The sequence below is a fragment of the Urocitellus parryii genome, chromosome 7 (genome assembly GCF_045843805.1).
Source record: "Urocitellus parryii isolate mUroPar1 chromosome 7, mUroPar1.hap1, whole genome shotgun sequence".
NCBI classification, from domain to species: Eukaryota; Metazoa; Chordata; class Mammalia; order Rodentia; family Sciuridae; genus Urocitellus; species Urocitellus parryii.
In genome coordinates, this window is record NC_135537.1 from 142,185,804 (window position 1) to 142,412,542 (window position 226,739).

At 50.3% G+C, this 226,739-nt stretch overlaps 1 protein-coding gene across 4 annotated transcripts; it reads right to left on the minus strand.

Annotated features, from left to right (window-relative positions):
• Positions 1-23,454: 23,454 nt before the first annotated feature.
• Positions 23,455-173,511, minus strand: Ksr1 (kinase suppressor of ras 1). 4 transcript variants are annotated; one of them, XM_026388759.2, is made up of 21 exons: positions 173,111-173,511; positions 91,714-91,854; positions 67,147-67,294; positions 62,630-63,089; positions 60,013-60,017; positions 57,772-57,832; positions 55,330-55,413; positions 54,164-54,225; positions 53,962-54,068; positions 50,994-51,162; positions 48,657-48,698; positions 46,412-46,466; positions 45,625-45,673; positions 44,476-44,855; positions 42,575-42,671; positions 39,514-39,647; positions 38,726-38,857; positions 37,523-37,658; positions 31,596-31,729; positions 28,190-28,270; positions 23,455-26,336 (listed from the first exon to the last, which is right to left on the minus strand). In XM_026388759.2, exons 1-21 carry the CDS (start codon positions 173,315-173,317, stop codon positions 26,258-26,260), a joined length of 2,763 nt encoding a protein of 920 aa, XP_026244544.2. In that variant the 5' UTR covers positions 173,318-173,511; the 3' UTR covers positions 23,455-26,257. The 4 variants fall into 4 exon arrangements, with proteins under 4 accessions (XP_026244544.2, XP_077657460.1, XP_077657461.1 ...); XM_077801334.1 differs by lacking the exon at positions 28,190-28,270; XM_077801335.1 differs by lacking the exons at positions 28,190-28,270; positions 48,657-48,698.
• Positions 173,512-226,739: the final 53,228 nt, after the last annotated feature.

Consider the following 226,739-nt stretch of genomic DNA (forward strand, 5'->3'; position numbering starts at 1 on the left):
ATTTGAAACAAATGGCCTTTAATTGGCGTTAGCAACCAGGTAAGGGCAATAGAACAGAATACAGGAGAGGCAGTGGGGGAGGGGAGCCATCTCCATAAACTTACCTGAAGTCCCTCAGGTCCCCGCCACATGCCAGTGAGAAGAAGAAAACTTGGGACGAGCAGTTAAAGCACCCGCTGGAAACCATCTCCAAGGCACCAGCATTGAGAAGCACCCAATGGGAGGTGTCGGATGAGGAGGGAGGGCACCCTTGTGAATGCATTAATGTGGATTATGAAGGTCTGTGGCCCCAACTCCATCCCTTGTCCCCGCTCTTGCCATCTCCCATCCTCCCATCTTCCACCTTCTTTCGAGAGATGATATAGCAAAAGGCCCTCACCCAATGCCAGCACTTTGTACTCCCTGTCTCCAGAGCACAGAGAGATAAATAGCCTCCACTGGTTATGAATCACCTGGTCTATGTGTTCTGTTATAGCGCCACGGAGGGGACCAAGGCCCGGGTCCTACAGGCACTGAGTGGCAGAAGAGGCCTCAGGCCACACGTATGTTTGCACCTCTTTTCCTCCTCGAGTTCTACTGAGATGCACCAGAGTTTGCAAAGACTGACTTCTAGGAGAGAGATGGTCCCATAGGCTGAGGGCATGTGTCCCCCCTGAGCCTTCCACCCCATGTGCCCCTGGATGGATCAGAATTTTAGAATGGATTTAAGAGACAGCCCAGTGGGAACAGAAAGGAAAGAAAAAAAGAACACACTAGGATCTTGTCACTTTTAGGCAATTGCCAACTGGTCACGATTTGGAACAACAACAACTGGAACTCTCACTTGGAGAGTGAAATCATTCAGCTCGGGAGAACTGCTTGGGTGTGACACCGTGAAACGTCTACTTCTACGTCCCAGCTGTTCTGCTCCTAAATATATACCTAAGAGAACGGAGGAGCTACGTGACTGGTGACAGTTCACAACGACTTCACCTATCTCAGCGCCAAACTGGATACAATGGTCCCCCACAGGAGAGAGGAGAGATGATGGTGGTGTCTGCCAGTGGAATAACCCTCAAGCTACAAAAAGTAGGTGGAGGGGAACAACCCCCCAGGAGGGGCACAGATGAGCCCTCTGATGGCTGCCTACATTCCAGACCTTAGCTGGGTGGTGGCCCCACAGGCATTTCCGTTCTTAAAACCTCAGCAAACTAGGTAAACGATATCTCAAGAAAAGTCTGTTGATGCTGGTGATGAGAATCACCCATTTCTCAGAAGTGAAGACTGAACACCTGAGAAACACAGGGAGCTGGGTGTCGAGGAAGTGGGGGTGTCCTGCCCCTCTATACTTCTTAGATTTTATTTGTTCTCGTGCTCTGTCCTCCCCCCATCTTGCCCATCTTGCGTATGTGATTAGGGGCCAAAAGGTGGGCCAAAGGTGGAGGGATCCTGGGCAGGAAAATGATCCTGGGGCCCAGGAGGCCTTCATTCATTAACAGCCCCTGGTGAGGAGGAATAATTCCCTGGAGAAGGGGGGCGAGTCCTGAAAGTATTAGCCTTTCATTTTCCCCCCTGAACCAGCCCCCCCATCTTTCTGACTGCTGAGGGCCATTACCAAGTAGGTATGATGCATCGTAATCCTTGCCAGTGTACCCCATGTTAAATGGACTTGCCTCGGAAATTTGCTGCGACCTTGCTTGTGTGTTTGAGAAAGGTGACCCTGCTCAATCACCAGGGTGGATCCAGGATTAGGGTGTATTCCTGCAGGAAGTATCTCCGTCCTTGGGTTTAGGGCGTGACAATAGGAGTTTTAGAGAAGTTGAGGTTGAAGATTATTGCTGCTGGGATTAGGGTGTTCCTGCTGCTTGTTCCCGTTGAGTTCTCGTGAGATTAAAAGGGGATTTGAAAAAAGCCTCGTGGAGTAGGATTTGGGATCGGACATATTGGAATTGCCCCTGAACGTGTGTGGAGGCTGGTGTGAGATCAGGAATAAAGAATTGCTGTTTGAACCTATAAAGCTGTGTGGTGCCTCCTGATTCTGGTGCCCCCCAAGACATAGGCACTGACTCAATCATTTATGACTTACACTGATGGCCTTGTCCCCCGGCTTCACCCTTAGAAGAAAAAAAAAAATCTCCCAGAGCCTAAGAGAGGCCCAGAAAGCAAATACCTTTGCAAAACCTTGTGCTTTGCAGGTGAGTCACAGTAACTGACCTCACTGGTGAGTCCAGTCCCCAAGGAGGGCCCCAGGGCGCTGCTCCAGGCAGCCTGGGGAGGGTCCACAGTCAAACCCACACGCCAGGGTGTTCTTGGACTACTCAAGGCATCAGGGAGATGCCTTCCAGGCACTGTGCCAGGCCAGAGGATTCTGACCCAGGCAGCTCCCCAGACTGCTGAGCCACCGTGCACTCCTGGGTTGCTCTGAGCTTGGTGAGAGGCAGCCCTCAGGGAAGCTCCTTCTCAGAGCTTGCATCCAGGTCTTTGCCTGCATTCCTGGCTTCTCAGCACTGTGGACTGACAGGTCTTTTCAAACTGCACATCTGACGTCTCACCCCTACTAGGATGGCTACAACTTAAACAAACAGACAACAGCAAACAGAACTATTGGTGAGGGTGTGGAGAAACAGGAAGCTCCTGAACTGTGGGTGGGAATGTAAGAGGGTACAGCTGCTGTGGAAGACAGGAGGATGGTTCCTTAGGAAAAAACTCCCAGCAACTTGGGAGGCTGAGGCAGGCTGATGGCAATTTCAAGGCCCGCCTCAGCAATTTAGGGAGGGCCTTCAGCAATTTAGTGAGATGCTGTCTTTCAATAAATAATGAAAAGGGTTGGGGATGTGACTCAGGTCAAAACCCAGTACCAAATTAAAAAAAAAAAATCAAGATGGGGTGTTATGCTCGAGTTCGGGATCCCCAAAACACCACCAGAGACCAAGATCCATGTAAGCAGCAAAGAGGTATGTATTGCGAGCTAGCTCGGTCCTCCACGCACACAGCAACTGGTGACGCTGAGAGGCCCCGAGCCCAGGGTTTGCAGCAGTTTTATACACTCTTTGGGGAAGGCAGGGACTTCACATACATCATAGCATCTCTTAGAAAATCATCACACCCCTCGGAAAAATCATAAAACAACTCTTAACATTGATTAGCACAGTCACTGGGGGGAACAAGTTGGGTAAGGGTGATTGGTTAGTACCAGAGGGGGATTCGTTTGAACTGATTGGTTTAAGCCATGAGGGGTGTACGTGCTGAACTACATGGTTTCCCAACGTGTTATCAACCACCATAAACTACTGGGGGGGTCATCTGGCATCCCAGGTATTTTCCTTGTCTCATGCTGATTGGTGGCTGCTAGGGGGTTGCTATGGGTCCTCACCTAGCCTGACTGAGTCAGGGACACCTGGTGCAGCGGATCTCTCCTGTTATTTGTAGATAAACAACTCAGCAGGGTGGGTCTGTGCCTAGGAGTGCTCTGTGGGTTTTTCCAAAGACAAGGGTCACGCCCTCTTCCTTGGACAGGCTTTGCTCTGAGGTAGAGGCTGGTTTCTCAAAAATGGAGTCACATCAGTTTCTCAATGGTAAATTTCCTTAGGTGTATTTTACTAAGTTACACTTTTAAAAATGTGAGTCAGATGGTCTCAGACTGAGAATCTACCACTGCCAGGTCCCAGTCAGGTATTGTCCCTCTTGGGCCTTACCTAGGCACTTTCTGTCAGCCCAAATCTTAAGTGTACCATGCAATTAAATTATGCATGTGTCTCTGTACATGTAAGAGATCAAAATAGTTGATCCCAGTAGTGACCCAGAGGGCCCCTTAGGTCCCCTCCTGGTCAATGCTCCCTGGACTTATGCTCTCTGATGGGGAAGGCGCTTGGTGCAGAACAGAATTCATTGAATGAGATCTTGCCTGCTGCCTCTCTCCTGCCTTTCTTGTGTAAGCAGACAAACCTCAGGTGTCTCTGTCCCTTATGACTTAGATAAGATTGTCCCAAACTACATTTCACATCTTGAGAAAGCCCAAGGATGTCCCCTAGACGTGGCCTTGTTCCGGGCTTTGACTCTTGCACCTGTTTACATTGAATTAAATTCTTCTGTTCAGCCTTTCCCTCTCCTGGGCTGCTGCCCGCCTGCCCCTGCCATGCTCCTAGTCACTCTGTGTAGGGCTCCCCATTCTTCTGGAGGAGAGATCCCAAGCTATGCCATCACCCAGCCCCGGGGTCAGTCCTGAAGCATATTAGCCAAGACCAGGCTCTGGGTTCCATCCTGAGCACTGCAAAAGCAAAGGCCTGTACACTTAAGACCTGTGCTTTCCAATTCAACTGTAAAATATACCTTAGCTTTAAAAAAAAAAATGGCTTGGAGGGGCTCAAGCATATTTCAAAATTTTTAAAAAGGCCCTGGTGTATGTGAGCAGAGAGTGAATGAAGGCAGAGACACCATCTATCACCAACCTCAGACTATGCCCTAAGAAGTCCCTGGGGCTGGGTGCCGTGTGACCCCAGCCTATAATCCCAGCTACTCAAGAGGCTGAGGCAGGAGGATCAAAGTTTGAGGCCAGCCTCAGCATCTTAGCAGAACCCTGTCTAAAAATAAAAGTTTTTTTTTTTTTTTTTTTTAAAAAAGGCTGGGATGTAGCTCAGCGGCAGAATGCACCTGGGTTCAATCCCTGTACCACCAATAAAAAAAAAAAAAAAGAATTCCTCAAATCCTCCTGCAGCCTGGATGGACCCCCTTCCAGCATCCAGACGGTCACCTCCCCCTGGGATTTCAGTGAAGAGTGTGGACATGCTCTGCAGAGAACCTCCTCCAGCTTCAGGCTCTTCCCACTGCCTCTCAGAAGAACAGAATTCACTGGGTTTCCGCTCCCCAGCCCTGAGGCTCCTTTCTCCTCATTTCCTCTTGGCAAGGCCCACGCAGGGTCACTGAAGGGGAAATCGAAAGTCCGCCCGGCTTTCTGGGAGGGACTCTGGGTCACCCAGAGAAGTCAACTCCAGGTAGCCTATTTTTCCTGCACCTTGACAGCTGTGAGTCACTCCACCCTTCCCCCTCCCTGCAGCCTAACTCCCAGCAGCAAGGCCCAGCAGATCAACAGGTCTTGGCCAGGAGGGCAGAAACTGATGTCCTCAGAGCTCGAGGCCCCTCCTGCGGGCATCAGCTATTTTCCGGGAACAGGGAGGGATGGATATGAGCAGATCAGACCCCAGCTGGGCACCAAGTCTCCAGTGAGCCCTCCTGCAAATCTGCCAGCTGGGAATCGGGAAGACCCTCTAGCCTGGCAGGGCTCAAAGAGGAACAAGCTAAGAATCGCCCATGACGTGGTGCCCTGGGGACAGGGCTGGGAATCTGCATTTTTAACCAACATCCCATAGAGACCCAGGTTTGGGGGCCCCAAAGATGATAGATTTGGGGTGCATCTTAAAGAAAAAGAGTCTTAATTTACAAAAATAGATGGCCACAGGGACATATGGCTGGGGACTCTCTTGGGGTCACACAAGTGGGCACCCACTCACAGGCCTTCCTGCAACAGTGGCCCACCTTATGCTTCATGTTCCTTTCTCTTCCTCTCCCTGCTCCTCCGTTTCTTCCCCATTTTAGGCAGATTTATCTGTCCCTGAGTGCACCCTCACCACAGGAACAAGGAATCCAGACTGTGGGGAGGGCAGCAGATCTCAGAAATGACTGTCTCCCAAGTGATCAAGCGAATCACAGCTCCAGCAGAGAACACGTGGAAGGTAGCCTTTGAGTCACCTCTTTAAAAACCCCCTGTTCCTGCAGATGGGCAGAATCCCAGCCTTTGGGACAGGAGTCCCCTGTGCTTCTCCTTTGCTAGTAAATCCATAAAGCTTCTTTTTCCTTTTTCTCAAAACCGTGTCCTTATTATTGGAGTGGCATGGGGACAAGGACTTAGCTTTCAGCAACATCCCCATGAGTCCTCCTTAGGGCCCAGGGGGATTCTAATGCAAGAGGAAAGCAAAACTCCTTTGAGGAAACAGCTACTGTGCTGTGGCCACTCACTGGGCGCACCCTTGGGGGCCAGGCTCTGAGCTCTGCTCTGAGGACTGGAGTAAAGATTGTTTTTTTTCAATTCCAATTCATCCTGAGGATAGTCCACGTTTTGCATTTACTATCCCTGCACTAAATCATGAAGGTCCTGATCAGAGATATGAATGGAAAGTACTCCCTCAAGGGATGGCTAACAGCCCAACTATGTGTCAAATTTATGTTAACAAAGTAATCCAGCCACTTAGAAATCAAAATCCTGAGCTACAAATATTTCACTATATGGATGACATATTATTAGCACACAAAGCTAAAAACACATTGCTAGAATGTTATGCCACACTTACAAACTTATTAAAAAATTATAATCTAGAGATAGCAATAGATAAAGTACAATTAAATTTTCCAATTAATTATTTGGGAGTTCTATTATCCTCAACCATGGTCCGTCCACCAAAAATTCAAATACGAGTAGATCAACTCAAATCACTTAATGACTTTCAAAAGTTATTAGGAGACATAAATTGGATAAGGCCTTATCTAGGTATTCCAACAGGAGAATTGGGACCTTTATTTGATATCCTAAAAGGTCCATCAGATCCAAATTCACCCCGAATGTTGACGCCTGAAGCAAGAAAGGCATTAAAAATCATTGAAACATATATGGAAAATATGCATTTGGATAGAATTGATATAAGTTTGCCTTTATTATTTATTATACTATCAACAAAAAATATTCCTACAGGTGTATTTTGGCAAGAAGGTCCATTATTATGGATACATTTATCTTATTCTCCTAACACTATTCTTACTAGGTATCCTGAGGCTGTAGGACAATTAATACTCAAAGGAATAAAAACAGCAAAGGCAGTGTTTGGAATTTCTCCTAATAAAATTATTACTCCATATACTATGAATCAAATTGATGAATTAGCTAATGAGTTAAATACTTGGGCAATAATCATGTGCAAATCTAATGTTTCATTTGATAACCACTTACCATCTAATCCTTTATTGTCTTTTTGGTCATTGCATCCTGTAATTTTTCCAAAAATGACAAGAAAAACACCTATCATGAATGCTCCAAATATATTCACTGATGGGTCAAATAATGGTACAGCAGCAATAGTTACCCCTGATGGAACTTTTACATTTTTAGTACCCAAACAATCAGCTCAAAAGGTAGAGCTTAATGCAGTATTACAAACTTTTGTGATGTTTAAAGATTCTGTATTTAATTTATTTTCTGATAGTCAGTATATAGTTAATGCTATAGTATCCCTTGAAGATGCTGGTAGGATTTCCCCTTCTTCTACTGTTTTCTCTTTGTTTTCCACTATACAAAGTTTAATCTGGGACAGAAAAGATCCATTCTTTATAGGACATATCAGGGCACATACAGGATTGCCTGGAGCCCTTAGTTTGGGCAATGATTTAGCAGATAAAACTACACATGACGTACATATTTTCTCTATACTAGAAGAAGCTATAAATTTTCATAAAAGGTTCCATGTCAATGCTAATACTTTACAAAAGCGTTTTAAAATAACTAAGGAGCAAGCTAGACAAATAATAAAACAATGTCAAAATTGTGTGACCTTTTTACCACAAGTTAATCTTGGAGTCAATCCTAGAGGATTGATACCTAACCATATTTGGCAGATGGACGTCACACACTTGCCAGAATTTGGAAAATTAAAATATTTGCATGTTACAGTTGATACTTCTTCTGGATTTTTGATGGGCTCCCTTCATGCCGGAGAAAAAACTAAAGATGTTATAGCTCATTGCTTACAAAATTTTGCCACTGTGGGCATTCCAAAACAGTTAAAAACAGATAATGCCCCTGGTTATACGTCTACTTCTTTTAAACAATTTTGTTCATCATTTGGCATTACTCATATAACAGGAATCCCATACAATCCACAGGGACAAGGCATAGTTGAAAGAGCTCATCAAACTATTAAAATGTACTTATTAAAGCAAAAAGACGGAATTGGGAAGGGGTATATATTCCCCAAAGATAAACTTAAAATAACCCTTTTTACTCTAAACTTTTTAAATTTGGATTCATCAGGACTTAGTGCTGCAGAAAGGCATATGTGTCCAAAAAATGTACATAAGCCCAAGGTACTTTGGAAAGATATTCTAACAGGACAATGGAAAGGTCCTGACCCAGTAATTGTCTGGAGTCGGGGGTCTGTTTGTGTGTTTCCACAGGAAAAACAGCAGCCGATTTGGATTCCAGAGAGATTAACCAAGGTCCTGACCCAGTGATTGTCTGGAGTCGGGGGCCTGTTTATATGTTTCCACAGGAAGAACAGCATCCGATTTGGATTCCGGAGAGATTAACTAAAATCCTGACCCAGTGATTGTCTGGAGTCGGGGGTCTGTTTGTGTGTTTCCACAGGGAGAACAGCAGCCAATTTGGATTCCAGAGAGATTAACTAAAGCGAATTCTACAGACCAAAAAGAAGATGATTTGGCTCAAATCAATAATAGCTGATATCCAAAACTCCAATTTGGCTATCCTTACATCTGCGACAGAACCAGGATGCTTTTTTCAATATCTGTTTTATTATTGCCCTTTCCCATATCATGAAGTTCTATTTTGTTTTTTGAGCTCATACAGACCTAGGTTAATGTTTTGCTGATCAGTTCTATTTGTTTTCTGTTTTGACTATTGAGTTTTTAAACATTGCAATGGAGATTTCACCTGTAAAAAGTTATAAGGCCTTTACTATTATGTTATGTGTTGTATGTATTATTATGTGTGCACACTTGTGTTTTGTGTTATATGTTTGAATGTACATATGTCCATATATCATATATGATTGAGCGCTCATAAAAAAAAAAAAATGGATCCAAAAATTTTTTTTATTCACGTGATTTAAATGGTTTAATTTAAATTGGGTAAATAACTGTTAAGAATTATTTTAATATGTAAACAAAAAAGAAGGTTAACAGATCTGTTTGTTTACTTTCACCTATTCTTTTCATTATATTTAATAATTCTTTTCAAAATAATGTAAATTGTTAAGAAAATTGTTTTCTTTTAGTGCCTTCTAGAATGTTACACAATTATTAATATTAACCATTATTGCCAAAATTCCTATCTTCATCTCAGTGCCGGTGAAGATAATGTAAATTGTTAAGAAAATTGTTTTCTTTTAGTGCCTTCTGGAATGTTACACAATGTTTTCTTTAGCCATTATTGCCAGAATTTCTATCTTCATCCCAGTGCCAGTGAAGAATTGTTAAGAAAATTGTTTTCTTTTAGTACCTTCTAGAATGTTATATAATTTTTTCTTTAGCCATTATTGCCAGAATTCCTATCTTCATCCCTGTGCCGGTGAAGACAAAGATAAAACTAATCTACAGTTTCTGCAATAGCCATCACTGAACCGCTTACAGAACTTGCCTAAACTATGTGTCACTTGTATGCATTGTACTCACTTGTATGCATTGTGAACTATCTGTTGGTGCAGCGACTTGTGGTAGTGTTGGAGTATTGATTTGGTATATCTTCCTCCCTTCTGCTTGTAATGATCGTTCAGCTATTTGGGGGCCAACAGAGGTGAGGCAAAGAACCTCACCCCCCCGCTGGTACCTCTCCACAGGTGTGGCTGTATACTGGACTGGTAGTCAATGATGGGTAAGATCCAATTACAATGGTACCAACCTAAGACAGGAGGCTGACGCCCTGAGGTCAGCTCATCCGAAGACGGGTAAGGACCATATGTAGTATTGGACAACCTAAGGCAGGCACGGTCCCTAAGCCACATGCTTGTTGTTTAAACAGAGAGGGGGAGATGTTGAGAGCCACAGCCAAAGGGGCCCCAGCAAACTTCCAGCTGCCAGCAAACTTCCAGCTGCCGGCTGATGATTGGCTCACAGTGGCCCCAGCAACATCTAGCTGATTGGCTCCTCTGCGGTGATGTTCATTGGGCTGTTTCCCTGCCCTTCAAGCTGCCAGCTGATGATTGGCACACAGTGGCCCCAGCAACATCTAGCTGATTGGCTCCTCTGCAGTCATGTTCATTGGGCTGTTTCCCTGCCCTTCAGACTGCCAGCTGATGATTGGCTCACAGTGGCCCCAGCAACATCTAGCTGATTGGCTCCTCTGCAGTCATGTTCATTGGGCTGTTTCCCTGCCCTTCAGACTACGGAACTGCTCATTGGGGGACTTCTTTGGCTCCGCCCACGCGACCTAGCCAATCGGCCTCAAGAGCAGGAGGATGGTGGGAGGTGGTGGTTGGTGTGTGGGAGAGGCTTGTGGAAGCCGGTGGTGGCAGTTGGGCTCTGAGGGTTTTTCCTGAGGAGCTGTTTTGTTTGGCGTTTGTAGTTTTAAAAATAAAGTTTGTTTCTTTGACAAGTGGCTCCTGAATTGTGCCCAGCCAGACTGCGGCAGACTGGAGATTAGGTTGATGTTCTTGCCCTCCAGAGGGCTGTGAGCCATTAGGGTTGGAGGTTATGCAAATTAGGTTCAATTATGCAAAGTGGGGAAGAGGGGGTTGCGGCGGCTGGGTGAACACAGGAAAGCTAATTCACACTCCAAGCCTCCCTTTCCCCATCTGTGAAATGGAGCTGATGACAGGCTTAACTTTATAAGGTCGCTGTGAGCAGGAAATGAGCTAAAGCTTGTCAGGCACGAAGAAGCTGGTGGAATGGTGGTCTGAGCACTCCCTAGATTATGTCTGCCTCCCTGTTTTAGTATGGAGGGTGAGGCCGGGGTGGAGCTGAGAAGAGGGGGCTTTGGCTAGGACAGCCATGGATGAGGGATCAGACCCAGAACAGGCAGATCTGGTGAGGCGGAGGGGGGGGGGCATGCACGTGTGCCTGTGTGTGTCCAGGGAGAGGAAGCAGTTCAGTGGGACTGCGGAGCAGAGGTCTTGATGTAACAGGGGTTCATTTAGTGCTTTGACTGTACCCTTTGTCACTTTGAAACTTACGCACTTTTTTCTTTTTCCCAAACTTCTTCTCCGTGACTTTCTCCTCCTTGATCTTCTGTCTCTCCTCCCTAGTCTCATTTTTTTTTCTGAATCACCTCTCTAAAAGCCCCCTGTTCCTGCGGCTGGGGCAGAATCCCAGCCTTTGGGACAGGAGTCCCCTGTGTTTCTCCTTTGCCTACAAAGCAATAAACCTTTATATTTGTTCTCAAAACCGTGTTCTCATTACTGGATTGGCATCAAGGACAAGGACAGAGCTTTCAACAACATTGGGGGAGGCGCTTGGCTGGAGAGCCCTGGGCCCCCAATCTGGAAGCCCTCTGCTCCAGGCCAAGTAGCTAGCATCTTCTCCTGAGCACGGAGAGGAGTCAGAGGCATGAGGTCACATGCTTTGTGTTTTAGAAGGATTCTTCAAGCAGCATAAAGGAGGACAGACTGGAAAAGTTGAGCCGAGAAGCAGGGGGGTGGGAGGTGGGAACTCAGCTTGACCTGGGTGGTGACATGGGGACAGAGAGGTTGGGTAACTGGCCACTGGTGTTATGGGAAGAGCTCTTAAACAAATTTTTATCATTCGTGATAAAGAACTGCACTAGAGCTGGCCAAGCTCATTTGACTTGGCCGAGACAGCAGGTGGTCTGATGTGCAACCAGGTCCCAGCAGACACCCATCTATGGCAGCCACACGGGGGACACCGCAGGCCCATCTCTAAGCATCTCAAGCATCTAAGTTAATCCCTTCTCATTGGCCAGTCCCATTGGCCCTTTCTCCATGTGCAAGTGGTTCTGAAATATTTGAAATTAAACACAGGGAGCAGGGTGAGGTGGGACCTGTCCAGATGGCACCCATGTGTGGCTAGGGCAGACCCCATGGGGCTATATGGGTCAAATCACTTTAAACATTTTTTTTTTAATGAAGAAAGACAGATGAAATGGAAATAAAAGAGTGATTGCATGCACTCTTTGAAAAAGAAATGTTCGAGATAGGTGCGGGTGCACACCTGTGATCCCGGTGACTCAGGAGGCTGAGGAAGGAGGATGGCACATTCAAGGCCAGCCTCAGCAACTTAGCGAGACCCTGTCTCAAAAAAATAAAAAGTGCCAGGGATGTAGCTCAGTGGTAAAGCATCCCAGGGTTCAATCTCCAATACCACCAACAATAATTAAAATTTAAAAAGTTGAAAACATAATCTTCACAGAATTATTACAGGAGTCTGGCATTTTGTTCAAAGTATGAAATAAATGTTTTAAAGTACAGATCGATTTAAAGAAACAGATTAAATGAAGCATTGGTGGTACACGGAATGGGAAGATTTAGAAATGTAATACATGATTGAAATATTAAAACCACGAGTTTAGGAAATCTGCCTCGTTTCAGTTTTCTGATGGGGACACGGAGGCACAGAAAGGGGACCTGACTTTCTCAAGATTGGACAATTCAGGATCAGTTTTGGCAGCCGTTAACAGAAAAACATCCAATGTGGAGACTGAATTTTTCTCTCCAATGAAAAAGGCTGGATATCAGTAACTTAGGACTGGGGAGGCGGCTTCACTACCACTCAGACTCCAGCTCCTTTTAATTGCATCTGAGCCGTCCTGAGTGTGTTACCTCATGAACTACAGGGGCTGCTGCAGTCTGAGTGAGCCATCACAACCACATTCCAGGCAGCAGAAAGGAGCATGAAGGGAGAAGCCAAAGGGCACCCCTCTCAGATCACTGGGCTGCCCCTCTCCCAGTGGACTTCCCGGAGGCCCCAAGCACTTCTATCTCACTCCATTTCTAGAACTTAGTCATGGGACTACTCATATCGGCAAGGGAGACTGAAAAACAGTCTGTTCGTTGGGTCTGTTGCCACTCTAAACAAAATGGGGGTTCTGTTAGGGGCATTTCTAGGTTTTGTGGGTCCCCAAATTTTTATAATTTGGGTGACCCTCTTTAGAAAAAAAAATGTACAAAATGGTGAATGCAAAACCAGATACTAAAGTGAATATTTATTTGAATAAGCAAAGAAATCAAAATAGGTTACACTTTTTTCAAAAGTTGACCATACCCCATGTATCCGACAACCCAGAAAAAACATGTTTTTTTAAATGAATTGCTCAATACCACTTCTTTAGCTGCAGACGCTGACTGTTATTCAGGTGATGGAGATCAGACCTCTTCTCTGGAGAGAAAATAGATCCTTCTTTGGGTGCTGGGTGCCATGGGACACCATCCTTCGTGTCGATCATCTTTGTTTCTGGACCCAGGTGAACTGGCACTGTGGGCAGGAGGCGTGTCCAGTAGGGGGTCCTAAGCCGACAGCTGGGGATAACTGGATTACTCTTAGAAGTGGCTGTGAACCCCACAAACATATCCCACTATATCCCAAGAGAGGCACCTCCAACTCAACTCCCCCTTGGCCCTCACCAAATAAAAGAACCACTGGAGGGGGGGGCTCACACACCAAGTGACTGGGGTGGAAATGCGTGATGGGGGGGGACTAGTGGGGAGACAGCAGAGCTCTCTTAGCTCATTCAGAAGAGCTGGTGAGCCTGTGAACCCACTAAGGCGCCCTGAGGGAAGATTCCTCAACTTTCAGAGGAACTCACCTCTGGGTTCAGTTCCCACCTAAGCCACAAAGAATCTGTCACAGCTGAGGGCAGCTGGTGTTGTTTGCACAGGGAGGTCACGCCTGCCCTGGGAGGCCACTCCTCCCTCCTGGTCACGGGTCCATCAGCTAATGCTCTTCTGTGTTCCTGCTCTCAGGGAGCAAAGATCCTCTGCTCCATAAACACTCCCCAGGAAAGGGCATCCATTCCGCTCTGCTGGGCCCTGGGCACCGGGGATTCTGCAGCTGGTGCTTCTGTTAGGGCTCCCCCATCCCCACCGGCTGAGTAAGGGACAAACCTAAGAAGCAGAGGAGCACCCAGGCCCATGCCGGGCAGAACCCAGAGCACCAGGAGCAGCCTGGCTCCCCGTGTGTCCTCTGACCAGCAGCGTCCCTCGGCTTTGGTCAGTGAAGGGGCTGCCTGTGGCAATTGCCTGAACAACCAGCAACCTGCTGCCCAGCTGCTGAGCCGCTCTCCTGGGGACAGATTCAAGCAGCTGCTGTCTTGATTATTGTTTTTTTTTTTTTTTTTTTTTTTTTTTTTGTGCCAGGGATTGAACCCAGAGGCACTTAACCACTGAGCCCCATCCCTGATGCCAGGGCTCTCTGCAGAGACTCCAGAGCTGGGTGACCCAGGAAGTGGGAATGACCTGCCCCTTTTATACATTTTAGAGTTGTTTTGTTCTCATGCTCTCCTCCTCCCCCCATCCAGTGTACATTTGTGACAAGCCACCCAAAAGGTGGGCAAGGACCTGAAAGGTGGAGTGATTCTGGGCTAGAAAGGAAGGGAGGGGCCCAGGAGGCCTTCATTCATTAACAGCCCCTGGTCACCTGAAGGCTGGTCACCTTGGCAACAGTGGGGGCGGGGCATCCTGAAGGTATTAGCATTTCATTTCCTCCTGAATCAACCCCCATCTTTCTGACCCTATCCTTTATGACCTGTACTGACTGTAGTTTTTTGCCCCCTGGCCTCATCCCCAGCATCGCCCCCCCCCCTTTATTGGGGAGTGGGGAGTACCAAGGATTGAACTCAGGGGCACTTGGCCACTGAGCCACATCCCCAGTGCTATTTTGTATCTTATTTAGAGACAGAGTCTCCCTGAGTTGCTTAGTGCCTCGTCCTTGCTGAGGCTGGCTTTGAACTCCTGATCCTCCTGCCTCAGCCTCCAGAGCTACTGGAATTACAGGCCTGTGCCACCCTGCCTGGCACATTTTTGTCCAAATTTGTTATTGTTAAGATACAAATAATCCAAATGCATTCTGTCATGTATAACTAATTAGAACAAATAAAAAAGATACAAATAATATAAAAGTTACTGTCAGGTTGATGGAGGTGGTTCAGGCATAAAGCACCAAGCAACCCACGCGTGAAAGAACCACCAATCAGGCACTGATGGAGCTGCCTGTCAATCAGCGGGGTCTCCTGGCCAATCCTGGATCTTAGCCAGCAACCCTGGACCAACCCCAGTAGGACAAGGGACTCTAAAAACCCCTTTTCCTGTCCCAAGCCCTCCCTTCCTGCCCTAAGCCCAATAAAATTCCAGTCCAGTCCAGCCCTGGTGCGCTTCTCCTTGGACCCACTCTGCTGGTCTAAGGGTCCTGCCTCGGAGCGAAATCTCAATAAAGCCTCGTTCAGTGGCCTTTTTTTTTTTTTTTTTTTTTTAAAGAGAGTGAGAGGAGAGAGAGAGAAAGAGAATTTTTTTTAATGTTTATTTATTTATTTAGTTAGTTCTCGGCGGACACAACATCTTTGTTGGTATGTGGTGCTGAGGATCGAACCCCGGCCGCACGCATGCCAGGCGAGCGCGCTGCCGCTGAGCCACATCCCCAGCCCCTCAGTGGCCTTTTAAAATCTGCCTCTTTTGGTCACTGCTGCCTGACCTTACATCTGATGCCGAAACCCTGGGGGGCTTTTCGGGCCTCTTCCATACGTTCCATCTGGGGATTGAGGTCCACCCTCCCCACTTCAAACAAACCAGGAAATTCGTAAACTGCTCCTTCCCTCTCCCTTCATCCGGGACCAACAGGAGTGGGATAAGTTCCCTCATTTCCCCTGACCTTCCAGCCCCTCTCTGTCCCCAGGGGTCTATCCATAAGTCACACACGTACCATAGAACCCTGCCTGCCCCGGGAACTGTGAGCATGATGCCTTTTTCTGCTCCCACCCACCCCCGAGGGTGTCGGAAGGTCATGGGAAGCACCGAGTCCTCCTTAGACCCCCAAACTCTCTTGGGTGTCTATATTCAAATTTTGCCAGGTTAGGACTCACTCCAGTTGTACGCCGCCCGTAAGCGCCTGGTCTTTTACTCCACTGTGGCCTGGCCCCAGTGTGACTTAGTCAATGGGTCATAATGGCCCCCAGGAGGAACTTTTGATTTTTAAAGCCTCACTGAAATTGGACAATTTCTGACGCCGGAAAGGGAAGTGGGCAGGGAAGTGGGCAGAAACGTTCAGGCTTTTTGAGGTCTGCTCCATCCTCCCCTCTGCTCTAGGTAAACTGCTCAAGTTCTCCTTCCTAGGGAACCCCTTCCCATTGTTCTTCTACTTCTCCTTCCTCATTCTCAGATCCACCTGAGCTGCCCTCAGCCCCACCTTCCCGCCTTCCCCCTCCCTACCCAGGCCAATCCTCTCCCTCCTCCCCTGCCCCTCCTCCCCTGCTCCAGGACTCCCCCCCTCCTCTCCCTCCTCCTCTGCTGCAGCCCTGACTCCTCTGCCCACCTCTTCTACTGAGAAGCCCTTCCCCCTCCCCCCACTCACTCCTCTCTTCTCCTGTCAGTGCCCAAACCGGGTCCCACCAGTCCCTCTTACCAGCTAACCCAAAGCTCCTTTGCCCTCTCAGGGAAGTGCATGATGGCCCAAGGGATTGTTCCATTCTCACTTCAAGATCTTTCCCAGATTGAAAAGCACCTTGGGTCCTTCTCTGCTGACTCTTCAACTTATATTAAGGAATTCCGATACCTCTCCCAGACTTATGCACTTAACCTGGCATGATGACTATGTCGTTCTGTCCTCCACCCTCACTCCTGATCTAGCTTGCATCCAGCAGGCCGCACAGGATCATGCTGATCAAATTTGTCTAACAGATAGGACTCTCCCCACCAGTGAAGCCGCCGTTCCCCTAACTGATCCCAACTTGGACTATCAAGATGGCCAACAAGGTCGCCATCACTGCACTCACATGGTCCAATATCTTCTAGCAGGCGGTTTCCAATAAGGTGGTTAACTTTAATAAGCCGAGAGAAATCACCCAGGAACCAGAGGAGAATCCAGCCTTATTTCTCAACCGCCTTACAGAGGCCCTCGCCAAATATACTAAGCTGGATCCTGAGTCTCCCTCCGGGGCGATAGTGTTAGCAACCCATTTCATGACTCTGTTGGCCCCTGATATTGGAAAAAGCTCAAATGAGCTGAGGAGGGCCCTCAGACTCCTCCTATCTGAGATCTGGTGAAAATACCCCTTTTTCGTAACCCATCAGGGAATTTCCTCTGCTGCTACACTTCCTCTGGTTTAGCACCCTGTGACTGACTAGATCATTCAAATTTCTTCCCCAACCTTTGCTCCTCCAGGTTTTTTTTTTTTTTCTGGTGCAATGGTACCGTTACAAAAAAAAAAAAAAAAAAAATCCCAGCCTCAACATGCCCTTTGCGTTTTGTGTTCCTTCCAACATGGTCCCTCAATTAACTCTGTACAGTGAGGCTGAATTAACATGGCTGGTTACTACCTCCCTTCCCAGGAAAAGAAGGGCTGTCTTTCTACCAGTAGTAGTTGGACTCTCCCTGGCCTCTTCCCTTGCTGCCTCTGGACTCGGGGCAGGAGGACTTGGTTATGCAGTAACGACTACTCAGAAGCTTGAACAACAACTTCGGGAAGCGGTAGAGGCATCGGCTGCCTGTCTCACTTCCCTACAAAGGCAAATAACATCTATTGCCCAAGTTTCATTTCAGAACCGTGGACCTCTAGACCTCCTGAGAGCAGACAAAGGAGGAACCTGTCTACTCCTGAAAGAAGAATGCTGCTATTATATCAATGAAACTGGATTGGTCAAAAAGAATGTCGACACCCTCCGTTGATTGGGTGAAAGGCTTAAACAGCAACAATCAAATGACCCTTGGCCAGGCTGGCTAAACTCAACCCTCACCACATAGCTGACTCCCGTTCTCACTCCTATATTAGTCATAGGGCTTCTATGAATGATCACTCCCTGCCTCCTCAGGTTCACCCAAAAGCACATGGGTGAAATTGCCAGAGTGACCTACAACCAGATGCTCCTACACCCCTATAGTCGCCTACCCACCAAACTGACACCCAAACCACCCTCCTCCCCCCAGTGCCCCTAGCAGCAGGAAGTAGCCAGATGAAATTCACTGCCCCATATCATCAAAAAGGGTGAGATGTTAGGTCGATGGAGGTGGCTCAGGAACAAGGCACCAAGCAACCCGCACACGAAAGAAACACCAATCAGGCACCGATGGAACTGCCTGTCAATCCTGGATCTTAGCCAGCTACCCCCGACCAACCCCAGTAGGACAAGGGACTCTAAAAATCCCTTTTCCTGTCCCAAGCCCTCCTTCCTGCCCTAAGCCCAATAAAATTCCAGTCCTGTCCAGCTCTGGTGCGCTTCTCCTTGGACCCACTCTGCTGGTCTAAGGGTCCTGTCTCAGAGCGAAATCTCACTAAAGCCTCATTCAGCAGCCTTTTAAAATCTGCCTCCTTTTGATCACTGCTACCTGACCTTACAGTTATTACTACCATCATTTATATATATATATATATATATATATATATATATATATATATATATATATATATATATTTTTTTTTTTTTTTTTAATGTGCTTGGAATCAAACCCAGTGCCTCACATGTGCTAGGCAAGCACTCTATCACTGAGCCACAATCCCAGCCCTGTCTTACTGTCTTAACGGGTTTTTTTTGGTGGTGCTGGGGATCGAACCCAGGGTCTTGTGCATGTGAGGCAAGAGCTCCAGCAACTGAGCTATATCCTCAGTTTATCTATTTTAATATAAGTGTCCATTCTCATTCTTTTGCATGTGTATATCCAGTTTTCTCAAGATCATTTGTTAAGGGGCTATACTTTCCTGAGAGATCTTGGCAACCTTGTCAAAAAAAATTCACTTGTACATGCACGTACTTCTATATAAATGGTCAATAAGGAGATATATATATATATATATATATATATATATATATATATATATATGTGTGTGTGTGTGTGTGTGTGTGTGTGCACGCGCGTGTGTATGTATGTGGGCATGCATGTACTTTTTCTTTTTCCTTTAAAAGTTTCATCTTGCCTCAACCTCCCCAGATCTGCCCATTAACCATTATGGCATGCATATCCCGGATTCTAATTCCCTGTTCCTTCAGAAAGTCTCCCTGTTAGGAAGGTTGACAGCCCCCACAGTGCAACTGTGAAGCTAAGGGAAAGGAAATTTCCTCCCTTCTGGGGTGCACGCTTGTAATTCCAGTGGCTTGAGATGCTGGAATTACAAGTTCAAAGCCAGCCACAGCAATGGTGCGTACTAAGCAACTCAGTGAGATCCTGTCTCTAAATAATACACAAAATAGGGCTGGGGATGTGGCTCAGTGGTCGAGTGCCTCTGAGTTCAATCCCTGGTACACTCCCTCACTCCCCCCCCAAAAAAAATTCACTTGGCTATGCATGTTGGGGATTTTTGTGGGGTCCTTAGCACCCACAAAAATACCCAACATGCATAGCCAAGTGAATTTTTCTGGCCCATTGGCTTTCACGTCTCTTTGTGCTTGTACCATGCTGTGCTAACTATTGTACTTTTTGTAGGTTGAGCATCCCTAATCTGAAAATCTGAAATCTTCCAAAGATTATTGAGTGCTTTTGTGATGCCACAAGTGAAAAAATCCACACCATGAAACTTTAGGCTAGGGATGGGGATGTGGCTCAAGTGGTAGTGTGCTCGCCTAGCATGTGTGAGGCACTGGACTCAATTCTCAGCACCACATAAAAATATAATAAAGATTGTGTCCACCTAAAACTAAAAAATAAATATTAAAAAAAGAAACTTTAGGCTATGTGTACATACATGGTGCATATGAGACATAAATGAAGTTCTTGTTTGGACTTGGGTCCCAGCTCTGATGTATTTCATTGTGCATAAGCAAGTATTCCAAAATCCAGAACCACCTGAAATCTATAGTATTTTTGGTCCCAAGTATTTCAGATAAGGGATAATGAGCCTGACATAAGTTTTGAAATGAGGAAATACAAGTTCTTCAGTTTTGTTTTTTTTTCTACCCCCACCCCCCAAGATTGTTTGGGCTGTGGGATCACATCTAGGGCTGGGGATATAACTCAGTTAGTGGAGTGCTTGCCTCAAATGGATAAGGCCCTGGGTTCAATCCCCAGCACCAGAAATTAAAAAAAAAAAATCTGAATCACACTAGTAACATCTTAATATTGTCTTTCCAATCAATAGACATTAGATGTGTTCTCATTTATTTATATCCTATTAACTTCTTTCAGCAATGTTTGTAGTTTTAATTGTATAAGTCTTTTACTTCTTTTACTTTCTTCTTTTTTTTAAAATGTTTTAGTTGTAAGTGGACACAATAACCTTTATTTTATTTTTATGTGGTGCTGAGAATCGAACCCAGTGCCTCACGCATGCTAGGCAAGCGCTCTACCGCTGGGCCACAATTGCAGCCCCTCTTTTACCTTCTTAATTCCTAAGTATTTATTCTTTTTTGATGCTATTGTAAGTGGAATCATATTTTTGTAATTTCCTTTTCAGGTTGTTCATTGTTAGTATATAAAAATGCAGTCCAGGGCTGGGGTTGTAGCTCAGTGGTAGAGTACTTATCTAGCATGTGCAAGGCCCTGGGTTCGATCCTTAGCACCACATAAAAATAAATAAAGATATTGTGTCCAACTACAACTAAAAAATAAATATTAAAAAAATGCAGTCCATTTTTGTTTGTATGTTACTACCTTGAAAAATTTATTTATTAGTGCTATCAACTTTTTCAAATGGAATTTTTAGGATTTTCTACATATAACATAGTATCTATAATCAGAATTAATTTTACTGCTCCTCCCCCGCCCCAGGCCCTCATTTTGGATGCCTTTTCTTTTTCTTGCCTAATTGCTTTGGCAAGAACTCCCAGCAGCTGAATAGACGTGTTGGAAATGAGCACCCTTTTCACTTTCTGACCTTGTAGGAACAGCTTCTAGTTATTCACCAGTGAGGATGTTGTCTGTTTTGTGGTGCTGGGGATTAAACCCAGGGTCTTATGCATGCGAGGCAAGCACACAGCCCTTTCTCTGTGGATTTCTATATATGACTTCATTATTTTGAAGTTGTTTCCTTTTATTCCTAGTTTATTTCTATTGTAAAAAGGTTTTGAAATTTGCCAAATGCTCTTTTTCTGTGATAAGATGATCATGTGTTTTTTTCTTTCATTCTGTTAGTGTGGCATATTACACTGACCAATTTTTATTGGATGAGCCACCCCTGGATTCCAGAAATAAACCCCATGTGGTCATGGTGACTCATCTTTTAGCATGCTAAATTTGGCTTGTTAGTATTTTGAGAATTTTTGTGTCAATTTTCATAAAGAATACTGGACTATTCTTTTTTTTTGGTATGGGCTTTATATGAGAGAAATGGTAGCTTTACAAAATATGTTATTATTTCCTACTCTTCAGTTTAAAAAACAAAACTGAGAAGCACAGTTTTAAATATTTGGAAGAATTCACATGCTAAGATATCAGGTCCAGAACTTTTACCTGGAGATTTTTTTTAATATTTATTTTTTAGTTGTAGTTGCACACAGTACCTTTTTAAAATTTATTTTTATGTGGTGCTGAATCCAGCCCAGGGTCTTGCACGTTCTAGGTGAACACTCTACAGCTGAGCCACAGTCCCAGCCCTACCTGGAGATTTTTGATTACTGATCTCATCTCCTAACTAGTTATAGGTCTATCACATGTATATTTCTTTGTGACTTAGTCTTCATAGGTTTTGTCTTTTCTAGGAATTTGTCCAATTCATCTATTATCTAATTCATTGGCATACAATTGCTCATGATACTGCCTCATATTCCTCTTTATTTCTGTAGAATCTGTAGTTTCCACATTTATTACTAATTTTAGTCTTTTCCCCCTGCCCCCACCAGCGTAAAGGATTACCACTTTGGTTGATGTTTTCAAAGAACCGACTTTTGGTTTCATTGATGTTCTCTAACATTTTTCTATTCTCTAATATCTCTGTTCTAATCTTGATTTCCTTTCCCTAATTTTGACCCAGTTTCTTTTTTCTGGTTCCTTAATTTGTAAAGTTAGGTTGCTTTAAGTGTTTATGGCTATAAATTTCCCTCTTACCACTATTTTTGCTGCATTGTATCAATTTTGGTATGTTTGTATTAATTTTCATTCATCTCCAAGTATTTTCTAATTTCCCTTGTGATTTCTTCCTTGATCCATTAGTTAAGAGTGTGTTCTCGGGGCTTAGCAGTACTCACCTAGCATGTGTGGGGCCCTGGGTTCGATCCTCAGCACCACATAAAAATAAGTAAAATAAAGATATTGTGTCCAACTACAATTAAAAAATAAATATTAAAGAAAAAGAGCATGTTCTTTAATTTTTACAAGTCTGTGAATTTTCCAGTCTTCTGTTATAGATTTCTCACTTCATACCATGTTGTCAGGTAAAATACTTTGCTAACTTTTTAAATCTATTGAGACTAAATTTTGTGGTCTATCCTACGATCTGTCCTGAAAAACATTCCATCCCTTAGCACTTTCTTTTTTAATTTTTTTTTTAAATTGTAGATGGACACAATATCTTTTTGTATTTATTTATTTATTTATTTATTTAATTTTTTTTTTTAAAGAGAGAGTGAGAGAGGAGAGAGAGAGAGAGAGAATTTTTAATATTTATTTTTTAGTTCTTGGCAGACACAACATCTTTGTTGGTATGTGGTGCTGAGGATCGAACCTGGGCCACAAACATGCCAGGCGAGCGAGCTACCGCTTGAGCCACATCCCCAGCCCCAGTATTTATTTATTTTTGTAAGTGGTGACGAGGATCGAACCCAGTGCCTCACACATGTGAGGCGAGTGCTCAGCCACTGAGCTATAACCCCAGCCCAGCACTATCTTTTGAACACCTTAGGAGCTCAATAAATATCTGGCTAGTAAATTCCCTGACTTCAGATAAGAAGGAGGTCAAAGCCGAGACTTGGACTGGCTGTCCCACAGCTGTGTGATCTCAGGTGACTACCTTACCTTCTTTTACCTGTTTGCCCAGTGAAAATATCACAATGCCTATTTGAAGGCACTGTCATCAGGATTAGAATAAAGGACGATTACGCTCAGTGAACAACTCCCCAGCTCAGAGTGGGGGTCCCACATATGATGGTTCCTCCACTCCTCTACCTGTTCTCCTTGCGCCAAGCTTCCAAGCACCTCTCTGAACACAAAGGCTGCTCCCTTCATCCAAGGCTTCTATAAGGCAAAGGGCACCTCAGCCCCGGGGAGACGTACTGGGTCCAGGTTACTTGAGAGCTTCTTACTGTGGGGTTGGGTGATTCTCCTTGTGCATCAGGGGCCTCAACACCTCCCTCTCCAGAGACACCTGCCCTTGAGGTCCAAGCATAAGTCTTCTCTCTTCCTTTAGAAGGAGCTCCTTGATGTGAGGTGTTTAAACACCCCTGACCCTTCCATTCCTGTCACCCTATGCCATCATAGGAGAGGTCCCCAACTCTCATCTGGAACTGATCAAAGCACACAGGAGCCCCAGGATTCCTTGTATAACTTTACTCACAAACTGCAGACCTGTAGGGCTGGCTCAGCACGGAGGGTGTGTTCTTACCAGTGGCAAAACAAAGACGGGAAAAATCAAAACGTGGAGACAGCACATTTGTTAATACTAACCATTTTAATTTAAATTAATAGCATTTTTGGAAGACAAACGCAATTGATAGAAAATATAAAAACTTTTACTGTACAAATTTTACATCACATTGAAAAAAAAAAAAAAAGTAAAATGTGTGCCTCGTGGCCATGGAAGACGCCAGGTGCATACAAACTGATGACATCCTGAGCAATGCTGTGTCCCCAAGTCATTCCACAACAACAGCCTGAGAGGGCTTTTCACTCCCTTCAGGGACCACAGGAAGAAATGCCAGAAGATGGCACAGGGTGTTTTGATTTGGTGACATGGAGAGGTCAACTTTGCTCCACGCTGCTCAGGACTAGCCAGGATTCAACCTTTGAGTCACAAAGAAACCCGGGGAGACTAGAGACTGGTGGTTAAAGGCCTCGGAGGTGAGGCTGGGAACTAGGGGTGCCTGGAAGGGCCAAAGCTTCTTGGGCTCCATTCTTAGACCCCAGTGGGGACCTCTGCAGCCCCAGGGAGCCCTGGGCCTTCTCCATCCCTTTCACAGTGGGCCGTGAGCACTGAATTCACAGTATCTGTCATCCTTCATGCGTTTCCAAGGCAGACGGGGAGGGCACACAGAAGGGTGGGCTCGTCTTCCTAACCTCAATTCACAGTCACTTAAATAAAAAAAGGGAGAAGGGGGACCCTTGTGGAGGATCTTCCTAAATGACAGGCAGTGCAGAGGGGGCTGGCAGAGAGCCAGAGGCTGTCCAGGCCTTGGGGGGAAGAGGAGGGCCCCCAGCACCTTAGCCTTACCATCAGGGCCAAGAGGCTTCTGGGTTCCTGGTAGATACCAGGCTCCTGGAAGACGGTCAGTTCCTTAAGACAGGGACTGTGGCTGTTCCTACCTCTGGGTCCCCAGCACTTGCACAAGTCCACGAGGGAGCCCCCTGAACCTTGACATTCACGAGACAAAGGGAGATTGATTTTCTGAGGGAGATGGGGAGGTGCTGAGCCCGACACACCCAACTGTCCACTAGCCCTTGGCAGCACAGGGTTGGGGGGGTCTGCAGTCCCCTCTGGGGTGCTGTAGGTATGCTGCAGCCACAGAGGCAGCGGCCACATGGCTTTGAAGGGGGGAAGTCACAGGGAGGCAGACACAATGACAGAGCTGACCCCAACTGGCCTACAGTTCCTCTTTCTCCTGCCCACAATGACCAAAAAAAGTAAGGATGTCACAGTCCCACGGTACCCTGCACCGCTGTACTGTCACATACCCCCAAAGAGGGTAGGGCGGAGGGCCTGGAGAGAGGGAGGCAGTTTCCCAGCTTCTGGAGCAGAGTGGCCTGTCCTATGTGACATTGGGACCTGACTCTGGTGCTAGGGAAGGCTCTGAAGACCTGGGGCTCTGCTAGGTGGCCTAACTGAAAGAGGTGGGAGCCACATGGCTGCCCTTGTCTGAGCTCAGAGCGAAGCACCTCCCCTCGCATCTCCACCCCATCTCCCTCCGTCTCTCCTTTGTCTGTGCAGCCCCATGAGACCCAACCTCCACTTAAAGGCCTCTTTTCCATTGGGCACTTTTCTTTGTGATAGTTCTACAGAGGACAGGTGGGGTTCAATCACATTAAAGGTGTTCCCAAATCCAGTCCCCCCACCCCTCCGCCGCTGGTTTGAATGGACACAAGCAAAAGGCCTGATGTTGCCAGAGAGGGTTCTGCAGATGCGGGGGCTCCCTGGGGGTCTAACTGGAAAGGCTGGACTGCCTCATGCCCCCGTCTCAGCTCTGAGCATGGAGAGAGGAGTCAGGGATGGGTGAAGGGGTTCAATAGGGTTGGGGAGTGGGAAGAGGCAGGCAGTTCTGGAACCTTCTAGTAAAACGGATGGGATGGGTTTCTAAAGTGCCAGGGTCACCCTGTGGCCAGAAAGCGGGGTTCAGGCCCCTGATGGCTGTCTCTTTCCCCCTCCCTTTACCATATTCCTTGTTCTGACTCACCAATTCCCCGTGACATGTGCAGCTACCAGGCTGACCCTAGCCCTGGGGTCAGATGTCAGTCACACATTCGGATGTGTCTAAAACCACAAGTGCCTGCTGGGGGCTTCAAGAAACACATTTCCACGGTGTGTGGACAGTTCTTCTCCACGTAGCAGAAACCCTGGCTAGGAACCACCCAGATGCTGTCTGGGCTCTGCCTTTACTTTTGCAACAGAAACAGCCTGGATTAGAGGGAGTCACAGGGTCTATCCAAGTTCTTTAGGGAATTCTGACACTTGTAAATCCAGCTTGGTTCCCAGCCAGGGTTTCCTCTGCAGAATGAGGAAGGGATAATGTCCCTTTGATAGGACAAAGGGGGAATCCCAGATGGAGACTCCCTATGGATGGGTGTTAGGGCCAAGGCAGAGGCCAGGTCACACCATGGGCTGCCTCCCCCAGAACAGCCATAATCACGATGCTTTTCCTCCTTCTGGCCCAACCCTGGGCCCCTCACGGTTACAAGTCCTCCACAAGGGACAGCCACTTCCGCCACCCCAAGGTGCCAGCGCCCCTACACATGGACTGTTTATTATTACCTATTGTAAAACATGAAGTCCGCTCCGCAGAGACGTACATGTAAACATTCGCTGTCAGTCAGACAGATCTGGTGGTGGGTGGCGTCATCTCAAATGGCAGGTGTGTGGCTCCATCTCCAGGACCCACGCGTCTTGGTGACGAACAGTCTGAATGGAGGACTCGTGCTCCTCGTGTGCAGCGCTGGGCAGGTGGAGTGTTTTGGTTTTTATTTATTGATTTCTGTCGTGGTGGTTGTTGGTGTGTTTTAGAAACACATTTGCAAAAGAAAGAAATGGGTGGTCGAAAAACCGCACGGCCGACTACATCTTTGGATTACTGGACTCCAGGGCGCCCAAGCCGAACCTTTCAAAGCGGGGTACAACTTTGCTGCTGTTAATGCTGCGAAGAGGAACAAAAACACGGGTTACGGCCTGCTGGTCTTGTCCAACACTGGGGTGTTGGTTAAAGAACAGGCTAGTTCCAGAAGCTTAGCAGAGGACCCAGCCCCCACCAAGGAGCGACAATGACTGCTCAGCCCATAGCCTTGGCAGAGCTGCCCCTGGTCCCCCAAGTCCTGGGCCTCGGCCACACTTCCCTCCTGGGGGTAGCGATGTGGCTCATACACCTCTGACTCCCTGGTACCTGGGGTGCGCCGTAACCGCTGTGGGCTCATTTGAATAGCTCCTCACTGGCTTCCCGAGAACACCCTTGGTCCACGCAGAATTGGGAAAGAAGAGAGACCTAAGCCCCAGCACCAGGAGTTACACATAAGCTCCTTCTACAAATGGTGACCAAATGTTGGGTCCACTAGGGCCACCTGGGAGGCAGACTGAGGTGAAGGCTCCCAGAGGCCCATGCCAGAGATCCAAAATGAGCAGCTTTGCACAGAGGGTGGGGGCCATCTGCATTCAGTGAGCAGCACAGTGGCCCGTCTTCCCCACCCCGACGAATGCTGACCTGGGGTCCATCTATATAGCCCCCGGCAGATGCGAAGGGAGAAGAGTGGGGTTGGGCTGGGGAAGCAGCTTTGTTTTGGGTAGTGGAGTTGTTTGGAGACAGGCTCTGCTCTGCTTTAGGACAACGTTTCTGAGTGTGTTGCTGAGGACCCAGCCCAGCCCTTCGGAGCAGGAGTCTGTCAAGGCAACAGGACTTTGAGTGTCTACTGCCCCAAGTCTACAGAGGACCCAGGAACCCAGAGAAGACTCCTTGGCGCCGGTCTTGGGGCAGCTCTGAAGTCATTCCACTCCTTGTAGGACAGGATCCTCACGGGTTAGAAGCCAAGCACCCCGCCGCCCCTGTGCTCTGAGCAGTCAGCAGGAGGCTCATTCAGGTGTTAGAAGAGAACAGGGCCACCCGACAGACAGAAGCAAGTCAGCCCTCTGAAGGACAAGAGGAGGCGTCACCACGTCCAAGAGAGCGGCTAGAAGCTGCTGGGCCGCCCCGAGCGGGAGGCCGGGTTAGTGAGATCCTCGATCCTCGCCAACAGTTACCCAGGCACACACAGGCCACGTGGAAAGGGAAGGGGACTGGTTTTAAAAACAAACAGAGCCAAGTCTGGAGAGAGAAGTTGGAGCAGCAGAGATGGTATCCCCTGGGTTAGTGCCCGCTGGGCGTTTTGAGTGTTAGCAGAAGTGTCGCAGAGCCCAGCGGTCGATTAGGAGGAAGGAAGCCCTGGACATGCAAGTCAGCCAGGCCTACAACCTAGAGGACAGAGAAGAGGGAGAGCAGGTCAGAACCAGAGCCCACAGGGAGCTGACCCCCAGGGCAGCCGGACAGGGGATCCTCCTCCCTGCAGAGAAAGGGACCCTTCGACTCCATCCCTCAGGCCGGCAGCAGGGCAAGCCTGGAAGGGACCCTGGCCACAAGGAGCCTTTCCTCAACTGTCCCAGGGCACTGTCCCAGGCCAGGTCCATAGAGGCTTCTTAGCCCTTGACCATCAAAACTGACACCTTGGCGTTGACCACTTCCGCTCACTGGATTCCCTTTTGTTGACCTCTGGCCAGAGGAGGGGCCCTGGGAGCTGAGGTCAGTGATCCAAGATCTCTCCCACCCAGGGACAGGCCACGCGCGGTGGGGCTCAGGGCCCTGGCTGAAGGCCATTTCAGCTGTGGGATGTCACTTTGGATTATGGGGACACAATGACATGGTTAGGAGAAGCTGAGATGCAGAAGGCCGGATGCAGAGACAGGAAGAACGGGTACAAAGGGGTAACCACACACAGGCGGGGACCGAGAGAAACGATAGCAACACACTATTCCTCCAGAACTGGACAGGAGTTCTTAAAGTCAGGGTGGCCGTAACGTCCTTTCCCGTAGTAGCGGCTCCGCCAGCGGCTGGGAGTGCCCACGACCATTCACCATGAGTGGGGAGAGCGCGGTCCAGCCCAGCGCGGATGGCAGACAGGAGGAGGAGTCAGGATGGCAGGGCAGGGGGAGAGGCCAGGACCGGCCAGCACATCCGCCATCCCCCCAAAATAAAAAAGCAACAAGGCCAATGGGAAAGAAGAGAGAGAATGAGAATTAGAGGCTGTGCGTGCAGAATGGCCGTGGTGAACAGGAAGCTCGGACAGCTCATTGGGGTACTGGACCTCCCCTTCCGAGGGCTGGAATTCACAGCTTTGGGCAAGTTAAGTTCCCCCCTTTGTGATTCAGTTTCCCATCTGTGATATGAAAAGGGGGAGCGATTTGCTTTTCAGGGGATAAGAACCACCCCCTGAATGCCAGCGCCCACCTAGTCAGCCTTCTGTGCCATGGAGGAGAAAGCCAGGGCCCGGGCTGGGCAGAGAGGCCCCAGGTCTGAAGGAGCGGATCAGAGCTCAACCCTGCCGCTGTGCCCTGCCCAGCTGGTTCCTGCTCAGACCCAGCTCTGATGACTGTCTTCTGGGACCCCTCCTGCAGTCCTCCAGGGGGCGCTCCTACAGGGCCCTGTGTGCCATCACGTCACTTGGCCTGACAAGACCATCTGCTTATTCATTCAGGCACCTGTTAAACATTTGTTGCTCAGCTACTCTGTTCCTGCGACTGGTCTAGGAGCTTGGGACAAGGACAAGACAGAGTCCTGTGGCATAGAGGTTTCTCTGGAGCACATCTGCTTGTCTTATCTGATGAGATGATTAAACTGCTCACTGGTGGAGGCCCAGCCTGGGCCACCTGTGCATCCTCAGGTGTGCAGCAAGGGTGGGCTCGAGCTCATACCTCCAACAGCTAGACTGTAACCCCCAGCTGTACAGGCTGAGCACCCCTCATCTGATATCACCGATGCTCCAGAATCTGAAACTTCCCAAGTGCCGACACGGATTAGGGAGGCTCAACCAGTAAAGTCTGTGCCACTAATTCAAAATCTGAAAAATGCCAAAATCTAGCTGAGGAGGTAGCTCAGTGGTAAAGTGCTTGCCTCGCCTGTGTGAGGTACTGGGTTCAATCCCCAGCACCACATAAAAATGAATAAAGATACTGTGTATATTAAAAATGAAAAGAGAAAAAGAAAAATGCCAAAATCTAAAATATGTCTGGTCCCAAGCACTTCAGGTATGAGATGCCCAACCTGTACTGGGCCCTGATCCACCCTAAGATCAAAATGTTGAACCTAATGCATTACAAGATGTGGTATTCCCAGATGCCCAATCGCCCCCCACTCCAGAGCACCCCCACCACTGGCCTAAAGCAGCCAAGTTCACTGCTTTTCTTCAGTAATTTCTCTCACTTGTACCCTGCTGGGGTGACTCATGCTGGGACCAATCCTCACCTGAGGCTTGGGGCCTAATCAGTTTGGTGCTTCCTCAAAAGAGGACATGGCCAACTACGGGCAAGCCAAACAGCCATGAGCTAAGGTTTTGATCAAAGGGTTTTATTCATTTTTTTTTTTTTTTTTTTTGGCAGGGGTGAGGTACTGGGGATTGAACTCAGGGGCACTCGACCATTGAGCCACATCCGCAGCCCTACTTTGTATTTTATTTAGAGACAGGGTCTCACTGAGTGGTTTAGTGCCTTCTGCATTTTTGCCAAGGCTGGCTTTGAACTTGCAATCCTCCTGCCTCCACCCCCGGAGCTGCTGTGATTACAGGTGTGTACCACCGTGCCCAGCCAACGGGTTTTAAAAGAACATATGACAGACTTATCCCTGGAAGGCCTCTCTGACCTGTTCCAGAAAGAGGGATGCTACCACCACACGTCTGGGCACCAGGGGTGAGCTCTGGGCCTGCAGCTTCTCCAGGGACTAGGTGGAGACAGGGGCTGGGGGCCAGGGCAGCCTTGGCAGGGGGGTTAGCCACCAGGTTCTTGCCCTCTACTCCCCATCTAGGGCGCTCCTATCTATCTATCTATCTATCTATCTATCTATCTATTGATTGATTGTCTGTCTGTTTTGGTTTTTTGGTACCAGGGATTGAAGTCAGGGGCACTCAGCCACTGAGCCACATCCCCAGCCCGATTTTATATTTTATTTAGAGGCAGGGTCTCACTGAGTTGCTTAGCGCCTGGCTTTTGCTGAGGCTGGCTTTGAACCTGCAATTATTTGTTTTAAATATTGGGGCTCTGTGGAAGGGTTCACTTTTAGAAAGAGTCTTTGGCCTTAAAAAGATCTAAAACTATTCATCTCAATCCAGGAGCCCAGCCTGGTTGTCAATTATGGCCTGCCACCTGTTTCTATATAATCCACCCACCAAGGAAGATTTTGACTTTTCTAATGGTTGGTAGAAGGGGAAAAAAAAAAAAAGAATATTTCACGATGTATGAAAATGACACAAACTCAGATTTCCATGATCAAGAGCAGCTGGCCCACAGCTAGCTGGCTGGCCTCCATCTTGACAGTGGGGGGTCCTGCCCTAGAGTCGTGGTAACAGAGACGCTCTGCACACTGCGAATGCCAATGTCAGGTTAGAATCTGAACTTCCTTCTTGGCCTGCAGAGTCTAAAATATTGACCAGATGACTCCTCTCAGCAAAAGTTTGTGCCCCCTGGATCTTATCCAGCCTCCACTTTTTATAGTTGTAGAAAATGAGGCTCAGAATTCAGGCCCCAGATCCCCACAACAAAGGTCGTGGCAGGGCAGAGGTCTTTTTTGGAGTGTTCTGGGCAAGGCCACCAGAGAGAGAGAGAGAAGGAAGGGAACAAAACAGAATGCAAGAGAGGTGACGGTGGCTTCTCTGCCCTGCAGGGACTGCCTTCAGGCCCGGGGTACAAAGGTCGTGTGATTACATAAAGAGGGGAAGGGCGTCAGGCACCCAGTTACTGCACAAGGCTGGGGCACAAGGCTGAGTGACCTGGGGCCAGTTTTTGATGCTCAACACCTCTGATTTGAGCACCAGGTCTGAGTCACGCCATTCTAAGGATCCTGGCTCTGCTTGTTGTGGGGTTACTCAGCACCCACGTGGCTCTGACTTCCAACCCGCCCTCCTGCCCCTCCCAGGGCAGAACCTTCTCTCCTGGCCTCACCTGGTCATAGTGGTATGTGGATGTTCCCAGGTGTGAACTGGGGGAGTTTGCCTGTCAAAGGGAGTCTTCAACATAAAGTTGGCAAACGAAACCCTGGCATCCCTGGGGCTAATGTGCTCTGTACCCCTCCCAGAGCAGGGGGTTGGGCCCAGCAGAAAGTGCCTGCTGGGACCCCAGGTGAGGCCTGGGGCCTGCTGGCAGGTCTGGCTCGGTGAGGGGTACTTACTCAGCGGACTTCCAGAAGTGCCCAGGGTGGGAGAGCCTGCGGTTCAGCTTGGGCAGCTTCTCCAGCATGTCCATCAGCAGGCTGAAGCTGGGTCTCTCCTGCAGGTCGAATGCCCAGCAGGCAGACAGGATCTCCTGCAAATAGAGCTGCCCTCAGTGCTGTGGGAGCTGGTGGGAGGGAGAGGGCATGGCCAGGGGCCTCCACCAAGGGACCCTCCAATGCTCTCAAGCACCTAGCTGGTATCCTCCCGCCCCCAGTACCCTGTGACATGGAGTGCTGAGAAATAACCGTATTTCAGAAGAGCTCTTAAGCTTCCAGTTTAAAATGAAATGCATGAACTTGCCAGCTCCCTCCTCCCTTCTTAGACCCCCCACTCCTGAAATAACAGGGGAACAGATGGGGGTGGGAAAGAGAAGTGGCAGGGTCAGGGGCTGGTTCTTGGAAGATGGAAATTGGAAGGCACAGCGCTCACAGGTGACATGCGAGGTGCTCGGAATATTGTGCAGGGTGGGCTGCAATGGAGACAACCGAGGCAAGGGCCTCGGCGTCCCCAAGAAGGCCTAAAACAGATGTGGCAGCTGAGAGCCAGCAGAGGAAAGCCCTTCTCACTGTGGCATTTGGATCCACGCATGCGCACAGCACACCCACAGCCTTGTGATTCAGGAGATGCCCCTGTGGGACAACAGGCCCGCACAAGTGCAGGACACAGACACTCAACATAGCAACACAGGCTGTCAGCACCGCAGGAGTGTGATCCAAAACACAGCAGACCCCATGGGGTGCTTCCAGAGAAAGACCAGAGACAATCAGAACAAAACCCTGCCTTCCAGAAGTGTACGTGTAAGGAAGGTCCTCTACCCATTTACAAATATCAGGAAGAAAAGAAGTTCACAGAATTAGCCAAAGGGGAAGGAAGGGAAGAGAGGGGGATGGGAACGGGAAAGACGGTGGAATGACCTGGACATCACTTTCCTGTGTTCATATATGAACACACAACCAGCAAAACTCCACATCACGGACAACCACAAGATGGGATCCTAATTAGAATAAGTCCTACTCCACGTATGTATCCTATGTCAAAATGCACGCTACTGTCATGAATATCTTAACAAGAACAGCAACTAAAACGATTAGGGTATAATAAAAATAAAAGTGCTTAAAAGCAAAAACATCATTTCTGAACCCCAACAGGAGCAGTGTTAGAAAATCAAAAGCAAGGAAATTCCCCAGGCTGTGGACACTTTTAGATAGGAAGGGACCAAAAGTATGAAAGGACAGAGACTCATTGAGAAGGACCGAATTCCACCCAATGGGAATTTCCACCAGAGAAAACAAGCAACAGGGCAGGAAGTTATCAAAGAAAAACATAAAATTTCCCAGAAGCATTCAAAGCAAACAGGAATCTTCAGCTGAAAAGGCCCAACAGAAAAATCTCCCTTAAAAAAATTTCATGAAATGTTTCAATAGCAAGGATAAACAAAAGATCCTAGATGCTTCTGGAAAGAACAAGACACAGCATCTCTAAAAGGTTGAGAATCAGCCCAACAGCAGATTTCTCAATAACGCACTGGGTGTGAGTGGACAGCAGAGCAAACATTTGGGTTCTGAGGGAAAATGATTGTGAACCTAGAATTTTCCTCATGGCGTGCAGAGAAAATAAGGACTTTTTTAGCACGCAAGGATTTAAAGATGTGGCAGTGTCTTTCGGTTTCACTCTCATTTTGCTGGAGGAAAAATAAAGGAGGAAAGTTATGAGCGATGAAGAATCATGCAAGTGACCCAGGAATGAATCACAAACAACAACAACAACAAACTCAGAAGGACCATGGCACTGCAGCAAGCCTGAAATCCCATCGATTTAAATCATCAGAAAAGTATGGGACAGGGATGGGAGGGAAGGGAGGGGGCAGGGGGTTAGAAATGATGGTGGAATGCGATGGACATTATTATCCAAAGTACATGTATGAAGACACGAATGGGTGTGAGTATACTTTGTGTACAACCAGAGATATGAAAAATTGTGCTCTGTGTGTATAGTAAGAATTGCAATGCATTCTGCTGTCATATATAAATTTAAAAAATGAATTAAAAAAAGAGTATGGTACAGAGGCCATTCAATAAACAATAAAGGCAGAAGGAATACGAAGACCTTAGGAGCCAGGCGTGGTGGCATACACCAGTAATCCCAGTGGCTCGGGAGGCTGAGGCAGGAGGATCACGAGTTCAAATCCAGCCTCAGCAAAAATGAGGTACTAAGCAACTCAGTGACACCCTGTCTCTAAATCAAATACAAAATAGGGCTGGGGATGTGGCTCAGTGGCCGAATGCCCTTGAGTTCAATCCCTGGTACCCCGCCCCTCAAAAAGAAACCCCTCAGGAATATGGTAAAACTGTCTGTTCTTTCAACAAGAAAAAAAAAAGCTGGGCCCGGTGGTGCCTGTAGTCTCAGTTACTCAGGAGGCCAAGGCAGGAGGATCACTCAATCCCAGGAGTTTGAGGTCAGCCTGGACTACACAGGGAATCCTCATTGGGGAGAGTAAAAAAGCAATTAGAATCTATAGGAGGGGCTGGGGTTGTGGCTCTGTGGTAGAGAGCTTGCCTAGTACATGTGAAGCACTGAGTTTGGTCCTCAGCACCATATAACAAAAATAAAGGTATTTTGTCAATGTTCAACTACAAAAAAGAAAAAAGAGGGGCTGGGGCTGTAGCTCAGTGGTAGAGCATTTGCATCTTCAACACCACATAAAAATAAACAAATAAAATAAAGGCATTTACTGTCCATTTGCAACTACAAAAAAAAAAAAAACTTTAAAAAAGAAACTTCAGGAAAAACCTAAAATTTCACAGGAAAGTCATGGTCCAAATGTGAAGCCAATAAAATTGGGAGCCTTTGAGAATCGATGGAGCGTAAGAGCTAGGCCCACAAAGAAGAAAATGTAATCCCAATGTGCCACCCACCTGGCTTTAATTCCCCACCTTTTTTTTTTTTGGTACAGCCTTGAACCCAGGTGGACTCTACCACTGAGCTACAGTCCCAGTCCTTTTAATTTTTTATTTTGGGACAAGATCTTGCTAAATTGCTAAGCTTGGTCTGGAACTTGCGATCCTCCTTTCTCAGCCTCTGGAATAGCTGGGAACACAGGCATGCGCCATTGCACCTGGCTTCAATCTATGTTCTTAGAAAGCTTCTACACTCTGGTCTAAAAGAAATCCTTCCAATTAGTCCAGGCATCTGAAGATGCTCATTTAAAATGACATTACATTTGATCTACTTTGTTCTACTGGAGTGTCTGTCATCAGATTCAAGTGCAAAATATTTGGACAGGATCGCTTCTCCGGGAAGGACCCTGGCTGCTCACCAACAGTACCAATCCCTCATCACTCAAAGAAAGCCTTCCGATTAGTTCAGGTCACTGGCTATGCTACAGAATCATCTGAGGAGCTTTTCTAAAAAATAAAAATAAATTAACTATGACTTTAGTCTCATCCCAGGCTGATTAAATCCGTATTCCTGTGGGGGAGCCCCTGACCCTGGTGTATTTACAAAGCTGCCAGATGATTCTGACTTGTAGCTGAGCCCTGCCTCTCCTGCGGCCCCCGTCCAGCTCCGACGCTCTGCTCCAAGGTGCTAAGTGTGCAGAAGGGGAACCCAGGTGGTCGCCAGGAGAACTTGATAAAAATTTTTTTTTTTTCCCCAGATATAACATTCACACACTCTGATTTATACAAGGACGTCCTTCTGAATATTACCATAAAGGTCAAATTAGAAATAACCTCGACAGGCAGTGACAGAGGCAGTGACATGGTGGTGCAGCCAGAGGCCACACAGACAATAGGATTTGCTAATGATTTGAGATAATGAGCAAAATAAAATGTCATGTAAAAGAGACGTTGTGAACTGACAGCAGCTGCTCTGGCTGCCATCTGAGCTGCCCCAGAGCCCAGGCAGGAGGCTGCAGCCACCCCCAGGAGCCCAGCCCCATGTCCAGAGTCCACCATGACCTTCCTGAGGTGCCCAAGGACACCTCCTGGGGAAGGCAGCCTCTGACTGACTCAGGCCCAGAGCAAGGCCCAGAGGACACTCCAGGGGTGGGGAGGTGCTTGTCACCTAGCCTGCCTAGCACCTGAGCTGCAGGGGTCTCCAGGGGGCAAAGCCTGGTGTTGGAGCTGTGCATGAGCATTTGATGCCCTTCTTGGGGGAGTGTATCTGTACAATTATTGTGTACTTAAACTAGAAGACAGGCATTTCTGTGAAACCAAGTGAATCTATCAAATTGCCATTTTAAATGAGTCCTCTGAAGATGCCCTAGCTGCTCGCTACCAGTCCATAAAGGAATCTACTGAGATCTAGCAGGTCTTGGAGGAAGATGAGGCTGATGCCTGTAAACCCAGCAGCTTGGGAGGCTGAGGCAGGAGAATTGAGGGTTCAAAGCCAGCCTCAGCAAAAGCGAGGTGCTGAGCAACTCAGTGGGACCCTGTCTCTAAATAAATTACAAATAGCGCTGGGGATGTGGCTCAGTGGCCAAGTGCCCCTGAGTTCAATCCCTGGTACTCTAAAAAAAAAAAAAAAAAAAAAAAAAAGATGAAGCTGAATTCATCCTCTGTCTAGAGTTTGCAGGTGATGATCCTGCCAACATGGCTCATGACTTTAGAAACGCACAGCCTCCAGAGGTCTAAACCTGGATGACTGTTTCCACTGTTCTGCTGCCCAGATACCTGAGGGAGTTACTAATGACAGGGCTGTGTCGTCCCCTCTGGTGCGTGAACATGGACACATGCTTATCCCTATCACACCGACAGTGCCGAGGCCAGGAGTTTACAGATTGTGCTGTGACCGGGAGACTTACAAGTGCAAGGAAACCATTCAAGAAAATCTGTTCAAAAATGAGAATTCAGCAACTATGAAATTCAGCATTGTGAGAACAAGTTTGTCATGGAAACTTCGATTTGTTCTTGAGCAGTCAAGAAAAATATTAGGTGTTGATGGGCCTGACTCTGGACCCTCTTGGAGGAAGGCTTATCTTGCTCATGGTGCAGCAGGGATGTCCTAACATAGAATGCAATATTTGGGGACAAAGTGCTGTCAGAACACTAGCAAGAGCAATTTCCTTGTTCCTTTGACAGGAAGTTATTCCCCTGTTGGTACACGGCCAGCCTGCGTGGCAGCTTCTGAACCCTTGGTGTCTGGACTCCCGTAATATGATATGTTGTGTATCACCTCTGGCCTATCGTGACTGTCATATGTAAACTGGCACATACCCACTATAAAAGCTATTTTTTGCTGTGCAATTCAGCAGATGCAGTTCTCTGAAATGGTCTCTGGAGGGGTGTCTCCGCACCCCCAAGCTCCCCACAGCCAATGCTGGAAGAGCCGGCCCCTCAGCAATTATGGAGAAAGATCTGATGCCAAAGCTTATCCCCACTATTTGTATTTTGAGTGGTGATTTTTAAATTTTTCTTTCGTATAAATATTATATAAGAATTGATTCTCTTTTCATCTCACCAATAATTAAAAACTTCATCTTAAAAAAAAAAAAACCCAGAAAGACAGGGGCTGGGCACCGTGATGCACACCTATAATCCCATTGACTTAGGAGGCTGAGGCAGGAGGATCACAAGTTGGAGGCCCTAAGCAACTTAGCAAGACTATATCTCCACCCACCCCCTGAAAAAAGACTGGAAGGAAATGAAGACAAAAGTTAACGTGGGGTGATACAGGATGGGCTTTATTTTTTTCTTTAGGCTTCCCTGCTTTCCCTCATTTTCAATAAGCGAGTATTGTTTTTAGTGTCTAATTTGACACCTGAAGTGGCAGAGCTGAGACCACTGAGGAGTGGTCTCTTCCCTGATGGCTGAAGGAGGGGCAGCCAGGTCATACCCTCCCCAGTCCAACCTCTAGCCCTGCGTCCCTCTGGGTGGCTACTCACGGTGACTTCCTTCCCCAGGCTGACGGAGGCCAGGACTCTCTTCATGCCTTCCCCGCTTCCAATCTGCCAGATCAAGGCCTCTGCGGGCTGGTGCTTAAAGGGCCAGTCTCTTGCTTGTAGTTCATACCAGACAGTCCTGTGGGGTCGTCCATAGGGTGAGCTCCCGCCCGGGGCTCCGTGGCCAGAGACCTGGCTGCCACAGAGCCAGGAGCCAAGCCTGAGGACCAGCACCCTTCTCCAGCCCTCCTCCTCTCCAGGCTTTGGGTGATGGTGTGATGGCATCCCTGAGGCCCCTCCCAGCCTGCTGCGATGCTGGTGAGAGGGCCAAGGCAGCGCAGGAGGGATGGGGTCAGTCGGCCCAAGTAGGAGCCCAGCTTCGCCACTCTCTACTGAGAGATCCTGGCACACAACTGCCCAACCAGAGGGGCGGACGCCTGGATCATGAGGATGTTGAAGTAGTAACAAAATACCACGCCCAGCTCAGGGACACATCATGTTTAGGCAATGACACAGTCCAAGGTCAGGGAGGAGAGTTGGCCCTCACGGACCCCCGTGGGAAAGACACCCCCAGAGAGTGCAGAGTGGCTGGGGGTGAGCCTTCCTCAGCCTCTTCAAATCCCCTTAGCGTTCTCAACTTACTGGGACAGGGACACTAATTACACCTGCACGGTCCAACGTGGGGACCACCTGCAGCATGAGGCTGCTGAGCAACCCACACCGGACTCCGAAGACTTAGTAGGAAAAAGAATATGAAACACCTCCTTGATTTTTTTTATATTGATCAAACATTAAAATGATAACATTTTTAAAATATTTATTTCTTAGTTATAGATGGACACAATATCTTTATTTTATTTTTATGTGGTGCTGAGGATCAAACCCAGGGCCTCGCATGTGCTAGGCGAGCGCTCTACCACTAAGCCACAACCCCAACCCATAAAATGATAATATTTTAAATAAACTGATTGTTAAAACTAATTTTTTTTTTTTTTTTTTTGTTTTGTTTTTTGGTATCAGGGATTGAACTCGGGTCGACCACTGAGCCACATCCCCAGCCCTATTTTGGGTTTTATTTAGAGACTGAGTTGCTTAGCACCTCACTATTGCTGAGGCTGGCTTTGGACAAGCCATCCTCCTGCCTCAGCCTCCTGCCCCGGATTGGGGCCCTCCTGCTTGTCCTTGGTGCACTGGGGGCCTGCTCACCCAAAAGCATAGACGTCCGCGGCTTTGGAGAAGGGCAGCTGGTCCTCGTCCTTCCCAGGAGTCATCTCGCGCACGATCTCAGGGGCCAGGTAGCACAGCCAGTCGTGGGACAGCTTGAGCTGGTTCTCACGCCTGGAGGCCAGGATGAGAATACAGGCCCTTCAGTGGGCAGCAAAGAGACCTGCCCTGCCCACATCTGCCTCGGGGCCAGCAAACCACCCCAGCCCCGTGCAGAAAAGGCACCCGAGCACAGAACGCTGCTCCTGCTCCTACACGGGTGCTTCTAGGGACTGTCCCGGGGACCCTCCCTGGGCTCCTCTAGGAAAGCAGGCCAAGGATGGTACTGGCAGGGACCTGCATGTGAAGGTGCCCAAGTCTTTCTGCTGGGAGGGTGGGACAGTCTGCCCGGGTCTCAGGCCTGCCTGCGGGGCCCTGCAGCCCAGCTGCCGCTCTCTCTGGTGCGGGGAGACAGCCTTTCTCCCTACCCTGCCCCCTTCAAGACCAGAGGAAATAAAACCTGAAGCTCTTCCTCATCATGGGGACGTGACCCTGGTCCCTCATCCAGTTCTGTGAGCAGTGAGGTGACACATGAGTCAGGGGACCCAGACTCCCTGTGAATCAAGCACCAGGAGGGACTCAAATCTCACCAGATGGGATTCTGGACCAGAACCACAGGGCAGGACCACACCAGCCTGGGCTTTTCTGTGGGGAGGGCCATGTGCATGGACCCCAGATACACCCAGCACGCCAGCTTCTCCGGTCCCACCCACACACCAAGGCCAGCTCACCGTTCTTCTCGGACCACTCCTGAGATCCCAAACAGCCCAAAGTCTGTGATGACCACTTTGCCATTGTCGTAAAAGACATTCTTGGATTTGAGATCCTTGTGCACGATGCCCTTGGCATGAAGATACCCCATGCCCTGGGAAGATAGCAAGCCTCAACATTAGTCAAAGTGACGATGACTGAGCTCCAACTTGGGCCAGGCCCTGGGCGGGATGCTTCAGAGGGGAAGTTACTTGCCCCTAACCACACAGCAGTTAAGTAGCAGAGCTCAGATCGGATTCTAAGCCAGCGAATACTCTGTCTACACCATTGGGCTACCAAATAGCCACCTCACACTTGGATAAGATGTGGATAGGGTGATTGGTGGGGGGGTCAGGAAGGTTGACTATATACAGATCAATAATGCTGGCTGGGGTGTAATTCAGCTGTACAAAATGCATGAGGCCCTGGTCTGATCTCCAGGACTGCTAGCTAAAGAAATAAAATAAAATACCATAAAGGGCCCAGATGAGCTGCAGTCTCCATCAGGATTTACACAGCTCATTTCTGCTCTCAGGTGGGGCAAGGGCTCAGAAAGGGAGACAGAGAGACCTTTCTAGAGGGGTCCCCAAATTTGGGTATTCCCAATATCCATGCTGTGGCCAAAGAAGCCCTGGATGAAAACTGCAATCCAGGTCTCACGGTCCATCTCTGCTCGGATTCTCCCTCCCTAGTTGTGTAGCCTTGGACGCAGTGCTAACTTCTCTGAGCCTCGGTCTCCTCATCTGTCAAGTGCAAGGTGGGAAATTGCTGATCAGTGCTCTTTGGACTGGACACTGATGAGCCAGATGCATGGAACACAGGTGACTGACACAGAGTGATCTCATCCAAGGTCAAAGCTGTTTTCAACCCCCAAGCCCAGGCCTCCTGCAAAGCCCAATACCCTGGGGACCAGAGAGAGGCACCAAGGCTGAAATGGACCCCCTCCAGCTCGGAAAGAAGACATTGCTACGGTTCAGATCTGAAATGTCCCCAAAGGTTCATGAGCTGGAAGCACAGTCCTCAGAGCAGCAAGGTTCAGTGGTGGCTTTGAGGCAGTGACTCTGGCCCTCCCTCCCTCCCTCGGTTTCCTGGCTCAGGTCAGGCCCAGAGCAAGGGAGTCTGGGGACCGTGGACTGAGACCATGGAAACCATGAGCCCCGAACAAACTTCTCCTCCTCCCAACTGTTCCTATCAGCTATTTTGGTCAAAGTGATAAAAATCCCCCTGACCTCCCACAGTCGAGGGAGCTTTAGGCCTTATGCAGACATGTCCCAGGCCATACAGGGGTCTGAGGGTGATGTTTAGGGACAAACAAGCCACATCTAGGAAAGAGGATCTACCAACCATGAGGCAGAACCAGAAGCAACTCAGCCCTAGCCGGAGCGCAGTCCCGGTGGGTCCGGAGGGCGCTGGAGAATTTAAACAAGGCGACTCCCCTCTGGAAGGGCCTGGGGTGTGTGTGCAGCTGCTGGGGCTCCACCCCCAGGCCTGCTGAGAGCGGTCACCTGACAGGGGGACAGGGAGCTCCGGGAAAGAACAGCTTGCTTCATTTCCCAAACCCTGATCTGAATGCAACATCTGCCCACTTCCCAAACCAAACCCAGGCCCGCACCTTGCCCAGGAGCCACACAGAGGCCCAGACAGGGACCAGCTGTGGACCTAAGGTCAAGCAGCTCGCCCTCTCTGAGGCTTATTTACAAAACAGGTGTCACAGACTGAGAAAGGCCAGTTTACAAAGACAAGATGAAAAGCGTTGGGTCTGGAGTACCGAGTCTCCTTTCCCAGAATTTCGTGTTTCCGTGGCCACTCCTGACCTCAGACCCTCTCCTAACCAACAGTTAGGCCCCTTTTACTTAGCTTGGCCCCCCCCCCCCCCCCCCCGCCCCAGAGCATCAGAGATGAATGTATGAAGGAAGTTGTGGCTGGAAGGCCCATAGGGGAAGAAGATGGTTTCGCAGCAGGAAAGAAATCAAATAAGCCAGCAGAGGCCGCTTCTGAAACCTTTTAGTAATTTCCTTCCTGGTTCCTGGAATCTCCAGGTGTCATTGATCATGACTCAGGAGCCAGGCAGCCTCCCAGCTCTGGGAGGACTGGAGAGGGCTTGGGGGAGTGGGGAAGGCGGGGGACTTGGAGGAAGCAAGAGGAAACCTCCCCCAGCTCCCGCTGGCCTGTGCTTAGCCACGGGGACACGTCACATGGCAAACTTGGTTCGTCCACAAATGTCGCTGTGATTTTTGATCCCACGTGCACAAAATGGACTGAAGGTCAGAACAGGGGAGGAGAGGGAGGGGGGCAGGCAGGACAACAAGGAGGAGAGAAAGACAAAATGGAAACTCGATGGCGCTGGTAGAAGAAAGCTTTTTAGCACAAACCGAGGAGGAGAGGAAGTCCCATCTATCAGTATTCTAATTTTTATTTGGGCCTCTTTGTTGCTAAAGAAAGCAACCAATGAGCTTTTCTTTCACTTTTAAGGAATTACTGTTGAAATGATGAAAGAAAGCCCTGGGAGCCTGCCCTCGAAGAATATAGATGTGGAAACTTTAAGGCAGAAAGTGTGGGTCCCTTTGTGCCCCAGAAGCTAAATACCAGCCCCCTTATCCCAGTCCCCTCATTCAGTCACCAATCCAAATAGACCCTCAACAAATGCCCTGCCTTGTGCCAAATTCTCTCTGCACAGAGGACTGCATTTTATCCTTGCACAGATCCAATGAAGGAGGGTGTATTGATATCGCCATTTTACAAGGCTCAGAGAGGCGCAACAACCTGCCCAAGGTCACACACCTGGTGTGAACAGGAGCCAAACTGTCTTCAGAACATAACTGAGAACCTCTCCAACTAATTTAATTCTATCGATGTTGACCAAGTGAACAGCTCTGACTCTGAGAAGGAAGAGGGTGGGCCCCACCTTGGGAGCTCCAGCTAGCAGGCGAGGCAGAGCACCCCAAACCACCCCGGCACAAGCAGGGACAGCAGGACGGGGGGGGGGGGACTGCTCTGGGACCAGCCGGAAACCCACCCTCCAGCAGCTGTACACCCCTTTACCTTGATGATCTCCTGAGCAATCTGCCTCGTCTTGTTGATGTCCAGAGACGTCTTGGGGTCCCTCACAAATGAGTGCAACGTCCGCCCCTTGCAGAAGCTGTCGAGGGTGGTGGGGTGGGTCAGAGGTCCGGGGCTTGGACAGCCTGACCCTACCCCTGTGGAGCCATTGGAGGGGACGGGGCCCACCTGCCTCCTCAGGACTCGCCACCCCTCAACATCAATGACCTTCACCAAGCCCGACACCGATCCTGGTGGGCAGGCCTTCAGGAGCACGCTCACTTGCACACTCAGAGGCCTGCCACCCTGCACGAGGAAACAGTTCACCAAAGCTCCCGGGAGTCAGGGCAGCCAGCCCACCCTCAGCAGGAAGGACGGGCCACAAGCAGGAAAACTCAAAAGGGGAGAACCAGGTCTTTGAGGGACACAAGAGGCCACACAAAGGCTTTGAGGTTCATGGTAAAGATGCTCATTATTGTTCTTATTATTTTTAGATTCCAGAGCCTTTTTTTTTTTTTTTTTTTTAATAAAGAATGTGCAGCTAGGGAGAAGGCAGCGGGACAGCTGTCAGGGGCATCAGAGTGATATCCAGCAAAGCAGCTGTGTCCTGGGTCTCCTCAGAGAACAGGCAGCTCCTTCCCCTGTTCCACTGACTCCGATCTCTCGTGGAATTGAGAGGAGGAGGGAAGGATGGATGAATGAATGGATGGACGGACATTGGCAGTTGACCCTGGGGACTGTCACCTGGTGTGACCACAGCCAGGCTCCCTAGGCATCAGGTTGTCCTGCATTGGCTGGAACTGCATGCCCCTGGGGAGGGCTCCCTGCTCAGGAGGCCTGGGGAGTGGGTACTCGGACCTCTGACAGAAGCCAAATGGAAATTAATTTTTATTTTGTTCATTAAATGGAAATTAATTTTTATTTTGTTCATTACATTGTTGCTTTTCCAAGCACAGGGTCCGGGTATGGGGAGTGTCAACAGAATGTTACTGAGGGATCTCTTGGCCTGATAGAAATAAAGCAATGCTTAGATTCTTCTGGAAACTTCCATGTATATTTCCAAATTTCTCTAATGACCTCATATTGCTTTTCCTGATTTTAAGGTAAACAACAATTTCTTAGATGCTGTGGGCAAAGCTGGTTCAGGGTTACAGCCCTGCTGCTCCAGGGAGGGGACACTGCTGTGGGTACAGGGTACCAGTGGGCACTTCCTGCTGTAGAAATGGGTGGTACACGTCCAAGTGGCAGGGGCTGGGGTGTGGCTCAGAGGTCAAGTGCTTGCCCAGCATGCATGAGGCCCTGGGTTCCATCCCCAGCACTGTCAATGCATAGAGAAAGAAAAGTGGACCTCAGAACTGTAACCAAGTTTAAAAAGCAAGTATGAACCAGTGTGATCTTTCCTGCGTATTTTTATAAAGGAAAAACTCCATGAGCACATGCCTACTCCTTTGTTTTAGTGGAAGGTATGCTGGTGTTTATCCATCTTGGGGGAGAAGTGCCCAGTTGCGGGGGAAGGCAGTAGACTGGATTATACTTTGTACCTTTTATGGAACACTGGAATTTTCTGTATCCTTAGAGAGAGATCAGCTTATTTATTTATTAGGTACTGGGGACTGATCTCAAGGGCACTTGACCACTGAGCCACATGCCCAGCCCTATTTGGGGTTTTATTTAGAGACAGGGTCTCCCTGAGTTGCTTAGGGCCTTGCTTTGAACTTGTGCTCCTCTTGTCTCAGTCTCCCGAGCTGCTGGGATTACAGGTGTGCACCTACCAGCCTAGCTCACTTATTTTTGTAATGACATTAGGGCTATGTGAGTGGGGCATTTACTCCCATTGGTTTTTTTTTTTTCTTTATGCCTCTATGAAAACCTCCACGCCTCCTCAGGGTTCCCGGGCAGCTCACCTGGTGATGATGGCCAGGTGGGGGGGGTTCATGCAGGCCCCCATAAAGAGCACCACGTTCTCGTGCCGCGTCTGCCGGTAATTCATCACCTCCTTCTTGAAGAGCTTCAGGTGGTCCTGGTTGTGGCCGTCCATCTCCAGCAGGCGGATGGCCACCTCGCCGTGCCAGCGGCCACGGTGCACCCGGCCCCAGCGGCCCTGCCCGATGGGCTCTCCCAGCTCCACCTGCTCGAAGGGGATGTCCCACTCCTGCAGGTACACGCTGGTCTGGCTGGCCTTTCGAGAGATGGGGCCCCGCCAGGGCCGGCGGGAGCTGGGCAAGTCGTCCACCTCGTCCTCGTCATCTTCTGCCTCTGACTTTCCGGCCTCTGGCTCCTCAGCCTGAAAAGGAAGTGGGAAAACATGGAGAGATCCAGGTCCTCTCTCCTCTGTCCCTGGGCCCCCATCAGGTGAGGGAGGAGAAGCACAGGGTCAGGAGGGCTGGGATCTAGTTGCCACTCTGCTCTGCTCTGCTGGGGATAGCGATAGGTCATTTATCATCGCTGGGCCTCAGAGTCCTTCATCCACTAAATGTGACTGCTGACCCAAGTGACCGCCAGATCCTTCATCCTGCTTACGCTCCAAGATTCACCAGTGAGCAGCATCTAATTTGTTTTGGAAGGGCCTGGACGTCCCTGGCGTGGAGGATGTAACCCAGCCACCCTTCTGATATTGTGTTGTTTAAACACAGAGCTCCTGACTCTCCCAGGGCAGCAGGAACAGACCCTACGCTGCTCTGCACGGCAGGGATCCAGGCTCAGGTTACATACACTTCAGTTCAGTGGACAAGACAGTGGTTCTTGAACCTGCCCGAAATCAGAATCACCTGGCACTGACACCTGAAGACGTCTGACCTGATCCCAGACCGACTGAGTGTAGGGCTCTGGACAGGAAGTGGGGACCTTGAGACCCCAGAGCTTATTCCAGTTAGCCTCCAGAAGAGTGAGAGGAAGGCTGTTTGGGGCATCCTTCATCATTCTTCCCTACTCTGCACATCTGCAAGCATCTTGGAAGCCCGTGCCAGGACGAGACACCCGCTCTCTCCCCAGAGCCCTCCATGGTCCGAGAGGGGAAAGCAAAGTCTGTCTGTGGGTCTGTTACCCTGGCTTACCTCCGCCTCAGGAAACTCCAACACATCGGCTTTGGGTGGGTCGTCGAGCCTAAGAGAAAGACAGACCTGGTTAAGGAGGTTCTGGGCTGAGCAGGGGACTCCCCGGTTGGGCTTGAGACAAAAGGCCACCAGGCAGGCCTGGACCTTCACTGTGGCCCAGCCATCTGTGGGTGGATGCTGTGGCGACAGGCAGAGGCCAGGGACCAGGTGCACCCTTCTCGGCCTCAGCCTTCTCTCCAGCCTGTCTTGAGTGTGCAGGAAGGTGACAGAGGCTGGAGGGTGGACATAACCATCAAGGCCCCTTCGGATCTGTCACTGCCGTACATGGGTTCAGAGTACACACAGGAAGGACTTAGAATCCAACAGCCTGGCCTTGGAGAATTGGCTGTCACTTCCTCCCAGTGTGACCTTATGGAACTTAGTGGCCCTGAGCTGGCTGTGGGTTCAGATGACATCGACTGCGATGCCAGCTTCGCTGGACTAGGGCACAGGAGGCGATGGGAGTCGGCACCCAGCACAGCCCAACTGGGAGAAAGGACGCCCTGATGGAGCCAGTTCCAATAGGTCTCTGACGCTGAGTGCCCTCTGTCCACCCTTCTGGGTCACATGCAGCCCCACCCCATGCTAACTGTGCTGAGAGAGGGCAAATAAAACACAGGTGAGTGAGCCCGAGTTCTCCATCTGGCCGGCTCGGGAACACGGTGCTGTCCAGGACGGGAGGGTTGGAGGTTTTGGGGTGGGGGTTAGGGATTGGGGTTTAGCCTCACGAACGAGAAGGGACGCCTACCGGGCACTGTCGGCCGAGTCGGGGAGTGGGGCTGGCGGCGGGAAGGCTGAAATGTCTGGAGGAAACAAAACAAACACAGGTGTGAGACCCCTGCTCCATGTCTCCAGAGACACCGGCCTGAAGCCAGGGAAGTGGATGTCCCCTGAGTGGCTGCCTCTGTCTACCAGGCCACTTCTCCCAGGACCAACTTGGGTTCATCTCTCAAACCTGATACAGACTCAGGCTCTCAGCCCGGGGTTTTGTCCACAGAGCTCCATCCCAGGAAGGGACCTGGGGTAGAAAAAGAGGGCGACGCCTCGGTGAGCCCCAGTCCCCGAAGTCAAACCCACCCTGCACGCAAGTGGAAAAGCTAACGGGGCCATCGAGGGCTGGGGCGGGTGGCCAGAGGGACCTGCTGGTTGAGGCAGAGCCAGTCTCCAGGACAGCCTGTGGGCTCCTTAGTGACACCTGGTGTCCAAAGCAGCTTTGGGAATTTCTAGAGTGAAGGCCCCACCCCCTAGCCTTCAGGAGTTGGGTCACCAGTGACACAGCTCTCAAGCCAGAAGAAAGTCACCGCTACATGTCAGGGGGCCCAAGCTGGGCAACGGAGACTGACCCCGGGCCTGGGGCGTTTCCAGAACAGATGGGCCCTGACATGGGAACAAAGAGCTACACAGAGACTGTGATCCCCGGAAAGGGCCGTGGCCCAAGTGATCAACAGCCCTTTTCTGCCTTGGACAAAGACCCTCCCTGCTCAGCCATGAGACCTCCCCTGCCCTGCGCTTCTTCCAAAGCTACCTCTCAAGGTCAAAGGAACCAGGCGTGAGCATCTCTAGGTCCTCACAGATTTGGAGAAGCTGAAGGAGCTGTAGGCCTTCTTATTAGGGCAATGCACCCATATACCCCAACTGTGCAGTCAGGGCTCTGGACCTCGGGAGACTCTGCTAGCACCTCCCTAGACATCACTACTTCATGTCTGCAGATGCCAGGAGTGGCCTGGTGTTTCCACCACCCACCCAACCCTGTTTGGATGTTCCCACAGAAGATTAGCACATGCCTAGGGAGGGGGGACTGGGAGATTTGGGGGAGAAACAGTCCAGGTTGGAGGGCAAACATCTCTGAAGGCTCATACTTTTTCTTAAAAAGTTAAGAATGTTGTGCATTCTGCCCCAAAACATGTTCATTTTTTTGCTTTCATAAGCATTTCCTTCCCCTGCCCTTGACACATCTCCAGGGCAAAATGGATGCTTCTAGAAGAACAATATTTTCCAAATTTGGGGGGCTCTCCTCTGTACATGTCCTAGAGGTAGCAACTAGGTGGGCTCTGGGGAGGCATGGAGGGGGACAACAAAATCAGATACAAAACCGTAAAAGGCAGCTCGGCTGTTCACAGGGCCGCCTATGGACGCTGACCCTGGGTCCTGACCGCTGCTGGCCTGCAAATACCCAAGCAGAGCCACATGGGTAAGGACTCACAAACTCTCCAAACCAACTCCCTAATGGAGCTGAGATGGGGAACAAAAATATCCCGGGATAACCAAAACACTGTGATTTCAAGACAGTCTTGTTTAACTCAGAGAATAAACAACCAGCTACAGACAGAAGGTGCTTGCTGTCTTCAGCTGGAGAAGAAAGCGCTGATATTATAAAACACTTAGGGGCAGGAATATGGTCAGATGCAAAGGCTGGCACAAAGGTTTCCAGGGTGTGCAAAACAATTTTTGTGAAGGAGAATCAATCGATTGTCTCTATTTGATTCTCTCCTTTAAACTCTGCACAATGAGGCAGTCCCGAAGATGGCCAGCAGGTGGCACTGTGGGACAAGGCTCAGAAAGGTGAGGCCTGCTGACCGAACAAAGGCTGCAGACCTCCCCCCATGGCTTCCCTTCTGTAAAACTAAGTAGTGCTTCCCTCTCATTGTATAAGGAAGGTCGTGGGAACAGGTGCTCATGCAGCATCAACAACAAAGCCCTCTCCCCTCGTTCTGCAAACCCAAGTTCTAGCCTTGCTTCTGCTACCTCCTGGCGGGGTGACCTTTAATGAGTGGCCTGAAGTCTATTTGCAAGAGGCTGGAGTGGATGGACTCCAGGGTCCCTCTCAGCAAGGCACTGTCCAGCCACAGGGCCCTCCTCTTAGACACTTGCCCCCCCCCCCCCCCTTGCTCAGCCATGATGGACTCAAGCACCCAGAGAGAGGGCATCTGTGTGGCGGGGTGGATGGGGGGTCTCGGCAGGGGTGAGTTAGTGGAAACATGCAGAGGACTCACCTGGGAAGATAAACTGCTGTCTATGATGAATGAAGTAGGCAGCTTTAAACAGAAGAGGAGGTGAGTCACACACACAGAACAGCAAACACAGCGAGGGAGGAGGGGGACACGTGGGCTTGGGAGGCAGGAACTGGTTATTGGGCTGGGACGGCCCTGCCCAGCTTACTCCACCCCAGGTGGGCCTGGCAAGGACAGGCTGAGCCATGCAGGAGGGAGGCAAAGAGGAAAGACATGGGTGCCGCAGGAGCCCCAGGGTACAGGGGCTCCTGAGGACCGGGATTCCAGGGCCTGGCTCAGTGTCACCTGGATACACAGCCCAGTCCAGCAATCTGCTCTGGGAAAAAGCCAGGACCCCCCCCCCGCCTCCTGCTCTGGAGAATGCACGGGAGCCCAGGAGGGAAGACAATGAGCAAACGTGGTGGCTCTGAGAAAGTTTTAACAGTGTCGCGTGTGGGAGAACGGCCTCCTGCCCTTCAGTCCACCTTGACCCCTGGAGAGCTTCAACCTCATTCCCTGCTTCCTCCCATAGACATGTCTCTTAAGGGATGCACCGGGGTTCTGGAATCTGACATGGAATTCTTCCTCTTGTTTGATTTGTTTTGTATTTTGGAGACAGAGTCTCCCTATGTGGCCCAGGCTGGCCTTGAACTTCTGGGCTCAAGTGATTCTCCCATCTCAGCCTCCTGAGTTGCTAGAACGACGGGTACGTGCCACTGCCCCGCAACTTAAGGCAACCTCATTCCACCACGGGGCTCTGGGACCTCAGGAGTCGATTCACCTCTCTAGCTGCCTCACTAGAAAAGGAGGGTCACCTTCCCAGGGTCACCCTTGTAGGCCAACGACACGGTTCCTCCGCAGCCTAGGGCAGGTGGACAGCAGGAGTCGCAGTTCTTTCCCCAGGTTAACTCTTGTCCCACCCCAGCCCCAGAGAGGTGGGTCCCAGTGGTCCAATAAGAGATCAGGAAGAGTCAGGCCCCACGCAGGGGACAATGAGGCCCAGCCCTGATGGGACATCAGTGAAAGTGGACAGGGTTTGGCTGATATCACACAAAAAGGATTTTTTCCTGTAGCTATTGTTTTTCAAATAGGCCCTTCCTTTTAGGAAAAGCCAAACCAGGGGGTTTTGAAAAGGGATGATTTCAGTGAATAACGACAGAGTAGAACAGGAGAGGAGGTAAATCAAACGGGCCGTCGCTGCACTGCAGGAAGGGGTGGGGGCACTGGGACCAGGCATCCATGTCCGGAGACACCCAGCCACGTGCATATTAAAAAAATAAGCCAAGGAGAAAGAGCCCTACAGAATCTGTCTCACCACCCATGAACGAGGTCCCCAGGACCCTGGTGAGATGGACCAGTGAAGTCACCTGGCTTGCTGCTGGCTGGGTGCAGCCCCAGGGGCATCTCCTGGCACAGAGAAAGCTGAACTTCTGTCCCCCGGGGCCTGGGGCTGGTGGGATCATGATGGGGGCCGGGCTGGACCCCTCAGTGCAAGAGGGCGGAGGGTCTGCCGTGGGGCCTGGAGCAAACAGGAGTGTCACAGTCGCTCCCCTGCCTTCCTCTGGGACTGCAAATGAAACCGAGGTGGAGACAAGGGCACAAGGAGCTGCCAGAGGAGCCCAGGCAGCAGCTGAGTCCCAACAGCGGTGAACAGGCTTGGCTCTGCCACTGGGAGAGGCAGGACACCCAGGCTGGGCTTCTGGCAGGACAGAGATTCTGGCTGCTCTCTGCAGACCCGGGGCATCCTGGGCTGTGGGGAGCACTAGAGATCAGCCCTGGCACAGGCCTACGCCCCCAGCAGCCCTGTGGGGACTCGGTGTCCTCATCAGTACCAGGGGTAGGTACCACCTAATTCTAACTTGACATGGTTTCCTTGTTTTATGGGAAGGAAGTGAGAGGTCTCTTTGGGGTAGTTGGCCCTAACTGTGGAGTGTGCAGGTGACAGGTCCAAAAGCCCTGTCCTAGGCTTTCTGGCTCAATATGCTGCCTGCTATGCCAACGGGGGGCCGAGAAGCCCGCCCTGAGTGAGTGATAATGCCCAGCAGAAGCCACTGCAGCACAGGAGGACAGTGTGGGGATGAGGCCAAGAACACTCAGCCTGCTGTGTGTCCGGGGGCATGGGCTTGGCCCTGCCTCTTACAGGCTGTAAAACTCAAGGCAACCACTGTCTCCGAACCTCTGTGTCCCCATCTGTAAAATGGGCGCAGCAACCTCACCAACCCCAGAGCTCCTGCCCTTGAGGTCAGCATCCCATAGACAGTGGCGGCCTTCGACCTTGAACCCGCCAGGGGTCTTCTGACTGCACCCCTGAGAACCCGGAGAAGCCCAGAAGTGTGGTACCTGGGAAGTTGAACCTGCTGTCCCGCTGGCCAGGCGAGGGGTTGGGGGGTGTGGTGGCGCTGGAGGGGTTCGTTGGTGTCGGGAAGGGCGCTGGCGAGGAGGGCGTGGAGGACGTGGCGGAGGAGGGGTTGCTGCTGGAGTCCAGGGGGTTCATGGCGGGAGGGTGCTCCTGCAGGACCAGAGCGGGGGAATGGGGGGCTGAACTGCCCCACCAGGCTGCCCCCCACATGCCAGGAGCCCCCACTTTCCCACTGCAAAGAAGGCTGGCCAGGGGCCCTTAGGGTCCCACCCTCGGCACTAAAATTTTCCAGGTCTTATTAGATGGCCGCACACAGAGACCCTGCTCTCAAAGGCTCCTGTTCATCTTTTTTTTTGATGGGGGGGGGTGCTGGGGATCGGACTCAGGGGCACTCGACCACTGAGCCACATCCCCAGCCCTATTTTGCATTTTATTTAGAGACAGGGTCTCACTGAGTTGCTTATTAGCACCTTGCTTTTGCTGAGGCTGGCTTTGACCTTGCCATCCTCCTGCCTCAGCCTCCTGAGCCACTGGGATTACAGGTGTGCACCACCGCGCCCAGCTCCGTTCATCTTTCTTATTTCAGCTCAAACACACTTTCCTCCCAGAGGCCCTTCCTGGACCCTGACTGGGACCATGCTCCTCCTCTAGTTCCTCCTATAGCTCCCAGCAGCTCTTCCTCAGGGCACTGTAACTGCAGTTTGTCAACTGCAGATGTCCTCAGGTACTCTGCTGGATGGACATTTCTCCCACCCAGTGCCTGCCTGGCTCTGAGTTGGGCAGAGTAGGTTTTTATTTTTTTAAGTGAATTAAATCCAGACTCTGACAAAAGTTCATGCAGCATCTACTATGTGCCAGGCTCTGCAAGAAGTAAGAAGAAAATGAGGAGCATACAGTCCTTGTCTTTGCAGACCTTGTCCCTAGGGTACTGGGACTCTCGGTGCAGATACAGCTGCAAAATCCCGAGAGAGCAAAACCCTGGGCTGGTGCGACCAGCCATCCTGGAGGGTCAGGAATTCCAGAGCTGGAATGAAGCTTCCAGAAGGTGTCCACAGGAGCTGGTTTGTTGGTCAGGCCTGGTTCCCACTGTGGTCCCAACTTAAATGTTACTGTCATTCCCTTCACACCCCAAAGCAAGCACAGGGCTCAAGGTGGCTCATCAGTGGCCTGGCTAACCAGTGCTTCCTGGACACAGTGCCTCAGAGGGTAGGAGGCAGTTGCTCAAAATAGGGCCAAGTGCCAAGTTCAACCTGTGTCCTCAGCAGGCCCTGGAGACTGGGGGATGCACAGCGTGATGGAGCCCACCTGAGCTGGTGCAGTGGGCCTCACTGGTCAGCAAGCCGACGCTGTGCAGTGCCAACTAAAGGAGAAGGCTGGACTGGTCTCACTCTTCCTGCTCATCCTCCAAGGCTCAAGACCCTCCACTAATCCTTGGCTTCAACAGTGGCAATGAGGACAGGACAAGTCCTAGCTCCTCCTCTCAGCAGTTGTGTGACTCTGGACAAACTACCTAACCTCTCTGAGCCACAGTACGAAACCCATAAAATGGGGGCATCCACTTGATGATCCATACAAATGCTTCCCAAGGTAGGCATCAGGAACATGGGGAGCAAGATACCGCCTGGCCTCCCAGGGCATCTGCGCCAAAGTGGAATGGGGTGCTCAGAGGGGGAAGGGGCTGAAGAAGAGGTCAGAGAGATGTAGGATGAACCCCATCTCGGCCAGTGCCCCTAGCAACTGGCAGCTCATGTTATAACAACGATCAAACAGGACCCCAGAAGGACACTATGGGTTCGCTGCGCTGGGCGTGGTGAGAGAGACCGTTGGCAGCACCAGCTTCAGTGCCTCGGGTCCAGCTGTGTGCGCAGGAGGGCGGGCGGAGGTGGCCCTGGAGAGGCCACTGCACTGACAGGCGGCTGAGGGTGGACAGGCAGGAGCAAACGCGCCAGGCTGGGACTGAGCCTGGGTGAGGGCTGTGCGAGGGGGCCCCAGGCACCGGAGGGGAGAGGACAGGGTGGGAACAGGGGGGCTGGCATTGGAGGGCACTAAGATATTTTAAGAATTTCAGCGGTCTGTCACAGGCTGGGAAACAAATAACAGGAGACAGACGGTACCCAGCCCTACGTGTGACCTTGTGAACATTCCCACCGCCCGGGGACACCCCGTGAACGAAGCACCATGACCCCCCTTCACACCTAGGACAAAACGGAGGCTCAGAGAGGTCAAGCAGCTCACTCAAGGTCATAGAAGAGGACGAACTGCCGCCACTCACACCCAGGGTGGTGGCCCTGCCAGCACCTGAATGTCCCCCTACGGCTGCTGAACTCCTGGCTCAAGGTGATGGTACTGAGCTGTGGGGTCCTTGGAGGGGTGATCAGCTCCTGAGGGTGGGGCCGTCCAATGGGACACGAGCCTTTACCAAAGAGGCCAGAGGGGCCCCTCCTCCCATTACATGAAGACATAGCAAAAAGGCACAAAGGCTCTCAGGGGACCCTGGGCTCAGCTTCCCCAGCGGGAAAATGCAGGTAATTCCAGCAGGTGCCCTTCAGAGCTTTTTTTTTTTTTTTAAAAAAAAACTTTAATTAATTAATTAATTAATATGGTGCTGAGGATGGAACCCAGTGCCTCACACGTGCCAGGCAGGAACTCCAGCCCTGAGCCACAACCCCAGGCCCCTTCAGAGCTATTTTAAGAGTCAATGGAGAATTCCTGGCACACAGTAAGTGCTCAGGAAATGTTGGCTCAGAGGAGAAGAAAGGGCGTGGGAACCAAAGCTGCACAACCACCATTTGGATAGAACATGGAGCCTGCTGAGTGGCCAGGACAGGATCCCTCCTGGCCACCGCAGTCACAGGTACTGGCCTGGAGCGCCTGGTCCTGCATCCCCACCGAGCCTCCACTGGGGAGCGCCCTGCAGGAAGGAGCGGGCAGCTCCCCACCAGACCCTACCTTTTTCGTCAGTGCCTTGGGGAGGGTTCCAAAGTGGGGTTCGGCTGCTCTGTCCACAGGGTTGTTGATGTCCGAGGGGACGGATTCCGTCCTCCGGAGCCTTGTTACTGTTGGAGGAAATTCATCAGCAGGGTCACACCAGGCTAAGGAAGGTTCCAGACCACCACCCTCCCAGGGAGAGGGGAGAGGGCGGGGCACTCACGTGGGAGGAAGGATATTCTACATGCCGGGGCTTCTTTCGTGCACTTGTTGTGACACTTCAACCTGGTAAAGGGGGCAGAGTCAGCGCTGGGAGGGCGTGCACGTCATCTGAGCAGCTGTGTAGCTCTCACCCCCACTGCCTCAGTTTCCACAAACTTCTCAACAAACATTAGCTCCAAAGATTACAACACTCCATCTTAACTGCAGCTGCCACGGCCGGCTGCCTGCCATGTTCTGCAGTCCTCTACCGGTTCCTCGTGACCCCTGTGACTCACCGCAGGTCACACATGTATTCCTCCCATCTAAAGAGAAGATGACCTGCCACCCAGCTTCAGAAAGCTTGAGGCAAATCTGAACTTACAAAACACAAATGAGAATGTTTGCATTACCCAAAGGCCCTAGGGGTCCCAAGGGCAGCCCCTGGACTCAGGCCCCTGCTGTGTGGCCTAAGGGTCAGCTCCCAGCTCAGCAATGAAAAGAGCTGGCTACTTCTCTGGGCTCTGCTGGTGGCACCCAGCCTCAGTACTCTCATCAGTAAAATGGGCTGACAGCTGGTGCCCTACCAATTTTACACTGCTGCTGCAGGGCAGTGTGGAGTTTGGGGTCATCCAGGGCTCTCCACGCAGAACAGGTAGGAAAGCCGGAGGTCCCCCATTTAAAGCCAAGATAGGGAACAGTGTGGGTTGAGCCGTGGGTCATCGGCTGTCCACTTGTCCTTCTTTTCCACTAGAAACTACAATGCTAGGAGAAAATAAAGCTGATTTTGTACAGAATCTACATTCTCTTCTCACTCTTGCCCTTCAGAAGCCAACTCTGTTTTTACCCCTGCCTGCCGGTCTCCGACCCCTCATGTGCTGAAGTGTAAGGCTGAACTTCAGAACTCCCTACAATTCTCAGAACAGGCCCCACTTTCCTCCTGGACTGGATTCCTTCTCCCCTAGTCTAACTGCTAAACTTCTATTCATCCTTCAAAGCCCACCTCAAATACCTGCTTCTTGCAGGGGTGCCTCACTTCAATTCCCCTAGGGAGGCCTGGTGTGCTGAATGGGATTATGGGTAGCAGGTTATAAGGAACTCTTGACCTTGGACTTGACCTGAGGCCATGGATGAAGTATCAGGACTGCTCCTGAACTCCAAGCATTTCTCCCTCCCACCCTCCGCCTTCACCTGCAGTGCTTGCACTTCACTCCAAACATCATGCTCTTCTGGCACACGTGGCAGACCTGTGACAGCCAGGACTTGGTAGAGAACCTGCAGCGGGTGGACACAGAGGGGTTCCTGGAGCTACATCCCAGAGCCCCAGGAAACCTCTCCCAGGGGCCATTAGTCCCCCCCCCCCACCAAGTAGATTTCCCAGCCACAAAGTCACCAGTGTCCACATTCTCCAAATGGTGCAGTCACTGGTGCTGAATTTGGCAACAGCAATCAAAATCACTCATGGGTTTCCCCTTTGAGCCGGCAACTAGTCCTAGGAATTTACCTACAGAGTCTCCCCCAGGTATCAAATCAGCAAGGCATCTCTGCAGTATGAATACAGCAGGAAGACCAGAAATGACCTGTGGCCATCACCAGTGACTGACTAAAGCAGGCTCCAGCCATACAAAAGAACACTGCATGGGGCTGGGGCTCGGGCTGGGCTGGGGCACAGCGGTACAGCACTCGCCCAGCACATGCAAGGCCCTGGGTTCGATCCTCAGCACCATACTAAAAATAAATAAACAAATGAAAGACATCATCAAGAATATCTCAAAGGATTGAATTTATATAGAATATTGTCCCTTAATTAAAAAAAAAAAAAAGAACACTGCAGCCAGAAAATAAAACCAGGAAACTTCTTAACTTCTTTTGTGCAAATAGAGAGCAAGCTTCAAGTCACATCATCCACTGATAAAATTAAGGTCTAATATCAGTTAATGTTAATATGATTCCATTAATACAGAGTTCAAGCACAGGAAAAACGCATCTATGACGGTAGCCACTAGTAGTGATTGCTCAGTGGTGAAATTATCAATTGGGAAGAGCCAATGCAAACTTTTTGGTGTGCTGGAATTCCTGTATCTGCATCTGCCTGGTCTCAACAGGGTCTATGTACATAAATGCACATGTGCATTTTGCTCTAAATAAATTATGTAATTTTTTTAAAAAATATTTTTTTAGTTGTTGATAGACCTTTTTAAGTTTATTTATACACAGTGCTGAAAATCGAACCTAGTGTCTCACACATGCCAGGCAAATGTGCTACCACTGAGCCCCAGCCCCAAATTATGTAATTATAAAAAGAAAAAAAAAGCAAAGTACAAAATAGTGTGTATAATATATATTATTTGTGTAAAATAAAAACCAAAAAACCAAATATACATATTTGGTAATTATAAAATCTCTCTAGGAGATAGACACAAAAGAAATTGGGGAGCCAGGAACAGGGATGAGGGAGGACTTTTCTGTCTACCTTTTTAAACCTCTTAGATTTTGAACACATGAGTGCCTTTTCAGCCCCAAATTTAAAACATTGAAAAACAAAAGGCAGCCTAGAAGGCAGGATGCGGTGGGAGCAGGTGGAATCCTCCAGAAAAAGACACCAGGCCAGCCCACAGCGGGGGGAGACCCAAGAGCAGACAGATCTTTCGTTTTTGGAGGAATGTGAGTAGCATCGTGTCTGCTGTGTGTCCTTGAACATCAGCTCACTTGGTCACTATGACCACCCCTAGGAGTTAGGCAGGCCCAGGATTCTTAGTACACAGGCCAGAAGCCAGCTTGGACAGGTAGGTGACAGGCCTGGCCGCCCTGTTCATATGTGCCCTGGACCCTGCTGTCAAGGCTATGGGCACAGGTGTCCCAGTTCTGACAAGGCTCCATGCAGAGGTCTCTGGACTCAAGTTCTGTCTCACTGAGTGTGACCTCAGACACGGTGCTTGATCCTGGGGACCTGCAGCTGCCCTCTGGGAAACAACAGGCCCTGGCAAGGGGCAGCACCCTTGAGAGCATTCCCTATCACGCTTCAACAGCCTTTAACAGGGACAGCCAGAGCATGGGCATCCCAAGACAGTGTCCTGCTGGCCACCCAGGGGCCATGAGATACCACCCAGATCTTTGGGGCCTGCACACACAGCCTCAGGAGCGTGGAGGCCAAGACCTCTGGACAGTCCACATCACGGGCCCACATCAGCCCTCTTCTACGTTTGTGAGCTCCAGTTACCGAAAGTTAAATATCCAGATGAGGAGCAGGCCTGGGAATGTGGATTTCCTGCAAGCTCCACAAAGCTCCTGATGGGTGGCCAGCCCAGGACCTCATGACGTCACAGGGTGTGGAAGAGGCTCTCGGCTCCTCCTTCTCACGACTTGACCCTATTCATCCTGGGACCCATGTCTTGGGAAGGGAAGAGGGCACTTTCCCTCATCAGAGTGGGAGAGAGACACAGGAGGGGCAGGGGAGGGCCCAGCAAGTCCATATGGCTGGTGATGAGGTGGGTGCAGGTTTATGTCACTCGAGGAGACAGGCAGGCAGGCTAGGGGCAAAGAAACCTAGGCCAGAACAGATGCCCCCGCAGTGGGCCTCCCAGCACCCTCTGGTCCCGGCCCAGCTCTGCATGCCTCCCTACCTGGACTCACCTATGTGTCACCGAGAGGCCGATGTCCCTTCGTACCATCTGTGGGGATCCATGTGGAAGATCTGCAGGGAAAGAGGTCAGGTTGGGCAAGCTGAGGACGCTCTGCCTAGGACAGCTTACGCCTGTGACCTTGTAGTTCAGAGGTCGCAGGCCAGAAGGGATGCTAGGTGTCACACAGTAGAGCAAGGCTTACCTGAACCAACACCTATCAAGCCAGCTAGGCCAGGGAACAGACGTCACCTCCCTCACACTGGGCTTATTCTCTGGTGGAAGCTGCCACCTGCCTCTGCAGGGCTCGGCCTGTGTCCCCGTGGGGTCAGCCTTGAAGGCAGGAGGCTAAGCACAGGTGGAGGTGGAAGCTTGACCTTGACCTTGGGTGGAGGCTCAGGGTGAGTTGGCCACTCCGCTCAGCCTGTACCCTTCCTCCAGAGGTACCCTGAGAACACTCCTGAGAGCCACCCAGCCGGATCCAGACAGGAAGAGCGAGGACAAGATGAAGCCCCATGTAGCCAACCCCACTGGGGCCCTACCGTCTGAGCTCTGGGGACATCTCAGGTACCCTCTTTCCTTGGTGAGAGAAGGGCCACAGATGCCCCTCTGCTTGCCTCCACCGAGGACATCCTGGGGACGCCTCTCCTGATCTGGGTCCCTCTAAGAACCAGTGTTTAAGGCCTGGTGGGTCTGGGTCACTGAAGGCTGCCCTGCATACAGCTGGTGCTCACTGAGTGCCAATCCTTCTCACACAAAGGGGATTTTGATGGGGACAAAAGGCTGAAGATCAGGGACATCACGAACCTATCACCTGGGCTCTCTGGCTCATCTGCCACAGGGCCTCTCAACTGCCCCCTGGGTCCCTCCATACCCTGGGTCCCATGAGAACCCAAGGATGTCAAAACACAGGCTCTAGGAGGGGCTAGTGGCCAGCCTGAGAGACAGACAAGGGCAATGAGTCTTCAACTATCTGGCTCCGAACACAACCTGTGGTTGGTACCACTGGCCACAGGTGGGGGACAGGGACATGAGATGGCACGCATGCCAGGCGTCCCTGCTCCTGATCTGGATGGGACTAGTGGCCCTGAAGGCCTAACAGCCTTGCTTCTGTGGTTCCTGTGTTACCCCAGCAACAGGAGGGTGACAGGGCCCAGGCTGTCTGGGGACGGGACTCACAGGTTCTCTCCTTTCATATGCCCTGCCCCTGGGGCTCCAGCAGCAGCTCCCTGCAGCTCCATCACTGCCTCCTCAACCCTGCCTCCTCCTGGGGCCCTTCCTGCCCCCAAGTCGCTCTCCTTAGCCAGCTAAGGATGGTAAGAAAAGAAACTTCTATTTCATTCAAGCAAAACCAGGCACCCCTGCATTTCCACTCAATTAAAAGCAGATGCCAGGCATGGCCGACTCCCGGCTCTGCTGCACGAGAGGCCCTGCAGGACATGCCAGATTCTGTGCCCAACCTGGAGGTGGAGGGGCGGAAAAGGGGGTCCAGGGTTGTCTGGTCTTCCTCCTCCCCTCCTGGGAGGATATCCGCACCCTCCAAGTCCGAGTTGCCTCAAGCAATGTCCCTCTCCTGGAGGGTGGGGTCCTGAGACACCAGCCAGGGCTCTGAGGACAGCTGACGTCCACCTGAACCTGGCCAATGGCACCTCCCTCCTCTATCAGAGCAGCCCAGAGAGCAAGTGTCCACCACAGATAGCAGGGTGGAGACAGGACTCGTCGCTGGACTGTGGAGGACTGTGACACTCTTAGAGCCTCTACTTCCCAGAGAGCAGCCACTGGCTGGGCTAAGGCCTGCCCATCATTTTTTATTTTTGTCCCCATAACTGGGGACTGAGCCCAGGGCACTCTACCAATGAGCTCTACGCCCCAGCACTTTTTTTTCTTTTCTTTTTTAAGGATGTAGTAAGAGGGAAAGAAACTGCACGTGGAGGTTAGCTAGATGGGGAGTGCGGATGAGATGTTTAAGAAAGAGACTACGTTGCCCAGGCTGGCCTTGAACTTGTGAGCCTCCTGCTGCTGCTTCCCATGTGGCTGGGATGACGGGCCTATGCCACCACGCCCAGTTCTCAGCTGCTCATTTTAAGGCCACCTGTCTTGTAACTACTCCCTGCAGTGGTTCCCAGTGCCAGTGCCTTTGGACAATGGAAAGGCCACGAAGGTAAGAGAGGGTCAGAGACGTCCACCCCCAATGGGGACAGCACCACAGACAGGACTCCAGGTGGCAGAAGGGATGAAAATGAATCACTCTTACCAAACCTGGAGGAGACAAAAAGGAGAGAGAGGGATTATGTCACCACACGGGCTCAGCATGTCCCTAGAACACCACCCCTGGGGAGGGAGCAGGCCAGGGGCTGGGACGAGCGACAGAGGCTTGGCTTGGGGCCAGGCTGGCTGATGACTGTGGGAATTGCTGCATGCTCTGTGGAAAGAATGTGTCCTCGATGGGAAGGGCCAGGAGAGCACTCCTGGGGACACTGAAACACCACCTTGTGCTGGGCACTCTAATGTGTCCGCTTCACGAAGCCTCGCCAGCCTGGGACAGGCCACCCCAGCTCATAGCCGAGGAACCGAGCTTCATGGAGTCTTAAGTCACATGACCCCCTAAGCTGGGCTGGTCTGCTGGCCAAATTGTGGCTAGGAAAGAGGACAGGAATAACAGCTACGCAGAGCAGGAAGGTGGCCCCCAAGAAGGACCAGGGGGGAACATACTCTGAGCAATGCCTCCTGTGGGACTGCCATTGCCCCCAGGGATGAAAGGAGCTGGGGGGGGGGGAGGAGGACATTGCATCTGCCCTCCAGGCTCACCAAGGTGGCCTGAGCATCCGTGTCAGTGCTGGTTCTGGTGGCCCAGGGGAGGGTGGCTGAACTCAAGACTCCTAGGATCTAAGGTCATTGATGTCACTGGCCTGACGGCCTGTACCCCACTGTATCAGAGGAACAGGACCAGGGCCTCCTCACCCTCTTCTCAAGAGAACATGAGAAATGAGCTCTGGCTTGAGTCCACCGTGAGGCCCCTCTGCCCACATGGTAGTTACCACTGTGCTCCTCAGCCACATCTGCAGGGCACCCAGGCCCCGCAGGGCAGCCTGCTCAGTAGCAGCAGCATAGGGAACACGTGATTTCTCTGGTGCATTGAAAATCATCAGAGCTCTCCAGGGTCCATCCCTGCTTCAGGATAGGGAGAGCAAGCCCCACTCCACTGCCCACGATAGAACAGGGCCTGAGGAACCTTCTAGAAAAGGGGTGCCTGTGCCAAGGAGAGAAGCCAGGTGGTTCAGCTCTCGGGGGTACAAAAAGTTAAGAGGGACCCAAAGAAAACAACCCTTTTCCCCTCGGTCCTGCCCACAAAGGCATATGGACAGGAGTGGGCTTTAAAACAGCAAAAAGGAGAGTGATCTAAAGGTCCCTCAAAAGAGGACAAGTTAGAACTGTGCAATACAGACAAGGTTTTAAAACAAGGTCATATGAATTATGACAGCTAATATGTACAACTGACAACCTGCTGGGCCCCTGAAAGAGGAGCCAGGCTACTCAGTAAAAATGGTGGGAGTGGGCTGGGGTTGTGGCTCAGTGGTAAAAGCACTTGCCTGGCATGTGTGGGGCACTGGGTTCAATTCTCAGCACCACGTATAATAAATAAGTGAAGAAAATAAAGGTCCATCAACAACTAAAAATACATATTTAGAAAAAAAAAGGGTGGGGGTGCACTTTACCACGTACCCCGGAGTGACAGATAGACATGAGGCCATAGTGCTACTGCATTTTTGGATCATGTGACTACCACTTCTTCAAAATACACAGAAATAAAAATAAATAATGAAGATATTTGAGCCGAATATTCTAGTTCTCCCCTTCTGGACACATAAGAGAACTGCATCGTTTGATTATCTTGTTTGGGAAAACTATGGATGGCAATGACTTCTAGGAAACGGTATAGCTATCTCTATCACAGAGAAATGGCTCAGGATTGATTCCAAGACCTCCTCATGGATATTAAAATCCATAAATGCTCAATAAAATGGCATAGTATGTATATATATATATATATATATATATATATATATATATATATATATATATCTCCTATGTACTTTTTTGGTGGTGGTGGGGTACTGGGGATTGAACACAGTACTACTGAGCTACATACTCAGTTCTTTTTATTTTTTATTTTGAGACAAGTTCTGGTTAAGTTGCTGAGATTGGCCTGGAGGTTGTAGGTCTCCTGCCTCAGCCTCCTGAGTTGCTGGGATGACAGGAGCACCATGACACCTAGCTTAACCTATGCACTTTTTCCTGTATACTTTAAATTATCTCTAGATTACTTATCATACCTCATACAACTACAAGAAAAAAAGTCTACACATGTTTAGTACACACACAACCATCACAGGTTTAACTACATACTATACATTAGCAACAAGATAAGTTTCTTCTTCTCAACATTTTCAATCCCACATTGGTTGGATCCTCAGATGTACAACTCCGGGATGCAGAAATCCAACTGTACTTAATTGCCAGTGCACAACATCTAGAATGCACTTTTTTCATGGCTATAGTGGCCTGCCTGTGACCTGGAAGGAGACTGATCCACAATGGACCAGTCGTACAAATGAGAAATAAACGTTTGCTGTTTGAAGCCCTGGAGATTTGGGGGCTGTTTGTTACTGCAGCCTAACTCAGCCTACCCTGACAGATACCCGGCACTATCTCATTTGTGGGTATACGTAAAGAAAAAAAAATCTAGTGGGCTTCAATCCAAACTGCTAATCTAGTGTGAGGGGACAGACTGAGAGATGGGGGTACCTTCCGCTTTTAAATTTATACTCTTCTCTGTTGGTTGGTTTTCTCTGTCCACAGTTCAAACTCACCTCATCGGGGAGACCTCGTCGATGCGGTTCCCCAGCTGAGACTCGTGGGACTTGCTCCGGGTGAGCGTGGGGAAGCTGGGCAGCAGCTGGAAGACCTTGCGGCTGGGCGGCGGGGGTGTCCGCGGTGGCTTCAGCTTGGCATGCCGTCGCAGCTGGGGCGTGGTGGGCGGGGTGATGAAGCTGTGCAGGGCGCGGGGCGTCAGGCGGCCGCTGGCGTGCAGGGGGATACAGGTGTCCGAGAGGCCCTCTCCAAGGCCGGGGGCTGGCGAGTCCAGGGCAGGCAGCGCTGACACGGAGATGGAGCGAGGGCCCTGGCCGCTGCTGCCCACTCGGCCCAGCTGCGAGCTCCCCGGTGGCCAGGGCAGACTGGCAGGTGGGAGGGCATCTGCGCAAGGGCCTGAACTACTTTCTCGCCGAGCATCCAACGAACTCCAGCCTGAGTCCTCTTTGTGCTCACCTCCTGTGGGCCAAGGAGTCGAGTCACACCCAGCTGGGGACAGAAGGGATTTACAGATCCAACAGCCAGGGTCTGGAGAGGCTGGCACTTGTCTGAGGTGGCACCAGTCCACAGTGGATGGCTCCAGCCCCCACCTTACCTGGCTTCCGAGCCTCCGACATCCCCACAACACTTTCAGCCTGAAGCTGCCCACCAGAAATTGCTGTCTGCGCTGTGCCCAGGGGAAACAGGCCCAGAGATGGAAGGACTTGTGCAGGGATCTTACTGTGGCATCTAGGGGCAGCAAGCTGGGAACCCACCTTAGAAAAGAAAGCCGGGGGTGTGGAGGGAAGGGCAGGGTGGTCCATTCATCCCAGCACTGTGCTGGCTGCTGGGTTTAAAGGTACAGAAAAAGACACCCCAAGTTTGAAGAGACCAGCGGGGGTGACAGACACGAGACACAGCGTGCTGTGAAATGGGACAGGGATGTACAGCATTCTATGTGGGAGGAGGATGCTCCATCTGCCTGAGGGTGAGGGCTGAGCAGGCAGGTGAGGGCTGATCAGGCCGGGGGAAGGTCAATGCAGAGGCACCCGAGGACTGCCACCTTCCCGTGTAACTGCAGAGTCCCGTGTGCCCGAGAGCTCCGGATGAGCCCAGGAGGGGTAAGGGATGCAGATGGAGGGGTCAGCCCAGCTGGGGCCAGCTCAGGAAGGCCCCAGATGTCTTGCTAAGGACTTCAGGTTTGATCCAATAGGAGAGGGGGAGAACTGAAGGGTCAAGGGCAGGGGGCAAATTCAAGAGGCTCTCAGAGAAAAGAGAAGGTACTTCTCTCTCCACATGACCAAATGGGAGGACAGGAAGGGGGACCTTGGCTCAAGACCGAATGAGCTTCCACGTGGAGACCTTTCACAATGTGCTGCACCCGCCCCCTTCCTTGGTCCTCCCCTATGATTGATTTAGAGAGGCCACGGACACCGAGCAAGGTCAGACAGCTATGAAAGTGGGGGGATGGGAGCTGAACCCCTTGATCTTGACCACACACCACTCCTTTCCCACAGCGCTGGGGAGGCTGGACACAGCGGAACAGCGTTGGAGGCAATGAGCTCTTGGTCCTCAGAGGTGGTCAAGCCACACCCACATGGCCCCCTGTGGCTTGGGGGTGTTGCTTTCACAATTCATAGAGTTTCTTAGTGAGTTTCATCACCTTTGCAAGGAGCCTGCCTGCCCCCTACCCTCCGCCTTCACAGTATGACTTTGCAGTCATGAGTCACTTGGTGTTATGGTTTAGACATTAGTTGTCCCCCAAAAGCTCATGTGAGACAACGCAGGAAGAATTAGAGGTGAAATGATGGGGTTATGAGAGCCTTAACCTAATCAGTGCGTTCACCCCCTAGCAGGGATTAACAGAGCGGGACTGAAAGCAGGTAGGGTGTGGCTGGAGGAGGTGGGTCACTGAGGGCCTGACTTTGGCGTCTATGTTTTATCCTGATGAGGACAGCTCTCTCTCTCTGCTTCCTGGTGCCATGTTTCCTCCACCACACTCTTCCACCTTGGGTCCTCCCATCAGGACCCAAAGAATCTAGCTGGCCATCTATGGATCAAGACCTCTGACACTGTGAGCCCCCAAATAAACTTGTCCTCCTTAAAACTATTCTTGTCAGGTCTTTTGGTTGTAGCAGTGAAAAAGTTGACTGAAACAACGGGGCAGAATGAGTTAGCCTTTCGGTTGCCGTGGGGCTTGTTCCTTTAGAACTGCAGCTGAAGCGAAGGCTGAGCCTATCTGCTGGCCTAGTGGAGGCGACAGGCACATGTATCTTGTTGAGAGGATGAAAAATTAAGTCCCATGAATCTATGCACAAGTCTGCCACCAAAGGAGACAAACTCCAAATTCTTCAAATTGCCTATTTAATCACCACCTCTTTGTATCACTAGCAGGGATATGAATGGCAACACCGATTGGCAGTCGATTGGCAGTGGGGCTGCTTGAGAATGACAAGAGTCATTCAATAGAAGAGTTGATGGATTGATTAGTGATGTCTGCCATGGACACAGCATGGGGCAGATCGGCAGGAATGATCATTCTCTACTCACCAGCATAGAGAACTGCCCTTCACTCGCCTAAGGCAAGACACCACAAGGGACATGATATTAACATTTTCCTCCGTCACTCCACAGGTCTAACTCTGGAAAGGGAATCTAAGCATAACCCCTTCACTAAGTTCATCTTCACAACAACCCTGTGAGCAAGGGGCTGCTGCTACCTATTATTTCCAGTGTAGATGGGGAACCTGAGGCACAGCGAGGTTAAACAAGTGAACAAGGAGCATGAGTTGTAAGTGGCCACGCAGAGGCCACTTGAATTTCATGGCTCATTTTTACTAGGACTAGCCTGGGTGCATTGAAGATGCTCTGAATGCATGACCTTATCAAGTGACATTCTTGGCACCCATGCAATCCCCCCCCCTCCCCGCCAATGCAGGTGTTAGTGAAGTACAGTCACAATCAGGCAGACACAGGCCCCCATCCTGGGCACATCCCAGCCCAGGATGCAGGGGTCTAGATGAGACTGAGTGAAAGAAAGAACCTGCAAAAGGTACAGGTAAGAGATGGGGAGAACTGAAGGGTCAACGTCTCTCCATTCAGAACAAAAGGGTCAAGGTCTCTTTTGCAGGTCCGCTTCCTGGGCACAGTGGACAAAGGACCCTCTAAGGGAGAAACCAAAGTTCAAGGTTCATCTCTGGCCCATGCCAGGTTTGGGATCCCAGACACCTCACCAGATGCTGCCAATGCTTTGAACTGCAGCCACATGCCTGGCACACAGTAGGTGCTTAAGAAATTAGTGATCTCCCTATCTTGGCATCTGGGACAGCAGACAGCAGCCCTAGTAACTCAAATGGTTCACTACCACTCAACAGCTGGCTCCTCTACAGTTCTTTAAAATCCAGGCATCCTAGAGGGAGGGCTGATGAGTCACCCCAAAGATTTCAGTTTGGGAGGCAAGTCCTACTCTCCACCACCATTGGAGTCTGAGGCTCAACCACTGCTCTGATACAAACTGCTGTGTGTCCCTGACCACACCCTCTTCCCTCTCTGGGCTGTCTCCTCCTCTGTAAAATATGAGGACAAGAATGCTAACCATGCCTCTATCATGTTTATGTCCAGCACCTGCCTGGAGTGTCAAGATATTCTTCATTGAGCGTAACTCTCTGCACAGCACTCTGTGTTCAGAGGACTTGGTATAATGCGGCCAGGGAAGAAATTAAACCCAGTCATCTCTGGGGGGGAAAAATCAAGGAGAATCTAAACCTCAGTGCTTTTCTTAAGCCTCAGGCAGCAGGAGATAAGACAGGCGGCTCAGATAATTAAAAATGGGCCTAATTCCATTCATTAGGCGCATTTTAAAGCTTTATCTGTGTGGCAGCAGGAGCGTTAAGTCAGGCATTTGAAGCTGTTTCCAAGGTAAGATTTTAGAAAGCCTGCAAATAATTCCCCAGGACCTAGTCCTAATGCCAGGATTATACACTTGGCCAGGGACAGTCTTGCACACACTCCCAGCTGAAAAGCCCTACAGTTTCTCTAATTGTGCTTGGCTCAGCTAAGCTCATAGCAGTGTGGGTCTTCTGCACACAAGCTCAGCCCCCTGATGGGGACCCGGAGCTGGGGAGGAGCTGATGGGGATACCCAGGACTCCAGTGCAGGAAGCTGGTGGAAGGTACCGGACCTGACCCTGCTGGGTCCCCAGGAGTGGGTAGGGATCATGCTGGGCTGGCCCCATGCGCTGGTCAGGGATTCCTAACAACCCGTTAAAGCATTCCAGGGTTGAAAGTGGCCAGATCACCTGGGCTCCAGAACCCACAGACCCTGGGAGGCCTCTGGCATGGCCCAGGCCCAACACACAACCTCTGAACTTCTACCCTGGCCTTTCCAGGCTGCCCCGGACACCCTGAGCCACGCTTGCCCAGCCCCACTGCCCCCCTCCGCAGAGGTCTCACCCCCCCACCCCCAGAACCAGCCAGGCCTGGGGAGGCAGGCAGGTGCAGAGGCCTGGAGCAAGGGGAGGGAAGCAGGCCCCACCTACCCAGGCCTGTCACCTTCCGAAGGCACGTGAGGGCTTGCTGCAGACGGCCACACTCCTCGGCACTGGCCCCGCAGCGCCGCAACGTCTCCTTCACCTTGGCCTCGTCCATCTCCAGCAGGGCATCCAGGGTGAGTTCTCGAGGGATCTCCTGAGGGGCACAGAAGGGACAGCCAGAGAGCCGGGTGAGCAGGCAAGCCTCACCACCCGCCTCAGCCTCCTCCGCCCGGCCAGGCCTCCTCCGGCTGAGTGGCAGGGGCCAGCTGCTGGTGGGGCCTCCGCCCAGAAGCCACCACTTGTCTGTGGACACAGGCAGAGCGCTCTCACCCCCACCCTCCGCTCTCCCAGAGACAGCAGCTGAGTGGAGACACCAGCTTTGGGGCATGTGGGATGGTGGGGCCACAGAAAGGCCCGGATGGGCGCATGCTGCCCTAGTTTCTTGTTATTCTTTGGCAAAGGAAAGTTACAAATAGTCACGACTTTTTAGAACGCAAAGATGGCCCTTTACAACTGTGTTGCATCTGAATCCAACAGCATGGGTTTCAAATAAAATTGGCTTAGCAAAAGAAGGAGAAAAAACAACCCTCACCAGGTACTGACAGGTCCTATTTAATGCAGTCAGATCATCCACTGGGCTCTCTAACTCCTGAGGGTCAGAGAAGCCACATTACCCGGACAGAATCTCTCAGGTAGTAAGGAGAAGAAAGTGGATGAGGGGAAGAATTGTAAATTTTTTTTATACTGCAGACTGAACCCTGGGGTGCTCTTCCATTGAGCTATGTCTCCAGGCCTTCTTATTTATTTATTTATTGAGATAGGGTTTCACTAAATTGCTGAGGGTCTTACTAAGTTGTCCAGGCTGGCCTTGAACTTGCAATCCTCCTGCCTCAGGCTCCCCAGGATTACAGGCGTGTGCCATTGTGTCCAATTGGTTGGAAGAATTTTAAGGTGGTCCTAAGACCTCCGTCCCTGGTGCTATTCCTGATTATATTACATTACATGCCCAAAGGGAAACTGTCCAAGTAAGTCTGAGCTCATCACAAGAGCCCTTCAAAAGCAAGGGGTTCTCTCTGGTTCATAACACAGAAGAACTTGGTGTGGACGTTGTAGATGGAGAACCAGGGAAGAAATCAGGTGGCCTCTCATGTAGCCTCTAGGAGACAGGGTGACACCCGGCAGACAGCCAACAAAGAAATGGGGGCCTTGAACATACGGTCATGTTGAGGCTCAGAGTAGGAGACTCTCAATATATAGATTTGCAATTTACTATTTATTTAGGCCATGCTGAGCAATTTGATCTGAAGGAAATTAAAAGGTCTTAAGAGCAGGCTCCGAATCCAGGTTCCTCTAACTTTGGCTTGCTTCTCCCACCCAGGTGTAAGAGAGGTTCTCTGAGTTCCCTTATCTGCATTAAGACCAGATTGCAAGAGGGACCACTGCTCTCTCTGTCCCCATCTGAAATCCCACCATCTATTTCAGATGAGAGGACTTGGGACAGTGACCAGTGGCCTTCCACTGCAAGAGGATGTCAATCCCTTGGGCTTATTCAAATTTCAAAGAGAATGATTTCGCAAGCTAATTTTTGTCTCTGGGACCATCGATTCACCTAATTATCTCTTAGGATCTCTCAAAATTGTCTGCATTCCCCATTCTTCCCTTCCCCTACAGACAAAGGGGGATAGAAGCTTCGGAATCATTTTGGGCTAGTGGATAAGTACAATACGTGACTGACTCTGTGCACGTAATCAGCTCATGTGTCTTTTCTCCAATTCCATCTGTCTCTCTCAGTTTATTCCAAGAAACCGTCAGAAGTCAGAGAGGAAATTTCACTTTGCTCCTAAAGTCACATGGAACTGGATTTTACCAATAACCTAAGTGAGCTTAGAAGTGGATTCTCCCCCAAAGTTTCCCTAAAAGATGCCTGGCTGGCTGATACTTGGTTTAGTTCTGTAAAAATACCTAAGCAGGGAAGGGAGCAGAGCTGGTCTGGATTTGCCTGTCCATCTTTTACCTACACATCTGTGAGCTAACAAATACGTGATGCAAAAAAGGAACAATGATAAATAAATAAATATGTGATGCTTGAAGTTGCTAAATTTCTTATGCAGCAACAGAAAACTAATACAAAGGATGAATATTTGCGTCAGGTCTGACTCCAAAACCTCAGGCCTTTCCTCTTTCAAGCAGGTACAAAAAAGCCTGGAGCAGATCCAGAGAACCAGTCAGGTCCTTGGCCACCGGGAGCGCAGCCCAGCGTGGGTTGGGGGGTGAGTGAGGAGGGGGAGGTCATGCAAACAAGTAACGACAACACACTAAGATACAGGTGAGTACAGACAGAATGCAAAGAGCTACATGGCTGGATGGGGTTTTAGATTCTCCCCTTCTTTCCTTGTTTATTTTTTAGATTTTCTATAACAGGGAAGGCCAGATACCTTATAGCAAATGATCCTATAAATGTCATAGCTCTTGAGAATTTAAGTTGATTTTCAATGACTTTTTTTTTTTTTAGCAAGTTGTGTCTTTATTTTATTTTTGATACCATAGATTGAACCCAGTGGCACTTAACCACTGAGCCATGACCTCAGCCATTTTTTGTATTTTTATTTAGAGACAGATTCTCATAAAGTTGCTGAGGGCCTTGTGACGGTGCTGAGGCTGGCTTTGAACTCCTGCCTCAGCCTTCCACGGCACTGGGATTACAGGCACGCCACCATGCCTAGCTTCTAATTTTATTTTACTTATTTTTTTGATACTGGGGATTGAATTCAGGGGTACTCAACCACTGAGCCACATCCCCAGTCTTATTTTGTATTTTATTTAGAGACAGGGTCTCACTGAGTTGCTTCGTGCCTAGCTTTGGCTGAGGCTGGCTTTGAACTTTCGATCCTCCTGCCTCAGCCTCCTGAGCCTCTGGAATTACAGGTGTGTGCCATGGCACCTGGCTCTAATTTTATTTTAGACTGTTCTTTTTTGGTGGTATTGGGGATTGAACCCAAGGCCTTGTGCATTCGAGGCAAGCACGCTACCAACGGAGCTATATCCCCAGCCCTCTAATTTTATTTTAAAAGAATAATTTCACTGTTAGTCTATTCAAGGTACTGTAAATCTCAGACCCAAGTGTCAAACTGAGCCTGATGAGGATCCGGGGGAGCCTGAGGGCCACAGCATGGGTCTGCCCTGCTCCTTCCCCCCACAGCACTCTGTTGGTTGTCTTTGCGCCTGGCCAAAGCTGTGGCAAGACTCTCAGCCAAGGAGAAACAGACATGGAACAGAACCAAGAAGTACATCTTCAGTGGGATAAAAACCCCTGGTTGTCAGAAATCCTTTCAGATGATAAAACCAAAAGCCACGCGTGGACGCATCCATCCCAGGACAGCACTAATTAGAACAGCACAGACAAGGCAGGAGATTAAATAACGACCCAGGAGCTTCCACTCCACCACTGCCTTCCTTTATCTCCCCCAGCACCTCTTCTTCATCACAACACAGTTTTGACATCTTTTCCCTCTACATCTGGCCATGGAAACCAACTTGGCAATATCATCAGGCAAGATCAGCAGTGACCTTCGGCCTAACACACCTGCACGAGGCAACCTTCCACCCTGCACAGGATGGGCTGTCCTCCACCTGTCACCCACAAACACCCACACGCAAGCATAGGCCCATGCACGCCAAGGAGGACAAACGTGCATTTTCTCCAAGGCTATACGGACTCAGAAACTTTCTGGAAAATGAGAGATCTGCTTAAGGGAACCGAGCCCAGGAACAAACTGCAACCTAACTAAAATGCAAACAGGGATGATTTTTTTTTTTTGTTGCCTTTTTATTCCCCTCCTGCTTAGCCTGTACCAAGTTTCAATTTGTCAAATAAAATAATTAAATCCATTACTAAAAACGATTTGCCACACAGTCCGCCCAGCACTTTGTGTACACTACCCCCTCTCTAACCCATTCAGCAAGATGCTGCCGCTCAGTCCATTTGACTGAGACCTCGTGTGACTTAGTAGATGGCGGGGCCAGACCTGAAGCCCAGGCATGCCACATCCCAGAGCTCCTTCAATTATCCCAGGCTTGGATAATTGAAGCCTTTGGATGCAGTAGTTCCCTCTTTGAGGAAATTATTTTTTTCCAAAGTAAATTGAAGCAATTAATTTCTACCCACTTTTCAAAAGAACTATATTATAAAATGGACTGTTTCTTTGCCCTTTATGCAAGTTGATTCAAGGAGAGAGATAGAAGGCAGGCGCAGTGGCATGCACCTGTAATCCCAGTAACCCAAGAAGCTGAGGCAGGAGGATCACAAGGTTGAGACCAGTCTGGGCAATTAGCAAGACCCTGTCTCAAAATAAAAAGAACTGGAAATGTACTTCAGTGTTAAAGCATCTCTGGGTCCAATCTCCAACCCTTCCCACTCACAAAAAGACAATGTGTTCAAATCCATTTCTTCAAAATATAAAATATATATATATATGAAAAATATTTCCCTGTAGTCTCAAGTTAGCTGGAAAATATCTCTCACTCCCCTGAGGATTTGGGGAATCAGTCGTCTCTCCTCAAATAAGGCAAAGGGTGACCTTTTCTTTTCCTCCCTTGCCTCCACTTTTTGCTCCAATTCACTGGGGGGCAGGCAGGGGTGCCGGGGAAAATGGCCACCTAAGACCCTCCTTAATGGGTGCTGCTCTGCCTCTCCCAGGCGGGGCCTTTAGACTTTTGGTGCTTCCTGGGGTTTGAACTACACCTTCCCTCATCAATGAAATCAGAGTGCTCAGTGCACCATCCACACTGAAGAGCAGTAGCATTATTTCTGAGTGACTGTTCCACTGTCCAATCCCTCCTCCCTGCAGCTGGATGATTAGATTGGAGCGGGGACATCGCTGCTCTCCTTAGAAGCTGCAGTCAATGGAGCTGGCCACTGTCAGCAACCGGTCACTTGGTACCACAAGGATCACAAACCCACACACCTTGGTCCCAGTCCCTGGGCAGAAATGGGGCCAGCAGGAACATGCACAGTCCCTGGATCTATCTTTTTAAGGAGATGCAGGCGCTCTCTGCTGTGACTAGCTGCAACAGCAATGCCCTTGCTCAAGTTTTAGAGGGACAAGAGGCAGTGGCGGGGTGCCAGACCTTACAGCATTAAAGAAATCTGAATTTTTATGTTCGAATGGTTGATTTTTACATAATGGCAACTGATTCAAATCTGTGCAGACAATACAAGTCACATGTCCATGGGTTACAGGGAGCCACCAGGTCTGGAGACCCCATAGGAAGAATGCGATGTCTTCTGAGTGTCAGTGTAATCTGTGACCTCGCCCGGCAGCAGGTACACTGGGTGTCCAGGCTTCATGCTGAGCCACCCACCAGGGAAACTGCACTCAGAAGGCCACCTGACTCCTAGGACTGATTGGGGACCCAAAGTTAATCCAGAGTGGAAAGTACACAGGGCCGGCAGCCATGCTGGAACCAGGGGAACCAGCCCATGAAGAAGAAGCACCTCCTAACTGCCTGCGCCTCCAGCTAGCCCAGTCTTTGAGCAACCCTACCCTCAGGAGTGGCCCCCTGGGCTCAACTGTGCCCTGAATCAACTCCCCAGACCTTACACCCCACAGTGACAGGCACAGCCAGGTCTGCCTCTCTGGAGACCCTCTCGCCGAAGATGAGCTTGGGATCAGCCTGGCTTTCCGCTGAAGGTGCGCTCACAGGTGAAGCCACTCAGCAACCCTCTCCAGACTGGGGGGCTTTTAGCCACCAAAAGGCCCTGAACCCCGGGAGGACATCCCCCCCCCCCCCGCCTGAAAGCTCATAGAAGATACTGGGTCATTTCAAAGCCCTGGTGTTCAGGAGGGACTGAGGCTGGGAGTCCATACTACTTCCCAAAGGACCAGTGCCCACCTTCTTTCTGTCTAAAGAAGAAACTGGAAGTAGAAACCAAGAGGAAGAGGCTCAGGTGTCCAGCCTGCTGGGGGAAGCCCTGGCCCCTACGTGCCTCAGGGTTTGTCTGGGAGCACAGGAGTGTGTGTGGGGGGGCAGCAGCCCAGCCTCCCTGGCTTAGCTCTGCCTCTTTCCCTCAACCACAGTCAGTGTTTTCCGGTAGCTGGTCTCGAGTTCTTCTTTCTGATAGTGATAGAGAGCGGGGCCCGTTGAGCCCTGAGGTCCCCCCCCACCTGTTCTGTGACAATTAAGCCATGCCATAACAGACTGCTGGTCTCTGTTCTCCACAGTGGGAATGGGTTGGGCCAAACATGGCGGCCCCTCCCCTCAGCAGCTGGTGGCAGCTGGTGTCACAGGCCACCCCGGGTATCAGATGGTATCCCGGGACTTACCAGCAGCCACGGGGCAGACTGGAGTCTATACTTAGAAACCTGTGCCGACTGGCACCAGGAGCCATCCACACTCACTGTGGGTCCCTGTGGTGCCAGGGGCCTCACTGCCTGGGTGTGGGTCACAGAGACATGTCACAGTTCAAGCCAGAACTGAGGGGAGCCGGGAGAGGGAAGGCAAGGTGCAGATCCACACTGTGCATATCTGGTCAGCGTCCTCGTCTGGGGCACATAAGCCAGCAGGGTGAGGGCTCCACGTCCACGGGTGGTGCTCTGAGGACCATTTGGCACCTGGACCCTTGTGCTGTGGGCAGTGCATCCCTCAGCCTCCTTGTCTGTTGAAGAATTAAAGGGCCAAGACCCTTAACTGGTCCCCAGAAACTGGTCACAACAGTAAGGGAGCCCCACGGGTGGCCACAGGGAGCCTGTGCCTCTGTCTAGAGCCGGGGAAGGAGAAGGCAGAGAGGAAGGGCTATTTCTGAAGGGAGCAAGGGGGCACCTGGCAGATGTTCTTTCTGCCTGCTCCCTGGCGCTGAGGAAGGAGGAGGAGGAGAGGAGACCTGGATGATAACGGTCAGATATTCTGGAAGGTAAAGGAGGGGCTGAGTCAGCAGGGTGGGCCGCCTTTAGGGTTTTCCACAGAGATCAGCAGCAAGTTGGGGACACTAGCTTTGTCTGGGGACAGTTCTGGGCCCAGCCTCCTCACCACCTCACCCCCAGGAGGCCCAGCGGCCCACCCACTGCCCATGGGCGAGCATGGCAGGGAAAAGAGCCAGGCTTGGACCACCCCCGGCCCCCCAGCCTTGGGCACCACCCTGCCTCTCCCTGGGCTTTGGTTTTCTGATTTACACAATGAGTGGATTTCACTAGGAAAGATCAGTGACCCTTAGCCCTGGCTGCACCCTGGAATTTCCTGAAAGATTTTTTAAAAAGAACCTGGGTGCCCTGGCCCCATCTCTGACCAGCTGAATCAGAACTCGCAGGGGTAGGGACCACTCGCAGGGCATCAGGTGGTGCGGCATGCAGTCTGGCAGAGGTAGCCCAGGGTAGAAAAGGTCTGGCAGGGCAGGGCTGTGTCCTGGGGCTGGGCCTATCATCCTGTGAGACCCACATTCCTTCACCAACCCCAGCCTCGCCCAAGCTGGAGAACAGGTGCCCCAGCTGGAACTGGAAGTCTCAGACAGATGGCACAGCAGCGAGGATGGAGGGATGCAGGACCAGGGGAGGGGTGAAGAAAGGGGTAGTGATGAGCATTGATTATGCACCTTCTAGGTGCCAGGCACTGTTAGAACTGTTAAAGATCACCAAATGCAATCCTCAAAATAGCCTGAGGTATGTATGTCAGAGAGGGTGGGTAACTTGCCCGAGGCCATACAGCATGATGGGTGAGGCTGAGGCATGCCTGGTGCCACTGTCTTGCTCCATGAAGTGGACTCTCAGGGCAGAGTGCCTCTGTAGCCACTGGCTTCACAGGACACACCTGGCTTCTCTGACTCCACACCGCCCTAACCAGGGTCAGTTAGAGTCAGCTCGTCCAGCAGTGGGGTTGACAGCAGCTGCAGGGGCTCCCCAGAGGCCTTCTCTCCATGGGCCCCCTCACCCTGCTTCCCAGCTGCCTCAGAGCTGCCCACAGTTCCTCTCCTGGTCTTTGGTGGGGGCTGGTGCTTTCCAGCTCAGCCTAGGGCAGATCTCCAGCTGCCAGCTGTCCCAAGCCACCACCTTCCCTCCAGGGCCACTGTCACCTCCTGGAAAGCTTGTCTTGGGGCTGCCTCCCGGCCCCCTCACTGACACAGAAAGGCCCATTCTTCCTCTTTGCCATGGTTACAACCAAACAGCCAAAGACATGTGAATAAACAGGTGTGGCCATGTTCCCGTGACATTTAGGGACACCGAAACTTGAATTTCATATCATTTCATGTGTTACAAAATATTCTTCTTTTGCTTTTTCCCCTGCCAGTTAAAAATATGAAAAACACTCTTAGTGTACAGAAAAACAAAATCTGGCCCACAGGCCATAGCTCTTTGACCCTGGATGTACTGGGTCACTCAGTGCCTCAAGAAACACCCACCAACCACAATGGGTCCCAGGCTTCAATGACCCTTCCCCACCGTGCCCCCTGCCTCCTCCAGGGCACCCAGCAGGAAGAACACCCAGGACAGGCTCCTACCCAGCCCCATAGCTTCCACCTAGGCAGCCCAAGTCTGTCACTTGTGTCATCGACACACACTTGTAAAACTGCTTGTCTTGGCTACCATTTGAAAACGGCCAGACACATCTAGCATGAGAGAAGCATGCATATGCATGCGCATACACACACACACACACACACACCAGCGTGGGGGGCTGATGATTCCCCACATCTCCAGGTTCCTCCCAAAATAGAGGGAGGAGGTGGGTGGGCTTCCCCAGACTGAGCATGACTGCAGATATAAAATTGAAAGAAACACTATTATCCACAAAAAGTCTCAAGACAAAAATGAGATACTCCAAAAATATTGTTTGTTTATTTTTGGGGGTTACTGTAAAATTTTTAAACAATTCTTGTGTGTGTTTGTATGTGTCAGCCTGCAGCCAAAAAGTAACATTAACACCTTGGGTGACACTTGGCTTCTGAGAACTGGCAAATGGGAAAGTCCCTTGTTGGACAGAATAGGGTGCTGGAGAAGGGCTGGGGCAGAGCAGGCCTGGGCTCAGAAGCCCCTCCCCACCCTGTCTGCTCCACAGCAGTGGCTCCCTGTCCCTGGAGCTGTCCCTGGCTCCCTTTCTGATGCAACAGAATAGCAGGGTGACAGACAGCAGCTGATCATACACTGTCCCGGCCCACTAGGACACTTCTCCTTGAAGGAAAGGGGAATCTGGGATTGTCGCCAGCAAATCCCACACATAGGTTGTAAGGGGAAGATCTGGCTTGAAATGTGGCTCTATAGGGGAACCCCGGCTCTCTTGAGGGTCCAGTAAGGCCCTGACAGAAATAAACAGGTGTAGCCATGGTTATTTCTCACTGGTCCCCAATGTCTCCCCCTTCCAATTCGCCCCCATTCAAACTCACCATTAAAAAGAGTCCCGCGAGCCCCGTCTTCTACCTACTGCCTCCTCCAGAGCTGCAGGGTGAGAGCTCTGGATCCAGCCAGCGGGGCCAGCTGTGCCAGCGCGCCCACAGTGGCAAACAGGCCTGGGTCACAGGCCTGGCCCCAATCTCAGTCTTGCAGGAACCAAATCAGACCCCTCCACCAGAGAGCCAGGTCCAGTGTTCAGCAAGTGAGGTCGGTCCTCTGAGGGGTTTGTCTGTCTGTCCAGGAGCGGGAAGGGCTGGGCAGAAGGAGGGGAGCCCAGGGCTGAGACCTGAGAACCAGGCTCTCTGCCTGCAGACAAGCCTGCATTGTGTCCCCCACAGGTGTCCACCAGGAGCCCAGATCTCTCAGGAGACCCAGGAGGTCGGCAGTCCTCTCTGTACTTTTCCAGAAATGATGAAAACCACTCCCGCCTCACAGGAGCACTGGCCTCAAAGCCAAGAGAGCCCGACAGAGCCTCAGAGCAGGTGGCCAGGACCCACGCCAGGAGGCCATTGCTATAGCTCCCAGATTCTGCGGGCATAAAAAGGGGGGCAGTGGATACCCCAGAGGTTGAGAAGAAACCACTGGCCAAAATCAAAGGCAGATGTCAAAGGGTTCCTCTGAGAAAACCTAGTCCAATGTCCATTTTATTGAGGAGAAAACCAGGGCCCAGAGAGAGGGAGGGGACTCGCCTCGGTCACCCAAAACAACAGCACCAGGACCAGGTCCAGGATCCCCACGTCCTTGCCAGGAATCCACACCAAGAGCCAGGGAGACGTTCCCTCCCCAGATGTAAAGGCCTCCTTCCTCCAGGTGTTCTGAGCAAATGGAACCAGGAAGCCAGGGAAGATTCCCGAGACCTGCCTGAGAATCACCGCCCAAAGCAGCTGCTGCCTGGGACATGCCAAGCCACACTCCTGCCTCGTGGGCCCCGAGCCCTGCGCAATCCAGAGGCAATCAGGTCCTGGGCTGTCCCTAACAGAGCCTGACAAGACCCTAGCATCTGGGTGGCTCAGCAGATGAGCGGCAGACAGAAACCCCCAACTCCATGTCCTTTTCCGCCCTACCCATCCACACTCTGGTGACAGGGTACACAGATGCCAAACCCGGTGTCACCAGCTACCTTCCAACATCCAGGTTCTGAGAGCAGATCCGAGACCCACACCAGCTGAGACATACTGCTTCTTATTCAGTTTTTTAAAATATTTTTCAATCCATCTAATCATGCAAACGACAACTACTGGTACTACTGCCACTCAAAAAGTGGCCTGGGCACAACTGCTTGGTAGCCAAGGAAACTGAGGTTCAGGGAGGTGTCACTTACTCGCCATGTCACCTAAAGACATGGCGAGTAAGTGACAGGGCCTGGATGGGGACCCAGGTCCAGTCGCCCCAAAGGCAACACGCACAGCATGCCGTTTGTCCCCCTGGCCTGGTCAGCCAGGGAGGACAGGCAGGGCCGCTCAGCTCCACAGCTGTGGCTCCTTGCACTCTCTGAACACAGCAGGCCCCAAACAAGCGTGTAACCTATTTCAACTAGAAGCATGAAAAAAACATCAAAAGCAATTCACTAGAAGCAATGGGGGAGAGGGCTGCTTTAGGAAGATTTAGATTGTTCCCCCGTCACCTTATCATAAGCCAGGGAACGGGATAAGGGGAAAGTCTACTTGTCCCCTACGATGCAGGTTTGCCCAAACACGTTCCACAGCCAGTTGGCAAAGCAAGGATTCAAAGTCCAGCCACACGAACCCATGGTGGGTATTTGGGGGAAACTGGACCCTAGTGCCTACCTCACAACCCTCCTCCAGCGCAGGCTGGCTCAGGCCTGGGGCTTCTCGCAGCAAGACGGGCGGGGGGGGGGCGGTGCCCCTGGACGCCTTGGCCATCACCCAGCTCCACAGACAATGCATTGTGAGGGGGCCGAGTTCAGGGTCCTGTGCAGCCCCGGCCCCCAGTGCTGTGTCCCGGGGAAGAGCAAGGCAGGGAGGGGGGGGTATGTTTTCGTGACTATAGTGAACAGTCATTGCAGCCAAAAATAGTCTGCGCCTGGGAGCTGGGGAGTCAGCACATACCTCCCCGGAGCAGGTGCTGGGTGTGAGGCAGGCCCTGGCGGCCTCGCAGCAGGGGGCTGGGATCCGGGCTGCTGGGACCCAGATGGAGAGGTTTTCCCTGCCTTGCCACCTCCCTCCAAAAAAGTAGAAGGGCCTGAGTCAACGAGCAACACTGTCATCTTCTTCCTCCCAGTGAGTCATCTGGGGTACCCCCACCTCCACATGAGCTCCCACTGCCACCCAGGCCCCCCGCAGCCTCTCCCTTAGTCAGGGCTGGGTGGTTTGAACACCCACAGGAAGCACCCTGTGACCTGCAGCGTGCCCTGGACAGCACACAAGACGGCCGTGAAGAGCACGCTCAGCCGTCCAGGTGCCAGCAGGGCACCCCGGAAACGGTGACCATGCCTTTCTGTGAACCACAAAAGAAATGTCAAGAGAGTGAGGCACTGGCGGGCCGTGCCTGGCAGGGTTGGGTAGGGATCTCGTTTTCTTTTCCAAGCTTCTGTGAATTATTTGGATTTTCCTACAATGAACGTGAGTTAGATTTAGAAAACCCGACTTTAAAATTAATTTTTAAAAATAAAATTAAAAAAGTAAAATTTCTCCAGCGTTAGAGAGGGAATGTGCACATGGTCCTATTCACGAGGACTGGGGGACAGAAAATACGAGGAAAATGACTCCTATTCACAGCCAGACTTGCTGGCTCCACCTCTGACCATCTAGGTGACCTCAGGTAAGTGACAGGTCACTTCAGTTTCTCTACCTCTATCGCACACTGAAGACGACAGCGCCGCCTCGTGAGGTTCTAGGGAGGACTGAATGGGACCCTGAGGGACCCTCACAGCTCCGTCCAGGGCACCCTGGGAGCAGTCACTAAATAATTATAGCATAAATTCATGAATAAACTACAGTAGAGGAAGGAAAAAACATTTCCAATAAAGGAAATGTGCCATGTTTATAGTTTTTTTTTCCTCTCTGAGTAGTAATATTATGAGGTAAACTGTCTATAAACGGCTGCTGTTATTCTCTTCTACACTTTTCACATTTTTGAACATGAGCATAGGTGTGAATTACTGGATGCTAAGAAAACAACCTAAGACGTCAATAACCAAGGATCGTCTCTGAGTAGCAGCACCACAGTAGTCTTATTTTCTTTGCTTTTCTCTATTTTCTAAAATAAAGATTATTTTCATTAAAAATGTTATTAAAAACAAAACTTGGGGATGGGCTCCCCTCTCAAGTTCTAGATCTCCACAGAAGCCATCCCGAGAGCTGCAGGGCCTTCCACAGACGACTCTGAACCAGACACAGGAGTTCTGCTCACTGATGGGAGAAGGGAGACACAGTTGTCACCCAAGATTCCCAGGTGACCCTCCCCTTTGGACATGGTTGGGACAGGGTGCCGCAAAGCCACAGTAGCAGCTATTATTGCATCTGAGATTTTTCAATATCAGTTTTTAAAATTCTGTAGTCCTGGGATTAAACCCAGGGGTATTTTACGACTAAGCCACATCCCCAGCCCTTTTTGAGACAGTGTCTCATTAAGTTGCCTAGACTGGCCTTGAACTTGCAATCCTCCTGCCTCAGCCTCCCGAGTCACTGGGATTACAGGCATGCGCCATTGCATCCCCGGCAGCATCTGAGAAAGTCTCCATGCCTCCTCCTTCTGTCCTTCCTTCTGTCATTTCCTCTAAGAACCTACTTCTGAGTGCAGGTGGCCCTGAGCCTTCCGTCCTCTCCACCAAGGCCGAGCCCTTTAAGGCATCTAGAGTCTTTCTCCTGTGTTACAGTATGCTCATGTGACCAGAGTCAAGCCAATCAGAGACCTCCCTGGGATTTGGCAGCTATAGATCTGGGAACAGCAGCTCTTTGTGGATAGGCACTATTACAGTGGAAGGAAGTGAGGCCGGGCTGCTGTGCCCTTTGTGCCTGCCCTGTGGGGTGGACTATCCAAAGCCATGTGTTAACAGCACTGTCCCAGCCCTGCAGCCAGATAACTTGACTTATCTAAGCTCATCAAACTCTCTGTCTTAAGTTCAGTGGTACTTGAAAACTTGCTATGGAAAAATTTTGACTGAGGAGGAAAATATGAAGTTTTACTATGTAAGTGCTTATTTTGTGCCTGGTACCCTGCTACTCTTCCACCTAGCAACCCGTCCATCACCCCCGTCTTTCATCTATCCAGTCAATGAGGAGCCACCAATTACCAAGTGTGAGCACTTCACTCAGCTCTGGGGGCACAACAGTGACCCAAACAATCTTTTGCTTTAGGGAGCTCACATGGTGATAAAAACCACAGAATAAAAAAAAATTATTTTTACACTAACTAAAATATGTAATTGAGATCTGCAAATAGGTGATAAAATGGAAAGAACACAACTACGAGAAAGTGGTGGCTGTGAGAGGCGTCTAATTTTAGACATGGGGCCTCTCTAAAGAGCTGACCTCGGGGCCCCTGCAGAGGATGAGGGGATGAGCTCTGAGGCTAGAGCTGGAATTTCCAGGAGGAAACAGAATGTACAAAGGCCCTGAGCTGAGACAGGAAACAGCCTGACTGGTTCTGCGGCCAGAGGCAGAGTGAGGAGAGGAGGAGATGGGGGAGGAGGAGGAAGACCCCAAGACCTCAGGGTCTCCAGGACACCAGGGACAGGTCTGTACTTCACGCTGAGCACAGTAAGACACCAGTAAAGCAGGTTAACTCAGAAAAGTGAGATTAACTGGATTTGGCTTTTAAGAGAAAAATCACTCTTAATTCATGAAGAATGAAAACACAGGGAAGGGAAAAGTCATTGGGGACAATGATGTAGGTGATCAGCTCCAAGCAGTGACTGCAACAATAGAGGAGGCGGCGGGGACGACAAAGAGACTCAGATGGATTGGGGACATGGGTTGGGAAATCCAGACGGCAGGATTTGGTAGTCCCTTTGAATTGGGGGTGGAGGAAGTAGACGGCATCAGAAATGACTCCTGAATTTCTAGCTAGAACAACTGCTGGAGGAGAAATCAGGCGCAGAGAGGGTAAGGGACTTGTCCAAGGTCACACTGCTGGCAAACAGCAGGTGAGGATTTCATCTGCCTCCCAAGGCCAGGATCTGAGCCATCTACCTACAGAGGTCACACTCACAGCAATCTTGTTTTCCAACCCTGCTTCCTGCCCAAAAGTCTTCCTGCTGGGAACAGAGGATTCCAGAATTTAAGTGCAGCTATTTTTTTTAAAAAAAGAAAGTTGATGAAAAAAGAGACTTTTGCTTTCTAATAATTCAAACAGAACAGTGTTGACATTAAAAAAAATCCCCAATATAATCTGGCTAGTCAGATCTGCTGCAGAGCAATGTTGCCTCTGAGGTGGTCCCAGGAAGGGCGGGCGGGGGGCAAACATGAGCTATCAGCTTAGAAGCCAGAGGAAATGGCCCCGGAGTTGGCTCAGTACTCAAAACTAACCAGTGCAGTGGATTCATCCATTTGACGGATTGATCATTAGAATGGACTAACTGGGTGGTAACTGTAGGTATGTGGGGCATGGGCTGGGGGTGGGTCACTGGGGGCATGTCCTTGGGGCTTATATTTTGCCCCTGGTTCCTCGCTCTCTCTCTGCTCCCAGATGCTGTGACCTGAGCAGCTTTCCTCTGCTGTCCCTTCTGCCATGATGCTACACCTTGCCTTGGGCTCAGAGCCATGGAGTCGGCCGACCATGGACCGAACCTCCGAAACTGTGAGCTCAAAATAAACATTTTCTCCTTTAAGTTGTTCTGGATCCCGTGTTTGGGTCACAGTGACGAAAACCAAGCACTCAACAAGCTCACCTAGTACATGCCAGAACGGAGAATGAGTCACAGTGAAAAAAAGCCAGATCCTTGCCCCCAGGGGCTCATGGGACTCAGCAGCCAGAAAATGCAAGGAGTGGAGGGGGGAGCTAATTAACCGGCCCCAAACCACGGAGCAGTACAGGGCAAGGACAAGGCTCATGCTCAGGACTTCTATTTCTAGAAACTAGTGGCTCCCCCACCTCAGAAGCTTAAAAGAGGGTACTTTGGTTCAGAATCAGAAAAATTAGTGACTTCATCAACTGGACAGAGTGCTGTATGCAGGTTCCATGGAGACAGGAGCTCAGTGCCTAGAACAGTGCCTGGCACACATCAGGGCTAACAGCACACTCAACAAATGAGCCTCGGAAGGAACAGGAGAGGGTGCAGGAGGAGGCCCTCGGCTCCGGGCCTGCCACATTTCATCCCTTCTCCCCTTGGGGGCCATCAGTCAGCTCTGTGCCGGGGTCATCTGCAGATGTGTGCCACCCCCCCAGCCGTCAGTGAATCCCCTGTGATGAGTAATCTGGGCACCTGGCACAAGGGAAGTGACCAATGGATGGATAATGAAAGAATGGAAAGGAAAGAGAGAGGAGGGGTGGGAGGGAAAGGAAAGAGAGAATCTGAACGAGTGGCAGCCGATTCAATGACCCGACTACACACAGTGGCCCCCAACTGGGCTGTTCTAGGTAAGATATCCGATGACAAAGTTGGGGAGAAGGACACCAGGGTTAGGATCACAACCACCCAAGTTCTCACCTGGCCATCAGCTCACTGGACGGTGCCGACAAATCACTCTGAGCCTCAGTTTGGGGCTCACATAAAATGGGGACCACAGGATCTCCACCCTCCCTGCCCCAGGCACAAGGCTTAAGCAGAGTAGTAGAGAGAAAATCTGGACCTTTCCATTTGCCCCGTTCCTTCCACATCCCAATGTCAGCTTTTCTCGGACTCAGTGACAGGATCGTGTCAGTCCACCTCTCAGGTTTCCACTCCCCCATCCTAAATGGGGAGGGCTCTGTGGTCCAGGAAGCTGAGATGGTACTAAAATCCAGCACCTCGTACTGCTATCTCAGTACTAGGACACAGTACCACATCCAGGCAGCCCAAGTGGCTGGGGCTGACATCCAGATCCCTCCACAAGGCTGGTGGGGTGTGTGCTGCTTTCTGAGGAGGGGGCTCCCCATTGCCAAAAAGCCAGCTGGGCCACTGGCTGTCAGCGGGGAGGGGAGGGGCTGCGAGGAAGAGAGGTGGCAGGCCACAGGACTCGTGCTGGTACCGGTGTGACCCCAAGGCCCAACTCCAGGGCAGTTTTCTGGTTTCGATCTCCCTCTGCACAACCTACGTTCCTGGGCCCACAGAGCCAGGGACTCCCAGCCAGTGGGAATCCAAGATGGTGGCAGAGATCAGGTAGCTTTCCCCTCTGTACCAAGAGCAGGCCTCCCTGGAAGCCTGGAAATGGAAGGACAGGGGAGAGGGCAAAGAGGAAAGAGCCTGTCGGGCCCACGATTAAAAAAAGAAAAAAGAACAACCCTTACCAGACCAGGGGGCATCTTAAGCTCAAAAGCCACCAGCATCGAGGTGGTGGGACCCACGGGCTCTGCCTCCTAGGCCTGACCCCAGCCGCGCTGGACACTTCCTTCAACAACTTCCAACAGAGAAACTGCTGGAGGGAAAAAAAAAAAGTGGCTACCTGCCAGTGGGCGCTGAGCTCATATCCCCAGCTGCAGCCAGAACCCGAAGCCATGATTTAACCTGGGGCACAGCAGGAGCTGAAAACTGTCACAGTGCCCCAGGGAGGCGAGGACCCTGCCTCTAGACTCCCCCTCGCCCTCCTTTTCAACCCCCAGTCCTTCGGCTGCCCCCAGGCCGGGCCCTGCCTCCACAGGCCCTGCCTCCACAGGCCCCTGCTCCTCACCCAACCCCAGGGTGAACCTGCCTTCTCACTGGTAGGAGTTTTATTTTCCTTAAAACCACTCCAGTATTCATTCCTCCTCCCTCACGCTCTGACACACACATTTCAATCATCCCCTGGTAAGCCCAGCCCCTGCGCTCAACACCCAGAGTTCCCTGAACCCCCCCAGGTTCCCAGGCAGCCTCCTCTCCCGCGCTTCCTGGGAGGGCAGCTCTGTCTTTCTCAAACTCGGGGTCTTTGCAGAGACGGTTCCCTCAGCTGGGTGCTCTTCCCTTCCCTTCCTGGCTCTCAGGGACATCTTTCCTGGCTGCCCAGGGTGAGTCTGCCCATCATGGTACCTGGTGCCAGCCTGGAGTTATGGGGCCCGGGAGAGCACTGGGGCACCCCAGGCGTGGGCTCAGGGCCCCCCACCTGTAGACTAGTCCTCACTGCCCAGTGTGGCAACAAGCCAGATGCCTACTTAAGTTAAAATCCATCACAATATAATAAAACGCAAACCTCAGGTTCCCTGTCGCACCGTGCACCTTTCAAGGGTCCCCCGCACACTGGAAAGGGCCACGCACAGCCTCCGTGGCACTGTGGGGAGTTCTGCTGGACAGCAGTCCCCCTTGGGTAACAGGAACCCAACGCCCACACTCTCGGTCTCCAGGCCACAGATGAAGGAAGAGAGGAGGAGCCGGAGGTCATACGCATCAGAATCACCACAGCAGGCTCTGAGCCAGAGGGGACAGGTCCCACTCAGGTGGGGACCGAGGGAAACGAGTGCCACCATCACTCCCGTGACCACATCCCCACACGCTGCCTCCCTTTGTCCGCAGAAAAGGCACATTTCCAGGAAAGCCACCACCAACAACTGTCCCACTTGGGGACAAAAGCTGCGGGGCTGTTTAGCTAACCCCACAGGGACAGGGACACGCCAGGAAGGCCTCACTGGGAAGAAACAGGGGAACCCGAGTGGCTTCACCTGTGTGGGATTCACATGTGTCTTCCCAAGGGAAAAATCAGATGTGGTCACAAAACCAGGAAGAGTCGAGAACAACAGAGAACCAAGGGGCCATCTCCAGAGGCCTCAGGAGCAGCCGGGGGCAAATCACCCCGTGGTGTGGAAGGCAGTGACAGATGGGCAAAGGGAAATGGCCAGACTTCCCGGGTCTGGGAGGCAGACGGCCAGGTTGGGAGAGAGACCTCATTTTGAGCCTGGCTTCCCCAGCCTTCACCCCACCGTGACTGCAGTTCATTCTGGTCATTTCTTTACCTTGCAAATATTTGCCAATGGCCTTCCATGCCTGGTGCCATGCTGCTAGGCACACAGCCTCCTCAGGGACAGGCCCCTGCCTATGTGAGCAGGTGGGCACCACCCAGTCACTCACAAGATAGTGGGTTTTGTTAAGTTTAGGTTTTGGGATGGTACCAGGCCTCAAACCCAGGGTCTTGGCCATGCCAAGCAAGTGCTCTATCTCTGAATCACCCTCTAGCTCTCCACAGGATATCTTGAAGAAGTCTCTTACTATTCTCCTGTTAAGGAAAAACAAAAGTGAATTTTTTTGTTTTGTTTTGGGTACAAGGGATACAACCCAGGGTCACTTAACCACTGAGCCACATGCCGAGGACTTTTTATTTTGGGACAGGGTCTTGCTAAGATTCTGAGGGCCTTGCTCTACGGCTAAGACCAACCTCGTGAACTTGCAATCCTCCTGCCTCAGCCTCCTGAGTCACTGGGATTACAGACATGTACCACCGTGCCCAGCTGAAGCTGAGTTTTTATAGACTCATACAAAGATAAGACTAAGATGAAAACCCTGCAAAATGATATATATATGGAATGACCCTGTTTTAGCCAACAAAAACCAGGAAGGGAACAAATGGGTACTGTCAGTTCAAATGACCAACAAGCATGAAGGGGTCTGGCAGAGGAGGTTCCCTGTGCGCAGGGGAGCAGGGAGCGCCTCTGCTTGCTGACTTAACACCCCTGTACTCACTGGGTGTGGAAAACAGTTGAAAACACCATCTCTCAGTGTCTGTGGGTATCTGTTTGCTTCCTGATCATTTCTTGCGTGGGCTAAAAAAGAAAAGCTGGCTGAAAACACATCAGGAGGATTTGCTCAAAATCAGTGAGAGAAAAGCCTGATTTGGGGGCACTGGGGACTGGGAGTGGGGGACCTCATTCTGTCTGTGGGGCAGAGCTCCCTGCTCCGTCCACAGGGTGCATGGTTTATGCAGGATCCCAGTGGGACAGCAGGTTGCTACCTGGGCCCTTCTGAAGGAGAGTGGAGGATGATTTATGGGAGAATAGACACACGAGGCAGAGCCGCCATTTGGAGGGTTTGGGAAAAATGCCAACCTCCGTGGCCTCCCCAAACTACCTCATATGGGTAAACAGAGGTCCTGAGGGATGAAGTAACTTGCCCAAGAGCTCACAGGATATATAAGGCAGAGGGGCCACTCTAGATTCCCACAGACTCTCGGGTTCTGCCTGCACTCCGTGCCTGGTCATCCACAGGCACAGATGGACAGGGCCATCCCAGCTCCACTGGACAACAGCTCCAGGAGGTGGTGGCAGGCACCTTTAGTCTACCTGCAGCACTTCCCGGGGGGATCTACCGTGGCCATGCTACAAACTGTAGCCAGGGGTATGCATTTCTTGCCTAGAAAGGGAGGAATAGACACCATACCTCCTGGCTTCCATTATCCCCCAGATTCTCTCCTGATCCTGGAGAAGATTTTGCTCCAAATCCTGCTCCTGCACGCGCGCACACACACACACACACACACACACACACACACACACCTACCTACCTACCTCTTCAGAGAGCTGAGCTCTGAAGTATGAACTGCTTTGGAGAAGCCTGTCCTCAGGCCAAACTTCAGGGTCAGGCAGAGAGAGCCAGATTAGAAGAATCCTCCAGGCTAGACCAGCTGCCCCACAGAGACCCAGGAGACCTATCTCTTCCCAGACTAGGTTTCTGGAGAGCTTGGTGGGTATTAGGTCCTTTCTGAAGCTTTCCCTAAGGGGAAGCCCCTTCCATGGCAGACCCAGACACCAGGGTTGGACATCGGCAGGACCTTGGCATCCCCCCGCCCCCAGGGGAGCTGAGCTGTCCTGCTGGCCCTTTGGGGACTCTCCGGCTTTCTAAGCAGTAGGTGGGATAAGGAATTAGGGCAGGCAGGCCAGGGAGACACTGCCACTTATTCTTCAGCCTCCAAGGCTCTGGGGCAGTTGGACACAGTAGAGAACACGCCATCCACGAGGGCCGAGCATCAGGGAGGGGTTCCTGAGGCAGGGCAGGCAGGCTGGAATCAGGGCCGAGCACCACAGTAACCATTGGACACACCCAGGGTCCCTGGTCTCTCCTCTGCCTCTCTGATTGATTCTGTGTACATGGCCCCTACACAATTTTACAATTTTTTTCTTTTTTCTCTTTTGGTACTAGGGATTGAAGCCAGGGTCACTCTACCCACTGAGCTACATTCCCAGCCCTGTTTTTGTGTTTTATTTTGAGGCAGGGTCTTGCTATTGCCAAGGCTGACCTCAAACTTTCAATCCTCCTGCCTCAGCCTCCTGAAGTCCCTGGGGTTAGAGGCATGCACCAGCACATCCCTTTGGGCCTATAAGTTTCTTAGGGAGCATATGGGGACAGGGTAGGTCCTACCTATTTCCTAACCAAAAACAAGTGGGAAAAAGGTCTTCATGCAGCTTACTGTCCAGGCCAGGTACAGATGGCATGAGAGTCTCTCTCCATACTACCAGCCTTAAAAGGCTGAGCAGAAGATTGCTTTGACTGTCTTAGAGTATTGTAAAGGACTCTGGAAACATTTATTAAAACTCAGCTTGGCAATTTCACTTCCAGGGTTTTCTTCCAACAGGTGCACAAAGATGTTCTTAGTAACAGAGTTTGTGATCATAGAACATATAGACCATTAAGGGGAAGAAGCAGGTTTCAGAACCACACATCTGGTCCCATCCTACGTGGGCAAAATGGACCATACACAGAGGAAAGTGAGGCCAGAAAATATTCAGAAAGATGAGCAAACTCCTGGGAACAGGGAGGAGGGACTTCCTTATCTCCTTCTTGGCTTTACTTTCCCCCCATGATACACACATACCTTCTGATAATTTTAGAAGAGATGGTTCCTTTGGCAAGATGCAAAATATCTGGTGCAATGGCTGCCCAACAAGGTGAATGTACTTAATGCTACTGCACCGTGACCTCAAAAACGATGAAGATGGTAAATTTTGCTATTTGTGTTTTACCATAATTTTAAGAAATAATAATAATGGCAAAAGCACAACAATGGCTCCTATAGGGTTCTTTGGAGAAATAGGTGGTTCCAGGAGCTGGAAAATAGGAGATGAGGCTATAGCGTGTGGTCATATCAGAAAGTGAAGAAATGCCCCCAAACCAAAACAGAATGAAGGGGGACCAAGCCAGAGGACCCAGGAACCAACCTGAAAGAGCTCTCAATGGCCACAACTGGAACAATCTGAGCAGCACAATAAATCATGTAACACTGAATAACAACCCAAATCACAAAAGCTTGTTTGGGGAAAGACGGATTAAAAACACAGTGGATGGGCACTTGTAGCTTTTCAAACCCAAGCAAGGGCACACCTGTAGTCCCAGCTACTAAGAAGACTGGGGTAGAAGGATTGCTTGAACCCAGGAATGGGAGACCAGCCTGGGCAACATAGTGACCCTGTCTCAAAAAGAAAGCCCAGGTAAAAATCTGCTGGGCCCACCGTCTGCAGACACCTCAGGCAAGTTTTATAGCCCAGCCCAGCTTCCTCCTGCTGTCCTTGGTACCAGCAGGGGAACAGACACTGGGCACAGCTCCAGTACTGCACCTGTGGGTAAGCAAGCAATGAATCAGGGGTGGCTCCTGCGTTTGTAGCTTTAGCAACTGGGTGGGTGATGATACCATGTACTGACATGGGGAGAGAGCATGAAAAGACAGCATGCACCTGGGTATGTCAGGGACAGAACAAGAGCCTGCTGGAGACATGTTCATTCCTGAGCTGCCTTATGATCTTTAAGTAGACAGGTTACCGGGCAGGAGGAGGTGCTCCTGCTGTATCTCCCAGGCCCTCCATTCCCACAGAGCTCTCTGACCAAGGAATAGCCTGGTTCCCAGCTTCCACCCGGCTTTTGAGCTCCATGGCCTGCCTGACCCCAAGATCCAAATGAGCTGCCAGGAAACTCATCGACCACCCAACTCCGGCCGCATCGTGCATGACTTTGTGATTCAAACATCGCTTGGCCCAGAATCTGCTACACCCAGGGCCTGGAATGAAAAGACCCCAGTCCTGACTGCCACCACAGAGCTCTCCAGGGCAAAGAAGTCCCGGCAGCCAGCCTCCATCATCCCGGAAACACCGCACCCCTCTCTCAAGGACTGGCATGAAGGAGCTGAGTCTCCTACACCCCGCAGATCATTGGAGATTACGCAATCCCATGGGGGTGAGATCATCTGCAAAGATGGCTCTGGACAAGAGAGGAGGTGAAAAGGCCCAGTGTGGAGTCCAGCATGTTGGGTTTGAACCTCAGGTCGGTCCCTGATATGAGCTCTGTGACTGTCACTGGACACCTGCCCCCAGCACTGATGTGAATGTGAGGAGAGGCGCTTCCTGTCTGAGATTTCAAGGAGGGAGGAGGCATGGTGTGTTGGGCTGGGGGACAGGAGGAGCCCTTGGGTTCTTCAAAGTCTCCAAGACCATGACTTTGAACCTGTGACTCTCATGACAGGTTCTTCCTGTGTGGCAGAGAACTATTGGGCAAGAAGATGGGTAGGGAGGTGGATGGAGATGTAGCTCATTACCAAACTGTGTGTGAGTGTGTGTGTGTGTGCGCGCGCGTGCGCACGCGCACGCATTTGTGCACACAACTGTTGGCTGGTGGCGAAAGCTCAGGGAACCTCTGTCCCACAGAGCAGTTTCCTTTGACCTTCACATCAGCCCCACCCTTTCTGCCTGTGTTTAAAGAACTGGCCCACGCCACAGTCGTGAGGGCTGCTGGGGCCTAGGAGAGTTCAGGGGTATGTCAGTGCAGAAGTCTCCTGTGGGACCCCCACTCCGCCCCCACCCCATGACAGAAACCTCTTATGTTGGTGTCATTTCCCATGCAAGAATCTCTCCTGGGGAAAATTCCTAAGAATTCGAATAGCCTTGAAAACAAAATTAGCCACTATTCTATCTAACAGCCAGCAGCTGGAATTAACCCATATCATATGCACTCAATAAAACATTAACAAATAAATGATAAATGTAAGTTGGGAGCAGGGGCATGTGCCTGTAGTCCCAGCTACTTGGGACTGAGGCTGGAGACTGAGGCAGGAGAAATCATCTGAGCCCAGGAATTCAAGGCCAGTCTGAGCAACACTGCAAGACCCTGTCTTGTAATTAATTAATTACTTATTTTTCTCTGAGTGGTGGGAACAGAAGAAGTGACTATGTCCCCTTCTCTTTCTGTTTTTCAAAGTATCCATATATAATGAATTTGTGTTATTTTTTCATACAACAGCTAGAGTCCAACTTTTCTTGTTCTTTTTCTTTTTTCCTCTCCCAAATACTGGGATTTGAGTCCAGGGGTGTTCCACCACTGAACTATACCCCCAGCTCTTTTCAAAACTTTTTTTTTTTTTTTTTGAGACAGCTCAGTTGTTGAGGTTTGGACTCAAATTTGCAATCCTCCTGCCTCAGCCTCCTGAGTCTCTGGGATTATAGGAGTGTGCCACCACTCCCAGCACGAATAGATCATTTTAATTTTAAGTATGAAAATAGTGCATTCACAAGACCTGAGTGGGGACAATATTTCTGCCAAGCCCTGATTTTCTTATGCTCCATAAGCACTGCTACCCCTGATACCTGGCACTGCACACTCTCCGTGTGTAGTAGTTGATCAGTAGGTTGGTGGGTTGCAATGAGAAGACAAAATAAAGGGAGGAAGACAACATGGCATAGCAGAAGAGTAGACTGAGACTTATTTCTAAACTCCAAAGCTACCACTTACCAGCTGTGTGATTTTAAACAAGTTGCTTAATAATTCTGTGCTTTCATCTCCTCAAGAACAAAATAGCAAAAATGTTAATAACTTCTCTATAGGTTTTTGTGAGAAGTGATACTACATTTTTAAATACTATGTAGCATCTGCTTCACAGCCAAAGCTTGCAAAAAAACTGGCTATTGTTACTGTGATAAGCAAATGCATGACCAGCACAGTCAGGCTACCTTATTTATAAGGCTGTAGCCCCCAGGACACTTATTGGAACCACACTGACACTAGGGCCCAGCCAGCTGCTGCTGTCACCCCCTCCTGCCATCCCGTCCCCAAGATCAGAGAGCATCTTCCCTTGGTCCTAGCCTGGGTGAAGCTCGCCCAGGGTTTGTGCGCGGCATCTTCTTTTGACCCCTCACCCCCGCCCCCTGAGCCGTGTACCTGCGCCACCTCGGGCCTCACGTTGAAGGTATCCAGCCAGTCGCTGAAGCGCGGGTAGCTGTTGAGCTCCGGGGTCCTGTCGCTGGGGGGCACGCTCAGCTTGCACTGCCGCTGCTTGCAGATGTAGCGCACCAGCTTCGCCTGCGGGGAGTCCAGGAGAGGGAGGTCATGTCCATGGGTGGCAGGAGCACCAGGCAGCCCCAAGTGAGCACGGCCCAGGGCAGGCCTGACCTGGTCCCTTTTGTGGCCACTCACACAGCAAATGGGAAGAAGGGCCCAGGGGAGCAGGCAAGGAGCCCAGGAGCCACCCACCACCCGCTGCTGCACCCGAGGATGGCCAGTGCAGCCCTGCCCTCCGGCCCCTGCTCCCTGGGGAGGAAAAGAGCAAGAAGGGTCAGAACAGAACCTGGTTAGACGGACGCAGGCCCTCTGCCTCATGGGGCAGCGGAGCTGGAAACGGACACCGTGGGAGACGTGGGGGCTCAGGGAGGACGGGCCACCTTCTAACCAGGACACTCAGCCTAGCTTCAGGCTGCCAGGGTTGGCATGCAGGGCTCAGTCACACGCAGGTGCTGTGGCTTTGGACAAGTTACTTAACCCCGGGAAAGCCTCCATTTCCTCCTCCAGAAAATGGGATAATAACAGAAGCTCCCTCTCAGTGAAGTTAAGAGGAGACACAGCACCTAGCACATACCCCGCGCATGTGACCACCCAAAGTTCTGGCTGTGACCGCTGGTGAGAGTCCCGGACCCGGGTCCCTAAGTATGCATTCGGGGATTCACACCCGAAAAGTTCACAAATTCCAGACAGTGGACAGACTGAGGCCAAATGACAAGCAATGGCTCCAACAGGTGCCCCATGCTGGATGGAGGGAGGTGGTGGCAAGACACACAGGAGGGGACACCTGGGACTGGCTGTACAGACGGGATTGTTCCAGCAGGAGGTCAGCCAGGCGACTCGGCAGGCTGAAGTGAGCTCACCACCCAAAGAGAACCAGGGAGCCGCCTGGCTTGACCAAGATGAAGTGACCCAGAGAGCAGTAAGAGCTTCATGAGGTGGTAACAAGACTCTAGTGGCCTGACTTCCAAGCTTCCCCCAAAGGTAAGTGCCACCTTCAAAGTCTGGCACAGGAACCTGCCCCTTGGAGACATTCCCAGGTCCCACTGCCCTGGACAGCAGGCTGCTGTCTGGCTAACTCATCCCTTCTCCTTTCATGTGTAAACTTCTCAGTATACTTCTCTAAAGAACAAGGACTCTTGTTAATGCACATGCTAAAAAAAAATCATCATTTTAAGCCAGTGCAGTGGCGCATACCTGTAATCCTAACAGCTCAGGAGGCTGAGGCAGGAGGATCCTGAGTTCAAAGGCAGCCTCAGCAATGGGGAGGCCCTAAGTAACTCAATGAGACCCTGTCTCTAAATACAATACAAAAAAAGGGCTGGGATATGGCTCAGTGGTTAAGCGCCCCTGGGCTCAATCCCTGATACAGAAAAAAAAAATAATAATAATTTTATATTTCAAATATCTAAAAAGGCTCCCAATTCCCAATAAGGACAGAAGTTTACCATCAATCATTTTGGGACCACGAACACCTTTAGTGGTCTGGGGAGGCCCTTATCTCTAAGAACAAGGCTTGTTCCCCCGCCCACTTTATAGTACTAGGGATTGAACCCAGGAGGGCTCTACCACTGAGCTATATCCTCAGACCTTTTAATTTTTATTTTGAGAAAGGCCTTGCTAAGTTGCTGAGGTTCTCCTCAAATTTAAGATCCTATGGCCTCAGCCTCCTGGCTCACTGGGAAAATGTGTGTACCGCAGCACCCAGCAGAACAATACTTGTTAAATGCATACAACAAAAATCAGTTATATTTAAATTTATTTTTTCAAGATACTACTTAATATTGTGATGGAGTAATAAAAGCTTCCTGGTTTTTTTGTTTATTTTGTTTGTGGTGGGGATTGAACCCAGGGCCTTGTGCATGCGAGGCAAGCACTCCACCAACTGAGCTATAGCCCCAGCTTTAAAAGCTTATTTATTAAAAGTCTTAAATAATATCTAACAGTGAGTCTTATAGTTGCAACAAAATTTGGGGCCAGATAGCTTTTTTCACAACTGTAACGAGGTATGAAAATATCTGGGACCCCTCCTGGTGGCCGAGTCCAGGTATCTGCTGACTGTACCTTGTCACCTACAACCTGATTAGATGACAGACTAAACTTCAAATAAGGTGAAGGGAAATAAAGGTGCAGTTTTATTTCTGATCCATCTTCATGGACCCCCCCCTAATTTCTACCCACAGACCCCAGACGGAGAACCCCCATGGTTAAAGAGATGTGTGAAATGAGACATACAATGACAATAAAAACCAGCCACCATGTCACCCTTTCTGGAATTTCCCCCAGACTCCAGTTTGGTCCTACCTCCAATTTAACAACCCTGATTGAGCCCTCCTGGGGTCACTGGCTGCAAACCCTGTAAATCCTGCTCCGTTTAGGGTGCCAGAAGGGTCAGGAGCACGTGGGAGCCACTGCTAGAGAGGGGACACTCTGCTGTATGGTTCTGATGGGTGGCAAGGGCACCAACACAGAGGCAAGGCCAGGGCATGCCTGCGGCTGGAGCCAGTGCCGCCCAGGACAGACATCGCTAATCCAACACTGCACAGGCTTCCAATGTGACCAGACATTGCTAATCCAACATTCTGTGCTGAGGCTCACAGCTATCAGTAGCCACATGGGAAGTCCATTTGCTAGTCTATAAGGAAACCTGAGCCTCTGGGAACATTCTTCAGGATAAACATAATTGTCCAAATGTCACTTTTATCCGGAAAGTCTAAGTAGGGGGTCTCACATCTGTCTTTCAGGTTCCTACCCATCCTTCCCAGTATAACCAGAGGCAAATTCCAAAATTGGGGCCCGGCCTCCCCTACCAGGATCATCTCCATTCCACCCCACCCCTGTCTCTGCCCCACCTCCAGGCACACACCCACCTACCAGCTGTTCCTCAAATACTTGCCTAGTTTCCTACCCTGGGGCCTCTGCTCAAAATGTCCTTTCTGTCCAGGGGACCCTCCCTTCACCAAACACTTTCCAGGCCCAGTCAGGATTAGAATTTCGTTCCCCTCTTGGCATCAGTCGCCCAGACAGTGGTGGGCCTCACAGCTCTCAGTGGGTTCCCCCCACAGACCTGAGCTCCCAGGCACGAGACCACACACACTTCTGAGCTGAGCAGAGCCAGGTTCAGATCTGTCGTTTACAGGTTGTGCAACCTCAAGAAAGTTAATTCGCTCCTCTGAGTCTTGGTTCACTCCTCTGCAAGACAGGAATGACTCGCTCATACTGAACTCTAGGATGGAAACCCCCAGATGACAAGGTCAGGTCCCCCATCATCCATCAGAGGAGGAACTGTGTCCTCCCCTTGCATCTCTGTCCTCACGTGCCTGTCACTACATCTGCAGTGACACGTGATCACGACACGTGTTCATAAACGGCAGAGGAAGGAGACATGCTTTGTCCCCGTGTTTCCCACAGCCAGTCTGTCCCTCTGCTCCCGATGGCTCTGAAGCCACAACTGCAAATTCAAAACCAGTCATTTCCACATTAACTGAAAAGGCTGGGCTCCTGGCGTGATCCATCTGTCACCAGTATGGGGGTTCTCAGGCCACCCCTCTGGGAGGGATTGATAACATATCTGTTCTGCACAAGACTTTGGCGTTGGCTGGCCAATACACACAACAGCCAGTTTAGCTTGGCCAGTATGAGGTCTTCTCCAGTTCAGGCCCTTCCAACCTACCCATCATCCCTTGCAGTTTCAAGACACTCATCCCCCTGCCAGACAGGCTCTTCCCAGGGGTCCCTTGGCCTCCAACTCAGCTGAGACACCCCTTCCTCCAGGAAGCTTCCACAGCCCCCAGGCACCAGCCTAGATTATGAATGTCAGTTCTAATTTTTTTTTTAACCTGTCTGCTTCCTTCTTTGAGTTGAAATCCTGGAGAGACCAGAGGCCCCAATCTGAATTCCAGGTCACCACCAGATCCCCCAAGAAGCAGCACAGTGCCTGGCACACTGTTTGCTATTTTAGACCCTTGGTTGAATGAGATGACGGGGTGAACACGCAATGCAGGCTGGAGCTTAGACAGGTTCCAGGTTTATCAAAATGCCATCGGGAAAACAAATGCCCAGTGGGAAAATGATGAATCAGGAGCGTGAGCATCTCAAACACCACAACAAGTTCCCCAGAAAAGGAATGAGAGGTTGATTTGTTTGATGTTTTGTTCTGCAGGGTGGGAGATTTGAACCCAGAGCCTCACATGTGTTAGGCAAGTGCTGTCCCACTGAGCTACATCTCCAACACCCCCTTTTTACATTTTATTTTGAAACAGCATCTTGCTAAGTTGTCCAGGGGGGCTCAAACTTGTGAGTGTCCTCAGTCTCCCAGGTTGCTGGGACTGCAGGTGTGCACACTGCCCCCAGCTTGTCCCTTTTTTTTTTTTTTTCTTAAAGACTTTTAGAGATCCCTGCTAAAGAGCCCAAGGAAGGCCCAAAGGCAGGTCTGTGCAGAGCACGAGCTGACTCCTCACTGCACCCAGACAATGCACACACCCGGCCAGCCACGCCGAGGAACCGGGAAGACACCAGTGCACGGTGGCCCTTTTGCTAGTGGGTCTCAAGTCCTGGCAGCGGCTGCCACCTGCAGACCTGGGTTCTGCTGAGGAGCACAGCTCCCCCTGACTCCCAAAGGATGGATCCCTGGCGCACAGAGGCTCCCCATCACAGCGAAATAGAACTGTTCTTTACTCTGCAGAAAGCCCTGGTGTTCACAGATGGACCAAAGGTTACTTTCCCAGACAAAAGGCAGAGGGGCCAGCCAGGCCAGCCCAGGGGCCCACCAGGAGAGCTTCCATCTGCAGCATCATCCTCTCTGAACCACAAAAACTGCAAAATATCAATTTTCCCCAATAGAAAAGCACCTTTGGTTCCAGCGATGGGACCTGCAGCCAGGGAGTCGGGAGGACTCTGGCTGCAGAAGGGGGCCTGGGCTCAAGCAGTCTCCCGGCCCCAGTATGCCTTGTCTTGGGAGCGTGTATCCATCCCTCCCTCGCCACTCAGCCCGCCTCCAGGGAAAACCGAAGAGCCCATGAGCAGGCAGCAGGTACCGCCCAATCCACCGTGCACAGAAAGTAGCCTGACTGCGATACCCACGCTCCGGTCCAGCTTTGACATTTAGCTGAACTTCAGTCTCACCTATAAAGAGAGTGTCAATTTATAGAGAGTGGGGCCAAGTGAGCTGCCACTTACATAAGTGCTCGGCACAAGCAAGAAAAATAAAGGTCCCCCACGTCACCGTTGGTTACTTCAGTCACACCCAGGAGGCAGCACAGCTCCGGGAGGAAAACCTCTAGCTCAAAGCCCCTCGCCACTGCACAGGCAAGAGATGTTAACCTGTCGGCCTCAGTTTTTCCATCTGTAAAATAGGGCTGATCTACTTAAAAGCTGCTGTGACCGCTCACCGGAGAGAATATGGATGTAAAATATTCAGCACAACGCCTGGATTGAGGGAGACGCCTGCTTGGTGGTGGCTGTAGAGGGTGGTGTCCTCATCAAGTTGTCCTTAGGTCCTCTCTTATGACCTCCTAGCCAGGATCAAGCCCATATCTAAGACGCTAAGAATGCTGAAAGCTAGTGGTGGCCTCGGGGATGATGCAGGTGGAACTCGGGGATCAGGCACATTCATTTGAAAAGCAGGACCTGGGCTGGTCCAGTTAGCTCCAGGGGCCCTCGAGGCCCTGGCCTCTGCCCTCAGCACCAGGGGGCGTGACCTTTTGTGGCATGTCATCAGCTTTGGGAATGCTGTTCGCCCAGAAGAGCACCTGCACCCCTAACCTGGCCTCCTCACCCACCTCGAATGTCACCTGCCACTCCAGCGGCTCCAAGCATGATCTGATCACCAGCCTCCCCAATGACGGCTGCCAAGAGCCTCACTTCAGTGACGGCGAGACCTGGGATCACCCCTGAAGAGCGTGGGCCTAGCAGAGCGGATGCGGTGCAGAGGGGACACCAGCCAGGCCTCACCCAAGCACACGCCAGCGAGCGAGAGAAACTTCCACAGGGAAAAGAAGCCGCTCCTGGAACTGCCAGCGTCCCCCGAGACATGGAGGCCTGACCCACCTGCTCCCTCCAAGCTGATCTGGGAGGCCAGCTCCTTGAGGCCACAGAACCACCCCTGTCTTGGAGGCTGCCAGAGAGAGCTGGAGCCACAGCAGTGGCCACCCTGCCTCCCAAAGAGAGGCCATGCTGGCTGGGAGAGGGTTCCCAGCAGAAGGCTCTTGCAGGTTTCCACGGGGTGGATGGCTGGCTGGGGACCAGCCCTTGTCACAGACTGGACGAGGGGATCAGTGGTAACAGGCGAGCATGCCACCCCTGAGCACGGTGTGCCCACGCCTCCTGCTGCACCTGCCACGCCATTAGTTCACTGCTACACTCCCCCAAAAGGAGGCAGCGGGTCGGCTGCCAGGCAGACCTCTGCTCCACCCTGGGCACCATCAGTTACCAGCTGTGTGGGAGAGACTAGTTTAATTTTCAGTTGTAGTTGAAAACAATACCTTTACTTATTTATTCTCACGTGGTGCTGAGGATCGAACCCAGGGCCTCGAACGTGCTGGGTAAGCGCTCTACCGCTGAGCCCCAGCCCCAGCCCCAGAGACTAGTTTAATTTATCTCAGTCTCCTCATCTGTGAAGTGGACCACCGAATTCCCTGCAGACTCCAGTCTGCGAGTGCTTGGTTCAGCGACCAGAGCACACAAAGTGCCCCCGAAACAGGACCCCGTGAGCACCACCCTGCTCAGCCCACCTGCTCCTCAGTGAACAGAAGCCTCCAGACCTTTGGTGGGGTCACCGGGTCACACCCTGCCCAGGCTTTCTTGCACCTCTGCAGAAAACACCTCTTTCCTGACAACACACTTTACAAACTGAGTCAAACTCCACCCTGAAATTGCAGGGTCTGGTTCAGGGAAGTCCCTTCTGTGAGTGACAACTCACAAATCCATAATATGGGCTTGTAACCTTAATGCTGCCTTGGACGTAGGCTGCTACAGAACCCGCTCAGTGGCCCAAGTCTCTGTGTCTCTAAAGCAGGGCAGGAGATTGATCTGTGGCGACAGATGTGACAGATGTTGAAACAGACAAATGAATCCCAGGCACAGGCTGAGACGGAGGCCAGATTCCCATGTACAGCGGCAGACTCCCTCAATTATGGAAATCACGTCGATACTCAATTGTCAATCAGGTAGAGTTAATAAGCTCCATCAGCCAGATGCAGTGGTGCATGCCTGTAATCCCAGAGGCCCTGGAGGCTGAGGCAGGAGGATCACAAGTTGAAGGCCAGCCTCAGCATCTTAGCGAGGCCCTAAGCAACTCGGCAAGACCCTGTCTCAAAATAAAATATTAAAAAGGGCTCAGTGGTTAAGCACCCTTGGGTTCAAGGCACGAAAAACAAATAAACAAACAAATAAATAAATCTCCATCTGTACAGTCCCGCAGCGCTTCTCTCTATAAATCCTCAATGATAACTCCAGGAGGTAGGAATGAGAGCAGGTGTCTGACAGCACATGGTGACATCCTACTCTTCAGAAACCTCAGAGCTGGCGATATCCCTGACAACTGTCATTCCCTTCACAAAATACAGTCCTGTGTAACTGAAAACATTATAGACTCTTCCTGGCTTTTGTCAAGATCTATGGACTCAAGGTTGAGAGCAAAACAGGGGGACACTGGGTGCTAGGCAGCCATCGGGGCTAAGAAGGCCTGCCCACCCTGCAGGTGGTGATGCACACCATTCTGAGTGCCATCTCGGCACCATGACACGCTGCTTATTATTTATTAGTCACTGAGAAATAGTGAAACCACGGGTTAAAGCCCCCCAGACACACGGGTGTGTTTTACTATGTCCATCTTACAAATGAGGACACGGAGGCACCAAGAGCTTTATGACTTTTTTTTGAGTCTCATGGCTAAAGAAGGGATTGAATTTAAATGCTCCTGTCTCTATGTGCCACACCATCTCCCAAAATAATGACCCCCGCTACTTACAGCCCTTGGCTCGTCCACACTGCTCTGAAGGGGACAAGCAGGAAGGCGGAAGGGGGGGGACCTTCCTCTCTTGCAACCCCAAGCCCCAAATCCAGCAATACCCAGACTGTTCCAGTCGGCAAACCCTGGGATAAAAGCTGCAGGCTTCCCCACGCCCTCCTGGGTCTAGTCACACAACAAGGTGACGGCCACTGCCCCTGACCTGTAAGGACCTACCTTTGGGCTACACCTGAGCCTTGGACTCCAAATGAACACTAAATCCATGAAAACCATCACCCGTCTGCCTGGTCCTGTGGCCACCCGTTTCAAGACCCCAGTCGGCTTTGCAGAGTGAGGTGCAGCCCTGGTGGCCAGCCTGCTCAGGCACCCCTTTCTTCTCGGTCTGCTCAAGTGCTCCAGCAGGCAGGGACAGCTACTGGGCCAGTTCCAGCTCACCAGCACCCACAGGACCCTGCCTCCTTCCTCTCAGGCAAGTGGACACCCCCATGGTCCTTGGGAGTGCCAAGTCCCCATCTGTAGCATCCCAAACCTCTGGCAGTCCCCAAAGCTCTCAGGACTTCCTCCAGCCGTCCCTGCAGGGTCCCTGATGCTGCGGCCCCTGTCCTTCCCCTTCCCCGCTGCCCTGCCCAGGTTGATGTTCCCTTCCGTCCTCCATCTCCTCCCCAAAGCTGGAGGGTGCTCCTGGGGACTGCCTGCCAGCCTAGCCAGCTAAGCAGTCTGGCCTGGACGCCACGGCCAACTTGTTGCAAAATGATGTCTGAGAACGTAAGGAGGCCCTGGGGGTCACCGGGCCGCTGACGGCTCCACGCGCACGCGCGGACTGACCACGTGCTTACACTCAGAGGGCACCAGAGGCCGCCCTGGGCTCTGTGCGCACCCCTTGAGGGTCCCCAGAGGGGCTGACGCTCGCAAGCTCAGGGGCAGAATGAGGGAGCACCCTGGAAAGTGGGGCGATGAGGGGAGAAAAGAGGAGCAACCTCGGTCCCTATACCGAGCCTTTCGCAACAGCCACCCGCCGGCTGCTCTCCCCGGGAAGCTGCCAGACGTGTGCATTTCTGCAGAGGCAGCCTCCCTGCCAAGCCTCCCACCAGCAATCCTCCTTGACGTCAAACTGGGAGTCGGGGAACTTCAAACACAAACAAACAAGTCTGCCCCAGACCACAAGCGGAGACGTTCCCAAGGAGGCCGGGGTGAGAGCAGTCGCAGCTGGGACCCTGGGACTGGGGCTCCCCGCCCTGCCCCGGGCTCCCCAGGGCTGAACTCCAGACCTGAAGACAAGCTGCAGATACGAGCCTCGGCCCAAGGCTGGGACAAAGCCAGGTCACTCTTTGGCCTTTGTGGATGGGTGTGAGTGCATGCCAGGGCCAGGGGGTGGGCACGCAGGGACCTTGTCCTGAAGCACTGATAAGTCAGCTAGCTCCTCTGCGCCAGGAGCACCCTCATAGTCAGGGAAAGGAGGCCCAGTGGGATAGAAGCACTCACCAAGTTTCCTAGGAAACCTGGGACAGGAGCGGGGCAGGGGGGAGGCCAAGGATAAGACTTTCCTTGGAGACACCTGCTGCTCCGTCTCATGCTGACGGAGTCTGTGAGTCACAACAGGACTCTAAGAAGGAAGTCACCTGGCCAGGTGATTACAGGTGGCACACACCTGTAATCCCAGCGACTCTGCAGGGTGAGGCAGAAGGATCACAAGTTCAAGGCCAGCCTCAGCAACTTAGCCAAGCTTGTCTCAAAAATAAATTAAAAAATTTTAAAGAGCCGGGGAGTAAGGCTCAGTAGAACGTTCCTGAGTTCAATCCTCAGTACACACACACACACACACACACACACACACACACAGCATTTGCCTGACCTAAATGTCCTAAGACAGCATCTACCTGAAAAGCCAACAGCAAAACAAATAAAAAACTGCTCTTAGACCAGTGCAGTGACACACACCTGTAATCCCAGCAGCTCAGGAGGCTGAGGCAGGAGGATGGCGAGTTCAAAGCAGCCTCAGCAAAGTGAGGTGCTAAGCAACTCAGTGAGACCCTGCCTCTAAATAAAGTACAAAATAGGGCTTGGCGGGGGGGCTGTGGTTGGGTGCCCCTGAATTCAATCCCTGGTACTGCCTCCGCCCATGAAAATGCTCTTCAGAAAGCAACACTGACCTTCAAAAGTCCTTGAAATAATCTGCCTTGGGTCTTTCAAAGTTTGCTTCCTGCCTCAATTCAATAGGATGAGCCCTGCACCTGCTCTGTGTTTTTAGTGCCAGCAGTCCTTGAGGACCAGGGGGACAAAGTGGGCTAAGTCAACAGTGGGAAAACAAGACACCCACTCTCCCCCCAACTCCCCTGGGCTGAAGTGACTGCACAATATGAGGGAAGAAGCACGTCCATCCTTCATCCAGTCACTCAACAGCCAGCAAGTATCCTCCCCAGTGGTGGTCCCATCACATGGTCTACAGCTTGAGGGACTCACGGGTGGGGGCCATGGTGTGTCCACAGAGGCACCAGGCTGAGGGATGTGGGAGGCCACGCAGCGGTCGGAGGGGTACGCCCACCCTCTGCACATCCATGACTCAGCGGCCTCAGGGTCCAGTGCTTCTGCTGGGAAACCAAAGGGACAGTGGCCCAGGTGTCAGGGCTCATAACCAGATCCCTCATCCACAGAGCCTGGGTGTCCATTCAGAGGCTCCACGTGGCCGTCTGAAGTTCAGCAGGCCCACAGGACACAGCCACAGAGCTGGTCTACTCTTGAGCTCCTCAGTCACAACAGATGATCCTGGAGAATTCCTGACCCTCCACAGTAGAAGGGACCCGGTGTGAAGTACCAAGCAGAGACGCAGAAAAAGGCAGAGGCCACACCTAATGGCAAAAATGGAGCCTGCCCCGACCTGTCTCAAGTCTCCCTTCCAGAGAGGGACGAGGGAAAGCAAGGTACTTCAAACTCTGACCAATCAGCAGCACCTGCCACAAGTAGGTGAGGAGGAGATCGTGCAGGATGCTGGACAGAGAAATGGACTTCCTTGCAGGGCATGTGACTATTTGCTTAGCAACTGAGGTCATCACAGAAAAGGATGTGCAGGGGGACAGGAGTCAAGGGCAGGTGAGTGCCTGACACTAATGCCAAGGCAAGTCTCCTGAGTGATAATGGGTGCCCCCTAGGCATGGCTCATTATCTACCTAGTATCCACTTCACTCCTGGCTGCTTCCCGGCTCACAGAGCCAACCTGTGTCTGGGGCAGCACCATGGCCGGGGGTGAACTGGTCTGAGTCCGTGGTTCTCAGCCAGTTCCTACACTGTAGGCCCGACAGCCCCAGCCTCAGAGATTCCAATACAGTTGATCTGGGTGGTTTCCCAGCAGGGCTGTCATGATGACCCAGTCGCCACTTCCAATCTCCCTACATGTGACAGCTCTGGCTATGTTTGCTGGGGAACTGCAGAGAAGACGTGGCACAATCTCTGAGGCGGCCCACCACCACCCGCTCCCTTCGAAGACGGACAGCGGCAGCAGCTGTCTTGCAACCATTAGAACAGCCAAGAGAATCAGAGAATCATGGCTGCCAACAGCACTCCTGCTGAATCAGTGCAGGCATGCCACCAACTCCAAACTTCTTATTTGTAGGAGAAACATAATGGCCTGTTTAAGTTACATTTCTATAATTTGCAACAAAAGTAGTCCTTTCTAACCTTTATTAAGGCCATTCTATTCCAAACCTCCTTCTAAGACTAATGTTTCTTGTTGGCTTCCAGAAAATCTACAAGAGGATAAAGAGGGTCTCCTTTCATTTGGGTGGGGGGAGGGGCACATGCTATCCAAAAGTATTCTTCCAAAAGTTCTTCAAAATTCCAAGGAGCAGTTAATTTTTTATCAAGTTCAATTTATCAGTCTTTTTGTTGGTTTTTACTTTGTGCTTTTTATCTCCTAAGAAATCTTCACCAGGCCCATATCCACAAAGATAGTTCTCCTAGAAGTTTCACAGTGTGATCTTTTTTGTCTAAATCTAAGATCCGCCTTTGAGTTAATTCTTTTTATTCCAGTTCTAATTTTACCACAACTGGTTTTTTTTAATTTTTTTAATTGACATTCCACTGTGCTGGGCTGCGGTATGCATTCCATACGTATTATCTAATAACCACATTAATCCTCTGACAGGTACTATTACTAATCTCATTTTACAGATGAGGAAACAGGCTAAGAGCATTACAAATACTCAAAAAAAAAAAAAAAAGGCCCCTCATGTACTACAATCCATTTAGAGCACCTTCATGTCTATTACCCAGGACCTGGAGCAGAGGACATTGGCTTGACTAAAGAGGGGACTGATGTTTTAACCAGCCTGATGCGATTCCTGCTCCTTGGGAACACCCCTCCCTCCAGCACCCCTGCTCTGAGACAGTGGGTGACTCGATTTCCAGCAGTGCACATGGCCGGGGTGGGATGAAGCAAGACACTCAGGGTCTTGCACACGCTACAGAAAAAGGATGGGGGAAGAGCCCCTGCTCTTGGCAATGGGTGTGAAGAATTGTCCTTCCCCATCAGGAGGCTGCAGGATCGTCTGAGGCTGTGACGTAAGCGTAGACCATCTTGGTGGAGTAAGGATGGCCCTCGAGTATTTCATAATCTATTAGTCTATCTCCTCTCCCTGGAAATCTTAGTTGGTCTGGAGCTGTTTGGTCCACCAGGGTCCAGAGTCTTCCGGAACCCAGGCCATAAGGAGCTTGCGTGCAGAGGTGGGGCACCCCAGCTGAGCCCAGCCTGCCAGATGCCCCATCAAGGCATCAGGTGTACAAGTGGGGCTTCCTCCGACCTGCCAGACCAGGAGAAGTGACACTACCTGGAGGGCACCACCTCAGTGCCACGCAGGTCTCTGTCCTCGCCGATCCCCGGGAGACTGCCCAGAGCAGAAGGCTGGAGTGGGTGGAACCCCAAGAAGGCCTCAGAGAAAAGGTGATCCCTAAAATGAGTTCAAAGGGTCATGGTGGGGTGGGGGAGGGGCACACACAGGTGGGGGGGTGGGGGACCACAGTCCAGGAAGGAACTTTCTTTTTAAGGGTGTAGTGTGTAGAGGGGAGGGAGAGGGGGCCAAGAGCAAAGTGGGCCCAGGACCAGCTCATGCAGGTCCTGGAAAGCTCTGGGTAGTTCCTGGCATCTGCACTCCGTTGTCTCCCAGATGTGGGGAGGAAGTGCGGGAAGAAACGTGATCAGATTCGCATATCTGAACCATCATCATTCTGGAAACCGTGTGGAGGACAGATGGAAGTGGGCGTGGAGAATCGAGAGACAGGAAGATCAATTAAGAAGCCACCGCGATTCAGCAAATGATGAGAACAAAAAGTAATTTAGCGAGTGGCGGTGTGGGTGGAAAGGAAGGGGCAGATTCAAGAGATGTTTTATTAGCATTTTTACTATGAAGACAAGACTTCCCTTCTTGCTTGTCCAGGGAATTTCTGGCATACCAGTCCCCTGGAATGCAGGAAGCCGAAGCGCTGAGTTTCTCCAGCCAATGAGCCAACCATGCATAGCCCCGCTTGTTGCTTGATTTACTAGAACTTGGCGCTTTGTGGGAGAGGAGGCCTTTGGCGGCAGGCCTGGCCTGGCGTGGCACAGCCTAGGGGCAGCAAACTGCCCAGGTGGTCTTCCTCCACAGCTGAGCAGTGCACCTGCTCCCCTCCCAGGCAGAGGGGACCTTGAACTTCTAAAGAGCAAAAGACACTGCTCCATCAGGGCCGCCTTCCATTCTCCCCTGTAGCCCCAGAGCAGGATCAGACAGGGACGGGACACAGCTGCACCTGCCAGAGTGGTCTCACTCCTCAGGGCCTTCTCCAGGCTGGAGCTGACCAGGCCTCCCCAACCTATAAGAGAGGGAGACAGACTCAGAGACCCTGACCCATCCATCTCCCTCATCTCAATTGGAGAGATCACAGGGATCAGAGTCAGACAGACCCAAGGTCAAATCTCACTCTCAACTGTCATATGCACAGGGGGGCAAATGACCAAATGTCTCTGAGCCGCATTCAGACAATGAGGGGGAAAGATTGGCCTCAAAACATCACAGAGCAGACAAAATGATACAGTGCAGGTCGGGTGGCCAGCAAATATTTGTTTGCAATTTCCTTCACTGCAGCCTTAATCATGGGGAAGGTCATGCCTTTGCCTGTGGACGGGGAGACCAGGTGAGCAGGGGAGACTTCAAAGGGTTGAATGAAGGTCTTTGTCAACGGATGGATCTGCTGGTGTGTCGGCAGGCTCCCCACAGGACAGGCAGAACACCCCACCATGGAAACAAACACCCTGCACACGAGGGCTGACGGCACCCTGTTTGCAATCCACAGTGCACCTGAGGCCTAAGGAGCCCCTCTGACACCAAACACCCTTACTGCATTTCAAATATGACCAAAGTGACCCACCAGTCACGGGACTGTCCATTCTTGCAGCTTTAGGAGCATTTTAGAGAGACATCTCATCTGATCCTCATCCCAAATATGATTAGAACATTTTATTTATTTATTTTTGGTACTGGGGACTGAACCCAGGGGTGCTTTACCAGTAAGCCACATCCTCAGCCCTTTTTATTGTTTGAGACAGGGCCTCACTAAGTTGCTGAGGCTGGCGTCAAGCTTGTGATCTTCCTGCCACAGCCTCCTAAGTTGCTGGGGTTACAGGCGTGTGCCACTGTGCCGGGCCATCACCATTTTATACAGATGAGAGACCAAGGCTCAGAGGTGGCACAGCCAAAGCCACACAATACGGAACCAGTGTCACATCCACCACACACTCCTCCCCCAAAGGAAAGCATGATTTTTATTTTTTAAAAAATATTTTTAGTTGTCAATGGGCCCAATACCTTTCGTCATTTATTTATTTTTATGTGGTGCTGAGGATTGAACCCAGGGCCTTACACATGCGAGCCTCAGATCTACCGCTTGAGCCCCAGCCCCAGCCCCAAGGAAAGCAGGATTTCAAGTCCACAGTTGAACACTGAGTCCCATGCAGGGAAGAAAGGCAGGGTCTCTTGACAGGGACATCTCTTTGCCTCTCTTTGGAAGGAGTCTGCGAAGGCCATTCAACTAGCCATGGCCTCCTCTATTATAAAACCTTCCAAGCTCTCTCCTTGTGAGACCATTTTATCTGGGCAGCAAAGCATGTGGGGTTTAGATTTTTGTAGAAAAGACCTAAACCCCAGGAATGGAACTGCAGCAAAACCAAGCCAGCCCCAGGCCTGGGAGAGGAAAGAACCCCAGGCACCCTCTCCAGCAAGCAGCAGCCCAAGGCCGACAGCACCACTTCCCGGAGCACCTCACACCCGGGCCATTAGCTGTCACTGCCTCCTGTCACCAACGCGATCACCAGGGGGAATGAGAAAGTGTTCTGATAACACAATGTCACTGCTGGGCAATTCCAGGAGCACCAGCCAGAAGCCTGTGAGGGATGGACAGTCAGGGGCTCGGTCAGAAATCCAGCAGACCCAGGGCACTTCCCAACTCTGCCACTAACAAGCTGCCTCGACTTGGCGTGAGCTACTCCACCCCTCTATGCCTGGGTTTCCTCATCTGTAAAACAGGGGAAGCAGGAGACGTAAAGTGCTTATTAGCACTAGGCGTGGGAGACTGTTAGCACTGGGAGCCACCTCTGCCAGGACAATTCCCACCTCTAGGTATCTTTGAAGGCAGCTGGAATCTGACTGATTTTTAAGATCTTAAACATGCTCCTGGGTGAGCACACTGACATGGCAAATTCCAAGCTACCCTCACACATTCCTGACGGGGCAAAGGCAGATGAGGCCGGGTGTGGCTGGAATGTGCTCACCCCAGGGTGGCTTTCCTGAAACTCCCTTGATTCTCAAGAGGCCAAGAGCAGGTCAACAGCCACGCCAGACCAAAGCCCCGAGAGTGACCTGTGCAGACGAGCGAGCGAGGCAAACCAGGACAGCTACCGAGGCACACAGCCCAAGGAAGCCAGGCCAGGAGGGCCCAGCCCATGGGTGGAAACAGGAGCTGTTCACGGGACCTTGGGCGGAGGTGACACAGCTCAATAAGACACACACACACACACACACACACACACACACACACACACACACACACGCACACGTGCACACACCTGCTAGCCAGGACAAGTTCCAGCCGGACACAGAAGGAATCCATTTCAAAATAAAGACAGGGCAGGATAGGAAAGGTAGCAGAATACAACAATTACTAATTGGGCATTATGTAAAATTGTGGATGTGTAACCGACATGATTCTGCAATCTGCATTTGGGGTAAAACTGGGAGTTCATAACCCACTTCAATCTAATGTATGAAATATGATATGTCATGAGCTTTGTAATGTTGTGAACAACCAATAAAAAAAAATAAAAAATAAAAAATAAAAAAATAAAGACAGGGCAGGCAGCAGGCTGCCAACCTCCCAGAAATCAGATCATCACCTTCACACGGATAAAGCGCTCATCATGTGCCGGGCTCTGCTTTAAATGCCTTCCACCAACTCGCATGACTCTCCGAGCAAACCCCTGGGACGCGCCCAAACCTTGGTTTGCCCCTCTATGAAATCCCCATTTCATAGAGGGGCAACCCAAGGACAAGAAAGTCAAGTCACGCAGCTAGTAAGATCCACACTCTTAACCACAAGCCGTATCACCTCCCTGAGTGACTGGGATGTGCGGGCACCTTCGGTGCACCAGGCCATTGCTGGCATCTTGGTACGAGTCCTCTCACTGACAAAGGAGGACCCGGAGGTCAGGGAACCAACCCAACACGGCCCCACCGGTCAGCACCAGAGCCAGCTCACATTAGCAGATGCGCATGCTCCATGCTGCCCCTCCTGGCTCAGGCGCTGAGCTGGACCTAACAGGAGGTCCCCGGCCACAGCCTGTGCTCCAGAGGCACTGGGACTCATCATGGACACAGCACAAAGACCTTGTCCCCTAACCCAGCCAGAACCTTCCAGAAGGCCCAGAGGCCCCAGCAGTACCTGGGAGAGAATCCAGCAGCAGTCATCTCCTCAGGGGGCCTGCAGGTCACATCCTACTCCTTCCTACTGGACGGCAGAAAGAACCAGAACAAGGATCTGGACACACACACACACACACACACACAATTTTGCATAAGAGCTGATTTTGCTCACACACAGACCTCCAGGCAAGCAAGCAGCCCACACCCAGGCCACACTCCTGCCAGTAGACAGCGCACACCTCATGTTCCCACGGCCCGTTCCCAAGTGACCCGGATCTCATACTCGAGTTAACCCTCCAGGTGCAGGAGACCTACCTAACCTACTGGAGGAACCCCAAAGGGCTCTGCATCTCCTATCCTGTCTGTTTTCTGTGTGGTCCCAGATGTGGCTCCTTTAGGGGAACTCTTAATAAGACACATACACACACACACACACACACACACACACATGCACATGTGCACACACCTGCTAGCCCGGACAAGTTCCAGCCGGACATAGAAGGAACCCATTTCAAAATAAAGACAGGGCTTAATGCCATCTGTCTGTGCAGCCCTCGTGGAGGACCGTGACCACCAGCAGGGACTCCTGGCAGGACTGGACCCATCTGAGATACCAGGAATATCTTAAACCCCCAAATCCTAGAAATGTGCTAAGATGAGAAAGGGCCTTCAAGGTCATCTCACACAAATGTGTAAATAATCAATGGGGAGAAGGAGGGCCAGGGACCAGCAGCCACTTGGTCACATCATGCAGCATCAGAAGGCGGTGCCGGGGACCCTCTGCAGGCTCCCCCTGGGTGCAGGGCAGAGGCCCGGGTCCTCCTGCTGGGTGAACAGCCCGCCAACTGCCTGTTTCCATTCAGCGAACCAAGGACTGTTTTAAGAAGGTGTGAAAGCAAACTCACTCCATCCAGAGAGCTCAGTCATTGCTACCCCACGGAGGGAGGAGAGCCAGACACAGGGGCAGATGTGAACCTGGGCGATGCCCCACTGCAGTCCAAGCCCCACGATGCAGGCAGGCTGCTGCTGGAGGAGGCGGGCTCTGGAGGTCAGCAGCCTGTGGAGCGCAGTGCCCCGCCAGCAAGCTCAGGGCAGCTCCGTCTCAGCAGCGCCCACAGAGGGTGGCCCCATCCCCATAGATGCGCCCACACAACCAAGGGAGCAGAGTTCCCCTGAAGGAGCCACATCTGGGACCACACAGAAGACAGACCCTGGTGTTCACCATGGATCCCTGCAGGGACCCGGAGCATGTGACCAGGGCCACCTATCTCCCTTGGCTTGCTGTAGCTTCGCCATGGAGGCGAAGGGGGCCCAGGGCCTGACTCCGCCAAGCATGAGTCTGCACTCCTGTGTGCGGCCTCCTTGAGGCTCAAGAACTTGACTTTTCCTCCCGAAAAAGGAAGCCATTTCTCAATGTATTGCTACATGCAGATACTGAGAAAGGAACCCAGAGGCCAAGGGGGCGCTGGCCCCAGGGAGGGGAGGGGAGGGGAGGGCGGGCATGGGCCACACAAGCAAGCTGTGCGGGAACCTGTCCATGCAGGGGCTGCTCACAAGAGCCACCCAGGGAAAAGAATGACCCATGGACCAAGAATGACAGGAGGCACCGCGAAGTGGGTCATGGTAAAACCACTTAATAAAATACAATAAAACCACCGAACAAGTTTACAAAAACACAGGAAGTTTTTTGTGTGTGTGTCACTCTGTTGAGTGACAAGAGGCGGGACAGGGAGCTGCCTGACACATGGCCACATCTACGTAGGAAAGACTCTTAACAATCTCTGCCTGGAAAACGCATCTGAATGAAAACCCTGGATAAATGCCAACCCTGGCCGGATGTGGGGGCGCATGCCTGGAATCCCAGCAGCTCAGGAGGCGGAGGCAGGAGGACCACGAGTTCAAAGCCAGCCTCAGCAAAAGTGAGGCCCTAAGCAACTCAGCGAGACCCTGTCTCTAAGTAAAATATAAAATAGGGCTGGGGATGTGGCTCAGGGGTTGAGTGCCCCTGGGTTCAATTCCTGCTACCAAAAAAAGAAAAGAAAGAAAAAGAAGAGCATACTACAGGGATACTGCCACATCGATGTTCATAGCAGCACAATTCACAATAGCTAGACTGTGGAACCAACCCAGATGCCCCTCAATAGATGAATGGATAAAAAAAATGTGGCATTTATACACCATGGAGTATTACGCAGCACTAAAAAATGACAAAATCATGGAATTTGCAGGGAAATGGATGGCACTAGAGCAGATTATGTTTAGTGAAGCTAGCCAATCCCTAAAAAACAAATACCAAATGTCTTTTTTGATATAATGAGAGCAACTAAGAACAGAGCAGGGAGGAAGAGCAGGAAGAAAAGATTAACATTAAACAGAGACATGAGGTGGGAGAGAAAGGGAGAGAAAAAGGAAATTGCATGGAAATGGAAGGAGACCCTCATTGTTATACAAAATTACATATAAGAGGTTGTGAGGGGAAAGGGAAAATAAACAAGGAGAGAAATGAATTACAGTAGATGGGGTAGAGAGAGAAGATGGGAGGGGAGGGGAGGGGGGATAGTAGAGGATAGGAAAGGTAGCAGAATACAACAGTCACTAATAGGGCATTATGTAAAAACGTGGATGTGTAACCGATGTGATTCTGCAATCTGTATTTGGGGTATAAATGGGAGTTCATAACCCACTTGAATCTAATGTATGAAATATGATATGTCAAGAGCTTTGTGATGTTTTGAACAACTAATAAAAAAAAAAAAGAAAGAAAAAGAAGAAATGCTAGCCCTGACGTGGAAAGGTTACAGGTAATCATTTTCTTTCTTCTACTTTTCTGTTTTCTGAGTGTTCTGTAATTACCATGCACTGGTTTTACGGGACTATTACTGGTAATAATACATTTTAAATTGTCAAAAGACGTGGCGGATTCTTTTCCAGCGGGGCAGAAGATTCTGCATGGCCAGTCATCCTCATCTGGCTTGGAGAGGAGTTGAGCTCGGCCCCATGTCCCGCCTTGCCACCAGGGGTGACTTCCAGGTCCCTCACCTGCCCTGCTGGGTCTGGAGGTTCCCAGGAAGAGAAGACCTGGACGATGTGGCATTAGACTCGTTTTGCTGAAACGTGTGGGGCTTTTTTTCATTTACTTATTTTTGAAAAGAACAGCACGTGTTTGTCTGTCCTTCCATTCAAGAGTCTGGAATCCCTATTGGTGACCCGGCCAAATAATTCAGAAATAGGTAAGATCCGCTTGCCACCCTAAAAACCCTGGATTCTAGTAGGGACCAAAGGTTATCAAGGGACGATGCAAGAGGGTATTTGGCAAAGGTCTTACAATACACAATGCTGGGAGAATTAAAGAGTGAAAACCAAAACAAGTTTGTGGAAAAGTCGGGCTTTGCAGTAAGCCCTGGAGAACTAGCAGGAGTCCAGAAAGAGGTCAGGAAAACAGGCCAAGAAAATGGCCATGCTCATTTCAAAAGAAAAGCACAGGCAGGCGCAGCGGTGCACACCTGTAATCCCAGCAACTTGGGAGGCCCAGACAGGAGGATCGCAAGTCTGAGGCCAGCCTCAGCAATTTCTCGAGGCCCTAAGAAACTTAGCGAGCCCCTGCCTCAACATACAAAATAAAAAAGGTTGGGGATGTGGTTCAGTGTTAAGTGTCCCTGGGTTCAAACCAAAAAAAGAAAATTATAATACAAGTGATCCAACCAAACCTTCCCATTTCACTGATAAGCAAGGAAATACCAAGTGCAAACACCCAGGCAGAGGTTTCTGGTGACATGAGCAGTGACTTCCCATGGTTTTCTGGGTCTAGATGGGTGGCCATGGGAGCCCTGAGGGCCACCGCCTCCCAGGAGGGTAGCAGAGAAACTGGATCCTGCAGCAGAGCTCTATAAGGTGACATGCGGCCTCTGACCCTCAAAGAGTCCCCTTCTAGGAATTTATTCTAAAGAAACAGCCCGAGCAGGGGCCATGCACGGAAGGACAGCCTAAAATAGGCACCGAGGGGGAAGTAGGGGAGCCGCTGATGGGCAGAAAGCTGTGAGGCAACTAAAAAAAAAATACAAAACCCCTGTTTTAAAAGAACCATGACATGACACTATCTGCAGCCAGTTGACAGCTCCAGATAAGAAAAGGACAGCAACAGCCCACACCAGGTACCTTTCTACTTTGACCTTAGAGCATCTTCTTCTTTGGGAGGGGGGCGGGGAAGGTCAACATATATTTTACAGCAAAATAAACATATCAAAATGCAAACACTGGAAGCAGAGAATTTTTATTTGATGTTTTTACTTTTTTTGTATTTTCTAGAAAGAACAGATGCCGCTTTTATCATCATACAGCGCTGCTATTTGGACTGAAAGAAGACCAAGTGGGGGAATCCTGCTGGGTGAAGAAGCAGCCATCCTGGCCTGGTGGCTTGGTGGGTTGGTGGGTTGGTGGGTTGGTTGATTTTTTTGGTACCAGGGATTAAACCCAGGAGTGCTTAACCACTGAGCCACATCCCAGCCCTTTTATTTATTTATTTATTTTTATTTTGAGACAGGGTCTCACTAAGTTGGGTTAGGGCCTTCGCTAAGTTGCTGAGGCTGGCCTGGAACTTGTGATCCTCCTGCCTCGGCCTCCGGAGTCACTGGGATTACAGGCTGAGGCAGGAGGATTGCGAGTTCAAAGCCGGTCTCTGCAAAAGCGAGGTGCTAGGCAACTCAGCGAGACCCTGTCTCTAAATAGAATACAAAATAGAGCTGGGGATGTGGCTCAGTAGTTGAGTGCCCCTGAGTTCAATCCCCCCCCAAAAAAGAAAATCAGACATCACATGGTGCATCCTGAGTTCAGAAAAATTACTATGAAATCCCCAAATCAAAGGAACATTGGAAACAATACCTCTTCTAAACAGGGGACAACCGGGATAAAGCCTTTGATAGAAGCCCAAGACATGAGCTTCTTCTACCATCTGATTTGGGGCTAAAAAGAATGGATGAGCTAGTAGCTGCGGCGTGGATCTGGATGGCAGGGGGATGCGGCCTGGCCCTCCGTGAAGCAGAGCTTCATCTCCCTGGAGCCCACCCTGGGGCTGACCCTGGGGAGAAGACTTAGGTAAACATGGGCACAGCAAGCTTCCCTGGCCTCCCCAACCACTGCATCCAGCAATGCCAAGGTCGGCTGTCCCCAGAGTAAGCAGCAGCACCCTGGCAAAGCGGAAGGCTTAGAAAGAATGCTCTGCAAGGAAATGCAAGCTCAGCAACCAAACTGTAAGCCGTCAAGGGCCACACCCCCCTGCTAAATGTCAGGCGCAGGCAAACCAGGAAACCCAGGAGGCTCAGCAAACCCCACTTCTAAACATAACCGCGGTGGCTAATCCTTACCATGGTTCTTACCACCGGGCCGGGCACCGCTCCAAGCACTTCACTTACAGTAACTTGTGTATCCTCCCAACAGAGGAAGAAACCCATGCACAGAGATTAAGTCACTTGCCCCAGGTCAGAGCCAGAACCAGCCCATCCAGTGTCTTCATGAAGAAGGGAAGAGGACATCCCTCCCTCTGCCCAGATCACAAGGCACATGTGCCTGGTGATAGGAGTGGTCTGCGGTTCAGCACTCCCTCACCCCTGGTACAGTGCACAATCTGCCTGACCGTATACTGCTCAGTCGTGCCAGAGGCTGGTAAAAGGCAGAGCTGGTGCCTGAATCCACCCAGCCCCCCTGCCTCCCGAGTAACAAGTGGGTAGCAGTTAATAGTAAATGAGCAGCCAGAAAAATCCATGCAAGCCATGAGGCCCAGAAGCACTGATTTGGCTGATTGAGTGCTGGTTCTCTGTGCCAGAAACCCTCAGTTGTTGGGAGGGGTGGGAAAATGCTCTGACCTTGACCACTTCACGGGCCACCGGCTCTTTGGTTGTTCAGCATTTCTAGTGGAAATAGTTCTAAAAATGGGCACCACCCTTCTCCACTTTTTAGGACACAGGACGCCAAATACTACGGACCCTCCTTGAACTCACCTCACCATCCAGGCCCTGTAGCCCCTTCCCTTTTCTTGACCTCCGCCTGCTGCCTCCTGTCCCCATAACTTGTTTTCTCTGCTCCTGTCCTTGCCTGGAGGAAGCAGAAGGCTGTAGGTGGCTGGCCTTCGGCGCCTGGGCTTAGCAGCTCTGCACACTCCAACCTAATCCTGCTCTTCCCAGTGCAGGGCCAGGGCCCTGGTCTGGGACAGGAGCTCCACAAGCCCCCATCAGAGACAGTGGAGTCCACTGATCCCCCCCCAGTGCCGCCCCTCCCCTCCTCACCTCCCCTGTTGCCACCAGCCTCCTAAAGGGCCTGGGAGAGACACCAGCTGTCCTCCGCCTCCAGCCTGCCCCCAGTCTCCCTGGTCTGAAGAAACACTCTCCTTCAGCTTCCAGCCTCTCCCCTTCCCCTCCACCCAAGGCCCGTCACTGCCTAGGTGTGCAGACCCCCTCCATCTGGGTGTCCCACTCCCCTGAAGCTCCTCCTGCAGAAGCCCCAGGGTCTGTTCCCACTCCTGCCCCAACCCTGCCTGGCCTCGAGGGACAGTTGGCACAGGAGGCTCCTCCTCCCGCAGGCATGCCCACCCTGGTTCTCAGCCCCGTCGCCCTGGGCAGCTCAGCAGCCTCCTCCCCAGGACTCTGACCACCACCCACATGCCCACGCCTCCTGAGTCAGAACTCCAAGCCCAGCCCTCTCCAGTCCCACAGGGACCTCCAGCCTTGGTGGCTCAGAGGCACCTCAGACTCAACAGGCCCCAGCCACACGCCTTCGCTCTTATCTCCCATCATCTAGTTTCCTCCTAATTCCCATTCGCCTTTCTTCCTCACAGAATGCCAACGTGCGTGCGTGCGGCTGGCCCACTGCCATCGTCCCTTGCAGCTCCTAGCTATGTGACTCACATCTGCCCAACGCCATGTCAATAAAACTGTCATGTGGTGATTTCAAGTAAATATTTAAAAGATAGATCCTTCTCTAGCCCTTCATCATCCTGCTGCCTAGAAAGATGATATGAGAGCTGGTGTTCCAGCAGCCATTTTGGAACATAAGGACCAGGAATGGCAGAGGGGTGAGCTGGAAGGAATCACACTTCCTGATGGATTTTGTGGACCTAACACCCAACTTATCCTTCCCACCTCCAGGTGTCTCTAATGTGTGAGAAAAATAAACTAACTTGTTTGTGCTGCTGTTACCTGAATCCCATTTTCACTAATATAGCATCCAAATGGGTGTCTTCTTGAATTCCTTGTCTGGGTCAATAATAACATCAATATTCCCTTTCTGGAATCTCACGGCTATTTGCTAATGGGACTCCAAGCAACTTGATGTTTGGAACATGACTCTCATTTTTTAAAAAAAAAAAAAAAAAAGAAAGAAAAGAAAATATTTCCAACCTGCAAATATATCCTTCCTATCTGGGATTTTATTTATTTTTTATTTATTTATTTTAGCTACACAGTTTGTTTTCTCTTACAGAAATTAAATCATCATTGCATTTATTCTGACTTGAATTTAAATCATTATTGCATATATTCTGAATGAATATTTCTACCAATCTTTCTCTTGGAGGTAGCCAGGCTAATTCATGCAAGAAATAGGTGGCTGCTAAACTACCCGCTGTAACTCCACCATCACGCGCAGATGCATTTCCCTGCCCGCAGGCATTCAGGCTGCTTCTGGTTTTTCATAATCATGGAAAATGCTAAAGTGACCGCTGCTTGAGCATTTCCTTGGACCTTTGGGCACGGGCACCCTTAGCTTCCTCGGCTACCCTGAGGACTCCCCCTGGCATCGGGAACCCCAGGGCCTCCTGCAGGCCCCAGTGAGAGAGGAGCCTTCCCAGGTCACATTGTGGACAGCGGCGTCCTGGGCGCTATGGAAACGGGCTCTCGCGCAGCATTCTGGGAGAAAAAAAAAATGCATCCACCATGCCTCCAATTAATTCATGGCCAGCCTGTTTCCTAAGCCCTCCCCAAATGCCAACCTGCAGACAGGTGGAAGGTGTGCGGGCCTCTTTCTTGCAAAGCCTGTCCCCTTCCTCAGGGCTCACAGGTGGCTGCAGACCCAGCTCATCTGGAAGAGTATCTCCTAATAAAGGAAAGTCCCAGGCAGAGAGAGAGGAGCCAACTTGTTTATTTCCAAACAAGCCAGATTCCAGCTGTGATAGGAATACTGGATCAGCTCGCTGCAAAACCCAGCTGCTGGGCGGCAGGACGGGGTGGGGGTGGGGGGCTGGAGCTGTTTATTTTTAGGAAGCAGGTCTTCACACTCACAGCCCTGTCCTGTCCTGTTTGTGCAACTCGCCTGGCCGAGCACGTATTTTTCATCTGAACGTGCTTCAAATGCAGAGCACAGCTGCCTTCACCCGCTTAGCCAGGGGCTCAGGAGACAGACTCTCCACCCTGCCCAACTGCTCACAGCTTGGATCCACCCTTTCACTCCACTGACTGGACACCTGCTCTGTCCAGGCACCGTGCAGGAGGACAACAGCCATAAGGTGGAAGCTGCCCTCTGCAACAAAGAGAACAGATACTTGCGATGCTCTGTGAGAAGATGCAGTGGAAAATAACAAGCAAGTCAGAGGGGAGGTCAGAGGATGAAAGACTGAATTTTACCTAAGCTCTGTCTCCCTACTGGTGGGGGTGACAAATGACACTTTCTCCTTTTGATGGTCCTGGAGATTGAACCCAGGGCATTCTACCACTGAGCTACAATCCTAGCCCCAGGATTTTGCTATGTTGCTGAGACTGCCTCAAACTTGCAATCCTCCTGCCTCAGCCTCCCAAGTTTTGGGGATTATAGGCATGTGCCACCGAGCCCCACTTGTTGATCTTTTTAAGAACCACTATTTTGAACAATGTTCGGGTGCAGGGGCTGTGAATCTCATCTTACAGACTGACCCAGAACTTGCCCGAGGAAGGGGCAGACCAGAGACTACCAGCCCATAACCACTTATTCTCTTTTCCCAGGGATGCAAGGGCTTAAGGAAGACTCCAGTCAAGAAGACAGGCAAATGGGAATCCTACTCTGGAAGTTCACGGGGTCCACCTGCCCACAGCCAATCAAGGGGGCAGGGGTAACTCACTGGATTTGCTCATTAGAAACTGGGTACTCACAGGGCACAGGCTGGGTCCCCTCCCAGCCACCAGACAGGGCAGCAGGAACTGGAGGGAGCAGGGCCCTGAGAAACTTGGTCACTTGTTTGAACAAAGAGGCAGGCAGAAGAACAAAGCTCTACTGTGATGCCCTGAGGTGGGTGCACAGTGGAGGGAGGAAGCCAGCAGGGACAGGAGACTTTGGGGCCAGTGGCATTATTAGCATTTTACTTATTTATTTATTTTCATTTTATCTAACAAACACCCTAGCGCCCACAGCCCTTCCTGTGCGTTCTAAGCCCTTTGGAAATAATAGATTCAAAGCCTGAGCTGGACTTTCCTCTGGTCCTTGACTTTGGGTCCCTCTCAGCTGCAGCCACCCCCACCCAGGTTTAGTGTTCAAGGGATCCTAAAGCTTACTACAGCTCCTTGCTTTCTGTTTGATTTTAACCATGGAAAACCCCTAGCCCCCTACACACACACACACACACACACACACACACACACACACACACACACGGGCTGGGGGTGTAGCTCAGTGCCAGATTGCTCACCTAGCATGCCGGAGGCCTGGGTTCCATTCCCAGCACTTGAAAAAACAAAAATTCTCCTACAACCCGGCACTACTTAATGTTCACAAGCAGGGTCTACGGGTGACATCTGAGGCCAGATTGTGTGGGGACATTTAGGGAGAAGCCGAAGCCCTGCAACTCTGCAGAGGGGCAGACTAACTGACCCTCACCATGGTCCCTTGTTCTTGGCATCAAACCCTTTGTGGGCAGGTCCAAGAGGAAATGTGCGGACACCACAGGCTCACCAAACACTTCGGGTAGAAGGAGACTCAGATTCCTCGGCTGTAAAATGGGTATGTGGAGAAGGGCTGTTGAACTCAGCGACCTTACAAGGGCTTTCTGTCTGCCTGCCTCTGGAAGTCAGAGAGGTGTGGCTGATCCTGCCCCAGTGCTGCACCCGGGCCCATAGCACAGGCCTGGACCTGCATCTGGAGAATGGGAACCCAAGGCCAGGGGAAGGGCAGTGGTTCCTGGATTCCTGCTCTCTGGGAATGCTAAGGGGTGGTGCCATCCAGGTGACTTACAGTTGTGATAAAACAAAACCTCCTCTCTACAGGAGAACCACAGCCAGAGCTGACTACTGCAAGCTGCTAGTTGGGGGAGACTCTGGTCAGCATAAACCTCACCACCACTATCAGCAGCAGCAGCAGCAGTAGCAGTAGCAGTAGCAGCAGTAGCAGCTTGCAAGACCCAGAAGTGACCCTGCAGCTCAGTGAGTGAGCAAAAGGACCAGGGCTTGAGGGTCAAGCAAGCCATTGCTACTTCTAGACCACATGACCCTGGACAAATCATACCACATCTGAGCCCTGACTGCCTCACGCTATCGGACTACGTTCATAGGCTACAGATCATGTGTCCTACCACAGAACCCAGCCTGGGTTGGGTTCAGTTCCCTTAAAGGACTCTCTCCCTTTTTTCCACTGCAGTAGACAATTGGATGTAGAACTTTCCCAGCATAATGTAGACAGGAGCTTTTTATTGGTACCAGGGATTGAATCCAGGGCACTGAACCCCTGAGCCTCATCCCCACCCCTTTTATGTTTTTTGTTTGTTTGTTTGTTTTTTGAGACAGGGTCTTGCTGTGTTGCTTAGGGTCTCACCAAGTTGCTGAAGCTGGTCTTAAACTTGCAACCCTCCTGCCTCGGCTTCCTGAGCTGCTGGGATTGCAGGCGAGTCTGCGAAGAACTTTCACTTCTGCCTTCAAACAGAACCCATCAGCAAAGAACAACAACTATATGTAGATGGCCACCCCCCATCCCCCAACAGCTCCTGAGGACCTGGCACAGGCAGGCTCTGGGTCCCTGGCAGGAGGGGAGACTACAAAGGCCAGTTAACAGCAACTAACTCTACGTTGATTCAGGAGGAAATCTTTAATTCTCCAGAAAGAAACCTATGTGTGCTTTCCAACAAGCACCGCTCCTCCTTTTCCTTTAAGAATATTAAAGTTCAATGCCAAATTTCTCAAGTGCAGCTCCCCCGCCCAGTATTAAATGGTTTGGGGAATGGGAAGGTGCAGCTCTTGCCTCATCTTGCTGCTAACCTAATCCACCCAGGCTCCTGGACACCTCTGCCTGGAACGCCCTGGCCCTGAAGCCCTGCTGCCCAGCACCCAGCCCCAGCCCCTCCCCCAGGCTCCCCTAGGGGCCAGTGGATTTCAACACAAGCATCCCCAACAACCCTCTGCACTAGCTACTTTGGTTTGTTTGTTTTTGAGACTCAGGCCTCAGTCTCCCTGGGTCACCAGGCTGGTCTCAAACTCCTGGGTCCAGCAATGTCCCGTCTTGCCTCCCTTGGCCTCCTGAATGCCTGGGACCCCGGGTGCGCACCAACCCACCCAGCTCAGCTGGTTTTAAACATTTTTTCCCTCAATGAGCTTGAGACCCTGTCAAGCTAGTGCCTCGTCCTGTTTTGTTTTGTTTGAGACAGGGTCTTGCTGCATTGCTTAGGGTCTCACCAAGTTGCTGAAGCTGGGGGCCCAGAGGGGGTCTTTCTGCGCATGTGTTGTTGGAAGATTGATGTTTGAATTTTCTTTTATGATTTTGTTTTTCAAAATGGTCATGATGAACATATTATAAGTCGATAATCAGATATGAAAAGTACAGAAGGGGGGAAGAAGGTGGGGGAGGGGAACTCCACTCTGGACTATCATGAAAAGGGACAGGGAAAGGGCCCAGTGGGACATCTGCTCCCATGTTGTCCCAACAATAGATTTACCTCTGTCATCAGGTAAACATGGCTCAGATTGGCCTCATTCCAGATGCCTTCCCAGGTCAGCCGGATCCATCAGATACCCCCACCGTGAAGGCCTATGGCGGCTTTTACTGAGCACTTACTATCTGCAAGGCACCACTTCACTCACTAACTGGTTCCCAGTTGCGTCTTTCAGTGACCACAATGGCCACAAGGTAATCCTTATTCTCCCCGGTTCACAGATAAGGAAATAGACACAGAAGTTAGGGAACTTGCTCAGAGTCACACAGCTACCTTTTCTTGATTTTCTCCTTTGGCCACTGCCTGGATGGGGTAGGCCTCAATGAGATAGAACCAGGTTTTCTAGATGTTGTGCTTAGCAAGTGGGGCTTTCCTCTGGTAATGGAAAACCCCACTGAGGGAAGGTGGCAGTCATTTCAAGGGGTGATGGGAAAATCAGCATGAAGTCAGCCATGCAAAACCACTGTCCAGCTAGGCACGTAAGCACACACCTGTAATCCCAGTGGCTCAGGAGGCTGAGGCAGAAAGATGGCAAGTTGGAGGCCAGCCTCCGCAACTTAGCCAGACTCTGTCTCAAAATTAAAAATATAACACAAAGGGCTGGAGATGTAGCTCCGTAGTAGAGCACCCCTGGATTCAACCCCCAATACCAAAAAAAAAAAAAATGTCCAGCATCACCTTAATTAGAGTATACAAAAGGAAACTGTCCCTGCATTTAAATATATCCTATGATATAATAAGAAATTAATTCTCTTATCTAGTAAACCAAAGGGGTTGAATGCCCGGAAGCCGATAAAGCAGCCTACTCAAGAAGGTTCTCTACCAGATGGACACCCTTCATGCTTTTACCCAAGCCTTGCCCACCCCAGCCCCAGGCATGTCCATCACAGTTGGTTACCTGCCTCTCCTACCCCCAAACTCTAGAAGCCCCAAGACCCAGCCCAACAATGAAAGAAGTTAGGGAAACTACAGAGCAGACCCCACGTTCTGGGGCAGAAGTGACCACACAAACCACCTTCAACAGAGTGCACAGAGCTGCCCAGCCACCAGGCGGGGGTGGGGGGAGTCATTAAATTTATTCAGAAGAAAATACATGAGCCTTCTTGAACTGATCCGAATGATTAAAAGGCATTTTGGTGCTGACAGGAATAATGTTCCGTTACCAAGGAAATATAATTTTCTGGGAAGCATCTTGTTCCCTTGTCAATTTTATTCAGTGAACCATGACACCTGCCCCGTGTGTCAGCTGGCTGCCTTCTTGTGTCCACTCTCCCCTGCTTCCCTAACTCTGGGGAGTCCTGATTTTGTTCAGGTAACAATGGGCTCGGTTCCTAGGCTCCAGTGGTTGCCACCCGATCTAGTTTGAGATAATGAGATGTAAAGGGAAGCCTATGCTTGGGTACTTCCAGGAAGTTAGTTTTCCTCATTAAAATGGATAATAGGCAGTTGGCAAAAGCCTAAACATCCCACCTGGAATGCAGATGTGAAGTCTAGAGATGAAGCAGCCATTTGAGAGCAGGAGGCTGTGTGCTGAGGATGAGAAAGCAGAAGAAGGCCCCACGGAGCCCTAGGAATGCCTACCTCTGGGCTTCTTGTTTCATGAGAAAAAGAAGCCCTTGTTTAACCCAGTGTGATTCAAATTTCTGAAATATGGAGCCAAATGAACCCTGACACATTGATATCAGATTATAATTCCAGGGTGATAAACACCACTCCCAATATCTTACTCTGACCCTGCAGGTAGTCTGCAAAGTGTTTTTGTGTGTGTTTTTGGGGTGCCCCAATAAACACAGGCTGGCTAACTGTTATTTACCGGGAGCCTGCCTGGTTGTTGCAAGTGGCAAACGGCCATTAGCTGGTATTGTGTCTCTGCTAAGCTGACTTGCTTCTGCAACTTGGAATTTTGCTAGGAAACAAAAAGTGCTTTATGGCCAGGGCGTGAGTGCCACAATGGGGCCTTTCTGCTTTGATTATGAAAACACATTAGGAGCTGAGCTGAGCTGCCCCGCAAGCAGCAGCCAGGAGACTCAGGCCCGGGCCTCTCTGATCACTCTCCACTAGATGCCCTGGAAGGGCGCCAGGGCCACGGGGAGGGAACCCTGCAGGCAGACACCATGGCTTCAAGAGTCGGGGCGCCCTGGTCCACTCTGGAAGACTATATAGACAGGTCGTGTTCCCATTCAGCCCTGCAGCCTCCTCACCAGCCTCTCCCACCTGTCCCACACCACACCCGAACCACCTGCAGAGGCCAAACATGAGCAGCCCACAAGCTCCAGCACTCGAATCCCACCCCCCGACACCTGGAAAAGGGACGTGTCCCCAAGAGGAGCTCAGAGGTGATCTAAGGAATACATCAAAACTTCCCTAGGGGCTTCACAGACACCCCTCAGCTCCGCCTCCCCTCCCCACCTGCTCACAGGCTGATGTGAGGACGGAAGGAGATGCAGCGACTCCACTGCCACCTGCTTCCAGCAGAAAGTGTGCACGAGTGCGCATGCGCGTGCGCACAGAGGCAGGACCGAGAACCGCGTCCAACAAGGACCACAGCAGCAATCTTTGGTAAAAAAAAAAAAAAAAAAACCCAACTGTAAACAAAACCAATATTCATCAAAACAACAGATGTAAAAAGTGTGCCAATCATTCACTAAAATAATACACCGCAGTAAAAATGAACAAATGCAAGGATGTGCAAGAAAGATGCACGGAAAGCCAGGCGTGGTGGTGCACACCTGTGATCCCTGTGGCTCAGGAGGCAGGCTGAGGCAGGAAGATCGCAAGTTCAAAGCCAGCCTCAGCAATTTAGTGAGGGCCTTCTCTAAATAAAATATTTTAAGAAAGAAAGAGAGAAAGAGAGAAAGGAAGGAAGGGAGGGAGGGAGGGAGGGAGGGTCTGGGGGTCTGGGGGTGTGGCTCAGCGATTAAGTGCCCCCTGGGTTCAATCTCTGGTACCAAAAAAAGCTAAAAAGAAAGATGCATGGGTTTCACAAGCAATATTGAGCAAAAGAAGCCAAACACATACACATCTATCTGTATGATTCTCTTACAAAAGCCCAGAACACAGGCAAAACTCAATCCCAGTGTTTGGGGAAGCAAGGCAGTGATTCCCAAAGAGGCTAAGGTTCCTCTTGGCAGTGACTGACAATCAGGAAGACTGGCGGGGAGATGGCAGGGTCCGACTCTTAATGGACAGTGGTTACAGGGTTCTCCCTTGGTGGTAATTCACGGAGCTACGTTCATGTCTTGCATACTTTCCTGAATCTGTGTTATATTTTACAACATCAACAGTTAAAAATAAAATGGAAAAGCAATGATGTCTGGGTACAACCCAGCCCACTGCAGGGACGCAGTACAACTGAGTGAGCCTGAATCTTCAGCTACCTTAGGACCGCTCCGGGGCGCCTGGCTCCATTCTCACTCACAGGTACAGCAATTCCATCTGTCCCTGGATCAGAATTATGAGCTCTGGAAGGAAGAGAACAGTTTGGGACACTCACATGTCTCCATTGACTAGCAGCTTCAGGGAGAAAGTGGGGCAAGTCCTGCTGGTGTCCGCAGAGCAAGGGCCGGCACCCAGAGCAGGGACACGAGGGGCCCAGATCTGGCCCACTTCCAGCCCCAAGAGAGGGCTCAGGCTAACTTAATGCACACGAGACCGCTTCCAACCGCAGAAAGCCCCGGTGTCATGTCATGGCGGGCTCTGTTAGCCTCGGAGGTCCCCAGTGCATTCCCCCCGGGTAGCAGGCTGGCGCTTGGGTATCTGTTGGCTCAGGAAGCCTGTCCTTATCTGACATCAAAAACCAGTTTGAAGAACTCCCATTTTCAGTGGCATCAGGAAACCAACCTGGATCCTTGCCATAACCACAGCAATGGCCTTACTGGTCAGAGGGAGGGAATTCAAGAGTCCTCACAGGGGGATGCCTCTCCCTGAGGTGCAGGACCCCGCCTCAGGACCCCTCTCTGTCCGAAGCTAAGGCTGACCATGCCAGTTTTAAATCATTGTCTCCATGGAGATACCTCTGTGAGCCACAGCCAATCCAGGAGCTGGCCTAGGAGCATGCACCCCCCTCAACCCACCCTGGGGCCCTGCAGGAATCATGGCCCAACTATCCGCAAGCCCCTCACAAGGGTGTCTGTCGGCTCCAGAGGGCAAGCTGTGACCCTCCCTGTCTCAGGTCTAGACCCCGAGTGCCCATGAATGGGTGCTGGGCTTCTTCCTGGTGGAGTGCTGGCGGCCTCAGTACCCAGCCTCCTCTCCCCTCCTGCCGCCCAGAATGTTCAAAGCACTCACCCTTGGGGCTAGAGATGGCAGGACGGTCCCCCACCCATGTGACTCCCCAGAGGTGGCCAGCCCCAATCAGTAGTCCCAATATGTTTCTTGGTCTACCTCTTCACAGACAACCATTCCGCCAGAGAAAAATGGATTCGAATCTCTGACCTCACTTCTGGTTTTTTAATTTTTATTTATTTATATTTGGTACCAGGGATTGAACCCAGGGGCACGTAACCACAGAGCCACCTCCTCAGCCCGTTTTATTTTGAGACAGGATCCAAGTTGCTTAGGGCCTTGCTAAGTTGCTGAGGCTGGCCTTGAACTTGCAGTCCTCCTGCCCCAGCCTCCCAGGTAACTGGGATTACCAGCATGAGCCACTGTGCCCAGCTTTGTTTGATCGAGTAAGAGTAAACAACAAAGGAGGTTGACATCAAGTGTATTTTTAGCATTTCGACATGGTGTATCCAAGAGCTGTGTGAGCACGGAGATGCTCGTCCCCAACTTCCTGAGACTTTTGTCTTCTAAGACAGGGACAACAACCATGCTACCTGCTCTTGAGATGCCAGAGAGCACTGAGGGACATGTAGGCCCTCTGTGTGCGTTGTCGTGGGGTAGCAGCTCCGGACACTGCAGAAGCATGCCTGGAGGGTCACTACAGGATGCTCAGAGGAGGATATAAATGTGTGAGCCAGGAAATCCGTACACCATGAAGCCACACCAGACAAGCCACCTCTCCATCACACCCCCACCCAGACATTCAGAAAAACAAGGCGGTGACTGAGCATCTGCTATGAGCAGACCAGGCACTTACATCTCAGTCAAATCATCTCAACAAGCCTATCTTACATTCGAGGACACTGAGACTTGGAGAGGCTGTGTCCCCTAAGTTACCTTAACTAAGGCCACTGAGCTATGCAGCATTAGGGCTGGAAGTTCTCCAGCCCTAACACTGTCTTTCCATGTCTAACAAATGTCCTTGGAACTAGGTGAGATGACCACTCCCACCGGTGCCATACGTTTTCCTGGTGACCAAGCCCTTTCATGTACTCTTAGACCTTATAACTCTTCGGGTGTGTTTGATCTCACCAATGACTCCCCTTTTACAGATGGGGAAAAGTGAGGCCCGGGGAGACAGAGAGACTTGCCAGAGGTCCTGGAGACAGCCGTCAGGAGGCAGGACTGGAAGTCAGCTGGGAACTGGAAATCCACAGAGGTCATCTCAGGCAGCCTTAAGCCGTGAGCAATGGGCCAGGTGATGTGTGCAGGCAGAGACTGCCCAACTCCCCAGGATGCCAAGAGGAGGGAGAGGGAGACGGGCTGGTCCTGGGGGTACTGTCCTCAAACCCCCAAACCAAGACCACACAACAACCTCCACTACTGGAAGCCAAATCTGCCCCACCTGAGGACCCTGGATAATGAAGTGAGGCCAAGGCTGGGTCTGTCCCTCCTCCCCCAACACACACCGCATTATGGAGGCCTCTGGTCTCTAACAAATATTTATCGGTGCTTTTAAACTTGGTGCAGAAAGCAGGTGGTAGGGAAATGCCTGAGATGTGGGAAACAAGGCCTCCGTCCTCCGTCTGCAGAGGGGGCTCAGGACTGGCTGCCCAGACTCTTGGGACGTGGCTTCTCTGTGGGTCTGGGAGAACTTCAGGCCTAAACCTGGTTAACCACAGCAGAGAGGCCGGTGGACACTAGTGAACCTGTCCCCTCTGCAGGACAGGTACCTGAAATCTGAGGTGGTGGCTGGCCCTGCCCTTGCTCCACACCTGTGAGCAGAGGTCCAGCCTGCTTGTTTTCACAAGGAAGTGGAGGCTGGAAGGAAAGAGGAGGCTGGTCTCAGAGAGGAATGGTGTGGAGCAAAGAGCAGGACCTTGAATCACACAGGGTGTCCACTACAGAACAGCAGGACTCCACACCAGTCTGTCACCACCTAGGACCTCAGTGATCCTCAACATGAGTACCACGGTGCCTCCTGGCCTGGTGGGAAGCCTCAGGGGGTGGACAGAGTGCCCAGCACAGGGCTTGGCAGGCCACAGGCACCCAACTGAGGGCACTATTACTCTAACTGCCCAGAGCCAGGATTCCAGCCAAGGCTCATTATGTCTTCTGTCCAGTACGACGCCCTCAAGACCATGGCTATACTCCCAAAGTCCGCCCTCACCCAGCCACCCCACTGGGAGAGAATTCCTGTTCCTAACACCCAGAGGTAGCACCAGGTGGCTGCCACAGCAGACACCGTGACCCAGGCACTTGCTCCTTCTTAACCCGGGTGGCAGGTCTGGGAGCAGGAGGACCCCGGGCAGGAGGAGCTGGGAATGCCCAGGTGGGTTTCACTTCTCCCCTCTCTAAGCCAAACTCCCCTCTCCATAGGGCAGGACAGCACAGCCAGTCCATACCCTCTAGAACAGGACCATCTGGCAAAAGTGTAACAGAGCTGGGTACCGTGGCTCATGCCTGTTAACCCAGAAACTTGGGAGGCTAAGGCAGGAGGATTGTAACTTCAAAACCAGCCTCCGCAACTTAGCAAGGACCTAAATAACTCAGTGAGACCCTGTCTCAAAATAAAATATAAAAAGGGCTAGGATGAGGCTCAGTGGTTAAAAACCCCTGGATTCAATCCCTGGTACCAATAAATAAATAAATAAATAAATAAATAAATAAATAAATAAATAAAAGAAAGAAAAAGTATAATGGAAGCCCCTATGGAATTTTCCATTTTCTAGTAGCTGTATTAAAAGCTGAAATAACTAATGATAATGTTGATTTTAATGATATATTTTAGTTAAACAAACATACTCAAAATATCATTGACCTACAATTGAATAAAATACACAAAATCCATGTATAAATCCATGTACCTGCTCTTGTTCACATTTTCTGAAACCTCAAAAGAGGTGGGGCTCCTCTTGAATTCCCAAAGGGGCCGATTTCTCAGACAGCTGGGGCTGACAGGAAATATCTGTGTGTCTAGCTATGAAAAAGCCTTCTCCTCCTCCCTCCTCAGGGTTAGGCAGGGCTGGGGGGTAGAGCCCAAAGCCCCGTGCCCCCAGGGAACTGAACCAGTACCCAGACCAGAAAAGAGAACAACACAGCCTGGGGATCCCAGGTGGGTGCAAGGGGGGGAGGAGGGGAATGAAGGCTAACCCTGAGCAGGCCTCTGGGTCACCTCTTATCTGGGCACACCAAGTGACACAAAGGGCTTCATTCTGGGGGACTCACAGCCATTGGTTCTCAAGATGCTCCCTCCAGAGTGATGCTCAGAGGCGAGAGGAGTGGAAATAATCGAAATGTCCAAATCACAGACACCGATTAGATAAATTCAGTTGTATATAGACAGCAGAGTCTCAAGTAGTCATTTAAAACGTCACAGTGAACATTTAAGACTAGTAAAAAGCACACTTTGGGGCTGGGGCTGGGGCTCAGTGGTAAAGCAACTTGCCTCACACGTATGAGGCCCTGGGTTCGATCCTCAGCCCCACATACAAATAAACAAATAAAGGTATTGTGTCCAACTACAACTAAAAACATTTAAAAAAATTAAAAAGTAAACTTTGTTAAACAGCCATCCCAAGTTAATTTTTTTCTTTTAATTACTGGGGATTGAATCCAGAGCCCCACACATGCTGGGCTGACACTCTACTACTGAACTACATCCTTGTTCTCTTTTATTTTGAGATACAACCTTGCTAAGTTGCTGAGGCTGGCCTTGAACTTGCAATCCTTTTGCTTCAGCTCCCTGACTAACTGGGATTGCAGGCATGTGCCATCATGCCCAACTGGAAGCTAGAATTTTTACTTACTCTACCTGTTTGAATTATTGCAGCAAAATCATGAGTTAGAATAGCATTATCCCCATGCTTTGAGATACAGAGAGCCATCTCCCCAAAGCAACATGAATTTGCCCAAGATGGCCCAGCCAGCAAGGGGCCTCGGCCAAACTGACCAGAGTCCACCACACCCCAGAACCCAAACTTATTTAAACTTATTTACTATTGCCTTCCAATCTGGGGGTTTGGAGAGTTTGGGAGGGTTGGGGGTGGTGACATTAACAAACGCCTCTACTCTTTAATCTCAGTATCCATTACTAGCTGCCGATCTGCTTACACAAGGACACGTAGAAACAGTTTGGTTAGTTGGCGGGCAAAAGTCAATTTAGTTTTGCAGTGTTATGCTGTTGATGCAATGCATCCTTTTTAAAGGCATCTACCTTCTGAAAAAAATGAGAGTATGACCAAGAAAACCAACTGTGCATACAGCCAGCCTGGTCTTTCCTGAGGCCAGGAGTCCAGACCTGAACCGCCCTGGGAAGGTGCTTCAAGGAAGAAAGAAAACACATCAATTATTTATGTCAAAGAACCAGGTGCAGGCAAGGCTGGTGGCAACCGCTCAGGGACACCAATCCTGACACAAAATGGGAGAAATGTAATAAAAATATTAATAGTTAACATCTCATGGTACCTGGCCCTGGTGTAAGCCTTCTGCAGATTCTACATACACTCATTTACCCAGACAACAGTCCTAGTGAGGCAGGTTCCTGTCTTTTACTGATAAGGTAACTGAGTCATGGCGAGATGAATGATTTGTTCAATATCACACAGCCAGGGAGTCTGGCTCCAGAGCAGGGCTCCTAGCCTTCTGGCCACCCTGTGTCTCTGACGGCAGTAATAACAACTCTCTGTGGCAGGCACCTGAATGAATCACCCAACCGAGGTGGAGACTGCTGGCACCTTCCTGGATGAGGAGCCGATCCTCTGGATTAAGTAGGGCAGTGGGCATGGAGGGGGCTGACTGGCAGGAAGCACACACACGCAGGCCTGGGGGCGCTGGGGGAGAGGTCACAGGCTGGGCAAGTGAGGTCCATCAAGGAGCCCACAGCCCATTAGGATTGACCCGGAAGCTAGAAGCACCTAGAACAGGGAGGTGAGCTCCCACAGGGTCACAGAGACCATCCCTTGAAGTGTGTCTTAGCACTGCCCCTGCCCATAGCCAGTCGTACCCACTGGACAGGTGCTGTCTGAGTCATTCCCAGGCTTCATCCCAATGCCTGGGAACAGTTTTCCTCTAGGGCCTGAACTGAGTGGCTGGAAATTAATGTCACTCATTCCTTCCCTCCTTCCTTCCAACCTGTGAGTGCTTCCCACCCCGCTGCACAGGGCAAAGCTCACCCATGTGCTGACCTCAGCAGCACATGGGGAAGGAGAGCATCCAAGTCCCACCCATTTTATAGACAGGAACACTGAGGCACCTGCGAGCAGGACTCAAGCTGACTGTGCTCTGCACTGCTGGGGACAGTGTGGCTCAGTGCCAGGGCGAGCTGCTCCTAGCACTAAATGACCAGACCTAAGCCTCTGAGGAGAGGAGCAGAATTAATAGCCTTCAGCCTATCTCCCGGATGAGGCCCCTCCTAAGGCACGTGCTGTTTAGATAGGGCAGCGCCTGTCCAGGCCAAGGCAGGGAGTCCAGAGGTCCTTCCAAGTGCTTACTAAAGAGAGGACACCCCATCCCACAGGACTCCTTCACCAAGCTCCTCAGGATTGGGGTGCTTCCTACACACCTGAAACTCAGAAAAGGGAGATGCCCTGCCCTTCTCTCCTCCCGTCTGGGCCCAATCCCATTCTTTACCCACCCTCAGTGGCTCCAGTGTCCCTGCTGGCCACCAGGTCCTCTCTTCCCCCAGAGCCCTCAGAGGCCCCTAGGTGCACTTTGCCATGGCCCACTTTCTACCCTGTCCCTGCACCCGTGACTCAACAAACATGACCATGCCAGATGCTGCGAGAAGCCCTGGGAAGGTAAAGATGGACTTCGCCCTCAAAGCAGCAACTGATTTAAAACCACCTACTGAACTGGGTAAGTGCGGGTGAGTGTGGTCCAGCCTTGCAAAGCCCGGTCTGGGTGTAGCTGTCAGATCCTAGCAGGGGACCTGCAGCTGGCTAGATAAGTCACTAAGCCTCAGGACCTCGGGGAGGTCTAGTTAGGGCTGGCTGATTCTCTAAACTCTCTTCCAATTTCCTCTACAAAGCAAACTGCCCAGCATCTCTCTACTCCCTGCAACGTGAAGCACACTGTCTTGGGCATCACAGACTTGGAGTACCAGAACATCCATAAGCAGCATCCACAGCCAGCTGTCTAACCCCAATGCCCAACTCCTATTTTTTTAATATTTAGAGGCTATCAGTGAGGATCAGACAGGCTGTGCCAGGGTAACAAATAACCCTCAACATCAGCGGTTTAAACAACAAAGGTTATATACCTCATTCAAACCACTCGTGCATTGTGAGTCCACCTGGAGCTCTACCCACCCTTCTGAGAGAGGACTTGGCTGACTGAGCTCCACCTTCTGGGGACACAAAGGGAAACCGATGTGGCAAATTACAAGAGCTTTGCAAGGTCTCCACCCCAAGGGTCACGGTACTCTCTGCTCATAGCTCACTGGCCCATGCATGTGTCCATACCTCAACTGAAGGTAGGAAAGGTCATTCCTACCAGGTGCTCAGTGGAAAGAGAACCAGAAGGAGATGGTAAATTGCACAAGTGACCACAATGGGGCTGGAGCAGACACTAATGGTATCAAACTGGGTGAAAGGTTGACTACAGCTTTTTTTCTCTCTCTCTCTTTTTATCAGTTTCTCAACCTCATATTATTAACATTTGGGGACAGATAATTCTTTGTTATAGGTGGTCGTCCTGTACATGGCAGGATATTAAGCAGCATCTCTGGACTTCTACCCTCAAGATGCCAGCCACAAATTCTCCTCCTCCAAAATGGTAACCATCTCAAGTGTCTCCACACATTGCCAAATGTCCCCTGCAGGGAAAAAAAAAAAATCACCCCAGTTGAGAACCTCTGCTTAGATTTACAAGAAGTGTAATCTCTCTTGAAGAGCCCAGAAAATAATGACATCCAAGAGACCTCCCTGAGGTCTCTTGCTCACAACCATCTTATAGACATACTGCTCATCTGCAGAATAGGAACAGTAACGTGACCACCTCAAAGGTTCAACCAAGGGAGGGCTGGAAAGCACTGGGCACAGGCAGGCGCACATGCTGAGGGCGATGGTGCTCCTGCATGAGTAATGAGGCCTCGCTGGGTTGCTGTTACTATCAGTGCTGTCGCTGCTGTCGGTGAGAAGAGGCGGTCCCCAGAGAGCCAGGGGAGCCACTCCCTTGACCCAAGGTCATCCTGGCCCAGAGGGAATCCAAGGCTGGTACAGAATTCTTGCCATTTGCACCCCAGTCCCCAGTGACTGAAGTCAAACATCTGGTGTCGCAATTATGCCAGTCATGATTACTATGCCAATCGCGATTATTATGCCACGCCAGCTGTCGGAGGTAGGTCCAGGAACCTGCTGACCCTCACGTGGGCAAGCATGGAGAGATGATCAAGGATCATCTGCCCCGAGAGGGATCCTGACGAGGGACTCGGTCACCCACAAGCATACAATGACCGTTTGTGAGGCTGCACATGGCCAGCGCTCCCTGCTTCCCCCAGCATCCACACCCCTGCCTTTTCACCCAGGCTGGCGGGGAGGGTCGGGAGGGAAAGATGAAGTCGATTTTAAACTAGCAAAAGGAAGAGAATCTGCAGGAGGCGTCAGGTTTTAAGGTTTTACAGCTAACTGACTTGAATCATGGGCTCTGAGAACCAGCGGAGGGGCACTTTGGGGTCACCAAGTTCACCCTCCCCCACTGGCTAGGGGGATGTCTTCTGTGCACAGGTCCACTTCCAAAGACATGCCCTGGGATGGCCCAGGCCACACTGGACAGTCTGATGAGCACAAGGTTGTCTCTCTTCTGCCCTGATAGAGGAGCGCCAGCTCCGGAATCAGCAGACCTGGCTTCAAATTCCAACTCTACCATTTCCCAGCTATGTGGCTTTGCCAAGTTCTCAGCCTTGATCATCCATCAGGGCCGACAGTCACCTGAGGCCGAGCAGTCTGAGCCCTGCATGAAGGCGCCAGTCCAGGAGACGGGCGTGGAGGCAGGAGTCCAGCTCATACCAGCCTCACCAAGCCCAGCAACCCCTCGTGGCCCACCCTGAGGAACGGCCCTTAGTCACTGGCACGAAATCGGTATGATGTATTACAGTGGCTCACTGAATCCTCAAGTCTGCCACCTCAAAATGGGGACAATAATCCCCAGATCTCCACAGAGTTATTATGAAGATTAATGACAGTGTACACACAGTGTTCGGCTGTGCCTGGCACTGGGATCATGGCAATGAAGATTATGGTGACTCCCGATGATGGACGATGACTTCATTTGTAGCCTGGGCCAATGTCCTCCCTCCAGAGCAACCACAACCAGCCCGAATGGTGCCTCGCAGGGCGGCAATGAGGATTATACGGGACACCATGCGAAAGGAGCTGGGAACCGAGGGAAGGCGCGATAAGCATCTGCAATTAGCTCACAGACTCCACACAGCCTCTGGCCTGAACTCTGCATTCTGCAGTTCACACAGTGTCACCTTAGTACAAAGCCTGGCTCAGAGGAAGGGCCTGGAAGGTGCCAGCCATTGCCAGTATAGAATTTTTTTTTTTTTTTTTGCATACCTTTTGTAGGAATTCTGCATCCTACAACTCCACTAAGTTTGATCTGCTCCTGGTAACGCTGTGCCGAAGAGTCAGAGTTCACCTGTGCAAACGGGCAGGTACTAGGCCTGGCAGCGCCGGAGCCAAAACCTGGCAGCTCCCTTTGTCTTCCTCCCCAGAGAGACCCCTGACCTCCGAAGGTGGTGGCCATCAGCATCCCTCTGCAAACCTCCTCCTCTCGTTCCTCATACCTCTGCTCCCCTATCACCCAGGACTGCCGGCATCTCTTCCAAAGGACAGGCCCCAGTTTTTCCTAACATTTCTGTTGTTGAAATACTATATTTAGAACTTTTAAAAATAGTCTTTCAAAACAATGGTCTCTAATGTAGCCCAGATACGTTACAAATAAAAAGGAGTATCCAAAATAAAACATGAGCACCCAGATGAGGCCTGGTTGGCCCAGGGACAGGGGGCAGACTGACAATTCTGAACACCAGACCTCTGACCAGTAAGGCCTCAGTTGTTCTTGGCTTTGCTGGCAGACACACCTCCCAGAGTCAGCAGGGGGGGGGGGATGGCTGCTAATATCTGAGTCTTTCCACACCATAGATGTTCCAGCAGTGCTTACACAGCTGCCACTTACTGTGGCCTTGGGACAGTTTACCTCCAGCATCAGCTTTCATGGTGTCCCAGCTCACCAGGGCCACTTCCGACTCTAATGCTAGAGGGAAGACTCCAAGGGCATCACTTCGAAGGGCCTCTGACCCGGGTGCTCTTTGTAAGCTCGTGGTCACCCTCCTGGCTGAGCCCGCCCAGACCTGGGTCGTTAGGAAACAGACCTTTATTCAGGTCTTTATGCACGTAATGGTGCAGAATGGAAAAGGCCGGCAGGTCCACTGACAAGACAGCAGCCATGTTGGTACAGATCTGGCAAATGACTCAGCTCCTACCATCTCCACCAGTCCCCCAAGCCGCCCTCTGATACCAGGTCATCTAAATGAACCCGGGGCTTGCCATCGTCATGATCTTGAGACAGGTCTCCTATGCTTCCCTCCCAAAAAGGGGACCTCATCAGACCCCCTCCTACATCAAAGTTCAGGGGCCCTTCTGCTTTGAGAGTGGCAGATGGATTCACTCTGGAGACACACAGCAGCACTTCCTTCAGTCCCCATTTGTACATCTTTCCACAGGCATTTTCACAGTCACAGTGAGTGCCACCTGAGCCACATTCAGCTCCACCTGGGGGCACGTGAAGAAGAGGCTCAGGAGGCTGACGCAGGAGGATCTCAAGTTCAAAACCAGCCTCAGCAACTTATCGAGGCCCTAAGTAATTCAGCAAGACCCTGTCTCTAAATAAAATATAGAGAAGGGCTGGGGATGTGGCTCAGTGGTTAAGTGTCCCTGAGTTCAATCCCCTGTACAAAAAAAAAAAAAATACCAGAAGCACTGTGCCAGCACTCTGCAAGGGGCCTTAGGCACGGAGTCCCTGTTGGTGGGCAGTCCTGTGGTTGGCTCCCTGCCAGAACAGGCACAGCCAGCCTGGTACATCTCATTCTGAAAAGAGAAAAGGAGTCACTGCCTTGAGCCAGCCAGGCTCCACGCACGCTCACAAAGCAGCTGCACACCATGATGTCTGGAAATTTCTTGGAAGTGGAGCCCAAGCGCACAGACGGTGGTGTCTGGAATTCAGTTTCTCCTAACTTCTTAAAAGCTAAGACAGCTTCTGCCCTCCTCCAGTCTTCCAGGGCCTCGATCTTCCTCCTTCAATTGACCCATAGCAACCTTGTGGGGGCAATGACCAGGTTCACAGTCGCCAGGGGAAGTCAGTCCTGGGGATGGGATGGGGTGACCCGTGCTTTCTGGCCATCTCTGCGCTTATCTCTACTTCCATTTCCTCTCGCTCTTGGCTTAGTCACTCCTGCTGCCCAGAGACCTAACAGAAATCAGAGATGCCCTGTGGCCTCCACTTCCTGAGCCCTCCACCTCCTGACTCAACACCACTTCTCCTCCTCCTGCTCTGAACAAACCTTCAAGAGCCCTTTTGGTGCCTGGAGCGTTTCTCAGGGCCATGGCCCCTGCTGCGGAGCCTGTTCTCCAAGCCTGGGGCGGCTCTCCCACTCCCCAGGGGCTCACCTGCCTTCCAGCCCTGCTTCCCGCTGGCCTCCTCCAAACCCCCAACTCAGCTCTGTGCCTCTCCTCTGCAGCCAGTCATTTCTTTAAATGTCTCATGGGTGCCTTGGCTTCTTTATCCAGAACATTCCCACAGTTTCTCCTAAGTCTTTACAGCAATGGGTCTCTACCTGCCCACACAATAGAATCCCCCTGGGGACCATTTTGAAAAACCCAGTGTGGGCTGGGGTACGGCTCAGTGGTAGAGCACTTGCCTAGCCTGCACGAGGCCTTGGGTTCAATCTCCAGCACCACCCCCAAAAATTTATAAATAATTTTTAAAAAGAATTCCAGGGTCCAGGCCTCACCCCAGACTCTGGTAGGCTCCTCTCAGATGGGATCCAGACCTCAACTGATGACCCCGTTCTTGAGATCCCCTGGCCAGGCAGGAGTGCAGGGGTGGGGGGGAGGGGATCCCGACCTACAACACAGGCTCAAACACCAGGGCATGTGGGGACACCTGGAGGGCATGAAAGGCCACAGTGGGACAGAGCCTGGGCCTCTGTCCCCCAGGCCATCCTGATAATGATCAGGACTGCTTCAGAAAATGGAGCAAACAGTTTTACAAAGGGGGTTTGGTAACAGGGGATTTTTCCCCCCCCTGGGAAACTCCTGACTGCTTCCCTGTGGTTAAACTCTCCTGAATAGAGTGACCAGGCCAGGTGTGTGTGCAGGGGGGTGGGGGGGTAGGGGGCTGCAGACCCTCACAAGCGCAGAGCATGACCAGAGCGTGACCGATGCAGGGAAGCGCTGAGCTGAGCGCATGAGTGCTCACACACGCTCCCCAGGTGGTGGCAAAGCCTGTGGGAACCTGCCTGTCATCCTGGAAAGACACCGCCGCCCTGGCAGTCTCGTGGGTGTGCCCGCACTGAGCTGCCAGGCTTTCCAGAAAGATACCTCGGCCTCTGGGTCAGGCACTGACAACGAGAGCTTCCTTAACATACCGTGGGCCCTCCCACTCCCAGCAGGTTTCCCCAATACTGGCTGCTTATTGCTTTGGGCCTAGACTCCCAAAGGGTTATTTAACTTTTTTTTTTTCTTAAATCTATTCACTTTAAAAAAAAAAATGAAAGAAAGAAAGAAAGAAACGTTACATGAGAACAAGTGTAACTGCCACAAGATTATTGTATCTCTTGCACCCTGTTGCCTGCAGAAGGCTGGGATTCTGAGGTCTCCAAGTCTCAACTCCTTGCTTTTTGAAAAAGAATGTCATGTTCAGAGTTTCTTCTAGAGGCCATTTGACTGTGGGAAATGGGACAAATGGTTTTCAAAAGGGGTTTGGCCAGTTGGACTGGGAGGGGGCTAGCCAGAGACGGCTTCTTCATAAGGGACTTAAAATAATCATGCCACATCCAGCATCATCTAGAATCATCGGAGGTGCTACCCTTCGGCATGTCCTTGGCTGTGTGCCAGAAATGACAACCATTTTGAGAAGTGAAAGGCACTGGGGTGGCTGGTGGCTTAACAGGTGGACAAATCTCACCCCTCACCCGTGAGCTAGACTCAATCTCCCCCACTTAGCCTCTGGGTCTCTGCATGGGGTTGACATGCTTTACCCTTATGGAAGTGTTACAGAATGGAATGGGAGTACCAGTGACACAAATTGCAAGCACTGGCTATCCCAAAGCACAAAATGGTACAAATGAAAGAACTGAGGACCACTGGGTACACTGGCACACTTGGAATCCCAGCTATTGAGGAGGCCAAAGTAGGAAGATCACAAATTTAGCAAGATCTTGTCAAAACACAATAAGGACTGGGGTGTAGCTCAGTGGTAGAGCACTTGCCTAGCCAAGGACCTGGGGTTAAATCCACAGTACTGCAGAGGGGGAGGCAGGGGGAAGAAGAGAGAGAGAAGAGTTGAGGACCAAACATTTGCTCATCTGCTGACCTCAAGGAACAGCTCGGCATGCCCCTCTCCCAAAAGGGAGGAGCCCACTTACTATTGCCTCTTAGAAATTCCAGGAGTTAGGGTCTAATACTTCCTGTTTCTACAAAAATGAACACAAACAAGGAGCTTAGAAAACTTTCTGTAGGTCTGACAAAGTTGACCTTGAAGGCAGGCCTGGGTGGCTGCATCCAAAGTTCCAACATGCTGGCCCACACGCTCACCTGAGACAGTGACATGGCACAGTTGTAACTACTAGCAAATTCACTAGCAGCTGCCAGCCCCTCAGGATTCTTCCCCCAACATAGTTTTAGTCTTCACACAGTCTGCAAAGCTACCAGGAGTAAAAGGCACCAAGCTTTGCAGGGGAATGGGAATCCTGAGGACCATTAGCCCCTCTGAAATAGTGTCAAAGGCTCAGGGCTTTATCACAGTCCTGAGATCCCCCCAGCCTCACCTGCTGGTGGCCACAGCATCTGCAAGTCCCCTCCAGAGTTCCTGAGAGTGGCCCTGCAAGCCAGAGACCCAGCTGGGCAGGCACCTTTGCCTTCTGTTAGGGAGGTGGGGGGTGGGGCGCAGCCCTAAAATCAGGCAGACTCGATCACAAAGCTGGCCCAAACAGAGCAAGAGGGCAGCAAATGATCTAGCTTGTAAAACTCAACTCTTGAGTTCTAGGATTTCTTATTTTAAAGGAAACAGGGTTTTATTAGCTAGAATGATCCCTTCTGCTCCCTCTCCCTGGTTCCCATCCTATTAAACATAATTGGAGACAAACAAAAGAAGCCTCATGGCTGCCTCTTTCTGGTTTATTTGGGTCATTGGAGATGAGGCATCCCCTTCAGGCAAACACAAAGCACCCCCACCCCCAGGCCCAAGTATCTCACCCAAAATAAGCAGTTATTAGAGGAAAGGCTGGCTATCCCAGGAGGTTGGCAAAAGGGGATTCAAAGTGCAAAGCCTGACCACTGGGCCATGAGGTCCCAATAAGCCAGAGTCTGAGGCTCCTCATGGGGCTGGGAGCAGAGTTCAGAAGGTTCCAGAGCTTGTACCATATACTAGCTGCCTAACCATAAAAGTGGCTCGCTGACAAGGGCATCCCATCCCCAAGTGGAAGCGCTTTCCAAACTGCTCCCTCTGCCTCCCAAAGGCACCAAAATGTTACTGGCCATAATGGACAAATGTGATCCAACCTAACATATATAGATGATTCCGGGCTTGGAAGGGAGTGTCCGCCCCCGATCAGAGACAGCTACAGGAACACTGAAGCCACTGCAGATCTGCTATCAGCGGCGTGATCAACGAAGCCATGAGCGCGAGCGCTGTGAGAACTTGCCCTGTTATTCTGAACCCACAGCGATTAAAATACCTGCTTGGCAGTCATGTGGTAGCGGGTGGGGGCAGTTTCACAGGACGACACTATTCACAGGATTTCAGAGCTGGAAGGGACATTGGAAATGATTGCCAAACTTTCCTCTGGTGGCCCATCTGCACCCTTGGAAGCAGACAAGAGGGCTGCATCCCAGGGAGACCCAGAGAGACTAAGGAACTAGGCCTAAGACCTCACTGGAGCAGGTACCAGAATGGGCTGGTCCAAGCTGCCCTGGCCCAGGCCGCTGGCTGTGCCTCACCTTCCCCCTTGGACTTTATTTTTTTTTAAACTACAGAAACACAGTCACATAGTCTCACACAAAGACACACACAGAGAGAAACTAGGTTTTTCTGCCAACCGAGACCTGGGACAAGGCCAGGGAAGTGAGATCAGTATTAGAGACCTTGGGGGACAAGGAAGAGGCACAGTAGATGAATATGTCCCCCAGAAGCCGAAGGGTGCCGAGGCACTTTACATTAAGACGCTGCAGGCTCCTGCCCAGCTGAAGCCAAGCTTCCAGCAGGCTGCTCCAAAGCCAAGTTCCACTCCGCCAACGTCTCTCCCTCCCCAACAGGTAAAGGCCTTCTGCTCTGAGTAGAAACCACGCCCACTCAGCACACCTGGGGCCTTGGCACACCTGGGGATCTCGGGCCTCCACCTGGGGCCTCTCTCCCTCCCCCCCACCGGAGGCTCCACTTACCAGCTGGACCCAGCAGGGACCCCTCCACTGTCTCTCCAGCCGCTGAATGGGAGCAGGATCACCTGGCGCACCTGCTTATGGGCTGGGCCCAGGGCCACTGCCAGGGCCACCTCCCAGGCAGGCACAGGGAGCCACCCAGCAGGCCATACTGAGTCAGTGGCCAGGGTCCAAACTAGGCTTCCTGGAGAACTTGGAAAGGGACACCACCCAACGGCACTCTCAGAAAAACCTTCCTTATCAGGAAATCAAGGTGGACCGGGTCGCCGGCCCATCGGGGAAATGGCTCCATCAAGATTTTTTTGGTCTAGTTGGTTTTTTAAACTGTCCAAATGCCAGAAATCTCCTTCCTGCTCTTCGTTGTTCTAAAACTCAAGTTAAAAGACCTGTTCCGTCATGTCTCCAGAAACCTCCGACACCAGCCCCCAGCCAGCCTCTAGCAGACACGCGCTCTGCTGGAGCCAGGGAGGGGCGAATCGGGGGCCCACATTCTGTGTCCACTTAAGGGCTGACCAGTCTCGTGACTCTGGGGAACTCTTTCGATTTTTTTAATGCCTGAGATAAGGGCAAATTTCCCAGTTACTGCCACCTGCCGTTCTTCCCTCCCCTCCTTCACAGGCCCAGTGAGCTCACCTGCTTGGACTGGCCCATCAAGCTGCACTTCCCACCCCTGTAACCTCAGCACAGAATAGTGTCGTCCTGTGCAACTGTCCCCACCCGCTAACACTCCCTGCAGAAAACCCCCTGGCCTCTTCACCCTCAAACTTCACCCTTAAAAAAATCTCCCTCCTTATTCCTGGAAGTGCTCTGTATACATTTTGTGTGTGTGTGTGTGTGTGTGTGTGTGTGTATGTGTGTGTGTGTGTGTGGTGGGGATTGAACTCAGGGGCACTCAACCACTGAGCCACATCCCTAGCTCTTTTTATTTTGAGGCAGGTCTCTCAAAGTTGTTTAGGGCCTTGCTAAGTTGCTGAGGCTGGCTTTGAACTCAAGATCCTCCTGCCTCAGCCTCCTGAGCTGCTGAGGATTCTAGGTATGCGCCATGGCACCCAGCTATAGCACCCAGCTCTCTATTTTTTCCCCCTGCTGCCAAACAGAGGAGGGGAAAGAGTCCTGTTTCCAGATCACAGACCACCCCTGCCCCCACCCCAAGCATTTCCAGACCTCTGCCCCAAACCACCAAAGACATCGAAACCCCACAGTGACCACAAGTGGTCCAAGGGGTAAGGACAAGACTAAGCAGCCTCAGGATCCTCAAGTTGCTCCCCAGCCACATGGAGGAAGACCCGGGTGACGGCCCAGCCAATCACATCACAAAGGGGAGCCTCAGAGACCTCAAATTAAAGGGAGTAAAATCAGCAGCTAAACCCTTTGGCTGGTGGGTGGGTGGGTAGAGGGTGATTTGCTTTTTAACTTTCCAGCAGCAGGCAAAAATCCTCCCCTCTGCTCCGGAATATAACCAGCGCAGCTCTGAATGCTAGGAGGAGCCCATTATTTCCTGTTCAGTGCCCCTCCCTCTTTGCCATACCCCCTCATTAGGGTTTAGGGTTGGGATTGTGTGTGTGTGTGTGTGTGTGTGTGTGTGTGTGTGTGATGCTGCGTTTTAAGTGCATGACAACACAGAAGGAAGAGTTATTTAAATCCAGTAGAAAGGGAAAATCAGCACTATTAAGAGGGCAAATTAAGAACACATTTCCCTGGGTCTTAGGTAATTCAAGGTCACCTGCAATAAAATAAGACCAAAAAAAAAAAAAAAACCCGAATCATCTAGCCTATGTGGGTCATGGGGCCCCACTACCTCTCAGGGACAGACAAGCCAGAAGACTGTGTGGAGCTGATGGTTAATGTCACCCAGAAAATCTACTGGATTAAAGAATTCAAGAGCATGAGTTCCTCCCTGGCCCAGGTGTTTCACAGCCATGATCTCAAAACAGGAGCCCCTCTCCATCTCTCAGAGGCCTTCCTATCCAGAAAAGTTCACGAAGTTAAGAATGAGGGCTCTGAGTTCTGAGAGCTGTGGCCCCAGGCCTAGCTGGCCCGGGTACTGACCACGCACGTGACCTTGGGCACCCACACTCCTTCACCAAGCCTCGATTATAAGCTCCACTTATAAAACGGGAACAATGATAGTGACTATGACTTCATAGGGTTTTGTGAGATTTAAAGACTGGAGTTGTCACCTATGTCATACATGGTCAAGGGCACAGCAACTGCTGATCACAATCAGCATGCTTTGGGCAAGGCTGGCAAGTCCCACCACCAATGTTTTCCAAAGGGCAGCGTCTATAAAGCAAGATCACCCCCATATCCCTCCCTACATGGGATATATTTTCCAGTTAAGACCTAAAGCCGGGTTTGGAATGCAAGTACCGACTGCTTAACACCACTTAATAAGCACCTACCACGTGTCAGGAATTGAACCACATTTTCACAAATCCTTGTTCTGCAAGGCAAGTACAGGGAGCCCCGTTTTGCAGATGGGGAGCCCAGGCTCTAAATACGCCCCACCTCCTTCCTACTCCAGGCCCAAATCTCAATGCAAACAAGCAACAGAGGTAGATTCAGTCCTCTCTGCCTGTGGCCAGCACCAACACCTGGCACCTCAAATTCTGGGGCTCTGTCTAGCTCATGGCTCTCTCTCTCTGCAAACAGCACATATGGGCTTACGACTCTTGGAATGTTCTAGAACTGCAAGACTCCCAATCCTCAGATTTACGAGTATCAGGGACTCAGCCCAGGGGAGGGCAAGTGGCTTGTTCAAGGTGACATGGCTGGGCTAGTCTTTGGGTCAAGTCTATTGACTCTGGAAAAGATCTTGCAATAGATGCCCAAGCATTCCCAGAGGAACATGGCTGTGGGAAGACACAGGTGTGACATAAGAGCAATGTGGAAACAAGCCAAGGAGACCCCTCCCTCCCAAGCTGGCCAGGAGAGCAAAGCTGCCTGACGTGTGTGGCCGCTGCCTGCTCTGCTCACCCGGAACCACAGCCTCTAGATGGTCTATGTTTAAAATTATCTTCCTCGATGCTTTGCAAATTTCTATTCTGAAGCCACCCACTCGGAGCCGTTGCCGCAACGTGCAACTAATCTGCTTGTCAGTACCATGTGTCTCCAGCATAGGAGTTCCATCAGGTGGCTGACCCTGGTAAATAATTAAAGGGTGATCCCATAGCCTTGCGGAGGCCTATTGAGAGAGGTGGCTTGCTAAATTAGACATGGGAGGCAGGCGTGCCAGCAGCCTATCAACTGCTTCCTCAACAGATGGTGAGCTGAGCGCAGCAGGCCCACAGAGCCAGCCCGCGGGGGGCAACAGCCAGGCAGGAGCAAGGGGCCTGGGCGCGCGTCCTTCAGCCGGCTGATGACATCAGGGACCCTGCAATCTCTTCCAGCAAAGCCCTGCGCCACCCGGGCAAACCCACCTGTCCCTCTTGGGACTTGTTTTCTTAGCTCTAAGATGATCTGCATACATCTTTTTTCAGTTGGAGGAACATCAACTAGAAAGTAAAATTACTCAATGTAGCAAGCTTTTATGGGCTGGAGGGAAAAAATACACCAGCTTCCTCTCCATCCCCCCAAAATAAAGTACTGTTGGCAGTTTGGACTGAAACCTTCCTGGCTGGTTCCTGAGCTAGTGAGCTGTGTATCTGTGTATCTGTGCGTATCTACACATGCTCACATAGGCAGAGGCGCGCATACAGATGCTTTTCAACAACAGGGTTGGGCAGGGCACAGTGACACCCATCTATACTCCCAGCTACTTGCAGTGCTGAGAGTGAAGGATCTCTTGAGCCCAGGAGTTCAAGGCCAGTCTGGGCAATATAGTGAAACCCTATTTCCAAAAATAATAATAATAGAATTGGGCTGAGGTTCAGTGGTAGGTAGAGTGCATGCTGGGCCCTGAGTTCAATCCCCCATACAACAAAAAAGAAAACAGGATTATACTGTAAATCTAAGTTCTGCATCTTGTGTTTGTTTGTTTGTTTTAACTTACTCTATCATGAAAAATTTTCCAAGACCATCCATAGAGCTGTCTCGTCCATTTTATGATTGTACAGTGTTTCAAAATGGATTCAGGCTGGGCCCGGTGGTGCCCACCTGTAATCCCAGCGGCTCGGGAGTCTGAGACAGCAGGATCACGAGTTCAAAGCCAGCTTCAGCAAAAAGAGAGGTGCTAAAAGCGAGGTTTTAAACCCTGTCTCTAAATTTAAACAAATGCAAAATAGGGCTAGGGATGTGGCCTAGTGGTCAAGTGCCGCTGAGTTCAATCCCTGGCACCCCACCACCACCACCACCAACCACCAAAAATGAACTGATTCAGATTTTCTCCATTACTGGATATTCAGGCATCTCTAATCTTTCACACAATGAACAGCTCTGTGTATATACTGATATGCATACGAGTTTCTATAGCCGTCAGAGTCCAACTGGGATTGCTGATTCCTAAGAATCTACATTTTCAGTTTCATAAGAACTCTCAAATCACAATTCAAAAATTTGCAAAACTCTACCACATATGAGAGTTGCAAACTTCTCCCCAAACCACAGGAGAGAGGTGCAGGGGCCAGAGGGAAGATCCCTGGGCCTCTGCTGCCCGCATGCTGCACCACCCACCCACCCTTTCAGCCAGTGCAGCCTGGCTTCATCCCCCTTGCGGCTTTCCCCCATGAGATTTCACCTGGAGAAACAGAAGGACTGTTCCAACTAAAATGCTCAAAAAAGCACTGCACAAACTCCAAGGCACTTTCACCTGGGTTTTAACAGCCAGGAGGATGAAAGTTACTTTCACGTAAAACTTTCTGGGTCATTTCACAATTAAACTATTTTTCCATGATATGTGAACCAGTGCATTACTGTCTTTTATAGAGAACATTTAAACAAACAAACCAACAAAAAAAAAAAAAAAAAAACCTAAAAGGCATTTGTGCAGCACTTACTGTGTGCTTAATGCTTTAGAATCTCATCCAATCCTCTCAACGGCCCCATTTTACAAATGCAAGAACTGAGACTTAGAAGGACTTTTGTGAGGTCTCCCCAGTTGCTGGTAAGAGGTGAAACCAGGATGGATCTAGGTGATCTGACGTCCAATTCCCTGCACTTGCCCTGCCACTGAAACCTTCCAGTGAGGGGCCTGAGCCAGACAGATAGATAGACACACACATTTCCAGATCTCAACCTATTGAAACCAACCTTAGGTGACAAGTTTCCTAATGACCCCTTTCTGCCCAGATTGGCAAACCAAGAGAACATTGTAATTTTAAGAAGGTGGCCACACCTCCTCTCCTCCCATCTCAAAACCCTCTCAGCCACTCGGCTCCCAGACCCCAAGGCCCCACTCCTGCTGCTGATCCTTGTCCAGCTCCTCTGGGCAGCTCTGGCCTCCTCAATTCCCAGCCTCACAGCCTGATCAAGAGGAAGGAAGAAGGCCCATGCAGAAGACCAGCTCAACCCTAGATAGGCAAGGCACAGGGAGCCACAGCCCAATTCCTGAGCCCTGACCTGAGCTCCACCACCCACAATCTCACACTGGGCACCATCTCCAATCAGAACTCTAAGAGGAAGGAAAGGTCAGAACTTTGCCCCCGTGGATGGGAGAATCCACCAAGCTACAAGGAATTTTAGTCTAGGGTGCAGATGAAGGAAAAAGAACAAATGGGAAGAGAGAAAAGGGAAAGAGGAAATGAAGAAGAGGCCGATGGAGCAGGAAAGGGAAAATGGGAGGCTCAGCTCAAAAATACAAGTGCCCTGGGCTTGAACCCCAAACCACCTCTCCTGCTACAAGCCCCTCTGCAGAAAGAAAAGAAAAAAAGAAAGAAAAGCAAAAGAGCAGACCCAGACCTTCACAGGGACATGGCATCATCAAAAGAATAGGAACTTTTCTTCTTGGAGCGCAGCCTGCAGCCTCGTCCCCAGCAGCACCCTTCTCCACGCCCTGCCTCTGAGCACACTGGTGGCGGGCACCCACCTTGGGGTCCAGATGGGGGTCCTGGGGTTTCCCAGGGCCCAGGGGCTTCGGGGAAGGTGTTCCATCAGACAGGAAATGCCGGCACCCACAAGGTGCAGGGAGAGTGGCAGGGACATCCATGCCAGCAGACCAGAGCTATCAGGGCTTCCATTCCTTAAGTGGTTTCCATGTTCTGGAAACGACCGAGATTAGGGAGCCTGATGCAATATGGTCTCTTACAGCACATTTTTACTCATGTCAGCTCCTGGCAGCCAGAAAAATTACTGCAGCATCGTTGGTAACAGCAAAAGATTGGAAACACCCTAAACATCCATCAAGAGGGAATTGGTTAAAAAGCAAATACACTTCCACTAACAGGGGAACATCCACCTAGAGGACATGTTAAACCTGTATTAAAAAGGAAAAACACACATGAGCCAATCTTCTAGCTATAAGTTTAAAAAGAAAAACGAAGCACTGAAGAGCATTAATAGCACCTTCCTATTTGAATAAGAGGGAAGAAACAGAGAGGGGCTGGGAAGTCTCTGTTTCATAATCTGAGAAGTGGGTACATGGGTCTCTAGTGCCTTATTCTTTAACTCTGTGTATGTTTTGTACATGCTTTGTATTTTCCCCTAAGAGATGAGGTCTCACTATGTTGCTCAGGCTGGCCCTGAACTCCTGGGTTCTAACGATCCTCCTACCTCGGTCTCTGAGTAGCTGAGACTACAGGCACATGCCACCATGCCTGGCTTGAACATGCTTTTTTTTTTTTTTTTTAAAGAATTTAACTTTTGCTGAGCATGGCGGCACACACCTATAATCTCAGTGGCTCAGGAGGCTGAGGCAGGAGGAACACAAATTCAAAGCCAGCCTCAGCAAAAGTGAGGTGCCAAACAACTCAGTGAGACCCTGTCTCTAAATAAAATTCAAAATAGGCCTGGGGACGTGGCTCAATGGTTGAGTGCCCCTGAGTTCAATCCCTGGTACTCCCAGGGATTGAAAAAAAAAAAAGGATTTAACTTTTATTTACTTATTTTTATGTGGTGCTAAGGATGGAACCCAGTGCCTCACCCATGCCAGGCAAGCACTCTTCCACTGAGTTACAGCCCCAGCCCTTGCACATGCTTTTGAATATTTCACAATATAAATTTTTTAAAGGTGGGAATATGTGCCTATTTGTGGGTGTATATGTACTGGGATATAAAGAAGGTTTCCTCTTTTATTCTATTTCCTTTTATAACTTTTCAAAATCTTTTACCACATGCATGAACTGCCCACTTACACACACACACACACACACACACACACACACACGACGGTAGCTGGCAATCTTCCAGGGTGTTTCAGCATCACAGATCGGGAAAGTACCCAAAGGGTCAGTTTCCCCATTTCGTAGCTGAAGAAGCCGAAGCGCAGGGGGTCTAAGTGTCCTGTCGAAGGTCATACAGCACATGAGTGGGGGACTCAGAAGCCGAGTCTCCAGCATGCAGGCCAGGTTCTCTACCTCTTGCTCTCAACCAGGGACTCCCAGGCTTCTGAACCCCAAGGAGCACCAGCTACCAGCTGGCCTGGTCACACCTCCTGCTGCCCCTCCCCATCTCCTGCAGCCACAGATGGAGCAGGGAGAATCAAGAGGAGGGACCCACAAGTCCAGGGTAGGGAGTCAAGGGACACAGTTAAGCCAGGCATGGAAGTGCACACCTGTAACCCCAGCAACTCTGGAGGCTGAGGCAGGAGGATGGAGAGTTCAAAGCCAGCCTCAGCCACAGAGTGAGACCCAAAGCAATGTAGTAAAACCCTGTCTCAAAATAAGATATAAAAAGAGCTGGGAATGTGGCTTAGTGGTTAAGCACCCCTGGGTTCAATCACTGGAATCAAAGAAGAAGAAGAAGAAGAAGGCAGCAGGGGACTCAGTCAAGATTACAGTTCCCAGCTCTAGAGGGTGCAACCCTCTTCCCTGGAGGTTAGGCCTCCAGGTGGGTGCCTGGCTCTGTGCCTCCCACCTCCCCTCCTGACGCCCCAGGCAGCAACCTGCTTGGCCATTCCTGTGCCCTCAGCAGGGATCCTCCCAGGAAACCACTGCCCAGCAAACCCACTTGGGGGGGTGCCACATGCTGACCACTTTACAGTCATAGCCACACTCTGGGGGGAAAGTGCTTTCATGCCAAACACCAGCCTCCCCAGCTCACCAGCCAAAGGATCCCAGACCCATGCAAATGGGTCAAACCACCCTTGTTAAATTCTACCCGTGTCCGTGTGTTTACACTGAAGAAAATCCTCCGTGCAGGAGGTGTCCGAGCCAGGGGGAGGCAAGAAGACAGGATGGTTTCCCACCATACCTGCTCCATTGATCCGTGGCCAGAAACAACTCAATCCAAATCCTAATACTTCCTATTTAACAAATGCTAACAACCCTGAGCTCAGACATTCTTCTCAACAAATACCACCCCACTGTGAGCCAGGCTGGGTGGGAGCGCTAAAAATAGTTAGAACAACTAACCTTTGGAGAACATTTACAATACAGTGACACGTGCCAGGCACACTGCTGGGCTCACCGCATGTGGCCCCTCTCCCGTCCTCCAAGGTGTCTGGGATCACCCCACTTCACAGGGGAGGAAATGAAGGCTTTGTAACTCATCCGGGGTTACAGAGCTAGCAAATGGCACACTGGGGCCTATCTGGCTCCATTGCCCGTTCCCCACCCACTGGGCAAGACAGAGCCCTGTCCACAGGAGCCCAGCTCCTTACATCTACATCCACTCTGCCCTGGTCTGTTGCTCCCCACTCACATACTCAGAAGTCCATCCATCAAACTCCAGAAAAGGGAGCTGCCCAAGCAGGCCAGCCAGGCAGATAGGGGGACAGCAGGTAGTTCCCAGAACCTCATCAAGAAGCATCCATCCATGCCACTGTCCCCTCCCTTATTCTGGTACCAGGGATTGAAGCCAGCGGTGCTTTATCACTGAGCCACATCCCCAGCCCTTTTATTTTGAGACAGGGTCTTGCTAAGTTGCTTAGGGCCTTGCTAAATTGCCGAGGCTGGCCTCAAACTTGCCATCCATCTTCCTCAGCCTCCTGGGTCACTGGGATCACAGCGTGTACCACCAAGCCCAGCTGCTACTGCCATCTCTGCTGCAGCTGAGACCCAGGGCCTTGATGACCTCATCAGCCCACATGTTAACACCACACCAGGCTCACAGCCTGAGAGATGAGGTCCTAGTGGGAGAGATGAGTGATCGGCCCAGGATGAGCAAACTCACTGCCACTCATGGAGAGCCACAGAGGCCCAAGGACTCCGTGGACCCTTTGGCTCGCAGGGGCAGTGCCACTGGGCTAGGGAAGTGGGCAAGACAGGCTCGGCCACTCTCCCTCATTGGGAAATTCTATGATCCTCACTGGGAGGTCTCCTCCCTGGTAAAAGCAAGAGTAGCACTCCATCCCCGAATCCCACAGGAAGGGGAGCACAGTTAATGGGACCTGGTCTAGCCCAGCCCAGCACGGTGGCACACACCTGACATCCCAGACACTCAGGAGGCTGAGGCAGGAGGATCCCAGGTTTAAGGCCGGCTTGGGCAACTTAGAGAGACACTGTTTTTCATTTTTTTTTAAGGGGGGGAACTGGGATTGCAGCTCAGTGGTGGAATGTTGAGCACCCTTGGGCTCACTCCCCTATTCCACATTAAAAGGGGGCGGGCCTAGTCACATAACCTTGAAAGAGTTTTAAGATGTGTTTTACATCCTCGCCAGCACTTGTTGTTGTTTGACTTGTACATTGTTGGTGGGACTGCAAATTGGTGCAGCCAATTTGGAAAGCAGTGTGGAGATTTCTTGGAAAGCTGGGAATGGAACCACCATTTGACCCAGCTATTCCCCTTCTGGGTCTATTCCCTAAAGACCTAAAAAGAGCATGCTACAGGGACACTGCTACATCGATGTTCATAGCAGCACAATTCACAATAGCAAGACTGTGGAACCAACCTAGATGCCCTTCAATAGATGAATGGATAAAAAAAAGTGGCATTTATACACAATGGAGTATTACTCTGCATTAAAAAATGACAAAATCATAGAATTTGGAGGGAAATGGATGGCATTAGAGCAGATTATGCTAAGTGAAGCTAGCCAATCCCTAAAAAAACAAATGCCAAATGTCTTCTTTGATATAAGGAGAGTAACTAAGAACAGAGTAGGGAAGAAGAGCACGAGAAGAAGACCAACATTAAACAAGGATGAGAGGTGGGAGGGAAAGGGAGAGAGAAGGGAAATTGCATGGAAATGGAAGCAGACCCTCAGGGTTATACAAAATTACATACAAGAGGAAGTGAGGGGAAAGGGAAAAATAATACAAGGGGGAGAAATGAATTACAGTAGAGGGGATAGAGAGAGAAGAGGGGAGGGGAGGGGAGGGGAGGAGGGATAGTAGAGGATAGGAAAGGCAGCAGAATACAACAGACACTAGTATGGCAATATGTAAATCAATGGAAGTGTAACTGATGTGATTCTGCAATCTGTATAAGGGGTAAAAATGGGAGTTCATAACCCACTTGAATCAAAGTGTGAAATATGATATGTCAAGAACTATGTAATGTTTTGAACAACCAATAAAAAAAATAAAAATAAATAAAAATTTTTAAAAAAAGATGTGTTTTACAGATGAGGGACAACTTCCCACACACCACGGCCACAGCCAGCAGCCACAACCAGCAACACGCAGCTCCCTGGATGGGGCCCCCAGCCCAGCACATCCCACATGTCTTCACACCGGGGAGGATCAAGGTTCAGACCCAGGGCCAGCCCCGTCTAACCCTCCTCTGTGCACAGCCCCCTCCTCAAGCACAGGTACCTCCCCATCACTCCCTGAGCATCCACTGGTCAATTTCTACCAGGGGGAGGGGTCAGAGCTCCCTGCAGTGGGACATCCTTTGTACCCCCACCCCATACACGCCAGGGTGACTGGCATACACTAGGTGCTCAGTAAATATCTACCAAGTAAATGACAAACACTATAATCATCAACCTCTGAAATGTGCGAACAGGACAAAACCCTCCAGTGAGTGGGTGCACCCCAGGGCCTCAGACACCAGGACGAAACAAGGCCAGGTCCATCTCCCTGCACCGTCTGCTCCCCAGCGAGTGCATCTCTCACCCAAGACTAACTTCTGGTGAAGCAAGGTGGGCCTCACCTGTCCCTGGTTCGGGGGATATGGTGGGGACACAATCATCCCCCCCCACCCCCCCACACACACACACACAGAGAAAATTCTCCATCTCCGAGTTCCTGTCCAGAGGCCCTCAAAGGGGCTGCATGAAGAAAACAGAACCTCCTTATCTCTTCCTTCTGCAGGTGCACCCTGATAACGGAGAGCACGACCGCACAGCACAGCGGTGTGCACATGCAACTTGGAAGTGACAGTACCCATGCGGGGAGCACAGGATGGAAATGTCTTTACCCAGAGGCACAGAGGGGCGTGGTTGGAGGCTGTGGTCCTTGAGGAAAGACGGAAAGAGGAGGTCCCGGCATTCATAGAGGAGCAGGGGCTACAAAGGAAAAAGATAAGACAGGAAGGCTTAAAGGAGTGAAATAGGGAGGCACGGTCCACTGTGGCTGCAGATGAAGACTCTAGGGGCTGGCCAGGCAGCTGGACAGGCAGGCACAGTGCCACCCAGAAGAGGGGTAATGCCATCCCGCAGGCATCAAGAGTGGCCTCAAAGGCTGAGGAAGCAACTGTCCCTCCACTGGTCTGCCTACCCCATCAACAGTCACCTGGTTTGGTGACATTTCAGGAGCTGGAGGGTAGAGCCACCGAAGGTGCTGGCCTCAGCAGAAGCACCATCTGTCTGGGCAGAGTGGACACCCTCAGGTCAAGACCCACAGGCCTCTGGAAGGCAGGGTTTGTGCCTGGGCCACCTGTTCCAGAAGTCACAGGGCCCCGTCTCTGAGCAGGGACAGGGCACACCTCTCAGGCCTGTGGTCTCTGCCCGTGGTTCCCTGGAGAAGAGTTTCAGCTAGAATAGAAAATCAGTCCAGCGATCTCCGCAAGAAATGACATGTCAAGTCACAGGGGAAGAGGACTCGGGCCTGTCCTTTTCATGTCACCCACTACTGAGCTGATAGGATCTAACGTTCGCTTCCCTGGTTTTAGATGATTTTTTAAGAACACATAATTTCACTTCAAAATTTCACTTCAAAAAAAAAAAAAAAAAAACCCTGTCGACAAGTTGCTCTGTGAATTTTCCATTTTCTCCCTCATCGTTCTCAGGCTCCTAGTTCACACACCTGGAAAAAAAAAAATTTATTTTTTGATCTGTAGACTCAAGGCACGTCACATGAGCAGGGGCGTGTGCTGAGCCAGGGACGAGATGGGGGCAATAAAATAGTTAAAACGTGAGAGTGAGAACAAAAATAAAATGTGAGAAATGCTTGTTAAATCTTAAGGTACATGGAAATCCATCCAAAATATTTCACATATATATGAAAAACATATATGGATGTAAAAATATATACCAATATACATGTGTGTGTGTTTACCCCACAACATGAGAAATGCAGGATTACTAAAGAAAAATTGTGAAAAAAAGGAAAGCAACAAGAAAATAAGTTGACTCTTATGCCACTATTCAAGGATGAGCCCCCCACCACCGACAACTTTATGCATCTCCTTCTCTTTTCCTCCACTTATTTTTTTATTTGATCTAATTAGTTATACATGACAGTAGAATGCATTTTGACACATCATACATAAATGGAATATAACTTCTCACTCTTCTGGTTGAACATGATGTAGAGTTACACCGGTCGCGGAATCATATATGCACATAGGATAATAGTATCCCCTCCACTTATTTTTAATAATTAATTGGAGTCATAGCTGGGCATGGTGGCACACGCCTGTAATCCCAGCAACTCAAGAGGCAGAGACAGGAGGGTTGCATAATCAAAGCCAGCCTCAACAACTTAGCAAGGCCCTAAGCAACTTAGAAAGACCTCAGAGTCTCAAAATAAAAAATAAAACAAGCTGGGGACGTGGCTCCGTGGTTAAGCACCCCTGGGTTCAAACCCTGGTACCAAAATTAATAATAATAATAATTAACTGAAGTCATGCTATTTGATGACCTGTTTGTTTGTTTTTGTTTTCTGCTAGTGTTATATAGTGATCATTTTTTCAAGTAGTAATTCTTTTTTTGTTCTTTTTACATTTTTTTTTCATGCTTTGTTTTTGAGACAGGCAGTCTGTGGCCCAGGCTGCCCTTGAACTTGTGATCCTCTTGCCTCAGCCCTCTGAGCAGCTGGGATTACAGAGGTGCCTCAGAGTGCCCAGTGTCAACTAGTAATTTTTTATAGCAAATAAGTTTTTTTATATTTTTAAAGGCCATAAAACCCAGCAAGGTGGTAGCTGGCTCTAGTCGGTCCTTAACAGGAATCCTCAGTGCCTATACTCACATGACCGTTGAACTTGCATCCTACAAACTTAAATAACGGGTCCTCAATACCCACAGCAGTTACTAGCAGAGAGAGGAAGTGCAGATCCACTCTGCCTCTGCACCTCCAAAAGATGGGGCTTTCTCTTTGCTGTTCTAGGAGGGTAGAAATATCAGCCTTGACTTTGGCCTCTACCCTAAATCCCTGGCCCTGAAATTCCAAGGTGGATTGGTGACCCAACCTCACCCCAGGCAAGGTATGTCTTCCTGCCTGTTGACCTCACATGTTCCAAGGCATCTATCTAGAACTTATCCCTAGAATCCCATCCAATTTTCAGCCAAATGGTATTCATTCAATTGATTCTAGATCTTTTAAATTCAAAAATTAGTTTTGTAGATTACAGATTTCCTAAGTTTCTCATTTCCTTTCCGCTCTTGGAGGCAGATATTCTTTACCCCATATCACAGCAACTCTTCTTTATTATCATCCCCATGAACAGTTATGCATTTTCCTTAGCAGGCTGCATGCACTGTCACAGTTAACCCCCAAAATCATCCTGAGAGAAATGAGCAACTCCATCTGATAGATGAGAAAACTGAGGTTTGACATAAAAAATCCCATCAATGTACTGGCATGATAGCACTCAGGATGCCCACTGCATCAGCTCCGGGCTCACCATCAGCAGGCTCAGGCCTTTAGCAATAAAATCCACAGCTCTGGGAGGACAGGAGAATGAAGCAGAACCCCTCTTCAGATGGGTTACCATGGGATAGAGGTGGCTGTTCAATGCTGGTAGCCCTGGGACATGCACTGTCAATTACCGTAGAGCAGACAGGTTGGGGGGTCCACAGGCCCCAACCACACAACAGGAGAGCCCGAGGCTGATCCACACCAGAGACCACAGGACAGCCTGCATACAACAAGCGGCATGCGGGGCTAACACACAGCACAGGCGTGCTGGATGCTTAGATTACTGTTAGTTTGTCCCATGAGAGACAGAACCACAGGGTTGGAAGGCATTGCAGAAGAAATCAATCCAATCCCCTCAACCTGTTGCCACAAACCAGGAAATGAAGGCTCAAGGAAACTAGGTGATAAAACCAGTTCCCAGGAGACCCAGATCATGCCCCCCAACTCAGTGGTCCAAGAGGTAACTCACAACAGCAAGCAAAACACACAATTCATAAGAACTGTATTAAAGACCCCAAAACAAAATATCTAGTTTAAGGCAAGGGGGGAAAAAAAAAAAACTACCTGGATTTTCAACAAAACTGAGTTATCTACAGAACTTTGATCAGAGATTTAACTAACCTAAGGTCTACAGTATATGTGATGAAAAAGAAAAGCCAATGACATAAACAGTAACAAGAGCTATTCATGATTGACTGCTCCGGTCAAAAATAGTTTTGTTATGAAAATTATAAAAATCGGCATCAGTATCAATGCATCCTTAATCACAGAGGCTGAGACACGCCCAGCAATCCTAGCCAATGCAAAGGAAGGCACATGAACTCAATGTCACGAGCCAGAGGCCTCCGGCAGCACAGGACACCCCTCACTATCCTCCATCAACTCTTGGGGACAGCCTCTGTTCAGCTGTCAGGATCCTGGTTGCAATTTCCTCCTGCGCCTGAGGCCCACATCCCACTGAAGCCCTTTCCCCATCCCACAGAAGCCCCTCGCCATTAGGGTCCCAGCAAGAGAAATCCCCTGCAGGTCGAAGGTGCCTTCTTTCAAGAGAAATCTCAACTGCAGCCCAAGTGCCTGTCATTGGTGTCCTAGGTGGTTGAAGGGGAAGAAGAGAGCTAGTTGCCTGAGCAGGGAAAGCAGGTATGGGCCCAGTGTGGGTCAGAGTGGCCCATACCTGTCATCTGTACTAGGAGAAGACACCTTCCCCACCTTCTTCTGGTTGCTCCAGGCAAAGTGAGAGAAAGAGCAAAGAGAGGTGACATGGGTAGAGAGGGGGTGCCCCTGACGGAGGAGAAAGCAGCCGCCCACTGGTTCTCTCCTGCTGATCCAGGCCTCGGGGTTCACACAGGATGGAGCGGCCCCTGTCCTCCAGGTCGAAGGAGGACTTCAGCAGGGCCTGTGATGTGCATACGCTTTACAGCACTGACCTTGTTCCCACGATCCCAGATCCCAGCGACAGTCTTTCTCATTTCTCAGATTAGGAGATGAGCTCTCAAAAAAATGAGGGACCTGCCCAGGACCACAGAGCCACAGAGCTGGGTCTGCCCAAAACTCTCCTGCCTCCAAATGCATCCGATCTTCCTAAGGGATGTCACTCCCCCACTCCCCCATGTGCTCTGTGTAAGGGTGGAGGAAAGGCAGGGGAGTCAGGGGCTTCAGGCCTGGCCTCTGGAGCCACAGACAGGCGAAGAATCTACCCTGGGAGCTGAGCATTCTCCCTAGACATTCCACTCCATTTACTTTCATGCATGGTAACGAAAAACCATGATGACGAGGCCAGGTACAGTGGCACTCATCCATAATCCCAGCCACCCAGAAGGCTGAGGCAGGAGGATCACAAGTTCAAGGCCAGCCTCAACAACTTAGCGAATCCCTAAGCAATTCAGCAAGACCCTGTCTCTAAATAAAACATAAGAAAGGGCTGGGGATGTGGCTCAGTGGTTAAGTACCCCTGGATTCAATTCCCAGTACCAAAAAAACAAACAAACAATGATGACTGCGATTCCTGTTTATTGACCAAGACTACGCACAAGCCCTGCTTCACCTGCTTCCAACATTCACTCATTTAATTCTCACCGCAGCCTGAGCAGCAGGTACTGCAGCTGCCCCTCTTCACAGACAGGGAAACTGGTGCCCAGAGGAGTAAAATAACTTGACCAGGTTAATAGGAGTCCAACCCAGACTGCCTAATGCTGGAGGCCACGCTCCTGAGCCCTGCTCCACATGGTCTTTTGCGTTGATTCACGTAATTTTTTTTTTCCAGGAATGTCACCCGGATTCCAATACATGCTCCAGGTCCCGCATTCAATGCCTCAGCACTTACTAGGTGCCAAGCCCTGGGCCAGACCCTGCAACTTCTGGGTTAAAGGTCCTGACACAGTCTTTGTCCTTAAAGGAAAAGGAAATCCTTCCTGACAGCTAAGGGGCTCTAGTCACCCTTTGTGAAGAACAGGAAGCTGTCCCTGAAGCCTCTGGTGTGGCAAATGCTGTGGTAGCGACGGCATTCTGGGAGGGCTGGGAGCGGGAGGCAGGGCAGGGTCCCAGGAATTGCAGTTTTTCCTGTGTAGCCAGTTTAAACTTGTGCCACTCTGGGCTACGACTCCGATCAGCCAGACCCCAAGTCAATCTCAGCCTGTCACCGCTGTGCACCCGCAGGAGGCCAACTCACCTCTCTGGGCCTCAGTCCCTTCCTGTACAGAGGAGGTGAGACCAGCACTCCAGGTGTTACTGGCAGCTGGAAGGACTAGTGGGGTACAGTATTCTCAGTGCTACCCCAGAGCCCAGAACGTAGAGAGCAGTCACTAAGTTAAAAATGACCCCCAAAAAGATCTTTCTTGGAGTATGAGCAGCAAGAGCCATCATGGCTAGCCAACAGCAGGCTTCCGGGGGCAATGATTACTCTCTGAGTGCTGGCACCCAGGAGACAGGGCCCGAGCTGAGGTTCTCCTTCCTGGACGGGCCCCCATGCACAGGGCCCCACAGTCAGAAAGTCAGGGGCGCCCCTTGGAATCTGAGTCCCAGCCCTCTGACAGCATCCAGCTGTCACTCAAGTACAAGCAGTGACGCCTGGGGACCTTCTCCGTGCCAGCCTCCGCTCCCACAGGATAGCTTGCTAGAAACAGCTCACTGACCTCAGGAGGGGTGGCAGCTCTGGGGACCACTCAGTGGATTCCAGATTCTGCTCAGCAGAATCCAGGGGTGGCTCAATCCAGCCCTGAGCACTCAGAGAATAATCTGTAAGACCAAGTCTCCATCCTGTTCCAGAAAGGTTCAGCTCTGTGCCACATCTGCGGGCACTGAGAGGGAACAGGATCAGAAACCACAGAAGCTGCCTCCCGGGGCAGGGGCCCCCAGTGCGGTACCTGGGCACCCGCACTGGCAGGAGGATCACGGGTTCAAAGCCTGCAGCCTGCAGGGCGCTCACGTTTTCATGACTTAAATAAACAAATGAATGGATTATGAAAGGAATTTCTCCTAAAGAAAAACAGACCCCACCCAGCTCATTCTACTTCTAGTTTGTTTTTTTTTTTTCCATCAACATACGTTTGGACCCATTTATATAATGACAAATGCTGCGTGCACGCAACTCTGCCTCCTGTATGTTTATTTTCACTTAATGTGATATTACAAATATGGTCATACTCTTACCCAACCTTCGTAACTAGCATCCGGGTACACAACAGCCCAGCCATATGTGCTGCGCCTCGGCACACTGAACCTTCCCCTTGTCACTGGATAGCCTTGCTTTCTCTTTTTCTGTATTACAGATAATTTAAATAGCCTCATAAATTCTGCTTTTCTATGTAGCTACTGCCTTAGGGAAAAACTCTCAGAGGAGGATAGAGAGGGATCAAAGACGAGCTCTTATCCTAAGGTTATGGATGAGGAGAGGAGCACCAGGAGGGTGCAGGTATGAGCTACTACACTGGGTGCTCAATAAATGCACAGGGAATGAGAACAAGTGCCTCACCCAAGTGACACTCTGAGTGGGTGGCAGAGCACTGGCCTGGGGCAGGCTGTGGTCTGCTACCTGCCCACCAGGTCAGAAGGCACAGCATGCATGAGTCAGGAGCACAGCCTTAAAGAGTATGGTCAGGTCCCAGCACCCAATCTCCACTGTCAACGAGAAATGAGGGCTGAGGCCAGGCACTAGGGGGGCATGCCTGTAATCCTGGCAGCTCGGGAGGCTGAGGCAGGAGGATCACAGGTTCAAAGCCAGCCTCAGCAACTTAATGAGGCACTAGGCCACTCAGTGAGACCCTGTCTTTAAATAAAATATAAAAAGGAGTGGAGACATGCTAGTTAAGTGCCCCTGGGTTCAACCCACAGTCCCGAAAAAAAGAAAGAAGGGCTGAGTTTCAAAATTCCCTTTGGATTCTACAGAACAGAGGCAGGGCCTCTAACCTCAATGCCTGAAATCCCAATGACTCGGGAGGCTGAGGCAGGAAGATCGAAAGTTTGAGGCCAGCCTCAGCAACTTAGCAAGGCCCTGCCTCAAAATTAAAAGAAAAAAATTTTTTATTTAATTTTTTTAAGAAAGGACTGGGGATGTAGCTCTCTGGTAAAGAGCCCTTGGGCCCAATCCCCAGTACCAAAATTAATTAATTTTAAAAATTCTTACTTTGTGCCAGGCATCGTGCTTCACATGGTTTATCTCATTTATTTACCATGAACAACAACCCCATTATGATTCTCATTTTACAGATGGGGCAACTCTTGCCCAGACAGGTTAAGCAACTTGCCCGAAGACACAGAGATAGGGAGGGAGCAGAGTTTGAACCCAGGCCATCCAGCACCATAACCTGTGCTTTCACCTCCTATGAGTATTGCTCACCTTCCTGGTCTTACATCCAAAGACAATGCAAAGGTGCCCATCTTGAGATCAAAAAGGGATGGGGGCAGTGAGGCTGGGCAGTGGGCCCCAGGAGCCTGCAGGTGTTCCACTTCCCCAGGGGAGTAGCAGGTCGGATTTTCAGAACCCAAGCGTGGCCTGGTTTGGCAGCCACAGAGCAACAAGGGCCAGTTTGCTGTCACAAATGGGATTGGAGCTTGGGCAAGCCGGGTGCTCAGAGAATAAATCCTGCCCGCCTAAGAAACTGTTTAAACCCAGCAGGGCCAGAGAAGAAGTTTAATGTAAGCTATCAGATGCCCAAGACAAGGTCTGGTCGTTTGAGGCCACCTTAAGTCTTTGTCTAAGAATAGTCAGAAGGGCCCTCTGACTGATGGGTCGAGGGCAGTGAGCAAGTGAGGAAGCTTCCATCGGTCACATGGCAAATCCCAATCCGCGTGGCTGTCTGGGCACCAGTATTGTAAGTGACGTCTCTGACTCTGGGTGTCTTTTCTTTCTAAACTACTTCCTAAAATTCTCAAATGGGTCAGAGAGATAGCTGCAAGAGTAGCTCAGGGCTTTGTCTCAAATGCTCACCTCTCCTCACAAACCACCAGCCAACCACACCGAGAAGATTTCCTGTCCCCTAAAAAGAGACAAGTTTCCATTGGCTGATGGATTGATTCTTCCTTGCCCTGTTCCATCCCCTCGGCCACAGTGAGTCAGGGCCACTGAGGGGAATCTCCCCAGGGACTTGTCACCTTCTTCTGCGATAAGCCACCAACATTTAAAGGACAACCTCAAGGCCTCTCCATCAGGCCCAAGTACCACCGACCAGGCTGCCTCTCGAACCGGAGTGCTTCAAGCAGAGGCAGGATTCTTTGAGATGAAACCTCTCTGCTCTCAGGAATCAGAGAGGGGCCTCCACCTGCCAGCGGCTCCCAGGGATGCCTCTCCCCGGCCTCCTTCTCCGCTAGGAGTCCATGGCCTCTTGCTCTGCCTCCTTCACTCTGCTACCCCAGGTTCCCCACATTGCTATTTTCATCCTGTTCAACCCCTTCATAGGGTAAGGAACAAAGGAGAGATTTTTACACTCTTTTCCATCCAGCATTATTTCATCCAGAATGCCATGCAAGGCCTTTTCGGACCTCTTCCTACCCCAAGCAAGACCCCCAAGGTCAAGCAGATTTCTGTAAGTTTCAATGAAACAAACAGAAATGTGAATTGAGAGGATTCAAGATTTGAACCCCAGCTCCCCCAAGCATTGGATGACTCGGGCCCGAAATTTCCTCATCCGCAAAGTGGGTGCGCAAAGTTATTCCCGAGGAGAGTTCACAGAACTCTTGTAAAAAACTTGCTATGAAAAAACAGGCACGTCTGTCTGGGTTTAGCCACAGCGGTGGAGGGAGGGAACCGGGGGTCTAAGTTATTCTGTTCCCAGGATCTAGCCTCCCCTTGCAACGAATCCAAGGAGCTCGATAACTCTGGCCAAAGCTGGCACCATGTCAGAGCATGTGCAAGAGATCTGGAGGCCAGAAAGGAACCTGGGACACAGTGACGGGGGAACGATACACCTCCCACTGCGGCCCTTGGGGACAGCCAGGCACTGTTCCAGCATCAGAGCATCCCCCAGCCTGAGTCAATCAGCCTCTTCCAAACAACATGGCGACCAACATCTGCCAGCAGCAGGTCTATTGCTGCAATGCCACGAGGCCCTCACCTAAGTGAACACACTCTCCACCTCCTCAGATGCATCCCTGGAACCTCACACTCTCTTCTCTGCCCACCCTAAGGAAGAAAGCCATGCAAAGCCCAATGTCCCTAGGTCCCCTATTCCCAGCAAGAGCCACAGTGCAAAGTCTCTGTAAATCAAGAATGAGGCGGGGTGGGGCGGCCCAGAAGAAGGGGCTTTCCCACCTCTGTTTCTCAGGCAGGTTTCCCATAAGTGAGTGCCAGCGACTCACACCTGGTCACGGCAGCTCCACGTCTGAGCTGGCGACCTCAGTTCCCAGGCCACCTCCCCCAGCAGAGAGCCAGGGTGCCCCCAGCCAGGCTGGACCTCCCAGAACTGACGAGCTCACTGCCGCAGCTCAGGCTGGCAGCAGAATCCTGCACACCTAGGTGCACAGATGAGTCAGCCGTGGGGCCTGGAAGCCTCATTCGCACCTCACCAGCACCTTCTGTGGGTTCACTCATCCGCAAACTCCCCCGCAGAGGTGATTTTCTGGAACACAATGCACTTCTTCTTCTCACTGATATCCCAGAACAGTGCCTGGAACACCACTGAGGTGTGGCGGGTGGGGAGGGGCCTGGAGGGGATGCCCTCCCTTCCCACTGTGTCCCAGGCACCTCTCTGGCCCTGGAGCATACCAAGCTGGCTTCTGCCCCGAGACTCTTGCACATGCTGGTCCCTCTGTCTGGAACCCTCTTCAAGGCTGCAGTGCCCTTCTTATTATTATTTGAAACTCAGCCCAAGCACCCCGCTTCTCAGGAAAGGAGGCCTTTCCAACCACCCAAACTAAAGCAGGGACCTCCTTCCCCATGATCATCACTCCCCAATCCATTTCCAGTTTTCTTTGTCTCATACCATTTCTGTCTGCTCCCAGCTGATTTCCATTATAGGAAATTCCTCTGTCTTCACTGTTCTTTCCCCAGGGCCTAACACAGTGCCTGGCTCACTCAGTTGCTTAGGACCTCACTAAGTTGCTGAGGCTGGCCTCGAACTTGTGATCCTCCCATCTCAAGGACTTGCTGGGATTACAGGTGTGCACCACTGCACACTCAGCTCTAAAAGAATGATTAAAAATAATACATAAGGGGCTGGCAGTATAGCTCAGTGGTAGAGTACTTGCCTACCGTGCATGAGGCCCTGGGTTCAATCCCCAGCACCACACACGCACACAAAAAAATTCTTCTTATTAATATATATGACACCCAGAAGCCCCATTTTTAAGATCTCCATCATTCAAAAAGCATAAAATGGAGATCAGTTTGGCAATTCCTATCACAGAAAGAAGGAGGGAAAGAAAGTGATGCTCTTTGACCCAGTCATTCCATTCCTTGGAATTTTTCCAAGGAAATGAATTCAGAATAAGAACAAAAATAAAGAGGTGCCTGTAGGAAAACGATGCCTGTCACACTGTTTATGTCATCGCAGAAATCTGGAAACAACCGAAATGTCCAGCAACAGGGGAAATGTTTTGGCAAAGAAGAGCACAGCCACTGTCCGGACCATCACGCAGCAATTAAAATGACCGAAAGGGAAACGAGAGAAACACAGGGAAGGGTGTTTGAGAATAATGTTCAGCAAGAGGAGGTTTAAAAAGAGATCTGAATTCCTTCTGAGTCCCAGGCACCGTGTGGCACGTGTGCTGTAACATAGGAGTCCAAAAGGAACCTATCCTTATTCCTTTTTGAACTGAGGTGCAAAGACCTAAGGAACGAACCCAAGGCCACAGAGAGAGCAATGAAATGGCGGGCCATGAATGTGTCATCCTCACCCCACAGAAGCCCAGGCACACCCTGACATCCTCGCTGCCTATCTCCACACTGTTCCTTTCCTGAAATGACATCATGCTGGTGCCGGGGAGGCCAGACCCAGGTCAGCCTGCAATAACAGAGCGACGGACAAATACAGCACAAGACAAAACAGCAGCCTCTCCAAAAGAAAACCCCCTGTCGGGGTCCAGAGACCACAGAGAAAAGGAATGAGCACAGAATTTCAGGAAGGACCGAGCAGAACCATGAGATGGACCTGCAAAGGACAAGGAGGCTCATTCTGGGTTCAGGCTGGAACCTCAGAAATGGACAGAGAATAGCCTCCTCCTGTTACCCAAAGGCACTTCTTCTGGGCCCACGTGCAGCAGCACTCAATAGATGTTGGTAGAAGTACCCTCGTCCTCGTGGTGTGGATAAAGCAACAAGTGGTCAGTAGAGCCATGGAGAACTGTGACCTGGACAGCAGGGCAGGTCACAGCATGTGACTGAGGGCTCCTGCCCAGCCTCCTTACACATTCCCAGCTCTGCCCCAGGCATGGCTGCAGGAACAGGGAAGAGAGCTGTCCAGGCTGGCAGGGGCCAGAGCAAGCCTAGGAACAGGGAAGGCGATCAAAACCATCTTTCTACAGAAAAATACAGAAAGAAATGAAAGCCTGCTGAGATAGGTACCGCTCTACCTGGGGACAGAGAATGGGACCCGATCTCACTAGGTCTCTCTATGTCCTTGATATTAAAGGCCCAAAGCCACCATTTCCCAAACTGGGCTCACTCAACGGATGGGGGTGTAGATCAGTGATAAAGCACTTGCCTAGCATGCACAAAGTCCTGGGTTCAATCCCCAGGAGGGAGAGAGAGAGAGAGAGAGAGAGAGAGAGAGAGAGAGGGAGAAAGAAAGAAAGAAAGAAAGAAAGAAAGAAAGAAAGAAAGAAAGAAAGAAAGAAAGAAAGAAAGAAAGAAGAAAGAGGGCTGGGGATGTGGCTCAAGAGGTAGCGCGCTCGCCTGGCATGCGTGCGGCCCGGGTTCGATCCTCAGCACCACATACCAACAAAGATGTTGTGTCCTCTGAGAACTAAAAAATAAATATTAAAAAAAATTCTCTCTCAAAAAAAAAAAAAAAAAAAAAGAAAGAAGAAAGAAAGCAAGCAAGCCAGGCACGGTGGCACACACTTAAAATACCAGTCATGAGGGTCTCAAGTTCAAAGCCAGCCTCAGCAACTTAGCAAGAACCTGTCTTTAAAAAAAAAAAAAAAAAAAGTAAAGAAAAGAAATGTAGCTCAGCGGTAAAGTGCCTCTGGGTTCAACCTCTAATTAAAAAAAAAAAAAAATAGGTGGGGACAGTGGCACATGCCTGTAATCTCAGCAGCTCGGGAGGCTGAGGCAGGAGGATCTCAAGTTCAAAGCCAGCCTCAGCAACCACAAAGCACTAAGCAACTCAGTGAGACCCTATATCTAATAAAAATTTTTTTAAAAAAGAGCTGAGGGTGTGGCTTAGTGGTGGAGCACCCCTGGGTTCAATCCCCAGTATCAAAAAAATAAATAAATGAAGAAGCAAACAAAAATAAAAATTAAAAAAACAGGCTTACAGGGAATGTAAATGAACTAAATGACCCAAGATGGGCCAGAGCCGGTTACCGCAGAATCACCACCTGGGGATCATCATTACCTCCTCTCAACTTCTGTATAAGTTTGAACATTTCCATAATAAAGTTTAAACAAAATGTAAACTCAGACCCAAGAACTTCAGCCAAGAATCACTAGGGCCTGGCCCAAGCGTTGGGCTTGCCCTGGGGAACCCAAAGGCCACCAGAAATCTTTAAAACCTGGGGCTGGGGAGGTGGCTCAGTGGTGGACACCCGCCTAGCCCGTGGGAGGCGCATCTCAATATGTTACACTGTGTAACAAATTTTCCATCTGGAGCTGAAGGGAATTTACACATGCCAGCTGGGTGGTGTAGGCAGGTAATTAAGAATGTCCAGGTTCAAGTGACAGCTCGGTCTCTCCTTAGCTGTGTAACTCCGGGCAGGTCACTTAACCTCTCTGTACCTCGGTTTCACCTGGAAAATGGGGATAACGGGAGGGCCTTCCTTCCAAGTGTGCTGGGAGACGTAGGTACAGGCCCCTACCAAGCCCTAACCCAGGGCACCAGGCAGCGGAGTAAGCTCATGGTAAATGTCAGCGATGATGACACATCCATTTTGTAACAGGTATAGAGGGTTGTTTTGAAAACCACAGGTCCATTTGACTCAGTGATCTGGGGAAGATGGAGTAGAAGCAGCTTGTCATTCTGAAACCTCCAGCAGCCCACAACGCCAGTGCCCCCAGAGTGGCCCCAGCCAGCCCAGCCTCTGCTTGGTCATGGGGCCAGAAAGGCTCCGCCTTCCAAAAAGCCACCACCAGCAACAGGAAGCTGCTTCCTTTCCTCTCCCTTCAGAGCCAGCATTTCCTTTTTTGTTTTAAAAAGCATTCCTCGTCTGCAGCCCAGCCCTTCCCTCCACCCAGCCCGGGGCTCACACACACCCCCAGCCATCTGCACCTCTCCTGCATTGTTTTCTGCCCACCAGAGGGACCCTGAGGTTCCTGGTGGATCTGGAGGGCACAGGGTACCCGCTAAGCGCACCTGAGGCGGAGAGAAGGCAGGACACAGTGGCTCTGGGCACAGTTTTTCTCTTGCTGGGAAGGTTAAGTGAACCACATCATTAAGAGCTCAGAGCCTCGGCCACCCTTGGTAAAATACCTCCTTCCCCCAAAATCGACTTCTGGTTGAGTCTGCAGGGACACCAGGCTCTCTTCACCAGGCCCAGTTCTGCCTGCAACCCCAAATGGGACCCCCATTTCATAAAATAAAACATAAAAGCAACACTAGCCAAGACTGAGCCCACCGTTCTTGTCTTTCCCAACTCATGGCTAAGATTGTGTTTCACCAATCACATGCAAAGGGGAAAAAGACCCTCTGATGAGTAAGTTTGGAAACCCTACTGCAGGAATTCTCGGGGCCTTTGAAACACAAATCCCCATACTGAGGATCTCCAGAAGTGAGGTGGACAATGCGACTCATTCTCAACTATACGAATCCCTCTTTCCCGGGAGCATCCTGCAGGATGCAGTATGGGAAAGGCTGCATTTGGATTTTTAAGGTCCTCAGGCTTCTTGTTGGGGTAAGAGTCCTCAAGACAGTGCTGAATGAGTGAGAACACTCGGGTCATTTTTTAAAAATTACATGTAACTTTACTTTTGGGGGTTTTTTTATTCATTTTTTTGTTTATCCACAAAAATTCTGTGTGCACCAGGAGTGAAGTCGGTCCTGCTTATCCATATTAAAAGTAAACCAGCCAGGTGGAGCAGTGCACACCTGTAACTCCAGCAACTCAGAAGGCTGAGGCAGGAGGATTGCAAGTTTGAAGGCAGCCTCAGCAACTTAGCGAGACCCTGTCTCTAAAAATTAAAAGGGCAGGGGATGTGGCTCAGTGGTACAACACCCCTGAGTTCAATCCCTAGTTACCAAGAACTAAAATAAAATAATTGGCTGTGCTGGCACTCAAAACATCCAGGTATCACGTGAAAGAAGGCCCCACCACCCCACAAGCAACTCACCTCATCAGATTTGCAGAAAACAAAGCCCCATGAACATGATCGTTATGTCGCCAAGAAAAGTGTACACTGTATGCTGCACAAAACATTATCTTTAATAATCACGGCTGGCCTCGTTCATGCACTGCATACTTTCTTTTCCTGTCTTTTTTTTTTTAAACTTTGAACACAAGTTTTAATTCATTCTCACAATTATTCTGAGGGTGGAAAAATGAAAAGGGGGAGGAAAAACGCGGCAAGCGAATAGGAGGACTTCAGCCCCGTCATTTGGAAAGGCAATCTGCACTGTTGCCCCAAATGCCAGGACAACCCAGAAATACAGAGACACATGAATATGTAGGTTTGCTATGTGGTGGTGGCGGCTGCTGGGACTGACGAGAAACAGACGCCTGGGAATAAGTGACAAAGCATTTTTTTTTTATCTCAACAGCTGTCCTCAGAGTACGCCTGGGCCTCTCCACCCGTGCTCTAGAATCAGGAAGAAAGCCAAGATGGACACACAGATACTGGATGAAAAGGTGACACCTTCCTAGGAGCCACTGGAAAGAATTTATGACATTATCTTGACAGCAAAACCAGCAACAGATGGGGGGGGTGCAGGACGAAAAATCTGCAGGAATTTTTTAAGACAATCATCAGGCCCCACAGGAATAAAGGTTTTCAGGGGATCTCCCTGGAAAAATGAATAGCCCTTGAAATTCACAGCCAAGGACTCAAGATAATCCACATGGGCTAAGCCAGGTCCCCCCACAAAGGACACTCAGAGGGCTCTCCAGGAATCTGTCTGACCCTCAGGGTCCCTAAGACATTGGATGAGTAAGGAGCAAACCCGTTTGCTTTCTCTTGGAGGAAAACTCTTGAGGTGGAGACCCATGTTTCTGGAAGACGGAACTGGAAGGCTGCTGTGTCCCCCTCAGTCAGCAAAGCAGGCACAAGGTAGCATCCTGTCTCATTCATGAGTCCTTGAGCCCCAGGTCTGACTCCCAGCTCAGTGCCCCTCTATTAACCTCCCTTGATGAATTCTCCCTGACAGGTGTTCCTGGCAAGTCACTTCCCCACCTTCTGTTTCCTCACCTGCAAGAGGAAAGGGTTGGTAGGCGTAGAGGTGCACACCTGGAATCCCAGGCACTCGGGAGGCTGAGACAGGAGGATCACGAGTTCAAGGGCAGCATCAGCAACTTAGGGAGACTCTGTCTCAAAATACAAACTATAACAGGTGTGGAATGTGGCTCAGTGGTAGAGTGCTTCACGGTTCAACCCCAAGTCTACTAAATCAACCCCAAAGACAGACACCCCAAAGGCTCTCTGATCAACACTGATAATTGCTGAACTCAGGCTGCAGCATGTGAAGCGCGCATCACTACTGTCCAGAGAGCAAGATTTCACCATGAGCTGCGCACTGCCTGGACAGAGACCTCCTAACCCTCCCTCTGCTATCTTAGAGCCAGGAAAGGTCCTTCTACTTGGTCAGGCCGAGGGGACTCCCCTGTGCCGCAGGCAACCATGAAACTAGAACCCACAATCCTTGACACATAACCCAGAACTCCACAAAAGCCAGTGCAAAACTAGAACCCAGAATTCCTGACAGGACCTCAGCCACCGGGTCATATCCCATTTCTTATATAAACCCCTGGACATGCCAGGCACAGTGATCAAATGCCTGCACCTTAACTACTCAGGAGGCTGAGGCAGGAGGATGGCAGGTTCAAGGCCAACCTCAGCAACGTAGCAAAACCTTGTCTCAAAATAAAAAATAATGAAAACTGAGGTGCAGCTTAGTGGCAGAGCACATGACTAGCATGCACAAGGCCCTGGGTTCAATCCCAGCACTGCAAAAGTTTTTTGTTTTTTAAATTAAAAACCTAGACTTGGACATGGTCAAAGATGAAGCGACAAAAGGATAAATGGATAAAGGCTACCGTTCCATAAATCCTGGCATTCCCACTGGGAAGCAGGGAAAATGTCATACCCTAGAGACTTTAAATGGACAGACATCAAATGTGTTCGTACACTTTGATCCAGCAAATTCCACTTCTAGGAGGATCCCCGTTGCAGCATGGTTTATTGAAAAAACAGCCTGAAAGCCGACATTGGGGTCTGGTGAGAAGAAGTCTGGTCTGACCACACAGTGCAGTCAGTGTAGCGGTACGAGAAAGACAACGTGTGCAAGGCATTTAGAAGCACAGGGTGTCCACTGATATGCAAATGCAGAGAGTGGAAAGACTGGAAGAATAATTCAGCAAAATGTTCAAGGAATTAACTCAAAGGTGATATTAGGAGTGATTTTTTTTTTGATCTACCTTATATTTTGTTTTTTCATTGTGAACACGTTATATCATCTTAAAATATTTTAATTAAAGGTAGAATGCTAAAGAACACGCTTCTTATCAGAAGAATTGTCTAGAAAGAATAAGGCAGGGAGTCATTAAAAAAATTATGAGTAAGTTGATCTCCAGGCAGCTTCTTGTTTCTCAGAATGAGACCAGCCTTGGGCTGGGTGCTTCAGGACTTGCGGACAGAACCTATCTGTGAGGATGTACTGGGCTGGACATGTGGGACACAGCCCCATGCTAAAGGCTGGACAGCCTGGGGTGACCACCAGTCAGCCCAGTGATGGAGACGCCTGTCCCTGGGCCTGCCTTTTTAGTTATTGGCAATTTCCTGGGTGTTAGCAGCCATGACCTTGACCAGAACCACCACCACCATGTCTAAAGGCAGCTGCAAAGTTCAGAACATGGGCTCCCAAAGTGAGTCAACTCAGGTTCCACTACCTCCTCGGTATCTTCATCCCTCAGAGCCACAGTTTCCTCATCTTCAAAATCAGGATAAAAATCTCAGAGAACCATTGTGTTCAACAGGGTGACATAAGGCAAGAGCCTAGCAGAGAGCTGGACACACAGGGGGTGGCCAAGAATGTTCCTCATTCTACGTGGGTCCTCTCCTCGCAAAGGGGGTTCCCACAACCCCAGAGGCACCTATGCAGCTTCCCCTTTGAGCAGAATATAAAGAGATTTGAACCAGTGTGTTCTGGAAGGATGTCCCTTTTTTTTAAAGCACAGCTCAGAGACATGGCCACTGGCTTTCCTACCTCTCCACACCTCTGCAAGACCTTGTCACCACAGGCCATCACCTTTGTATGGGCTGGAGAGGTCCAGCCTCAGACAGCAGGCAGGACGAGAATGCTTCTAGTGTTCCCAGAATTTTGAGCCAACCGAGGCCACTGAAAGTAAAGAAGCATCCCCACTCCTGTCCCCAGGCAGCAAACCCCAGTGTCCTACTCCCACGCTGCCCTGGGCTGCAGAGGTGCAAAGGCCTCCCTCCAGCACCCCAGCCCTCTCCAGCTCACAGCCTCTGGAAACTGCAGGTCCCCCTCCAGGCCTTCAGGAAGTAGGTGTCCAGAGAAAAAGTTGGCAAGGTGAAAGTGGGCACCTAAAGGGACAGCGCTACAGCTCTGTGTTCCCTCAGGGATGATTAGAGTCACTCGGGCCGAGGGTTAAAACTATGGCAGAGAAATGCCACACTCCAGGACAGTGGCTGAGTCAGGATAGGAAAGCCAGCTTTCGGTCTCACTTCTGCCAGGGACAAGGGACCCGGGAGAAATCACCAAATCTCTAGGAATATCTCCCATGGAGCCAAGAAGTGGGACTGGCTAACACTTCAGTGGGATTCCCAGTGCAGGGCCCAGGTCCCAGCATTCCCCAGGAGCTGTGGCACTGCAGGCACTACTGTCCACTTCTGTGACTCCCCTTTTAGACTAAAAGTACCCCTCAAGCCCCAAGACAGGAGGGCATCCCACTCGTCTCAGAACCCTTGCCAGACAGCAGCCCAGCAGGAATTCAGGAAGCAGCAGCAGCAGGAGCATGCCCCTGTGTGCCCCCAAGGACCTGATCCGAGGACACAGGACACCCCTCACCACTTCCAGCAGTTCCACTATGTGGACACTCTCGGAGGGCCCAGGGAAAGCTGCAGTCCTCAAAACAGCAGGGCTCTGACCTCTGCACGGCCCACTTGAGTGCGGATCAGGCCTCTCTGACCTGACGCCTCCCCCAGCTCATCTTGGCTCCAGAGCAACTTCTCAGAGAAGTGGCCAAACTACACTAAACTTACCATGACTCCCAGTGTCCTCTCCCCTGGGGAACACATCTCTAGGTCAGCTTGCATAAGCACAAAGTGGGAAGCCTGGGTGGGAAGGAGCCTGTATCTGGGAAAGGCTAGTGTGCTGGCAGGAAAGAGCAAGTTACAATGTACCCAAAAAAGTGAATTTCTGGAAGCTGAGGCAGGAGGATCAGGAATTCAAAGGCAGCCCTAAGCAACTCAGTGAGGCCCTGTCTCTAAATAAAATACAAAGAAAGGGCTGGGGATGTGGCTCAGTGGTCAAGCGCCCCTGGGTTCCATCCCCAGTACCAAAAAAATAAAAGTGAATCTCAGCAGGCAATGTGAATGTCTTCTTTTGCATACTCTATCTCACCAGCACAGGGCACAGATGGGACCCGCAGAGGATGAAGGGAGGAACTGGTTTGAGGCGGGCCAGGTGTCCCTCTGTAAGCACAAATGGAGAGTGGGAACATCCCACTTGCCTTAGTGGGTTTCTCAGACCCCTGAAAGGGTCTGAGACAAGGAGACAAGGCACCAGGAGTGATCAGGATCAAGTGAATCCTACGACTCTCTATAGATTGACTCTGGTTGTGTCTCTTGCCCATCCATTCAAAAAAAAAAAAAAAAGTATCTGTGTGTGTATAACATTACCACTTGCCTCCTTCCACCATTTTTAATCCAGCTGGTCCACAGAGAAAAGCTGTCACCGGGCAGCCAAGCACACCAGTGCCTGCTTGCCTGTCGCAACCTGAAATCTTGGGCTGCAGCAGCCTGCCCCTGATCAGGGTCTTCCAGAGACATCTCACATGCTGCTTCTCCCACCAACTGCTCATTCAATGAGGGCCAGAGTGGGCTGCGGTTCCTAAGGTTCTACAACAAGTCTGACGTCGTTGCATGAGCCAAGCCCTGTGGCCAGACCCTTCTTCAAAAGCCAGGAATCCAATGTCGCAAGCACAGTCTCCGGGGGCCTGGCCTAGTGGTAAGAAGAGTCTGCAGCACAGAAAAGAAAGCCAAAGGGACCCTGGCCTCCCGCCTGGCCGCTCCAGTGCTGTTGGGGGTGGAGCTGCTAGGATTGCTTCCTGCCCTGTGGCATCCACCTCTAGGAAGTCAGAGCCAGCTGTAAGAAGTCCTTTCTCTCAAAGGGGCTTGGGCATGGATGTCACTGGGTCCTCTCCAGGGAGCTTCTAGCTAAGATGCCACAGGTGTGAGCAGACCGTCCCCATGTTACAGATGAGGGAGTTTGACAGTCGAAGTCATGGGACTTGCCCAAGGCCACACAGACTGAGCCAGGATGGCTTTCAAAGCTGTGGGTTTCTGTTCTTCACCACACTGTCCCTGTCAAGGTTCTTGTAGGAATTAACTTACCTTCTACTTTATCAGTCTAGTAAATCTGGATTATAGAATTATTCTAAAATATGAATATGAATATAAACACTCACCAACGCTTCATTCAATCTAACTGAGTCTCCTTCCCTAACGCACTGAAGGCAGAGCTTTAGGAGCCCTCAGAGACCCACATCAGCCTGCTCATTTTGCAGATAAGAAAGCTTAAGCCTCCAGGAAAAAATGATTCACCCAAACTAGCTGGTGGCAGTCCCAGGAACTAGTTCCAGGGGGTCTAAATTCCTATCCCAAAGAGCAACCCAGATCCTGCCTTTTCAGGGAGCAGGTGAGCCCAAACCCATACCACAGTGGGAAGAACAGAAAGCTGGTATTAGTCTCATTCACCCTGCAAATCGCCCTCGGGCCTTCTTTGGCTGCCAGAGATGACCATTCCAACACACTCATCAGGGAGGCCACTCAGTCAACCAGCACTGAGACCCCAACAGCTGGAGGCTTTGGGGTGTCACCACGCTGCACCTTGGTCTAAATGAGCAAGACGAGAAGTCAGTTCACCTGGAGGACAAACAGCCATTTGCAGAGAATGAACAGCAAACCATTCTCCTACATTCACCCTGGGATCCAGGAACCACTTCAGAGCAACACGGGGACCACCCGACACAGGCCAACACAGAGAACATTCTCTCAGCCCAACAACACAGCGGTCCAACCAGACACACACTGCTGGACAACGACCCCTCCTCCCAGAACTAAGCCACACAGGCCACCTATTGTATCAGCTTAAAAACTGAACTTCGCTGGGCAAACACACTCGGCCGTGTTCAAGAAATCAGTTTCACTTGGAAAACGGCAGTCCACATACAGAAAGGCACGTTGGAGGGCTTTGTGGGTTTGTTTTTTAAGCAATGTCCTGGTCAGTCCTGCCATAACAGGCATAATAACAATAATAATAATAGTAATAATAATAGCCAACACTAATTGGATTCTTCCAATGTCCCTGGATTTGTAGCTGTTAAGCAAACAAAACTAAGGGAGACTCACTCTGAGCATTTCAGATCAAACAAGGATTCAGGCTTGTGGTGTGTGTGGAGGGAGGATTGGTCTTGTAATAATTACAGCAATGACCGTCTGCCCTCTGACAGCTGGCAGAGGCAATTAGCAATAACAAGGGGGTGGGTGCCTTGAGGATCCAGTAAAACCAAAACATCCCCAGACCTACAGGAGACCAGATGTGGCAATGCATGGTAAGGTAAGGCCCCTCTTCAAGACAGGGCAGCTATTAACTGTCCCCAAGAATTTCAGAGGTTCTCCCAGTCCCTGGACAAAAGCAAGTTGGGAATGCACTAGTTTCCATCTATTGTGTAAGGGGTGGGGGGAGCTCCCCCTTCTGAGAACCCAACAACCCTTCTGGATGATTCTTCCAAATCCTTTTAATGCTGCACTACCCAGCTATAATTTGAGAGAGGAGGCCCACATATCTTATTTCTTCTTTACACTCCATGCAGACTTCAGCAGAAGAGCCCTTAAGTAGTGCCATCTTCCCACCAAAAGCTTCCTTCCCCAGCATAATCCTTCCTAAGCCAAAACCCCACGTTTAGGGGGGAGCTGGGGGGAGGGAGTGGGTAATTACATTTTGAGGAATGAAAGGCTGTGGCTTCAGAAAAGGAAAGCACCAAACGCCTGAACAGCAAAAAATGCAGTTTCAGCAAACACTTTATGAAAAGCAACAGACAAGACCTGGAGGGGAGGAGAGGAAGGCACAAGAACCGGACCAGGGCTGGAGGGAAGGCAGAGGGCAGGGGACCTCCCCATCACCCCGGCCCACAGCGAAAAGTCCAACGCGTGACTCAGTGGGACAATGACCCCGGCAAGCCCTGGAAATGGGGTGGGGGCGGAGAGAAGGCTGGCAGGGAAATTCGGCGCGGAGCACACGCCGGTCACCGGCTCCTCCAGCTCCCATCCCGGTTCCCAGTCTGCGCCCTCTCCTCCAAAAATCCTGCCCAAGGTGAGTGCTGATCCTGGGTCCTCAAGCTGCCGCATCAGCGAGGGAGGCGATGGAGGAAGCCTCCAAGGAGGGGACCAGGTTCCAGGATGCAACTCGGGAAGGAGTGAGCTGGGGCCGCTCCTCGCGCCCGGTCGGGGTCCTGGACCCTTTGGAGTAGCGGACCCTTACCTCCAGGGTCCGGATCTCCTGCTGGGTGAGGTCATTGGACACCGCGCACTTGGTGCGGAGCCCGCGCAAGCTGCCGAGGGAGATGTCGATGAGCTTCTGGAGCTGCCCGCACTGCTGCAGAGCCCGGCTGGCCGCGGCCCCGGCGCCCCCGCCGCCGCCCTCCTTCTTCTCCCCCATCGTCGCCGCGCGCAGCGCCGCTCTATCCATGCCTCGGCATCGGGGCAGCTGGGGGCCGAGGAGGGGAGCCCGGGGGCACCGGCGCCTCGGCAAGGAAGCCCCGACCTGGAAGGCTGGACCAGGAGCGCCCTCCGTGCTGCTGAAGCCGGGGTTCCAGGAGAGCCGCCCGCCGAGCCCGCTCCTCCCGCCGCCCAAGCGCGGCAGCAAAGCGAAAGCCGCGGCGACCCGACGGCTGCTGCTGCCGGAGCCTTTAAGCGGCAGCGGGGGCCGGGTCAGGGCAGCCAGGCATGCTGGGACTTGTAGTCCGCACAGCGCACCTGCCGCCGGGCCCGCGCCCTCGGGGGCCCCCGCCCGCACCCTTGGCCGCGCAACCGGGCCTTCCCTCCCGGCAGGCACGAGCGGCGAGAGAGGGCCCTGCCTGGCGCCCGATAAGGCGTTGCTCAGCTCCGGCTCCTCCCCAGGCGCAGAGTCGGGGGAACCAGTCTCCCCTTCCCCCCTCCCCTCCCCGCAACCCCGCCTAGGAGCTTCCCGCGACCCCCGGATGGGGCGGGGCAGCAGCCCGTGGCCCCCTAGACGGGAGGAGGGCGTTCCTCCTGCAGTTCTGCCGCAGCCGCTCCCTGGAAGATGGGGGACCGCCGAGGTTCCGGAATTTTATGTGGATTTAGGGGCCGCCATCTAATAGGAAGGTGCTTAAAAAGAATTTTTCCCAAGCTGGAGGTGTGCTCAGTGGTAGAGCAATTGCATAGCATGTGCAGAGTTGATCCGCAGCCCTGGGGGACAGACAGGGGGAGAGACAAGGGGGAAAGGGGGAGAGCCGTGGGGGGAGGGGCAAGTCCTGTATCTGGTTCATGTACCACTTTATTCTGAATTCTATACACTAAAGGGAATGATCCAGCATGAAGAAAGGCGAAAGGACTTTCAGGATCCTGTTTACTCACCAAAATCAGTGTGCCATCCCTACCCAGCAGGCCACCCCGGACACCGGAGACAGTGCATAGTTTTGTCAGGTCCTTATTGCTGAGCTCTGTAGAGCAAGATAGCCTGGGTTCGAATTATGACTCCACCACTGCCTCGTGTGTGACCTTGGGCAGATGCTTTTCCTTTGAGCACCAGAGTTTCCCTCTCAGTCGGATGGGGCCGTGATAGTGCCTGTCTCATAGGGTTCTCATGAAAGATTATGTTTGTTATTGACACATGCAGTCACTGGATAAACGTTAGCAAGTGTTGCTGTCCAACCTCGGCTCTCCTAATAAGGCCCTGAACCCACTAGTCCCTGGGCATGGCAGCAGTACCTCTAGGGACTGGAATTAGTGCCTCCTACCTCACATACCAACCCCACCCCAGGTGTTCGCCCTCCTCTGCCATCAGTCCGATGCCTAAGTTCTGTTATCTAGCAATACTGAAAAACCAAGGCTCTGATCAAAGGTCCCACACCTCTGTACTTTCGACATCTGCCAACCAGAAGAAATGTTTCCCTTCTGAATTATCTCTTTTAAGCTCCTAGATTGCAGAAACCACTGGCTAATTTATCTTTGCACCCTTTTCACAGAGTCAAATACAGTACAGTGCCTTGTGCACAGTAAAGTCTCCATTAAATTGTGCAACCAGTCTCATGAGCTCTTAGGCAGGCCCTATGCCAGGTTTCTCTTATCTCTCAGGCCAGCTGAGGCCTAGGCACTTGGGGTGGGGGTGGGGGGGCTGTGAATGGATAGAGAGTTGAGTCTTTTTGTTTTGTTTGTTTTTATTTTTTGTTTTTGAGGCTGAGGCTGAGGATGGGACAGGACGTGAGATCCCAGCATTATATTCTTATTTGAGCTACAGACACTAAAACAATCAGTACTGGCTGGTGGTTTATATCATACCTTCCTTTAATGTCATTTGACATTTCAAAACAAATTAAATATCAGATCTTTAAAAAAAAAAAAAACTATGGTAACTTTAAAATGCACTTTTGACAACCCCTCTTCTGGGGATTTTCTGAAATAAAAAGGAGTTCCAGCAAACTCTGTCCTTTCCCATTAAGAATCACTGATCCAGCCAGGTACAGTGATGCATACCTATAATCCCAGGAACTCAGGAGGCTGAGGTAAGAGGACTGTAAGTTCGAGGCCAACCTCAGCAACTTAGCAAGACCCTCTCTCAAAATAAAAAATTAAAAGGGCTGGGGATGTAGTTTAGTGGTTATGGACCCCTGGGTTCAATCCCTGATACCTAAAAAATAAATAATCACTGCTCCAGTTCTCACTTTATAATGGGAACCTCCTGTAGTATATTTGAGTCCCCTAACCCTGATTTTTGCAGCAAACTAATAATTACCCTGAAAGAGAAACTGAAATCATGGTTGTCAAACTCAAAACATGTATCAGAATTACCTAAAAGGCTTGTTAATTCCTACAATGATGGGTCCTACGCCTATAGTTTCCTAGGTCAGAGGGTAGAATTTGCATTTGGGGCACGTTCTTAGGTGATGCTGATGCTGCTGGTGTGGGGACCACACTCTGAGAACCATGGCACACAGGAAGGTCAGTAGGCCAGAGAACCATCTCAAGGGACTGACTTGTTCAGAACTTCCAGCGGCCAGACTTGAGCAACTGCCTGACTCCATTTGTAATCGATTGCCTGAGAAGTGCCTATTTATGCACTTACATAAGCTTGTAATTGCCATGGGGCCTCTAGGGTCACTTTCTGTGGGAAGCCACATCCTGAGAAAGGCCACTCCTGGCCTGTGGCATCTACACCTATCCATGCCACCACAGCAGTGGCATCAGGGCTGGGGACCGGGCAAGGCCAGCTCCCCGGCTGCTCTCCATCAGGCTCCAAGCAGCTGCTCCCACCTCTGTGGTCACTTGTCCTTCTGCTTGCCCCAGCTCTCCTTCCCAGGTCACCTCAGAGGGACTCCAGCTGTTGTGTCTGAATTTAAATATCCAGTCAGGGGGCTGGGGATGTGGCTCAAGTGGTAGTGCGCTCGCCTGGCATGCATGCGGCCCGGGTTCGATCCTCAGCACCACATACCAACAAAGATGTTGTGTCTGCCGAGAACTAAAAAAATAAATATTAAAAAATTCTCTCTCTCTCTCTCTCTCTCTCTCTCTCTCTAAAAAAAAAATATATAATATACATATATATAATATATATATTTTAAAAAATAATAAATAAATAAATAAATATCCAGTCAGCCACTCTGTCCCTTCCCATGTACAGAACCACCTCTTGGAGATGGGGGAAGAAAGGGTTTTAAAACAATTAACAAATATTCCGTATTTGTTTAGTGTCTACTTGAGTTGCAGGGCCTGTTCTGGGCACTGGAAAATAGCAATGAACTTAACAAAGATCTTTCCTCTTAGGGAATTTACATTCTGAGAAGACAGATAAGCAAGTAGAATGCACAATATACCAGGTGCTAACAGTAGGTGGGACAGGGCAGGATGGAATTTACAACAGCGAATAAAGCTTTTTAGGAAATGGGATTGTCGGTCTGTCTCTGAATTGTATGACCTTGGGCAAATCTCCCAACTCATAATACTGCTCCTCATTTGCAAGACAGAGATACTATGTGGTGAAGATAAACAGATAAGTCTATGCTAGGTGTGGTGGCGTACACCTGTGATACCAGTGGCTCCAGAGGCTGAGGCAGGAGGATCATGAGTTCAAAGCCAGCCTCAGCAAAAGCAAAGTGCTAAGCAACTCAGTGAGACCCTGTTTCTAAATAAAATACAAAATAGGGCTGGGGATGTGGCTCAGTGGTTGAGTGCCCCTGAGTTCAATCTCTAGTATCAAAAAAAAAAAAACATAATTATGCAAAGTGATGATTTTAAAATAAGCATTCAACATATTTATTTAATAAATACTTATGATGTGTATACTTACACTGTTCCAAATGTCTCATTAACTCACTTAACTAATAGGAGTTACTCTCTTCCCCACCTTCCAGAGTGAGTGTCTTAAATGAATGTAACTATCATGTGCTGATTCTTAGGTTCAATGTCATCTCCAGTTTCTTGAGACCTTTACTGCAGTACCCTCAGTATAAAAAGATTGCTCCTTCCCTCCTTCCACCCCTCTGTCTCAGGCACCTCTATTAATGTCACTCAGTTTTCCCCACGTGCATCTGAACAACAAAGTCACCATAGTAACACGTTCATGCATAGACCAAACTAACATGAAAAGGGTACTTGCTATGTGCCAGGCTCAGGGGCAGACTTCAAGTGAAGGAAACCAAGTCTTTTTATCATGTGGAACACACGAAAGGGTGGAGGCAGAACATCCACAAAGCAATGAATATATTACCAAAATACATTCAGAGAGTGATGGATGCTATGGAGAAGAAAATATTTAAAAAGCCAATACCTGATAGTCCCCAGGAGGATGAGGTACTTTATTCTCTGAGATGGTCAGAGAAATACTCTCTGCCCATTGAACTGAGATATGAATAAAGAAAAGAAGCAAGCAATGTATACACCAGGAAAGAGTCATTCCAAGCAGTGGAAACATCACGGACAAAGGCCCTGAGGTCGGAAAAGTTGGCACACTCCAGGAACAGAATGAAGGCCAATGTGGCCACCACAGTGTGATGAGAAAGAACAGAGGTTGGTGATGACGTAGGAGAGCTGGGCAGGAGCCAGATAAAGTAGGACATGGGGAGGAAGTTTGGCCTTCTCTCTAATTCTTTGTTGCTCCTAATGTGGTCCAAGAGCAGAAGCAATCGCCTGGCCTGGGAGCTTGTTAGAAATGAAGTCTCCTTCCCCACCCCAGATCAAATGAATCACAGCCTGCATTTCAGCCAAATTCCCGTATGTCTATTAAAATTTTAGAAACACAGCTTTCTCAGTCTGTGGAAAGAAAGACACATTCTTTGCAGAAGAAGACTTAAAAGATCCCTCTTATCACCACATGGAGAGTGGGTGGTAGAGAGACAAGGGCAGAAGAAATGGCACTGGTTTGGAGGCTGCGATGACCAGGGCAAGAACAGGAGAGAGAATCAACAGGACAAGCCAATAGGTCAAACGTGGAAGGAAGGAACGAAGGAAGGAAGGAAGGAAGCATTTTGGCCTTGCATTGGGGGGGGGCACCAAGTGTGGCCACACCCACTCTTCCTTGCTCACCACCCCCAGCATCACCTCAGGATTCAGCAAACTGCTGTTAGAGCCTAGTGCAGTGCGGGTGCAGATCCTGGGGTCCTGGATTCCCTCTTCAGTCAAATCACCCAAGAAATATGTGGAGTCGCTCTAAAGAGACCCATTTTCTTGTTAGCACATACCCCTACCCGTGCTTACTCATTCATTCATTCAACAAATATTCATTAAATCCCCAATATGTGCTCAGCACCAAGCCACACTGGGTTACAGCAGTGAATAGCATGGTCATCTCTTGGGATTTTCAGGGGATTAGTTCCCGGACCCCTGCAGATACCAAAATCTGCATATGCTCAAGTCCCTATGTAAAATGTCATAGTAAAGGCAGGTACTGTGGTGCACAACTGTGGCCTAGGCTCCTGGAGAGGATAGGCCTGTCCAACAGAAGGAAACCCTGTCTCCAAAGCAAAACAAATAAAATATGGTGTGGTCTCTGACCATCAGCTGCCTGTATCTTCCTTCAATCATCTCTGGGTTCCTTATAATACCTAATACAATATAAATGCTATGTAAATAATTGCTCTACTGTTTTGTGTAGGAAATAACCATAAGAAAAAAAAAGTTTAAGGTCCTGGGGACGTGGCTCAGTGGTAGAGCTCTTGCCCAGCATGGCAAGGCCCTGGGTTCCATCCCCAGCACTGAGGGGGGAATAAAAAGTCTATACATATTCAATACAGATGAAATTTTTTAGAATAGTTTTGACCTGAGGTTGGTGGAATCCACAGATGCAGAATGCATGGATACGGAGGGGCAGCTGCACATCACTTTACAGTCTATGACAGGATGTCCTCTATGAGCTGGCAGTGCTCCTGTGAGGTCATCCTAAGGCCTGTCCCATGTTGCTCTGCAGCTACAAACCCGTGGGTTCCCTGTGGACCTCAGAGAGAAGAGTGAATTCCTGAGCAGAGCTTGCAAGGCCCTTCCTTCCCGGGCCCTGCTGACCTCTCCAAGCTTATCTACTACTCAAGGCTATTTTGAGTAGATGCCCCAGTTTAAGAATCTAATGAAAATTTAAAAAGCGTCCCTCCAGAATGCAGAATAAAGAGATACCCGCAAGATTGTGCCAAAACATAGGGTAGTGGGGTTGTGGGCCCCTTAAGGCTGGCCATGAATCCCAGGGCTATAGACAAGGCTAGGAACCCTGCCTAACTAGAGATCCCCGCTGTCCTTCCTCAACAATCTCAGGCCACACTTTCACGTCACAGTGTCTCGGCTCAGGCCCTCACTTCTGTCAGCGGCCATCTCCCTACTAAATCTGGACTCCTCCTGTGGGTCTAGTTTTCATGCGTTCTCCTTCCTCTCCACAGCAGAATTCATCTAACTGCCCTGCTCCCAAAGAATTTTACATTTGGAACTTATTTTTGTTTTCCCCTATCGGGTTGCCCCACCTGGATAGTGAGTCCTCCTGGCTCAGTCATAGATCCTAATCACCACGATGAGGTTTCTCACCTCCCTGAGGTTTTATTTCCTCATCCCTAAAAACGGAGTGTAAAAAGCCTGACTCACACTGTCATCCCACCAACTCAGGAGACAGAGACAGGAAGACTGCAAGTTCAAGGGCAGCCTCAGCAACGTAGCGAGAGGCAGTCTCAAAATTTAAAAAAAAAAAAAATAAATAAAAGGTACTAAAAAGGACTGGGGATGCAGTTCAGTGGTACAGCCCCTCTAGATTTTGACACCAGTACCACATTAAGAGAGAGAGAGAGAGGGAAAAGAGTATAATAATCCCTCCTTCCAGGGTAGACACCCCTGAAGGGTCAAGAAAAGAAGCAGATAGGATGACCCACTGCAGTAAATAAAACACAAAGGACAGAATGCATTTCAAAGGCAAAGAAAGCAGGGCTTCTCTCTAGGGAGACTGAGAGGTACCGTGGGACCAATCAGTGCTCTTTCTAGAAGACGCATCGCTCCCACCGCTGCCGTGTGGACAGAACCAGGCTGTGGGTCAGGCTGCCAGAGGAACCGGGTTGAAAAATAATCTGCTCATCCTTAAGACACCCACGTTGTCACGGGCTTTTTCAGGCAAGTTGGCAAGACACAGAAGTACTCTGGGAGATGTAGAGAGAGACGGATCCAGGAAAGGTCAGGAGCTGGCGTGGGTACCCTCTGTGTCTCCAGGTACCATCCAAACCATTTATCCTCCTCCACTCCCAAAACCCTGGCCCCTGGGAAGCCATCAAGGTACCCCATGTGCTCTCTGGCACCTCGTGTTCTCTTGCAGTAATCTCCAGGTCACTTTAGCTCATTTATTCTGGATTCTGGCTTCCCTCTACACCCCTAAATTCCACCAAAGCCTCTTCATCAAAACCAGCCACTTTTTTCCTTTTTCTTTCTTTTTAAATTTTATTTTCTACCACTGAGGTACATCCTCAGCCCTTTTTAATTTTTTTTTATTATTATTATTATTTTAAATTTTGAGACTGGGTCTTGCTAAATTGCCCAGGCCGGCCTTGAACTTGTGATCCTCCTGCCTCAGCCTCCCAAGCCATTGGGATTACAGGCCTGCACCTCGGTGCCCGGCCCCTTTGCTTTCATTATCACCTTTGTCACTGTCACTTGTTCGTGTCCTTCTATCCCTCCCTACCGTACACAGACCCACGCTCCATCTTGACGAGCACTCCCTGGCTGACATCCAACAAGCCTGTCCCCTTCCTTCCACCACATGAGCCTGGCTGATGCCCAGCCCTCACAAAACCCAACCTTCCTCCTGCTCCAGCTGCTCAACGATGCTGGGAAAGTGTGCAGCCTGCTGACGGGTTGCCCTTTAAATTCATGACCACAAACCTCAAATTGGCATTCCTCACGCCTGGCAAGCCTACCAGCCTTTCCTAGAAAGTTCATTTTCCTCTTCTCCAGGGTGGCTATTTCATGCATTTTTTTTTTTCCTGTGTGTCCACAAACCACCTTGCACTCCTCAGCTCCTGATCCTGGCTCATCCTTCATGGAGAAACCAAAAGCCAGCAGACCAAACCCACCAACCTTCCTGTCCCTGTGCCCGTGAGTCCCCCCTCTCCTCCTGGGACCACACAAGAGGCATCCTGTGCGAACCTAAGGCCAATGACCTCTGCCTGGACTCTGGGTCTCACCCTCTCAAGCAGGCTCGAAGCCTCCACTCCAGCCAGTATCCTGCTTTTCCCTGAATCATTGTTTTCTCCCTTTCTACCCAGTCATGCTCATGTGCACACAAACATGTTCTGATAATCTCCAACAAAGAGAGAAAGAAGAGAAAGAAGAACGGAAAGATGGAAGAAAGAAAGCAAGAAAGCAAGCTCGCTCTTTCTGTTAGGCTAAAATTAGAATTCACTCAGATGGTTCAGTTGACATCAAAGAAGGGGCTGGTTACAAAGAGAAGGAACAAACAAGGAAGTTGAGACACCCAGAGACAAGCAAAGGTGGATGGGAGTAGTAGCTCCCGGGCAAAAAGGACTAGGGGAAGAAGAGTGTCTGAGGGTCCAGGAGGACTGGTAGCCCCCAGAGATGGTAGGCGCAGGGCACCACTCGCACTGAGGCAGAGGGGGGTAACACTGCCTCTCCTGCTTCCAGCCTCCTGCTCTCCTGCCTTTGCCCCCCACCCCTTGGAGACATCTGGAAGTGACCTAGCAAGAGTCTCTGGGATGCCCTGCAAAAGGATCCCTCTCCCAGAGCTCAGAGTGGGACACAAATGGGCAGAGCTAGGAGATTTTCTAGTACACCTTCCCTTGTCCCCAAATCCCCTGCCAGCGTCTGCTTCATTTATAGCAAACGTTCTTGGAAGAATTGTCTGCACTCAACTTCTTCACCACACAGTCTTTCTCCAGCCCACTAGTTTGCCTTTTGTCTCCATCACACAGCCCAACAAATTCTCCATGAAATTCTTCTTCTCTGTGTGTGTGTGTGTGAGTGTGTGTGTGTGTGTGTGTGTGTGTGTGTGTGTGTTTGTGTTTTACTGGTCCTGGGAATTAAGCCCAGGGGTACCCCATCACTGAGCTACATCCCCAGTCCTTTTTAAAATTATTATTATTATTTTTCAACAGGGTCTCCCTAAGTTTCTGAAGCTGGCTTCAAACTTGGGATCCTCCTGCCTCAGCCTCCTACATAGCTGGGCTTACAGGCATGTGCCACCGTAGCCAGCTGATACTCCTCTTTTTAAAGTCACCTATGGTCTCCACCTTCCAAATCTCAAGGACAGCCTGCCACATCCTCCTCCTTGAAACAATCCTCTTAGCTGGGCACACATGCCTAGAGTCCCAGCGGCTTGGGAGGCTGAGGCAGGAAGATCCCAAGTTCAAAGCCAGCCTCAGCAACTTAGCAAGGCTAAGCAACTTAGTAAGACCCTGTCTCTAAATAAAAAATAAAAAGGGCTGGGGTTGTGATTCAGCGGTTAAGCACCCCTGAGTTCAATCCCTGGTACTGGGGAAAAAGAAAAAGATCCACCTCTTGGCTTCCAGGACCCTAAACACTCTGCTGGTCTTTCCCTCTGGTGAGTGACTACTTCTTGGACTTCTTGCTGGCTCCTCTCTCAGGTTGACCCCAACTAGAAGAATGGTGCTTTCTCATTCTTCAACTGTCACCTCAAATGCCACCTTCCCAGAAAGGCCTTCCCTGGCTGAACTCTAACAGTCACCCCTGGCCCTTGTCACTGTGCCATGCTGCCCTGTTCATTCCTTCCATGTGAGCTGTCTGGCAGCCTGGTTGCCTTATGGATTTGTTTCCCTGCTTTTGCTGGGATTTCCTACCCGACAGTTTTGTCCATTCCTTTAACCCTGGTACTTCAAACAGTGCCTAGTACACAGCAGGTGTTTAACAAGTAGTTGCCGAAGAAATGAAGAGCAAAAGTCTTTGCAAATGTCTCATAGCAAGATGAAGGTGGAAAAACGGTATTTCACTTTTGCAAGACTGAATTTCGGGGCTGGGGATGTGGCTCAAGTGGTAGCGCACTCGCCTAGCATGCGTGCGGCCCGGGTTCGATCCTCAGCACCACATACAAACAAAGATGATGTTGTGTCCGCAGAGAACTAAAAAATAAATATTAAAAATTCTCTCTCTCTCTTTCTCTCTCCCACTCTCTCTTTAAAAAAAAAAAAAAAAAAAGACTGAATTTCCCAGTGCACATGTAAATATTCTGCTGGATTTTTTTGATTGTTTGTTTTTAGTACCAGGTTTTGAACCCAGGGCCTCTCACCCATGCTAGGCAAGTGCTCTACCACTGAGCTACACCCCCAGTCCCTCTACTGGATTATTGGAAGGAAACTTCCTTTCCTATTAAATTTATACTTACGTACGTTATACATAGTGTGAAAGTCACCTGAGCAGAGACTCTGGCAGTCTGCAGTTGGAGGTAGATAAGGTCGCCCGTCATTGTCATTGAATTCCAAAAATGGAAGACTTAAGATGAGATCATCTCTTTGCCCCTCTGGTTCTAGGCTCCATGTGGCAGCTTGAGGAAAGGTCAAGGACTAGGGCTGCAGAAGAGGCACCCTGGGTTTCAATTTCACTTCTAACCCTCATTAAGGTGTGACCTTAACCGAGTCACTTTATCTCACCACTTTATCTCATCTGTAAATTGCCTGAGTAGGTTGTCACAGGGATTAAGTAAACAATGCATACAAATTCCCATCTCTGAGCCCGGAGCATGTGAACATATTGTAATAATACCAGTCATTTCCATAACTATTGTATGATCTTCCAATTCCAGAAGTTTCCTGATAGTCACAAGCAGCAAAAGGGAGCGGTGAACATAGACTGGGGCATTGAATTGAGACAGCCCAGTGGCTGTCTATGGCAGGTTGTTTGGAAGGGGGTTGGTGAGTGTCTAGAAATGACAGATTATGCAATGTTCTTTCCAGGATCAAAGCACTGAAGAGATTTTGGTGTCCTTTCTCACACATAGGAGTTAAAATAAAAATAACATCAAGAGGCTGGGGGTGTAGCTCAGTGGTAGACAACTATGCCTGATATGCACAAGGCCCTGGATTCAATACCTAGCACTGCAAAAACAGAAAAGAGAAAACCCCACAAAAGACAAAATCTAAATATGTTGAAACGAAAGACCCTCTTCAGACTTTATAATTGCATAATTCTGAGAATTCACTGAAGCCTAAATCTTCCTTTTTCCAGAGTCCCTGCTTTGTGGCCTGCCTGTAGTTATTCCAGCAACTTCTGAGCCCTGGCTCAAACTTTCCTAGGATCCAAGTGCCCAGAGCCACTTCCCACACCTGTTATATGGTTAACAACAGTGACAATGCATAGCATTTCTTTCTTTCTTTCTTTTTGCTTTTGTTTTAGTTTTAGTACTGGGAATTGAACTCAAGGGCACTCGACCACGGAGCCACATCTCCAGCACTTTTTTACATTTTATTTAGAGACAGGGTCTCACTGAGTTAAGTTGCTTAGCACCTTGCTTTTGCTGAGGATGGCATTGAGCTCTCGATCCCCCTGCCTCGGTCACCCAAGCCACTGGGATTACAGGTGTGCGCCACTGCGCCCAGCTAATACACAGCATTTCTAGAGTCCTGTTGCTCTTTTAACTCCTAGAAGTCCTGTCACCCATGAGCCAGCTCACCCTCCACACCTTCCAGAGGGGGTTGGTAGTCATGGGGAGTTGGTATTAGCTCCGGGTTTTATTCTTGGAACAGCCATAAATATAGCCTAAGTCCTTAGGCTTATGGAGTCACAGGCCAACGGATCTTCAAATTGTCCTTTTCCTATGCAATCCCTCTACCACGCAATCCCTCTCGCTCCTCCAATCCAACCCACACTCAGGACACAGGGGTCCCTCTTCCTAGAAGCAGCACTCCCTCACCTCCAGCCCCACAAGCTCACCTCCTCACAGCTGCCTAAGTCTCCAATGCTTGTCCCCAGTGTGGAGGGACATTCCTGTCCTCAAATCGTTGGTTTTCCTTCTCTTCCTTTTACAGTGGACTGTAAGCTGTCTGAGAGAAGGGAACTTCGTACATTTCCTGATGTTCCATAATGTCTGGGATTCCCCGTCCCGTTAAGTAGGCTAACTCAACCTAAAGAGCCCTCACCAGCTGGGTTTAATTTTGTGGGAGGACCTGTTTTACTGGAACCAGAGGCAACACTAATCTCATCCCCAGACAGGAGACAGATGCTGGCACCTACTCATCACAACCGCCATTGTGCCTAGAATTCTGCATTCAGGGACAGTGTGCTCTTTTCTTCTTTTTTGCTAGGCTGGGGTTGGAACCCAGGGTCTCCCACAGGATAGGCAAGTGTTCTACCACTGTGCTACATCCCAGCCTTTTTTATTTTAAGACAAGGTCATGCTAAGTTCCCCAGGCTGGCCTTGAACTTGTGATTCCCCTGCTTTGCCTCCCTGAGTCACTGGGATTACCGCAAATGTTACCACTCGAGGCCATAGGCAGTCTTCTGCAATTTTTTTTTTTTTTTTGTACCAGGGATTTAACCACTGGGTCACATCCCCAGCCCATTTATATATATATATATATATATATATATATATATTTTTTTTTTTTTTTTTTTATTTTGAGACTGGGTCCTTGCTAAATGGCTGAGGCTGGCTTTGAACTTGGGATCCTCCTGCCTCAGCCTCCCTGAGCTGCTGGGATTACCGAGGTGTGCCACTGTGTCTGACTCAGGCTCATTATTAATTTTTTTGAAGTTGTATTGTTCTTTTTCGGTCTATAAATGTCACTGACATTGTGTGCCAGGACTGCGGGTGTGAAATGACTCAACAGGACATCCCAAGCCCACAGTTCCCAGAGGGATATCAATGGTGCCGTGGGAGGGGGGAGCTGTGGCATCCATGTGGCTGTCAACAGAATCTGTCCTCAGCCCCATGTCAATGGGGAAGTTTCTCTTCCTTCCAAGGGGAGTGGAATGAAAGAACACACACACACATCCCAGAATGGCAGTCCCAGGAGACTCCTGCCAAGAACCCAGAAAGGGCCTTGGGAGCAGGCCCTATGGAGAGAGAGGAAGTTGCAGCTCCGTGTCCCAGAGAGAGGGTCCTGCTCCCCTTGAATTCCCTCCCCAATGGATCCAAAGTGGGCTTCGTGCCATCTCAGCAAGCAGCTCCCTTTGACTCACTACCCACACTGTGCCAGAATGTTCTCTCTGAACATGGAGAGCCAGCACCTCCCCCTTCCCCATCCTTCAGAGGGAAACCAGGCAGTGCTGGGCTGGGCCGGCTTCAGGGTCCATGACTTGGTTACACAGGCCCTGCACTAGGGACCCCGGGGCTGGTTTAACACTCCTCTGGAACCATCTTGAAGTTCTTTGTGATGTTTGATCTTCATTTGACCTTGGGTTCTACTAATGATGCAGCCTGGGGTGGTGGTCAGCCTCAGCCACCAAGGACTAATCCTCAGATCCAGCCTTCAAGGATCAGGGCTGTAAAATGAGGTTTCATAGCAAAATTACAACTCTCGCCCTCCTTAATCACAGGATTCAGCCAGACCACACCCCTGAGGGTGTCTGGGCCTCCCCCCCCCCCCCCCCGCCCCCTGCCAGCTTAGCCTGCTTCCCGGACCTGGTGGCTTGGCGGAGTGCCTCGGGCAGCAGGCTCCAAGCAGTGCCTCGTTCTCCACCCCACTCGCTGGCATCCTGCGCTGCCCAGCCGCCTGGCCACATGGGGCTCCACCCTGCTCCACAGATGGTGTCACCTCCCAGCCACCGACAAGGTTTGATGGTTCTGCAGAAGGTTCAGATAAGGTGGTTACTTTCCGTCTCCAGGTACTGAGCACTTACTTACTGTGAAAGGCACCGCCCTGGGCACTCGCAAGGCCTGTCTCGGCATCCTCATCTCCACCCTGGGGGAAGAACTGTCAACTGCTAATCCCTGGGTATTACTGGGAAGCCCAAGTTGCGGAAGATGAAGTCACCTCAGAAGCTGCTCTTGGGTCTTCTTCTTGCGCTTCCTGCATTCAGCCTCTAACTGCAGAGGCCCCCCGGACCCTGCAGGCCTTGGTCTCCTCCTCCTGTTCTTAGGTAGCAGTTAGGCGTGGGCAGGGAGACAGGAGTTAAAGAAAAACTCAGACCAGGGCAAATCAGCTTGGCCTCAGGGGCAACACGAGGTCTGGCTGCAGAGCTGCTTCAGGACCCTCGCCGGGCTCAGCCCTACAACTCATTCCTCCTACGACAGGAGGAAGATAGAGACATTCAGGGAGTAAGAACCAAAGGGCAAGGACACACTTGCCCAAAAGGGCCTCATTGCTCAGCCATCTTAAGTAAGATCCTGTCCAAGTAACATGGACCAGAGATCTCCAGATCCAAGGAACAGGATGATTAAGACTGGACCCCACCAACCATAAATTCTGTAAAGCAAGTTCCAATGAGGATCTGTCAGCATGGCCAAGATGACCAAGACTCGCCCTTAGATTCTTAGCTACTGTAGTCTCTCAGTCCGGAGGAGAGAGGTGATACTTGGGGGGGGGGGACCTTCTAATAGTCTCCCTCCTGCCCCCACAAAAGCTGAGTCATGGGGGGCTGGGGTTGTGGCTCAGAAGTGGAGCATTTGACTGGCATATGCAAGGCACTGGGTTCGATTCTCAGCACCACATCTAAATAAATAAATAAAGTTCCATCAATGACTAAAAAATAATTCAAAAGCTGACACATGAAGAAATAAGTTGTCACTCTCTGAGGGACCCACTTTCTCCCTTGAGGGTCTTTTCCTCTCTTTTTTCTTTTTTTCTAAGAAACTTTTTTTTTTTTTTTTAACTTAAAATCCTCTCCTGCAAAGACTCAAGAGCTGAAAACACAAAGCAAGCTCCAGGAAGATTTTATCTCAGATATGATCTTATCTCTACTATCACCCGTCTGTCACCCTCAGTCCCATCTTATCAGTCAGCTGACCTCAAAACTCTGGATTCCAGCTGCTTCTCAGCACCATCATGTGAATATCTTTATTTTGTTTATTTACTTTTATGTAGTGCTGAATAGGAATCCAGGGCCTCACATGTGGGAGGCAAGCGCTCTAATGCTGAGCCACAACCCCAGCCACCACCATGTGAATTTCTAACCAGGTCAAGCTCATCATATGGAGGACCCAACTCCTGACCCCTGACCCCAACTTGTCCTGTGACTTTCCACCTGTCTGGCCAAAAACATGGGGCTCCTCCTTAAGTCTTCTGTTGTCCCCCATCCAGTCCATTAGCAAATCCTGTCAGCTAGCATTTTCAAATATATGCACACATGAAAATTTTATATATAGGTGATACACTAAATTTGATAAATTGGACTTTAAAACGTAAAACTTTTGCTCTTTTAAGGACAACCATTAAGGAAGCGTGAAGCTGGGCACCTGTAATCCCAGCAGCTCAGGAGGCTGAGGCAGGAGGGTTGTGAGTACAAAGCCAGCCTCAGCAATTTAGTGAGCCACTTAAAAACTCTGTGAGACCCTGTCTCTAAATAAAATATTTTTAAAAAGGGCTGGGGATGTGGCTCCGTGGTCTAATGCCCCTGGGTTCAATCCCTGGTACTAAAATAAAAAAGAAGGAGAAGAGAAGAAAGTGCGAAAAGACAAGCCATGAACTGGTAGAAAATCTTTGCACTTAATTTCACTCCTTCCCCCAAATCCATGAGAACAGTAGGAAAGGGGTGACCTCCCCCCACCACCCAGGGAGAAGGGACACGAGGAGGGAGCGAGCAGGAGCCGCAACAGCTACAAAAGTTTGGGAGCTGGAAGCTGATGCACCCGGGGTAAAGGATTTAGCTAAGGTGAGAAGCGACCCAGGAAAACCTGTAACCAGAGTCTGCCACTGTTCCATTTGTAGTTGGGCTGTGCAAATCCCTGATGTTGTTCTAAACCAAAGTAGAATGAAGTGGTTCCAGGAGGTCCAGGAGAGGGGGCTTTAGAGACACAGGGAGGGACGGAAAGCTAAACCCTCCCTTTGGCCCATGTGAAGCTACTCAATAATCCTAAAACTGGAAACCCTCATAGTCATGCAAGCTTGTTGAGAAAAAAACAAAACCAGGAAAATCCAAATACTCATTTCAAAGAGGTAAAATATTTGCTGTGGGTTTCTGGGGACAGTGTTTGGAGTTCTGTTGATTTTTCATATTGACTCTTTTTTGTTTATTTGAGGCACCATTTTTTAAAATCAAAAATTGCAGATCCTCAGGCATGACCCAGACCAGCCGCCTGGAACTCTCTGTGGTTGGCACCTCGGAGTCAGCATTCTAGAGACTCACCTGCAGGAGGGCAGGGCTGTTGGAGATGCCAAATCAGAGGTAGGTGGGTTCCACTTGAATTTTACCTGGCCAAAGGGTCCTGGAGAAGATGATCTAAGAACAAAAAAATAGGCCACCTACAGTGACTTTAAATCGCCTTTTCTGCAGTGGATGTCCCTCAGCAAGGATTCTGAGTTCCATAGGCAGAGTCCTGGCCAAAGCAGTAGGCTGATATAGTTTGTCCCCAGGATTAGGGCAAAAGAACATTTGAGTTCATTTCTAGGGATGCCCGCCTTTTCTACATATAGTGTGTGTGTGTGTGTGTGTGTGTGTGAGAGAGAGAGAGAGAGAGAGAGAGAGAGAGAGAGAGAGAGAGAGACTTAGTAGCTTCCAAGCTCAGAAGGAGGGGTTGGGGCCACTTTATTGAAAGGGTCAGCCATGGACTTTGGGCTGATATTCTGGTGGAGGCAGACGGGCGAGGACACAAGAGAACTTCAGATAGAGAGACCTGCTTTGAAGAATGGTCTGGCAGATTTCTGTGGGTGGAGATTCAGACAGGGTGGTCTAAATAGGCCATATTGTCTCTGAACCCGGGATGATGGGTCACCAGGCCCAGACCTGGGGATGGGTGAGTGCAGGCAGGGGCCGCTGCAAGGCAGAGTCCCTGAGGCAGAATAAGCTGGGCACGGGCGGGCACGGGCGGGCACCTCCTGGAAGGCCAGGGACAGGATCAGGTAGGAGACCGCGCTTGACTCTGAGTACAGAGGGTGGCCAGGGAGGAGGGGGTGAGCAGGTCAGGGGAGTGCTCCTTCAGAGCAGTTCAAAAGGGCATCAGAGTCCCAAGAGCATGAACAGAAGCAGAGAGAACCATCGGAAGGCTCTGGAATTGAATGCATGACAGGTGATAGTCTTTTTGGGTTTTTTTTGTTGTTGTTGTTGTTGTTTTTTGTACCAGGGATTGAACCCAGGGGTGCTTAACCACTGAGCCACATCCTCAGCCCTTTTTATTTTTCATTTAGAGACAGGGTCTTGCTGAGTTGCTTAGGGCCTCACTAAATTGCTGAGCCTGGCTTTGAACTCGCGATCCTCCTGCCTCAGCCTCCCAAGCCAATGTGATGACAGATGAGGACCACCACACCCAACCAGAGGCATTTTGGGGAGACTGAACATACCCACAGATAATGGCCAAACCATGTATAAAAATGGAACCCTGGAGACAGGGGTGGAGCACTCGCCTGGCATGTGTGAAGCCCTGGGTTCCATCCCCAGCATTGCAAACATAAGTCCACAAACAAAGAAACACAACTTTGACCTAGTCTACAGCAAGCAGCTAAGAAGCCAAACCATAACTCCTACAGCAATTGATTTAAAATACCCAGGACTTGATCAATAACTACCAGCTGCCTTTACATTTTGTCTCCTCATTTCCTACTTTCAACTTAAGACCAACCAGATAAAACCAAGCCCCAAACCAATCCTATAGTGCTGTGGTTGGGAAAGGGTTTGAATGTTTCCTCCAGGTGTTCATGGGTGGGGGAATTTTCACCCCAGGGTGGGAATCTTACAAGGGAGAGTGGAACCTTTAAGAAATGGGGCCTGGTGAGAAATAACTAAGTCATGGAGGGTGCGGCCCTCAGAAGGAGTTGGGGTAATTGTTGAGAACCCTGGTGAGTTCTCAAGAGAGGGTTCTTATAAAAGAGTGAGTCTGCCAGGTACGATGGCGAAGCCTGGAATCCCAGCTGCTCAGGAAGCTGAGGCAGGAGGATCACAGGTTCAAATCCACCCTCAGCAACAACAAGGCCCTAAGCAACTCAGTGAGACACTGTCTCTAAATAAAATACAAAATAGGGCTGAGGATGTGACTCAGTGGTCCAGTGCCCCTGAGTTCAATCCCTGGTACCAAGGGGGAAAAAAAAGTGTAAGCCTGATCTCTGAATTACCTTCTGGCTTCCTATTTCACCATGCAGTCCATCCCTCTAGCACTCTGTTCCCCCAGGATGCCATCCACCAACATGTGATACAGCCAAGGAGGTCCTCAGCAGAGCCATGCTGATGCCAGCACCATCCCCTTGAACCTCTGAAACTGCAAGTTAAATAAACCTCTTTTCTTTGTAAGTTATTTAGCCTCAAGTACTTCATTATAGTCACAGAAAACAGACTCACACAGATAGGATGCCCCCCTTCTACTTAGCTACCTCCAGCTTCCCTATGCCGACAACCAGTACTCTGGCCATCTGAGCTTTTCCTTTCCTTCATCATAAAGCTTCCCCACCCCTCTGCCTACTTTCAAGGCTCTGCCAAACACAGATGATGGTGGATAACTTAGTTTCTATAGCAATCTCTGAATAAATAAACAATCCTTGCTCATTTGAGTGGTCTTTATATATTTTAACACCTTGGACAACGGATGGAGAAAGAGGACAATTTGAGATCTAGTTTGGAGACAAAACAGGTCAACTTTGAAAATGGATAGAAAGGAGGATGGAAGAAAAGGAAGGAGTCAGGAGACCTCCTCATGCCTGGCCCGGGCCACAGGGTGGACGGTAGCAACACTTACAGAGCTGAAGACTGCATAAGGAGCAGGCTGGCAGAGGGGGTGAAAGTCAGAGGCGGAATTTTTGACGTGGTGAGGGTGACGCCATCGTGATTTGAGTGTGTCCCTCAAAAGCTCATGTTTTGGAAACTTAATCCCGAGCTCATGTATTAGAGGCATCGGGAGGTGGGGCTTTGAGAGGCATTTGGGATGAGATGAGGTCATGAGGGTGGGGCCCCCATGATATCATTGGTGACTTTATAAAGAGGAAGAGACCCGAGCAGGCACACTTGCTGTGTCTCCCTATGTGACGTCTTCCGCTATGTTCAAAGGTCCTCAGCCAACACCAACCAGATGCCAGTGACATGCTCTTGAACTTTCCGGCCTCCAGGCTCAGGAGTCAAATACCTTCCCCTCCTGTGCAGCCCAGTCTTGGGCATGCTTGTCTACAACACAAAACAGACTAAGACAGATGCTCACCCAATGGAGGCCCCCGAGAGGCACCCACACCTGAGCCTGGGCACAGAGGGAGCCAAGAAGAGAGAAGGTGGGTGTGGGCCCCCCAGAGAGAACTGTCAAGGCCAGGAGCATGGTGAGCTCTGGGAGGAGGACAGTGCAGCCAGAGGAGAGAAGAGGAAGCAGCACTGAGCTGCTGGAAGTCCTGCAGTGTGAGGTGGGCAGAGCCCAGGAGGGAGTCCCAGAGTTCCAGAGGAGGTGAGGGAGACCAATGGGCCTCACGCTCGGCCAAGCAGCCACCCTGGCCCACCTGGGGCTACCTTCCAGGCCAGTCTCCTCTCTTCCTGCTATTTCCATGGGCCACTCTTAGCATTGCCCGAAATGCGTCTATTTCTTCCAACGTTTGCACACGCTGTCCTTCCTGCAGGCTTACAAAATCCACAAAAACCATGACCACTAAGTCAAACACAAAGGAAGGACCTGACAGAAAGTACGAGCTGCCCATAATCCTTGCGTCCTCTTGGGTAAACATTTGTGCTGCCTTCTCAGATGCTCATGCTAACACACTCCCTGTCACATGCACGCATGCCTTCATAGTTCCCTCCCCCACCAAAATGGGAAATGTCTACTTTACACCATGGTTTTTTTTTTTTTTCCTCTTAACACATGTAAGTTAAGTAAACCTCTTTTCTTTATAAGTTATTTAGCCTCAAGAATTTCATTACAGTCACAGAAAACAGATTCATACAGATAGGATGCCCCACCTCTACTTAGCCTGCCTCCAGCTTCCCTATGCCAACACACCTTCAATCTGGCCATCTCTCCATGTACATAGAGAACATATACACAGTACAAATGTGCATCCAGTGCATGTCAGCACGTAGAGAGGGGCCTCACTCTTTAAAATGCACGTGTAGGAATTGTGTCCTAAGGATCCCTCACAGTTTATCGAACCAAGCCCCATGGATAAGCACCCCCATTTCTTTTTTTGGAATTATAAGGTGGTGATGCTCCACTTGGCACATTCTATGTGAACTCAGGCCCTTGGACAAATTCCTAGAATTAAGATCGTGGTCTCAAAAAACAATGGATGTTTTTGATTTAACAGATATTGCCAATGGTTGTCTGAAGAGCTCAAGATAATTTTTGCAGACAGGTGTGTGTGCGGTCCCTTATCTGACCACACCCCTGCCAAGGCTGGGGCCAATCAGTCATGTTTAACTCACTCCCACTTTTGATAGACAAATGATATTGATTATTGTTTTATTTTGAATTTATTTAATAGGCTATAAATAATGTTTCTTGTCATTTTTTCATGTTGTTTGATCATTTTTCTGTAGGATTTTTGAATTTTTTGACTTGTAGGGGTTCTTGGTGTATCAGATCGTTAGCTTCCTGTCTTATGTAGGGGTTACCAATGCTCCTGATGGGTTTGTTTTTTCTTTATTTTTACCTTATAAAGGTTTGGGATTTTTTTTCTGTGGTGGCATCCTGGGTGTCGTTGCTTATAAAGGCTCTTAATATTCCAACATCATTTTCTAAAACTTACTGGTGTCTTTTCTAGAACTTTCTTGCTTTTATTTTCTGACACACAAACATCTTTGACCCCTCTGGAATGATTTTGATGTTAAGAGGTAGGGATCCAGTTTTTCCTTTGTAAATATTTACTGAGTGAACCCACGAGGCAACCCACGGTCCTAAGTCAAGTCGAAGACCTCCTAAGGGATCGGATTAGATGGTTCATAAACTTGTTTGTTCTCTCAACCAAGGATTTCTAAACATCGCGTGGGCATGGCGGAAGGCAGCGCTGCTCAAATAGGCCTCCCACCCTGTGCTGCCTCCGCTGATGGAGGAGGCCGATGTGGGCCAGACTCCTCGGGAGGATGTACAACTTACAAAGGGAAGGGCATGGCTTGGGGAGGCTGCCTGGCTTATGAGGTCAGGTGTCAGTGGGTAGGGAGGTGTCTTGGGAAGAGCTCCCAGGACCAGCCCTGGTGGCAGAGTGAAGGCAGCTGGGTACAGTGCCCAGAGAGGTGCACTGTAGCTACCACAAAGGTCTTGGTCAAGCCCACATGGAGCTCAGGCAGATGACTCTTCAAAGTTAGCGATGCTAGGAGTCTGTCCTTTATTACCCGTCCAATGGACCAGGCAATGGGTGTAGCCTGTCCTCAGGCAGCTCCTTGCAGCCAGGACATTTCCCACAGGGAAATTCTCCTTGAATGTCAAACTTCGGCCCTCCTAGGAGCTGAGAAACAAAGATCCTGGTCCTGGAATAAATGGATGTCTGGGTGGCACATTACAGCAGCCACGAAAGAAGTTTTCTCTAGGTCAAGTGCTGAGGTGCACGCCTGTAATCCCAGTAACTGGGGAGGCTGAGGCAGGAGGATCACGAGTTTGAGGCCAGCCTCAGCAATTTATTGAGACCCTGACCCAAAATTTTAAAAAATCAAAAATAGAAAGGATGGGGATGAAAAAAAAAAAAAAGAAAGGATGGTGATGTAGCTCAGTGGTAGAGAGCACTCCTGGGTTCCATCTTCAGTACAAAACAAAACAAAACAACAACAACAAAAAAAAAAAAAAACCAAAAATTTTCTGTAAAGAAATTGAGGGGATCTTGAGTACTGATGAATAAAATTTAACCAGGTTCAGAGAATGGAGACTTTTTCTGGAGATTACATGCTTTCTCCAGCACAAATGCCATGGGAAACCTTTGTGTGGGTCAGGTTGAAATCTGGAGACAAATTAGGAGGTCATTTATGGAACAGATTCATGGTAATACATTAAAATCTGGATTGGAACATTAAAAAATCATAGCCAGGAAAAGGTGGGTCCCCTAATAACTAGTCCTCGGAGACAACTGCTCTTAATGTTCTAGTGCATTTCTTTTCCATGTTTCTTCTCTGCATGTTCTATTAAAAAGCTAAGATTTTTATTATAGATGTCATTTGCTTTTTATGCTTTTTTTTCTACAAAATGTTTCCCATTCTGGGTGTGGGGGTACACGCCTACAATCCCAGTCATTCTGGAGCCTGAGGCAGGAGGATCAAAAGTTTGAGGCCAGCCTTAGCAACTTACTGAGACCCTGTCTCTAAATAAAAAATTTAAAAAGGACTGGGGAAGTGACTCAGGGGTTAAGTACCCTTGGGTTTAAACCCCAGTATATATATAAAAAAAAAAAATCTTCCCATACCTTTAACTATTTCTAATCACAAAAGCAGTCCCTGCCAATTACATAAACTCAGACAAAACAGATAAATTTTAAGAAGGAGATAAAGAATACCCACCATTCCCTCCTCCTCAGCTAACTCCAAGCTGATGACCTCATGGTGTGACATCTTCCAGATTCTGCATTATGCATGTCTAGATGAACCTCTCTTTCTCTTTTTTTTCTTTCTTTTTTTTTGGGGGGGGGTTTGTTTGTTTTTGTGGGACTGGGGATTGGACTCAGGGGTGCTTTATCATTGAGCTGCATCCCCAGCCCTTTTTATTTTTTGTTTTGAGACAAAATCTTGCTAAATTGCTGAGGCTCCCCAGCCGCTGGGATTACAGGCATATGCCACCACTGCTCCTGGCTTTACCTTGTGTTTTGTTTTTATACTTTTTTCTTTTAAAGAATGAGTTTCAGTCGGGTGTGGTAGTGAATGCCTGCAATCCCAGTTATGAACATTGAGAGTTCGAGTCTGGGCAACTTAGGGAGACCATGAGTTTTTAAAAAAAAAAAGAAAGAAAGGAAAAAGAAACAAGAGAACAAGTCTTTAAGTGTCCCTTATGTGTTTCCTTTGAGACCTGTGGGCTCCAGTACAGGTTACACATCCAGAGCTCTAAATCTTGCCGGGCACCCTGGTTCACACCTGTAATCCCAGAGGCTCTGGAGGCTGAGGCAGGAGGATCGTGGGTTCAAAGCCAGCCTCAGCAAAAGCAAGGAACTAAGCAACTCAGTGAGACCCTCCCTGTCTCTAAATAAAATACAAAGTAGGGCTAGGGATGGGGCTGAGTCCTTCCTGCTTGGACATAGTTCAGAAAGGAAGGTGACCCCTGGGCCACAGGGCTGCAGGGAAAGTTCAGAGGCACAGAAGGGAAGGCCCAGAACAGAGCTCAGGTGCCCCCTTAGGGAAGTCTGCTGTCTCTAGCTGACGGAGAATCCTCCCATCTGGGGGGCTCCGGGCCACAGAGCCATCGTGACCCTCAGTCTCCCACAACTCCTCGCAGCTCCCCAAGTGCACCAGGCACCCTCTGGCTCAAGCCAATTCTCTGCCTGGGTCTCTTTCCTCCTCCTGACCCAGCCTGGTTGACTCCTGGGAATCCTCCAGAGCTTGAGCCATGGGACACCTCCCCCAAGCAGCCTTCCCCAGGCTGAATCAGGCTCGTCCTCTGACTTTCCAGAAAACTCACACCCCCACATCATTTCTCTCATGACACCGTGAACATCTGTGTGGCCATTTCCCACCACGACTTCTCCCAAACTGTGAGCACTGGAGAACAGGGACCCAGCCTCGTCCATCAGGCACTCCCAGGGCCCAGCACAGGCCTGGCGGGTAGGGACCCTCTTCCAGTAAACACTCCGCGAGACGACTGGCCCTTCCAGACAGCTGTTTTTCTCAGCAGTTCCTGCCTCCAAAGAAAACTGTTTACAAGGCCTCGGAGAGAGCAGATATTATCTGGACGGTCAATGATTCTGGTAGAAGCCTCTGGAACAAAAGGGTGCTGGGGAAAGTCAAGGTTCTGTAGGACCCAGAGAGAACGTCAGAGGGCCCTGACTCAGGCCCCGTGAAGCAGTGCAAGCAGGGACCCCCCCCAAGCTCCCTAGTGAAGCCTGAGCACCCGGGGTGGGGGTGGGGCACACACAGACAGCAGGGGCCAAGCAGGGAGTTGAGCTGAACAGGACAAGGGACCAGCAGGGACGATGGGTCAGCTGGCCAGAGGCAGAGACCAGGGAAAGCAGAGGGCATGCTGGCAACCCATGCCGTGAGCTGGCCGGGCCATGACACTCTGCTCTGTGACAAGCAGTGGACAGTTCTCGTCAAGCTGGAAATGACAAGCAAGATACCTCTGGGTGCCACCTCCTGGGGAAGAGTCCCCACTTCTACCTCACAGTGCCATCTGGAGTCTGGCTGCTGCAGAATGAAGGCCAAAAGCCTTAGTGTGGCCTTCAGGTCCTGCATGATCTGACCCCTGGGGGCCTCCTAGCTGCTCTCCCAAGTGCCCTGTTCCCTCTAGACAGGCTGGCCCTGCCTTCTTCTAGAAGGTTCCGATCCCCTTCCCTTCAAGCCCCTCACACCGTCTTCGCTGTGGGAACTCCCACCTCATTTGACTCCACTGGTCCCTCCACAGGTAACTCCAGCCAGGCCTCGAGGCCTCCTCTCCCAGGAAGCCCTCTGGAGACCCCAGGCGAGGCCACCTGCCCTCTTGGAGCTTGCTTTGTTCTTCCTTGGCAGCATTCACTCCAGTTGTCCCTAAGTGACGGCCATCTAGCATCTGTCCTATGGAGGGAGGGGCTGTGTGCACCTTGTTCCCTTCCAGACCCCCCACACCCAGCCCAGAGCCTGGCACCGTGAGGACGGGGGTGGGGGTGAGTGGGTGGGGGTGAGTGTTTCTAGAAAGAAGGAGTGAGGGCAAAGGAAGAAAGGGAGGGAGGAAGGGAGGGAGGGAGGGAGGAAGGAAGGAAGGAGATCCCTGAGGAAAACAGCATTCTTGGTAAGAGAAAGACGGCGGAAGCTGAAGCATGATTAATTAAACCAGGCACATAAATAGAGGCCCCCATATGTCAAGGTTCTATTTGTTCCGTGACACTGTGAAAACTGCACACTCTGCATCAAGAGGGAAAAAATAAACAAACAAAAATCGACGTCTCCCAGCGACACCTGCTGCTACTGTAGCAGAACGAGCTCCCGCCCGCCGTGAGTGCCACCCCCCAGGTTGGGCAGGTGGGATCCAAGGTCAGGCAGACCCCATGTGGGCCCAGGAGCTGAGACCCAGAAGTCCAGCTGGAGGTCAGGAATCAAGGTCAAGAGATCAGGGCTGATGAATGACCCCTTCTGTTGACGGGGTTCATCCTCATGGTGCTCTGTGAAGTAGAGACAGTTATCTGGATTTCACACATGGAGAAATGGGATTTGTGTTTGTTTGGTTGGTTGGTTGGTTGGAGTTCTGTTTTGTTTTGTTTTGGTACCAGGGATTGAAGCCAAGGGCACTTAACCACTGAGCCACATTCCAGCCCTTTTTATTTTTTTTATTTTGAGAGAGGATGTTGCTACACTGTTTAGGGCCTCCCTAAGTTGCTAAGGCTGGCCTCCAATTTGCTGTCCTCCGGCCCCTCTCAAGCAACTGAGATTATAGGTGTGGGACACCACACCCAGTCAGAAACTGAGTTTTGACAGGTGAAGGAATGGGATCAGAGTCACATTAATAATAATAATGGTATTAATAATGTCATCAGTCCCACACAGCTTAATAAGCAGCAGAACGACAGTCTGCACACAGATTTACCTGACTCCAATTACCATGCTCTTTCCTCCCTGCAGCCTCTCTCAACAAGAGATGGAGGTCCTGCCAGCAACTCTGGGTATGGTCCTGAGACTTGGGAAGTCAGGCCACTGGAGGGAGGGCCACCCCTGCTTGTCTCTGTCCAGCCCACAGTCCTCCCCCTTGCCGGGGTGAGGGGTGTTCATTCAGGGTGGTGCTGATGAGCTGCCCCCACCCCCATCCCCCTCCCCCTTCCCCCAGCTCCAGGGCAGGTGCAGGGCCCTGTTAAAAGGCCCACACCCACACCCACAGGGATTGGTTGAGGAACACGCACCGGATCGGGCAGACCAATCGGAGCCTTCTCTGGATTTTTTAACTGAATCCACTGGGAGAGGTGATCTTCTCCACTGAGGTGCTAAGTGACTTGGAAACAAAACTGGGGTGACATGAGAATTCTCACTGCAGGAAGAAGGCGAGCTGTGAACTCGAATCAACAGAGAGAGGGCAGCAGAAAGACATAAGACGGCCACCACCTGCAGACCTTGTTTGAGCTCTGGACCCAGTCATGCCTGCACCGTCCTTGGACTTGTCGGATGCACAAGTTAGTAAGGTCCCTTTTTTATTTGAGCAGGTACAAGTTGGAGAGAAGTCCACACACCTGTATGGAGAGGATAGGGGGTGGGGAGCTAAGCAAGCCCAGAACTGTCCAAGCAGGACAGAGGGGACAGGGAGGGGAAGGGAAGCAGAGCCCACAGCTCAGCGTGGGGCCTTCTTGTCCGCCACCCACGGGCTCGCCATGTGCCTTTGTACCCGTATTGTGCTTCTCTGATCTCAGGCCTGCCATCTGCAGAGCAGTGTGCTGATCTGCAGAACTACCCCAGAGACTGCTTGTTCCTGGGAAACTGCAGAGGAATGGGAAATTTTCCAGGGAAATAAATATAAAGAGCTGGTTTCCAGACTGGAGAGGGAGGAGGGCCACCCGTTTCTTGAACACCTAGTGTGTGTCAGGCACGTGCAGGGGACACCTTACCTGCTTCATGGAAAGCTGCAGAGCCTCGCAGGACACAGGGCCTGACACTCCACACAGAGCCCTCCCTCAGGACACAAATGTCTTTCCAAGGAAAGAAACATCCCAATCTGTCCTTAAAAGCAGCCCATGCACAAAGACTCAGAAGGAAACTGGGGCTCAGAGAGGGACAGAGACTCCCACAGAGCCACAGAGTTGCTCGGTGCCCAGAGAACTTGTGTTCTTCTCATGGACAGATGGAAGCCGTTGTCTCTAGGGGAAGTGACCACAGAGGGAGCCTGTGGGATGCGGAGCAGAGGAGATGGAGAGAACAGGTAGAGTTCTGCGATTTACGTAGATCAGCTGGGAACGCTTAGTTACAAAGGTGTGTGACAGTCTGTCCTATCCTATTCTGGAGGGCAAGAATAGGGGAGCCAGGTCTGGGTGGATGAGCCTTGCAGACTCCACAAATAGTTTATGGAGGCTGCTGGCCCAACTAAAAGCTCAGCCTGTCACTAGCTATGTGACCTTGAGTGACTTCATTCCAACCTATGGAGTTGACATCTGGCTTCTTTCCAGAGGCACAGGCAGGAGGCTTCGTTCTTCCAGGGCCTCCGTGGGCATCTGAGAATCAGACCAGCCCTTCCTGGGGGCCCGGCTCACCTTTTGCAGGTGTGATGAGGACAAGACAGAGGCTCCATCCTGGTGCCCTGGAGAGCCAGGCCTCTTCACCCCCTCGGTATCCTCCCAGCAGGGCTGAGCTGGGGACAAGTGTCTACTCGCCAGGGTCCCTAGAGAGAGGAGGAGGGGAGGGGACAGGAAGCCCCGGGGCTTGGACCTTTCACTTTGTCCAGACATTCATCAGAGGCCTTGGTCACTTTCTTAGGGCAAAACCCTCACTTCAAAGCTTCCCTGTTCTCTGTGTGGGAGAGGAGAGGCCTCCCCTGAGCCTAGCCCCAAGGCCCCTCCAGTTCTGGGAAAAACACTCCAGGGCTGAGACCCACCCACCAGGACCAGCCCCAAATGGCTGCCTTGGATGGGCTCAGATGGGAATTTTGCTCTTGGTGTTATCTTTAGGGACCGGCTTCCCCCCCTCCTCAGTACACAGATATGACTGCGCGCCCTTAAAATCATTGCTTTGGAGGAGAAAACCGTATGGGCGCCTGTGAGTGTGTAGGTGTCGCATGGAGGTAGTCCAGGGGCATCCAGGAGCGTCCCCCAGGACATCAGCCCCATAACAGCAGGGAGGATGCTGAGGGTTCTTCATGTCCTGTTGGGCCTGGGAACCTGCAGGACGGGGCGGAGAGTGCTGAGCCACCAGGGTCATTCCAGGAGGAAGGCCCCGGGCTTTGGCTCCTGTTTGCAGACCCTTGGGTTCTCGTAGGTTATCTGGGAGACAGCCTATTTTGCTTCTCTCTCTCTCTCTCTCTCTCTTCGGTCTCCCATTCTGGGGATTGAACTCGCCTATACCATGAACTTATGTCTCCTTTTCTTTTCCTTTGACACAGGGTCTCCATAAATTGCTAGAGCTGGTCTCAAATTGGGATCCTCCTGCCTCAGCCTCCCCTATAGCTAGGATTCCAGGCATGCGCCACCATGCCCAGCGGTACAACTTCATTTCAGGAGAGACTAGCAGCAAAGCAAGAGAGATCCATGTGGAACAACAGGGGACCCCAGAGACTCAGGTAATGGTGTAGTGGCTCCTTGTAGACAAGGAGCCAGACAGAGATCAACTCCCCACCATCCTGCACTGGAGGGGAACAAATCTAGAAGCTGGAGCCCATATCTTATCACATCAAGATGCAGCCTCCTCACTCATTAGCTTAGTATGTTGATTAGGGATCCTTCAATTGCAAGGGACCCAATTCATATTATCTTTAGACCAGAAAGAAACATATTGGCCAATGGAACCAAGATGTGCAAGTTATTCAGGCATGGCCAGATCTAATGGTGTCATGAGACCCCGTGTCTCTCTACCTCTTGGATCCTCTTGCCTTTGCTTGGCTTCATTCATCTGTGGAGCTAAGATTCTTCCATAGCTTCAGGGTTACCTGAGCTTAGAAGTTGCAATTCCAGAAAGAGACTCTCTGTTCTGAAGTCCATGATAGAACTCCCAAAAGGATGTGAACTCAGAATGTGATAGACAGAGATGGAGTGTGCCCCCTAATCACAATAAGCACACCTAGAGTCTAGACCTGGGCTTCTAAGTGCAACTCCATGCTGAAAGGAATGAAGATGACTTAGAGAAATGGCTGATTCCAAAGCTGAGCCCTGGAAGGTGCAAAATGAAACCAAAAATATCTTACTAAACCAGAAAGCAAGGACGTTCTTAAAGAAGAATGCAACATGTCAAAAGGACACAAAAACTGGCTTGAAGACTAGCTTAATATAGGGAAATTTGAGCATCAAAATAACTAATAAGAGAAATAGATTATAATCCACTGGCCAAAATAGGAAGCAATAGTCCACAGTGATACAATTAAATAAGTGAACACATAAATTGAGCGCTTAATGAGAAATAGGATATTTATATTCTCTCAAAGTAACTCCACATACACACACACACACAAAAAAAAAAAATTAATTACAAAGGAGAAAAAAAGAGAAGACTGGCTGACCTCACCTTAATCAAGTGACAAGATGAACATCCTAGTAATGGGGCAAGTCAAAATGGTGCCACCTGCTAGGATAATGAGAAGATCACACTGCGCATAAGTGACATTCCAAAGAGGTATAATCTGAATCTATTCAAAAAGAAACATCATCCATTGCCCTGTGTGGTGGCTCACACCTGTAATCACAGCGACTTGGGAGATTGAAACAGGAGAATACCAAGTTTAAGGCCAGTCCAGATAACCTAGCAAGGCCCTAAGCAATTTAGCAAAACCCTGTCTCAAAATAGAAAATAGAAAGGACTGGGGATGTGGCTCAGTGGTAAAACACCCCTGAGTTCAATGCCCAGTAAAATAAATAAAAAGGAAGGAAGAGAGGGAGGGAGGGCAGGAGGGAGGGAAGGAGATCAGCCGTTTGGGGAAACAGGAACATACATACAGGCATACATCCCCAAAAGGATTGTCATCAGCCCTACTTGGGCCTATTTGGGTCTCAGTTTGGGTGGTGTGACCATTCCTGGGGCAGGAATGGGTAGCTGGAGGGACAGCCCACCAGGATTAGTTGGCCTGAAGAACAACAATTTCCTAAAGAAAAGAATTTAGGAAAGATTTTAAAAAAACTCACAGCTGTTGATTCCATTTAGGTTACACTATTATTAGTAACTTTTGAAAAATAATTTTGTTTTTTAAAAGTATTTCACTTTTGACTCAAGAAGTAATTCTACTTTTTTTGGGGGGGCAGGGTGCTGGGGATTGAACCCAGGGTCTTGTGTATGCAAGACCAGCACTCTACCAACTGAGCTATAGCCCCAGCCCTAATTCTACTTCTTAGTGATCCACTTTAAGAAAACAACCCCAGGGCTGAGGCCCTGGTTCAATCCCCACACTGCAGAAGAGAAAAAAAAAAATTAGGGAAATAATCCCAACGAGGAGTAAGGGACGTTCTATATTCACAGACCTTGGTCCCAGGGTTATGTAGGGTACTGAAACACTACAAGTCACCAATTAGTCCTGGTTCTGATGAAAGACTAAGGAATGCTGACCTGTGGCCTGCCAATGTCCAGCTCTGAGGCCATTGCACCACTCAGTGGGCCCTTGGGTGTCCTATCCATAGGTCTCCCCGTTCCCCCCATTCAGGTGAGACCACCCAACTTGTCCAGGCCACTCGGCAACTCTCCGCATTAGCCGCCAGCCCCTCATGTCCCTCTCTCTGCCTTCCCCTCTGCCTTGCCCCTCTAGGTTGGCTGGAGAACAAGGTACCAGGGATGAGCATCCTCTGTGGTGGGCCAGTTGGGCTGCGGCCTAGCACCCTGTGGCCTTGACATGAAAGCAAGATACTATCTTTATAAATCATGATAGCGACAATGATTACAACGGTTATAAAGATTCATTGCTTATGAAACATGCCAGAAAGAGCTCAGGGCTTTCCCTGGGCTGACACGGTCAACCCTGACACTGTCTCCACCAAGTAGTTGCTAGTTTTATTCTATTTTCTTCAGGTGAGGAAACGGAGGCACCACATGGCCCGCAAAGGGCCTGAGGTACTGTCTTGCAAACACCTAGGGGCTGTTCCTTGAGCTCTCGCTCTAGGAAGTTCCAAACTGACTCAGCCAGTGTCTCCATACTTCTGGCACCTTCTTTGACTCATCCTTTTAATACTAAGCAGTTAGGGAGGGCGAACGGCACAGACACTGGGATAGCGACTAGAGACACAGAAGTGAAAGACAACCGGTCCTGGTCTCGAGGACTCATGTCTAACAGGGAATGGGGACATAAGGACAAATAACAGAGTCCAAGAGATGCTGGAAACTGAGGTTTGGACAAAGGGGCTGTGGAAAGACAGACGAGGGCACTCAGCTGTGGGAGCCAGGAAGACATGGACGAGGGAGCAGACTTTAAGGGCAGAAGGTACCACATGGCAAAGGTATGGCACTGTGCAAAAGGCCTGGTGATTCTTTAGTCACCAAGGGTGACTCAAGTCCCTACTGCTGCAGTGTTAAGAGGTGGGGCCTTTAGAAGATGATTGGGCCGTGGAGTTAGCAACCTTATAAAAGAGATGGAGGGACCTAGCAGGGTGCCTCTGGCCCTTCTGCCTTCTACCATGTGAGAACACGGTGTTCACCCTTCTGCCTCCTGAGGATGCAGACAGAAGGCCCTCACTAGACACCAAATGCCAGTGGCCTGGACCTGGACTCCCCCCCCAGTCCAGAACAGCGAGGGCTGGTGGCATCAGCGAAGTCTGAAGGACTGTCCAGATGTTCTCACGTGCTGAAGGGGCTTTGAACTGGATTTTATGTGATATAAGCCAATTCTTGAGTTGCGCCTGAAAAGCTCTTTGTTTCACAGGCATTTTCGGTTGTTTTTGGAAAATGGGCAATGGGAATGCTCACATGCATCTTTTTTGCTTGCTTTCGAGATCCTTAGGAGGGAAGACTGTGACCTTACAGTGATTGCTTCAGCAGCACATGGTTTGGAGGGGGCTGGACCACAGGGGAAATGAGCTGGAGAGGAGGAAAGGGTGACAAAGAGAATCCAAACACCCCATGTGGGAACTGGGAGGTCCTGGGAAGCAAACTCAACATCCAGGGTCCTCAGGATTCGTGTGTGTGTGTGTGTCTTCACCAAAGACTGAACCCTTGGGTGCTTAACCACTGAGCCACATCCCCAGCCTTTTTTTAATATTTTATTTAGAGACAGGTCTCACTGAGTTGCTTCGAGGCTTAGTTGCTGAGGCTGGCTTTGAACTCATGATCCTCCTGCCTCAGCCTCCCAAGCTGCTGGGATTACAGGCATCAGTATTTTTGTGAAATCAAGGAGGCTATGTATGGCGCTCCTGAGGTGGTATGGTGAATCCAGGGAATAAGACAACATAAGTAAGTTCTGATCACAATGCAGCTGCTGAGGGTATTCTGGCCTTGTGAGAGGAAGGGTTGTCTCACCAGCCCACTGATCAATTCTGAGACTTAAGTTTTTCAGTCTCTACAAGTCAAAAAATATAGACAGAAGGTAGAAGTTAGGATTTCTGCTGAAAGCCTGTCTTAGTCTGCCTGTGCTGCTATAACAAAATACCTGAGACTGAGTAATTTATAAAGAACAGAAATTTGTCTTCTCACTGTTCTGGAAGTGGGAAATTCTAAATCAAGTCATTGGCATTTGGTGCCTGGTGAGGAGCTTCTTTCTGCATCTTCAGGTGGTGGAAGGGTGAACACTGTGGAAGGGTGAACACTCACATGGTAGAAGGCAGAAGGGCAAGAAGTACCCAGTGAGTTCCCTCCATCCTTTTTATAAGGTTGCTAATTCCATGGCCCAATCACCTCCTAAAGGCCCCACTTCTTGATACCATGACATTAGAGTTTCAACATGAATTTTGGGGGTGGACACACAAACATTCAAACTGTCGTAGGGCCCAAAGAATCAGCCAGTTTCCAACCTGCCCTCAGTCAGCCCCATGGGGACTTCCTCAACCCTTGCTTCTGTGTTTTACTCACCCTGCTCCATGATTTGTTTCCCATTTGTCTTTACCCTCCTTAGCTCTGACCCTGGGAAGTGAAATGCAGGCTGGACAATGAGGAAGGATCAAGGCTGCATGAAATGACAGATGGACAACTGGTGTTGCTGACATTCCTTTTCTCAGTCTGGGGTTTGTCTCTTACAGCCTCATCATGTCACCTTGGGAGGCTGAGGCAGAGAGAGAGAGAGAGAGAAGGTCTTGGGAGAGAGAGTGTTGAGCATAACTTTTGTGAGAGAATTTTTCTGTGAGATCCAATTGGAAAGACTTCCACGTTCTACAAATAGATGTCTGAATGGAGGAAAAGTGAACCTTGACCCTACCTCACACCATACACACACACACACAAAAAAAAAAATAATAATTCAAGATGAATCACACACCTATATGTAAAAAAAGTTAAAATTACAAAGCTTCTAAAAGAAAACATAGGAAAATATCCCTGGACTTTGGGGTAGCCAAGGATTTCTTCAGGCAGGACACTAAAGTATTACCCATTAAAAAAATGAGTGAATTTGTATCATCAAAATTTAACATCAAGCCAGGTGTGGTGGTGCCCACCTGTAATCCCAGCAACTCAGGAGGCTGAGGCAGGAGGATTGCAAGTTTAATACCAGCCTCAGCAACTTAGACCCTAAGCAACTTACCAAGACCCTGTCTCAAAAATAAAAAATAAAAAAGGGCTGGGGATATATATATATAGTACAGTGGTAAAGCACCCCTGGGTCCGAATTGTGTCAAAAGACACAATGTGCAAGAAAAAATGCACAGCATGTTACTTTTTTACTGGGAGATTGGGAGAAAATATTCATGAGACACATCTGTCAAAAGGACTCATATCCAGAACACAGAAAGAGCTCCCACAATAGATAATAAAAAGATAAACAATCCTCATTGTAAATGGTTCAAATTTTTAAACAGACATTTCCCAAAAAATGTTATGTGAATGACCAATAAAGAGATGAAAAGGAACTTAATATCTTTGGTCCTGGGGAAATGCAAATTAAAACCACAGCACTGCACTTCCTATCATTCAGCATGACTAAAAGTTAAAAGATTGACTATTGTAAGTGTCGGGCGACGAAATGCTACTCAAAAACGAAAAAGATTGGGGCTGGGGTTGTGGCTCAGCAGTAGAGTACTGGCCTAGCATGTGTGAGGCCCTGGGTTCGATCCTCAGCACCACATAAAAAATAAATAAAATAAAGGTATTGTGCCCAACTACAACTAAAAAATAAATATTTTTTAAAAAATGAAAAAGACTGAGTTAAAGCTATATGTGACAACCTGGATGAATCTTCAAATGTTTGATGCTAGGCCTACACCTGTAGTCCCAGAGACCCAGGAGATCGAGGCAAGTTCAAGGCCAACCTCAGAAACTTAGCAAGGCCTCAGAAATTTAGTGAGACCCTGTCTCAAAATAAAAAATAAAAAGGTCTTGGGATGTTGCTCAGTGGTTAAGCACCCCTGGGTTCAATCCCCCTACCAAAAAAAAAGAAATTGATGTTTGCTGTTGAGTGAAAGAAACTTACACAAAATAACACATTATATTTCATTTACACAAAGTGCAATAGGGAAAGTTATCTTTGGTGATAGAAATCAGAACAACGTTTGCCTCTGGGAAGGGGGACATCAACTGGAAAGGGTACAGGGAACTTCCTGGGGCAATTGAAGTGTTCTGGACCTTGATTTGGGTGGTGGTTTCACTGGATGGCATTTTTATAGTCTGTAGTGTTTTACTGTATGCAAAATATACTTCTATAAAAAAAAAGAATATACATTTTTAAAAAGTAAAAGACTCCACATTCTGAAAGACATATGGATGGAAATATGCACCCATGTACACAGTGCTTCACTAGTTGCAATACATTTAGGGTTTTTTGTTTTGTTGTAACAATTGCAATACATTTATATATCCGTGGTCCTTAAGCCCCCACGTCTCTACTTTGCCCTGACTTCCTATTGTTTTTTTCCCCCGGGGTCCCTCTGCCATAGCCCCACGGACTGCTCACCATTCCTCAAATAAACCAGATGTGTTCCCATCTCAGAGCCATTGTGCTGTCTGCAATTCTCTTCTCCCAGAGGCTGCCTTGCTCTTTCACTTTCTTTTCTTTCTTTCTTTTTTCCTTCAGTCCTGAGGACTGAACCTTGGGTGCTCTATCCCTGAGCTACATCCCCAGTCCTTTTTATTATTTTTTATTTGGAGACAGGGTCTCGTTAAGTTGCTGAGGCTGGCCTCCAACTTGTGATCCTCCTACCTCAACCTCCCTAGCACCAGGGGTTACAGGTCTGTGCCACTGTACCTCGTATCCTTCACTTTCTTGATTCACTTCCGATACATGACCCTATCACAGAACAGTGTGCACTCGTCAAATCCCTGTCCAGGTTTTAAAAAAGGATACACTCCCTTCTCTCTTTCCTATTGATTTATTTAGCAGTGCTGGGGCTAATCCCAGGGCCTTGCACATGCTAGGCAAGTGCTCCACCACTGAGCCACACCCCCAGCCCACCTCCACCTTACTTTCCTTCATCGCCCTCATCCCCACTCCCATCCTGACTTTGGTCATATTCACTTGCTTAGTATCTGTCTCTCTTACTAGGATGTCACCTCCACCAGGAAGGGGACCTTGGTTTTGTTCAACGCTGTGTCCCCTTTGCCTAGAGTAAAGTGCTCCATAGACGGCTGTGGAATTCTGGTTCTCAGTGGACTCTTGCAGCAATTCTGGGAGACTTTTTGGAGACTGTAAAGTTTAAAAAAGGACAATGATTATAAACAGAAGGCCTGACACACAGTAGTCAATCAACATCTGGTTCTTTTGTCTCCCAAACCCTTCTCTAGGGGTGTAAGCAGAGATTTATCATCTTCCCTATATTTTTTAAATTGGAAAAAAAAAATTTAGTTTCGAATGGTTTAGTGCCTTCCCAGAGATCACACTGCAAGTAACTGATCTCAATCTTGAGTCTGAGCCTTTGGATCCCAAATGACCCTTAAGACGGACAGCAGCCATCGGTTAAATGGCCAGACTATACAACAGAAGGCAGAATTGTTAGCTTAGGAACGAATTTGCTGACCACTGTTGGATGCCAGCCAGGTGAACTCTGCCCTCTCCTGATTTCACACCCTGGAGGCTGAGGGCAGGATACACATAACTTTCTATTTACCTTGTGGGGCGGGGCAGCAGGGGGGGGGGTGGGTGGGTGGGGGGTGGGGGGGCTGTAGATACAGTACAGTCGCGGCCTCTGACAGCTGAACACATCACTTGTCTGGTGACAGCAGACCAGGGACCTGAGACCTCAGCTGCACTCACCAATTTTCATGCCAAGACCAAACGTCTCAAGTTTACAGGACTTAGGAGCTCAAGGTGGTGGACAGGGAGGAGCTCTGTTAATTGAAGGCAGCCAACAGCAGCAGCAGCAGCAGCAGCAGCAGCAGCAGCAGCAGCACCTGATTTAAAGTCTGGCAGGCAAATCCTCCAGGATGGGAAATAGCAAATCACTGTGCATGGACCAAACAAAGGGGACAGGAGGGACGAGCGCCATTCAGCCCTTCCATACCTAAGTCGAACCCAGTTAGTGTCTGATTTTGCAGGGAGCACACCCAACCTGATCCAGGTTCTGGGTCTCTGTTTCCAATGCAAACCCCAAGAGGGCTCTAACACCTAATCCTGAAAACCCCCAAAGCTCAGGAGGACCCCACCACGCAGGTTCAAGGTGGACATCTCCTCTTCCATCTCAGACGGACGGCTTTGAGGGAGGAGTCGAGAACCGCTTTCAGGAATCCAATAAAAGCCACAGCCACTTTTTCCTTAGAAAAACACAAGAACCATCAGGAGACCCCTGCACCCCACAATCCCATCCACGGGCACCCACTGAAGCACACCTACATCTTTTTTTTTTTTTCCAGAGCCTTTGTTATGCCTTACAACGTCCCAGTGATGGGCTGCTTTCCAGCCTTCGCCTGGCTGGGGGTGTTCCCCCTTAATTACAGAGGCGTGGTGTTGGGAGAAGGCAGATCGAGTGGTAAACGAAGCTGAGGATGAAAAGAATAGCTCAGGGCCCCTGTTCTGCCAGAAGGAGAGGGAACACAGCGTCCTCACTCTCGCTCATGGCTTGTTCTAAACTTAGCCAGCTCCCGTGCCTCCAAAGTTGGCAAATGAGCTCCTGCCGTCCTAATAAACACGCCGCGGTACGGTGACTCACCCAGGCAGCAGCGTGTGCGGGACGTCCGGGGACTGGGGTGGGCTGGGACCCTCGGTGGAGCAGGGCCATGCAGGCAGGGTGAGGGAGTCTGGGGTGGCAGACCCCAGCTTCTCTTCACACAGACAAGGAGATGAAGGCTTGGGCCTGAGGACCAAGAGGAAGGACCTGGTGAGGTCACACAGCCAAGGCGTCTTGGGGACTTCATCTGAGGGGACTTCATGGCCATCAGGACATGGAACCAGGTGGACAAGGGTGCCACCTATGTACACCTACCCACCTAAGGAGGATGGTGTTCCCAGGTGACTAGGGATTGCTGACTAGGGATTGCTCCTGAGAGGGGCAGATGCCCTGGCCAGGGAGGTGAGGGCCAGGCCAGGAGCCTGGGGCTGGAATGGTGCAGACGTGGCCCCAAACCAGGCAGCAATGTGCAGGCTGCCTGAGTGGGGTCACCTCGGGGCTCCCCGGGAAGACAGAGGGCCAAATGAAATGGGTCTGTAGGGTCCCAGAGCAGAAGGGTTAGTCACAAGGCCCAAGAGGAGCAGGAACTAAGACCAAGGAGAGGACTTTATGGAAATCAATCCAATACGAGGAAGGGCTTGCTGATAGCCCCGGCCACAGCTGCCCAGCTGGGAAACGGGAGGTAGTGAACCTGCTGGCCCTGGGGGGCTTTAAGCAGGTCACTTGGTTGGGACAGTGGAGAACAGATTCCAGCACCCAAGTCCCTTCCAACCTGGACAGTCTCCAGCTGAATTCCCCCCAGAGGCTTCACGGAGGGAGAAGAGCAGAAACCTGTTTCTACTTTTCCAAAGCAGGATGCGGAGGACCAGAAAGACCAATCGCCGCACCCAAGGTCACCCAGAAAGACAGCAGGGCTGGGAACAAAGCGGTGCCTGCTCCTCCCCAAGCTCCAGACATTCCCATCTGGCTTCCCAACTGGTGTCCCAGACTGTGCTATTTGTGACTGACTCCCTTGGCCAGGACAGAGGGTACCACCCGGGAGGGCCAGCCCTGCTGCTGGGCCCCAGGGTGGAAAGGGGCACCAAAGGGTGCGTCCTCGCTGCCCAGGTCTGAGGAGCTCAGAACGTCCACGTGCTCATGACCTGTGACGTGCACAGGTAAACGAGGATAAAAACATGCCCCTCACTTACCCAGGCCTGGCTCTGTCCCTGTGTCTGTCAAAAGAGACTGCCGTCATGCAGGGCACTTACTGTGACTCTGGCCCTCTTTGGTGAAGGAAATCTTGTTGACTTCATTAAGGAAAAATCCTTCCAGGGCCAGAAGAGAATCTTGTCCTCCAGGCCACCAGGGGGAACCCAGTTGGCCTGACTTAGATCTTTGTTTCCCAAGTAAATTCCTTAGAACACCATTTCAAAGCTCCTTGAGGATTGGCTTTTGAGGGGAGACTTTATTGAGATAGAATTCACGTGCCACACGATTCATGCTCTTAAGATGTGCCATTCAAAGGTTTTTAGTATATTTATAGACATTTTACAATCATCTATATTTAAATGGTTTTATTACAAAAGTAGCCAAGCCAGGCACGGTGGCACACGCCTGTGATCCTAGTGGCTCGGGAGGCTGAGACAGGAGGATCTCAAGTTCAAAGCCAGCCTCAGCAAAAGTGAGGCACTAAGCAACTCGGTGAGATACTGTTTCTAAATAAAATACAAAACAGGGCTGGGGATGTGGCTCAGTGGTCGAGTGGCCCTGGGTTCAATCCCTGGTACAAAAAAAATAAAATAAAGAGAGAGAGAGAAAAGAAACCCAACGTTCTGTCCCATTAAATTGATTATTTATGAATGGGTCATGGTGACCAGGAAACAAAACACCCGAGCACATCCATTAGAAGGTAAAATGTAGAAGAATCGACAATACTGAATGTGAGGATGAGGGCAACTGGAGTCCCCATCTGGACAGATGGACTCCCACACAGAGAGAAAGAGGCCCTTAGTAGACAGAGACCAAGATCTATGAGCGTGACAAGTCACACCTGTCCCTTTAGTCAGATGAACAAAACCTCCAGCGCATGCTTGTACCAGATCGACTAGAACAAAAACATCATCCATTTAAATGTCACCAGATTCAAAGACCTACACAATGTACCCACAGCTGATTTATGGCTAGACAGCTCCACCGAGAAGAAACATTTTGAATTCAAATATCAAATGATTGACATAGGATTTGATTTCCCGAGAAGCCTGCCTGGGAACCTGCACCTTTCTTCCCAGGAGGATTGCATGTGCAATCAGCTAGCTCAGCCCCCGGCACGCCGCTCCCCCTCTCTCCTCTGAAGGACATTGTCCATGTGCCCGGCCAGGGAGTGGGCACCTGATATCTCAGATTTCATCATTCAATAGTCATCAGCCCACAAGGTGGATGTGTGGACCTGGTTCTGGGCAGAAGCCGGGTCCCGAGAGCCTCTGGGGGTCATGTTGACATGGTGGTCAGAGTGGTGGCAGCTCTGAGAACTCTCTTTTGTTCTCCCAGCATCCCCTTCCTCTCTTCTTCTGCAACAGACCCCCATTCGCTGGGTCCCCAGGGAGGCCAAGTGACCCAGGCTTAGCCAATCGGAGGACCTTGCTTCCCAGTCTCCTTGGCACCAAGGGAGTGGTGCATGGGTCCAAGCTGGGCCAGAGTCCTTCCCTAGGAGTTCCAGTTAGAACAGGGAGAGACATTCTTTTTCCTTTCTGGCCAAAAGCTCGAAGGAACCGAGTCCAGTTGAGGGGAGTCCAGAGCTGTTGGACAGCACTGACAGTTAAAAAAAAAAAAACAACAATCGCAAAGAGGGAGGGTGTGTCCGTGGAAAACTGAGTTTAGCCACAAGCAGCAGGCTTGACCACCGTGGCTTTCCACGTGGAAAGAATTCCAGAGGCTGGCATTGCCTGGGTTGGCTAAGTTCTTTGGGATTCTCTTAGCCCAAGATGAGTCTCTGAGTCCCAAGATGGTGGCCTCAGCACCAATCCTCGAGCCCCCATTCCAGGTAGAAAGAACATTCTAGAAACCCCACTCGAAGGTTTCCATGTCTCTGTCATTGGCCATTCCTCTATAAGATGTACATGGGCCCATTGCCATCCCTCAACCTTAAAGAGATTCGATTATTAAAGAGGAAGTGGGGTGTGGATATTGAGCAGGGAACTTTGTCATGGAAGGTGACATACAGAGAGAAGCAGGCATGAGCCCTGGTACCTCCCCCATGCCGTGGCCTGCCATGTTGAGTCCTGTGAGCCAACAAATTCCTGTTGTTTTTTTTTTTTTTTTTTTCCCTTAAACAACCCTGAGTGGGGCTTCTCTCACCTGCCACCAGGGAACCCCTGCCCAGCGGCGATGACCTACGTCAGAGACCCCCTGCCTCCGAGGCTTTCAGCACAGACTTTCTCTCACAAATTTCCTTGTTGCTCTGATGCTTTGGGCAGAAACTTTTGGCACCAATTTCACCCTCACTCACGCTCAGATTAACAGCACCCTCTCGTTTCCATGCCAACCCATGTCCCGCCCTTCAGGGAGTCTAGCAGGAGCCCAGGAGGCCCCGGCCTCCACCCCCCATCCAGGCAGAAAAAGGGGTAGGAGGGTCGTGGGTCCTGACGGGCTGCTCAGGGAAGAGCCCAGGAAACAGTGCAGACCAGGGGGCCAGCTCCCCAACCTCCCCACTAGGGAAATGGGTGAAAACAGGACCTGGGGGGGGGGGGCCTAGGTGGCTCAGTCCTAATGTCACCACCACTCAGGAGGCCGAGGCAGGAGGATTGCAACACAACAACAACTCAGCAACTTAGTGAGACTCTGTCTCAAAATAAAAATAAAAGAAGACGGGGTGTAGCTCAGCGGTGGACCATCCTGGGTTTGATGGTGGGTACACCCCATACCATACACAAGGCCACAAAGCTGTCCCCACACCATAGTACTCATCCTCAATGGTCCCAGGAAGCCCTGGGTGGGGAGGTCCAAGGTCCCCAGCAGCCTTGAGGCCTCCAAGGACACCTACTTGCCCAGCAGGATCTGGAGAGCCCCCAGCTCTAAGGAGATAATAAACGGGCCATCGGTAACTGGCAGCTGGTGGCTGTTAGCTGCTTGCCTGGAGACGGGCAGGGCCCGGGCCTGGGCACCCCGCCAGGCTCCCTGAAGGGTGGGAATCTACCATCATCTCAGGCATGAGTAAGGGCGGGACAGTTGCCAAAAAACGGGGCAGCTCAGGAGCCAGGTGTGTGAGGGAACCGCAAGAGAGCCAGCCGAGAGGACTCCTGGCCTCACCGTGGACACCGTGACCTTGAACCTCCCACTTCACCTTTCAAGGCCTGAAAAATCCCACACATCACCTTGGACAAACACAGGGTCCTTTCCTCACTGGTCCATTCCATCATCCATTCTCCATTGGGAAAGGATGTTGTTGGAAAGAGCTAAGGTTTTAGGGTCAGAGACCTGAGTTCAAATCCCCATCGGTTTCCTACTAGGCACGCGACTTCTAGAAGTCATTTAATCCGTGTGCCTCTGTTTCCTCATCTCTATAATGGGGGTAAGGATCTCTCTTTTTGTGAAACAAATATAAAAACTAAGTTCAACCAGGCACGGTTGCAAATGCATGCCATCCCAGCTACATGGGAAGCTGAGACAGGAGGATCACACGTTTGAGGCCAGCCCCAGCCACTTAGTGAAACTGTATCAAAATTAAAAAAAATAATAAGTTAAAAGGGCTAGGGATGTGGCTCACTGTTAGAGTACCCTGGGTTCAACCCCTGGTACCACCAAAAAAAAAAACAAAAAAAAAAAACTAAGTTAAACTAGACAATATAAGAGTCTCCTATAGGTGTCAAGGAACTAGGTGTCACCTAGTAGGTGTCAAGGAACTGGGAACTAGAAATGACAGCCTGATTAGGGTGGTGGGGTTGGTGATGGTAATCTGTAGAGCCTAAGCCAGTGCCTGAAGCATCAAAAATGCTCAAGAAATTGTAGCTACTGATATTGTGTCCCTGTTGATGTTAACAATCACAACACAACAACAGCACTATATATCAAGTGCTGAGGATGCTTCCTGGTGTGTCGCCCGCTTGGGGAGTGATGGCATCATGATGTGCCCAGTGCCCAACACCCTAGCAGAGCATCCCCAGCCCTGAGGAATGATCCATGAGCAACCAGGATGGAGTCAGAGACCCTCGGTAACCCAGAGCAAGGTGGGTGTGAATCCCAGGGCCCTCTGCTAGCTCACCCCGGGGGGCAGCTCACAACCCAAATCTCTCACAGCTGTTCCTGGAGGAGACGGATCTTTCTAGAAAACGCTAAGCCTGGTTCCAGACCAGCCACCCCCTCCCCCGCTCCGACTTCACTTTTCCCAGCCCAGGAGCAAGCTGAATTCTGCTCTGGACCCAACATTTCTATTCCCAGCTATTTATAACCCTGGCTTAAAGCAGCCCGTGGCTGGAACGGGATGGGCGGTGAGAAATCTGGCCTCCCAATCACGTGGGCAGCCCCTGTGGCCCTGGCGCCCCTCAGACCCTTTCATCTTCCAGACCCTCTCTGGCTCGCTTTCCCAGTGCCTGGCTCTCTTTGGTCACCGTCCAGAATCTCTGTAGCTCAGGCCACATGGTTCTGTGAGAAGCCTGAGAACTCCCTTTGGGAGTCACCTGGACCATGGGGTCCCAGCCTGTGGGTGACCTCAAGGGCTGTGCTGCTCTTCTGAACTCCTTTAGCACTAGGGGGGAGGGGGTCCTGACTGTCTGAAGGAAGTAGAACAGATGAAGAGCCATGTTCCACAACTTAGGGAGATGAGAGGTGGAGGAGTTCCAGGGGGAGGCCGGCACATCTGTCCTTAGGCTTCAGCGAAGGTGGTGGGAGAACCAGAAACCACCGTGGCCGGGAGTGACACAGGCACAGCTGGGGGTAGAGGTCACACTGTGTGGAAGCTGGGGCAGGGCAGGATTTAATGTACCCCCCAGCAGTCTCCCCAGGGACCCCGCTAGCCTGGAGCTCTGAGGGGGTGGGAAGGTACCTCACTTGGTCACTGGTTTCCCCTGGAATTGGCACACAGTCTAGGATGCTCTGGGATGCGTGATGGGTTCCAGGGAGAGCCTGGCATGTGGGGTAGGAGAAATGACACTGAGTCCCCCACACCAGCCCAGGCCACAACTTGGGATGCCAGAGGCAGCTGCGTGGATGGTGAGGAGCCTCCCAGCTCTGCAAAGCTGAGCTTCTTCGGGCTCCTAGTCCACCCTCTCTGAGCCTCTTGATCTCCCTCTGTGAAAAAGAGAACCTTAGGCTGTCTAAGAGGAGGTTTGGGAACACCAAAGACATGGGAAAAAAAGGATAAGTGATCAGGGCCCAATAGGCAGGCCTTGCCTTGGCAAGGCCCCCAGAACCCCTCCCTGCCTTCTCATTCTGTCGCAATGTGGTGCCAGCTCCCCAAGAGGGACTGGCAGCTGCTGTGCTGGCTGCTGGCCCACATCCAGCTCCAAACCAGAAACAGAACCGCCAGATCCCAGCACGGCACCCCTCTCCCTCCTCCCACCTCTCCCCTCCCCACCCTCCCCACCCCTCCCCTCCCCACCCCTCCCCTCCCCTACTCCCTTCCCCCCACTTCTCTTCTTCCTTAAGTGCCCTCCCTCCTCTCTTTGTGTGCCTTCTAGAAAACTGTTCTGCCTACCAGAGAAAAATAAAAACAGAAAACTCCCCTTTATTCACCCTCCTGGGCTCACAGCACCCCTTTTGACCCCTGACCTGTGCCCGTGCCTGCTGTCCAGGGTTCCTTGCAGGGGAATGGGCACTTCAGCAGGGTGGAAGGGAGGCAGGGCCAGGGGAGCTGGCCAGGGGAGTCGGCCTGTACTACAGATCTCAGGAGAGCCAAAGGCCTCTGGGCTTGGTTTCCTGACCCACAGAACAGACCTGCTCCCTCCATGCTGGACTGACCTGCCACTGGAGTTGAGATGGCAGAAGAAGGCCACCTAACAGCCTGACATCCCAAGGAGCCAACCTCTCCAGCAGTTTCCAGTCCCCTTGAATTTCACATGACCTGCCTCATTTAATCTTTCTTTATTTTTGGTACTGGTGTTATAGGAACAAACGAGGCCAGGCACCGAAGACAGCAGGAAACAGTTTTATTTGGCTGCAGCCAGGTTCAGAGGGCACAGCTTTTGCTGTACTCAATCAATCCCCTGAACCCCGAATTCAGGTAGTTTCAGAGTTTTATACCCAGGGTGTAAGGGGAGGGGCTCAGAAGTTCACAGTCTGCAGAAGTTCACATAAAAGCAGCTTTTTCTTTCACTGTTCTGGGCAAGTTAACCCTTCAAGGACAACACCTGAGAAGGGGAGAGCTTCTTCTCCCCTTTCTTTCCTCCCCCTGCCAGCTGTTACCATGGAACCCAATTGGTAACTTCTCTTAAAAATGTAGACATCTCTGTGAAGCCCAGCTCAAGGCCAGAGGCCTTGTTTGCACATTTCTTCAAAGTATTATACTGGATACGTTTCTGAAAAACTAGTAAGGGGGTGTCCAGCACCTGGAGTGCTGGTATCTTCTTGGCCAGTGGCCAAGTAAACAAGGCGACATGAAAATAGGAAGTTTATCTACATTGAACTCTTCTGCAGAGACTCTTTTCCTGACAGTCCTAAAATCAGCCATGGTGAAGATTTCTGGAAAGGCCCAGTTAAGACTTTTCAGTGGAGAAAGGGAGTGCCACTTCACTGGGATTGAACCCAGGGGTGCTTAGACATGGAGCCGCATCCCCAGCCCTTTTTATTTTTTATTCTGAGACAGGATCTCGCTGAGTTGCTGAGGCTGGCCTTGAACTTTTGATCCTCCTGCCTCAGCCTCCTGAGTAGCTGGGTTTATAGGTGTGTGCCGCCATGCCTGGCAGATGACAACTCTTGACAAAATAAAATTTTAAAAGAAAAAAGAAAGAAAGCCCTCAAGGCAGTAGAAAATGAACAACAGTAAACAGGCTCCGGATGAGAGTTGGCACTTACAGGAAAGGAATGGTGTGTAATGACTTCCTTTCCTTCCCCCAGTACTAGGGACCCAACTCAGAGCCTGGCTCTTGCTAGGCAAGTGCTCTACCACTGAGTGACCCTTTTTTTTTTTTTTTATGGCCCTGATCTTGAGGTTGGGGCACCTTCTGTGAAGCACAGGTAAGAAACCTATAGTCTTCCTAACTAAAGAATTAGAGGACAAAATTTAGAGCAGCCCCCTGGAAAATGAAACACTGAACCCCATAGAAGAGAGCCAAAGACGGGGGGGGGGTGCTCTGGATCCCGTACATAAGTTCTGCCCCAAATCTCTGATCCTGCCAGGAGCAGTGGTACATGCCTGTAAAACCAGCAGCTCAGGAGGCTGAGATAGGAAGATGGCGAGTTCAAAGCCAGCCTCAGCAAAAGCGAGGCACTAAGCAACTCAGGGAGACCCTGTCTCTAAATAAAATACAAAATAGGGCTGGGGAGATGGCTCAGTGGTCAAGAGCCCCTGAGCTCAATCCCCAGTGCAAAAAAAAACAAAAAAGAAAAAAGAAAACAAATTTTCAAAATTTGTTGGATATCTTGAAAGCTGTACTTAGGAGGAAATTTATACCATTGAATGCATATATTAGGGGAAAAAAGGGGAAGTTCTAAAATCAAAATTCTAAGTTTCTACCTTGGAAACTATAGAAAGAAGGACAGGGTGAGGGAAATGGCTCAGTGGTAGAGCAATTGCCCAGCATGTGTGAGGCCCTGGGCTCAGTCCCCAACAGTGAACAAAAAGAAAGAAGTAAGTAAGGAAGATAACTTCAGCCTAGAACAAGTAGAAGAAAAGAAACAATAAAGATCTGAAAACAGAAGATAAATGAAGCTCAAACTTTTTTCTTTAGAAAAGATCAATAAGCTAAGCATAATGGCACACACCTGTGATTCCAGCTACTCAGGAGGCTTAGGCAGGAGGATCACTAATTGGAGGCCAGCCTGGGTGACTTATTGAGATCCTGTCTCCAAATAAAAAAAGAAGGAAAATTTAAAGGGCTAGGGATATAGCTAAGTGGTAGAGAGCCCCAGTTTAATCCCCAATACTAATAAATAAGTAAATATCAATAAAACTTATAAACTGAACTGAGGATGTAGCCTAGTTGTTTAGCACTAGCCCAGAATGCATGAGGCCCTGGTCTGTATCCTAGCACCAAAAAAAAAAAAAAAAAAAACTATGGACCAACAGCCAGGCTAACCAAGAAACGAAAGAAAGAAGACACATTTTATTCATATCAGAAATAAAATTAGGGCTGGGGATGTGGCTCAAGCGGTAGCGCGCTCGCCTGGCATGCGTGCGACCCGGGTTCAATCCTCAGCACCACATACCAACAAAGATGTTGTGTTCGCCGAGAACTAAAAAATAAATATTAAAAATTCTCTCTCTCTCTCTCTTTAGAAAAAAAAAAAAAAAGCCCAGAGAAATCTGTAAGGATGTAATTATAACATTAAAAAAAAAAGAAATAAAATTAGGACTATCAATATTAAGCCCATGGTCATTAAAAGGACAAAGAAATATTATAAACGGTTATAACCAGAAATTTGAAAATCTAAATGAAATGAACCAGTTCCTTGAAAGATATAAGCTACTAAAACTCACACAAGAAAGAGATAAACTGAATAGGCCAATATCTATGAAGGAAATTGAATCAATAATTCATAATCTTCCAAAAATGAAAACACTAAAAAAAAAAAATGAAGTTGAAGGCATGGCACTACCTGCTTCCAGAGTTACATAAAGTTACAGTCATCAAGACGTCGTGGTATCAGCAGAGAGATGGACGCACAGATCAATGGCCCAGAACAAGAGTCCAGAAGTAGTAGACCTACACAAAAAACACAGTGGATTCAATGGAGAAAACATAATCCACTCAACAAACAATGGTCAACAACTGAATCTGCATATGTGGGAGAAAAAAAGAGAAAGTGACTCTAGGCACAGATATTATTTCTTTTATAAAAACTCAATCAAACCAAGCACGGTGACGCACACCTGTAATCCCAGCAGCTCGGGAGGCTGAAACAAGAGGATGGCAAATTCAAAGCCAACCTCAGCAAAAGCAAAGTGCTAAGCAATTCAGTGAGACCCTGTCCCTAAATAAAATGTGAAATAGGACGTGGGATATGACTCAGTGGTCTAGTGCCCCTGAGTTCAATTCCCAGTGCGAAAAAAAAAAAAAAACCTAAGTCAAAATGGGCCACTAAATCAAAGTGGGCCACAGACCTAAGTGTACAATACAAAACTGATGAAACTTCTAGAAGATAGCATGGAAGAAAATTGATGAGACCTTGGTTTTGGTGATGAGTTTTTATGTACCACACAAAGAGGATGATCTAGGGGAAAAAAAAAAAAGAACACAAGTTGGACTTCATTAAAATTAGAGCCTTCTGACCAGGAATGAGTGAAAAGATAGGAAATCTTATTAGAGAAATAAAAAATGCTTTTTTAAAGAACTAAATTGTAGCACAATTGGGAGTGGGGTATAGGAAAAAAACAAATGGAAATTCAAGAACAGAAATATATAATATCCTTTAGAATCTCAGTTCAGGAAGAAAAATTTGTGGGATAAATTGAATAACAGAATATAGGGGAATAGAAGCTATTCCGTGTGGGGCTGGGTTGTGGCTCAGTGGTAGAGCACTTGCCTCGCATGTGTGAGGCCCTGGGTTCAATTCTCAGCACTGCATATAAATAAATGAATAAAAAAATAAAGGTTCATCAACATCTAAAATAATTTTTTTAGAAAAGAAACTATTCTGTGAACTTGAAAACAGATGAACAGAAACTATTCAATCTGAAGAACAGAGCAAAAAACAAGCAAGCAAATCAAATAGCATCTCAGGGGCCAACAGGACAATATTCTAAGTCATGACACACATGTAATTGAAGTTCTAGAAGGAGAGGAAAAAGAGTGAGGCAGGGTAAAATGTTTGGAGGAAAAAAATGGCCAAATATTTCCCAAATTTGATGAAAGACATCAATTTTTAAAAATTTCAAGAAGCTCACTAAACTTTAAGCAGAATAAATTTAAAGAAGAATATGCCAAAGCATATCAAATCAAACTGATACCTGAAGAGCAAAGAAAATCTTGAGGGGCGGGGGTTGCGGCTCAGTGGTAGAGCGCTCGCCTAGCATGCATGAAGCGCTGGGTTCAATCATCAGCACCACATAAAAATAAAATAAAGATATTGTGTCAATCTAAAACTAAAAACTAAATATTAAAAAAAAGAAAATCTTGAAAGCAGCCAGAGAAAAATAACACTCTCCATACACAGCATCAAGAATTTAATTGACTGCTAACTTCTCATCAAAAACTATGGAGGCCAGAGGATAGTGGAACAACATCTTCAAAGTGATGAAAGAAATTCTGTTTTTTTGTTTTGTTTTGTTTTGTTTTTCCTAGTTGGAGCTATCTTTTCTATGGAAAAATGAAATAAAATAATATTTTGAAGAAGAAACTACTCTTCAAAAATGAAGATGAGGGGCTGGGGCAGAGAGTTTAGTGGCAGAGCACTTGCCTAGCTTGTGTGAGGCACTGGATTCAATCCTTAGCACTGCATAAAAATAAATAAAATAATAATAAAATAATAATTTTTTTAAAAATGGAAGATGAGGCCAGGCCCTAAGCAACCCAGTGAGACCCTGTCTCAAAATAAAATATAAAAAGGGGATGTGGTTCAGTGGTTAAGTGCCCCTGGGATCAATCCTGGTATGAAGAAAAAGGAGAAGGAGAAGAAATAATAAAGACATCAGGAGAAAAACTAAGAAACTAAGAATTTTTCCAATTGTCCCGCATTATAAGACACGTCAGAGAGTTCTTCAGGCAACTGGGAAATGATGTCACCTGAAAGCCCAAATCTTCAAAAAGGAATGAAGATCTTTAGAAATGTTCTCGCTCCCTCTCTTCCAGCCACCATCTTGGTTCCACTTTCTCCACACAGGTTTGGAACACAATCTGACTGTGACGAGTCAATACCAGAGCTCAAGGAACAAGACTCCACACGAGAGACTTCGAAGGAGCCACCTGCAGGCAACAGCTGAAGAACCAGTGAGTGATCAAGATAGTCACACTGAAAAGAAGGGACAGTGACTAGGGGTGTGGCTCAGGGGTACAGCACCTGCCTAACCTGCTCATGGCCCTGGATGTGATCCTGGCACAACACCAAAAAAATAAATAAATAAATAAAGAGGAAGGCTCTGTCCAAACTGGGTCTTCAACAAGGTATAGGTGTTGCTAGAGTCATTACCTGAAAATCTAAGAATATCCTGTCATCACAAAATCAGATGTCTACCAGAGCCCAGCTTGGAATGCCTACAGAGTTCTAGGGGAAGCCAGGATTGGGGATTTCTCTCAGTGAGCACAGTTAGCAGCTGTTGAGAAATTCAAAGTTCAAGGTGAAGCTGTCTCCAGAAGCTGGGTGTGGTGGTACATGCTGGTAATTCCTGGAAACTCAGGAGGCTGAGGCAGGAGGATTTCGAGTGCAAAGCCATCCTCAGCAACAGCAAGGCACTAAGCAACTCAGGGAGACCCTGTCTCTAAATAAAGTACAAAACAGGGCTGGGGATGTGGATCAGTGACAGAGTGCCCCTGGGTTCAATCCCCGGTACCTAGAGAGACAGAGAGAGAAAGAGGAGGAGGAGGAGGAGGAGGAGGAGGAGGAGGAAAGGTAGATTTCTAATACTGTCCTGTGGAGTTTATAAAGTTGGTAGCTATAAGACATGTGGTGACCAGCATAAAGCACAGGGGCTGGTAAGTGGGGACAATGGTAAATGGTGGAAAATAGAACGTGAAATGATGCAATATTACCTCTAAGTAGACTATGAAAATCTAAGGATAGGCATTGTAATCCCTAGAGAAACCACTAAAAGTGGGCAGAAAGAATAAGTAAAATGAGGTGGGGGAATCTAAAGAATTTTCAAATTAATCCAGAGAAGGCAGAAGAGAGGTCTCCCTCCACTCTTCAGGGGACAGGCAGGGGCTGCACAGTGGCTGCAGCTTGGCATGTAACGGGAGGAAGGTTGGGGAAGAGGCTGGTGGGGAGAGGTTGAGAGCCAGGCAGTTGCTTGGTGGAGAGAGAATGGGACCGGTACTGGCCTGGCAGTGGGCAGAGAGAAGTCCAGAAGCATTGCAGAGACATCAGGGCAGCAGGTGCCTTGGGACTCCACACAGCCTGGAAGTGGGGGCTGAACAAAGGTCAAGGTCAAGGGCCTGTGTCTTGCCTCAGAGGCTGGAGAGGCTGCTGTGGGAACCAAGCCTCCCCAGGCCTCCAGGGACCAAGGCTCCAGCCAGGCTGTACCAACAGGCATCCCTCCATTCCCTGACTGCTGCCCAGTGGGCACCCTGCAGAGCCGTCTGTCTATCTGTGCTGTCTCCCAGCTCTTTCTAGGAGCACCTGGATGGAGGTATGTCCCCAGCTCTTGCACTCACCTCCTCCCTGACCTCCATGGAGAAGTTGAGGGCAGGGCTGCTCCCCCGCCATGCCGTGGGAGCTCCAGGAAGGTGGGTGCCTGTTTAAAGACTCACGATGTCTTGAAGCTGCTGAGCCTTGTGATGCTGCTGGCCCCGTGGGCCTCCTGGACGGGCACATCCAGCCTAAGTCGCATCTCTGTAAGCCCAGACTGTACTTGTCCCTGGGCCTTGAACTACTTGCTTCTCCTTGTGTCACTCGGTGGCCAAAGTCAGTTCCTTAGCTTTTGCCTGCAGACCCATGTGCTATGCCCAAATCTGCCTAAGCCCCTCTGGAGCCTCTGCTTTGGGCTCATCACCAAGTAGAGTGACAGATGATGCATCCCAGCTTGCCCGGGACTCAGCACTGGCTCTGGTTTTAACACTGAAACCCCTTCATTCCTGGCAAACTCGAGCAGTTGGTCTCCAAGTGACACAGGAAGGGGAGCTGATGGGCAAGATGGTGGGTCAGTCACATTAATGGGACCCCAGCCAAGGGGTCCCCATTAAGGCTTCAGAGATTGGGGGAGGCAGTTAGAGCTTTGGTCTTGGCCTCTGGTGAATTGTGAATTTCTAAAGGAGATCTGAGGAGCTCAGTGGTAAACACCTGTCTCGCATGTGTGAGGCCCTGGGTTCGATTCTCAGCACCACATATGAATAAATTAAAAAAAGGTTCATCAACAGCTAAAAAAAAATTAAAGCAACTAAATAATTAAGAGAGAGAGAGAGAGAGAGAGAGAGAGAGAGAGAGAGAGAGAGAGAGAGAGAGATCTGAAAATTCCAACATAGTTTATTTAGGAAACCTTGTTCCAGATTCCAAGGAACCAACCTTCCCGCGATCCTAGGAGAAACTAGAGGATGTCAAGACATGAAGAGTTTCACAAGAAAAAAGAAAACTTTAGAGAAGAAAAGACCTCACACATTGAATATTCACAAATCCCCACCCACCCCATTTAACAGATAGGAATGATGAAGCCAACAGTTAAGGAAATGAACCTTTCAGGAGGCTGAGGCAGGAGGATCTCAGGTTCAAAGCCAGCCTCAGAAACTTTGCGAGGCCCTAAGCAACTCAGAGAGACCCTGTCTCTAAATAAAATATTAAAAGGGCTGCGGATGTGGCTCAGTGTTTAAGACCCCTGGGTTCAATCCCAATACCAAAAAGAAGGAAAGAAAACGGGCCTAATTCAGGGTTAAATCCTAGCACTGTCATAGAAGAGAGTCCCCCTGGGTGGTGGGCAACTTGGTCACAACATTCACTCAGTCCTTCAGTCTTCACCATCTCCCCTGGTCACGGGGAGCTCATTACCTCTCCTGGCCGCTGCTGAGCAGGTCTCACTCACAGGAAGCTCTGCCCTGATGTGGGCCTGTTCTTCCTCCGTTTTTCGTCTCCCCTGAGGTGCGCAGAATAGAGTGAATGCTTTGTCCTCCTGACAGCCTTCAAGTGCTTGAAGATGACATGCATCCTCTCAGCCAAAGGCCCTAGTCAGATCCTAATATGTACTGACAATCACTACACAGAAACCCAGGCTCAGAGAGGGGAGGTAACCTGCCCAAGTTCACACAGCTAAGGAGAGAATGAGCCACGTCTCTCAACGCACGATTGTCTGGATCTTTCCATGAAGGCTCTGGGAAAGAAGGCTTGTGGACAGTCCTTGACGGTCCTTGGCTAGGAGGACACACCCTCCAATCCCTGCCTTCAGCTTCACTTGACCTTCTCCCAGTGCGTCGGGGCCTTGGTATCCTCTTCCCTCTGTGTGTTCCAGTTTCCCTCTTCCTATCAGGACGCTATTCCTCGACGTAGGGTCCAGCCTCACTTGCTATAATCTCGTTGTAACTTAATAATATCACTAAGTCCCTAGCTCCACTCATGGGGTTGAGACTTGGATGCCTCTTTTGGTGGCATGACACAATTCAATCCCAGACCAGATGCAAACTGACTCAGCAGGAAGAAGCTGCTTGGGTTCTGTGCCCAGGGAGGAGGCTGTCTATGCCCAGGCTGGGAGGGAGGGCAGGGCAGAGCCCACAGGAAAACTGGACCCCGGGCCCTGTGAAGGCTGAGAGGCCCCGGGCTCAGGGACAGAGACCCAGACGGGAAACCTGGGTCGTTCTGGGTCACCAGACTGTCTCGTGCTTTTCCCGGCTGCTGCTCCGTCTGTGCACCAGCCTGCAGGAGGCAGGGCTGCGTGGGCAGAGGAAGGAGAGAGGCCTGCCCAGGCCACTGGTGGTGATCCCTGGGCGGGTCCCAGCCCCCGCTCTGCAAGACACTCCCTCGATTCGGGGCTGCTGAGCTGATCTCATCTTTCAAGCAGCAACTCAGTCTGAAGCTCAGAGGATCCTTGGCAAAGTCCCAGAGTGACTGGGAAGGACAGGAAATTTTCTTGAAAGAAAGGAAAAGAGAGAGAGGAAATCTCTCAAGGCAGGGTGCAGCTCTTTCCTTTGTCAGAGTGTCTGCACCTTGGGACTTAACGAAAGCCCTGTGGGAGTCCATTCTAGTGACTCAGGAGGCTGAGGCTGGAGGATCTCAAGTTTGAGGTCAGCCTCGGCAACTTAGCGAGATCCGGTCTCAAAAAATGAAAAGGGCTGGGAGGTAGCTCAGAGGTAGAGCGCTTGTCTAGCATGTACAAGGCCCTGCCTGGTACCATCCCCGGGAACCACCCCACCCCCAACACACACACCAGATCTACCCCTGCTGACTTTTCAGTCTTCTTTGTATTCTCCAGCCTGCTCGCATTGGGTCTTGTGTTACTTGGAATAAAAATATCCTGATCAACCCACCTAAATAATGCTCATGCTAGTGGCCAACTGCAGGATTCCACAGATTAGATCACGAGCTTGTGAGCTTTTTTTGAGGACAGGGACCGTCTTACTCATATGTTGTCTTAGTAGCTGACCCATCCGGGGAGTCAAACAATTGCACAATTAATATCATGTGCCAATGCCCCCCTAAAGGATATAAGTTCCCCTAAAGCTTGTAAGGTTTTTAAAAATTTTTTAA

Excerpts from the sequence above, each read along its gene's own strand:
- Ksr1 (XM_026388759.2), bottom strand. The coding sequence starts at position 173,317 with ATGGATAGAGCGGCGCTGCGCGCGGCGACGATGGGGGAGAAGAAGGAG. Across the intron at positions 38,858-39,513 it reads GGAGTGGTCCGAGAAGAACG|GCGTGAGAACCAGCTCAAGC; the intron begins GTGAGCTGGCCT and ends CCTGGCCTCCAG. Across the intron at positions 26,337-28,189 it reads TGTCCAGTTCTGGAGGAATA|CATTAACAGCAGCAAAGTTG; the intron begins GTGTGTTGCTAT and ends TCCTCTTCGCAG.